The sequence below is a fragment of the Zeus faber genome (assembly GCF_960531495.2).
Source record: "Zeus faber genome assembly, chromosome: 15".
Lineage (NCBI taxonomy): Eukaryota > Metazoa > Chordata > Actinopteri > Zeiformes > Zeidae > Zeus > Zeus faber.
In genome coordinates, this window is record NC_137194.1 from 10,605,903 (window position 1) to 10,894,260 (window position 288,358).

At 43.3% G+C, this 288,358-nt stretch overlaps 17 protein-coding genes across 28 annotated transcripts in view; 5 read left to right on the forward strand and 12 right to left on the reverse strand.

The window, feature by feature from the left end:
• mmp9 (matrix metallopeptidase 9) overlaps positions 1-1,328 on the reverse strand; it is a gene marked incomplete at its 5' end in the record, with an annotated part of 4,177 nt that extends 2,849 nt beyond the window's left edge. The window contains 5 exons of the mRNA XM_080014955.1: positions 1-29; positions 161-289; positions 388-536; positions 746-984; positions 1,194-1,328. The exon at positions 1-29 is cut by the window's left edge and continues 145 nt beyond it. Coding sequence (XP_079871081.1) covers positions 1-29; positions 161-289; positions 388-536; positions 746-984; positions 1,194-1,328 — 681 coding nt within the window. The remainder of the gene's footprint in view (positions 30-160; positions 290-387; positions 537-745; positions 985-1,193) is intronic.
• Positions 1,329-13,855: 12,527 nt separating this feature from the next.
• Positions 13,856-17,836, reverse strand: adora1b (adenosine A1 receptor b; the record flags this gene model as incomplete). Its single annotated transcript, XM_080014595.1, has 2 exons — positions 13,856-14,651; positions 17,496-17,836. 2 exons carry the CDS (start codon positions 17,834-17,836, stop codon positions 13,856-13,858), a joined length of 1,137 nt encoding a protein of 378 aa, XP_079870721.1.
• A 37,681-nt stretch (positions 17,837-55,517) lies between these two features.
• dclre1b (DNA cross-link repair 1B) lies at positions 55,518-60,879 on the forward strand. The gene is made up of 5 exons (XM_080014671.1): positions 55,518-55,691; positions 55,848-56,045; positions 58,512-58,677; positions 58,782-58,964; positions 59,051-60,879. The coding sequence occupies exons 1-5, from the start codon at positions 55,689-55,691 to the stop codon at positions 60,199-60,201; spliced, it is 1,701 nt and encodes a 566-aa protein (XP_079870797.1). The 5' UTR covers positions 55,518-55,688; the 3' UTR covers positions 60,202-60,879.
• Positions 60,880-73,589: 12,710 nt separating this feature from the next.
• Positions 73,590-148,809, reverse strand: cpne5a (copine Va; the record flags this gene model as incomplete). 4 transcript variants are annotated; one of them, XM_080015412.1, is made up of 21 exons in its annotated part: positions 73,590-73,778; positions 74,402-74,475; positions 74,737-74,794; positions 77,243-77,345; positions 78,610-78,737; positions 79,349-79,530; positions 79,830-79,876; positions 85,639-85,700; positions 87,362-87,415; positions 96,288-96,363; positions 96,739-96,780; positions 102,097-102,201; positions 102,828-102,931; positions 107,732-107,795; positions 121,516-121,592; positions 121,766-121,780; positions 122,883-122,922; positions 124,845-124,948; positions 129,737-129,783; positions 130,805-130,845; positions 148,700-148,809. In XM_080015412.1, the coding sequence occupies 21 exons, from the start codon at positions 148,807-148,809 to the stop codon at positions 73,590-73,592; spliced, it is 1,722 nt and encodes a 573-aa protein (XP_079871538.1). The 4 variants fall into 4 exon arrangements, with proteins under 4 accessions (XP_079871538.1, XP_079871537.1, XP_079871536.1 ...); XM_080015411.1 differs by lacking the exon at positions 121,766-121,780 and adding an exon at positions 122,410-122,424; XM_080015410.1 differs by lacking the exon at positions 121,766-121,780.
• Positions 148,810-166,002: 17,193 nt separating this feature from the next.
• lhfpl5b (LHFPL tetraspan subfamily member 5b) lies at positions 166,003-167,846 on the forward strand (the record flags this gene model as incomplete). Its single annotated transcript, XM_080014596.1, has 2 exons — positions 166,003-166,414; positions 167,569-167,846. 2 exons carry the CDS (start codon positions 166,003-166,005, stop codon positions 167,844-167,846), a joined length of 690 nt encoding a protein of 229 aa, XP_079870722.1.
• A 2,937-nt stretch (positions 167,847-170,783) lies between these two features.
• srpk1a (SRSF protein kinase 1a) lies at positions 170,784-188,843 on the reverse strand. Of its 3 annotated transcripts, XM_080015381.1 has the most exons (17): positions 188,770-188,843; positions 187,709-187,763; positions 184,779-184,900; positions 184,213-184,321; positions 183,470-183,557; positions 179,945-180,032; positions 179,209-179,315; positions 178,683-178,848; positions 178,535-178,560; positions 178,150-178,384; positions 175,448-175,840; positions 175,251-175,351; positions 174,790-174,897; positions 174,237-174,306; positions 173,119-173,211; positions 172,479-172,571; positions 170,784-172,097 (listed from the first exon to the last, which is right to left on the reverse strand). In XM_080015381.1, the coding sequence occupies exons 1-17, from the start codon at positions 188,780-188,782 to the stop codon at positions 171,913-171,915; spliced, it is 2,052 nt and encodes a 683-aa protein (XP_079871507.1). In that variant the 5' UTR covers positions 188,783-188,843; the 3' UTR covers positions 170,784-171,912. The 3 variants fall into 3 exon arrangements, with proteins under 3 accessions (XP_079871507.1, XP_079871508.1, XP_079871509.1); XM_080015382.1 differs by lacking the exon at positions 173,119-173,211; XM_080015383.1 differs by lacking the exon at positions 172,479-172,571.
• A 2,812-nt stretch (positions 188,844-191,655) lies between these two features.
• Positions 191,656-206,402, reverse strand: mapk14a (mitogen-activated protein kinase 14a). Of its 2 annotated transcripts, none has more exons than XM_080015000.1 (12): positions 206,045-206,402; positions 204,258-204,387; positions 204,000-204,058; positions 200,748-200,859; positions 200,542-200,571; positions 200,117-200,164; positions 199,920-200,034; positions 199,726-199,797; positions 197,809-197,888; positions 196,987-197,065; positions 193,748-193,921; positions 191,656-193,198 (listed from the first exon to the last, which is right to left on the reverse strand). In XM_080015000.1, the coding sequence occupies exons 1-12, from the start codon at positions 206,158-206,160 to the stop codon at positions 193,131-193,133; spliced, it is 1,083 nt and encodes a 360-aa protein (XP_079871126.1). In that variant the 5' UTR covers positions 206,161-206,402; the 3' UTR covers positions 191,656-193,130. The 2 variants fall into 2 exon arrangements, with proteins under 2 accessions (XP_079871126.1, XP_079871125.1); XM_080014999.1 differs by lacking the exon at positions 197,809-197,888 and adding an exon at positions 198,404-198,483.
• Positions 206,403-206,695: 293 nt separating this feature from the next.
• Positions 206,696-215,516, reverse strand: elapor1 (endosome-lysosome associated apoptosis and autophagy regulator 1). Its single transcript, XM_080015967.1, has 19 exons — positions 215,400-215,516; positions 215,178-215,258; positions 213,815-213,920; positions 213,488-213,637; positions 213,104-213,192; positions 212,701-212,878; positions 212,440-212,568; positions 212,235-212,325; positions 211,955-212,060; positions 211,697-211,834; positions 210,052-210,315; positions 209,706-209,879; positions 209,449-209,599; positions 208,966-209,059; positions 208,784-208,885; positions 208,363-208,489; positions 207,889-208,067; positions 207,467-207,632; positions 206,696-207,251 (listed from the first exon to the last, which is right to left on the reverse strand). The coding sequence occupies exons 1-19, from the start codon at positions 215,415-215,417 to the stop codon at positions 207,165-207,167; spliced, it is 2,430 nt and encodes an 809-aa protein (XP_079872093.1). The 5' UTR covers positions 215,418-215,516; the 3' UTR covers positions 206,696-207,164.
• Positions 215,517-220,435: 4,919 nt separating this feature from the next.
• On the forward strand, positions 220,436-221,752 carry cfap276 (cilia and flagella associated protein 276; the record flags this gene model as incomplete). Its single annotated transcript, XM_080014598.1, has 5 exons — positions 220,436-220,507; positions 220,621-220,734; positions 220,910-221,025; positions 221,111-221,226; positions 221,682-221,752. 5 exons carry the CDS (start codon positions 220,436-220,438, stop codon positions 221,750-221,752), a joined length of 489 nt encoding a protein of 162 aa, XP_079870724.1.
• A 247-nt stretch (positions 221,753-221,999) lies between these two features.
• Positions 222,000-235,479, reverse strand: smc5 (structural maintenance of chromosomes 5). 2 transcript variants are annotated; one of them, XM_080015441.1, is made up of 24 exons: positions 235,305-235,479; positions 234,490-234,631; positions 234,174-234,226; positions 233,787-233,949; positions 233,254-233,388; positions 232,915-233,055; positions 232,522-232,683; positions 232,110-232,181; positions 231,648-231,903; positions 231,255-231,409; positions 228,181-228,294; positions 227,940-228,034; positions 226,744-226,876; positions 226,118-226,291; positions 225,683-225,852; positions 225,175-225,298; positions 224,932-225,054; positions 224,300-224,425; positions 223,983-224,078; positions 223,669-223,773; positions 223,383-223,502; positions 222,805-222,984; positions 222,591-222,686; positions 222,000-222,506 (listed from the first exon to the last, which is right to left on the reverse strand). In XM_080015441.1, the coding sequence occupies exons 1-24, from the start codon at positions 235,403-235,405 to the stop codon at positions 222,372-222,374; spliced, it is 3,171 nt and encodes a 1,056-aa protein (XP_079871567.1). In that variant the 5' UTR covers positions 235,406-235,479; the 3' UTR covers positions 222,000-222,371. The 2 variants fall into 2 exon arrangements, 1 of the variants encoding a protein (XP_079871567.1); XR_013844548.1 differs by lacking the exons at positions 222,000-222,506; positions 222,591-222,686 and having other exon boundaries at positions 222,957-222,984; positions 223,383-223,552.
• Positions 235,480-237,001: 1,522 nt separating this feature from the next.
• LOC307240749 (protein FAM107B) lies at positions 237,002-241,599 on the forward strand (the record flags this gene model as incomplete). The annotated part of the gene is made up of 6 exons (XM_080014599.1): positions 237,002-237,093; positions 239,982-240,075; positions 240,392-240,419; positions 240,798-240,903; positions 241,268-241,412; positions 241,498-241,599. The coding sequence occupies 6 exons, from the start codon at positions 237,002-237,004 to the stop codon at positions 241,597-241,599; spliced, it is 567 nt and encodes a 188-aa protein (XP_079870725.1).
• A 5,203-nt stretch (positions 241,600-246,802) lies between these two features.
• inavaa (innate immunity activator a) lies at positions 246,803-251,272 on the forward strand (the record flags this gene model as incomplete). The annotated part of the gene is made up of 9 exons (XM_080014663.1): positions 246,803-246,866; positions 247,107-247,240; positions 247,523-247,645; positions 247,741-247,975; positions 248,109-248,162; positions 248,842-249,052; positions 249,376-249,522; positions 249,697-250,399; positions 250,546-251,272. The coding sequence occupies 9 exons, from the start codon at positions 246,803-246,805 to the stop codon at positions 250,636-250,638; spliced, it is 1,764 nt and encodes a 587-aa protein (XP_079870789.1). The 3' UTR covers positions 250,639-251,272.
• A 3,957-nt stretch (positions 251,273-255,229) lies between these two features.
• On the reverse strand, positions 255,230-258,657 carry rpl10a (ribosomal protein L10a). The gene is made up of 6 exons (XM_080015508.1): positions 258,591-258,657; positions 257,743-257,814; positions 257,574-257,654; positions 256,975-257,123; positions 256,668-256,840; positions 255,230-255,449 (listed from the first exon to the last, which is right to left on the reverse strand). The coding sequence occupies exons 1-6, from the start codon at positions 258,593-258,595 to the stop codon at positions 255,279-255,281; spliced, it is 651 nt and encodes a 216-aa protein (XP_079871634.1). The 5' UTR covers positions 258,596-258,657; the 3' UTR covers positions 255,230-255,278.
• A 335-nt stretch (positions 258,658-258,992) lies between these two features.
• On the reverse strand, positions 258,993-265,760 carry fance (FA complementation group E). 4 transcript variants are annotated; one of them, XM_080015756.1, is made up of 10 exons: positions 265,533-265,760; positions 263,414-263,993; positions 261,304-261,348; positions 261,154-261,210; positions 260,463-260,606; positions 260,255-260,378; positions 259,992-260,067; positions 259,528-259,594; positions 259,284-259,409; positions 259,049-259,185 (listed from the first exon to the last, which is right to left on the reverse strand). In XM_080015756.1, exons 1-10 carry the CDS (start codon positions 265,757-265,759, stop codon positions 259,087-259,089), a joined length of 1,545 nt encoding a protein of 514 aa, XP_079871882.1. In that variant the 5' UTR covers position 265,760; the 3' UTR covers positions 259,049-259,086. The 4 variants fall into 4 exon arrangements, with proteins under 4 accessions (XP_079871881.1, XP_079871880.1, XP_079871879.1 ...); XM_080015755.1 differs by having other exon boundaries at positions 258,993-259,185; positions 260,255-260,606; XM_080015754.1 differs by having other exon boundaries at positions 258,993-259,185; positions 261,154-261,348.
• Positions 265,761-266,622: 862 nt separating this feature from the next.
• On the reverse strand, positions 266,623-270,196 carry mkrn4 (makorin, ring finger protein, 4; the record flags this gene model as incomplete). Its single annotated transcript, XM_080014602.1, has 7 exons — positions 266,623-266,775; positions 266,861-266,963; positions 267,393-267,500; positions 267,582-267,774; positions 268,084-268,226; positions 269,121-269,240; positions 270,150-270,196. 7 exons carry the CDS (start codon positions 270,194-270,196, stop codon positions 266,623-266,625), a joined length of 867 nt encoding a protein of 288 aa, XP_079870728.1.
• Positions 270,197-271,197: 1,001 nt separating this feature from the next.
• Positions 271,198-278,098, reverse strand: ppardb (peroxisome proliferator-activated receptor delta b). Of its 2 annotated transcripts, none has more exons than XM_080015625.1 (8): positions 277,831-278,098; positions 276,376-276,769; positions 275,718-275,869; positions 275,465-275,603; positions 275,109-275,311; positions 273,960-274,166; positions 273,380-273,623; positions 271,198-273,271 (listed from the first exon to the last, which is right to left on the reverse strand). In XM_080015625.1, exons 2-8 carry the CDS (start codon positions 276,704-276,706, stop codon positions 273,024-273,026), a joined length of 1,524 nt encoding a protein of 507 aa, XP_079871751.1. In that variant the 5' UTR covers positions 276,707-276,769; positions 277,831-278,098; the 3' UTR covers positions 271,198-273,023. The 2 variants fall into 2 exon arrangements, with proteins under 2 accessions (XP_079871751.1, XP_079871752.1); XM_080015626.1 differs by lacking the exon at positions 277,831-278,098 and adding an exon at positions 277,535-277,638.
• A 1,390-nt stretch (positions 278,099-279,488) lies between these two features.
• LOC307241787 (differentially expressed in FDCP 6 homolog) overlaps positions 279,489-288,358 on the reverse strand; it is a gene marked incomplete at its 5' end in the record, with an annotated part of 11,907 nt that continues 3,037 nt past the window's right edge. Inside the window, 8 exons of the mRNA XM_080016012.1 lie at positions 279,489-280,746; positions 282,321-282,411; positions 282,938-283,136; positions 283,727-283,893; positions 285,861-286,159; positions 286,719-286,827; positions 287,711-287,857; positions 287,964-288,191. Coding sequence (XP_079872138.1) covers positions 280,556-280,746; positions 282,321-282,411; positions 282,938-283,136; positions 283,727-283,893; positions 285,861-286,159; positions 286,719-286,827; positions 287,711-287,857; positions 287,964-288,191 — 1,431 coding nt within the window. The 3' untranslated portion in view covers positions 279,489-280,555. The remainder of the gene's footprint in view (positions 280,747-282,320; positions 282,412-282,937; positions 283,137-283,726; positions 283,894-285,860; positions 286,160-286,718; positions 286,828-287,710; positions 287,858-287,963; positions 288,192-288,358) is intronic.

Here is a 288,358-nt window from a genome sequence, read left to right on the forward strand (position 1 = left end):
CTCTGCATTCCCATAAAGTGTCTTCACAACTGGAAAGCAGAAGGCGGATGTCATTTCATTGTCATTATTAAACCTAACACTAGGAGGAGACCATGATCCATGAATTACTAGTAATATAATAAAGGTTTGCCATTTCTGGTGTACTTGGGTTTGTGTTTACCTGGTCCTTTGCCCAAGGTCCAATACTCATCATCATCAAAGTGGGCATCACCCTGGATCCCTTCACCGGGGGGATAGGCGTGGGCCAGAAGACCATCCTTGCCATCAAACGGATATGGGTCTCCATGGTCTAGCATATATTATCAAAGTGAAAGTTAATGTGTTTTATTATCCAGGTTTTAAAAATAATGCCTACATGTACTAAAATGCCCCACTGCTGCTACCCACCGGCTTTTCCAAACGAGACCATGATGTCGGCGGTCCCATCGTAGAGGCGGGTGAAAGTAAGCGGCGTCACCTCACTCCACACCTTGAACGCTCGGGCGAAGGCATCGTCGGTCAATGAGGGTCCCATATCTGGGGAGTAGTTCAGGATCCTGTGGAGATAAAAGGATTAATGCCATAAATTCACAATCTTTACAGATAATTGATAGAAAAAGATATAAGGCATGTCAATATAGGGCCCGTCTGGACATGCCTCTGGCCACAGCATTACCACTATAATTTGAGATGGAAAACTACAATTAAGAAAAGGTTGTATGAATTGGCTCAGAATGATTTCTTGGGAGTGGGTCTCTCCTCTCACCTGTAGGTGATGTCGTGATGGTCCCATTTAAGTTCTCCCTCAAATGTCGCGTAGCCGCGGACATCAGGGACCCCACAGCGAGGCTGCTTCATGGCGTCCAGAGTGGGTTTGTCCAGCTGCCCTGTCTCCTCCAGACCCATCTGCCTCTGCATCCTCTGCACAGCTGTGGAGGTGGACTGTATGGACTGAAAGCCGCTGCGATGCCGTGTGTCCATGTAACCAAACTTATTCAGGTAATTCTGTTGGAGAACAAGTCAGAACACTTTAAATTACCCCATCTGTGCTCACTTAGCAGCACAGCAGGCACTCAAAACAAAATTGCTGTATTTGCATTGGAATCAAGACAGACAGCTTCATTTGTCTCACTTTGGAGGCGTCTCCTACACTTTCTCCACAGTCTAAACAATGTTGTGTGAATGGCAACGTAAACCAGCAATCTGATACTTACATCTGCCAGCTCCTTATCAGTCATGTTTTTGACGACATCTCCCGGGAAGGTGACAAACACAGAACTGAGGGGAAGGCTCCATCCCTGCAGTGAGCACATCCCCAACACCAGCGAAACCAAAGCAGAGTGTCTCATGGTGAGACCAAAGTTGTTTTGAAAGAAATGCACAGTGAAGAGAAGGTTCCTCGTGAGGCTAAGCGAGTGCCCCCACAGACGAAAATCAATCTCTAAAGGGAATCGATGCAGCGGTGTTGGCCCTCCTCCTTTGTTTTGACTGGTGGCTCTTGTTCTCCCTTGTGCCCTTGGAGAGGTGGACTCTGTTTTTAAGCTCCGCAACATCTTAGTCACCCGCACTCTCAACCCTCCCACTTCAATCTCAACAGGATGCTTGGGTACATTGAAATCGGGACTTTCCAAAATATCCCCATTTAGTCTTGCCTAAGAGCTAATGAATTTTGATTTATTTGTTTGTCATTTCGGCGTAAATTCAATACGGGTGGTATAGTAGTTGGGGACGGGCCCCTTCAACCTAATGTTGCTTTAATTACCCTCAAACAGAGGTTGCCGTGTAGGAAATAAAATCATATCAACTCATAGGAAAAAATAGAACCAATAAATCACACTATGTTTCAAATAATTTACAACACAGTTGTTTTTGTGCTTCAGCAAAATATTTCGATGCATGACATAAGATACACAGGTCCTTTTAGAGCTGTCATTTTAGCTGCCTCAGCGTGTTCGCAGTAAAACAACACTCGAGCCTTGAGTCATTTCATCTGGTTAAGATAGTCACTCTGCAGCGGCTGTGAGGTTTATCAAAGGTGTAACACTCCTGATAGTGACGAGATGGTTTTCGTTTGTCAACTGTTTTTCTGGAGACAGAATAACACGGCGAACTGCGCCACAACAAGATCACTCGGAGAACAAAACAAATATTCGGCTTAGCAGGACAAATAGTGACGCCTTCATTCACTTCTGGTGCCAGCTCAATGAATGCGATTGGCTTTGAAAAAAATAATAATTAGAGAAATCTTCACGTTGGAATAAATTGGCTGCTTTAACACCTGCAAGGCTGTATTCTTCATTTCTATCATCCTTCATTTTCAATTTTTTTAGGAATGCATCGCAATATATTTATTTACCGTTCTAACTAGCCTAGTGTAGTTTGTCATGTGTGTAAAAGTAATTAGGTTCCAAAATACAACAACACAAAACCCACGCATGGCAATATAACCATTGCACAAGATTAACAACGAAGTCATTGCAATATACTGTCGTTCGATTTTAGGGAAGTTGCGTCACTTTGTCGACAGCACGAATGCAATTTCCAAACCGCAATGACCAAATCAATGTTTGCAAACGCCTAACTTGGTTATGGATGAATTAGTTGTCTATTCAGCATTGGCCAACAATTCCAATTGATTGGTACAAATGCCTGTTACAAATTTGACCGGGTGTGTGAAAGATATTTAGGTTGAGTGTGTGGAGGTGGTATGCGTCACATATGATGTCTGAGGATAATCAGTATGGTGGATCTGCTTCCAGTATAAAATGACTCACTTGGCTCCCACACAAAGGGTCTACGTCGCTCTACGCTGCCCACGAGGGGCTTTTTCTCTCTGACTGCATGTTGGCAAGTCTCCTGCCTTCACGTTCGTATTTACATAGTTTCTGCCCCCCAAAAGGATCCAAAAAACCCCAAGAATAAAACCTCCCTCCCTCACAACTGAAAAACGTTGTGTGCTGTTCAGTCCTCCGCAGCTCTGCAGATCGTCTCTGTCGTTGAATGTGCTTTGGCTTAGAGTATCACGTAGGTGGGTGAATACTTGTTTATTTAGAGCAGGACTTCTTAAATTTGAACATTTTATAGACATGTTTTTTTTTTATAGTCCTCAAGCTACTTGCGGTCTCAGATCCACAATATTTTATAGCATGTAATGCGGTCGGCCCCCGAAACAGTTTATTGTGAACACATTTTGACTCGCATGTCAACACGCACTAGGAATTTAAAAATGAAAACCAATGGGCCTGTTGATAAGAGGAAATCATTATCAGACAGTGTGGGTGTCTTTTTCTAAGTTTTTATGGCGTTTTGTAACAGTCCGCGTGCGCAAGGCTGACATACTTTATAACGTCTCAGGACGCCGTTTGGCAAAGAATACACTTCAAAGAATGCGTTAATGTTTTTTTGAGGTTGACAAAAGGCAACAAAGAAAGAAGGAAATTAAAACCATCAACTCCATCCCAAAACTAAGTGCATTTTATTGAGGTGCTTATACAGTTAACCAGCTAGGCTCAAGGAAGAGCGTCTTCATGGGGTTTTGCGTCGAAATAAAAAGTTTCATTTGGGAATTTGTTTCTCCAGGGCGTCTGAGGAGGATTATTTTTTTTTTTTAATTGCTTTCGACACGACGGCAATCTGTATAATCGATATAAGCCAAACACATTCTTGGATCCCATTTCAAGAAGGCTAGTGACAAAACTCCTGGACAAGTTCAAACGGCGACCCACGTCACAAATCATAACCGTTTTTTGTGAAATGCGTTCATTCTTCACATGCATGTTGTGGCTCAGAGGTTTATGCTCAACGCTTGTGCCAGGACGCCCAGCGCAAGCGTCCTGTCGCTCCGTCAGACACAATCACGAGGTTATTTCTGTTTATGTGGCTGCACCGAGCATCCCCAGGCCCCCTTTGAAAACATCTGCCACTCATTTCACATGGCGTCGACGGCTTAACGAAGCCGGCTCCGTGGACGTTAACAAATGCCACATTTCATTTGGCATCGCCACTCAAGACGTCTGGAAAGAGGAACTTGAAAAATAAAAAAATACACATTCTCCTTGGCCTTCTCGGCAGTATTTCCAAAGTTAACCTCAATCGCCACGCAGCTTAGTTGGCACAGACCATGCGACCAACATATGAGGTGGCGAACTGCGTCATCACAGAACTGGAAAATATCACAGCGGAGCAACGGGACACCATAACGCAGCTTGGATGTATGTGATTATATTAAGGATTATGTCACACAGTGATGAGGAGGTTCTGCCGCTTTAGTGTCATCTATGACCTTATTATGTTTCTTCTGTCGAACCATACTAGAGCAGGACTCTACGAAAGCAAGACTGTGACGTATGTAAATAAAGTTGATTTTAACTGAAATGGAGCATTTTCATATGTCGTGTTCACTGAAAACTGAGTTTACAGAAGCCCCCGAAAACTGCTGCAATCCAGATCACGCGTGCTCTGTGGTTGATCACTGTCCTGAAACCTGGAACATGGATGGTGGATCCTGGAACCTGGAACCTGGTCGGGGATCCTCGAACCTGTAGCTTGGATCCTGGATCCTGGATCCTGGATCCTGGATCCTGGATCCTGGATTCTTAAATGTTTACAATTCCATGCTCGAGTGTCACTATAATGTTGCAGCTTAACTGTAACATGCCCTGTTTGGCTTCAAGCTGCCTTGTTAAATTATACTGTTTATGGCTTTAGCTGTGTTTCCAGCAGGCGGGTTTAAATGGCCAAAATCACTTCCTGTCTGTCAGAGCGCTGAGTGCATGATGTGGTTTCTCGACCAGCTCCGCTGAATAGTGTTTTGAGGTGACTGGTTTGTTGACTTTGTGGGGCGACGCCAAGTTTCTGCAGCACAAGAGTCTCAAAGCGTTTGATGTGGAGGACGCGCGGCTCTGTCGTCCGTCCAGGTACTTTACCAAGAGCCGAACACAGAGAGCTATTCTCGGAAAGGTTTCGTGTTTTTACAACCTCATTCCTCTTGCATCATTTTTGGCCACGTTGGCCAACAGGTTGGGCCGTCTCTTTTCACGATTCCTCTTTTGGAATTATTATGACTTTTTTAAAAAGATTGTTTGTATGACAATTACACCAATTGGCTTCAAAAACAACCATGGGTGGAGTATAAGCTCCATGTGAGTTGTTTTTAGGGTGTGTGAAATAAAAGCGCAAATAGCCTTAATATCAGTAAATATATGTGTGCAAACAGCAATAATAATATTTAATATTTTATGTTCAATGGAAACAGGGTCGGTTGATAAAATACAAATGATCATCATTAAATACTACTGAGTAAGTTGTTGGAGTTTTGAACTTCTACAAAATGCTCCTGACTATTCTTGCATCTACAATGCTTTCAAAGTCACGCAGGTTTAGTTTGATTCCATAATGATATTGTAAAGACAGTCATATGAACTGGACCATGTGGCCATGAGGCACTGAATCATGTTTTCCCCAAACAACAATCTGGAGTGGTCATTTATGTTCCTCTTCGTCCTTTATCAAATCTCAAGTTTCTTTTTATACACTCTAGACACTGAGTCACCATCGGCCCGGTTTGATTTGCGAACACTGATTGTCCCAAGATACAAAGTCAATTGCTTTAAATCTTTAAATTCAAGATTCTTCTCAACTTAATGAGGAAAAACAATTGTTCTTAGTTACGTATATAAGTTAGATAGATAGATAGACAGATAGATAGATAGATAGATAGATAGATAGATAGATAGATAGACAGACAGACAGACAGATAGATAGATAGATAGACAGACAGACAGACAGATAGACAGGCAGACGGACAGACAGACAGACAGACAGACAGACAGACAGATAGACAGGCAGATGGACAGACAGACGGACAGACAGATAAATAAGAAAAATAATCTTAAATTAGACATTAAAAAAGACACTAAACACTAAACATTGACAAAAATCAATAAACATTGAAACACAAACCTGGAAATGAACAATAAAATAAACAAGAGACAAGAAAAAATTGGCACTACAAAAATTGGTTATAACATTATACATATATATATATATATTTGTTGATAACTTACCATTATAATATATTAGAATACAAGTTTATTACAGTATACGCAAAATCTCTGTTGTCACCTTACACATATTTTGAAGTCACGCCACAGATAGAGTGAGAGCCAGGGGTATGTTCTTCACCTGGAGGTTGAAAATAACACTGCATATCATACTGTGTTCATGCTGATCAATCAGCGTATTGAAAAGCAACAGACAGACGGCTGAAAGTGACGAGTGTGTGTGTTGAGGCTTGGCTCCCAGTGCAGGGCAGGGCTGCGCTGGTTTCTCCATGTGGCTGCGCTGGCTTTATGAACAGCCATCTCTCACCACCACAGTTAAAAATCCTAATTACTCCCAGTCTCGAGTGGTGGCCTTTCTGGGCGTTCCTCCCCCTGTCTTCCACGGTACAGCCACAGAAAATGACAGAATGGACCATGATGGGATCCCTAATTGCCCCGAATATTATTATTGTGTATTTAAACTCATTTTGTATGGGGAGCAACGCCTTCATAACATCTTTATTTAAAGAACCGTTGTCAAAATTTGTTTTGGTTAAAGTAAAATAGCCTTGACTGACTTTTGAGGTTATTTTAGGGGTATTTTGCCAGCCCGTTCAAACACGACGTATAGACATTTCTGCTGAATGTCAACTTACATGCTGTTTGAGGGATGAAAACAACATGTAGGGAAAAAGAGGAATGATGAATGGGAATTCCCCCGTCCAGATAAATGACAGGCAGCTGATAGTGGAGGGAAGTGAGTCAGGCTCAGCGCTGGGTTTTAGACTTGGGTTTTTAATGTGTGTGTGCCGGGACGCAGTGCGGCTGCAGTTTGAGCCTTTGTGGCTGACAACAAATGCGCAAATTTCTCCCTAGGGCATAAACCAGCATGATATTCGGACACGCTGTATAATTTTCCTGGAACGCGACTGAAAAGCTTAAACAACAAAACAGCAACATTATCGCACGTGATTGCACATCTGCTGACTCGGCTTTGCTTTTCTCAAACGCACACATAATACAGTATAAAAACACAGCTGTTGATGAGGAAAAAGCGCGATAAATAGAGCAAAGTGCTGACAAGGATGTTTTCGAGGGACTTTTCTTGTTCATTCAAAATATTACATTTTTTAAATCCCAATGGGAAAAAAAAGCTTCTTTTTCTTCTTTGCTTCTTTTTGGATCTGTGACCTCACGAAACACATTTGTGACATATAAATGACATTGCACTTAATGTGTTTACATGCTTACACCGTGGTACTCAAGCCAATGACACTGAAACACAACACTTTTCCAATAGAAGTCCAATCGAAAACCCACTGGACCGCAAACACAGACAGAAAGAAGAAAGCCCAGAATGGTCGGATGTGAAACAGCTGCAACCTGCAATATGGAAGATTTTGATAATCATGAAAAATGTCCTTATTCATTGTTATTTCTGCGTAATTTATTTATTCTTGCGCTTCCTCACTGAGTAAGGCTTTAGAGAAACTTAATTTATTCTACTATTGTACTAAATGCTGAGAAAACCAAACGGATGATCTTCTCAAAAAGTGACTCGTAAAGGGATAGTGTATGAAGTAGTATTAAGTACGTATCCTGAGGGGATTCTGGAGTCTGAGGGTCAACGCCAATTTCATCCTATGATTGTCACTGGGCATCATAGAGCTCTGAGGCTCATTAAAACCGTGGCAGAATTCACCGTTGCCGATTGTACTCAGTGGCCCGTTTTACCCATTCATCATCTTCGCCGCCAGCAAGTTTCTATTTATAAGGCAATCTCGGGAGTTATACTGCTTAGTTATCTTCCCTGTTACCTGAACCAGAAATGCGTCTCATTTCTCTCACGGACTCAAGGCAGGAAGATAATGAAGCTCCCTACGACTCGCACCGCGTTGGGTAAAAAAAACCTTTGATTGATTGCTGTGCTCCTTCTCTGGGGAACAACCTTAAAGCCTAAAGGAGAATTGAAATCGGAATGGAATTTGCCTTATTTTAATCACATCGTACTATTGATTTCATGTAATCGTTGTCTCTCTTGCGTGTTGTGTACAAAGTGTATGAATGTGAAACAGGGCATTGGCGTGCTCACCAATCCTGCAGGAATAATAATTAAATTGAATAATTTAATAATCAAAACGATAAATAAATTAGTACAACTTTTACTGAAACAGAAATCATTTGGAGGTGGAAATGGGAGTGAAACAAGTGGAAATGTGGACGTGTGGGCTCTAGTAGTCAGGCCTCACCCTCACGCCAACGCTGTACTTGCATCACAGTGACCTTGATTTACCTGTATTCACCTATATTTACCTGTATTTACCTCTACTTATCTGAATTTACCTGTATTTACCTGGATGACTGATGGAGCAGGGAATGCCCAGGTGGAATTGGCTGGGCTTCCGACAAGACATACTTTAAGAATAAGTCATTCTCTGAAACTCCCTTTAAAATACTAGTCTCCTGTTGTACTTCTGCGTGTTTTGAAGTTTGTAGTTCACCGAAAGGTAAATCAAGTCCTGTCCCCATTTGAAACTTCACGGTATGTAAACACACCACAAAGCAAGTACGACAAACGAAAATTAACTTAAAGGAAAGTGAATCTTTTAACCTAGTTCTGTGATCTAATTTCGGATATGTGTTGAGGCGGGTTCCCTTTGCATATTCATTAATTTAATTTGAGATACCAAGCAGGTCTATTTGTACTGCCCTCAAAGTACTTGGAACATAAGTCTAAGGAAGCCAATCTGGTCGTCGGGACCCCGGGGAACAGTCCAGAGAAGCAGCCAAGAAAGAACCTGGTGCCCTCCATCACAGCTCTGAGCTCCAGAGAGAAGAGAGTCCGGTTCTGAGGGCATTTTCGTCCAGCTATTCCAAAGAAGGACGCACCAGCAGAGGGCGGCATGCGGCTGCATGGGCTGAATGTTGCCCGACGTCTCACAAGGACAACTACATTAATAACACAGAGGTGCAAAAACCAAAAACAACCCAAGCACAGGGAAGCACGTCACCAAAACACAAAATGGTTCATTATATGGCTCATGAAGCACTTTGCATCTTTCCTGCATTGAGAATGGAAGAGTTCCCAGATCTCTCCTGCGATTTATGGCATTCCTCCAAAGCTGCATTACGACCATTACCGTGCAAAGAGAAGATTTTTTTTAAACATAAACAAAGGAAAAAAAAGCATTGATAAAAAATAATTGATTGTATGCGTGTATGTATTTTCAGCATCCAACTGCTTGTTTTATTGGAGGGTATATGCACATGCTGTGAGGCCTCATTACTTTCCATATCCATCTGGGGAGCGGTAGTCATTGTTTCTGCTATCTGCCAACGAGGGGAGGATAAATTGCAGTCTTTTGACACCTTTAGTGTGTGTTGTTAAATTCCGGGACGTTGAATCAGTTCTGCTATAACCCCAGTGAGATAGTCGGACCCCGGTAGGGAGGTAATGCTCTTTCTCGTGAAAGCGGCACAGATGTCCCTCCAACAAAAATGGAAAGTGGATCTCGTTGTGTGGATGCATCGGCCGTACTTTGTAACGGACGACCCACAGACTCGCTTTATTTTCATTTATTTTTTAACCCTCGCTTTATCTTACATTACAACAACATTACATATCGGTGTTTATTCAGGTTATTCAGTTTATTCGGAGCACAACGCGCCTGCTTTATTCATGGCTCGCGGTTAGAGCGCAGGTAGATTAGGCTGCTCTTCCATTTTTTATGTGCAAAGGCCTCTAATGGGCCGTAAATATCATGCCATGCATCCCCCCCCCCCACCCCCCCCCCGACCTGCCCCGGTGAAGGGATGCCTTCTGGGATACCGTGCCGTGAAAATGGGCATAGGAAAATATTGACCTCAAAACAAGGTGTAAACAAAAGCCCTCAGATAGGAGGTATTGACCCATATCTGCCGTACAGCACATATTGACCAGAGCAGAATACGCTGAATTTAGACTTTGGAAATTCATTTTCCTTTGTTTGTTCGTTCATTCATTCATTCGTTTATATTTATCTCATTTGAGTGTATAATAAATCATAAAAAAAATAAACAGAAAATGCAAAACATGACTTTGACGTACAAATCGCCATCAACCAGATACGGACACGTTCCACGACCGGAAAGGAGAAGGACAAAAGAAAATTAATTTGCTTATTTATCTGTATCTTTACTGACAGGCCCTGTGCCTCCAAGGACATGTGGAGGTAATGCTTCTGTTCCTGGACTCTCCAGAGACTTGGTTTTGCTGCAGGTTGTGAATCCAACGTGGCGGGTGGAGAATTCACCCCCCGCCCCAGGATCTGCGGTGAACACCCACATCAGCCCAAAGGACGGCGTGTCGCTGCAGAGAAAGGTCATTTTGCCAGGAGCTCCAGCACTTCCTCTGCTTCTGTTTAAAGTTCTTATCTGAAGTCCCTCTACAGTACAACTCGATACCCAGCCTCAACCAGGAACTGTGCGACATTGTGGGGCACGTCCAGTCAATATGATAAGAATAGCTTCATTTGTTCAATCGTTAGATTTGTATGTATGTTTGTATGGGATTGATTTAAACATAGGCCATTTGGGCGACACCATATTATATTAAAGAGGGGTTTCATGTCTGGTGTGTTTCCTGTGCTATTGATTCTCGGGGCTATAGCACCTGAAAGATGACACTAAAAATTCTGCTAACGAGTTGTGAAATGCAACCCTAGGAGGCAGAGAGAGAGAGGAGAAGAGAGAGAGAGAGGAGAAGAGAGAGAGAGAGAGAGAGAGAGAGAGAGAGAGAGAGAGAGAGAGAGAGGGAGTTTATATAGTCTGTGCAGGAACTTCCTGGGCCCACAAATATTAACAGAATTCATATCCTGAGGGGAGACATGAGCTGTCAGAGTGCGGGCAGCAGGACTCTAATCTCACTCTTCGCACACTCTATTGTTGCACCTGCTGGAGCAGAACTCCTGTGCAGTAATGAATATTTTGACAGCACTGCCGTGCCGGGGGACGGTGCTCATGCAGCGGAGGGATTTTCTCAGGTTTAAATGTTGATTGTTTGAAATAGGGTAAACTCGCTATTTAAAATGGTGATAGAGGGGCTCTGTCCGACAGGAGGATCCTCCTGCTTTCTTATCAGCTTCCACAAAGTGCAATTGCAGGAGGAAGCAGTAGATAGATACAGTAAGAGTACATAACTGATACACAGGAATGCATAAAAAAGGTTTCCGAATTTCACTGTTTGCATTTTGCAGTTACGCGTCTTCACACTATGTTAAAATGGCACTGCAAAATGGTTGTGGAGATGTGTTTGTGTGCACTGAGTTGTTGTTTTTTTTTGCCTTGTATAATCTGTGTTAATGCACCACTCCACAGTGAAGTTACATAGCTAAATATGATTGCGCAATAAATTTTCGTGGTCAATTCGGTCGCACCCTGTGTACATACAGTCTTTTTAAAAATCAAACGTATGCCATGTAGTAGAGGTTTGATTTAAAAAGACTGTTTGACTTCCCAACAATATGATACTGCAAGTGTTCACATTTAGTATTGGGATTCCCTGCAGGAATCAATGCCCAGGTCCCGGTAATGTGAGTGCTCTAACCATTGAGCCGGAGAGGATGAAAAACAACAACCGGCAGGCATCGGCTCTGTGACCTCCTTTTTAAGAAAAAAGATCATACCGTTACATCTTTATTCATTCCATTCATCCACCGTTGTGTTATGTACAGTACAACCGGCCTAAATACTTGATGAGCATGTCAAGATACAGATAGTGTGGCTTGCATTTAAGGTTTTCGTTGACACTCGGTATCAAGTGATATTACCCGAGCTTCAGAGCTTCTATCCTCACGTTTTGTCGCCGACCGTGAGACGTGGTTGTCAACACAGCGGTTGAAACTGTCTTTGCCCCGGATAAGAGATTGTCACCCACTCCACTGAGAACGCGGTGGCAGAGCTGTCCCAACACGATGTACTCCTAAGTCTGAATGATGAGTTTAAAACACAAATAATTTACATTCTCGTACAGTGAAGTAGAAAATAAAAGAAAGTCAACTCCTCAGCTCCTCGTCGGGGGGAGACCTCCACGAGCCTTCTGTACATTTTTCGATGTGGCTCGGTTTCAAAGAACAGTCGTGATATCTGGGTTATCTTTTTTTCTTCCTTCGAATGAATCCAGCCCAGATCAAGAGAGAAAACTGACTAAGGCCATGAACACCACGGTTCCCAGTGGTAAACTGCGAGAAGGTTAAAGAAGTAGAAAGCCCACTCTAACCACCAGCTGGCATGGGGTGGGGGGCGCGTGTGTGTGGAAGGGTTTTAAGTGCATCTTCTATTTCTCCCCCCTATAGTACGGTGTGGCTGTCTTCCCTCATCCACGGATCTCACGCACACGGCCTCTAAAAGGGCACCGGCTCCAGTCCGGCTCCGCCGCCAGTCAAAAGCTCCTCATAACGAATTTAAAAAAGAAGAAAAAAAAACAAAAAAACCCCATTCCGTCCATTCGCCTTTTTTCTTATTTCTGGCCATCTCTCATGATGGCCGGGGATAGGAAAATTCGATTCTTCTTTTCCTGCCACGACCCAAAGACCCCGGAGAGGGGTGTTCACAGCTGCGTTGCTACGGTTTTGCAATTACACGATTGTTACATTCATATTTCTTTAGCCACTGTCAGTTTAAACAAACACTCACATCTCCACGGCAAGACGAACCCTGCCTAGTAACGAGCACAAACTATGAAGGTAAGCGTGTTGCGAAATGCGAGAGCTTTGCGGAATAGGAGGTGAGAACCTGGGGAGCAAAAATCAGAACCTGGGGGTCGGGGTGAACCAGTCAGAAATCAGAAGACGAGGCGCTCTTTGGGCTCTGCTGTCCTCGGTGTCTGCAAAGTAAGGTCCGCTGTGGCGCACCAGGCCAGGGTAAGTTTCCTCTAAAAGCTTTGTTTTGGTAGATTAGTACTGTGATTAAGGAGTAAATAAACGCACGCCATACTGAGGATGTGAAGTTTTAGTGGCATGCCTTTATCTACTCCTTAAAAGCTTAAAGTAAAACAAAAATAAATAAATAAATAAATAAATAAATACATACATACATACATAAATAAATAAATAACATTTATATATATGTGTGTGTGTATATATTCATCCAAATATAAAATTACACTTTTGTGAATTTTTTTCTGTCACTTCAAATTCAGAACACAGGTGTGTGAATATTTTGTGAGTGAAAATTTCAATATACAAGTTCAGATTTTTGGTCTACAGGTCCTCACATCATATTCTACAAGCTCTCGCGTTTTGCAACATATTTACCTACATTACAAACACCTTGATCCTACTTTTAAGTCACATAGCTGTGTTGAGAAAATCTGATAGGGAACAATAACAGTAATGTAAATTGCACACTTTTTTTTAGTTTTAATAAAGTAATAATCACATCAACTTTTTACAATGATAAAACAAATGTGTAGATATCGTCTTCAGTCTGTTACTAAGATGGACACCTCTTGCTGTCAGAGACTTACTTTATTGCAAGTAAATTAATACCCTTGTTGCCCTAGTTTTTGTACTTCTGTTCAAGTGAAGCTCATGAACACACACACACACACACGCACGCACGCACGCACGCACGCACGCACGCACGCACGCACGCACGCACGCGCACACACACACACACACACACACCTCCTGAGTGTAGACACACAATCTTCCTTGTTTTTGGATTTCAGTTGCAAGTCCTCCTGCCTTGCTCGAATACCGCATCCGAGAATGTTGCATCAGTTCTTGCTCCCCACAAGAATACATTCAGAATGAGGAGGCGTCCAAGCAGCAAGCGCCCCACCACAGTCCCGTGGTTTAGACTGTGTTCTGCTCCAGGATGCCAGCTTGTTCTTTAGGCTGCTGTTGCTGCTGAGGCTTCTGCTCCCAGTGCCGCTCAGCCCTGGGCGACGGAGGAGAAGCGGGGTTTGCGTTCTCCTTCTGAGGCTGCGGTGGGGGTGCCGCCTGCTGGGTGTCCGCGTCGGGCATTTCCTTCCTCTCGCTGGGCTGCACGTCCAGTGGTGGCGTGTCTTTGCAACAGAAGTACTGCTCCCAGATCTTCTGGAAGGCGGTGCGAAACTTCTTGATGCGGAAAGCGTAGACGATGGGGTTCACGGCGGAATTGCCGTGGGTGAGCAGGATGGCGATGTAGATGAGGAACATGGGCTTCTGGCACTGGGGGCAGAAGAGTGTGATGCAGTTGAGGATGTGCAGCGGAAGCCAGCAGATGGAGAAGAGAAAGAGGACGAGGGCCAGAGACTTGGCCAGGTTCAGCTCCTTGTCGTAGTACTTGTTAGGGTCTGTGTGGCTGGTGGTGACCTTCTTCTTGTTGAGCTGCTTGTGGATCATGTAGAAGATCTCCGCGTAGATGACCAGCATGAGCAGCAGCGGCGGCAGAACCCAGCCAAAGAAGTTGAAGTAGACCATGTAGTCCATGCTGATGACGTTCTCAAACTGGCAGGTGATGATCAGGTCGGAGCTGATGGAGCCGTTCTGTTGGAGGCGCCATAGGTTGTTCCAGCCCAGCATGGGCGTGAGGCCAACGATGAAGGACACTGTCCAGCATACCACTACTGCCAATCCAGCCCGACGAGGGGTCACCACCCTCCTGTAGCTGCATGGAAAAAATGACACAACAGTAGGTCAGCGCTTTGTGACATTGACAAGTTGGGGATGCTTGTACTTTACACTTTTTTTTTTTCTCGATCATTTGAATATGTTTCTCAGCTTGGCAGGAGTTTGCTCAATATATTAAATACTCTTGAGCAGTTTTAACAGCGCGCGCCATGAATTTTCCCACGTATAAGAACAATTTGTCTCCAAAGCCTAATCATAAATCTTCAACGCCTGCTTGCAGCAATGCCGCTTTCTATGCTTCTCTTGCTCACGGCAAAATGATTCATGGCCCCAAAATTGACTTCATATAAGCTACCAATGTATTAAAGCAATGCAGTGAATACAGGCTGCAGCACTCGGTACACTGCAACAACAGTTACTCGCTATGTGGTAATTGGGTATTGGCCTTTCCATTTTTAGACATTTTATGGGTTGCCACAGGAACGACCAAGTACCGTAAGGTCAGAGGGCATTAAAAGGTGAGAATGTCAAATTGCTTGTTTGTACTAGGGAGGAAGAATTTTTTTTTATTCATCACGCCCACATGAACCCATGTGGTGACTGCGATCAACACACACGCTACAAACGGTGGCTGGTGAAACTTGTTCTCCCACCCACCCCCAGCTTTTCTTTCCTCTGAGGGGCAGCCAGGAGCAGTGAGCAGCATACAGTGACGTGCCCAGGGGCCAATTCCAAATGTCCATTGCTGGTCAGATGATGATCTTTTTAGTGGGGATTCTTACTGATGTTATATGGAGGAAACCCCATGTCAGCACGGGGAGATCATGCAAACTCCACACAGAAAGACCCCCGATCAGGAGAAAACCACCAGAGCACGGTGCCAACAGCGCCCCAGGCCAGAACCAAACCCAGGACCTCCTTGCTGTGAGGCAGCACTGCAAGCACCGTTCCGCCGTGCCCTCACAGAATGATGCCGTGGGTCTCTTGCCCGCTTTTACGAATGGTCTAAACACCTACACTCACTCACTCACTCACTCACGCTGTTTCACTGGGGGGTTTTTTTGTTTTGTTTTTTAAGATTACTAATGTTTGGTAGCAGAAACCATCTGACATTTATGAAATATTAGCTTCAAGCTAAATAAAACATTGCAATTTAGTCAGCCTTCCACAGCTGGCATGCACTTAATTATGGTATTGATTAGACGTTAAAGTACTATGATAGGTCCGATTACGAAATCGTGCAGTGGAATTATGATTCACACCTGCAAGACAAGAACCCTGATTGCTTGGAGGGGATCAGATACTGACCACCACACCAGAAAACGAGTTCTGCACAGTGGCATAGAGACCCACACTTCATAGTGTTGATGCCGATAAACATACACAGTTTCTATAGCAACTGGACAGTGAATGATCCATTCCAAAATCTTATCAACTGCATGAAATCAAATGACATGTATAATGGGGCGGCAGAAAGGGGGAATGCCAAATGCTAAATAAACCTCTAGACATGAAATCGGCCCGGCTGGTCTGGAGTATGAGCACATCAATTAATTGTACTGTCTTAACCGTGGACTTGTCTGTCTGCTCGGATTCAGTTCAATTGCACTTATATGCACAGTGAACTCTTGATGCTTGAATAATTGAATTATCAGTTGTCAAGTTGTAAGGCACATATCGGATTTCCACGGATAGCAGTGTAGATGTATTACAAAACGAATCCAAGACACGGTATATGTAATCACTCATACCTCCGGGAGTGAAAAGCTGAAATGCGTGACAAATCTTAATCAGCCGCAAAAGCCAATTTCAGTTGTCTCTTGAACAGAGGATTTAAATATTAAGCTATAGCTGACAGGATTCGAGGACAATTAAAAACGACTGTCTTTTGAGCAAGCTTATCTTTTCTCTCACAGCTTGGCTCCTCACTCCTTTGTTTCACCCTGGCATATTAAAACCAAAGGTGGGCGTGCGCGTCGAATACTAAACAAACAGATTTTTCACTTGTATTTTCTCGGAAAACAAAACAGATGAGAAAATATCCCGTGCACAACACCCACACGTTAACGCCACCAAACGATTATGCGAGAGAGTGATTCCTTAATGTGCCCCGCTGTTCTTCAAATCTAGAGAGCAGGCGAGCTCATTCAAGGTGCCACCTTAACGGTTTAGGTGGAGGAGGCAGGGTGTATATAGCTATCTGAGCCAGAAGAAAGTTCCAGGGAACATAGTGGGGCATCATCATCCTCACGGGGCTAGGTGATATACTCTATAGCGACATAATACCAAGTTCACGGCCAAGTTCAAGAGATTAGCAATAACGCGATATGAGACTAGATATCGTCTTGGAATTTTAGTGAACATTATATCATGGTGTTATATCGTCAAATATCTATGGTTCAATGTTATCTTGAAGGCTGCATTCCAGTAAATGTATGCAATTTTCCGAATTCCATGAAATGTTCTAGATGTTCTTATTGACGCCTCTACCTGCTTGGTCGTAATATCCACATTACTAATGATTGTTTCTCAGATGTTATTATGTGTAAATATCTTCTGGAATCACCAATCATCAAAAGTCACATCGATAATATCATAAAATTAAAGATATGGAGGTGTCAGTTTGATAGGTTGGGATATCGACATCAGCATCCTCATTTCCATCACTTCCCCCACAGTTGTCATCACCATCATCTTAACCCTCTCTACCACCTTCATCATCATCATCATCATCATCATCATCATCATCCTCCTCCTCACCCCTTGTCCCCATTCCATAAAGGCAGCTACATCAATATTTTAGTGTGGCACTCAATCTCCTTCTGTGGCAGCTTATGGGGATCTATGGAAGATAGAAGTGGTGACCCGACTGCACCATTACCTGGTTGGGATCTTGACCCTGAGATAGCGGTCAACTGCGATGGCCAGGAGGGCGAGGATGGAACTTTGCGTGAGCACGAGCACCGTGCACGCCACCAGCAGGCAGCTGTAGAAGTGGGTCTGGAGCCCGATGCTGATGGTGATGGCCAGGGGAATCACCAGGGCGCCCACGGCGATGTCAGCCAGAGCCAGGGACACGATGAAGCAGAAGGTGGTGTCTCGCAGGGATTTGTTGATCCTCACGGCCCAGACCACCATCACGTTCCCGATGACCGAGGAGACCGCGATGAGCACCTCCATGCCCACGTAGAGAGCCTGGGCTGGGGACAGAGCCTCGGGCATCCTCACTGGTGGCGGTGGCTTTATCAGTCCTGGGTGACAGCGCAGGGGGGAGACAAAGGAATCCAACAAAAGCAGGAGCCGGTTGCGTTACCACGACGTCTTCCAGACGTGCAGCCGGTGCATCAGTCCATCACGGTGTCCATGCATGGGTGGAGGAAGGGGTGGGGGGTCACACCAAGAAAGTTCCACGGATCCAGCGTGCACGCTGCTGCAGCATCTTTAACACGATGCAAGCCTAGAAATGAGGGCTTTTCCTCCGGATCAGGTGCTGCGGCCCCGCTGCTGCCGTGCGCCGTCCCTCTTCTGCACCGCGAGCCTCCGGTTTGAGATCCATCCTTTTTTACTATCCCGATACGTGCGTATTCATCCAACACATTTTCACGGCGCGATTCGTCTCTATGTTTGTTGTTGTTGTTGTTGTTGTTGTTGATGTTGCTGTTTTTTTTGTTTTTTTTTTACTTTCAGTAGGTTTTAAGAAAAATAATGAAACCGACTATGTTGAGGCAGGGTGGAGGAGGTTCGATCCCCTGCGGCACAGAGCGGTTGTGCGCTTGTTCCCGGATCAGCGCTTTGCGGCGAAAGAGCAGCTCCGCATGTGCCCCCCTCTTCTTTTTGTTTTCTTAGTTTTCATGAAAAAGGAAAAAGAAAAAAAAAAAGCGTCTGTTCTGTCCATTCAGTTCCATGCGATGGAAAAAAAAAACCCCAGCGAATTTGGTGCGTCTTCCCTGCTACGATAAACCTATTATAGCTCCATCACAGCCCACGCTGCAGGACCGTCCCACGCAAGGAGGTGGGTGCAGGTTTGGAAATCACCGTTTTTTGTTTTTTTCGTGTTTTGATTTTTACGCGTCATGGTGCACGTCCCCTTTTACACACACCCATTCTACATACACACTTTAGTGGACCTTGCCCTTTTATCCCATTCTCGATGTGTGCACTGCCAGACCTTAATAGTGAGGAAAAACAGATTTTAAAACGCCTTTGACCATTTGCTTTGTTGAATGTATGATAGTTATTTTCAGTATTTACTATTAGATTAAAAAAAAATTCTAATATGGTGAACATTAGTGAAACCGAACTGCTCGACTACAGGCTACTCTTAAGTTTCTGCAATTATTTTAAATATGCTGTGTGCTGTTATGAATGTTTTGGAGTATTTAACAAATAAAACCAACGATTGGATCAACTTAAAACATGCAAATCAAGTAAAACCTATATATTTAACTTAAAGTTTTGAAATGACAGTGTACTGTAAATCTTAATTTGAGAATAAAATGGATGTAACAAATTGACGCAATTTTTTTGGGCATGTTGTTTAGTAACAAAAATAAGTGACACTTTTAAATTCATCTAACCTCATCTTCTGTTGATTATCTCCATATGGGGCCACAAAACAAATAGTCAACGCATAACAACAACAGTCTGGGAACAATACAATTATGCCAATGATTCATGGATTGCCCTTTTCAGATCATCTGCTGAGCAGACCAAGAGGTTCATAGTGTGCCACTTGTCCCAGTGTATTTCCTCCCTCTCCGACGCGATGACCTTTCGTTAAAGAACCTGCGGGGCACACCAAGGCCCCTGCCACCGCCAGATACGCAGAGTCAATGTGGGACCTTCACCTAAGGGGAGTATGGGAGGAGTACGAGGGGGGTACGGGGCAATAAGAGGGGAGCATGGGGGGAGTGTGTTGGAAATGAACAGGATACACCTTGATTTGCTTGTGTGGCAATGTTTTGTTATCATGCCATCTACTCGGCAACGGTTTTTAATGAGTTATAGTAGTAGTAGTAATACTTTTAATACGTTTATTAATAAGGAGCATGAGGGAGTATTAGGGGGAGTATGTGGGGAGTATTCAGTAGCCCAGCATCTCACTGTTCGGTCTCTAACAGGCAGTGTGAGCTCCGTCTCCAGCGGGGTTTGTATTATTTGGCAGTGAGGCGGCCATGCCTGTGTGTGGACTGGCTGTCTCTCGGAAGCACCCAGATGGTGCACTACGCAGGGTCGCTAGGACTTATGTAACAGGGGGGTGGAGGCTGGGAAGACACAAAAACTGGGCTTCAGCAATGGGGGTGCGTGGAACGTGGGATTCCTCCTGTTTTATTTGACGCTGCCGTTTCTGTTTGAATAAAAAATAATTTGTATGGGCAAAATCTGCAGGTTGTGGCCATTCTTTCAGCAATATTTTATTCGGGTGAATTCCCCTACAGCTCAAAAAAAACCCTTTTTAAACAAGCCTATTAAAATGACGAGACCATGACTCAACAATTTGTCATCAAAATCAGCCACCAACTCATTAACAATGAAACAATTGACTTTTGCACAGGACATACATTAACATAACCCTAACCACTGATTTTATGCTTGGATTGGGCAGCCAACATTTAGCACAGCACATGCTCCGCTCAGATGTCCACGGGACAGCCTCCATCTGTGAGAAGTTTCCCGGTCGGAGTCACCAATGTGAGGGGCTTTAGAGGTCAGCCAATACCCAGTGATGGAAGAAAGAGGCCATATGCTGCTCTAACAGTGACCTGCAGCTTGCCCGCATGTGGTGTGTGTGGGCTGCACTGCGGAGGTAAGTGACTCAGTCGCAGAGGCAGTGAATGCACGTTCGAGATAATTGAAGGGTGGACAGATGGACAGATGGACAGATGGACAGACGGACAGAGATTCCTTCCTTTGAGCGTGGATGAAAGTGATGCAGTAGCAGAGCTCTGAAGCCCCCCCCCCGCTGCACAGAGCCGAGCGGTTTTCTGTTGCTGTTTCTTGTTGTTTATTAATTTTATGTGTGTCGAGTGTCCAAATTGCGCCAAATTCGACACCGCACGTCCCTGGGCAATACACCCGCCAAGTGTGAAGTAGATCGAGATAATTTAAGGACATGCAGACAGAGAGACGGACAGACATACAGACAGAGATATCTTCCTTTATAGTGAGATGAGCAAACCGAGGGAGTGTTTATACTATGGCCAATGCGTCTGGCAGTAAACCTAAAAAACAAACACCGTCTCAACTTGCAATTATTGAATAAAGTAACTGTTTTGGTCAGACGATGTTTGACTATGTTTCGGTCAAAGGACCTCCATCAGGAAAATGTCCTATTCCCCTGATGCAACTACGCAACTATTTGCGTGATGTAAATATCTTATTTTCTTTTTTAAGCGATGTCTCGGTCAAAGGGCTTTTGACCAAAGCCTCGCAATATTCAATAAATTAATCTTAATTGCGTCTCTTCTTGGTTTGAGTATTTTGAGTACTTGAGGACAGTTTCGTGAAGAATCTATTTTTTTTCAGCAAGAGAGACCTAAAAACCGTTGTTTATTTAACACTGAAGGCAAGATTTCAGGTGATGATTGAACTGGACCCACAATCCCGACTGTTCTGAGCACACACTACATTTCACTCTCCTGTCTGCTTCTCGGTGCCGGAGACAAACAGTTCTCGGTTCACATGAACAATTTCTCGTGTAATGCTTCCCACCTGAGGGGCTCTGGAAAGAAGGGAACCCTAACAACCAATCTTGGGTTGTTTTCACAGTGTTTTTTGCTCCTTTTAGCAGCTGGGCGTCCCAGGCCAGGGAATAGAGACACGCTCAACATAGCACGCTCACGACTCCTAATGCTTTTGTGTTTGTTCACAGGCTGGCATGGGAATTCCAGTGAGCATGCTCTGTAAGAACATCACATCTACCTGACAGATCTGTGGAGGATATGAAATATGCCCTTTATCTCACGCTGCCTGCTTCAAACGCCTTTTCACTTTCCTCCCCGTTCTCTTTGATTTGCCCGCGCCGAATTGTACCCACCCGGTGTAATCCTAATACAGACATCTATTATACTCACTGCCCGGTTCGTCTCACCCAGAAATGAGAGAAAAGAATGATTCCTGACAACTCTGTCTGTTTTTTCACACTCAGAGACACGTGACCATGCAGGCATGCATATTGGGTGGAAGATAACAAGATAGAAAATCCACACAGTCACTGCTGGGTAGGGCAGGCACAAGCCTTTCAGTGGATGATTAAGCGCCATACGAACAATTTAATGGTCTTTTTTTTTTTATTTTATGCCGTGATCGTGGCACAAACTACAACTTGTGACGATAGACGTCTACGTAATGCAGAAAAGCCATTTATTGCCATTGATGATTGGAACATAAAAATGTAGGTAGACAGTTTACTTGCCTCCGCCCGACTGATGGAAACTCACCGTATTCACGTTCTATTTATTGTTAGACAGTTTGAAATTCAACCTCAGATTTGGATGGAAAGGTATGATTGTGGAATGGAACATTTTTGTGCTGCAGTTGCGTTGAGGCGATGGTGTAATAGATGTGACAGCTCTACTCAGGGGCTTTGAATCAAACATGGACTCTCAGTAATTAGAACACTCATCATTTCATCAGATCAAAGATGCATTTCAAAATGTTTGGGCTGCGGTGAGGAGATAAACATTTTCAACATAGTACCACAACTGCTCATATACTGTCCGGATGGATGGTTGGCAAAGGAGCACAGGGACATTGAGCAATAAAATACATCAACCTTTTGGTTCGGGCTGAGCCCAGTTCACATTGAAACTGTGTCCGCATTTAAAAGGGATCAGCAAAGATCAAGTACCACTTCTTATTCCCTTGTTTCTTGTCTACTTGGCTTGGCTTCTGGGACAATATTTGCCCAGCCATTAAAAAAAAGACCAAGGCAATGAACTCCTGAGGGAACTCTTAGGGGAACACTGAACCAGACAACAATGACTTTATTAAAAGCGACAAAGACCCAGGACCTCGTCTTATTTGCCAAGACACCTCTCAAAGAAAACAGTGTAGCCGTCTCAAACAAGGCAGTCGCTACAAGGAGGTGAAATTATACAGTTATCACAAGGGACATTCTAGGAAAAGCGATATACAGTATGATGGATGGCTTGAGCCCCAAATACCCTCCAATGAAAATCTCATCCAGGAGGCGATATGAGGGCACTCAAGCACAAACAGGTTTCCCAGGACAATCAGAGAAAACTGGGACAATTACTGGAAAATGGAGGTTGCTATGCGTGATTTACATTTGCCACAAAGAGTTGCGTCGCAAAAATGGGAACATAATGCTGTCAATGCTCTTTTTTTTTATAGGATCCAGAGCACACGTTTTGTCGCTAAACTCATAAACTAATGCGGCAATAGCTTGTGTTTTCCTCTTCCCTCCTGCAGTTAATTTGTAGATACGTAATGGCAATTTTGTTTTCTGTGTTTTTTTTTTATTTTATTTTTTTATTTTGTTCAGTAAAGTGATGTTCACAGAAGAGAGTGTCTCTTATCTTTGGGATAAAGAGGTTCATTATCTCACAAAGCGCTTTCTTAGAACACTGATCTGTCAAGAGAGCAAGGTACTTTCAAATTTACAAAAGGAGGGATTGTGATAAACTGCGTTTAAAACATATTATTTAACAACAATGTCAGTTGGCGCTTTGTTTCTCCACACTAGGAGAATCAAAATGGTTCAGGTCAAGACCTTATGATCCCCGCTGTAAATACGCCGTGGTAGAACTCTGCCTCATTTGCACATTCAGCGTCTCCTGCAATGTATACCAAGCTGCTTCCAGTTTTGCCACACATTACCAGTCAGATCTCGCTGCCCTTGAGTCGTTTCGACGTGGTGTGAGCGTGCTCCGTTGGGCCGCAAATTTTGAACTCGTCAGGAGGCAAACCTGTGAGCCACAATGCCCCAACCCCTACTTACAGCTTAAGTCAAGGTCAAAATGAAAAAATGCCGATGGTAAAGCCTCCAAACTCACTGCCCGCTCTGCCAGGAAAACCCTGGCTTCTCAACAGAGATGTTGTTCGCTGTTGACAGCTTTGGTCAGCATGTCTAAATGTGGCCCGGCGATAAGGTTTTGCCTCCTAGTGTGCTCTCTTTACTGGAAGGCCCGTATGCGGTTTAGTGCTGCTCTCAAAGCTGACGCTTTGTTTATCGATGCCCTCTGATCTAGACCTCTTTATTTGCTCAATGTTGTGTTGTTTTCCCAGTGTGTCGGATGAGAGGTGGATTAACATCCCAGTATAAGGCTCTGTGTGTGTGTGTGTGTGTGTGTGCCTGCCTGCCTGCGTGCGTGCCTGCATGCATGCGTACGTGCTAAGGTTTATGTGGGATCTGAGCCACAGGCCCCCTGATGCTGCTCCTCCAGGCGTCACTCAACACCAGTCCCAAATAAGATTGCTGTGTAGGTTGTGCTGGGCCTCTCAAAATGTTCCACTGTGTCACACACACGCTCGTGGGGGTTCATCTATCCGTGCACGGAAAAAGCGATACGGTGCGGAGAGGTTAGACGAAGACCAATAAACATCATAGATCATGCTACACTACGCAAGGTAGAATATCTTCATCAAACGTTGCTGATTGGCATTTAATTCTCAGCAGCACCCTGAGTAATGAGGATTGCCACTGATTTGCGCGCACACGCACACATACACACACGCACGCACACACACACACACACACACACACACACACACACACACACACACACACACACACACACACAGCTGCACTGATTAAAATAATCAGACGATTATTATCAAACTGGATTCGGTCCTGATGACCCCACACCCTGTTCCAGACAGAGTCACCGTTTGGGAGAAAACTGCTGCATAAAGCTATTTGTTAGGTCACTGAAAAAAGCCACCGCGAGACAAATGTAAACCACTTTCGATGAGTGTGAGGTAGAAAAATGTGTTTGTCTCCAACTCCCTCCCCATAGTTGGAAGGCTCATGAATAACGGGTGGAATAACATGTTCGTTTCCTTATTACCACCTCAAAGAAATGATTGGGAACAACTTTGGAACGGTGTGTGCGATGACGTCCCTCCCCCAGCTGCACGCCCAAGTAGAATTTTAATATGGATGCTATGGATAATGCCAGTTGCTTGTTAATTTACAATTTGTGAACCAACCCAACATGAGGAGCCCATACTCTGGATGCAAACGCTCACACACTTAACTGCACATTTTTGTTGCGTAAACAAGTCTGGCGCTGCACAATTACATCTCTTGTTATTGACGGAGGGAGGGTGCATAAATAACGCCTGTCTGGAATAATCGCTGTGGCTCTGCTAACGCAAGTTAGCTGCCCCCTTTGAAACCAGGCTCTCGCGCTGGCTCTCCCACGGATGTGCGGAGCTCCAGCCCCGGAGGAAGGCCGGTGCGGAGCATAATTAGACGGCGGAGAGGCAGAAAGACAGCCATGCAGCCTGCACACGAAAACGGGATTGATGTGGGCGGAGATGACGGGAAAAGGAGGGAGAGGTGGAAAGACATCCGTTCAGGCGGCACAAAGAGGCTTGGGTGGATGCGGGCGGAGATGAAGGGAAATGGAGGGAGAGGTGGAAAAAGCGGCGTGATAATGACACGGACGGAATTGCCGGAAGTACAGGGGTGTGGCCGCTGCAGGTCCTCCGGTGGAGCCCTGGCGAGCCGCCTCAGACTTTAGGAAGGCTAACGTTCTCTAAAGTACTCTAATCAGTCTGGTTAACCACTGTTCTTTGTTTGAAAAAAAAAAAAAAAAAAAAAAAAAAAAGAAGAAGCTGCTTTGGAATAAGCCGAAGAAATGTGGGTCAAACTCCGGGTTTGAGGACTCGTCGGTGAAGGGAGCTTTAGTGGAACTGGCCTCGATGCTGGAGACAGACGTGGTCGGAGCATTAGACCGACACAATAAGCTGAATAAAAGCAAATGATACCAAGGTTCGACAACCCCAGCATTTCATAATGTATTTCCATCTCTCTTTACTTATTCTGTTCTTTCTCTGTTCTCATCCTGTCGCGCCGCTCTGGCTCCGTGCTGTCGCAGCTCTCCCGTCACATCAGTCTTTAATGTACCTCTTACAAAAGCCATTGCTTTAAAAAAAAAACGAATGCGCGACACGGGGAACGCTACATCAATATCCAGTCCTCTGCAACATTTATCGAGACAGTTTTCGGTTCATTATTGGATGTGAGCTTGCATCCAATAAAGCCAATTTCCCTCGTAAATTTCTGTGCGTTTCTTTTCTTGAGGATCCCCAGAGACTGAAAAGGAGGAAGGTGGACGAATGCAAAGTCACGTGGTTCCTCGTGTGACACATCTACCATCGCAGTTTTTGGTTCTTTATCGGTTGTGAGCTTGCATCCAATAAAGCCAATTTCTCTTGAGAATTTGACTCTACGTTTTGTTGTTTTGTTTTTCTCCGGGATCCCCCGAGGCTGAAAAAGAGGAAGGTGGATCTGTGGAACGTCCCGTGGTTCCTTCTGTAGATTCGGTGGAGAACAGATTGTGGGCAGGCAGTCGAATTGTTATGCACGGGAGCCTGATTATGGCTGTCATCGATGTTATGACTGTATTATTCTTTTTTCGAATGAATAACGCCTGTGCAAAAAGAAAAAAGGGCTGAAAACAGAAACCGTTGAGCATTTTGAGGAGCTAACCCTAACCCAAGTCTTGTGGGATTTAAAACACCAGTTCAATCGAAACGTCGTTTGAGAGAGATGGAGATCATATATTTCGTGATAAGAGTGCACAAGGTGAACGTCGCAATATGCTCTCTGTGCGCTCTTTATAAAAAATAAAAATAAAAATCGAAGGCATTGAACTAAAAACATCTGCCATTCCAGTCACACACAGAGGGCAGGGAGTGCAAAATGAGAGATGGATGCTGTAATTAATTAATTCACATCTGCCTTTTCCATTCTCTTTCGGTGACAGAATAATAGAGGACTAGTTTTAAAGTGCTCCTCATTTTCTGCTGCTTAGTAATGACAAGTACATCTGTTGAGGCGTAAGCGGAGCCGATACGGCGGATTGACGAGCTCAATCACGTTGCTCTTTGCCACAATTCAATTCACCTCGAGAGCAACACTTTGGATAACAGCAATTGGTTTGTGGCGCTAGAATTATTTGTCACTATTTAGATCGACAGCGGCGTGGGTGCGTGTGTGTGTGTGCGTGTGTGCGTGTGTGTGCGTGTGTGTGTGTGTGTGTCTGTGTGTGTGTGTGTAAGAGAGAAACGAGAAATGATGTTAATGTTAGTGACGTGTAAAGTATGTGGGGGTTTGTATGCATTTACAATTTAGACAAAATGAGGACTGAGAACTGAATGTATGAGGGGAATTAACAGCGCTGCGGTGCTCATTGTTCCTGTTCGTGTTTGATGCTTTGGATGGATGAGCAGCAAATAGTGTGTGTCTCTAGGTGTGTGTGTGTGCGTCTGTGTGTGTGTTGGGGGGGGGGTGTCTGAAAAAGGAGGAAGCATTACTAACATTCAGAAGGAGATGGAAGGGTTGCCATTTTAGTCCGCCATTTGAATTACCATGATTAAAATATCAAAGCGATCATTGCCGCATCCCGCTGTGCCACGCTTTATAAATGCCCTCGCAAATCATTAAAATAATAAAACACACCCCTCTAGGTTTATGTCTTACTGGTTGGTTAAGGACGTTTCTTTTATTTTTATTTTTTTATTTCATGATGGATCTCTTGGCAAATTCTAAATTATAGAACAGATGTAACTGAAGACATCGGTGGTTGACTTATTGGTGGTGGGTTATCAGAGAGAGTTACGGAGAAACAGAGGGATATATCGGCTGGGGCTGGATCACCTCAGATCGTGACTCTTATTAGACAGCCTCGCCCGTCTCATTTCACCTGACTGACTTGACTCGTCACCGTGTTGATGGGGTAGCTATTTTGATTTGCGATAGCCCAGATAATCTAGATATCATTGCCGTCCCCGCGTGGATTTAACGAGCGGCCATTAACGGCCGAACCGCAGACACACTGTAAAATGTCCCTGTGGAGTAATTTCCATGCCCAGATCCCTCCATGCCCACACGCGTTCATGAGATATTCTCTGTGATGATGTCTCTAACCAGAGGCCTCCCAACATGGCCACCCAAAACCTCCTAATTGCTGGCTTTGTTTGGATCTCAGTGCCCCATTCCTCATGCAGTAATATATGCAGCTCTCCAAACTCCGGCCAAAGCGTTTCTATGGCGATGGTCAACGTTGTCTGTATAAATGTCTTAAAATCTTTTTCTTTCTTTCTTTCCTTCTTTATTTGTAATTCACAGCTGGGAAAACATTTATGGTGTTCAGTATGTGAAGATTCGGCCGTCTTATAACTCGTGAATATACAGTATATCTATTTATGTAACATAATACTGGAGTCCAAATGTGATAGGTCACTTTTTTTTACATCGTCTCTATTTTCTGGTTCTGGAAAAACGACCATGAAATTATTTTGTGCTTGCGCTGACATTTACCGTAACATGTTTTTTTGTCAATGTTACTGGGTTTTCCTGAGCTCCCTGACACACACAAGGATGTGAAAGAAGAAACGGTTTATTGGCAGGATGTAATATGCCAGGAGCGGATGGAGCGGTGTCATGCCGAGAACTCCCCCTCCCTGTGTTTGTGGGGATGGGTGATTTAAGGTGGAGGTGCACAGCCACCACCGATCCTGGGCCGAAATAACTTGACCCAAGACAGGTGTGGCTGCCTGAATCACACCGCTTGGCTGTTGCGGGGGCTGCTTGGAGGGTTGGCCTGGCTGCAAGCGGTCACCCTTGGTGGCTGCTGCAGCTGCTTCTCCCCCTATCCTCTGCTGGACATCCGCTGAGTGCTACTGCTGCAAGTTGGAGAGGGCCGGTGCTGTTGCTGTCCCTCGACCCGCTGGTGGCTCCAGTGCATCTTCGGCCCGGCCCTTCTGGGTCCCTTCCCCATGCCAGGAGTCCCCGTTCAGGCCACCCACGTGGCTATTCCCGGGCTCCCCGACACGGAGACACAGGCAGTGATGTTGAAGACAAACTATTTTATCAAAAAGAGTGGCAAGATTTAACAAGCCGGGAGCAGATGAAATGTTGTCATGACAGGTGTGTGGGGTTAACCCGTGCTCTGATGAACAACAGGTGCACAGTGACCCCTGATCCCGGGGCCAGTTATCGAGAGCCAAGAGAGGTGTGGCTGCTTAAATCACACCACCCCCAAACCAGATAATTTTTTATTTTATTTTAACCTTTATTTTACCGGGTTAGTGACATTCAGAACATATAGAAGGCCCAGCAATACAGTATAACAACATTACCATCAAAATGCAAAAAAAATTGAATAATAGTAATGATAAAAAATAATGTAAAATATAGGAAAGACAATTAATAATGCATATTTTTAACCACTTCTTTTTATATTTATTTTATGATTTTCTATGACTCCTGCAAGTTTATTTGTTACTATTTTGTATTTGTTTAAGTGAAAATAGGTACACCACTGCATGTGAACCCAGTTTTAAGGCCCCTAGGAGCACAGTCTGGTTCTGAAATGGGAGACCAGTGTCCTGTTCCGCTGGGACGTGGAAATTTACAAAGAGATAGAAGAAGATCTCGGATCTTATATGTGAAGCTGCTGCTTATGTCGCTTAAACATCCTGATCACCAAACAATCCCCTGGGAGAAGGAGGAATCCTCATACGATCCTACATAAAATCATCAACACACACAGTCACACACCCGTCTTCAGAAGTCAGGGTGCACACAATATATTGTCTGCTTTCTCTTTATATTTGCTCAGAGAAATTATAATAATGCAAAATTAAGTGTATTGTGTTGCAGAAAAGAAAATGACCCCGCAGCTGCCAAACTCCCCAGTGAGCACTTCCTTCCTCTCCAGGTGTAGCAAACAATACATTTTTCATACAGGGCCAATTTCTATTCCGACAGCAAACAACCAGATTACGTTATTAAAATAGCTTGAATACTTATTTGAATTATTCAAGAGGTTTTTCGGGGGGCCAGGGGTCTCAGAGCGTCAGCTTTTGCCCGAGGTCAGTGGTGCTTTTGAATGGAGCGCCTTGACTTTACATGAAATAATCTGTGAATAAGTAAACGTGTCAATGAACAAAGGAGGAGAACAAATTAATCAACACACTGGTGAAAAATAAATGTGTGAATAGAGAAAATCTATGAATTAATTATTTCCCCCACTTTAACACAGTGAGTGGATTTATGATTTCGATATGCACATCAATGTTTTATCTTAATATAAATATTCTATAAATTTATGTTTTTTTTCATTTAGTCATTTTTTTCATTATTGTATTCCCAGGACTCAGTGCATATACACCATTAGTTAATTAAAGAATAGTCTAACTGCCTTTAATGATAAATGACAACCAATAAATTGTATTCTGTGCCACTAAAAATAATGGCTGAATGATGATAATGCTGATAAGGCCGATAATGACTAAAAAATAATATATTGGAACTGATGTCTGTATTGATTTATTTGTTTATTGATTTTCATTTATTCATTCATTCATTCAGTGATTTTTCTCCCTGAATGTGACAGACCCGGCCATACATGTACATCCTGGATGAAAAGAGATTGTGACAATAATTAAATGCAGCTAACTCCATGACAGAAGTACCGGTGACATTTCGGTCGATCGACAGTTGGGGATTTTTTTTCCCTTTTTCTTGCGGTGATTTGGACACTCACGCCTTGTTAAGCAGGAACAGTGAGACAGAGATAATCATTCGCTGGAATGTGCCTCAGGTTCGCTGGAATGCATTAAGGACACTCTGGGCTTCGGAGCCAATCAGTGTCTGTTGTCGAGGCAAACTGCTGACTGGGTCCACGCTCCCAGAGCCGAGGTGTTACACGACTGTGAAACAGCCGCTGGCGTCCACGTCTTTATTAACATATTCATGTTGGGGAAGGACGGGTAAAGTCGGACGGAATTGGAATACAGGCCACGCAAGATGGCTCCAGTTTCATACTTCGTCCAAACTTATATTGGGTTTAGAACCACTGAGTGATAAGGTGTTACATGCACACCTCCGGGCATTCAGCGCTCAGTTTTTTCTGAATAATGATCGCTGTCTGTTGATGATGTTCGTTGCTACGGGCAACCATTTCTCCCTCTGCTCTCACGTCCCATGTATCACCCTGCTTACGTGCTCTTAGCTGGCGATGACATCTTGTCACACTGCATAGAACCTACAACGGGATGGGGATAAGTCCAGTTTCGCATTGATAATAGTAAATAGGTCAGTCACATGTAGGGGTCAGTATTTTTGTAACAACTACTCTAGTTGCTGTGGGCTATTTTTCTTGGCTGTTTTTAAGTTCTTCAACTATGCATACTAGGTATAAAATCATTTCAAATCAATATTCTGTTTCAAGCTTTTTTTAAATTTAGTAAGTCGCCGTGTAATAAGTTGGAAAACTCCCCGGAGAGAGCAGCTTGGATCACCCTGTCGGTAGTTAATTTGCAATAAAGACCGTCTGGCTGCACATTATCGCTTGCATGATATATTTATCCAAGACACGCAGATTATAACGCAGCTTCATAACATCGACCACTTTAATTTCTTACGTTCTCATCAAAATGTGCGTCACCAAAGAGTTCTGAGTGGTTTAAAAAAAAAAAAAAAAGTGATATCGGCGCATCCCTGTGCCATCCCACTTTACGCAATCAGCCAGTCTTCTCATCAGGATGAAGACGCCACTGGTTCAAACTGGCTCCGTCAATCGCAGGCATTGGCTGGGTCCGCCCTCATCCATGCCTTCAGGTCACAGCGATTTTCTTCCCCTTCCGCACCCTTTTCGCCGACACAACACAACCTTGCTACAGTGACCAAAAGTAGTGCCTTCACGGAGACACAAAAGCTGGCGGTTTCTCCTCGCTTCGTAGCAACCTCGCCGCAAGGAAAAAAGGACTCCTGGTTCCCTTCCCGAAGCTGACGGAAAACAGGCGGACAGTTTGGTGCTGGACCTTTTCTGCGTGGTGATGATATTTACAGTATAATCACAAATAATAACAAGCGGCCATGTTCAAACTAGAGGCAGTCTTTCGTGTCACCCTTATCCCCTTACCGTCTCCTGTCCGCAATCCAAAAAATAAAAGGATATATTTGCACAGTAACATCTGCTTCTTACTCCGCAGTATTCACTGCCAATAGTGTTGCCAGTGTATCTTCACACTATTATACAATTTGGAGACCAACAGCCAGCCTATATTCCTGTCCACAAACAGGACGCATAGGGAGAGCTGCCAAGTTCTCCATTATTCCAATTGAATTATTTTTTTTCTGTTTGTGGTGTTATTATTTATTGATACAGTAATGTCTATTATAGTCTGGCAGAGTGAAAACCCCAATCTAAGTAGGATGAGAGGTATTTTAGAAGAGACCAGGTCCCTCTTTCCCCTCTCACAGCACTCTTTATTGAGCATATTAGCATGGATTGCACAGAAGTATTGACAATAATTTACATTTAATGGTATTAAACATGACTTACAACACATATCAAACTAATTGAAATATCCCGGCCTGGTGTTTTTTTTATTAGTATTTCTTTTTGGCGCTTTACTTTTTCATTGATTTTTCTTCCGAGGGTTTCACTTTACCCGGGCTAATTTCCAGGGAATAAAATCGGCAGTTTATCTCCGAGACAGTGGCCACAATGCATGTGAAGCGGGAACAGGCAGCGAACGGCATAATCCCTCTCACAGCAATCCACAGAGCTGACTCAAGCGTGCAGAAGCACTACACATCAATTGCGAAGAGTGTTGCTTAGAAAGCAAATCTGCGATTACAGCCGAGCAGAACTGATGTGTGCTGATATGATTGAGATGTTTCTTTCAATTTCTCTATGGTTTACTTTGCAGAGGGGGCAACACCTCCACAAAGCATCGTCTCGCTGTCACAAACTGTTGCAAACATTCAACGTCAAGAATACATGCAGCATGTATTGACCTCATATATACTGTATGCATGTTTTAATAAGTTGATAAACCCCCATAGTGAATTGAACAGAGCTGTGTACAGCCAAAGAGGGTTGTGTCTTCTCAGCTATGGTGTTGTGATGTTTAATATGAAAACAGGACAGATGGAGTGAGAAGAGTCCCCGATGATGTGACATCTGATGACATTCCACTAACCTTTTCCATCCTAGATATTGTTTATAATCACTGTAACGTAAACATAAACAATTTCATAGGTACAGATTTAATTCCTGCCCTGCCCCATAGCCACCTGCAATGACTCCCCTCTGTACCAGGAGAGGAAACTCCTCCTCTGAATGGCAATGCACAAGGCACATTTTTACTTTTCATTTAACTTCCACTTTTAAGCTTAAGCTTTTACTAAGTTAAATTCAATTGTATTCCATGTATTTCTATTATTATTATTTCAATTTTTTATTTATTTAATAATTTTATATCTATATCGATATACACGTATGCACTGTATATGTGTGTGTGCCATCACTGCTGCAACTCTGGAATTTCCCTTTGGGGATGAATAAAGTACCTTTACCTTTTTCTTTATCTTTATACACAAAACAATATTTTCATGTTCTTCATATTGTATGCGGCGATGCACATGAATATCAAATGCATCGCGCATTGTCAGGCCTACGGCCACAACAGCCAGAGTCAAGGTCTTCTATCAATCTGCATAAAGGGCACAACTTAATATCTGATGCGCCACCCAAGGGCAGGACACCACGATGCCGTGTTGGTGCATACAAATGACTATCACATGTGCTCACCTCCACGGCTACAATGCAGCTCCTCCTGCCACGAAACCCACCGTCACTACAAGTACCTTAACCGTGATGATCTTCAGTTATTCATACCTGATCCCACTCGTGTTTTGGTTATTTGGTTCAGCTGTTCTGAAGTCCACACACCTCTCCATTCAAACCGCAGACAAAGAGAGACTGGAGAGCGCGCACACACCAAAAACAACACTAAAACAGCACTAAGTAAGCAAATCCATCGGCCGACCCGCCTGCATCATTGATGAGCCGGTCAACTCCGAGTGCGAGTCTCTTTAATGGAGAACTTTTCTGAGTCACGCTGAGAGACGGTGAGAGGGGGAGAGAAAGGAGGGAGAGCTCCTTTTTAGAGAGGAAGCGTTGGACCTCAGAGGAGAGTACAGAAGGTTTTGAATGAATATTTAATCCCACTCTCTCTCACGCTCACGATCACACACACACACACACGCACATGCACACGCCTGCACGCCCCATACACACACACACACACACACACTCCTTAATTAAACTCCTCCCTCTATCGCTCTGGCCTTCTCTCTCTCCTATTAAAAGAGGAGTTCTGCTTGAAAGGAGTGTGTGTGTCTGCTGCTCCACTGTTCCACAGCCTTGACTCCATCTTGGGGTTTGGCCCCTGAGTCCCTCTGGAACCAATCGGAGGTCACTGCTACTGGGCCTGGCCGTCCCGCCGTTAGGGCGCTGACGGCCCGCCGCCAAATTTAGACTAAAGGGCTCTGAAGCTCTCTCTCTTTCACCCCGTCAAACATTCTCTCATTATCACGTTTGTGCACTCGTCGCCCTCTTCGTATAACCTGCTGCTCTCTGACATCCATTATTCTTTAACAGGGAAACAGGGTTAGGGACTCAAAATATATTGTTGCTGTCAGATTTGATCGCCCCCATGGAACAACGTTCAGGTTTTTAATCGATCCATCGTCTGAAAGAGCCATTTGGCCAAAATAAAATGGTATGCTGAATTCAGGGAATGTAGGAGTTATAGCAGTCGTTTATGCAGGTGCGTGTGAGTTATAGCAGTGAAATGAAATTGCCACAGCTCAGACAACTGTGCAAATAGAAAACACGAGGCTCTCACTCTTTCTCTCTCTCTCTCTCTCTCTCTCTCTCTCTCTCTCGCTCTCTCTCCAAATCCAGGTGTTAGATAAGAAGTAACTTTACTATCAAAAATTGTAGTTGTTCAAGTGCAGTTGTTCAACAATGCATATTCAGCGACTGTTTCATGAATTTGAGAATCACAGAGGCTACTTTTATTATATCAAAGAGCACGGAAGGAGCTACAGATGGATTATATAAAAATTATGATATATTTCTTATCTTTTCTAAAGAGGGCTTCCGTTTATTCTAATCTATTTCTTTTATTAAAAATATACCATCAACATATCAGCCTTTGAAATTTTCCCACCATCCTGTGTGCATATCAAGTGCATTTCAAGAATGTCAATAAAAATGCAGACTCAACCCCCATAACATAACAGCATAAAAAGCCCTGCGCCCTTACACCGCCCCCTTTTCATCTGTTTACGTTTCAGGCTCCGCTGCACGCCTCATTGCCACTTAGGCTTTTAGTCGTGTTAGACTTAAATTGGTGACAGTGTGTCAGTTACAATGAGGCAGTCATTTAACACGCTGGGATGCACCCCACAGGCGGTCATCCAAATCCAAATCTACAAGCGAAGGATATCGACACAGCGAACACATTTAATAGGTACAGTAATTCTCGACATGCCTCGTTGCAGAATTCCCTTTCACTCCTTTCCTTCACCCCCCGCGCCTAATGTCAATCCATCCCCTGATACTGCTACTGCTACTTTTGGACCAACAATTCACCCTGTCTTGTCAAGACGGCCGCTAATAGGTGTGAGATAACCCGATCCGACATTTTCAACCTAGCGGCGGCAGCTCCAGCGAGCGGGAGCATTCCTCAGAGATCCCATCCTGTCCCACCCTACTCCACGGTACCAACCGCCCCCCAAAGAGGGGGGAACTTCTCCGACGAGCAGGAAACCAGGTGTTACAAAGCAGGTTTCTCCCCCGGGACAAAGACATCTCGGGTCTGTGGCGCGTCTTCCAGCGCTCTTCTCTTCCGCCTTTATTTTCCAAAATGTACTCAGAGCCTGTGCTCAGGTGGATTTAATGGGTGGCTTTAAAGACACTGTGGCCGGATGAACATGGCATATAACTGTCGGACGAACACCAGCGGAAAGAAGGTGTCAATGTTTTCTATTTATTTCACGCACACAGTTATTCCTTCCTTCATTCCTTGCAAAATGCTACACATGCCACGCGGCTCTTCCATACAATAAATGTGTACGGTCAAAGCTTTCTTGAGCTTGTGAATAATGCATGCACACCCACACCGTTTCTCAAAATAGTCCGCCAACCGCACAGCAGCCTGGCGCGGCGGGAGGAGGATATTGAATATTGGCACGTGACTCCCACTCGTCAATAGCCCGCAGATTGTCATCATAATCACCTCGGCACGTGAGCTCATACCGCAACCCCAAAATGGTGCGCGTGTCGGGCAAGAAGAGACGGAGTGAGAAGGGAGTACAAAAAGAAAATCAAAAAGAGAAGAAAAAGACAAAAGGAAAAGGAAATCGGACGAGAAACAAAAGGGACGGAAATGACTCGAGGAACGGGTGACGTCCGATCAGTTTCATTCAGCTGTAATTAATTTCTCTATCTCTCGTGTTCTATCTCTTTGCCTCGTTTTCTGTCGCGAGGAAAGATCTGTCCCCGAGGAAAATGTGACAGCCGAGCCAGGTCTGTGCTAAAGACCTCAGTCCTCCCTCATGGGGTCATTTCCCTACGGTCATAACTGCACATCAGTCAAATGGTGAGAAGGCAGATAGCGAGATGCGGGAGCGGCAGAATAAGGTGGGGTTTCACGCTTTTATTGTGTAGCACCGCAAACCCAGACATTTTGCATAATATCCTCTATCTCAGATGCATCTTATAATAGCAAAGGATGACTTCTTTTGTCGAGGCCTATTCCAAAGGCCTAAAAGCCTTTAGTCATTAGTTCTGAACAAATCCAAATAATTTACAAGATGTTTGAATAAATATTATGTTCCTTACTTTGTCCGAATGAATCTCAAAAAACAATTGCGCAAAAGGTTGGCCGCATTGATGTAAACCGAGGGACCCACACTTTTAGCCTCAGAGATAAGGTTTACGGTTATGAATAAGTGCTGAGGTGAACAGTTCTCCAGCTCTATTTTTACACAGTCCTTCCCTTGCACCACGGCGATCCTCCCCCTCCACGATAACAGAGGCCGTTTCCAGTAAATTAACCACGGAGCGCTGACGTTTAGTTCTAGACCTATAGTGAGTCGTTGGGATGAAATGCTGCACGGATGCAGTGAATTAAAAAAAAAAACCAGCCGTGCAATGTATATTCCCAACACCAATAGAACCCGGAAGCGCTCGGTGGATGGCGGAGACTGCGGCACAAACTTGTTCGAGGTCTTTTTTTTCTGCTTCGTAAAACAATATTCCGTTCGCTTTGATTTTGCCGGCGGAGAAACGGAGGCCTGCTGCACTTTGAATGGCCTCCAGTTTCGCACAGGTATTGAGTTTTCTCTGATCGACACTAAGTCGTGCCATCTGAATGCGGTTTGCTGGAGATACTGGGATTCAGGAGATGTTTGCCTGCACCTGTTTGTCTGCGCCCGGTGACCGTGGGTTCTGGAGAAGAAAATAAAAAAAATCTCACCATGAGCTTTGCAGGACTTCTGTCTGTGAAAGAGCCCGAAATACCTCCGGCGAACTTCAGAATCGTGCTCTAAGTTGATTCGCTGGAGCAGAGTTCCAGGTGCACTGCACTCTGCCAAACGCGGGGGCTCATAAAACGGTAATGAGAACAGCGCTGTCTGCTGACAATGAGATAGAGGCGGCAAGCGCAGATCCCCAGCAGCAGCAGCAGCAGGCACAGATTGGATGCTCCTTCCAATATTGGGGGGAGAAAAAAACAAAAAAAGACAAAAAAAAAACCCCGCTGCATGCTGGCAATAAACAATAAACTTTATTTAAGCGAGCGCATAGGTGAACTTCCTCGCCTCCAATGGTGACACTTGCGAGTCGCTCCCGTCCTCCCTGTCCCCCAGTGCTGAGGTTCAGCCTAAAACGATCGTCTCGGGCCTGCCCTACTTCTCCTGAGAATGTTTTCTACGTTGACAGCGTTCAAATCAGAAAGGAGGCTTTACCCAGGCCGTGGCGGACGCTGAGCTCCGTCTTGAAGCGTTGGAGACGAGCGTTTTGATGAATGGAATGTGAAATGCTTTTCGACGTGTTGCCAAGCCAAAGGTTGAAAGCTGAATAAAAGATCCTTGTTTCTCAATGTCAGATGATCTGACAAGTTGATTTTTGAGCTTGTTTTGAGAAATGATGTCGTCAACTGTCTTGACTGAGGAAAGAAAGTAAATTTTTTATCAGTCACTATTGACATTCTAAGAAATTATCATTATTTTCTTTCCTTATGTTAAGCGTTCAATGTTTTATGGACTGTTTTGGATTTTTTTAACGATAAGATAACTTCCAATACTTTGTTCCTATTTCAAGAAATCCTTTTTAAGTCATTTTTTTCCCACCCACTTGGCAGATAATCTAGCTTGATTTAATTTCATCTTTTTTCTTCTTTTCTGATATTCTTTTGCAGTGTGGTAAAGGAGCAGAAAGAAGGCTGAGATAAAAGGGCATTTTTTATCAAGGAGTCTCTCCACTGGCATAGCGCTCTAAGATGGAGTCTTGTTTTGTGCCTTTTTTTTTTTTGTGTGCACATCTGTTTCAGGAAAAAAAAAATGTTTTTCCCCCACTATTGAGGCTTTACTTCGTTTCCCTGAAACTGATTATTTGGGGCAAAAAATTGGAAGACAACATGTTATGAAACAGAAGAACATTTTGCAAATTATTTTCAGCATTAAGTAAGGGATACGTATGCAAAATGTATTTTTAGTACGGTATATTACAGTTTAATAATTCATGGCTATCAAAACTCCTTCCTTGTATTACTCCACTAAAGATAGAAGATACTGACTGAAGATATTTATGCTTTGTACATTTGGACCTCGAGGCTTGTATTATATATTAAATAGCAGTAGCACACACCTGGATCCATAAAGAGCAGGGGAATAATTCTCTAATATCAAAAAGGTCAACAGCACAGCTGGGGTTGGGGAAGAGAACTGGGGAGCATTTTAAAAAGGAGAGCGATAATAGCAACATCCTGGGAGAAAGGATAAAAAGGGGGATGAATTATGTCTCTCATGTTTGCCAAGTTGAATTTGCCTCCACTCAAAAAATTCACCAAATAACAACCATTATCTATTATTACACGCCACAGCGCCTCGCGACTCAGGATACCAAGAGAGACTCAAAAAAGTAGGTCAGCCAACCAGCCTACTTGAAGGAAAGTCTGACTTATACTTTTTGGTCGTCTTTGTGCTCGTTAACCTTGCTGTGTCGTTCCCTTTTTTGATTCCTCGTCTATCTCATATCAGCCGCGAAACGAGCGCGAATGCCCCGTGAAGCCGCGCCCTTACCGCCGCATGAAATCAGTCGGCGACTCCCTAGGCGCGTTCTTTGATTTTGGGCGCACGGTCACGTCTATTCCCCAATATATTTCCAAATGGACGGTCGTAGTACGGGCTCCACTCGCCGACTCTTGCACTTACGTGTGTGTGTCCCGCCCCCGCCCCCTTGCAGCCTAATCCTTTGGGGGAGGGACGCATCGTTCTAACGGCGTCACCTTTCGTTCTCACCTTTGGTACTTCCTGGCACATTTCCTGTATTTTTAATCCTGATCGATGATGAAAAAAAAAGTAGCTCATTATCGCTGCTCCTCACAAAAAAAGTGTGGCTTCATCGCTAATCACGCATGTTGGATCGCACAGAATATATTGATCGCTTTGCAACCTCACAGGACTGTAATTAATATTGTCATTTATCATCATTCTGTAGTCATGGTTGTGTGAGGTTATGTGCAGGAATGGGACATTGTTACGTGGGGACATGTACTGATACAGCATGGCCTCGATGCCTCTTCTCAGACATCCAAACGGACTGTTTTGTCTCGTTGTGATCAAATGTACGTGTGACCTGAAGACCGAGCACACGGGGGGAGGGGACTCTCCCCAACCGGCTTCACTCAGATGTGTGTGGTGGTGAAGCCTCAGGTGTCTACGTGCCTCACCTCATTAGCAGCGAGATACTGTGTTGTTGTGCCGCTTGTCTGCCTCACCGCCTAATCGGCCCAAACAATGTGTTTAAGGAACTCTCTCTCTATCTCTCTCGCTCTCTCTCTCTCTCGCTCTCTCTCTCTCTCTCTCTCGCCGGTGACTCCACGCCGCACCCCACTCGCTTAAAAAAAAGGTTGACAGCCGCCTGCAGCAACAGGAGCACAATTTTCTCCGACCAGTCCCTACGGCGGAATAAAACAATGCCATGGAACGCGGCCGCGGTAAGTTCCTGCGCCGCCTCACGAGTGCTGGAATGGTGCTGGCAGCAGCTCCGCAGCTCATTGGCCCGTTTCATGCGCGCACGATGCAAACTGGGACCGCTTTGGTAAGTCATGAGCGGAGGCATAATTCGTCATGCGCATTGATACACTGGAACATATTGGGTCATTCTGAGCGAAGTGTCTTTGGTTCCGCTTCGTCAATTATTCATCTTGTCTTTCATGCTGGTCAAGCGCGTGTGCTCTGTCATGAATGAGCGCCGGTTGAAACCCGGCGACACTTACCTCAAGCATGCAGACCATTAAAAGGTCACGCTTAATGCACGGGCACAGAGGCTTTATTGCTTTATTGCCCTTAATTGCTGTTGTCTTATTTCCCATTTTTCTAACTCTATCTTCATAGTAAATAATTGGCTGGGGATGTTTCTCATGGCAGGAAATACCTCCTTGAAGTACAACTGATGAATGCTTAAAGTACTGTGTCATAAAAAGTACCTTCTCTTCAAACATTCCTCCGTAGCTCATTGTTTGCAAATCCCTTATTCTCAGTCTTTATGAATCAACTTTACACGCCTATCCCTTATCAAAGCTCCTAGCTACATCAAGAACACTGATTAAACAAATATTTATTTGCAGAGACAGTATATATATATATATATATATATATATATATATTTGTTATTATTTGTATTTCTTTCACTACTTCTGCAAGCGGCTTCATTGGCACGCGCACACACACACACGCACACACACACACACACACACACACACACACACACACACACACACACACACACACACACACACACAAACACACACACAGTTTTTCACAATTGTTTACACACATTTTCTGAATCTTTGGCTAAACACCACAAGCACAAAATGCAAATATCTGCAAATCTCTAGCAAAAGCAAACACTGCATTCAAAGCTGTTTTATCTCCTTCCAAAATGTTTTATTGCATCAAAATGACACACAAATGCCATCATATGAATAGATCTTTCGACCAAACAACACACTGATGTGCACACTTTACGCTGTAGCCAGTTGTAAAAAATTGTTACAGTTATGTATATCTACTCAAAACACACAAAAATGCAATACAGAAACAAAAACATTTTTATTTACAGTATTTCAAAATGCAGTATTTTGGAACATTTGTGTTTCGTATGAAACACTTTACATACAGAAAAACAGGAAAAACATTCCCGAAGATAAGTGTCTAATTTTTTCAACATTTCTAAACACAAAAAGACAAATGCAAAATAATGAGAAAAAATAAATGAGGCTGCATCCTGCCTCAGACTTTGGTCTGGCCACAGCACCTCATGTACAGTACATCACAAGCCTCGTTCTCCCTGGCTAAGCAGCAGGGAAAGAATTTTCTGGAGTGAGAGATCCAGTCGGCGAAAGCCCCCACATCAGCTCCACCGCATCCTCCACTGCATAGAGAAGAAACATGCATGTGAGGGGACGGCGGTGTGCGCCCTCCATCGCCACGCCGAAAAAAACCTCTTCAACTGGGTTTAGGAATGGGTAATAAATTGTGGGTGGTAGATGAACCAGTTGATCTGCTCAGATTTCTAAGTAAACAATTTAAGCAAATAGTTACCAATTGGTAAATAAAGCTTGGCATTGGGATGGGCGTGCTATCCAAAGGGACTCAAGAGATTTTCATTTTGAATGGTGTGCCTAAGGTACTGTAGTATGCTGTGTTTTGTAAAAAGTCTGCTTAGAATTGAAAACTGAGGGGCGAATTCACAAAGCGATTGCGTGGCTTTTGCTGGCGCTAAGCCGGGGCAAAATAACAGAAAAAACGAGCGTCCAATTCACAAACGCACCCCGCAAAGGGTGAAATGCAACGCCAACTGTGCTGCTATGCAAATAGCATCTCGGTGCGTCGGTGCTATTTGCCCGTCTTTAAATAAGGTATTCCGCATGCGTTTGGTGCAAAATTGTCTCCTTTCTATGCAAATAAGCCTTGTTGCAAATAGAGTCCAATTCACAAACACCGGTGCTAATAGCCACACGCAGTTAGAGTGAGTTAGAGTGCTATTACTGTCTGCAGGGACCTGGTGGCACAGTAACCCACGAGACATAAAAAAGGCAAAAAAAAGGCAGCGCTGCGCGATCATCTTCAGAGTGCTGATGCAACTGAAGTGCATTTATAAGAGGTGTCAGGCCCGGGCTTTCCCACTGATCTGTAAATTCTATTTCGACATCATTTTTACAATTATTATTATGTCACAGCATCTGTAGGTAGCGGAATAGGCAGCAGTCCAAAAGACAGTTGTTGGAACTTTGAAAACAATTTTGTACAAATAAGGCGTTACGAGAGAGGACAAAAACGGTTCTATAATTCCTATTAAACTCAAAAGATGTCGAAAAAATAACTAAAGGTTATAGGGAATAATGAAAAAGTGGTCAAAATTGGCATTGAACCATAGATGGAATGGAACCTAAGAACCATGGACAGCTCTGAAGGCCGTGGCCTATATTAAATCAACTGTCATCATTTCTATATTGTAATATTAAGATTCAACTAGAACTAGAATTTCTTAAATATATATCATTTTTATAAAAAAAAAAAATCTATATATATATATATATATATATATATATATATATATATATGAATTATAGATTTACTCATACTATCCAAATGTTTTATAGTAACTGCACATAAACCTAAAAATACTACGTAAAACCCAGGGTTTTACTAACCCCTGTTGTGCTTTGTGCAAGATCCCATAATGAGGTTTCCCACAATAGGTTTCATGACAATTTCCATTATTTTCAAATCCCCCAGGATTTGGATTTGGCAATTATTTTAAGTTTTATATGTATTCAAGATTGATAATTCATTCACTAGGCAAGTGTAGGGCAGTGGCGTAAATGTGTAACGACTCAAATTGAGTCAGTCCAATAGGTTCTTATTTTTATTATGAAACCTATTCATAATCTGCTGTCTGTAGTAATGCACCTTCAATATTAAACCAGTGTTTAAGAAAAAAAAGAAAAGGTTTTCAGTGATTTGGACTTTCCAGAAAGCTTGTTAGCGCCAACAGCACCGCTGGTCACACTGCTGATCAATGATCCAATGACTGATGATTGATTCTAAAGGAGAGAAAGGAAATGTAATTGAAGGCTGTTGATGCTTGCAGCACTTTAGGGCGAACACACCAATTAGGTGAAACAAGTTTCTTATTATATGGGAAGAGGGCATTTTATAAGTATATATTTGTTTTACACACACACACACACACGCACGCACGCACGCACGCACTCACGCACACACGCACGCACGCACGCACGCACACACACACACACACACACACACACACACACACACCTATTCAGTATGCAGGTATTCTCTACTTCCATGGTACTATGTTATTACTAGTGTCAGGGTGCCCATTTCCTTGATGGTCCCATCATGCTTTTTGGATGCTTTGATTGTAATCACCTGGCTGGTGTAGCCAGATAAAAGCACCAAGGTAAAATTGGTGCAATCTACCAGAATAGAGGTAATGCTGTGTAATGATGTTGATGATGATGGTGGTGACAGTGACACGAAGGCAATAACTGTCAATCAATCTGTCTCAACTGTATTGCCAATTATAGTATAAATAAACACGACTACCAAGGAAAAGCACTACACTTAAGTAGTAAGACTAATGTTAGCTTCCTGGTTTTCACAAAATGAGAATTAATGGGGTTTTTTATGACTTAAACCTTGCCCCGCTGGATTGCATATAAGCACGGAGAGAAGGTGCAGCAGAGTGGTAAATTTCTCAATAAAAGCGTTCAGCAAAGTTGTGCCACAAACAGTTACAAACAACAGGAACCAACATTGCAATGAGGCCTGACTTTATTCTGAGGTTATGTAGAAACACTATACCGATATGTTACCTTCCTCTTGTTTTCATAAGATTATGGGTCACATCTTGCAGGGATATAGTGATAATGTAGTTGATAAATGAACCAGGTCTCCCACATGCTCCCATAGCTGTGAAGGAGAATAAATGACCGCCTCCATCCCATAGTCAGCTGCGATCCGCTCCGTGCCGAAGCATCGCCGGGAAGAATTCAGCAGCACTTGGAGCCCTGCAGGGGGACAATTAGTGTCATCTTTCTCTCGGTGTGGAGCGGTGCCCTGACAGACGGCTGTGAAGACGCTGCTAAGCATTATGCAGCCCCCGAAAACTGCACCCTTCGCCGGTCCACAGGAAGCTCCAGAGGGCTTGCCTCCGCGTGCCGCGGCGCTCAAACCACTCCTCAAACCCTAATGAACTGAGCTAATCAAATCAAAAGTGGTTGGGGGGGGGATCAAATGGAATTCTTATCTCACAGTATGGCGGGGCATGCCTCAGAGCCGGGGAGAAAATAGCGGCCCATCCTCATTGGGCACAGGGCGATGTTAGGCTGGAGACCCTTCCAAAACGGTTGGTGTAACGATGGAGCTGTGGCTGGTGCTTACTGGGACCCATGGCTCTCTCTATCCAGCATGTTATTTCAAACGCACGCTTTAGTGCTGTAGTATTCTGCCTGTGTGCGCATATCTAATTTCTATCATACTGTGTTAAAGAGTGTGGAGATATGTGCCGTGTGAATTAGCATTTATGTGTGTGTGTGTGTGTGTGTGTGTGTGTGTGTGTGTGTGTGTGTGTGTGTGTGTGTGTGTGTGTGTGTGTGTGTGTGTGTGTGTGTGTGTGTGTGTGAGTCTGTGTGTGTCTATAATTGCCATACTATTATGTGTGTGGGGTAGTTTCTCAGTGTGTGCATGTCTAATGGTCAGTTTGCTAAAGTAAACAGTAAGACAAAGGCGAAGGACCGAATAACAAAACAAGTGAACTTGAAAGCCCCGTTGGGAATGACACAAACAGAGAGTTAGAGAGAAGGAACGAGGAAAATGAAACAAAAACATCGACAGAAGCACAGAGGGGAAAGAAAGAGAGAGAGAGAGAGAGAGAGGAACAGTCCCAGGCAGACAAGCTGACAGGGACAAGACAGAAGGGCGTCAAGATGTCTGTTATGTTGTTATTCTGGAAGCACGTCTGATTCACCAACTGATTCGCAGCCCACACCCTGATCTCAGCACCGGAGAAGCTCCTACGTAGCTCCCGAAATATCTCTCAGCAAGATAGGGAGGGTGTGCTGACACCCACAGCGTCATGTCCCTGGTGCCAAATTTTAATAAAAGCAAGCACCTTGCCATTTATGCCTGAACAAATCTGTCGAGTCAGATAAGGGCCGGCTGAAGAGATGTTCCTCATTATTCATGATGGATCAATAAAGGGAATGACGAAGGCAAGAGGTCACAGAGAGACCTGGATGAGGGAGGATTTTCACCATTGGGGATAACAAGGTGCATCCTCTGGCCATAATTACCGTTGCTGACAGCATAAACAATATTAACTCTTGATCAAAGCAAGACAAGTTTTCACGTGGTTTTAATGTTCCGTTTGTTTGGGGTTTTTTTCCTCAAAAACACAAATGAATGGGAGAGATCACATCTGGACATTGAGGCTAGGTGTATTTTACGCGGGGGCAGCAAAACATCTCAGTTATCAGAAGTTGCGGCACATCCCATAAAGTGCAACCATCTGGCCCGCGCAGCATCACCGCCCGGCTGACAGCGCTGAGAAAACAACATGACGGGGAGGGAAGTCATCCTCCTGAACTCAGCACCCTTTGGCTGGAAGTAAACAGTGACACTTCTGTTGTTCTTACACTACTTTGTATTGTTGGTATTCTGGAATATAGATACGTAGGCTTCCTGTGCGTGCACTGTGACACAAAAACACTAGATAGTTGAAATACTGTATAGTCTTGTAAAACTGTTGTGCTGATTCATAATAAGTAAATTCTGCCATAAATCTTTCAGCACTTGCATTCACATCCAACCTTTTTTTTTTTTTTTTTTTTTCATCATTTTTTAACTGGAGATTTGGGAAGTCAGAAAAAAAATTACATTTCAATGTCCAAGTTTGAACTTGATTAAATATGAACGTAATTATTATTGTACAACTGCTCAGAGTATTTGTTCTGACGTGTCTAGAGACACGTCACCACGACCACTACACACAAACATTATCACACGCACATACATATGAACACATGCACACATCTCCCCCTTTTATCATCAAAAACCCAAATTGGATTACCAGGAATACATTCCTAATACATATTTTTCCGTCATTTGTATTATACGTAAGAGAACATAGAACAGAACAATAGTACAAGAAAATGTAAATATTATTATTATATTTATATTATAAAAAAAAGTAATAATTGTACTATAACTAACATACAGAGGCTGTTACATGTTTTGTAATACAAAGAAATGAAGAATTTTTACATGCATTATATTGACAGTTTTTTTTTTTTTATTGAATGTTTTCACTAGTCTCTTGTTCAGTTTTCCCACGTTTTTTTGTGCTACAGCACATTTTTTTTACAATGACATAATCCCACGGCACACCACTGTCACAACATGTACAGTCATGCAACAACTCATTTAAATGATTCATCGTACACTGCAAGTCCTACCTCACTCACCGCGCATTAAACCAACTGCCACGAATGGACAAAGAGTTGGAAAAGCGAATGACTCATTTTACTGAGAGACCCGTCAAGAATCAAATCTCAAAAAAGAGACAAACCTTTCATCACTACGAATAGTCGTCACATTCCAGGGGAGAAACTTTTGCCTCAGACTGGAAATGATGAATTAGATGAATTAGTGCAGTCTTGCAAGTTTGGTCTTTCAACACAAAAGTTAGATTGCATCATTCATTTTCTTTTAGTGGAATTAAAAAAAATGCTCATGACACACTAGTGTGTGCCGCGGCACGGTGGTTGAAAAACGCTGCTCTGGTACAGTATACCAAAATCAGATTAACGCCAGCTTTCACTACCGACTACCTATGATGAAATGGACAGTAAAGAAATATCTCTCGGATAATGACACTGAAGTAGGTCACCTGCTAAATGCGCTTAACAGGGAATTCTAGTCACGCTGATTTGTGTTTGTGACATTTCAGACAGCGATACAGGAGAGAGAGACAGAAACTGATATTACTCCACATCCCAACAACATTTATTATCCTCCATTTAGGATCCTCGAAATGACAACATCTGGACACAAACACGTAAGTGTGTTGGCATCTCTCATATGTAAGCGGTCATCGTGTAGGTGTCATTGTTGCAGAGGGTGAATTAATATCCTGGGATGTGGTCGCAAAGTGTGATGGCTGATATTTTCTTCTACCCTGCTGCTGTCTCCCACTAAGAGCTTTCAATTAATTTTACAGTGATGGAAACTCCCTCCAGTCCTCCTCGTGGGACAAAACGGTTCCAAGCAATCTGTTCAACACAATGGTCTGGAGGAGACAAAGGGGAGAAAAGTTTGGCGAGTGATGATGTGGTCACTCACTTAAAAACGTCGTCGAATCCAGTTGGCATTGCGTTGTCCGCTGGACCAAACCGAGAGCCGCCTTTTAGCTGAGGCGGGTGGTCACAAGTCTTTACTACCCTGCCAACCCCAGGAACCGCATTTGCTATATTTAGTTTGTTCTAGAGCCCCAAAGGCTCTCGTTTTATCGATCTAAAGACGGACCCCGCCCACAGCTCACTGGAACCTCAGGTGGTTCAGCCAAGTGGTGTGTGCATACCGCTAACGCCAGAAAAGTTTCACTGTGGTGTGTTCATTTGTGCATCCTGGGCCAGGGCAAAAAACAGTTCAGCTCGGCTCTCTTGCCGTAAGGGTGGCGTCAGGGTGGACCAATTTTCGAACATCCGATTCAAACTCTGTTCTCTGAATCACCAAGGAATAGGAGATTGTTAGTGAGACCAGCCGTGTTGTAGGGTTTAGAGGCGGTGGCACTGACAAAAAAGGGGGCAGGTGGCTGAACCGGAGGCGGCAGAGTTGAGGATGTTGAGACTTTCATTGGGAGCGACACGGACGGACAGGATTGAGAATGAGTACATTAGAGGGACGGCTCAGGTCGGACAGTTTGGTGGACAAGCGAGAGAGGCCAGATCTAGAGGGTTTGGACAGGCGCGTAGGGAGAGATGAGAGTGACACGGGGAGAAGGAGGCTGAGGATGGAGCTGCCAGGCAAGAGGAAAAGAGGAAGGTCCGAAAGAGAAGGTTTATGGATGTGGTGGTGAGGGAGGACGTGCAGGCGGTCGGCGTAAGGGAGGAAGATGCGCAGAACAGAAGGTGTTGGAGGCGGATGATCCACAGTGGCGACCCCTAACGGGAGCAGGCCAAAGAAGAAGAAGAAGAAGAAGAGGAGATTGCTGCGAAGCGGTGTAGAGTAGCCCCTCTGAGATTACATCACCCCCACTCATTGTGTGCAAAGAAACAGCTCCTGGCATTTGGCTGTAAGATGGGCATTGGGAAGTACGACTTTGTATTTGCACTGTGGTTTTTGCTTGGTGGTGGAAATCTAAGGAAACCAAACCTAAGCCTAAGCAGTGTCTTGGTGTTTGCAGTTGGTGTTCCATTTGGGCGACTTGTAAAACCGGGCTGTGGAGATGACGATTCTTGTGTCGCTCCATCGGACGCTGAAATAGTCTTCTGCTACTTTCACCGGATGTGTGCTGTCAATTATACTTAGAGGGTTTCAAAAACTGAAGTTGGCTGCTGCCGTGGCAGGCGCTTCCTCGGGGCTTGAGCAGTGGGTTGGAGTCCTTAAGGAATAGAGAGCAATATTTTGCCATTCAGAGCAGAGCTTCTGACCGCCCTGGCATCCTCCCTGTTTCTGCTATGTTGGATGCCAGAAATATTTTAGTCTCTGCAGAGATGCCTTGAAAAAATAAAAAATAAGATAAAAGAGATCAATTGAAAAAAGCATTTGGACACTTGATTACTGTACGTCATGGTTTTTAAACCCAGATTCTAACCGTGGTTAGATTGTTTTACACCATAATGACAAAAACTGAGAATATTCAAAATTATTTATTCTGCAGAATAAAGAGAAAGGTTCAGTACTGCTCCAAAGCAGTGTTCTGACCAGTCTAATCTTATTTCTGATCAAGAGGGCTTTATACAAAAACAGAGGGTGTGGCTTGGGTCAGAAGTCATTTACAAGTCCGTGTCCCTCAACTGTCTCCCTGGATGCCAACTTCAAACGGTAAATTTACAGGAACTTGTAAATGACCTGGCAGACACAGATTACAATCCCTTACAATGCACCTCCAGGCTCCCGTGTGGTTATTCTTCATCTCCTTACAAGGTAAACAGGGCCAAATGTGATCTGGTTCTTCCATGTTAGAATTGACATTGTAGAGAGAAAGAACATTTCTCTTTATATAAAGTTGGGGGGTTCCTGGGAAAACAGAGACAATGTTTTAAAAAAACTCCCCCTCTGGAGGTAGAGGCCTTTGTCCTCATTCAGAATAAATGATCGTAAGCATTTTTCTCTCGCAGTTTGTATTTTCCTATGTGTTTGTTCCTAGCTGAATGCTTTGTCTGGGCTTTCTGATATAATGCATTTCCTGTAACAGTGTTAACTTGCACTATGACCAGCACTGGAATTTCAAATAGCTCCAGCTATCTGCCACTGTCAACAAGACCATTTAGAGTTATTATGGGCTTCAGAGGGGAACCTTCCCTGTGCAGCTTGAACGTGGTTGGTTTCAGTGCTGCAGTTTTTTATCAATGTGTGAACCACAGCTGATAACTTGCGCTGTGCTGATTTGTGTTTCTCTATCAGCGTCATATCATGTATGCGGCAACCTCAACAACAACTTCTCTAGCATTTCATCTACAGTGCTGTGGTGTGATTCTCAAACCTTTCAAAAGAGAATTCAGCACGGGATCACAATGAAATAACATTAAATCCACATTCCTTTGACAAAGTTGCTGGTGGCAAAAGAGGCAGACTCCAAATGTATTGTTGCTGTCAGATTTGATCGGCCCCATGGAACAACGTTCAGGTTTATAATCGATTGGACGTCTGGAAAAGCCATTTGGACAAATAAAATGGTATTCTGAATTCAGGGAATGTATGAGTTATAGTAGTTTAAGCAGGTGCGTGTGAGTTATAGCAGTGAAATTAAATTGCAACAGCTCAGACAACTATGCAAATAGAAAACACAAAGCTCTCTCTCTCTCTCTCTCTCTCTCTCTCTCTCTCTCTCTCTCACCATGGCTTTATTTTTAACTTAACTTCTTTAACAATCTGTTGTCTACAACCTCCAATATTTGTTATGACATGATTGAGACAGAATGCTTATTGCACATGAGAGTTATAATTAGAATGAACAATTGCCCATGCCAATTAAAGTTTGGAACAACAGAATGAAGGTGGCATAGAGGTAAGTGAAAAATGTCATGTTGAATGCAACTGGATTTAACTTAATCAGCTGGGACTTGAAGTGATGTTTTGTGCACATTTAAAAAGGAGGCAGCCTACTTTCAGCTCTTACTCACAGACTGGCCATAATTAATCATTATAGTTTCACCTTAATTTCCACCTGGGGGCATAATAAAGCGTTACCATATCCCATCTTATCTTCAAAGGTGCACACTGAAATAATATGGTCATTATTTTGGTTGTTTTAATCACATTGAAACCCCTGTGATTTAGAAAGTAAAATCAAATTACCAAGCTGAAGCGCACTCAGCTCACCAGTTTGTTCCTTTCATCACCAAATCTGCCTCGCCGCACTCGCTTAACCTCCTGCATAAAAGGGAAGAATATTTGCACAAGGATGGAATCCTCAGGGAGTTTGGGGGCTTGATGTATTACCTTACCCTTCAGACTTTACGCAGTCAGTGTTTCTTAATAAGATATTTAACGCGACTGGAAATGCCGCCACTTCCCTTCTGTTGTTGGAGGTCAAGGTAATACCGCGTCATCTTTGGGGCCAAACATGTTTATTGATATTGCACCGGGTGTTTTCAGCTCTTTCTGCACTTTGAAAACATTCAAAATGAGTACGGCCTTTGTCCTATTGAGAAATATTTTAATTAGTCTGTCTACCCTGGCACAAAGATGCTTAAAACGACTGGGATACAGTCTTTATGTGAATCCTTGTCTGTGTGTGTGTGTGTGTGTGTGTGTGTGTGTGTGTGTGTGTGTGTGTGTGTGTGTGTGTGTGTGTGTGTGTGTGTGTGTGTGTGTGCACGTGCGTGCGTTGCGTGTGCGCGGGCGTGTGTGTGTGTGTGTGTGTGTGGCAAGGATGGTAACGATATGGTCCGGCTGGTCAGACATGACATATTGTCTTAGCGGTGAGACTGTGTCCCAGCCCTGTTGTGTTCCGTTAATCACCTGCACACTGCAATTTATAAGCCAAGTTTCTCTGCCGGGGCAGGAGGAGCAGAAGGTTTGCCCCGCAGGGGACAGGTAGTTAATTACTATAAAGCAGAATATGATTCATGTTCTTCTTGAGAGAGAGAGAGGGTGGGGGGGGGGGGGGGGGGGGTTGATGAGAGATAAGTGTGGAACAGTCCCAGGCATAATGCTGACCGGTGGATTACACTGCACAGTTACCAGGGTAACTGCAAGGTGTCCTATTTTGTAAAGTGTCGTGTGGTTTCCTGTCTTTCTTTGCCATCTAGTGGAAAACAGACAGAAATCCAGCTAAAGACAGTTCAGGTCAACAAGTTGCCTGAAGTAAAATAGTGGTGCAAAATGTTTTCATTATCAATGTGACTGGAGCCACAAAATCACAAAACTGTGAAATATTTAAGGCCTATGGCCTGGAACTCATTGATTGCTTACTTATAGATGTTTAGCTTTTAGAGTGTGTCTAATTGGCAAAACAGAATAAGTAGGACATATTTTCATTATTTATTTATTATTCCTGTGTCAACAAACTATTTTTATTGAACACATTATGCAAGCAAATTACATTTTATATCTTTATATTCTCCCTCACCCTTTCTAATGTGGTCCAAAGTGTTGATTGTTTTTGTTTGTTTTGTCATCATTAAAATGATATATATTGTTGTATAATATACAAGGACATGTTCGTACAGGGAGGATGGTGGGGTGGAAACGACAATAGGTTACACAGGTCTCAACCATACATTATATAAACTAGGAAAGTACCCGACTGGAAAATGCACACACTGTAACAGACCAGAAACAGCTGAACATGTACTACTTCATTGTAGGAAATACAATGTCAAGGTCAATACATTGTCAGATCTTTTGGGGAAAACAGCAGGCAAGGTATTCTACGACATAATTGGGGTTTCAAAATAAATTCATTTAGATAAAATAATCTAGATTGTAGAGGTTTTTTTCCCCCTGCATAAGCTCCTGTTCCATGCTCCAGTTCAGTTGATGGCGATAATGCTCGTCTAAGATGGTTTACCAACTGCCAATAAACACTAAAGAAGAAGAAGAAGAAGAAGAAGAAGAAGAAGAAGAAGCAGAAGCAGCAGCAGAAAAGGAGAAGAGGAGGAAGTGTGTTTTTGACCTCAAAGCACATACTGTTAAGAGCAACAACCCACAAAGTGGTACTACAAGAGTGCTGGGAACAAAGCAGAGGACAAAGATCTGCTTGATCTGCTCTGATTCTGTTTCAGTTCTCAAGAGCCTGAGATCCCTCAACTCAAATGCTAAGCATCACAAGTACATTCCTGGCTGATTCAGCAAGGTACGTGTAGGTCTGAGGGGAAATGAGGGGGGGGACAGATGAGCAAAACATGCTTTACATAGAGACACCGTAGATTTAGGGGTCCAGTTAAAAAAATCAGAAGTCAAGGCAATAATTAAGAGTAAAGCAATAGAAGGATGGCAAGGGAAGTTGGATGCTGAAATAAGTCGTAGGTTTCTATACAGCTAAAACAACAAAGTTAATTCAACAGTAAGAAATATAGGTGGGTCAAAGGAAAGAAGAGGTCATCTGCAACAGAATATGGTGAGGGCATTCTACCTTAAACAGCGCACTCAGTATAATACGTAAGCGTCCAACCAGTTTACGTGACCACTGTCAGGCTGAGGAGATCGTACTAAGTATGATAAAGAAGGACAGTATATGAAGGAAGAGCTTAGGAAGACTGGAGTTCAGGAGATAAGCATTAAAGGTAAAAGTAGTAGACTTAAAAAGTAAAAGTCAAGTAGTAAACTTTTCTTTCAGTTTATCAGACTGACAGGATTAATCGGTAGCATGTCAGCTCTGGTCCACACCCTGATGGGGACCTGGGCGCAGATCAACGGTCGACAGGAAACGCGTCAAGTCAACAGCGGGAGTTGGCGTGGACATCTGCTCTGCGAATGTGCGCAGTCCATTTGTGGAAAAAGGAGACGACAACTTGACGGTGGCAAGATACAGTCTTTTAAAAAGTTTGTTTGCTTTTCTGGAGTTCTATTCAATGTTGCCTCTCAAACTTTAATATATGGAAGAATCCAGCGAGCGTAGGCAACTCTCTCTTTCGACGGGTTTGACTACAACTAGACCGCAACCTACCATCTGTCAGGGAGGGAAAGCAGCTCATAATGTGGGCTATGTGTGTGTTAAGTCACTTTAAAATAACAATCTAGAATGACATTAAATAATAATGCTGATAATAAAACTAAACTGTTTTCCAGAATCTCATTTGAGAAATCCAATTATGAAACCTAACCCAACTAGCAGCTATAATCTAATCTTTGAAACCCAGCTGTATTATGATAATGTTAATAACTGTTAGTTCTTCTTTTGGGAATTCAGCCGGCCATCTTCCTGGCACGGGAAAAAATATACCGCTCACTCAGCTCTACAATTAAACTGTGGATAAAAATCAAAAATCATCGGGGCGAGCCGTCACAAGGTTGTCTATGTCTGGGAAATCATGGCACTGGCAGGCCAAAGGAGTATGGGGGCTTAGGAATTTGCTGCACAGACTAAAAAGGTTTTAAGCCATGTGCTTTTAAAATAAAAAATATTGTGGAGGCATATCACAGATCGACTGGGCTGCTGTTCCAACATGGGAGCATAAAAACAGAAGGCTGCTCTACCAGCTATAATATTAACTCTGGAATGTGTAAAAAAAAGGCCAGAGGACCTGCAAGACCTGAACGGCTCACTGCTGACCAGCATGTTGGAAATATCATTTGGTGCCAGGTCAGTGAGAGCTTTGTCAACCATCATAGATATTCTTAGTGGATAAGTAGTAGTGTAATTGTTTGTGAACTATATTTTCAAGAATTTTACTGAGAAATGAGAGGTTATTATACGGTTAGTGTCGTTAATCTTTTACCCCTCTGGAAAAAAGTGCACTATCTAGGACAGCATGAGGAATGATTGGATCATTTGTTAACTGTTTTTCAGATTACCATCAAAATCCTGGAGGCCCAAGAGGACAAACCCGGTACCAATCAGAGGTCACCATGGCTCGAGGGAGAGAGTTTAAACCCTAGAAGAAAAAACATATATCGTTATTGCACTGCAAGTAATTTGTCTGTTAAAATTAATAAATAAATGGATAACAGTGAGTTGTTGGGATGTGTGATGGTTGCATGTCAGAGTCCTCTCTCCATGTAAATGTGTAAGGAACAAAGACTTGAATATGAATCAACACATCAATCCAGGTCACTGATCAACGTTTTGGCTCTTCTTCTTGACCTGGAAGGATAGAGGTCCTGAGGGGTGGACGGGACACAGCCGACGACCCTCTCTGCTGCTCTGATAACCTGTTGAGTCTGGCCTTATCCCGGCCGTTGGCAAGCCCATACCAGACACGCAGTTTTATTGAGTTTTTATAGACTTTTTATTGGTGTTTTTTTTTCTCTCCATTATTAACTAACTGCTATGTTCCTTGCTAATGTTCTGAAATGTAAACTTGGGTAACACTTTTAATTATGGTCTTTTTTTTATATATATAGGTTTAAATTGCTGGGGTCAATTTGATTCCAAACATAAAAAATTTCTGCTTATTTTACCACAATAGCTGGATTCATTTTGATAACAGGGGATGCAGTAATATTTCCTTCCAGTGCCAGTTCACATTTTTTTCGGAAATTGTTTATAAGAAATTGTTTCATAAATACATTTGATTTGAACATGTTGAGAGTCAATTGACTTTTTAACAATATATTTCTAATGAATATACTTTGTATGGATTATTATTTTTTTTAATCCGCTAATTTAAGATCAACCTTTTCAATCTCCTGCGGGAAATTCGGGTGTGACAGCAGCAACAGCGAGGAGAAGGGAACACAGTAGGTGTACAGGCAAGAGTAAATAATAATAGATAAATAAGATAAAACACTGGCTGCGGTTAGCCTAATGTTTTATCTTATTTATTTAGCGATTTTAATTTAGTGGGTTTTTTTGTTTTGTTTTTTTTTCTATTAATTTTTCCCCTGCAGGGTCACCAGGTAACGGGGACTTCGCGGGGGACAAACTTCCGCTGCGGACGTGACGTATTTCCCGTCGACCGTGGACGTCGAGGGGACACGCCCGCCATTATTTGGTCTGCATCTCGGCGGCCGTGCACACTCCGGAGCGGACGGCGGCGGTAATGCGCGTAATGCGCTGGTCGCCAACCGCCGTTAAAAAAACCCAGAACAAAACAAACAAAAAAAAAAAAAAAAAAACAGAAGAAGAAGAAGAAAAAAGCGCGTTGGCGTTGATTAAAAAAAATGGCGCGGACCCCAATGTTTACATCCCTGCGCTGAAGCAAGAGTAAAGCGACCCGCACGATAATGGATAGCAAGAATAATACCACGAGATAAAAAACAAACAAACCCGGATGAAAGTGTCAAGTAAACTTTATACAACGTATTATTTGGATGGTTTAGCTTCCTTAGCCTCAGCACTGGCTAACAAGCTGTAATGACGAACATGACATGGTAACAGCGCTCCTTGTATTTCCTGTTTTACGACGAATGCTCCGTCTTCGAACGCTAATATCAGGCACGTGTGTGTGTGTGTGTGTGTGTTTTATATTATTGTTTGTTGTTTCCCCCCCCACCCCCCCCACCGTGGGCCCACCCTGCGTGGCCTAGATGCCGGTGAACGGACACGCCCTCCCGCACACGCCGCTGGCCGTGGACTTCTGGCAAGTGCGCAAGTGTCCGCGCGCGCGCCTCTTCTTCCTGTCGCACGCGCACAGCGACCACACCGTCGGTCTGTCGTCCACGTGGAGCCACAGACCGATCTACTGCTCCCCGGTGTCCGCCACGCTGCTCAAGCTCAAGCTGCAGGTACCGTGGCACTGGGACCGGGTGTCTGCGGGCCCTTGCGTTGTGTTCAGCTGCGGTTTACAAATGTGATTCCTTAGTAGAGTCGTGGGGTGGTCTGACGCTGGTTTGATTTATTCCAGTACCCAATCCCTCACCTCGCTATGGGACCCAAAGGAAACTGCTATAATCACAGTTCAAAGAATCATCTAGTTCATCATCCTACCCGACACGAGGTGACATTACAAAGTGTCCATGGACGCATATAGGGTGTTATTTTAGTGGCCTGATCCTATTATGCAGAACTCACTATTTCAGTGCTTCTGCACCTACATTTGGGTCTCTCATGGGTCTCTCATGGGTCTACTAACACACACACACACACACACTGTGAAATAAGACAACTCGGTCAGTTTATTGTGAGCCGCCTCTTCAGAAAACATGTCCTGAAACGAGTCGCTCACATTTGCAGCCAACGCTTACGTCACGGTGGGCTTCAGTAGAACTCGAGCTGCCCCCCCATCTGAGTAACTCGACAAATCTTTTAAAAGAAAGAGGAATGTTTAATTGTTTCACCCGTGGTGATTCTCCCCCTCTTGAAGTAGTGATTAGTTGTTTATAGACCCAAACATGGTGACTAGTTCTCCAAAGAGGGGGGTTGGTGGTGGCTCTGTAGAACCAAAAACTGTGCTCTTGTCATCCTACAGGTCGTCCACAGGACAGAGTTATCACAGCAGTTCTTGATGATTTAAGAATTATAAAGAGTTGCATTGCAGCTCGAGAAGTTGAACTCCACTTGCAGACTTACTCCGTACTAGATGCAATAGCATACAAATACTCTGTGTTGTATGACTAGCATGATGACAACACAGGTTAAAAAAAAAAATGAAATAAAAGAGGGATTAATACCAACTGTCTCTGAAGAAACTGCAGACAATGGAAATGTTAGTAGATAATACATAATTCTGCTGTACATCTCTTTTAAACAAAAAAAACCAACTATGCAACATGCAATCTGCTGTGCGTTTCTCCGAACAAAACCAATAGTTTTTATACTAGATGTATTTATTTTATTTTCAGGCATTTACATGAAACAAAAAATCCTCACCTGCAGTGTCTCCCACAGGCTTTAAGCTCGGCATAGAGAGTCAGAACAAACTTTTCAATTAGGCCACGTGGGTCTAATAAGAATGAAAATTCAGAAACTGGATTGTTTATTTCTCCCCTTAAATTTGTACAGATTTTAGTGTACTGATAAGGTAAAGTCAGTGGAAGTTTAATGACTAAATACAATGGAACCCAGAGTAAAGCTCAAACCCCATTGGCTCACAGTACTAGGGGCCTCAGGAGGGTGGCTCCGCCCACAAAAAAGCCTGTTTTGGAGCAGGGTGGTGTAGAGGTGTGTAAGAATGGCTAGAATGCATAATCTGAGTGGTATTTTCACATGTTTTGGGGACCTCAGAGACTTATATGAACTTGTTGGAAAGGAGTATTATAGTTCCCTTTTGTGTACAGGTAACCATATTAATGGCATATGTAAACCATTTGCTTTCAATTTTGAAAGGGAAATTCAGATTGGGCCAGGCAATATTCACCTTGAGGTGACAGTATAAGTGTCTACAAACACATATCAGGTGTTATTTGAGTGACCCAAATTGAATAAGCCCCTTAAGTCACATCCTTAAACTGTGTGTGTGTGTGTGTGAGAGAGAGAAATCATTACCAATTAATAACAATTACATTAATAAGTGAAATTAGTGTGTTTCCCAATTAATACAATTAATGTAATTAGTTTTCATATAGCTTGTGTGAAGACTTTGTTGGCCCGACACTAAACAAGAGTGGTACAGTAATGTATTGGCATAATGAGGTTCTCTGATAGAAAACAAATGATTCAATCAAAACATATTATGTAACACAGACAACTGCTAAATTGAAAGCTAAGGTTAGCTCTGTGATTTCTATTTCTTAAGGTGGAACGGACAATTTGAATAAGGAGCCAACTTCAGCCTCGTCCTACATATAGTACTTAGCTGCAATACTTTATTTCATCAGAGAGATGATTTTTCCAGAAATGGGCTTTAATTCTGTTGAGATTTGTCTTAAAAAGTATAAATTTGAATTATTTGATAACCACAGACACCCTTGCATTGCAACACTTTTAAATTATCCTGGTCAGATTACTTCCACCGACCTCATCTGGTGGACCTGCTTTACCATGTGCTCTATTAGAGATTCAATACTTTCATGTCTTCAAGGAAGGATTACAACTGTAACAAATTAATTGCACACCATGCAAACCAAGGTTCTGCATATAAATGAAGGCACTTTATTCTTCCTAAATCTCAAATTCATCAGAACGGGGGCTTCTCATATGTTTTTTTAAAGCAGTGTATTCTGTTTTGATTATGATTCATGATTTGCAAAGAAAACATCCCATTTCACGCTTTTAATATGTTACTGTTTGTTGGAAATCCTGCCTTTTCTCAGGTCAAAGAGCAATGGCTCCATCCATTGGAGCTGAACGAGCCGCACATGCTTCCCCTGGACGACATTGGCAAGGAGCGGCTGACGGTTACACTGATGGACGCCAACCACTGTCCAGGGGCTGTCATGTTTCTCTTCCAAGGATACTTTGGCTCCATACTCTACACTGGTCAGTTTTTAAAAATGTAAAATCAAGCTTATCTTTTGGGTGTTTATGGTGTTTTCACAAGGGCAAAAAGGAGCTGACAAGGGCTGACAACGCTTGTATTTCAGGCGATTTCAGATACACCCCGTCAATACTGCGGGAGCCGTGTCTGAGGAACAACACTACCATCGACGTGCTGTACCTGGACAACACCAACTGTGACCCCACCCGCACCCTGCCCTCCAGAAAGACAGCCACGCAGCAGATCAAGGAGATCATCCGCAGTCGCCCCAACCACAATGTTGTGATCGGTGAGGCAGCGCAACGATGAATCCTATTGCATGTTTACTCTACACTGGTTTGAGTTTTCGTTTGGACTTATCTCTATACGATGCAGGTCTCTATACTTTAGGGAAGGAGTCGCTCCTGGTGGAGTTGGCCATGGAATTCAAGACCTGGGTCGAAGTAAGCTTCGAGAGGATGGAGACGCTTCGTGCGCTGGAGCTCCCCGACGTGTTCACCACTGACCGGGGGGCCGGCCGCATCCGTGCCGTGGATCAGTCGGAGATCTGCTCTGCCAACCTGCGGCGGTGGACCACGGACTGTCCCACGGTGGCCATCCTGCCCACCAGCCGGCCCATCGTGTCCTTCCATCCCAACGTCCACGTGGTGCCATACTCCGATCACTCCTCCTACCAGGAGCTGGAGGATTTTGTGTCCGCGCTCAAGCCTACCTCTCTGGTTCCCATCGTGGGAAACTGTGTGCCTGGAACCTTCTCTGCCTTGCTGCCCAACAGGAAACGCCAGGAAATCCTGGTGCCTGAGTCTGTGAGAAACTACATGAGGCAGCCGGTCATCCAGCGTCCGCAACCCGGGTACAGCAGCTTTCCCCGTCGGCCCATGGGACCCCCTCCCCCCAGAGGGGTGGTTTTCGAGTCCCCTGTGAAGCGCTCGAGGCTCTCCGTTGTAGTGAGCGGGGAGGCGGTCGACGTGGGGAGGGATCCCCCAGAGGAGGAGACCGACAGTGATCTTAACGAAGAGGAAGCTGACGGTGTCCTCATCGACCTAAGGCGGGATCTGGCTCCCACCCGACGCAAGAGAAACGTCTGTGACTTGGGTCTGCACATCGTCCGCACCATCCCGCCGGACATGGAGATGGCGGAGTCGGTGCCTCTCAGCCAGCTCTCTCAGAGCAACTTCGACTCGGTGCAGATTGTGGCCAACACCGCTGCCTCATTGAAGCCGGTCATAGCGTTTAAAGCTGAGGGAGGAGCGGACAGCGACGCGGTATCGAGTGCCAGCGCCGCGAGTCGGTTTAGTGTTCACAGGGCTCAGCAGAACAACATGTCGCTTTTTCAGATCGGCTCTATCAGCGGTTTCCATAATTCATCCAAATGCTTGACTGAAATCCAAAGCAATTGTGTGGAGGAGACGGAGAGGAGCCTCCTCCTGCTGCTGCCGTTCACGGAGGAGGACGTGAGGAGGTGTGGACTCCTCGACCGCAGCCTTGTCAATAGGTTCCGCTTGTCTCCGTGTAATGTCGCCTGACCAGGTCTCCAAAGACACAGTATTGGACCTTTAGTGTTTCTCAAAATCTGTACCTACAGCCTAATTATTTATAATGCAGATCCCTTGTCTGGGAAACCTTACGTTTACTAATTATTCACTTGTATATAAATGAAAAGAATATTTTTAGATTAAGGATCTAAACGATCTCTTGTTGCTTCCTTTTAAGAAAGCTTTTCCTTAATCATGGTCGTGCCATACATTGTGTCTGTCCCAGAGATTGTTTACAAATTGAGATACATATTGAAACTACTTTGACTGGCTGCGGAAAAGGCTTTTTTCTTTTACATTAACATTAATTTCACATTGTTGTGCCAAAAAAATGCCTTTACAGTCGAGGCTCATTTAGATTTCAGCCTTCCAGTTCCTGTATAGACAACTGGGACTGCTCTCCAGTGTCTTCCATGTCACTTGATTGGATCAGTGTTTGTGTCGTCATTTGGGCTGTTTTATGTCCCTTTTGGGTGCACTTTTTATTGTTGAGCTGTATTGTGAAAATTGATATGGATTTGTTCTCTGAGGAAGAGATTGGGCTAGAGTTAGGCAGTGTCTCAAGTCCCGCCCCTGCATGAAGGTGTCGGTTTGATTGTTTTTATACATTTATATGTTAAATTTTGTTCTGTAGTGTAATAAAGAGATGTGCATTTTGTACTTAAACAAGTAGCCAGGAGTCTTACCTAATTATATCCAATTTCCAGTCAAATTTAACATTTTGAGGCTGTTTTATCTGCCAGCTAAACAACCTTCTTTATTTATTTTCTTATATCATGAATCTTAAAATCTGGAGCCACATTTGACTTACACCAAACATTTAGATAAAAAGTATTTTATGTGTTGTATTATGAATATACAGTAAAGGCTACAGTATCTTAATACGTTAAGTTTTAATTCTACCAATAGGTGGCAGTAGCGTGCTTAGAAAATGTGACGGCATTTCCACTGCCTGTACCTGAGTGGATCTTTATTTTGCATCACCAATAACTTTTGCAAAAAATATATTGTGAATTATTCAGCGAGGTGCATAAGCACCTGCTGGGATGTAGTCCGCAAATTTCAAACAAAGCAATAAAAACAACTGTCCAAGTATCACTCGAAATGTAATTTGCATCAGGGCACTTGTGTGATGTTAGCAGAAAGAACAAATTAAAATTGTGTAATTTAATTATTTATTATGTAATTGTCGTTGCCAAATGTAGTAGTATAGCATCATTTCCGTTTCAGCCTTTTGTCAGTTGAACTGCCTGTCTTATCGAGACTGGAGGCAAGGCACTTCTGTGTTCAGCAGAGATTCCACTATCATCCCGTTCTGCCAGGAGACAAAGCAGCCATCTTTTTGTTGTCACAGCCGTCACTGAGTGGAAGCTCACCGTGGAAGTCGGCCGCATGCTTCCAGGTGCCCCAGGGCAACGACCCCACAGAATCCCATCCGCCATCCACTAATGAAACCTGACCTTTCTCTCCGAGAGAGAGAGGTCCATGCTGCAGTAATGTCCTCATAGATAAAGGAAAGGCCATTACTCTTAGCAAGAAAGGAAAAAAAAAAAAAAAAACATTTTAAAATTCCTCCCGTTTGCAACATTTCAATCCCGTGGATGGAAAAGTTATGTCTAAAGGCTCGACCGCATCTTTGGACTTGCTCGTAATGTCGGCGGAGGTTCATTGTAAGTTACGTAACAGCTCCAAATGAACAACTAGCTTATCCGGTGGTATTGTCTCAGTTCCCCCTGGTCCTAGCGTGTCCTGCTCCGCGCTGCTCCATGAAATGGCGAAACGGTCGGCACTGCGTCTGCTCCCAAACCCCCCTGCTTCCCAAATCTCGTGGATAGCGTGCTGCGATATCGTGAAGTCATTGTCGCGGGCCTGTCAGTGGGAGATGCGTTGCCAAGCGGGGGATCCTCCTGCGCTCACAAAGGATGAATGGCTGGCTCCTGCTGGAGGCTGACTGCTGATAATGACGCCTTAGCCTTGCAACCCGACCGGTTATGACTCGGCGGGGCCATTGTTGAATCCCAAATATGTGGAAGCCCTTCCTATACATGGATAGGATGCAACCTGCCGTATAAGTGCCCTGGGTGACCACCAGTTTCTAGGAAGCAACGACCAATTAGGCCGATCGTTGTGTGATGAGCATGCAGATACAGTGCGGCTGTTCCCTAATCTTCCTTGACAGAACAGTCGCTGAGGTTTTTGTTTTTTTTACACTCGATGCCGGTGGAATTTTAATCACCGGCGCACAGTAGCCGAGATTGCGTTCGCGTTGGGATTCTTGAATATTTTAAACCGACCTGCATCTTACTGTAGTCCCAAATGTGTTTTGGTGACGGCGCATTCAAATCGAAAAAGACAGAAATCTTGTTTTGTGGATGGGAAGAAACAATTTGGAAGGCGAAATACAATCTCTAGTTACTGTATGAGAGGGAATGCGAAGCGGCAACGTTGCGGCCGGGGAAATGAAAGGAAATGGAGTGTCACATCCCCCCACAAACATCACAGCAAGGTATTAGGGCTAAAGTAATGGATTCCTCACACGCATCATTACTCCACAGTGGAGATCCTGCGGATGCTACCTGCGAGGCCGAGATCCTTCTGCAGGGTTCCAGCCGCGTCCAGAAAACACGACTATTTCCATTCACTCTTCAGCGCAGAATAACAAGTACAATTAGGACAGCGATCGGATTATCACCAACTGCTTTTGAGTTTGTTGAGTTATTTTCATTCTGCTGAACACACGGTTGATGGGTGATGAGGACAGCGCACATTCCCAGTAACTATCACAATTGTCGTCCCGTATCGTGGCGCGTTTTGCTCTCTTCTCTGCAAGGCAAATTCAGCCAGGCTGGCTGAAGCATTGTGGGGGTTTGTTTGGGGACACCTTTGTGTGTTCTGAAGGAGATAAGCCCTCAGCTACAGCACCGTGTAAGTGCAACGAAACCGGCGCTCCCTTTGTAGCGTGTCACAAAAACTCAGCTCCTGTCGCGTCACATGAGACAAACCAGCAGACAAGTGATCACAGCCGCAACTCATCCCAATTCACCGTGGCGTCGTGAGGGAAACGTATTGTCATTGTGTCATTCATTTATTTGTTGGCCCCAGTGTTGTTGTTTTTTTAATTATGACACTCAAAATGCCATGATTCAAAAACAACAACTTCCGTTCCTGTGCCGCTTAACGTGGCTTTAACAAACATTTAAAGGGGCGAAGGAATTTGGGGGAAAAACTCGCTATCCACCCTCTGCAGTGCAGTGATTATCAGCTGTGAAATGTCACTTTAACTGGGTTGCGGGTTGCCAGGTGCAAACGGCATTGCCAGAACATTACCATCAACAAAACCCAGTTCGCTGAACTCGGCTTGACAGACGATAATCGCTGCAGTCAGCGGATGGGCGGCTGAATGCCGCTGCTTTTAAAAGAGCCCAGTTGTTTTTAGGTCTTGATCTTATTTTCCCACAGGGACACATAGGGATTCAATTGCTATCGACCGCCTCGTCTGAATCTTGGGAAGATAGATGAAAAACAGGTTTCCTGCAAAAAGGAAAGTGGTCCTTTTAAGCTTTAGTTACTTCAACCTTAAAAGTTGTGTGTTACATCAGGCTTGATGCTCTTGAAGTAGAGTCAACAAACCATATTTTGCTTCCGAAGCTCTGCACTCATTAAACTGTGTGTGTTTGCACATTTCAGCACCACGGACAGCACCTCTATAGGAAGCCTGTCCTCTGGGTCTCTGCGTCTGTTCTGCATCTATTACCTACAGAATAAAAATACAACTCAGCCTGCTGTCTATTCTTGCTGGGATTCTTCCATTGAAGCTCTGCCTCGGCTACAGGAGATTGCATTGGTCAAACACAACAGGCGTCTTATTTGACGCTGCCTCTATTTGTTATATTTGTTTTTTTTTGCTGCGCGGGGGCATCATTTTTGTCACTTTTGGGTTTGTTTGACACGGGAAATATCAGCGACCAGTGAGGAGAGTCACAGCTCCTCTTCACCGGTTTTAATCAAAGAATGAAAAACAGAAGCTCTCCAGTCTGAGTCAGAGTATCACCAACGTGACGGATCACTCTCCGCCACAGACTTGAAGCGTGGAATCTCTCTGAGGCTAAGCTGATAACAACCAGAAGTGAAACCTCCAATCTCTAAAGCCGCCGCTCTGCGACCTCCTTTCTTATTTTCCTGCTGATTTCCCGCCCGTGGGAGTGGGGAGCTGAGTTTGTCCGTCCCGTCCGTCCCGCGTTCGCAGGCCACACCGACAGAGCTCAGCGGGAGGACCGGGACGCACCCTCCCACTGAGTGCTGCTGGTGGCCGATCCCAACTCAGGTTACGTAAGAAGGACACTACAAGCTGCAGCAGACAGCGATGGTTCCTCTTCCCCCTTCCAGAGGAGTGAGGTTGAAGAGTGATGATGACTAATGTCACACAGTGTCTTTATACTGTGTGTGTGTGTGTGTGTGTGTGTGTGTGCCTGCGTGCGTGCATGTGTGTGTGTGTTTGGGTAAGTGTACTTCATTAAAACTGCAATTGTTGTTTCTGTGTGTATTTGTATGTGTGTGCAAAGTTATTTTTGCTCGTGTGCAAGTGCATTATTGCTTGTGCACTTAGGTGTGTGTGTGCGTGCCTGCCTGCCTGCCTGCCTGCCTGCGTGCGTGCGTGTGTGTGTGTGTGTGTGTGTGTGTGCGCGAGTGTGTGGGTGCCCGCGCGCATCTCTTTGTACCTAGAGCATCACGCTGTCACAGAGCGTCAACAACACACCCAACAACACAAGAGCCTTTGGGGAGTGGAGTGAAAGTATTTTTGTTTTTCCAAATTCAAGCACAAAAACGCTCATATTTAATGTTTAATGTTCAATATTTCAAACCGTGGGTTCGTCTCTTTTCAAAGAACTCAGACGATGTGGGAAAAGGTTTGTGTTTTTTAGGAGCATGCTTGTGTGTCTTTATCGCCGCTTGCCGTTCAACGTTCCTCAACTCCGAAGCTCGGCTCACAGCCGTGCTCCAATCGGGCTCCTGATGCAACGAGGGAGAATCTTCCTTCTTTCTTTTCATCCGTAGAGGATCCATTCTGTTCATCCCACTCCCTGTGTGTTAATATCCCAGCGATCCAGGGACTTACATAGGCCCTAATCCAGTTGCCTTCCACTGAGTCACAGCGCAGCACATTGCATCCCTACGGGGGACGTCCACTATCTCTCTCTCTCTCTCTCTCTCTCTCTCTCTTCCTCACCTCTCTCTGCCTGCCAAAACCCTCAACCCCCATTCTCCCCCCGACTCACGCTGCCGTCCACCACTCTACCATCCCCCACTCCGCCGTCCACCACCCTTCCGTCCCACCCCACCTACCTGGCGCTCCGTCTTTTGTTTCCCACGTCCTGTTATCGCGCTCCTTCTCCATCCCTCCCAAGGCCAATGTTTGCTTGTCTTTTCTTTTATGTGACAGGGATAAGACCCCTGGCTCCCAGTCACTCAGAAATAATCTGAGGCGTGTGGGAGGTTGGACGGGGGAGACAGGGAGACGGGGGGGGGGGGGGTCTGTGAATCCATCCCTGCAGGGGAGGTTTTTATGAGCCCGGTATGAATGCACCGTCCGCCGCGCCGGCTCTCTCGGCCGCAGTGCCCAATTCACTCCGGCGCAGAAGGGAAAGCGCCGTCCAGGGAATGTTGAAATGCACCTCCACTCACCGTCGCTTCCATTCTTGACCAAACTCCTCCCTTGACCGATCCTAAGGTCACATCATTCGTCTCGGGCACATCCAAGGGAGCTGACGGTTTAGCTCTTTCTTTTTTTTTGTCAGTTGTAAATTGGGTCATCTTGGCGGAGGAACCGTCCAGTCCCATTGTTGGAAATGTCTCTGTCTATGAAGATATGAAGAGCTTCAGCCAAGTGCCCGAGGATGGTTGGTGAATGGTTTTAGTCGGCGGATCTATTCATCACCGTCTCACAGTTGTGTAGTGAATGAGGTCTGGCCACTGCGGATTGTATCAGATTAATTAATTAGCAAAGTGTGAGTACAAAGCAGCCTTTCCGTGCTCCAACTGCTCCATTAATGAGGTTTTAACTGTTTTTTTTCTTTCTCTCTATTTAGTCTAGGTGGTTTACCTCCTGTTCTGTTGTGGCACAAAGAAAAAAAAAACGTAATTAATGTGCTGAAATCCATGAAATATCCCTGACACTTTCAATTTCCGTGTTTCTGTAAGGAGAACCTATGTGTGTCTGTGTGAAACACAGTAAATAGTAAATAAATAAGATTCATTGCGTTGGGCTCTAATGACACGTTGGACCCCCCGTGGAGCAAACAGCCGATTCCCGTCTCACCATATTGCTTTTGTTATTGATGTGTGCGGTCAGTGCTGTGATTTGCTCCCTTTGAATAGTAATTTCCACCGTCACGTGGGGGAAAATGCCATATTGATTAATTTGTGTAGTGCATGAATACCATTTTAATTGTTTTTGTTTTAACAGGTTGAGAAAGATTAATTGTTCTTTTTTTTCCCCCCATTATAACTCAAGGGAGGCTTGATTGGAAACGGTGAAACCTACCGCTGGACTCTTGCACCATGAAGTGTTTTTAGTCTAACCCGAATTCCACCTCTCGATCCTTCTCTCTCTCTCTCTCTATCTCTCTCTCACTCTCCCCCCTCTCTCTAGCTCCCTCTCACTCTCTATCTCCTTCTCTCTCTCTCTCTATCGCTCTCTCTCACCCTCTCTCTCTATCTTTCTCTCGCTCTCTCTCTATCGCCCTCTTTCTCTCTATCTCTTGCTCTCTCTATGGCTTTCTCTGTCTCTCTCTCTCTCTCTATAATTTCTCTTATTAGCCTCCTAATAGTGATTTATGGCCAATACTAGGGTGAGTATTGAGTCGTGATGGGAGAGTGGTTTTCGTGCTCTTGAGGGAAACCGGTGTCTCAGCCGGTGGTGTGTGCACCTTAGTCCTTTTAGTCCATGCAACACAGTGCCGAGTGCAAAAAAACCCAAAACATATGTTACTCATATTATACAACACCATATCATTTTCCCACCACAACAGCTTTAATGTTCTCAATTTATTTGAGTCTTGAGATTAGGTGGAGGACAGGGATTAAAGTCCCACCTGACAAAACCTACACCCACTTTGCCGCCTGGAGAATGAGCCCGGAAGGAGTTTTAATTGTGCAGAATCCGGGTAGCGCTTGCATGAAATATTGTTAAAGACGAACCGTTCCGGTTGGCCGCAAAGGCCAGGATTGAAAATTGAGTCCGTGGGAGTGGGAGTTCAAAACTGGAATTGATTGGAGTGAGTGGAGCTCTTCTCTCACTCTCACACCGGACTCCCTGAAGAGATTCAAACCACGTGTGGAGTCCAGAGGGGCACTCATTAGCTCCAGTCTGCTCTTAACCTAATTAATTCACGAATGATTCTTCTGCCTCGCTCTGTTCTCACCCCGCCGTCGTTTCAAATGTGCTTGACTGCTGCAGAATCGATAATTTTCTCATCTTTTGTTTTTGCCCTCATTATTCATCCTTGGAGCAATGCAAGTATTAAAATGAGAAAAATATGAATCTAGCTTCGGACTTCGCCCATACATTAATGACTGCCTCTAATAACCATCCATTTTGATATTAATTGCTGTAGGAACTGGAGGAGTGGCAGGCAGCATCCCAGATTGTACACTATCGAGAAACCCGCAATAGACTTAACATTTTGGCACTTCCAGTCCCCTCGTCCCTAGGTCAACAGGTGTTTTTGAGTCATCTACTCGTTAGTCCGCCCTCACAGCCTTGAAAAATCATCAAAAATGGTGTTCATTTGTGAAGATTCTCTTGCTGAACAAAATGTGCGAGTATCATAAAGTTTTGTTTGCCACAGAGCTTATTTTATGCAAAAATCCAAAATCCAATGGAAAAATCCCATTGGCGTCTGCCGAGTGAGCCACTCGATCGACAAATGCATGAACCTGTTATCAAATGACGTCCAGGACAAAGTGGTCACCTGCTTGCCATCTATTTTACACACTGAGAAACATCCCTGCTTTAACTGCAAACACAGAGACATTCTTCTCCAGCTTAGTCATTCACGAAAAACACAAATGTTAAACATAAGTAGAATATAATTCCAGGTCATTAACCGCTGACTTCCGCTCTGGATGTCTCTGCTTATTGTTCAGGCTTTTAGAGGGTGGCAGGGGTGGAACGGGCCCTTTCTTAGAATAGTAATTTCTGCCTCCAGCTGCTTTCTCACTCTCTCCAGGCGGACGACAGTGCATCTCATTAGAGGAAAACACATTTCTGAGGGGGACAGGGACACGGTGCTCCTTGCCGATTGGACAAGGCCCTCTCGGGGGAATATATTTGTGGAGACGACAAGTCAGCCTGCCCACAATAAAGTCTGCAGTGAAAAGTCGAATGTCAGTGGAATTTCTAAGGCACCTTCCCGCACTGACTACAGGCTCTTATAGACACATCTAAAATACCATTTTCCATCAGAAAATCAAACAGACACACACACACACAATCACACACACACACACACACACACACACAAACACACACACACACACACACACACACACACACACATGCACAAGCCCAACGTACATTCTGCAAAATTTTTTAAGTTTTTTATTAATCTTCAATTAAGGCAATCCATTACAAAGCATTTCACAAACCACAGTATGACGACAATATCCTGTCTAACATCTGGTTTGGAAATTATTCAGCATGCAAGTCAGAGACCAAGAGAGGTATGTAAACAATTTGGGATAAATGAGGAGCAGTGGCAAGAAGGACCCATACAAGCCGAGTTGGGAACGGAATGGAAAGGAAACAGATGAAAACATGCTGTGAAACACCCCAAGCAACGAATGGAGCGCGGAGCAGATGCACGAACCAGGTGAGATGGAAGTTCCCCCAAATCAGCTGCCATTTTGGCACTAACATGCACATGTCTGAACAGGCTCAACTGAAAAATTACTTGGCACTCGGTGTGCGTATTATTGGGCTTATGTACACAGTTGGGGTTCAGACTCAAAATGAGAAGTGTAGGGATTGCTTGAAACCATTTCAGCCAAAATGGTAAAATAAATAAGATTAGTCTGCTGCTTGTCAAATTACGTTCCAATTAGCTATGAATATAGTTTGAATTATCACGAGAAAGTTTTCGATAAATAATAAAAATCTGAAACTACTTGCATATGTTTTGCTCCTATGTTAATATCAGAGGAATTCTCTCGGTTCCCCCTCCATGCTCTTAGACATCGCTGGGAATACATACCGGACAAAGAAAAAACCTTTCTAACATTACAAAATGAATGGTATCAAGCCCTGGTCTGGTCGGATGTAAAATGGGGGTTTGAAGGATGCACACACTGTGGTGTATTCAGATATGAACAGCAGTCAATTTTGGGGGCCCTGAGTAACGAAATGACACAATGCCTCTAAATGAAATAGCTTTCAACAATTCAAGTATTCAAATCAATCACGCCCTCATCCCCCGACAATGAAATCTGACAGATCGCAGGTAATTATGCTCGGTGCTTTGACAGGGAATGGCATCACACGTTCTCTTATGCGATGTATTCTTTGTTATTGTCTTCTTTTTTTGAAAAGAACCAGACAAATGTCAATTGATTTTATGTGTCAAAATATTTTGGAATTTGAAAAGTTATTTTTGTTCCGCGTGGCTTGGAGCGCTATCAAGAGGAAAACACTTTTTGGCTAATTTCGTCACGAAACGTATTCATTCGTTTTTGCGAGGGAGGAGGCACAATTGAACTCCTCATTCATTATTAACAACAATGTGGATTTATAAGTAATTTGTGGGAGAGCAATGAAGTGGCTGAAGCAAAACACAAACAAGATACTTATTGTTGCAATAGAACTGCCTCCGGTTTCCCTGAAACGCCACTATAATCCGCCTTTATCTGCACACAAGAGGACCGGAGCAATACGAGTCAGATGCTGCGTTCAAGAAAACTGAGAACCTAATTTCATAACTAAGAAATATCCCACGACCAGAAATTGCTTCAGGCATCCAACAGCAAAAACAAAGCATGGATGCCCACAGGAAACAGATCCACTTATGCATTGAGAGGTTATCTTTTATTTTAATGGGATGCCGGGCTTCCCACCACATTTTGCTATAACTTTTAGTCGTCCTCAGATCGGTGAAATCGAAGCTCTGAAATGATATCCACTTTACGAACTCGAGTTGGATGACTGCTCAAGAGACATGTTTCCTGTTTCCAAACAACCGAGGCCACGTGAGTGTTTAAATGAATGAAACCACTTTCATTTAAACTCTATTTGTGTGGTCTGTCATTACACATTAATTGAATTATCGAGAGCCAATTCGATACTTTTCTGATGAAACGAATATCAGATGCCTCAAAAAAGTGTTGCCGAGGAACCCGTCTCTTCACTTTTATGCAAACTGGAGGTTTCTTTTCCCCGAGTTGTCTTGAACGCATCAAAAAAACATTTATTTCGCGGGAAAGCTCCTCGTTCGGTTTCTGCAGAACCACAGGAGATCACATGACCTTTAAACTTCATATTCAGACCAATCATATCATATAAGCACAGGGACAACCGACAGGAAGAAAAAAACAAAACAGCAGTTGCACTTTCTAACAGTAGCAATAAAATGCGTCCTATTAAAGGGTGAAAAGTAACCGAGTACTTTTACTCAAGTGTAAGTGCCATTTTCGGGTTTTTGTACTACACTTGAGTAATTCCATTTTTCACAGACCTTAACCCCACTACATTTCAAAGCAAATGTCTCACTTTTTACTCCACTACATTTATCTTAATTTATCTATGAACACCTTCGAGTACTATTTTTTTTATTAAAATCATACAAGTGATACAATCTACTTGTAAAATGTGTTACAATGAGCGCAAACCATTATATCGACTAAATTTGGACCATCAAAACTTTTATCTCAACCCAAGGAGGTTCATGCATCAAGGACGGAGCGTGTCCTCACACTGAAAATTAGGAATATGTTCAAACAACTAACTTCACTTAGGATACTTGAGGATACATAATATCTTTAAGTATTTTAATACTTTTACTTGAGTAGAATGTTAAATGGAGGGCTTCTACGTTCACCAGATTAGCAATTTCTGCGGGTATTTATACTACTACTTAAGTACAAGTACATCTGATTTTTCCACCACTGCTCTCACTACAACACCAGATCTCTAGAGTCATTTGATGCAACTTCACACTTTGCCATCAAAGCTGTAAAAATTAAAACAGAAATTGGGCACAGACGCTAGCAGATCAAAAACACATATTTCATAATGAAATTCACGGATGTTCACTAACCCCTTGCCACTTTGTAGTCCCAGTAAAAATGTAAACACTTCTTGACTTTGCAAATTGCACAAGGCTTGGCTATAATTTTTACTTGTATTAACCATGCAAGGATAATTTGTGAGTAAAAGGTATAAAAAGTATATGTCACTGGCCATGGGATTATACTATATCCACTGTCTCAGCAATCCCAATCTGGTTGTGTTGCTGTTCATAAAAGTAATATCTGCTGTAGGCAAGGAAAAACCTGACTAATTGAATTTGGATATGTTTTCATGTACGGTAATAGGCACATTTGGATTGAAAATATTGAGAGAGAGATATTACTGAATGAAACGGCCACAATGGAAAGACCATTTAGAGCTGTGTTTCGTTGACGGGTTATAAGTAAAAATGACTACATAAAAAACGTACTGTCAGTATTGTGGCTACCTCGGTAAAAATTCAACTGGCTTTCATAATTAGATCTTTAAACAAAGTGCCTTGATGGTTTCTCCAATGAATGATTATAAAAGGGGCTTTTGTCCATCGGTGTCAGACGAATGGCAGGGGACAGATCATAAAGTACAAACTGTTTGAACGTAAGCACATAAGCAGTGTCCAAACAAAACAACAAGCCCAGGCAAACACATGCTACTTGCACTAAAGGGGACGGGCGGGTGCTGTAGGGCTTCCTGTGCCATTGAAAAGTAAAAAAAAAAGCAATTCAAAGGGATCAGAAGGCATACATTGCTCACCCAAGCTTTATATATCTAGTATCTGTGCTGCAAGGTCTTTGATTGGCAAGTTTTCATTCTGAGGAGGGGAAAAAAACCAGCTCGGGGAAAATTCAAAGTATTAGTTGACATCAATCTTTGTAAAAGTTGTTGCTATGTGTACTTTGTCGTGCTGAAAAGGAACAAAGTCAGAAAACAAATAAACCACAACAAATATAATGGAAAGCAGCATCGGTAGCGTGATGATATTTACCTGCCTGCATAAATAGAGTAGTAGTGCGCTTCATATTTTTCTACGTTTTGTGCGACGCTCTGTGTTGATGGTGCATTTCGAATACAGCGGTCTAGTTTGTTGATAGTATTTTCTTAATTAATGATCAGTTCCCGTGTTTAAATTTGCGAAAGACTCTTTGTTTTGCAGTCCCGTTAGAAAATCCTTCCATTATTTTTATTGTGGTCGTTTCTGAAATAATTATTTTCATTTTAGCAACATTGTATTATTACCTTTGTGCTTTTATTTGGACAGTAATTAGTGCATTCCCTTGATATAAATAGTAGAAATACGGATTGGACATTGTGCTGGAAAACTAACATGGCAATAGCATACAGCAGACCCGCTACACAGTCAAAAATTGACCAAATACAATATAATTTATAAACCATACACTGTATAGGCTTTACTACATGCTTAGAATGTACAGTGTTAATCAAAGTAAAAATGGGAATTCTCGTTCCATTGATCAGAAAATATAGGATGGAAAACTACAAGGAAAAATATGCAACTACACCCAACCCCCAACCGTAGAATGAATAAATACTTTCTGCTATAAATAAATAAATTGCCATACACACTATTTCCTAGTTTAACATACAGCGATTCCGAAAGGTATCATTTTTACAAACATGATACACACTGGCACATTCTAATACATTTATGCCGCCAAAGAGGCAAACCTCTCTACGGGGTTTGCCAGCTATCCATTAAATCACCACGTTGACAGCTATGACAGCGAACAACTATGACCTCTCACACCGAGCTCTTCTCTGCCGCTCCAAGTCTTCTCATCCTTGGGCTACAACTCGAAAAGGAAAATGATCATCAGCGTTTTTTTTTTTCTTTTTTTGTTTTTTTCTCTTCTCCCCAGCAAAGCAAGCAACTCGCTCCAAAAGCAAATGGAGTCCCATCATTTTGTTCAGCGTGACAGCTGGATGAATATTTATGAAGGGGGGCGGATGGGAGGCTTCTTTTTCCTCTGTTTTTTCCATTTTCCGTTTCCCTCCTCGAAGGTTTGGTTTTGGCTGAGGGGGGCTCCCGCGGCGTCGCCACCCCCCCCCCCCCCCCCCCCCGCGCGCGCGAGAGGCCGCGGGTTCAGATGGGGGTGGTCTGGGCCAGGTCGTCCGAGGAGTAGGCCGGCGGGAGGGGACAGGGCTTGATGCCTCGGCTCTTCATGTAGGAGATGAGCTGGTCGGGGATCTCGGCCAGCACGTCCTTGGCCAGCCGCGCCATGCTCAGCACGTGGTTGCCGGTGCGGTCCATGTAGTCTCTGAATGGGACAAACTGGGGCAACGGAGGGGGGGAAAAAGGCATTACGTCATTTCGATTTATGACGGGCGAAGGAGCCGTTTAGGTTGTCTTCTGTTGTAATACCTTTTCTCACCACCGGTTGGCTGCACTGGAGTTTCTTATTAGGGCAAAGATGGTTCTCACAGTAATCGTAAAATATACTATACCATACTTTATCATATTATCAGTTATAAATGGTAATAATAAATAAAGTCATAAATAATAAATTACCCCCAAGCATAATTTCCATCATTGGACACTTAAAGAACAATGCATGCCACGTATGCAAGTGACATTGAAATCGTTGTTGACATTAAAGCATACGTTTGCCACTTTCTAACCAAATTGTCAAAATGGAGAAAACATTCTTTTAAGGCTTAAACATTTGCCCCATTGGACTGCATTTAATTTGCAGCCCACGGGTACGTTTTTCAATAGTAAAGGGTTCAGCGAGCTATAAACGGCGAAACCTATGCTTCAAATCGTCACTTCAATAACGCCGAGGGTGCCACAGCAGTATCTGGAGATTAAAATAATAAAGCAACTCGATATACAGTACTGTGTATACACAATGGTGAGACAAACTGGCTCCACTCCGACATCCCAGACAGGCTCACCTGAACAATGTCCCTCTCCGCTAGCTTCCCTCGTGAGGAGACCCTGATGTCATCGCCATCCAACTCCACCATGGCTACGGAGAAAAATGATTATAAACATACTGTACGATCTACCCGCACAAGGGTTCAAAAGCCTCCTCTGACTGTGTGCAAGCAACAACACCTATTTTCATAATCGTGTTATATTTGCGGGTTTAAGGCCATAATTATGCTGCACCATCTGCGCAAATGATCAGGGCAATCAAACTGGACAAGCTTCAGTGATACTAAATGTAAATGTGTGTAACACGTGTTAGGGTTAGGGTTAAATACCGACTGAAAAGAAACTGTCTCACCGTCAAACTCAGCTTGACCGACTCCAACAATGATGATTGACATTGGGAGCTTAGCGGCCTGTCATGAACAAGGGAAAGTCAGATGTCAGTGAGAACAAGCACATGATTTATTCTGGAGCTGGGCTGCAGATAATCACATTGTAAAGTGGCTTCATGCATTTTCTCGATACAAGTTGGTATATATATATTTTTTTGCAGTCATTGCTAGCATTGCAAATTCAATATTAATCTGCAAATATGCCGGATGAAAGAGAAAAGGCAGAATTGGATAAGATAAGAACGATATAAGCAGCAGATAAGTGCTTTCTGACTTTGTAGCACTAGACACTGCAGTATTTGACATAATTTGATTCCTCCAGTGGCTGATAAAATACGGTTATTACATAATTCTATTTACATCACATACACCACCGCATGGAAATAGAAAGATTTCAAGATGTAGACTTTTGGAAAAGGCAACCAGACATCCATGAATTCAAAGCCTGTAAATCAAGATGACCCAAGGTTGAATGATTGTTGAATGATGTCGATGGTACAGTTCTTGACAACATTGTCCAACATTTCCATTCACAGCCCAACTTTACTTTCTAACGATGTTTTCTGCCAGAACCAATTTGTATGAAATGGAAGCATAACAACAACCTCTCTCCTCGCAGCTTAGATGGTAGCAATATGACCGTACATTTTCACTGCACAACTGCAGATTGTTGGTATGAAGGCAAATAAGTGAATGCACTGGTGTGAATGAATGATGTATGCTGGTGGTAGAAATGTATTTAATATGGTAAAAGTAGGCAGACTTTTCAGGAAAACCTCCCAAGGGCAGGGACCTGTCACCGATACGAGTAAACAGAACCACACATTCTGTATTTTGTACGTGTGTCTGTCTCTCCATCTGTCTCTCTCTCTCTGTCCATATACTGTATGTATTGATATACATATATGTATATCAATATATATCAACATATATATATATATATCAATATATATCTTGTAATTCTATCTTATAATTGTTATGCTATCTTATAATTCAGTGTGGTGTTATATATATATATATATATATATATATATATATATATATATATATATATATATATATATATATATATATATATATATATATATAGTGTACAGGCTACTAGTGCATATAACAATAACACCACACTGAATTATAAGATAGCATTGCACACGTACATTATTCATGCTACATCATTTGTTACTTTGCCTGTACCCTCAAGTAACCTGGGAATCTCACAGTGCCAAGCTGCAAAAATACACACATCTTCCTCTCAGTCCACAAACAGCAACCCTCATGCAGAGGCATTTAATAGATGCTTGCTGTCATAGTCCTATTTCATCATCGGCAAACCTGAAGTTCCCCTGAACTGTAAAATATTTAACAGTCAGGTCAAGTCACTCACAGGGGAAGCTTCCCGTGAGGACAACGATTTGTCAGCGCAGCGTCCCACCAGCGCACGGATCGTCTAATAGCTTCGGCAAAAATTAATTCCACCAACTAAAAAATAGAAGCCCTGCTTTAGAAAGTGAAGTCCTGTGAGTAGATCTCGGTAAGGCAAGAGGCAAAGCCAACTTCAATAGGAGAGTTGGAGCTGCTATTTACGCCATAGGCTGAGTCCTCAAAGACTTGGACATGTTGAGGAACTGAAGGCCAACGTGTTCTAGATGGGGAACAATGTAAACAAAAAAATGTTCTTGATATATTCGCAACGGACGTTGGGACTTTGATGTGTTGTGTAAATAAAAGTCACATTGTAAGATGCAGTTCTAAGAACAGCGACTGCGGGGCACAAACAAGAAATCAAGATTACAGGGGAGAGGACTCTATTCCTCCATAACTCCACTGTCTATGAGCAAACGCGCAGGTTCTGGTCAGAGGTTCCCCGCTGGACGTAGTGGCTCGGGCGTGGCAGCTTAGAGCAGCAGACAAGATCTTAAAAGGAAGGTGTGGCTGTTCTAATGATTTGACTAACAGTCGCAAATTCCCTTTAAACCCAGTCTGCTGGGTGTTCTCGAGGGTCCACATGGTCGACGTACGCAGCCGTTGTTACGGCGATGTTACAGCTTGGCATGCGCACACGCGCGCGCGCGCGCACACACACACACACATAGGCAAACACGCACACACACACATATCCAAGCAACCACAACACAGCGCTCGGTCGTAATCATTTGAGACCTGACCAAACAGGGGCTCCAGACAGGATGTTGTATAAGGTAATGCTTATGCTTAAGACCTTTTGACCTGCGGTCGAATGCCCTACGGTACATTTTCGACAACAAACAATATCAGAGAACAACTTTGGAGGGCAAGTAAACGTTACATAAATCTTTCAAACTCGCCATACTGACTTATAAACCTGTTATGGGATAGAAGGTCTGGCGCTGGTTCAGGCAGAGGAGTCGATGCTCACATAAAAGCCACTGCGGAAAAACGAGAAAAGACAGAGGAAAGGTCTCTTGGAGGGGCAGCAGGGGCAGCACTTACATTCACGATGGCCTCCTTTGTCTGGGCCATGTCTGATATGACACCGTCTGTGATGATCAGCAGGACGAAGTACTGAGAGCCGTCCTGCACCGTTGCTGCGTACCTGTGGGGAATTTTCCATTCAATAAAACATGGCGGGAACACGAGCGACACAGTGAAGATATCTAAGTATAGGCATAAGCCTTATGTCTATGTTCAAACATAAAAGAAAATACATAAAGGGGAGCACTGGCAGAGTGCCAACCAACGTTGGCTGCGTTGGAGTTAACAAACAAGCCATTAAAAGCCGTCTGTTTCGATAAGAACTCCCTCTCTGGTGCAAAGGTACAACTCAACAGACACGCAAAGAAATACACAGTATACTCAGGTTTCAGAGGCCTTTCGAGATGCTATTATGAAATTCATCAAAGAACCCACAGCGAGTGTGGCCTAGATTCAACTGCTCATGCACAATGAATAAGTTACGAATATGTTTATGCAAGTAGTGTAGTCTTATTCTTTCAGAACATTATTGATTTGCGCGAGCTCGATGGACCACACTTTAGTCAAGGGCAGGGCAAATGGGGGCCTTTTCACTGAGTTTGAAATCAGTATGTTTGGCCGCAGGACGGTGACACTTTAATCACACAGCTTAGCGGGTCACTGACAGTGAGATAAGTGATAGCTAGTGTTTAACAGATTAATAAGATGTCTACCACATCAGCCACACAACGACTAATGTCACAAATCACAGCTCAGGTGTGCCCGGCATTTTTCCCCTTAATCTCAGTCTAAACATGGGTGGAACAAGACTACCGCAGAATAAACACAAATAAAAAATTCTACTCCATATTATTATGCTAGTTATTACAGGCAAAATGTCATGTATGACATATAATATAATGACATATATTGGTGATTTAGAAATTATTTAGTTGCTTCTTCTATATTGATAAGCATCTTTCTGTGAGTGCAATTTTTCCATTTATTTCCTTTGCAACGACTGATGATAATGAGTTAGTGTTTGAGAGTGTTTTAGTTGTTTACACAACTGAAAAGTCTATTTGTGTGTGGATCCATTTGTCCCACTTCCTAGTCCCATCCATGCTTTTATCATCCCCTATTCATACTCATGTCTAAACAGCAGCGTAGAGCCAAAATTATCAAAAACGTTGGGCGCCTCAACAAATGTCCGATTACCATTTCTGTTCACCTGAGCTTGGCAGCTTGTGGTTTTATCCATCAATTTTTTTTACTTAATTCAGGGTGCAACCATCTGTTTTTGTCCCAGTGCTCCTGATGGCTTGTCTTCTTGCTGAAGTAAGTGCTCACATTAGCTGTGGACCAACATTGGGGAGGTGTGATACCAAAGCTATTTGCGCGACTACCTGGCCACGTGATTGACAACTGGAGAGAAGTTGGTCGGTCCATACAGCTGAACTGTCTTAAGGCTTTGGTGGTAAGCTTCCAGAATGCCCTCCATACCATTGCAGTAAGGGTTCTCAATGTTGCCATTCTGAGAAAAATCAAGAAATAAACAGCAAGTTAATTAAATAAAACTAGGCAGGCGACATGGAATATTTGATATTATTACCAATATGACCAATAATAAAACATTTCTCAATTGAATGTGATACTGCTTCGACTCTAAATTAAAATACTGGATAAGGGATGAGGGATGAGATGAGTCTTAATAGAAAATGTAAATTTTAATGAAAACATTGAGTGGGTCAGACTATACTGTGTAGATAGGCCCCTCATTAGAGTGCACTGTACAGCAGCTAGATCACATTAGCGGTCCGGGAGGAGCCAAATTGATTTAAGAATCCTTCAAGCTAACAGAACCTAATTTGCACTATAAAGGATACATTTAATTCACTCTAAATTATGCAAGTAGGAGAAGCTCCCTTATTTATCACAGATGTGCATATAGTCATACTGAAATATTGCGTAGCTTACTCATCTACAAGAACACACAAAACAGCAAGTCCTCTAACTCAAAAACAACAAGACAGAAATCATGCGTTAAATGCAACTGCGTTAATACCTTAAACGGAATTGAAACCAAAATATCAGGAGCAAACTCCTTGAACTCCTTCCCCGAACAGTCCCAAAAGTTATAGTTACCAGGGGGAACTCATGCGAGACCCTCCCATCAGGGGGCAGCTTAGCACCGAAACCCAGGGCCGGGAACATCTTATCGCTGTCGTAGTCCTGGATGATCTCTCCTACTGCCTTCAGGGCCATGGCGTAGGCGTTCATCTGGTAGGGGTTCATGTAGTGCAGCGAAGTGGACTGGGATGGATTACCTTTCAAGATGAGAAAAGCCTGGGTCAGTAACCAACAACATCAAGGGGGAACCTCCAGCTCCACTGGGATAAACACTTGCGCTGACCCAAGCGAGTGGGAGCGTGGAAGAATCACTAAAACTGGTGAACAATTGACATTCATACATATATTATGTACTTCAATTACTCTTAATAGAAAATAGTTTAATTTTTCTCATCCGAACAATATTATGCAGAAAGAGATGGGCCAGTAGCTCTGCGTTTGAAACTGTGATCACACATTAATAGCACATAGAAGAAAAAAATGATTGATCACTCACCATTTGATGCAGTAAAATCAATGGCCACAGTGAAGTGAATTTGAGTTCTGAAACAGAAGTATAGGTAAAGGACGTTGGTTAGGGGTTGGAGCTGGATAGGGGTGCCGGGGTTAAACTACCTTTCTCTTACGGACCCAACACTCACAATCTGTCACTCTGAAGGTTCTGACACGACGCTGTGGCATTTAAGAGCTTTGGCTTAGAGGCTCTGATGCTGCCTATATGTCCAGAGCAATGCTGCAATTACTCAGGACTGAGCCCGTTTTCAATGTCGACTTCCACCTGGGATGCAGCGTACTTCACAGGCCTCAGTCAACTGGAGCGTCACGATAACAGACTTTTTTTTTTTTTTTTTTATCCACTTCCACCGTCTCAGAGGAAATGGGTTCACAGCTGCCTCCAAGCCCACTTAAGCTGGTCATCTCAAATACCATGCTTGGCCAGACATCTGTCTCACCTGCCTGACTGGAGTTAACTCTGACAAATTGTTTGAACTGATGGATGACAAATATTACTGCGAGAACAATTCCAACAATAAATGTTTTTTTTTTATAGTACTTTACTGTTACAAGGAACATTTCCAGCCAATTAACATACAGGTATAGAAGATACACTGATCCTTTAATACAGTATAGTGCAAAAATAATAATAATACAGACATTGCATTGGCCAAAATACCCCAATATGTGCTGCTAAGAGATTTGTACAAAAGAAAGCATCATCTCTCATCTCATGCATAGTCTGTACTTTTCTATACAATCATGATATGCTCTGTCAATCTCACAAACAATGTTGGGCTTCTGAAATGAAAACCTTTCTTCCACGACGGCAATAATTGAAAAGTGAAGCCACAGCCCACCCAACAATTTGTGTAAAATTGAGAAATCGGGGGTAATTTCCCCGATGGGTTACAAAAACAAACATAATGAGTAAAGTGATTTGCCTTAATGGTGTGACAAAACAACTACAGAGTGAAGATATTATTATTATTAACAAGCAAAAAAATAACAAGCCTCGGTAAACCCAGTGGTATATATTGTACCAGCTCAGCGAATATGATTGCCATCATCTTCTATTATGAAGACCATCTTCATAATATCATCATTATCATCATCATCACCTTCAATATCAAGGTTGAAATTGTCATGGTTGAAATAATATCCACCCAACCTGTTTAATGGCAATCGATAAAAAAAATATTTCAAGGATTTTCACTTGCTGTATCAACTGTAACAGAACTCCTCAAGCAGCAACACAAATAGCTGACCAAACACTACAAGTCATATTTTATTCATGAATCCAACAATGATGATAGCTGAGACCTTGAAAAGAAACTAAATGTGGCCCAACTGCCCCTCCCTCCTGGAATTGGCTGTTTGCTCAGAGTGAAGGAGAGACAGAGAAAGAGAGAGAGCGAGAGAGAGAGAAAGAGAGATGAAAAGCAGAGGAAGGGAGGCTGAGATCAAAGTGTTCTTTTTCATTGTGATTAACACTGATTGCCTTCCCCAACTTCACCCCCATTCAGAAATTCCAGCCAGCACCGTATTGTAGATAATGGCAGATTTCTGGTGGTGAGGCTCTGACCCCAGCTCATTAATCAGCATTGAGTTGGACTACTCCAGCTGACAAAGGGGAATTGTTGCAATGGTTAGGAGCCCTCATTTGAAAGCCTCTGCTGATTTCTGTAGTTGGCGGAGAAAGTGTGGCTATTTTAATAGAGAGAAGACAGGTTAGAGTTAAGGTAGAAAGGTAGAGGTTCTGCGCACTAGAGAGGGAGCTGTCAATCACGCCGCCAATTAGGCAATCAAAGCAAAAAAATATGTACTATATGGCCGTTGTGCTACAGCTTCTGTGCCGCAGTATGTTCTACAGCCGGCTGAAGCGGCCACAGAGACCGGTCATTTTTATCTATACGGGCTTATGTATTATGTGCTCCAGTGAAAACCTCCAAACCATTTGAGCCAAGCATTTCACTGCAGTCTTTACGCACTCCATGCTCTCCTCTGCACTGCATTTCCATCTTGGGAATCTGTTGATCCCCTTTAGAAATACGGGAAAACCATTATTTTCTCAGTGCCTGGCTCTTTCTTTGTCATCCGCCAGTGGGTACGGCATACCACCGTCCCTCCTTCCCTTCACTGAAGCCTTCCTGAGGATTTCCTGGATCAACAGCTTGGGAAATCAGGGGACTCTCACTGGTGCCTAGTTCTATTAGAGCAAAGTGGTGAAAAACAAAACAGGTCAACAGACCATTGCCACACACGTGCCTCTCGGGATCCGAATTGGCTGCTGCCTGTCTGATCCCAACTGGAGGACGTTAGCTCACTCAAAGCACGGAGCGCTATGTGCGGTTGAATTTCACTATTCGTTTTTTTTCCACCCATGACAGAACAGGGAATTTCTCTAGGGGCTGGAGTTTGTTATTTGTGTGTTGTTGAAACGGGCATACTGATTTTTGGAGCCAAATGCTGTTTGGCACCAAACGGTCTCGTGGTTGGTGTCATAGTTTTGTTTGTTTGCTTTCTTGTTCGATTTTCTTTTTCTGCACTCTTCATAACAAATAGATTCCTTGAATGAAAGTGCACAATGCTGGTCATTCTATGTTCATCACTCAGCTACTTCCCCAAGCAATTTTTCTTCCATAACTCATAAAGGAAAGGCCCCGCTATCGAATATCAACATTTCATTTAATAAAAGGTGCATCAGTAGGAATTTTTGAATGGCATTCTGCAATGCAATACAAATGCCTTACTTGTGTTACAGGGCTGTCAGAAAAAAAATTACCCACTGGCTTTACCCAGTCCCTTTACAGTATGTCCTCAAAAACCTTTAACCAGTTGCACTTGATTAGCATTAAGTCTTGAATGACGTAAAATTGATCGAGTTTCTCAGCTCACCTTGGACTACCGCAGCATATAAAAGACAACACTAATGTATGAATGGAACTTTAAAATGAATTAAAAATTAATATGACCTGCCTTGTGTATCTACCTTTAGTGTACCTGGACCAGTTTCTCTCCTGGAACCCCCACAACTACCTTCCTACCGATCATCAATCAATTCGTTTTGATTTTGCGTTACAGGATTTTGATTTCAATTATTCTAATTTTGAGCTGATTTTAAGGTTTCATGGATTTGAGGGATTCATGTTCCACGGACTTTTAAGGTTCTGATCTTCGCCCCCATTCTAATTCTAGTTCGCTTAGGCTGCCCAAGCACACTGCTTTCCAGCATGCTATCACACAGAGAGGTACAGTAAAACATAGTCTAGAGGGTACTGTAGTAAAATATCACACTTGGACTTCCCTGTTTTAGGGCATGCAGACAAATCCCATTTTGGAGATCAAGCATTGCACCTCAGACCCAATCATTTAATAAAAGGTAAGGTGCAGGATCACATGATAGAATCATCCAATGCAAACCGACTAGAAAGCAGAGATACAGGAAAATAAAAAATAATCAAACCATCAGTACCACTTTGACTTTCTCACTGTGGTTGAAATTATTAATCCTTAACGATACCTCCATGGTATACAGACACCGACCCAAACCATTCTTCCCAGCAAACTCATTGAATATTTAATTTCAAACAATACATTTCGACATGGCATTGGATGAAATGGATTATAAATCTTGCATTAGCTGAGCGCTATCGAGTGTGGAAGCATGTGCAGCTTTCAAACCTTAATGACCTCTATTATAATCCCCTTCCCACTTGAACATTAATGAAAAACCAATTCACCCTGAGACGGGGCAGGGTGTGCCGATGTGTTGGGAAAGGAAATTCATCTCCAAAAAGAAAATCGAAACCTAAAATTCCACACGCTTGTGATCCTCTTTTAGAGAGTGAGCGGTGGTTAAGTAAACACAACTTGAAAAGGGGAGGAATCAATATGAAACGTAACATTTTGAACCCCAAGTCAGCCTTGTGTAGCCTGCTGATCAAGCACTGGGTCCTGTCAATTACAGGAGATAAAAGCAACACGAAGGAATCCGAAGTCAACAAAAACATGACAAGATATTTTCCACATGTCCCCCCCCCCCTTTTGTCATGTCATGTCTAAACTCTTTCATCCTGCCTTATCCTGCCCTGTCCCGTCAAACTTTGTGGGCTATTATCTTGTCGTGACCTGTAATATTTTTTTATATTACATATTACACTCCTGATGCATTGGCACTGTACTGTATGGTTTTGATGTAATTTCATTATGAAAACTCAATAAGCACGGTTTTTGATGAGAAAGAAGAGCAAGTTTAATCCATTTATTTATTTTATTATTATTATCTTTTTTTCTGTTGATCTTCAACTGGTGACTCGGTAGACTGAGTAACATGCTGCAAGCCAAAAACAAACCCGCGAGAGTACAGGGGGCTTTAGTCCTACTTCTGACATTTATTGAGCGCCAATTCCCCTTTTTTTCCTTTCCTGTCAAACTTTGCGATAACAGCCACTCCTCTGGGGCTGACAGAGAGCAACACCATGGATGAATAGTTGATGTGTGTGTGTGTGTGTGCGTGCGTGCCTGCGTGCGTGAGTGCGTGTGTGCGTGCGTGTGTACATTAATGTTAACCAGGGACGGACCAATAGGACAGATCTGGGACACCAGGCCTTCAGTGGCAAAGCGCAAAGCCAAAACCAGGGCAGCCACTGATCTACAGAGAAACATTTCCATATGTGACAGGTTTGGCCGCCTTTAATTAAGCACTAAAATCCTCTCCATATTTTATCATGGTCATTCATATTCATTTACACTGTGGCTAGGGCCAGAGACAAGATTGGCTCCTTTGGGAAACCCTCTACTGAGGGTCTATGGAAAATTCCAGGCCACTTCCGCTCTAAGTGAATACAGTTCTTATGGCATTGGAAAGAATGTTGTCTCTTAGTGCTTGTCTGCACTGCTAGAGCTGCTAGGTGCAACAGGAACGATGGAGGACTGAGGGACGGCAACATCTAAAGCATCAGAAGAAGTAATGCATCTAAGGCTACGTTCACACTGCAAGCCTTGGTGCTCAATTTGGATTTATTTCTCAGATCAGATTTTTTTGTTTGGCTGATCACATAATTTTTAATATGTGGCCAATATCAGATTCCACTGTGAACCAGTCCAGTCCTGAACTGAACCCGCATGCACGGATGAAACATAGACGTCACACGCAGCACGCTGTCGTGCGGATGCAAACATGGCAGACAAATGCACCCGGTGGTTGTCGGGCGGCGTGGGACCATGTAGCTCGGCTCAAGCTTGCGGATGAAATATTTGAATCCAGACAGGGGCATGGTGCTTTTTTTGTTTCGTTCAATAAGTCAGTTTAGTAAAATAAAATACATCCAAAATAAAAGCACAATGTGCGCTCCGATCGCTCCCTCAGAGGACCCCCCCCACCCCCAAAATCTGACCTGTATCCAAGGAGGACCACACATAAAAGTGAATATAAAATAAAATCCCAATTGAAAAGATCAGGTTACATGTAATTTGTGCTGTTTACACTGTTAAAAAAAAAACAGATCCGAGTCACATATGAACAAAAAAATCTGATTTCGGACACAGTGTGAACATAGCCTTTATCCACTGCATTGGGTCACTAGGTCATGAATGGAATTTGTGTCTACTCTCTTACGTAAGAACCACAGAGAACTATGTATTCAACCTGTCAAACAGGCAGTTAACGTAAACGATCAATGTAGGCTGCCATACAGTTATCCAAACACCTAAAACATTTTTAAGAGCGGTTTCGGTACCACCCGTGCAGCAAGTAAGTTGAACAAACTTGTAAGAGCTTCATTTACAGAAGCACTTCAAACACTCACCCTCCCTTGATGTAGTCCAGGAAGGTGTGTTCAGACTCCACGCTGAATGACAGCATTGACACCTGGGAAGCCAAGACAGATAATGTAATGGTTATATCACGTTAGGTCTGTCCTACTTTTGTTAGATGATATATTGTCCCAGAAATAATTGCCAATACAATATACAACAAAAACAATATTATTGTCTTTTTAAGACCATTTTTTGCCACCGATATATAGTGATAATATAGTAGCATATTAATGCAAGTACTGTACACCCTTTCAAATATCAATGAGCTTTTGATTCTTAAGAATATTGTAATGTGAAAAAAATATCAAAATATCCTTAATAAATAAAGTATACATAAAATAAAACCACACAACCAAAACAATAAATAAAATACTCTCGGGCTCTGTTAACGAAGATTGCACATATTTGCACCAAATCACACAATTGCATTTCTAAAAATACAAAGAAAAAGCATCAGAATAGTTTTTTTCTGCTCATACAGATTTGTAGATTGTAGTATTTATTGATCTTTTCCCATTGTATTTGTATTTGTTACATTATACAGTATATGTCACTATTTGTGAATTGTAACACATAATCCTTCCATAACATGTTTTAATTAACTTTGAAACGTACAATATTTGGCTACATTACACCATTTAGCTGGCTCTTTTGTTCAAAGCCATTTTATATATATATATTAATAATATATATTTTCCATAAGTTCAAATATGAATAGAGTAGTTATGGCTATAAACAACAGATTGATGTTATGAGCAGCAGAAAGCAGAAAGTCGTTTTGATCATAAATTCCCACATGACTTGAACGTAGAATCTGTAGGAGAAACAGTGGCAGAGAGTCCACCGTGGATTCTAGATAAAACTGAGCCAAGGACTATGATCATGGTCACAGTGAAAACTCCAAACATAAGGAGGAGATCACAATTTCAGAGGATTCTTCTGTCGCCGAGGCACTGTTTGGGTTTTGTCATGTTGATACTTGGAGCAGTAGCATCGCTCCCCGGCGCTGTGAAAAAACGCTTAGGCAGGGCGCCCAAGTCCTATAATGGTAGGAAACCTTGCTGTTTATTCTGGCATCATGTTCATATATAGAGGTCATGTCCATGCTGTATATCCCACGATAAGTTGATAAAAGAATTATCGCGACAGGCCTGTATCAAGCACAGTGGCAATTAGGGCAAACTCATTTTACAAATGCATACATTAACCATTGGCCCTGAGTCTATACACCGACAAAGTGATTTGTCCAGGCGGAGTGAGTGTGATGCCAAGCAGCATATTAGTATTGCAATCACCCAGAGAATATCTGACTGCACTGATGTGCCACTGTGATGGATGACTTGTCTCTGATTTTAATTATGCAGTTGCTGCATTGAGATAAAGTGGCCAAAGTGGGCAGGCAATAACAATGCTTTGGCTTGGTTGAAAACATCACTCACTGCCCCTTGCTAATACAATGAAAATAAGGGTCCCTTTATGCCTTAGAATGAGCTTTTGGCTTTTAAATCTAATTTGGGGTCATAAGAGCATTTCTCCCTCATACTGATCATAAGACTTGGTTAATGAGACTTTACTGCATACTGTATAACATATTTGGAGTGAGCTGAACTTCTATATGCTGAAAAGCCATTCAGTGGATGCATTCAAAAGAGGTGAGTGTGTGGGGAAAGAAGCATTGGTGCACCTGAAGGTTGGTACTAGTCTCAGACTTACCGTCCCCGAGTTGATGTATCTCTTCTTCTTCATTTTCTTCTTGGCATTAACAACCTAGCGTTGACACACAACAGAAATAGAATAAAATCACAAAAAAAGAAAAACGCTAATATACACATCCAGCACAATCCTTTTTTTTTTGTCCAGCCTTGAGGAAGTGATAAAAACATCTTTGTCCTCCTCGGTGTTGGGGTTGGGGTAATGGAGCATAGGGAGTGAATCCAATAACAGTGGTGGGTGAGAAAGAGATAATATTGATCATGCCCCCAAGCTGGAAACTGATTATACAGGAAGAATACTGTATATTACATGTGCATGAGGGACCAAATCTGGTAGCAACATAGACGCAAATGTATCTATGCATTTATTCTAGCATCTAACATGTGCCTACACACACAGACAGACACGCACACACACACACACACACACACACACACACACACACACACACACAAACACAGAATGATATAGTGCTAATAGTGTGATGTCCAGCCCTACTCCCGAGAGACTTCACTTTCTGTCGTTGTGCATTTCCCGCCTTGATTGTCGACCCTGCCAGATTAGTCTCACCTATTCGTTGTTACTTTTCCCTCCCTAGCATTTTGTCTGTGTTCCCCACTCTCTGTGCCAGTTTGTCTTTGTACCTAGTTTCAGGCGTTACAGTATTATCCCTCGTATCTCGTTTTCCTGGTGTTTTTGATTCCTGTCTTCTGTTGCGGAACACAGCAGGACTGCCTGCCTCAGAACCTCATCCCCAAGAGATCCACAGGGTGGGATAGGAACCCCTCCCTGAGATCACAGGATCTGTAACACTTTTCTGCCTTCCCAAACAATAAAGATGCCAATTGGGATGCTTCCCAGACAGGGACGTGGACCTTCACCCCAGGGGGGGGGGGGGGGGGGGGGGGGCGAACAAATAAAGGTGTCAGAGGAGCCAAATGGCTCTGTTCGTTATCCCAGGCCGAGATTGGACCAACTCCCCCAACTCTCCCTTCTTTTTCCCTCTCTCTTCACCCGCGAGCCACATTCTTTTGTTTAATACGAACCCCCATGGAGAACCCCTGGTCTTCTAGACCAGGCCATTAAATGCAAAATTCACCTAAATGGCATCTGCAGATTCTCCTTTGTGTTATGTCTAGGTCTGAAACAATATGAACCAATGCCAAATCCATCAGTAATTGAAGTAACATTATTTCTGCAGATGTTTCTATGGGAAATGATCCAACTCCCATCACTGTATGATGTAAATTGGCAAAGTTATGTGATGTAATTTAAAATGCATTAAGTTCTGTTGCATTATGTTGTTGTTACACTAATCTCTGTCGCAATGTAGCTGAATGTTATTCTCCCTTGTAAGTCGCTTTGGATAAAAGCGTCTGCCAAATGACTAAATGTAAATGTAAATGTTCTCATGTTGCCAGGTTGCCATGTAGTGGCCAACAGGGGAAACCGCGATAACCATCAGTTTACAATGCCCATTGTGTGTTGATGATTTCATGCCTTCTATTAGGAGTGATGAAATAATTTTTTAATAGTTAGTACCTCGAAATTGTCTTAATAGTTTATTAATCACAAATCTTATGTTCCTGATAGAATGGCTTTGAAAGATGACTGATGTTTGTATGTAAACATTAACACAAGAGTATGTTTTGAAATTATTCATTGTTTTGAACATAGTGTCGTGTGAAGCTATGTGACTGAGCGATTTAAAGTTTATTAAGAAGTCTGCTCCAGTCCCTAGCTGAAGAGCTATGTTTTCTTATTTTCTTTATTTTGTTTTCATCACTAATCGTTGCGGTTTTTCCAACGGTACATTATTTTCTTCTTTCTGTTTTCAACCATTCCATGAAAGACTCAAGCCTAACTGATTAAGATATTGTTGTCAGATTAATTCGATTCGACCATAAGCCACGCGCCGCCTCAGAGCGTCCCCACCCTGGCGGACAGTTCCAGCCTGCCTGGGAACTTTGGGACTTTTTCCCCGGCACTAACCAAATCGCCAACTGCTGCCTTCCACACTGAGCTGAAAATCACCGGTGGACGAGACGAGCGGCCCCGACAACCCACAGACTCGTCTACTAGCTCTGGAGAGCCACGGAAACTTACCACCATGACTTGACGATCCGTTAGGCAAAAGGCTTCAAAATCTGCTTATGATACGGGTTGATGTGTCGAATTTAATTAATTTGCCCTTTAGAGAAGTCACCTTAGCGTGTCTCGTTTTATTTTAATGAGAGTAACATAACTTCCTACCTCACTTCTGTCTATGAGTTAAAGTTTGTAACATTTTAAAATCCTGCATTCACTCTTTATCATTGATTTTCTTTACCATTTGTTTTCCTTACCATTTATTTTATTATTTTCATTTTTCATATGTTAACTATTATTTCATTTATTCAAGTAGATTAGCATGATAAAATAAATCCCATTTATTGGAAAGAAGTTTGCCGGTGGTGTTCATTAAGAGGTGAATGCAGTAGTCAATGTATTGTACGAAAGCTCCAATCCTTCCGAGATTGATAAATTATGGTTAATTGGGTTTATATTATTTTCTCTTGGTAATAAATAAAAGTGGTGCTCTGTAATATCATCTAATATGAAATTTTAATAATTAATGTAAACCATATGAAGCTATGTAAATGTATCACCTTTTTAACAGGTCTAATTTTTATTCTTAACGTGGTCATAACGCTACACATGTTTCCTGAACCTCGCCTTTGGCTACTCATTGCTGGATTTGTTTGCCCGATCTACTGACTGACTACCTGTGTACCGAACCTGTTAAGTAAAGACATTTTTTAATTAAGATTCCCGTCTCTGAGTTGTGCTATTGAGTCCTCTTGCCTGTCTTTCCACCAGTCATTACATATGCAGGTACTCCTCACTTAACGAACTACCTGTTTAACGACCGTTCGGACTTACGACCAGCTCTCTGACCATTCTGTATTGTGCGTTGCATATAATACATAGGTCTCAGTATCAAGCATCTCATCACCGTTCTCAGCCTCATTCCCGCAGTCTGTCAGTATTCACTACAATAGCGTTCGCAATCGCCACGCCCCCTTACCGTGAAATAACATGGGTCCTAGCTTATTGACCAATTCGCTTAACGCCCTGGTCCTAGGAACAGAACTCGTTCGTTAAGTGAGGAGTACCTGTGGTACATAGATACAACCAACCATAAATAATTTGGGGCTTGAGGCCAAAGCCATGTAATGCATGCAGGAGCGAGTCTTAATGGTCAACTCTTCACTCTCATTCGATGGGTCTACACACGTACATAAAGGACCTGCCTGGGGCCTCTATTGAAATACATGTCAGTGGAAAGTCTATGCCTTTTACTTCCCTTTTCTCCAACGACTCTCCTCCTCTGTCCTGCCTCTCTGGTTCTTAAGCAGTCACTCTCATCTCCTCTCTTTGAGGTACTTCTTTGTAGCACCACCGCCATCGCTCACTGCCAGGGCCAGGTTTCTTTTTCTCACTTACACCTAACCCTGTTAGTGTTATGCTACTGTCGGCTTCAATAGAGCTTGGGGCCAAACACTCTAAGGTCCTCATGCATTTCAGATTGAGTATACTGAATACTAAAAAGGGAGATGCATTCAAGCTCTTCTCGGGGAAAACAGATTAAAAAGGTAAAGAAGCAGTGACATACAGTTAATGTTCAGGTCCCCCTTGAAAGCCCCTTTCACACCATTTTTGAAAATTCCACGCATGGAATTATGATGTAGAATTCGATGAACAAATAGCTGGGTATTATTTAGACATTTTCAATACCTGGATGTGCCGCCAGATCATCCTGGCGCAAAAATGTTTCAACTTTTATCTCTTAATCTCTTTTTGGCCCTCTGCTAATGCAATGTTCAACTGTTTTTGCCTCAGCTGGACCAACCAGAACTAGTTTAATTCCATTTCCTCTCACAATCTGGGGTTGCCATCGTTTACTTTCCCCAGGGAAACACAGACCCCAGAATTGAGCAATTATATTCAAGGTCAATTGAAAAAGCTCTTTAAAAATCACATTATCAGACAGCGACATACTTACTAGTACCATTTGCAAGTGGCACTTTCCTTGCAGTTTGAGTGACAAAACGGAAGACCAATGATAGCACACTGGGGGAGATTATTAGCTCCCTCCCTTTTGACAAGTACATCAAAGACATTGGTCCAGGCTTTCTCCTTCATAGATGAGAAAGTTTTGGACACGGCTCTTCGTGCACCACGATCCTCGTACCCTGTTCCTCCAAATAAAACAACTAAAAACAGTGGCACAGAGAAATGGGGCACGACTCTTAGGCTCGCAAGATTATTTTCTGTGCATAACTCTTGGAAAGGAGGTGTTTGGGGAGAGAATCACAGAGAAAGTGTCCCCATTACGCACGATTTCGTTTCATACCGTTCTGTTCCACACAAACTTGTTTCGTTCCATAAGCAGACGTAAAAACAAAATAACCTAATTCTAAAATAAAAACACACCGTTTTGGCACGCCAATAGCGGGCAACCCATCGCTGGCACGCGCATCACTTGGGCTGGATCGTCGGTGCCATCAGAGCTGCAACTTAATCACCATCCGCGTCACGCTTGTCACCATTTCCAAATCCTGCACCTGCCTCCTCGCTGTTGCGCCACTGCTCCCATACATCCACATACTGTAAATCCTCTCCGTGCGGGCAAGTTAATGAGCTCTGTCCGTCGCTCCCGCGGTCCCACGGACGGACGATTGGGGGGAGGGGGCGATATTTAGACACTGTGAAAATATTGCATATGGTGGCAAATATTGCAATATTTAATATTATTGAATATCAGCCCAAGCCTAACTAAGGCCCAGATTTAGTTTTCTTCCGAAGAAACCCACCAAGTGCTTGTGAAGGTTAATGAATGCACATCCCTCTGCCTTGTCAGCTGTATGAAAGGGCAACTCTGCATGCCACCATTCACTCATTTTCACTCTCTCTTCATCTGTCTCTATTTCTCTCACTCTCTGGCAGTCTCTACAGTGGAGAAGTAGGTGGAGTTATGTTGGACGGCCCATGTACTACGTGTTTGTTGGACTGAACTGTCGTCCAGTGTGCTTAAGTATGTGAGCAAAAAGAATGAAGGCCTCTAGGACATACTACATCGTTATATAGCCCCTCCACTTCCTTTCAGCACACTGAGGATTGTGATGACACTGTATATCAACTTTTACTGCTATATTGCCCTTGTAGTGGACGAAACTGCAAGATTGGACTCCCTCCTTATTTCCTTTGTGTTTAAGCCTAAGTCTGGATCAATGTGAACGTCAAATCAGGCCGTAATTGAAGTAACATTATTTCTGCAGATGTTTCTATGAAAAATGATCCAACTCTCATCACTGTACAATGCAAATTGGCGAAGTTACACAACCTCAGTTCAAGCTGCCATCTAGTAGCAAACATGTAGAAATCTCGGTAACCACCAAGATTACAATTTTCATTGTGTATAGTCCGGCTTAAGATGACGACTTTATGCCATTTATTTGTCGTGTTGAAATTGTGTTCTTATAGTTAGTGGTTAGTAATTAGAAATCATCTTAACAGTTAATTAGCCACAAATGCTAACTTACTGAGAGAATGGTTTTGAAAGATGACCGATGTCTGAACCATGTGTTTCTTTTTAGTCTATTTGTTTGTATGTAAACATTATCACAATAGTTTATGTTTTTAAAAACATTAATTGATTTGAACATAGTGTTGTATGGAGTTATGTGACTTTTTCATGTTAAGTTCAATTACATTCACTAGTCAGGGAATTATCACCAGACAGTTAAAAGAAGAGCCACACAAAAACTCTGCCTCCTCCGCCATTTCATACATTATCTATACTTTTTGTTTTCTTTTCTTTTTAAACTTGTTCTGTCAGCGTGCTGGGCATACAACACAGAGTATTTGTATGCTTTTGCATCTAAGACAGAGTTCATCTGCAATTGGAGTTCAAGTTCTCAACCTGCAATGCAACTCTTTATCAATTCGTGAATCGTCAAGAACTGCTACAATACCTCTATCCTGTGGATGCCGTGAAGGATGACAAGAGCACAGTTTTTTGTTGAACAGAACCACCTTTCTTTTTGTTTTCAACCGAAACACAAAAGACTCAAGCCTAACTGATTGAAGTTAGAGTAGCTAGATTAATGAAGAGCCCAGGAGCAGTCGCCATTCAACCTGGAAGTCATCGGAGAATGGAATCAGTTTGCTCAGGCCGACTCCGTGACTGTGAAATCACCTCGGAGCATGTCGCATCGGCGCCTCCCCAGACTGGCAAATCGTTCCGGTCCACCAAGGAACATTGGACTTTTTCCCGGCACCATCCAACGGCTGACTCCAACACCGGGTGGCTGTAAGTAAGTAAGTCACTGCCATCGACAATCCGTAAAACGAAAGGCTTCCAAATCTGCTTTTTGATTCCAAATTTTATTAATTTCCCCTTCAGAGAAGTTAACTGCCCTTAGCGTTTGCCTTGTTTTATTATTTTGATGAAAGAGTCACATAACTTCCTTCTTCTCTGTCGTCTCTGAGTTAAAGTTTTGTCACCATTTAATAAATGGTGACAAAACTGGTAAATAAATGTTAAATATAATAAGCAAATGAATACAGGACTTCTCCTGTATTAATTTGCTTATTTCATATAGTATTTATTTTCTTTGGCATTTATTTTACTATGATTTAATTTATTCAATTAGTTTGCATGATAAAATAAATCCCATTTATTCAAAGAAGTAGGTCTGTTTGTGTTCCTTAAGACGTGAAGACAGTGGTAAATGTGTCGAACCAAGAAAACAAATTTTTATGAGACTGATCGATTATAGTTAATGTGGTTATAATTTATAATAATATGATAATTTAATTAGCCTGGCATCGCCAGGCTAATTCGCAAATGTGGATGAGTCTGGAATCTCTCAGTTCATATTCGATTTCCAAGGGCCGTTACCAACAGGCACAGACCAAAATGTCTCTGGATGCAGTTGGATATACCTAAGAGAATTAACCAGAGCAACGAAACATGTGACGTAGCACTTAGCAAGTGAGTTGGTAAATGAAAATTTTAGTACGGCAAACAGATCTTTCTTATCAACAAAATATACGTTTGCCAGTATAGTGTGGCGTATTTGCATACTACCAAATTTCACCAGATATAGTTGTGTATAGTATATACAAGTATAGTATAGAGTTTTTGTGTAGTATTTGGCCATACCATAGCTTCTGACATACTAAACATTTATTAAGTGTACAAAATAGTGTGTAGTACGCAATTCCCAATGCAGCACAGGACTGTACTAACCAGGAGTCTTTAAACACAACGCAGATTCCGGAAACATTGCCACCCCAAATGACTCTGTTTACTCCCCCACATAATTTCTCTCCATCTCTCTTTCCTCTCTCTCATTCTCTGGCGCTCACTCTGCCTGTCACTGTCTCCCTCTCTCTGCTCCGCTCTCTTTACCCCAGAACCCTCTCAATCTGACTTTTTTCTGCTGGCCCATATTCTTTCCTAAAGCTACCTCTATGACTAATTCAGGGACTAATGTGATGTGGCAAGTGTTTTAATAAGTAGGGACCCAAAGGGGCCTCCAGGACCTAACAGTAATACCCAATCTGTCCCACCGAGGGCCGTTTGAGTGGGGCTATAATCAGGAAAATACATTAATTCTGTGGCATTCCATCTGCACTTTTGAGAGAAAAAATAATCCCTGCGCCACATGTCCATTTGGTTTCTAATTAGTAGGTAATACTACAGCATCAAGCAAGTTTGTGACTCTATGCTACTCTTAATGTTAACACCAATACAGCTAAGATATTGCTTCCCTTGGGCTCTATAGGTTTTCATTATAGTACATCCCCAAACTGTCTAAAAATGTCCACCTAACTGCATAAAATTTGTGTGGCAATAGTCTCACTTGTCATATCAATATAGAGTGAAAATGATTTCAAATTGGAATAAATAAATCGGGGCTCGTGGTTAGGGTTTAGGATGCTCTGTGTTTTTCCACAATTTTGTGTTATTTAAAAATGTAATAACATTAACCTGTGTAATGCTGATAGTTTTTGAATGGAAGGAGACCATGGCTACATTCACAATGCAAGCCTTAGTGCTCAATTCAGATTTATTGCTCAGATCCAATTTTTCTGTTTGGCTGTTCACATTATTTTTTGTGTATTATGTGGCCAATATCAGATTCCAGTGTGACCTGGTCACGGTGCTGAACTGACCCGCATGCGGGTCAGTTCAGCAAATCAGTCTAAATAATTTCCCCCTAGGATTATTAAAGTATTTCTGATTCTGATTCTGATTCTGATGCGCAGAAATAACAAAGACGTCACATGCTGCATGCTGTCATACAGAATTAAACGTGGCAGGCAAACGCACGCAATGTACGCAACCAACTTATGGCTCTGAGTTGTGTGGTTGTTGTGGTTGTCAGATGGCGTGAGACCGTGTACCTCGGCTCAAGCTCGAGGACGAAATCTCTAAATCCAGACAGGGGCTGTTTTGGTTTTGTTTAATTGGGAAATTTAGTAAAATAAAAGACATATAAAATAAATAAAACAATATGCGCAAATTGCGCCCTGATCGCTCCCTGAGAGGGCACACACACACACACACACACACACACACACACACACACACACACACACACACACACACACACATTAAGACATGGACAACATGTGAAGGCCTTTCCCATTCCCAGTGGGATAACAGCATTTTGAACATTAAAACTATAAAAATCCAATCTCAGGAGCCGAAGAATCAAATGCCAAAGCCATGCTGGAACGACAAGTTGTTATGTAACTCTTGCCCTATCAACACAACACACTTTTACCGCTCTGGGTGCCTCCAGGGCAAACTAGAGGTTTGGCTGTGAAAATCACCAGCAGGAAGGGACCTTCGTTCTCCCTTTCCACTCACCTCATAGACATTAAGCTGGCTCTGACCTCGACACAGCTCCTTGTAGCTTGTTGTGAATTCGCCGATGAAATCATGGCTGCAAGGCAAAGACAGCAGCGAGTGAGACAGCCTGTGAGCCGACAAACCTCTGCAGTGGAGGTAAACTTTAGTATAGGGCACAAGCCAGTCACTTTTCTGACTGTGGCTATGTATCCATTTATTGCAATTGGAGAAAGGCGAGCATTTCTAAACAGACCTCTCTGGATCACTTTAATGGGTTTTGGAGTGAGCATAAACACGATGATGGGCATGATGATGTGGATAAAGTTACATAAATCAAAATGAATGTGTATGAGCACTTCAAAATAAAACACCTGGAAAATTAAGATCTCTCTCTCTCTCTCTTTCTTTGTGTGTGTGTGTGTGTGTGTGTGTGTGTGTGTGTGTGTGTGTGTGTGTAGGACTCTGTTACCTTCCATCTCTGTCCCAGTCATAGATTTCCACCTTGATCGTCCTGTAGAGCACAGACCAAAAAAAAGCAAAAACATGTTTGTGTGAGTACACGGATCAAACGTGGGCTTCTAACTATGATGTCCTTCAAGGCAGACCTCCCAGAAATCCCCTCTAAAACAACTGTGGCCTAATTAAGAGAAGTTGAAGGGCTGCCACACTGTTACTGTGTGTGTTTGGTCTGACAGGGAAAACAAGCCATTCAAGCTCATTAAACGTTAAGTACAGGCTAGATTAGATCAATCAAAAAAAACCAAAAACACCCCACCCTCTTGAAACAAACATTCTGCGTTTAAAACATGAAAATTATTCAAACAATTTAATTGAAGAAAGAAGAAAAAAATATTTTATTACTTTTTCAGAAATAAGATACTAGGCACACAGAGAGTGGGGATTTAAAACACGGAGACTTATTATATACTATGAAGGTTGCCCTCATAGAAGCAATTAAATCAGACTAAGCAGAGAATCCATAAAAATGATCATTGATCTCGATTAGCCTTGGTGTCACACTACTCGTGTCACACTCCTACTCCTATTATATATCTAAAATGTCAGGACTTCTCAGAATAGGTTGCGGAAGTTATAGCAATGACTATAATCAATTCAAATCCAAAGATAATCCTTAAGAATGTAGAAATACAAACAATAAAAAAATCCATAAAATTGTCTGTGTTGTGTGGATTACACGGTAAGTCACTGCATTGTTGCTGGGAATGGCGGACACCGCCACCAACAATGGAAACAGCATAGAGGAGCATATGCATAATGCAAATACATTGCAAGGCTGTTCCTTAAAATAGAAAAAATCAAATATGGGATTTTTTAAACTCTTACTGATTGCCACTATAGCAAAGATTTGAATGTTTTATTAATGAACGTATATTTTTATGCTATATTAATTTGTAGAAATAGAGTCTTAATCTGTCTCTACGAAGACAAAGTTAGTGGATACAGATGCAGAAAGTCTGTCAAAGATAGAAAACAAACCCTCTTGGGGCGGGCGTCTATTTTTACAAATTTCCAAAACAAGTTTGAAGGCGAGGAACCAAATACAAGCGCCTGAGAGCAAGGGCTGAGCAAAAGGAGGCAGAAAGTTCTTCCTCCACTGATGGAGAGATCAGAGGCTGTGACACACCCCTTGAGCTCCTGTCAATCATCTGTCAGGTGTCCATGAGGACGGATAAATGCCTTGCCCTGCTTTCCAGAGCCCAAAATGTATTTCCATCCTGCAATACATGCAGGCTGCATATAATATGACACCATGTGGGGGGGGCCATTATGTTAGCAACAAAAAGCAGAGTTTGCTTGTGTGCTGGCATCTAATGTTTGTTACACTGTCATTTTGCACGATGTGTTTATTACAATTAGGCAATATTAGTCTTTTCACTGAACAATCTTGTGGTAAATATTTGATTACTCAAGTAATCATAGTGGTATTTTCACTTTATTATAACGGACGGTGGTTTGTGATAATTATTTTTATATTTTAAGTTCTTTGTTTTATAGTTACAATTTTGAACTCATTGTTTTTATGGCCCTCATCAATCATCAGTCTGTCATTTCAGTGCGCTTCCTTACGGTTGCCATAAGTGGGCCTACTAGACTGAAATGTGAAAATGAAAGTTGAAAATGCATATAAGCTCACAGATTACTATATTTTTTCACAGTACTATTTATTTACAGCATTTATTTGTTCACTGTTGACGGTGTGGCTGTCACGCACTGTGTGGTGTTTTCGCATTTTGGCAATGTAGGCGATGGAAAATTATTCATGAATACATGGCGTTCAAATTCGGTATCCCTCATTGTTGTTAATCACTGGATAAGACTTATTTGTAATTACATTTGTTAAATACCATAATAATCAAAGAATCTGATTACTAAAACTCAGGAAAAAATCATTCAGAAACTCAGGGAGTTGGCCGGGCAGAAATCCTACGGTTTTAATGATACTCCTCATTCCCAACTCCTATCCTGCCATTAACATAAATATTTATATGGGAAACATTGCTTTTTGATCATTCTTTTTATACTTTGTGGTCTTAATGTAAGCTGTGTCTTCAAAACTAAAACTTCCTGCTGGTACAAGACAAAAAAATAAAAAATAAAACTACTAATAGCCCTTTCCCACTGCACCAAAAACCCTGTAACATCCGGTATTTGTCACCAGTGGGAAAGGAAAAACCCGGGTCTCAGTCCCAGGTCAAATTACCCTGTTATAGACCCGGGTTCAATCGGCTCCACCTCCGATCGGCTGTGATGTGAACAGGACGACCCGCTAATTTGGGGCCCTTTGCCTGCGCGGTGTGACATGCGATGGAGTTCCGTACGTTGGAGCTCCGTACGTTGGAGCTCCGTACGTTGGAGCTCCGTACGTTGGAGCATAAATAGACAGGAATATCCATGTATCATCCCATCATTTTGAGTGTGGGGATCGCACCGAGAACGGACCCTCACGCTCCCCTCCGGGCTCCGAGTCACTCCAGCATCGCACCAATTGTCCCCGCTTGGGGCGAGGGAGCAGCATGGATACTCCACTTCTACTGTAGTGTTGCGTCGTTCATAAATGATGTGATTCTTTTGAACGGCTCAAAATACTTTTTTTTCAAGTTTTACAGTTTTATGTCGTTGTTTGAGTTTCTGTCTCCTCTACTGTTTTATTCCCCATCACACTGGAAACATGACACACTGCTTTTCAGCCGTGTTCCGCCAGGAAAAAACTGCCTTTCTCCTAGCAATGGGAAAGGTATCAATCGCCTATTTTTAGCGGGTTCAGAAAACTCGGGTAAACCTTGTTTGGTGTAAAAACGGTATACCACACACAAAGTAAGACCTTACAGTAATACATTTCATTGCTGTCTCTTCACCCAACGGGATGTTATGTATAACTGGAAAAAGCAGTTCATTTTCCAATAACTATAAAAGCCAGAATGTCACAAAAACTGGCTGAATGGCCAATCCCCAGCATCATTTCATGCTTCAGAATCGCAGTAGATAAGAACAAAATCCTCCCAGAGAGAAAATCTGAAGTACAGAATGGAGAGAACACAGAAAACAAAGGATGGAAACTAAATTGGATAACCTCTAGCAGTCATTCTGTGAAATCTGCATGATATCAGAATTCCAAAAAAAAAAGGAAAGTGCTCTGCTTTTGATAAATGCCTTTTCCAGGGACCTTCAAGGCATCTCAGACTCTGGGCTTTTGACTCAGCACGACATTTAAGTCGACTTCCTTCAGATGGAAATGTAACAAATATCACTTCACCATACTATATAGGTCCCAATTAAAATCAGACCCTTTTCACCGCACAGAAAGGCGCATTTCTGAATATCTATGCCTGATTTGACCAACATTGTTTGATTTTTTGAAATAAAAAGAATACTCAAAAGCTTGAATAAAAACAAATCTCTAACGACTGCGGATATTTCTACCTGGAAATAAATCTAGGTGAGACGCTAAACTGTGATAGAACCCTCAGACGGCGTGTGAGCAGACGTGAGAGCTTCGTCTCCATCTGCCTGAGCTAATTAGCTGCGGCTTCAGCCAAGTGGAGACGGCGGCGCACCCTGCGGGCGCCAGCGCGGCGAAGAGGCCGCATCTGACGCATGCTCTTTGAACTCCGCTGCAGACTCGCGGCTGTCTAGCTGCACATATTCTACAACCCACGACCACTTTTACACGGGGTTCCTCTGATGTTCCAAGCAGCCCGACTCACAGTCCGCAGGGTCTTCCTCTCCCTCTCCCACTCTCTTTCACTCACCTCTCTCACTCAGGTTTTGTGTTGCTGCCAACAGCTTCCCTGCATGTCAGCACTCCTGCTAGGCCCCTTGCTCCTCTGAGATTCGGATAAGATGGGAGATGCCACTGGAATGGCCAATCAGAGAATTTTCTGAAAGGCTATTGCCAGTCGGACAAATCAATGAGCAACCAGGCTAGACTCGCAGGATGTCAGACACGTTCTGTAATAACTCTCTGTTTGAGCCGCAGATAAAATAACGCTATAGAAAAATCGATGGTGTCTAAATTTGCTGAGGCCGACCCGTTAGAAATGATTACACCGCCTTTCAAAATTCTCAGGGCAGCAATGTCCATCACAATATCGCAGGAAATGTTTTCAATCCTCCAAAATGTGAATGTATGTGTGCCAGTTTGTAATAATAATAGTAATAATAATAATAATAATAATAACAATAATAATAATAATCATAATCATATTACTATACTTATTATTATTGTTGTTGTTATTATTATTATTATTATTATTATTAATAATAATAAAAATAATAATAATAATAATAATAATAATAATAATAATAATAATAACAATAAAGGTTCTTGTAATCAGTGTTAATCGTTAATAAAGTCTTCATAGATGCTTATTAACATTATAATTGTATATCATATATTAGCAGTTCACCATGCATTTATTAACAGTTAACTATGCTTTTATTATGTTTTAATAAGACTATATAAGTGTGAATAATATAGAAGTAACTGCATTGCGCGATACGGTGTGCATTTCTCCAACAAAACCAATAAAAAATTGTGTGTTTTTATTGCAGATGTATTTATTTATTTTATTTAATTTTTTACAATGTTCACAGGAAACAAAAAATCCCTGCATCTGAGAGTCCTGGTGCAGTGTCCGTGTGTCCTCCAAGCCTGGAGCACGGCTCAGAACGAACTTTTAAATGAGGCCTTGATCTAACATGAGTGAAGATTCAGCAACTGGATTGCCTATTTCTCACCTAAAATTTGTTCAGAAACAGATTTTGGTGGACTGATAAGGTGAAATCAGTGAAAGTTACGGAGTATATACTGTACAGCAAAACCTAGAAGCCATGCTCAAAGCCCATTGGCTCGAGATCGGACTTTTGGAAGGCGGCTCCTCCCACGAAAAAACAGCCCAATTTTGAACAAGGCGGTATAGAGGTATGTTATAATGGCTAGAATGTATAATCTGAGTGGTATTTTCGGCAAAAATATTCAAAAACATGTTTTGGGGACCTAAGAGACCTTTATTAACTTGTCTAAAAATGAGCACTTCGTCACAATACTAATGTTATAAGCATCGCATAAGACATTTCACTGCATATATGTATGAGCCTATGTATATGTATGTGAAAAATAAACCTCTTGAATCTTATAAAGACCTTATTGACAATTAACTAACACTTATCACAAGGACCTTAATATAAAACGTTACCTACAGGGAAAGTACTTTTTAAGAAGAGATTTAAAAGCAGCCACTAACTCAGCCAGCCCTATTTCCTCAGGCAGGTCGTGCTGAGTGCTTTGGAACTGCATGCCTCCTACCTGTCATAGTCTCCATTGCAGAGCGCTCTGACGGGAATGGAGAAGGGCTGCCATACGGGGTTCAGCGTGTTCTTCACAACTTCCGTCTTGTGGCAGATGGTGAACCTGGAGACATTATTGCAACAGGTCCTAAAACAAGTAGCTCGAAGTGAAACCCAATAAACAAACCTTCCCTCCCAAAAACACTTCCCGCTGAGCACTTTGAAATTATTTCCCACGTAATACGGGAGCGGAAGCTTTCCCAACACTGCGGAAACGGAGTGGAACTTCATCTGACCAGTGACATCTTTTGGTTTCTGCTTCACATTTTTCGAACACTGATCATCTGATTTTTTCTCTCAAGTTGCCTGCATTCTTCCCAGCATGCACAGCTTTCTTTGAATCCGTGAACGTCTCGTCTTTTGCTGCAAAATTGGAAAACTTGCGAGACACGTGGGAAACCCCATGCATGGAAATTAAGAAGATCCACATGGGGATTTCAGAAGATCCACGCCGTGTTTTAGTGTCGAATCACTGTGTAATGGTTTTATGTTTGCCAGGGGACCGAGTCCGTGGCTCCACATCATTTAATCAGTACGCAGCAACCTCCAAGGAACCCTCGTCCAATTGCCTGACCTTGGTTCCCTCTGACTTTGATCTCGACGCTGAGCCCTCCCCGCTTCTCCCTGCGAAGCTCAAATGAACGGAAAAGGCAAAATTCAGAGGAAAGAACCAAGACAAGCCAAACTTACGTTCCGTCTTCATTGCTCCTGTAGAAGACCATGAAGGGGTCTGACTTCCCAAAAAAGTCCTTCTTATCCAATTTGTTGGCACAGAATTGCATGGTGGCAAAATCCTAAAGAGAGAGAAGGGGGGCCGGGGGGTAGGGGTACTGTAAATCCTATCATTGCTCTATTTTTTTTCCCCCTGCTTGTTTTTGGGGTTTTTTCCAAGCAGGCTGAGTGCTGATATAAATGAAAGCATAAAAGAATCAGAGGAGCTAGTCTTCGGTGCTTCGAGACTCACCACAATGCACAATGCTTCTCCAGAATCTGCATGAAGATGAAATGCATTCATCACTCTTATTTTTTTTTTACGATGTATGTCTGAAAAGATAACTGCGGGTGTGACAGCAGATGTCAAATTTTAAAACACAGAGCCTAATCACGACACACTGTGAGAGCACACAGAAGCAGAGAATTGGATTCTTAAATCCCTCATATGGATAGGGATTGTGTGCAAAGAGGAAATGGAGGGTCTGAGTGCAGCTAATTATACATTAGAAAGGCTGGTATTACCATAATTAGACTCATTTAGGATGCATTTCACTGTGCACTGCCATTACGAGGACAATGAACACACACTACTGTATATTGCTTCCTTTTCCAGAGGCACTCCCTGTGGTCAAGGTGTGTGGCTGTACCGTGTAATGGGAAGGCTAGATAACGGACAGACAGAGGCATTGTAGATTCTGTGTACACCTTAAAAGCGCAGATAAACATCCACATCAGAGGAAACTCTAGAGAAAGATCTGTGCAGCCGACTCCCACCCTGCCTCCTACCTTATTATCATATTGTTTGCAGAAAACAAAAACAAAACACCAAAGGTGTACATTAAATATTCAATACATGCAAGCAGGACCATCATCCAGGTTTTACCTTAACTTGGCCTCTTACCTTGCAAGATCAAATATTCAGTGGATTTATTCATTCCTCTGAGGTCTTTTGTTAGAACTGTGGCGCAGTGCATTGCATTGCTGCCTCACAGCAAGAAGGTCCTGGGTTTGATTCCCGCCTGGGGCGCTGTTGGCACCTTGCTCCTATTTGGGTTATCTCCCAAATAGGAGCCTTTCTGTGTGGAGTTTGCATGTTCTCCCCGTGCTCACATGGGGTTTCCTCCACCTCACGTCAGTAAGGTGGAGGAAATACATGCACACATCATCGTCTGACCACTGGCCACCATCCAAAGCGCGTGTGTGTGCGCGCTGTGTGACAAATAAAGATTGTTCTTCTTCTGAACGGTTAAAACAGAACGACACTGGGGTCAGCTGAATTGAGGGCTGCTGTGACTCCAATCAGTCTGGCCGCTCATTACGCTGACCCGTCACCAGCTGAAAACGCATTGCATGGGTGTCGTACCGGTGCTCAGACACCACCCAGAGTCGCAGAATCTATCTTCACAGAGCACTGTGGAAACAAGGCTGCACCTCCGGTGGATGTGGTAAACAATAAAGTAACTCTCAAATTAAAGCGTGTAAAGTGCAAACTGAGCTGCTTTGATTAGCACCACGGTGTCCAATCAAAGTGATGGGGACCAATGAATTGTTGTCGTGCTGGAGAACAAAGCGGAGAGCTGATTGAAAACAGTAAGCGGCGGCTAAATGGGCCAGAGCTGTAGTATACTGTATATATATATATTTTCACTTCCTGCTATCCCACTAAGTTGTTATCAGGGGTTCTACCTCGAAACAAACAGAGTTGTTCATTGTCAGTGCGAGATAAGGATAGAAAGTATGACACAACTAAACTAAAATTCCCTTCCTTTTGTTTTCGTATGTATTGTCGGGTATTGATCGGCCAAACTTGATGGGAAACAACTCATCATGACAGGAAAATTTAATTTGCGGTACACAAGATCCTATCTTCTAGAAATTCATACCACACAGTATCACCTAATACAGACCAAAGCTGTAGCAAATGTTATCTTATTACCCAAACATTTGGCAATTGTTTTTTAGTCAAATCAAGCCTGGCGCTGCCGAGCTTTGCCCTGACAGGCACCACAATTATCGCATCATAGAGACGGGATGCGGTAAGCCTCCATTAGGCACAGAAAACACATCCTCACACCAGTGCCTCACAGCGCCCGCTCTGCAGGTGGGATGTAAAGGCAGAACATTCATTGCAGTAGCCAGTGGGCTTTAGGGGGGGGGGGGGGGGTGAGATGTGCATCCTGCTTCTGCCTCCTGCAGTCCAGCAGAATATCACCCAACAGACACAGAGACTTATGGTAACTAGCTTTTCAAAGACTGTGAGAAAAGTAATACTTTTCAGATGCAAGGATGACATTTCCATGACATTAGCTCATTTAAATTAGGCCACGCTACCACGGGCTCTCGGAGGATCCTTATGCACCAACAAAGGAAGCAGACGGATGGAACCAATCACAAAAAATATTTAATAATATATAGTTCATTGAATTTATGTTTTAATGCTTGGGAATGTATTGTAAATGTACGCCTCATGCAAGTCATTTTTTATTTTATTTCTTGAGATTATTTCATACTGACGAATCTAATTTCCCTTTACCCATTCCAGTGGATGAATACATACTACATGCTTAGGTAATTCATTTTTATATTGCCAGGTTTTACTGCTTAGCAATATATTGCAACCATTCAAGGGAATTGAGCTGATAAACAGTTTAATTAATTTAAGATGATCACTGACTTGAGAACAACATGCTGTAACTCTCTTGCACATAAGAGAATAGGGCTGGAGATTGGCAGGGTATATAATTGGGCTGGATCTCACTTTAATTTCAATAGAAAGGGTCACGATTTGATTCGATTGATTGAGACAGCTTACTGATTTTTATGCTTAAGGAAAGGTACTACCAACTTTTCAGTATGCCATTTGACATCCATTACAAAAATATTTCACCAAACAAATTCCATCTAATACACAAATTCAATATTTCAATTCATTTGTGACTATGGTGGTGTTTACTTTAAGGGGGCGATTGTTTCATAACTTCCCCAAAAAAGTAAAAAAGTCAACTTAATTCAGAGTAAAGATCTTTTTAACCTAGCCCTAATGGCAAGTAATATCTATTCTATACAGGCAGTAGCTGTGATGAACGCTTAAACCAGGCATCAACTTTACTGAGCCGCATACCCAGGCGGGTTGTGTTTCAGAGCTGTCATATGAACGCAGCTGTGTGGTTTGCTGCTCTTTGAATCAACGAGAGCCTCAGCGGGACTGCGAATGAGGATGAACTGGGAGACAGCCATCCGCTGATGCCGGAGCTCCTCGGCGAGTTCTATGTGCCAGAGATAACGACAGCCAAGAGGGAGTCTTTGATCCACACTGGGGCTGCTGCTCCGTCTAATGATACCTGGCAAACGCGCCAAGGTGAGAGCCAGCCTGCCTCTCCTGCAGAACTTTCCCTCATGATTCCCCATCCAGCTTGAGCTGCGAGGTTCAGTCAGTCCTTCCAAACAAGGACGGTGATGTTTACCTCTGAGAAAATCAGCACCTCTGCAGCCCCAACGTATCAGTCGCAGGTGGCTTACAGAGTAAACATTATCCTGATGGATGATAGCGTATCCAAACTGTGAGAATTCTCAGCTATGGAGCTTCTTGTGACAATACAATAATTGCATATTTCAAGCATGGTCTTGCTATTGCTTTTTCTTTGTTTGTTTTTTTCGGTATCTCCTCCTCGGAGTTCAGTTCTGTGGTTCGGGTCTGAAATGACATTTTGTCTCTCTAATCAACTTTGCAGGAGAGGAAATGGCTACTGGTGACAGTAGAGATCATTTGCATTTATATTACAAATTGCATAATTGGAGTGGTGCTTGGCGGTGAGACGACTAACTCGTGCTACAGCAGATTACCCGTTGCACCTGGTGACTCACCGCGGAGCATTGTTGTGCTTGTTGGCTGTAAGCAATGACACTTCAGGTGAAGCGAGACATGAACGCGGTAATGGCTATTACCGCGGTTTTATTAGCTGTTTGGCACCTCTATGATAGGGTCAGAGGATATTGCTTATATGTCACAAATTATCCTTTTATATTTCAAAGCCTGAGATAAAAACACTATAAGTCACACGTAACTACTGTATGGCCAAAGAGGTACAGATCACTTAGGATCACGAAGGATGCTGACTAATATAGGAATTTAATATGTTATTAAGCTGGGATGTGTTAGTGGTGCTTTAGGATATCATAAAACATTTATGCTGCGGCTGCAGCTCAATGGTTTGCTTTACAGCCGCAGAGGGAAGCCAATTGTTCTGCCAATAAGTCTTGCTAGCCTCTCCTGCTCTGCTGAAAGAACTGTAATGCGATTATTTACTATCTTCATTTAGCAGGGCAGAGAAGAAGCCAAAGGGAGTTAATGGACATAAACTGCAAACATGGATTCATGGATGAAAACACCACACACAATACATGTACGTTTCAGCAACTGGAAATAACATGGGACCGTTTAAAGACAAACTGAAATCCAAAAACAATCTTAAATTTTAATGTCTACAAACCTTGAACATGGCATTATAAAACATTACGTAACATTATGTGAATGACTCATATATTATGTTTTTGACAGTTGTATCCAGAATGACTCTCAATCATCTCCAGAACTGACAGGGAGTGGTCTCACCCTAATTAATATTCAAGAGCTGACCTTTAGGTTATACAAAAAAAAAGAAAAATATAATTACAAAATTTCAGTTACAGAAACTTGTGAGGGAATCTAAATCATTTTAATATATACAAATATAATGGAATTAATCTTGCCAAAGTCAAGGGCTTTAAGTAGCCAATTTCAATTCACAGAGATCACTGACATACATTTATTATATTTACAGTCATAACAGATGAAGAACAAAATAAATGCAGCCATGAAAAGGAGAAAGATAAATACTCACTCTGCAGTTTCCCAACTCCTCTGCAGATAAGATAACGGTTCCACATTTCTTCCCAGGTATCCCACTACAGTAAACAAGAGACATCATCCTTTTTTTTAATCACAAATGTTAGGAGAAATACATGGAATCATTGTTCATTATGTACCATTATGTAGTGAGCTCTGGTTTACAGTGTTCTTTAAAAGAACTTACATAATTTTACTTTCAACTACTTTTACATTATATTACATAGTAATACTTATGTGGGATACTTTCCGACATAAGATGGGAACCTTATGTAGGAAAGCATCCCACATACTCTAAGTATTTATTGTAAATTCCGGGGGGGGGAAATTGGATTGCGGTCAGGGTCGGAGAAAACAACAACTCAGCTAAAAGCAGTAATAAGCAGTAAAGACCCTAATCATCATATACCTTGTGGGAGTTTTGCCTGCCACATGGCACCCGAGTGGCGTTTTCAGGGCCCTCTAACACAGAGACACAGGCAATGGGGTTGAAAGCACACCAGTTTTATTATAGCGAGTGGGCTAGGTGGAACAGGCCCGGAGCAGATGAAGGACACGTCACAACAAGGGCTCCTCTCCTGTGTATATGTGGGGATGGGGGCTTTACCTGTTGCGCGCTGATTACTCTAACGGGCAACAGGCGTAACTGCGTAATTTCCTAGAGCCAAGACAGGTGTGGCTGCTTAAAGCGCACCACCCCCACGCCACATACTTGTAATGCTTTCCATTCTGACTTTTGTTGTGAAACATGGTTGGAATTGTAAATACCAAACTACTTCACCAACTAGTTTCTCCAGAGAGAGAATGAAAAGCCATCAGTTCCTTAGCTATTAACATTGTTTTTATCCTCATGTATTTTATCCTCAACCTTTAACTCTTCCAAATTCTAATTAATTTTTGCTAATGTTGTTAATATTACATGCTGCTGTGTGCACATGAAAAATTCCAATAATTACCAGCAGGTGTGGGCCAGTTCTCCACAGCGTAGTACTATCGAAAATGTTAACATCTCACTGGGAACTGAAACTCAACCAAGTTGTATGTTGTAAGGTTCTCTGTGTCACCAGAACTTTTTCTTTTACTTAGCAATTATTTTTACTCCGCATCATGTTGAATTGCAAGTTACAGCGAAGGTTTAAAGAATTCCACACAAATCCTACACCACAGGCCAAAGGGAGGGCAGCACAAGACACAAACAGAGGAAAAAGGACAAGAAAGAATGCAGAGCAATGCACAAGAAAACAGCACAAGACACACAGGATGTAGCCCGTGCACCCGAAGACGATTGTTTCCACAAAGTAATTAATAAATGAGTGTTGGCATTCTTATTGCATGGCATACCAGTGATCATAAAACCAATTAAAAGCAGAGATTAGTGGGAACCACAAGCACCCACCCCATAGCCCACACACCCACACACACCCACACACTCACACACCCACACACACGCTGTAGATTTAGACCAGTCTCCTGTGAACTGTTACATTTTTAATATCCACTGCACTGTTGTGAATTGGCCCAAATGTTCTGGCAATTATGAGCATTTTAATATCACCATGACCAGGTTATTCACTGATGGTGAACCAAAATTTCTCTGTGGCTTTTCGAATAATTGTATAGTTAAGTTATTAATTTCTTAAAAAAATAAAATAAAATTGTGAGCACAGAAAGAGACAAGGGCAGTTAATCAAGGAATAGGGTGTACTCTTTGTTTCCAAAAAATGTAAAAGGTGTGATTTTTTTCTTTTTTTATGTTGCTTCAGTTCAGCTGATTTATTGTTAACATGCAAAAATTGTAACCTAACAAGACCATTCACCTTTCGACTGTTTGATTTAGTATTTTCACACAAGTTGTATAAGGGGTAGAAATCAAAGCATAGAAACTATGACACTGAAAGTATGACACTGTTGCATTTAGATTGTCAGGAGACATTCTGTAAAATAACTTAAAACAGTTTTGGGTTTTTTTCCAATGTATACATGTATCCACATTATTTTAATGTTACTGCATTATTTAACTATCAAATAATGCAAAATTATATGCTAAATTGTGATCAAAAACTATGTTATGGCCAGTCAAATTATTGCGTGAGAATAGAGCACATCACACAGGAGAAAATCCAAGGTGAAATTTTAAACTGAAAGATCAAACATCAGAGAGATTTTAATGATCCGAAAACTGCATTTTCGGTCAGAGGGATTTTTAGCCCCTGTTACGTTGCCTGTATCTTACCCTGCCTCTTGTCGCACTATGCCTGCACTATGCCTCTTATGTCCGATCCAATGACTTATGCCCTTATGTCCCATGTTTCACTGCGTTACATCGTGCTTTATTCCAACAATGGTCGCTCCAAAGACTGCCCTAAATGTTATTTGGCTAGATCGTTTGAAGTGGGACAAAATTAGATTTTTTTTTTTTTTAATATCCAATCCTTTGCCTCTCGGCACCCTTTTCAGTTTTGTGCAGGCAGACCCCATGTCACCCATGCTCGTGCACTCTCCAAGACAGGATATCTACTTTCCAATCATTGAGAAGCACTCCAGCTGCTGGCAGTCCTGTCATCTTCCAAGATAAGAAGGAAATTACACAGTAGTCCTGCCACGCTCCTAGCAGGAGACTGATCATCAGTAGGTCAACCTCACAGCTGATTCACGTCCAGCTGTGACCACTGATCAGCCTGTCTTCAATCCAATGATTATTTATAACATAGTGTTGTTAATGGAGAGACCGGGCTACACTGCAATAGCATAAGCTCTCAAGACTATACCTCAGTGGCGGAGGGTCTTGGACATTGAAGGTTTTTTTTCTCCGTTTGCTTTATCTGCCGGTATGGGGTTCAAGTAATTGAAGTAATATTAAAAAGTTGCATTAACAAATGAAGGGTCTCTCTTCAATAACCTGAACTGGTCTCTTGATACTGGGGGGGTGGGTCGATACTCAATCTCAATCCACTCTGGTGTTTATCTCACCGAGGCATCAGATTACAAATATACATGTTAGTATTTGTCCGTTAAATGGGAGAGGATCCCGGCTGTAACAATGCATGGCGTAATATAAAGCCATCACATCTCCCAGTCTCCTCACTCTCCTCCTCCGTGGAGACCAATCTCATGGTGAATTAATTATCGTTGAATTATTGATGTGTTACTCCCAGACGTCTCCAATTCTGCTCAATGATGCCTCAAACGGGCACTCAGCCCTTTAGCTATGAGGACAGTAAAAGCTACTGAGGCCACGGGTCAAGTCATATCCCTCAGGCCACAACAAGGGCCAGTGCCATTATCAAACTGGAAAAAGACCCAATGAGGGTGACAGGTTTTTACCAAGGACAGGTCAAGATGTGCCATTGCAATCACCCGACTCAATTTTCTGTGGCAATGAAGAGAAGATGGTACTGCTTGTAGACTTTTAACTCAAGCATGTATTATTGATTACAATGGTTTAATTCTTTGGAAAGACAAAGTGAACTAGTGCTGGGGTAAGTTGGTAAAAGCAATTCCTGCCTTTCATATTTGGCACACAAGTTTCTCGTGTGATATTGTCTGAAGGGTCCTGTATGAGGATGCCTTCGTTCACGGCGCTCATTCATAGACGGGGCCTCGATGGGAAGCACTTTGATGATGAAAGCCTGTGAAATGTGCTGCCGCTGTGTCATTTCCGACTCTATCTATATCTATATCTCTATCTCTATCTATTATGGACGGGGCCTCAACTGTGATGCAGCAATGCAACTCCGGCTCAATCAATTGGTTATGTACATCCTATTTCAATTTTCCCATTGACTCTGACGCTCAAATGATTGAATGTGGAAACAACTGATTTGAAACACATAAAGCTCCATCACAATGAATGACTTCTTGGTAGAGCTTTTTGTTTTTTCTTGAGTTTAAGGGTTGCTTTAAGTCAGCAATCACACAGTGATCAAATCAGACAGAATGGGTAACTAGATTAAGATCTTTGTCTGAATAATGGAAGATTGCTCATACAATTACATTTGATGACTTTGAAGACTTGATGCAATATTTATTTTCAAGAACAAAGGCAGAGAAAAGATCATTGAGCTGATCATTGAGCTGTGATGACACCAACCCTTTCACGGAGTTGAGGCAGTGCAGGCAACTGAACAATATTTAGATGATACTCTTGTTAAGAAGAATGATAACTGCTGCTTATCACCATTGGCTTCTTGGCTTTCAGTAAAAGGCTAACCTGATAAAAAAAAGGACACTCCCGCTGAGCTTGTGAATAATACAGGTGTGCAGTGGCAGCAATAACCATAAAGTTTTGTACCACTGAACATAATACTATTTGAAAGGGCTTCATAATTTATTCTGTCACCGGGGCTTCCTTTGTCACAACAGACACATTGCCATATGGCGCCAAACAGATGACTCCAGGTAATGTCCATGAGTTGAATTGATGTGTCACGAAATCCTCATGCGGAATTCATATTTACAGTCAAATTGGCATCACGTCAGTAAAGCTAGATCCTTTGCTGGGGACCTCACAAAGGAAACAAATAACAACAACAGCAAGGAATGGGGATAAATTTAGCACTGCCTCTACCCAAGAGAGAGCAGGAAATGTTTATATAAAAATAACAATAAATGTCCCACAATAATAAACACTAAGAACTTCAATTCTCAGAGTATCAAAACACTTTTACAGTAATTAATTAATTGATTGATTGATTCATTTTGAATGATCACCAATGAAAAAGCTGGCTTCAGTTACTCTGATCTGCCTAATGAAGTGTAGCTTCCTAAACATTAAAGGGGACCTACATGTATTATGCAAAACTCACTTTTTCAGTGCTTGTGCACATACATTCGGGTCTCTGATGGACCTAGTAAAAAAGAAGCTGTGAAAAGAGAAAACCCAGTCAGTTTATTGTGAGCTGTCTATGTCAGAAGACATAGAAACATCCTGAAACGAGCCGTTCAGCTTTGTGTCTCAGTACTAGGTAGCATTGAGACACATTAGAATTAGAACCGCCCCCCTATCTGAGTAACCCACAACCAGACCCGCTAGCATCGAAGTTAAGAGCTTAGCATGGGAACTGCTGTTGTTGGCTACAGAAACCAGCACAAATCTTTTAAAAGAAAGGAAAGAGGAGACAAATCTACGGACGATGGAAATAATACAGATAGTATTTGCTGTGTGTTTCTTTCTGTGTGTGTGCATTTGTGTGTGTCTGTGTGTGTGTGTGTGTGTGTGTGTGTGCGTGCGTGCGTGTGAGTGTGTGTGTGTCCACGGTAGGTTGACTGTGCTGTAGGCTGCAGAGCGCAATCCGCTCCGCGTTTCTCCAAACAAAACCGTAGATGTATTTATTTTATTTTATTTTATTCTATTTTACAACGTTTCTGTAATTGAATGAAACAAAAAAGCCCCAGGACTCCCAGAGTGCTCCAAGCTCCTCACTGTTCCGGACCAGAGTTTCCGTTAGAAAAAAATTATTCCGGTCAAATATTATCTGTTTATTGAGCTTAAAAACAATTGATGAGCAGGCTATATAGAGAATGACATCATCAAGGCATGTAGATGTATAATATTTTTTTATTTCTATATTTAAGAAAATATATGTCCCGTCAGTTAACTCTAATTTAAAAATAAATAATTAACTATTATGAACATTACTACTTGAAATCAAATAATTATCGGAAATGCGCGGAAATGAACAGATCGGCGGAATTCTTTATCGAAATGATCAAGTCTATTATATTTTGACATTGAGGAAAAAAATATGGCGACAATTATCGTTATCATTTTGTCGCCCAGCACTAATTCAAATTATGCTTCGAGGGAATAATTTTCACCGGACATTGTAAGAGAGTCAAAAACCGGCAATTACCAGATAACAGAAACGCTGCTCCAGACACTGCGTGAAAGTCGGACCAACTTTTGAATGAGGCCTTGTAGATCTAAAATGAGTGAAGATTCAGCAACTGGATTGCTTATTTCTCGCTTCAAATTTGTTGAGAAACAGATTTTAGTGGACTGATAAGGTGAAATCAGTGAAATTTCATGGAGAAATGCAATGCGGAGTAAAGCCCAAACCCAATTGGCTCACAGAACTAGGGCTGTGGCCGCTCATTACATTTAAAGATACAAACGCAGAAACAGCCTGTTTTGGAAAACTATGGTTTTGAAGTATGTTACAATGGCTTGAATGCATAATCTGAGTGGTATTTTCAGCCAAGAAATTCACAAACATGTTTTGGGGACCTCAGAGACCTATATTAACTTGTTGAAAAGGAGCATAATAGGTCCCCCTTAAGAGTCAATTCATGCCTACTGGTCTTGACAAGATTCCCTGTTTAACTAACTGAATGGAAACTAATCGGGGAGTTTATTTCAGCATCAGTATACAGGAATGGCTTGGCTCGGTACAACCAAATTCAAGTCCATGCAATTCCGATAAAAAAGCGCACAATCTAGGCATGCATTGCATATCATATTATAGATATTAATGCCTCTATAGATGCTTCTCTGGAAGCACTTTCCATTGTGAAATAACGATTCAGAATTCCTATATTCTCCATTACCTGCCAACCGGGAGGGTGTTCGTATGGAAGCCAGCAAGATTAAAGTCAATAGAGGGAGAATGAAGCAATTGTCAGAGCTGTTAGCGTTGGGTCATTATGATGAGAAATGGTCTTGATATTTAACCATGCAGAAACGTGTCAGGCATATGAAAGTCAAGCCTACCCACTAATATGAATGAGTGTGCAACCAGAAGAAAATTGAAAAATGTTTGTTTTCTCATTACAGCTGTTGAGGGGCTGGTTTCCCATTGCGTTTCTGGGCATCATCACTGCAGCACTTTTCGTTTAAAAGAATGTTCAGTGTGAAAAGTCAGCACCAGACTGGGATGAGCTCAAAACGAAAACGACTGGTTTGGACGGATGGCCCAAAAGCAAAGCTCAAAATGAGGACCAGTCATTTCCAATAAAATAAAAGCATATTTCAATAAAACCAGATCAGAGAATCCACTGCACCTCTCTGGACAACAAGGGGATTAGAGTAGATGACTACATATGACCGGCTCCAGTTGATTCAAACATCAGCAGCGGTGGAAGGGAAGCAGATAATGTGGCTCAATGCCACGGTAAACCTTTGGGGCAGTCGGCTGATCATAGTAAAACAGAATTAGACAGGGGTGCCAAAACTCAGTGTGGGTTCACAACGGTTTATATTGCTAATCCCTTTGATCTTTACCCACAGATAAAGATAGGTAATCCGTTACCTCGCCAGGATTTAAAAAAGGGGATTAAAAGTGCACACAGATGATTTAAAAGGACAACAGAATGCCAGACAAATTTTGGTCTGGGACAGAGACAGAAGGTTCTGCAGGGTAGTTTTATTTTTTCAGGTTTTTTAAGCTTTGTTAGAATTTGAAAAAAAAAAAAAAAAAAAAAAAAAAGTAATTAAGGCTTTTCAGATGCTCATTATGATATTGATCAGGATATATGAATTATGATTTATGATATTGTGGTTTTGGTGAAAATAATCCTGTGTTGTTTGTAGAAAGACATTAAACTCAACCTGTACTTTATTTTAGTTATTTTGTTGATGTAATGAGGTGTTGAGGTATTTTTTTTCAGACCCTAAACCACTGGACGCAACGGTAATGATTTTATCGATTGGTAGGTCATTTATTCGTCTAAATAAACCATGCATTCATCAACCACCTGCAGGTGTTTTTAAAAAACACTTAGACACAGTTATGACTGCAGATGAGAAATTTACGGAGCTGTCATTCCAAAACACACAGTACTTTTCCTCGTCATCTAAGACTAAAACTAGTCAAAGTGTTTTTTAATAAGGCGCTCGCTCAAAACTACATCTACTTCTGGAGGACATTTCAAGCTGCCCTACAACTATTTCAATTTCCCCCTGCAGGCAAGGACAGAGCATTCCACCATCATCAGAGAACGAAAGAGATGCCCATCTCCCGACTGGAACCCAGATATTAAGCCTCTGATGTAGGTAGCATTTTATACCAATTTTCCTCTGTGAGCGCATGCCATCAAATCACAGTTGGGTCTTTTTCTTTTTGCTCTCCTATCCTCTGTGTCAGGAGGCCAGCGGGCTGAGCCTCTGCCACCCTAACCTGCCTCTCACTAGGGCGGTGAGTGATGGAATTCATATCTGTAATCATGTTACACAATGTCACCCTGACCGCTGCTGCAGCAGTTAAGACGAGCTATAGATTGCAGTCTTTCTGCGAAACAATCGGTTTTGGCTGCCCAACAGAGAATAACATAAGGGTGTTGAACTCGAGGAGCAGAGAGATGCTGTGGGAGCAAGTAGACGCGCAAGGGCTTTATACTGTAGCCTCTGAAGGAGGTCATGACAGAAAGACTGAAATCTGTCTGCTTTAAGTACAAAGCAAATCACCTGCAATTATCGGAGGAGTAACATCATTCCCGATCCTTGGCTGCTCGTGTCCCTAAGGCCCTATTATAAATGTGTGTGTGGGGGTCAGGGCTTGCTTTGCAGTACTACACTGTATGTAGCACCAAAATGTGGCACCTAAAAACATTCATGCCCTTCATGCAAACACTAAGAGGCAAATTCACAAAAGGATCGCTTTTGCATCTGCCAAACCGGTGCAAATAACAGAAAAAAACAAAGCACAAAGCACGCGCAAACGGTGAAATGCACCGAAAACTGCGCTGCAGCACAAAAATCATCTCAGAGCGCCGGTGCTATTTGTGCGTATTTAAATTTGGTATTATTATTATGCAAATAAGCCTTGTTTCAAATAGCGTCAAATTCACAAACACTGGTGCTAATAGCCACAGTTAGAGTGACGCTATTACCGTCTGCAGAGACCTGGTAGTAACTGCGCGAGAAATAAAAAAGGGGAAAAAAGGCTCCATTGCGTGATCATCTGCAATGAGCTGGTGCAACCAAAGCGCATTTATAAGGTGTCACACCCAGACTTTACAGTCATCTTGAAATTACATTTTGACGGTATATTTATTAAAACTATTATTATTGTCACAGCATCTGTAGGTAGCAGAATGAGCAGCAGTCCGCAAAAAGGCGTTACAAATGTTGACAAAAACGGTTCCAAAATTCCTATTAAACTCAAACGATATTATAAAAAACAACTAAAAGTTATAGGGAATAGTGATAAAGTGTTCAAAATTGGCATTGAACCACAGATGGGCTTGAACCTCGTAGGACCATGGAGAGCTCCACAAGCCATAGCCTTTCGCGTTCAGTGGCCCGGAACTTTGGCCCTGAACTTTGTGGTAGAGGAAAATATATTCAATCAACTGTCATCATTCTACATTGTACTATTACCATTCAGTGAAAACGAGAATTTCTTAAGTAAAAATGTAAATATATACATGTTTTTTTTCATGTAATAAATTAAATGTGTGGGAAGAGTGTGTTTTATTATAGACATCATCATAATATTTAAGTGTTTTATAGTCACCCCCCCTCCCACATTGTTGTGCATCTCAAAATCAAAATAACTACTGTCCGACAATTATTTCGTTTTATATTTATCTAAGACTGATAATTCCTTAAACAGGCAAGTGTAGAGTAGTGGCGTAAATGCGTAATAAATCTCCAATGGAGACACCCCCGCTGACGCACAGATTATTTACTTTGCCACATGGATAATTGCGGGTGCAATGAAGCGTAATTCATGGTGCTATTAGCAGCCGCAATCCCTTTCTTTGTGAGTTTGCCCCTAAATATATTCAATCAACAGGTTATTATTGCAGTAATTGAAATTCCTTGTCACCTCCTCTGGGAAATTATTAAAAAAAAAAAAAATTATCAAAATAAAAATAACACTGTAATATGAAGGCCAATATTTTGCTATGTGGGCAGTGTTGCAGTTGTAAGTGCTTTCTATTTGCATATCGAGAACCAAAATGGTGTGTAATAAATCCCCATTTGACACACCTTAGCAGGAACACATTGAATTAAAAAAGACCCCTGTTAGTGTCCAGCCTTGGAGTCTAAATTGGTATTTATTCAGGCAACGGAATGCTCTAATGGTGTGATATCCAAAGGCAACAAATGCTGATCACTGTGGTCTGAAGTCACCACCCAGTTAAATAACACCAGGAAAGACTGTGGGAAACTCTGCTCCTACTCTCTCTTTGCATCCCCAAAAGGAAATTTCCAATTCCTTGAACAAAAGAAAAAGAAAAAAAAAAGAAAAGAAAATTGGAATTTCATTATCACCTACTTATAATTAAACAATTTCAGAGCGCTTTTTCATCTTGGGAGAACAGCCACAGTGTATCCCCGAGTCAGACAGCCGCATTAACCAACAACTTTAGAAGATCTGTAAGTCTCTGAAGTCAAGATCAGAGAACTAATGCTCAATGCTCCATTTTTCTCTGAATAAACTACTGCTGCGCTATCCAGCTCTGTTCATTAGAATGCCAACGTAGTTTACCAACTGTCAAGGAAAGATTTCAGTAAAACACTCAATACACTATGCAACACCATGCTGTTTGGGACAAAACAAAAATAATAATAAAATGTGCAATATACTTTCACTAAAGCATGAAAATTACATACGTAGTACACAATCCCCATGAGATACTAATGATACATCATTGCAATGCATGAAATTAACATACTTGGAAAAGTATGATGAACAGACCTTTCTGCGATAGCGTGGCAGGAATTAGAATTTGCTCATTAAATTTGTAAGAGAAGGTCCTTTTTTTATCCTGTATGTGGAACTAAGTAGTGATCTCTGACCTACCAGAGAAGCTACAAAGTTGATTGCCTTCAAAGAGCATGAACTTCTTACTCAACTGCCAATATGGAGTTAATGGGAGCCTACTTAGCAGTGAGGCGTTAAAGAAGCTCTGGACTAGACAGGAATGAATCCATTTCAAAGTGGTTCAAGCCTCTCGTTCAGAGGCGGTACAGATGCACCTTTGATATCAATCTAGTAATGTTTACATCAGCTAGCAACACTGAATATATTATTCTCCATATTTCAATAAGTTCCATACATTGGCTACCATTGCTGGGGAGAGTACCCTCACGGCATCGAATGTAGTTCATCTGCTGCTCGTTGTCTGACTCGATTACACAGCAAAAGGACACATTAACAGTAATGGCTTTGACCTGCTAATGTGATATGCACGCCTACACTCCTGTCTGTTGTGTAATCTGTATAACAATATGAAAGATTAGAGTAAATCTAATGAACTCTGTTATCATGTTACCTACACATCTTAATATGGTTCCCTCCCACAGGCTATACAGATATAGTATCACCACTATGAGAGCTCAGTCATAATTATATTTTTTGACTACATTTCTCCCGTGTGACGCGTTGTGCATTTAGCTTCACATCAGGTACCATTACCTTTGACATATTACTCTCGTTACAGTGCGAACAAAGGAATGTATGCCATTGTGGCAATTATGTTTTTTTTCTGTTTTATGGCTATTGGCGTATTCAATCATATTGTAATAGAAACACATTGAGGATCATTACAGTATTTCTAAATTTGTACGTGAGCAAAATGTGTTTTCTTGGAAAATCTGTCTCAGAAAACGCTGGGAAACAAAATCCTGGAACACCTTTCACCCCCCGAGCAAACGCATGCACGTACATGCATGTATATACATAGAAATCACAGTTACATGCACATCATGCCTTGCCTTGGACCTTCGCTTGGACTGATCATTATTTCATGTCAAGTGCATTGAATTGCATTTAATGTATGAAATGTGCAATATATAAGTTTCATTGATCAATTACCAAATAGGACCTTTGTTGGACCTTTCTAGATCTTTGTGTGTGTTTGTGTGTGAATGGAAAAGAGATAAACGAGAGGAAAATTTCACAGTGTATTTTTTCCAGAATCGCTATGTATATCGGCAAGAACCATCTGTTGATTATGTCAAATGCCAATCACATGTCTTTTATATTTTACATAAAGAAGTGCTTGTTTTTTATAATTTCCCTGCATCTCAAATGATACATTTCTGAAATGTCATCCAACCCTTTTTAAAATGACCAAAATAACTTTATTTTCTTTTCTTTTTTTGTCTCTCTAGCCTGTTTGAGAACAACTTAAATTATAACATTTCAGATCCAGAGAGAGGCAACGAGAAATGAAACGGGGGCAACAGAGTATAGAAAAGCAGGTCAAGTTAGAAGGAAGCCAGTGTGGATATGAAAAAGGAGGATAACAGATAAGAGCGTTGAGAAGGGGGTTTCTCATCTGCTTCCAAAGCAGGTCATTGGATGCAGTGTGGCTTGCCTTGGACTCATTTACGCGTGGCTAACAGATTTCCTCGCTTCTTAGAGTGGCCACTTCTCAATGCCCCCGGTGCAGACAAACATTAGAATGCCAGAATCCATGAATATGGAGCACGCAGGTGTTAAACAGTTACAGAGAAATCAGCATCTATAAGGAATGGCTGGCAATGCCAGGAGAAACTCCATTGCCCATGAAGGGGATTGAACTAAGGTGAGACAACTTCAAGAATCTCAGCTGAATATCCATCACACTGAGGGATAGAAACCTTGCTTTGGATTAACATTTTAAAGCTGTAGTTTTCTTTTGAACTGGTCCACAGTGCTACAAATATACAATACATTTCCCGGATGTAAGAGTAGTTAAGCAAGTTTATAGCAGGCAGCTACACTGAATGTTGTCAATGGAAAAAGTCCTTTCCATTCATGTCTCGTGTTTATGGTGGTTTTAAGACGAGGCACCCTGGTGGAAACCAAAGAAGCCTATACTTTTGTCCGTCATTTCAGCCATCAGCTCTCTAGTCTCCAGCCTGTCATCAAAATGTGGCAGAGTCTACAGCGGCACGCTGGAGTTTCTGCCGGCGATCCTTTTCATCCTTCTATTCAGCGCTGAAGGGCACTGGGCTCAGTCGTCGAAGGCCACCAGTCGCTGCCAAGACTCACAGTGAGACCGCCAGCCAAATCTCTGTTCACACAAACTCCTCTATATCCCATCCTCAAACTTATAGTCTGTCTTACACACACACAGCACTTCACAATGACCTACGCACGTCTCACGGTTCACCATGATAATACACACAGGCATGTACATTTATACCAAGACATGATGTATTCAGTAATACTCTCAAATGCAACCACTGCCTTTGCACACACACACACACACACACACACACACACAAATTGTATGAAAGGCTTTGTCCTTTAACTGAGGAATCCAGAAGAGATACACGTGCATGCATAAAAAGTAACACATACAGCGACTCTCTGAGTGCTTATGGCTTCGGGGGCCCCATGTCTGCCAATATGTGTTGTGGCAGGTTGGATAGTGTTATAGTATTGTGTGTCTCGTGCCGACTCCCATCCGCTTTCCATGGCAGATTGCTTCTCTAATGACAGTAATTGCATTGAGGAAGCCCCCGGTCATGTTGAATTACCCATATTCATCCAAGCAAACACGTCTTATCTTACCATGTAATATAGTATACAGATGGCTATAGGTGGCAGGCATATTTGTCATCAACTCACCATAAAAAATCGATGGAAAAAATTCAGCACGTTTGAATGAGCCGCATATATAAAACCTTGGAGAGTTGTCAGAGGTGGGGTTTTTTTCATTATCTAGTAAGCAGCACTGGAGGAAGTATTTGGCAAATTAAAGTACGGTCATTTTTTTCCCAAAGTTAAATCCGCTTTACAGTTCCAACTGAATTCTATTCCGGTCGAACGAAGAATTGGCAAAGTTGTTCAGTAACCAATTAAGACATCAAAACACCCAAATGAGCCCCGCCCCGCTTACCCCAGGGGCTTCTCTAGACGGCTGGCGGGGGAGCCCACAATCTCTCCCAGTGTACAGAAGACCTGTCCCAGGAAGTCCTGTCGTTGGGAGGGGGGGAAGCGTAAAAAGACAGGGGTGGTGGGAAGGAGCGAGCCGTTGGGAGAGGCATTCGGGTGGATCACGGGGAGCAACAAGGACAGTCATGAGGAGTTAAGCATTGTCAATAGGCGTTGTACCATTGTAAATGAGGACATCTGAGGCGGACACGTACGTTAGAGTCTGGTGGCTTCCGAGGTGGAGGAGGAGGAGGAGGAGGAAGAGGAGCAAGAGGAAGAGAGAGACACCAGGCAGCAGCATTGACACAACAGAGCATATCATGGAGCAGAAGGCACAAGACTCAAATACCAGAGCGTCATCAATCAAAGTGCAAAAAAAAAAAAAAAAGACAGAGCGTGGAGGTGAGGAAGCAGAGAGACAGAACTGGAACAGCCGAGGGCCGAGAGTCTTAGACGGAGAGCGAGAGAGTCAAAGAGAGGGAGAACTGAGAGAAAAAACGAGAGATAGCAAAGGTGTAGAGAGAAAAGTGTCACAAGGAAGAGCTGACTTTAAATGTCACAGTTTTAAACACTGATGCAAATAGGCAACGAGGAAAGCATCAGCGTACGCGTAGATAATGATGAAAATTGTGGAATTATGCAAACCAAGGCTTCAAATATATTCTCAGTGTTTATGTTTCCAACAAGATATCAAAGCTTTGACTGTAAAAGATGATGCTGTATTGCAGTACCTTTACTTACAATATTTGTATCTTTTTACATTGCATGCTTGAAGGTACATTATTTATCTGCCCACTTTCTACAATTACGCATTGCCTTTTACAGTCTTAATGTAAACATGGACTGTCATGTATTGTACATTGAATTTATTTTTCTAAATTTAGAATGCTGTCTGACAAATGGGTATAAATACACTGCAAACTGTGTAATAGAATAAAATAAAAATGTATTAAAAAAAGAAAAGCATACAAGAAATGTGCTTGAATAGCTTTGATACAGAAATACAGTAATGTGATGACTTTAAAACAGGTTGTGAGGTTATACTGGATGCAAACCTCCGTTCTAGACCTAGAGGGCTGCATGTGCAAGGTGGACATTTTGGGAGATGAAGTGTAATTCACTCTTTTCATTCCAAAATATATTTGAGCATTTGGACATCACAAATTTTGGTTTGCATAAAACCATACATATATGTCATGCACTGGTGTAAAAAGGTTAACTATGAGGCAAACACCTGATTATATATCTGACAATATATGTACAGTATATATATATATATATATATAAAGACATATATACGTATATAATAACACATCCAACATATTGACTTACATGCTTTGCCAGATCTGGGCTTTTGGAATCGATATCATACCTGAAAATCACAAAGAAGTCAAATCACTTTATTTATTTACGTTCATAAAATAAGTTTTAGATTACATAGAACCAAACCGCCTAAACATCACACGTCTAGGTAGGCCAGGGTGCGACGAGCAGCAGCCCAGAAAATAAATCAAAAGCCGCCTTTACCCTGAATTCGAAAAATTACAACCACTTAAGCTATTTTTCCTAGAGAGTCAAAAAATGGTCAGACATATTTTGGTCCGCTGCTACAACTGGATGCTACTGTTGCTAAGCAACTGAAAAGAGAGCGTTATTGGAACCTAGCTTAAAACTAAGTGAGTTATTATTACAATATATCAACCAAATACATTTTCTAAAAATAAGGGAATATGAAACTCATTTTTCAGTACTGAGTATCAGTATCATCATCGTCATCATCATCATTAAGACTAAGAAATCAAGGATCACGATCATTCATCAGCGAGTTATTTTCGATCATTATTTCTCCATAATTATTAACTACTCCAAATAATTCTAATAATAATTCTAATAGTAATAATTATTTCCAGAGATTAAACACGTCTCAAACAGCCTCTATTAATGCAGGTTAAATATAGCTGTCGGATTCACTCCTGTGGGGACTGGATGGCCAAACTTTCTATCAGTATAATATAAAGACAAAAGGGAATAATAAGAGCATGAAAATAATACAAGTCAATCAATAGTGATGTGTGTTACCACATTCACTATGAATTAATTTATTATACATGAATGAATTGTGTGTATTTACTAATTTGTGTAGTACTTTGTGAACATTATATAAAGGTCGTTAGGTCTTGCTAAATGTAGAGCTTAGACTCGCTGTTGCACTGTGATTACAGGAGCAGATGCCTGGGGGCGACTGAGCGCTACCATTTTCTTCGACATATTTAATGAGTGATGCGAAATCTAGAAAGATGCACTTCGACGGTGAGTTCCGACAATCGCGTCGGTTGTCAGATTCGGTGTAAAGGCGGTTTAAGAAACTTCATCGAGGCAATCATTCTTTAACTTGCAGGTAACGTTTCCTCGCTGTGCTTTGGGGAATTGCGTTGAAGCGACGTGGCAGAGCAGAAGAAGATGCGCCCGCCTGCCATTCAATCTTAGCCTAGTTGTAATTAAAGGGCTTTATCCCGTCCCAGTGGTGAAAAAGAGAGATGTAAATAAGTCGCACTAATTGTAAGGGAATCCATGTCATCCCCTCCTGTCCCAGAGTTGTATCGCGCTGCTGCAAAATTTATTAATTAAGTGCATAAAAATTCTCCGAGCAGATCCTGGCTATATACATCCTTGAAAAACACAAGGGACTTGGTCTATTCTGGTATGAAGAAAAGAAGAAAGGTAAAAGATATTCATATATTTTTTTTAATCAGGAGAGGAGATGAAGTGGGGTGTTAAAGATTATTCTGTCTTCATTTGTAGAGATGTTAAAAATGAAATCCAAACTCCCTGCCTCCTTCACCAATCTGGCCTTAAAAAAAACCGAAATAAAGTAAAATTGAATAAAACTATAACTATAGCACAGGGAAAAAATGTGGGTTTTTGTGTCTCTTATGGGACTGAGTTTCAGACAATTTCTTTGCTTAACGGCGGGGAGATTGAGGATAAAACTTGTTATGAAATATTTATCACCAATCTCCCTCCAACACATGACAATGCCCCAATAAATAATTTCTCTGGAGAGAACTGAGTTAGTAGCAAGGAAGAGAAAGGGAGTGGATTTGACATCGAAGGGGTAGAGGGAGTGAGAGAGCGAGAGAGAGAGAGAGAGAGAGAGAGTGAGAGCAAGAAGGTGAAGATATGAAGACGGTGGAAGAAGAGAAGAAGCTGAGGGGGCTTTGAAGCGGACAGCACATCTGAAATCCACACACCTCCATGCATCCTCTAAGGAGCAGATCAAACAGAATAACTCACACGTCAAAGCGCAGGTTCTGCTTCTCCTCAAAGAAGTAGTCCAGGATGTACTTCCGGACAAAGTCTGGGTTTAGCGTGTTGTCTATCACCTCTGTTCTCCCGAACTGGATCGGAACCGAGAGAGAAGACAAAGGTGAAGGGAGCCGCGTGAAGACGCCTCATCGCGCAGTCGCTCAGAAAACACATCTGCTGCTTCATTAGCTCGTCCCCGGGCAAATTCTCATCTCCCCACAGCGCTTTGAGCTGATGCAATTGGATAAACTCAAATTTGGTTAAGAGAAGTCAATGATCGTAGATAGTCCTCTCCTCTGTCTCTCATTGTGCTGGTGAAGGGAAAGCCTGAGGGAAGCACTTTATTAAGTCCAATTACACTCATTTAATTAATACGGCATTCAGTTCATCATGGCTCTTAAATCCCCTTTCGAAAGCAACGCGACAGGGATGGAGGTTGAGGGTTCAGCGCGGATACAATGACTGGAAGAAGAGCGACTTCCCCCTCTTTGATTGCATTAGAGGAACACTTTGTCGGTACACAGGGGGAGTGAGCACAACACGGGGGGAAGGTGACAAAACTGTGTTCTGTGCAATGGCATCAAAAGTAAAGCGGGAAGCTGCTCGCTGCTGCGGAGCGAGTCCTTGTGAAGATGTGATGTGCTGATGGACAAATCAACAGAGAGAGAGAGACAGCATTGCCGTTACTGGCCCACACACACACACACACACATTTGCTCATGTGCCCTCTCTCTCTTTCTGTCAAGCACACCGACACACACACACACACACACACGTACACGCACACACACACGAACACACACACACACACACACAGACACAGACAAACTAATTGTCCAAAATGAATAATTCATTTACATAAGAGACTTTGAGCGGCATAAATAAATGATCCCCAGTAGAAAGTGGTACAGAAAACTGACAGAGTGAATTAATAATAGTGGAGTTAAGGCTTAATGAGGATATGAAACAGTGGGATTACGGTGGCATCAGATCTCCACACCTGTGATTACATTTAGTGAAGGAAAAACTCACAAAGGTCCCTGTCTGACAGCACAGCTGCAGCCCCCCCCGGGTGGAGGCAGGTTACTGTCGAGGTGCTCAACTAGATCCATTGTGTCTCTCGTATCACAAATTGTGGGAATGGGTCTCTCCAAATGTGGCCTGTATTCAAACATGAAAGAGTGTCTGAGCCCTTCAAAGAATTAACACTCCCTCCCTCTCTCCTTCCAGCTTTCTGTGCCCGCACATGTTGTAAAAGCAATGCTACATTTTTCTACCCCTCGGATGTGTCTCGGTTGTGATTTTTTCCCCCCCAAATCTGATTGCTCAGAATGTAAGCGGCAAATAAAGACTGTTAGGATTTCGTGAGATAGGATACAGGCTTCCTCTGTGATATTAAGGCACAACATGACTTGGTTACTCAGGTCACCAATAGGCTTAAGGACATGCTCTAACTGGAAAGACAATGGGGAAGATGAATGCATAAGTTATTGGAAAGAATTGTAAACTGTCAATAGAGAGCACAACATGATCCCAGAGCCCCCCACCCCCTACTCCTGCTGTGCATCCAAATACTTTTTTTTTATTAAAAGAGGTGGTGATTTCTGAGGCAAATAGAAAAACACAGATTTGAAAAGTCCTTCACTTTGAAGAGCAGGATATCGAGTCATGTTTGGCATCCGTCCTTTGCCTGTATTGCCATGCCGACAAACGTTGACGATTGAGCACATGCGTCACTGAGGTTTAAAAAATGTAATAATAATGGACCAAGGAAAATTGTAATCATGACTCAAATAAAGTAATCAATAAAAATCTGTAATCCCGCATGAAGAATGTAGCTGAAGTTTTGTTCCCATTTGTGGGAGATACAAGGAGAGGGCGGAGGGCCCGGTCCTCTCATATTCACTGTTTTTCCAAGGCCAAAGTTAACAAAAGGACAAGTGTCAGCACTGGAGTAAAATTGCTACCATAGGAAATAACACATCTCCTCTGCCACATATTGAGCTTACTTTAGAAAGTGCACAGCAAAACTAGGGCATCAAAGCCCTACATGATTAACTGTCAACCCCAGACAAGAACTTGCTGAGGGGATATCTGGGTTTGCAGTCTTTGCCATCGACTAAAATTAACTGGAATAAATTGTGGGTAGGGTGTGGGAGAATTCATTTTGGAATACAGCGTCATGCCTAGGAGTTTGACTCTAAATGGAAAAGTCAAGCTTCTCCGACTTCAGAGAGTTGCTTCCACTCAAGGGCAACTCAGAAAGCTGCACCAGCATGCCATCAGTCATGATAACCTTTTGACAGAATGAGGTCTATCAAGTTTAGCTGGATTGAAACTACTGACAAAAATTGGAGCCCTGATAACCGATGAAGGCAACAACTGCAATCAAATCACAATCACTCTGTTATCTCTGTCATTCTTCAGGGGGAACATATTTAATAATAAATAAAGCTCATGTTAACGGAGGAGTGTGAAGTAGCCGATAGGAGACTGGCCCACAGCGGAGTTACTCCATTACAGAGGGTCGGTGGCACAGTGAGAAGGGCCCTGGCCGGCCATATCTGCTCTGGCAGGGCACAAACATGACATGACAGAGGGTCAAACAAGATGCTTAGCTTTATCAATTCTGCACAGCTTGACTTCTCTGCTCACAAAGCCATCTGCCGTGCTGCAAATGCACAGTGCAATATTTCTTTTACGCCCAGAGATTAGCAGGCTGCCCAGCACATCTTGTAAAGTGTCTGCAGGGCGCTGGCACAGACAGCTGTTACAGGTACAGGGGGCATCCCATGTGGAACTGCACATACACTGGATGACATGGACAAGGATGAGTATATTTTTAAGTGGTTACCTTTTGACATTTAAGGAAATTAATTTTGAAATACCGAGATATTCCTGACAAGAGAATAATGTAATACCACAGTGTTAGCATTATGTCTAGGTCCTGTTTGCTCGGGTCAACACCTTCCATTGACAGCTGGGCCAGACGGGGGAGTTTTGCCGCACTCAAAATGGTCAATGCGCACTATCGTCAGGCATCCTTGAGTTTCTGAGTGAAAGAACGAAGGCTTTTCAGATATACAGTATTACGCAATTTCCTTTTAGCCTTTTGTGCATTGATGACAACATTTATTTAAAGGGTACTTTCCGCGACTTTGGACTGACCCGCCCAACCAACAACCCATTGTTGATTGTTGCCATAGGAAGTATCGTCATTGCAATGTATTGTGGACACGCTTACTGGCATAGTGTTCAGTGTTTGCTTATTCGATATACAGTGTATATATATTTCACAATATTTTTATATTTCACTATATTTTGCAAGATGTTATATGTCATCCAAGTACATTTTGCATGCTATTTGATGCATATTTCAGGACATACCAAAAATGCTCATATGATAACATAAATAGTATGAGAGTATTTTTACCATTTAATCCGTGGTGTGATTTAGTTTTTTATTCTTATTTTTATTTTTTAAACCTGTGCTGTCAGCATGCTGGGCATACAACAATAATTAATCTGTAAGTGGAGTTCAACTTCTCAACCTGCAATGCAAATCTTTAACCATTCTTTAATCATCAAGAACTGCTGCAAAAACGTGCACCTGTGGGATGACAAGAGCACAGTTTTTTGTTACACAGAACCGCCACCAATCCCCCTCTTTATAGAACAATCTTACCATGTTTTGGTCTATAAACAACTAATCATCATTAGTTCCCCAAGAGGGGGAGAATCACCACTGGTGTGATTTTAATGTGCACCAATCTCACACTGACACTCATTGATAGTCATTATCCCCTTTATAAGAGCAGTGGTAGTGCTGCTTCAAAAATGATTTGAATTTGAAGCCTTTATTTCTATTTTCTACTCTCAACAATAACAGAATCAGAAGATATATTTTATTTTGATATATATTTTGACCGGAGAATCACCCAGGCGTTTGTTTTTTTTACCTGTTTTAACCTCAATTTATTTCGACTGTATTTTATTTCATATTCATAAACAACAGTTTCATTCACATAAACAACCTTTGACCATAGCAGCCACAGACTGATACTAAAACAAGCCTTTTCTTTCTTTCTTTTTTTTCAGTACAAAGTGCTTGCTGCTTGCTAGGCGGAGAGCGCCGCTGCGGAGCGAGACCTTGTGAAGATGTGATGTGCTGATAGACAAATAAACAGAGAGAAAAAGCCTTGCAATTACCACGCCAAACATATACACACACGCACACATTCGCTCGTATACACTCTCTCCCACTCTTTCTCTCTCCCAAACACACACACACACACCAAAATAATATTATCTAAATAAACATTACAATGTGATGAATATTTTTGACTTGCCTATCTTGGATAATCATCTAGATGTTTTAAATCAGTTTCCATATACATAAACAATATTTGGACTACCGTGGTCCATAACAGCCACAGACTTCATAATCTTGAGTGTGCCAAGTTGGCAGTTCTCTTTTACATTCATTCATTTTGACTATGGAGATGTCCAATTATCGGAGCAGAACTCTTTGTCCAGCTTCAATGTCTGCGGGCGGCCGTTTTGCCGAAAGCTCTCCTAAAGCTCTAATTAAGATCCATCGGCGAGAGAGTCGCCTTTGGCAGGCGGGGAGATTCTGACACTGAGGGTAATATTTATCGATACGTGTAGCTGTCACTTTAACAGCCAATCAGTCACTGCTAACACAGCAGCAACCAGGACATGAATATTCACAGGTCAATCAATAGCGGTGATTGGCAGTCACAGCATAAGGTAAATGCTGTGACTCCGCCCGCCAACAGAGGGAATAGGACTAGGTTGCTGGAAGGAGAGAGACTAGCTGATTGAGTTGTGTTGACAGAGTCACTGCTGTGAACGCTTACCTCTCTCCACTGTTTAGATTCCACTCCCTGGGTGTACAACACAACCACTAAAAAGAAAAAAAGGAAGAGAGAGAGACAGAGAGAGAGACAAAGGAGGAGAAACAGACAGAGAAGGGGAAAGCCAAAGTGAAATAGAAAGGGAGACATAAAGTGAGAAAAGGGAGGGGTGACAATTTAATAGCGACAGAGACAAATGAATTCACTGTCAGGAAGAAGACGTGTGACACTTTGACAGATGATGTTTGTTTTGTTTATTTTTCCTCCATTCATCGTTAATTATCCTGTCAAACCTGAAACCGTAATGCAATGTGGAACTTGATGACGCCACTGCATATGAAATCTAGGTATGAACTCCACAGGCAGAGAATAGCTAGAAGGAAGGCTCCAGGAGCAAAGCTGAGATGGTGCAATCAAAAAACAATTTACTAACAGTGGGATCCTCCCTGTTCCTATTTTTTTTTGTGACTTCAAACGGTCGGAGGCATAGGGGACAACGTGACCGGTCAGATATCCTCAGGTTCAACTCATCTCCTAGAGAATACAAAGCAGGGTGAGTGTGATATTTTCCATGCTGCTTATTTACCAAAGAAAATCCTCCAAACTCCGGCCTATTATGTCAAATGTCTCCTGCGTTCTCCCTCCCATGGGGAGTATCTTAGGAAATGCATTTATGTCGGTGCCCCAAGAGACCCCAAGACGGTGCTGCTGTGTCTCACCAAAAGATATGCATTTGTATTCAAAGGCTGACGTTTATACTCTGCATGCATTAAGGTGTTTTCAGTGGCTCACACAGAGGAATGGCTGTCACATTATTGTGCAAATGGTATGCGGTTATTGAAAGAACACTTTGAAATAGTAGACTAAACTGAATCTCAGTTAAGCTCAGTGAAAAAGAGTTCAGTTCAGTGAAAAGGTTGTTAGTGAACCACATTCTAAGCAAAATCCTTCATATAAAAGGTAAAATGCGCAGTCCTCACGCGAGGATCTTTGGGAACTTTCACATTTAGCCGCAGTTTATTTCAGACAGTATGCATAGAAAAAAGGTTTGGAGAATGTGACGGGACTCACGTGGGTCGGATTTGGAGAACGTGTCTCTGTCCAAAAGATCCCTGTAAGAGAAATAACAAAATTCAATCAGCTTTAAGGATCAAATGATCACCTTGAAAAAATAAATTCAATTCAAAAATTTAGATTAAGGATTTAAACCACATTGTGGTTTCCCTATCATGTCTCATCATATCCCCTATGCCTAAGAAGGACAAGACAACGGTGCCTGACTTTACACCTGTGTCTTCAACCCCTGTCATCATGAATGTTTGCAGGGTGTACAAAGTGCAAAGGATTCTCTTCACTTCGGTTACCAACACAATATCGGAGCTATCCTGAGATCATGACGTGATACACCTTGTTCCTTCTCAGCCGGAAGCCCCAAAGTCATATGCCAGATTAATATTTGTGAACTGATTGATATGGAGCTTAAGACTTGATTCTGTTTGATACATGGATACCACCAGGGCCATATCTACTGTGTTTTACCAAAGGGTTTAGTGCTTTGCCAATGTTATCAACACCTAAAGCAGATGGCTGCCATATACGCTGAGCTAAATCCACCTGGCGGCACTGTGATTGCTGACACCTCCAACTCTGAACACACAATCCAATCCTCTGAAAACCAGTTTAAACAATAGTTTTGGAGAGATCTGAAAGCAGAGAAAACAAAATAAATTGTCATAGACTTTCGAAAAGTACCACGTATACTGTCAAGGCACTCTTTCCTGAACAAACTCAGGAGACTGAATGTGAATCAGTGCATGCATTCTACACTTGCTCCATTGAGTCAGAATTGGCATTCAGTTTAACAGTTTTTCATGTGTTCCTCAACAACATCTGGAAGATTAAGCAAAAGAATGTGATGTTACAGAGAAATAACATTGTTAGGTAACAAAGAACCATAGGGAGAACCAAGGGCTTTATCAGAATCAGAATCAGAATCAGAATGAGCTTTATTCACCAAGTATGTTCACATGAATACAAGGAATTTGACTTTGTGTTTTTCCTTAGTCTCGATGGACAAACATGGACTACACATACAGCTGAAACAAAGACAGCAACCTAAACATAAAATTTAACCACTATATACAGATGTAGATGTATATAAAAGTATGTATATATACATATATATATATATGAACAACAGCATTGAAGTTGTAGCAGGAAGGCAATAGTGCGATGGTGCAGAGTGCAAAGATGCTGAAATAAATATGGAATAAAAAACAAGGTTGAACAGGTTTCTTTGTATACATGAGGTAGGTCGATATGGCATTATATGCATGTATACAATGTACAGTATATACACCGTGTTTAGATTTATATTGACAATGACAATATGTTAAAAACTGTTTTGCCTCCAAAATATATCATTTAGAATTTCTATGTACAGTGAGTGTTCAGCGTTACAGGTAAAGAAAATATATTGCACAGGGTTTGTCTCTGCCACTGTGTGCCTGGTTTCAGTGTTCATCAGACTGACAGCCTGTGGGAAGAAGCTGTTCTTGTGTCTGGTTGTTTTGGCGTCGTGTGTTCTGTAGCGCCTACCAGAGGGGAGGAGTTGGAACAGGTTGTGTCCAGGGTGTGATGGGTCTGCAGTGATGTTTTTTGCATGTTTCCTGACTCTGGACACGTACAAGTCCTGAATGGAGGGCAGGTTGGCACGAATGATTTTCCCTGCAGTCCTGACGGTCCATTGTAGTCTGTTCCGGTCCTGATTGGACAAACCAGCCAAACCAGACAGTGATGGAGGTGCAGAGGACAGACTTGATGATTGCAGTGTAGAACTGGATCAGCAGCTTCTGAGGCAGATTGAACTTCCGATGTTGGGTGTCCACTTCAGGTCCTGGGAGATTGTGGATCCCAGAAACCTGAAGGATTCCACAGCAGACACAGTGCAGTAAGGTGGCGGGGGGGGGGTGTTAGCGGGCTCCTCCTGAAGTCCACCGTCATCTCCAGTTTTATGCTTGTTCAGTTCTAACAGACAGGTCTCCTGAGGTGCAGTCGTTGGCCTAAAGGGAGAGGAGCAGAGGGGAGAGCACACAACCCTGTGGGGCGCCAGTGCTGATGGTCTGGGTGCCAGATGTGGTTTTTCCCATCCTCCTATCTGTCAGGAGGTTAGTGATCCACTGGCAGGTGGGGGCTGGCACAGTGAACTGGGTGAGTTTGGAGCGGAGGATTTCAGGGATGATGGTGTTGAATGCTGAGCTGAAATCCACCTACAGGACCCTTGCGTATGTCCCTGGGGAGTTGCAGGATGTAGTGCAGTCCCATGTTGACTGCATCATCCACTGACCTGTTAGCCCGGGAGGCAAACTGCAAGGGGTCCAACAGGGGGCCTGTGATGTCCTTCAGGTGGGTCAACACCAGTCTCTAAAAGGATTTAATGACCACATACATCAGGGCAACGGGCCTGTCGTCATTTAATCCAGAGATGAAGGGTTTCTTGGGGACTGGGATAATTGTGGAGTGTTTGACGCACAAGGGGACTTCACACAGCTCCAGTGATCTGTTGAAGATCTGGGTGAAGATGGGGGCCAGCTGGTCAGCACAGACGGGAGACACGCCATCTGGGCCTGGAGCCTTCCTGATCTTCTGTCTCTGGAAGAGCTGACTCACATCCTCTTCACATATCCTCCGTGCGGTTGGGGGGGGTCAGTGGAAAGGGGTGAGGGGCAGGCAGGGGGAGCAGATAGGTATGTGATGTTGCAAGAGCTGGTGAGGATCGTGAATGTGGGCTTTTCAAACCTGCATTAAAATTCATGTCATCGGCCAGTTAAAAGTTCTCTACAGTGTTAGGAGATGGTTTCAAGTAGTCGGTGAGTTCCTGCAGGCCTCTCCACACTGACGCAGGGTCGTTGGCTGAAAAAGTGTTTTTGAGCTTTTCAGTGTAGCACCTCTTTGCTACTCTGATCTCCTTGGTCAGTGTGTTTCTGGCCTGGTTGTACAGGATCCTGCCCCCACTTCTGTAGACCTCCTCCTTGGCCTGACAAAGCTGCCTGAGATGTGCAGTAAACCAGGGTTTATTGTTGTTGTACGTGCAGAAGGTTTTAGTCGGCACACACATGGTGGACATTTAATGTGCCGTCTGTTTTGTTGCAGTTTCAAGTTCAAGTTCAGGTTCAAGAGGTTATTCGTCACATACATATATATACGGTGATACATATATGCAATGAAATGTCATGACACCCGGTGATTACGCAAAATAAGCTCAGTTTGTGGTTGAGGTTAGCTCTGTTAAAGTCCCCAAGAACAATGAGCAGAGAGTCTGGGTGTTTTTTCTCCATGTTTGTTATCTAGTCAGCCAGATCGCCTCACTAACACAGGCCTGAAGTGGGATGTAAACACCGACCAGGATAAACGAGGAGAACTCCCGTGGTGAATAAAATGGTTTACAGTCAATGGAAATGGTCTCTAAGTGAGGGCTGCATGGTTTCTTCAACACTTTGACAACTGTACAGCAATCATCGTTTATGTAGAAGCAATGTCCCCTACCCCATTTTTTTCAATTTAGTTCTGTGTCCCGGTCGGCTCGGAGGAGTTGGAAGCCGGGTAAATGGAGTGAGCTGTCCGGGGTTTCAGTGAAGCACAGGGCAGCAGATCTGCTAAAGTCCGTGTTTGCTCTGTTGAGGAGCAGTAATTCGTCCTTCTTGTTGGTCAGAGAGCGAACATCCGCCAGGTGGATTGATGGGAGCGCAGCACGAAATCGCCGCTGTCTCAGCTTAACGAGCGCCCCTGCACGCTTTCCTCGGCATCTCCTTCAGCGAACTCTATACAGAGAGGCTGCCCCTCCAAATAAAAGCTCTGTAAAACTTTCCAATCCAATAAAAAACAGCGGACAAGTTTGACTAGTGGGTAGTTGAAGGTTTAAAAGTTCTCTGCTCAATATAATCAGAGAGTGGGAGCTGGAAACTAAACAAATAAACAAAAACACAGAAAGTACAGGAGAGCGCAGAACCAAGGCTGCTGTCCGCGGTGCCATCTTCGTGGATTATGAGGAGCGAACGATCGAACAATTTAGAATTTGAGATATTAACCTGTAAAACAAAGAGGTCCATGCAGCTTCGCGCTGAAATTTGTGAGATTGCTTAATGACAAAGAACAATTATAGCACACAAACTGCCACCCGACATGAAGCTCCCTATGAAAAGTAATTATATTCTATATAAAAGTTAGAGTCTATGTTGTATCGCGCCTCTCTAAAATAGTTTCTATTTGATCAATCTAGAAATAAAATGGTCTCACATGCCAAGTTCCACAAGACAATTCAGTAGTATTAGGAATCAAACTTGCTTAAGACCCTTTAATCATATCGTCTTTGAGTTCTTTATTTTTTTATTTCAGAGCTAACCACAATATACACACTTAATCTCTGGTTGATAAAGGGATTTGCAGTTATAGCAGCAGAGCTGCCAGTGGAAACTTGGGTTCCAGTTCTGGGAAGGGTTTGCAGTATTTTAGGTTGCAGTACTGAAAACTATACATTCTGTCATTCTGGAAAAACCAAAGAGTGGAGATGTACAGTAACTTTGGTTCTGCCGGGTTGAGTCTGGCCTCAGGAATGTGGGAATAAATGGAGGCAGCCAAAGGGCCTAGCCATACCTACAGTCAAAATGAGGACCAAGTGAAGGCTCAGATTCACCAAATACAGGCGATTTTCCAACAGGAATTAGCAACAGTATGGAATTACAGTGGAAAAAAGGTTAAAGTTTCTTTAGAATTGATTGGTGCAACCTGGTGGCACAGTGGGCCATCCAATTTACTCACTGAGTAAGTTTTGGTTGAGGGCACCACAAGTAACCTAATGACACAGTTTGATAAATAGTTATATTCAACTCAGTTTGAAGCACAACAACAAAACAGCCTCCCGATGCACTCAATAAAGAATGATTATTCTGTCAATCAAACAATTACATTCTGCCTAAGTTATCATTACCTTAGCTCAATGCAATGCCACTTCAGTAGTGTAAAGACCTTATCCTGCTCCATAACATTGAGCCTTGTCCATGAAAAACTCCAATAGGATATCTAGCCATATAGTCAATCTATAATGATATACTGTATGATACAGCCCCCCAAAAAATAAGTATGGACTAGGGATGCAACAGCACAGTGGGCTCACAGTTCGGCATGTATCACGGTTTTGGCGCCATGGTAATGGTACAGTTTCGATATCTTTATGTTAAAGAAAAAAAATAAAAAATAAAAAATAAAGTCATACATGCTCTGTGTGTATGACTTTTTTTTGAATGTGGGGGAGGGAGGAGACGGGGTTTAAGTTTATTGGTTGGTTATTATAATATGCATAAGTTCATCCGATTGGAGGGCAGGTGTCCAAGATAGTGGGTAATTCAAATATACATTTTCGTTAATATTTATTTATTTACATATATATATTATAATATATAAATATGTTAAGTTATTTTTGTGCAGAACGGCATAAACAGTTTTTTTTCTGAATTTTTCACGCAAAAGGATAATAGTAAAATAACTTATTGAAATAAAACCTCACAGTCAGACCAGTGCATGTGTGCCTTCACTTTGTGAACCTGACATGACAGTGGGCGCGATCCTTTGTAGCCAGGGCACCTCCAGGTAAGGGAGGAGCATAGGATATCTCTTACATAGAGGGGGAACATTTGCTGGTGGCAGGAGACAGCAACTTAAACAAAGAAAAAACACAACATAAAACTGTAAAACTTGACAAAAATAGAACGGTTCATTACCCAGCGAGACTAGGTTCAAAATAATCGGATCGTTCGTGAGCGAACACTAGTGCAAGTGGAAATGAGTGTCTGAAGAGCAGTCCGAAATAAATAGGGAAACTGCCATCCCTGGAGTTATTTACTGACACCTTGATTGATTGCATTCTTTACAAAAGCATTTCTATGTAGTTTTATCTTGTGTTTCTATGGAAAAGGCTGCGTAGCCGTGCGTAGTTAAAAAAAAAATAAAACTCTTGCGCAAAAATAGAGAAATGCTGCGCGGAGTGGATTCAATAGAAAGCACCACTTACGGCATGCCGCGCCCCGCGATCCCATCCGGTGGACTTCTACCGTGATATCTAATACCGCGGTTAATGTGTGCATATTGAAGCAAAGGGGGCGTACCGAGTGGTTCGATAACATACCGCGTATCGTTGAATCCCTACTATGCACATACAAGAAGCATACCTAACGATTTTCACACAATCAGAATTTTTCACAATCAGCCACTCAGGATACCTTACAGCCTGGAGACAAAGGGATATTCTATGAGTCTGTGGGCTGATTCTGAAAGGTTGGGCGCCTTCCCATCTCTCTTGTCTCACACCACTGCTGAGTATTGAATACATTGGATATTACGTTTGGATGTATTGCTACGCACTGTCAACATAATCAACCAATTTGATCCTGGTTCAAGAGTGAGAGGCATTACAAATAAGGCCACAAAGATATCATCAGTGAATCAATATGAGCGATAAGCCCATAAATCTGTCATGTTTCTGGTTCAGGGTTTTGGGCAGTGTCAATAAATAACTCACACACAGTGTAAAATCCAAATCCCTTCAGCGAACGAAGGGATCTTGCTGAATATATGACACTGTGTGACTGTGGGGCAGAATTCAATCACCGGGTCATCACTCATTTAACATAATTATTTAATAGCAGATACAAAATTTTCCGTCGGAAGGCTGTATGAAGATATTGGAGGCAGCTTTATTTGGGGTTTTGTCAGTGTTTAGCAGTAGGCTGACCTGACCACAGTTGGAACATTGCCACTGTAATTATCACTGGAGGAAACAAAGTCATCTGTGACTAACTGCCTTTTCTCCCCCACCTGCTATTATAGTCATATAGCTGGTCCATCACCCTGTCCTGCCTCTTCATACAGAATGGGCCAAACTACTGGCATGGGGTCAACCACTAACTACAACAACCTTACGAAACAAGCATTAGTATATTAGTGGTATATTAGTATATTAGTATATTAGTAAACTGACATATACTAAGAACTATATATATATCACATATTAGAAAATGCATTTGAAAATATGAAAGGCCTCAACATACATTACAAAATGTAATGACCTGAGACCGCCCTTATTATTATTGCATTATACTAATATATTACAAAATGATATATCTTTGGAAATATATGTTTCTATTTTTTATTGTTACTATTATTATTATTTATTTTAAATAAGTATATTGATTAGATGTATTTCAAACTTATGCCTATGTCATGTCTTCTATGTCATGATAACAGTGTTATATAGTTAAAAATATTGTTTCTAATTACTAAGAATAAGGTAAAGCAGAGAATGTCATTATTTTTGATAGCCATACACAGAAATAATATTTTCCATTTCACTAAAGGACAGTGGGAAAGTACTTTTGTTTTTACTTTACGCCTCCTCCATTTGAATGTACAATTTCGTTGCTATTAATCTATCACTTCTAACTGGCTGTGTGTACACCTACTGTACGGTGCTCCATGAAATTGAAATTATACAGATTGATGCAGCCATGCAAACTAATCAGCAAACATATTGTCTGTCGTCCGGTGTGTTCAGACAATCCATCAGCCCTCCGTGTAATAATGCTGTTTCAAATTTGAACTACGACGAGGCTGGAAATGGATCATTGTTCCACAGCTGTACAGGGGCCAGTTTGTGTTACATTTAAATTCTGTGCACTGTTCCTGTTTAGACAGTTTACAACACATCGTACTCATACGTAAGCTTACACTAAAGCAGCAGCTGGAGGTTCTTCATCCTGAAAGATCTGATGTTGTGCAAATTAAGCCGTCGTTCGTTGCTCGTTGTGGTCATCGTGATTATAATGGCTGTCATGTTGCTTGTTTAGGAGGGCTGTACCCGACTACAAATTTTGTCAGTCGAATCAGATTCAGCTCTATCAGGCGAATATTTGACTATTTGGCGGCGGGAGGGGCACAGAGAAACTGAGTGCAATTTGTTGTGCAATTTGAGTTCTGTTATCGGTATTGGAGAAATTAAGAAAAAATATTTTCCATTTATGAAGACTATATAACCTGTTTCTAACTTGCAGTAAGGTTAACATATTTTTTAAAGAAGCATTCTCACTATTATCAGAACACACATCTCTCCTCTCACTCCCTCTCCCGCTCCATCACCGGAATGGCGACATGCGCGAGTTGGGCGGGGCCGGCTCCCTCTGCCTGGCTCCCACACGCACAAAGGAGACAAGGGCGCAGGTTGTGCCCCGATTGCTCCCTCTCCATAAGTAATCCGCAGAAAATAAAGCAGTATTAATTTGTTTCAGTTTCTCTCTTAAAAAAATTAAAAAGAACCGATAAGCGTACCGCTAAAGTACCGGAACGATAAGCGGTATCGTAAGAGTAGTGATACCAGTAAAATCTTAATGATACCCGTCCCTACTCATGCTGGAGAATCTGGCTGCAGAGTTGCAGTGAAAATAAGATAGGCAAGACAGATGCGTGCTGTGTTTTGCTCTGAAGCGCAGTGATTAGTTGACGATGCGTCGCGCTGTGTTGCTGCTACTTTACGACATGTCGGGAATGGGCTGTAGATACAGCTAATGTCGCCGCTATGCGTCTGCACGTCCGCCATATTGGAGCTCAGGGGCGAATTCACAAAGTGATTGCGCGGCTTTTGCGGCCGCTAAACTGGCACAAATAACATGAAAAAGTGACTATCTAATTCACAAAGCACCAGCAAACAGTGAAATGCACCGCTAAACCGTCTGCCGCACAAATTGCGCCTTGGTGCACCGGTGCTATTTGCCCATATTTAAATGAGGTATTCTGCATGCATTTGGTTGTAAATTGCCCCTTTTCTATGCAAATGAGCCTCTTTGCAAATAGCATCCAATTCACAAACACCAGCCACACGCAGCCACACGCAGTTAGAGCGATGTAATTACCATCCGTAGAGTGCTGGTGCTAACTGCGTGAGACCACAAATTACAATTAAAAAAAAGACAGAGCTGCGTGATCATCTTCAGAGAGCTGATGCAACTAAAGCACATTTAAAGGGGTGTCCAGACTTTCCAGTGATCTGTAAATTGTATTTTGACATTATTATTATTATCGGAATTATTATTTCTGTCACAGCATCCGAATCCAGGGATGCCTTGAACGGGTAGCAGTCCATGGTGGTTGCCTGCGCCATCAGATACCTGTCATTGGTATTTGAAAATAATGGAAATTGTCCGGCGGGGGGGGTGGGTCCCAGGGTTTTCCAGTTTTATATTTATAATTTGATCAATTGTTGATGCGATAATTTGTAAAACAGGCAAGTGTAGAGCAGTGGCGTGAATGCGTAATAAAACTCCAATGGAGACACCCAGAACCTACCCCCCCCCAATGACGCACAGATTATTTACTTTGCTACATGGATAATTGAAATCAGACGCAAAACAAGCGCAAATTGCACTCAGCAGCAAAACTTTATGGGCCTCTTTGCACTGGCAAATCATTAGCGCAATATCTTTTGTGAATATGACGGTAAACTGTTGCAAATAGCAGGTGCAATTGATGCGTAATTCATGGTGCTATTAGCTGACGGCAATCCATTTGTTTGTGAAATTGCTCCTCAGTATTGAATATTTTATTTATTGGAAGGTATTATTTAAAAGTTGGACATCTTGAATGTTGTTTTCATTTGGGCAAAAGTTCCTTGCCTTAAGTGTTTTACAGAAAAAATGGAAAGCAAAGTTATATTTGCCTCCCTTTCTTTTTTTTCTTTTCTTTTTTTTTGCCATCGGAAAAATGATCCGATCCGTGACTCAAAACCACGACACGATCTGAACCGCAAGTTTTGTGACAGGTTTAGAAGGGTTTGTCCATCATAGCACCAAACAGGAATATCTACAAACGAGATGTAAAATAGCGCTCACGGAGAAATGTAAGTTCAGTCAAGTATCATTTCAGAAAGTGGGAAGACGACGGTAATGTCAGAAGGTTCTTCAGTTAATTGTTCATTGTTTTTGTTTTAAATGCACCAAACGTGAAACGTCTGCAAGGCACGCTACTTACTACTGGTGACGTGCGGGAAGCAAACAAGTTTGGGTGCATAACTAGTGGCAGCTGTATTAAAGCTTTCCAAAATGGTCGCATGCAATTCTGCCTCCCTACATACCGTGATACGTGAAAATCAAGAGTGTGCGCAATTCTAGTGCATGTAAAAGAATGTTTTCATTGGGTACTGGTTGAAACAAATCAAATCAGTTCTTTAACGGAAAAATCTTGTCTATACTGTCGGCGTCACAGAGTGATTTTCTTTTCTCTCCAAACCTTTCCCACATACATTCTCAACATCCAATCTGGTTACTGAGCCGGTGACAGAGCCATCTGCTGACCTTCACTTTGTCGAAGCCAGGTGTCTCCTTCACCCCCATCTGTTTAATTATTCATTGCCTGGTCATCGTGGAATCTCTCCAGGTACGGTACTTGCAGCAGGGAAATCCTTAGGCGGCCGTCTTGTCGGCAGTGACAGTTACTGGTCTTGCTGCTGGTCTAGTAAATATGTACTCATACACACGCCACAATTCCCCAAGGCAGCCTCGGCAACATCGCTGCGTACGACTAATGTTTGAACTGGGAATAATATCCGTGCTAATTGCACGCTGTGACAGCTCGGGTTTGTGCAGCGATAGGCTTCTGAGAGGGGCAGGGCGAGATGTGCACGCTGATGCTATGGCTGTTAAAGCCCCGGCAGGGGAGTTTTCACTTTGCATGGTGTGAATTCATGCCAACTTCACCGCATCCTTCACTTTCTGCTCCATGTGAAAAGACCCAAGCTGTCAATCTGCTTGCATCCCTTTTTGTGCACACATGCACGCACAGTGCACACAGCTCAGTACTCCATGAGCAGGAAACGGGAGACACTTTTAATTTCATACTAAGAACAGAGTCAAGCACAATTAAGCTTTTCATGTCTAACATGGGTTTTGGCTTTGAACAAACAGTAATTGAGGTTAGTGGGAGAATAGATAGAAGTGAGAGCCCAATATGTAGAGGAAACAGAGAGAAGGAAGTGCATAATTGGTGGTGACACAGCGTGGGCCTGCGTTGGGCTAAGTTAGGTGACCAAAATACACAGGAGGTAGGTGGTGCACTGTAATTACCATTTACTCACAAACATCAAATAGCATTGTGTAACAGCCAAACTAAAGATCTGCCTAACAACACAAAACAGCTATGCAACACAATTCAGAAAAGTACACACAACCACACAACACCCCCCCCCCCCACACACACACACACACCCCTAGAAATAGACCTAAAACATATAACATAACATATAACTATAACCTGAACGGATCAACCGGACCTCGACCTGGCAGTGAATCAGAGACATACAGTATGTACTGCACCACAACATGGAGAAAGCTACTTCAGCCCAACCTGTCAAAACCGTGCACAGATCCTGCGTCAGCTGTCACATTCCCTCAAGCCAAACAAGTTCTAGTGTGAGGTCAAATATGCCTCTGAGCAGAAATCCTCTGACATCCCCACGCTGACCCTTTGGGCTCTCTGAAAGTGAGTATTGATGTTTATATGCCAAACAGCCTGGATTCAGCCTGCCAACATTAAAGCGCTTACTTCTTCTCCTTCATCTTCAGGAAGCCACAGGCGGCATGAACCCCTGGCATGGCACCAAAATGGTGGCACCATGGGATCCCCTCCCCTCTGCTGCCATACATCTCAAATATGAACGTATTAATAACGCTGACGCTGCCACAGGCCAAATGTCTGTGATCCAAACTCATTTTCACTGTGTCAGGGGTTCATGCATAATTATTTGCTTCATCGACCTGTGAGACTCGCCTGCTGCAATCTTAACATCCCCAAAATTGGAAAGGATCTGGTCTCTTTCTTGGCACAATGCTTCCCTTAGTCTTGCCCCCTCCCCCTCCCTTCAAAAGGAAAAAAAACACCCAGATGTGGCCCTTCACCGAGTCCTGCGTCTGGCGGGTATTTAGCGATCTGTCTTGAAACCCACGGTTGGGTTTTGCAGGTGGAAGTGCAGGTCGGTTCAGTTTTGATAACTCATAATACATTTGAAAAATATTAGTTAACGGATATTAGGAGTGAATATTAAGAGTCAATTGATGAGGCTGGAAATTGTCTTTGGGGTATAAACATTCATGTCTTAACAATAAAAAACAATGGCTATTTAAAACAAGTTTAACACTATCCTAATATACAAGCCTATGAATATGGTCTATGGTTTTGGTCTGCGATTATTCCTACTCCAGAACATAGCGTAACTACATGTACAATGGCTTGATCCAACGTCGCTATTTAAAATCTCTTTCTCATTCAAATCCTAAATTAATTTTTTACGCCCGGAGCAAAACAAAACTACTAAATTCAAACACACTCTTGGCCAGTGAAAAACAAAAGGATGTTTCAGCCAGGAAACCAGGTCATAGGGTTTGAAGAATAATATGTAGCCCCCACTGCGGAGATGTAACACATGAGCTACATCTAAAATAACAGAGCAGTAACGGCAGACGTATGGGTGACGAGGGCAGCAGAAAACAATCAAATAAACACCAGCTTGGACATCACGATTGAATTTAAATTCCTCTCCTCCGACAATTGTTTTTGACAGATCGAACCGTGGAGTCACATGTTCTAATGCGCTGATGCTTTCATTACAGCTCTCTGTCTCCCTCTCTCTCTCTCTCTCTCTCTCTCTCTCTCTCTGCTCATTGATTCCCTCGGGGAGAGTTTAGATAGAGCAGCATGCCGTGGGTTTTCGGAGTGATCCCACATACAGCAATCAGTGGCCTCGCACACGGGGAATCCTCCATGCCGAGCATTTCTCACAGGATGGTTGATGTGATTTGACCTGTGTGATCTTGGCTTTCTGCAGGTAATGAATCCCTGGGGACGAGAGTGGCCTGGTTGACTTTCCCCAGCAATGGAATACATTGATTGGTGCAGTGATACTCTAACCAATCCATCCTGCCAAATTAATGGGCATTTCAGGCTTGGAAAACAACAGTGGACATGGCCACATTAGTGTCTCAAACTACTATAATGAAAATTATGCGTAAACAATAAACCATCTCATCATGGTGTCGACAGGGTCCCCGTGTGTTGGTAAATTTCCTTAATCCAGGCTGACAGGACAGGCGATCCACAGTGGGGGAGAGGGTGGCAGTATTTTGATGTCCTTTAAAGATATGCCCATTGTTCCCTTGGCTTGCTAGCTTTCATCTGCATGTATACTGTGGTATTGTGTAGAACAATACTGATATTATTACTTTATATACAATAGCAGCAGTAATAGGATTTGTTGTTTTAAAATTTGCAGGCAGGAATATTTCTAACTCAGTCCTAATGGGGTATGCTGGTCGTTTAGATGTTGTTTCTTTATCCGTCTAACAAACCAAAAAAGTCACAAAATTTCAGTTCATTTTTTAAATAGAATGGGAAATTGAGCTTGACTAGGCGCAATCTTATAAAAATATAATGTAGTGATAGATAGACAATGGTAGGCTCACAATAATTTATATCTTAGTTGACAATTACCTGTCAATCAAATGATTTACAGTTAAACTAATAACTATGTAAAGATAAAATATTTATTTGATATTTTTATTAATGGTGTGTCATAGTATAACCCTACAATAGTGTGATAATACAGATCCACCTCATGAAAATCCATTCATTGACAGTGAACATTGTAACATAAGGAAGTTGGAAGGAATTTGGTGGACAGTTCATTTGTCTTAACCCAAACTGTGCGGAGTTAGCATTTCTTTTAGGCTAAAATATCCCTTGACAAATGGATGCTGACATGTGATTTTGGAATTTAAGAATTTTGCACATTATTGTGGTCATCTCAAATAATTAAAATCAGGAAATTATGTAGAAATTCTGACAGCTCTAAGTTTACCTCCTGTATGCATGGTGGACCAAGATAAAACAGAGAAAAATATACTGTATGAATTTAACAGGCCTGTACCACTCCTCCTGGGTCTTTATGACATTCACGAAATTGCACACAAAAAGGAACATTTTCACTGTGGTCGTTGGTACACACAGAACCGAAATCCCAGTTCCCCTCAAGTCATTTTATTTTGGAACTCTGTGACCGCCTGGTAAGCCCAGATACGGAAAGGGCGCACTTTGAAGCCCAGCTAGATTCACATTTAGTACTTCTTCATCAATGCAGCATACCGCGGTACAGCGCATATGAAAAACCCCTAAAATAGTTGCAGCAGTCACTTAACTATTAGCACTTAAAATGCACTCATTACTGGTTGGATCACATTTGTCAATGCACCAAGGGAGCACAGAGCCGTTTGTGTGGCACCCACTGAGCTGTATCAAGCGGGTGTGTGTGCCTTGAGAAATACAGCTTACACTAAGACACCACCCACCCAAGTTTTAAGCAGCCTTTTCATCACTGAGGTGGAGAGAAACCTCCACAAATAAGGAGCACGCACTCGGCTACGTGGGCCTATGTGAGAGTGAAGCCGGTCTTCGCCATTAGAGGAGAAACAATTCAGTGTACTTGTTTGGATAGCGCAGTGTCTGAGTCCTCCTAGTTTGTCAGAGGGCATTCTTCAATAAGAGCACTAGGTTACGAAAAAAAACGTACAGGGGTGGATGGTGCAATTCAATTCCATGGTTGCCTCCATCTCAGCGCTCTCAGCCTTACTTAATCAATTACACAGTTTTGGGTAAGACCCTGCTCTTTCAGGAATACCTGATCCTATATCAGCTATGACTAACCCTTCTTGTGGTTGAGTGTGGGTGAGGTTGACTAGCTTTAAGTTGTTGTATCGACGATACACTAACAACACACGAGTTGTTGATGTTATCTGGCTCTTAAGTTGTTATTTTGACATGATGCACTGACATGAAAAAAAACCACTAATGCCACTATTTTATTCTGATTGCGTTCAGCATCTTGAAACTTGTATATTGTTAAATTTAGAACAAGGAGCTCGTGCACTTAGGTTTGAGGTTTCTCCAGTAGTCGATGTATGCTTTGATTGTTTCTAGTCTCTCATGTAAGTCGCTTTGGACAAAAGATAAATTAATAAATGTAAGTGTATAATGTATATGTCTTTGCTTTTTGGTTTTACATGTAGTTACTTGCACAAATTGACATTTAATAACTGGCATGGAGCTTTTTTGCTTGGATTTGGATGTGGTTGCGTGTGCAATTATATTATTTCTTCAATGTTATTTGGATATATTGACTGATCCTCAAAGGCCAGCCATGAGCAAGCATTCTCAATAAGCAAATTTGACAATAGGCAAGACTTCAAATTGTTACCTTTGAAGCAAGCAATATTTCAAAATGTGTGAATATTTTGATGGAATACCGAACTATGCCCTGGAGCAAGTCTTTCTTTGGGGAGACATTAATGACAGACAAAGAACCATGGATCAACATAGCCAGAAGGCATCTGCACAGAAGCCCACTTAATGTATGAAGGTCTAAAGGGAAAAAAACAAGGTTACTGTTATTGGTGGTGGTGGTGGTGGTGGTTATGTTTTTTAAGCAAAGAAGAAAAATTAAGCTCCAGAGAGTCATCCAGGAACAATGGATGCAAATAGACAGAAATTAATATGCAAAAATATACTACTTGAACACGTACACATGTGAACACGTACACATCCATACGCATAACTCTAAAATCGACAAATAGACATTCACATCTGCATGCACACACAAAACACACTGTAGATAAAGCCCATGCAAGCCCACTGTAGTCCAATTCCAAGCAGAAATTACTGATCATGCAGCAAAAATGAATCACTAGATTTGATACAATCTGTAAACCACCCTCAATCATACAGCCTGCTTCACCTGTATGCAACGCTGAACACCATATTTACAGACATTGGTTACATTTTTGAAGCCTCCGCAGTCGTATAAAACCCAGATTTCATTGACACATGGAGCTTCACTCTCAGATGTGTAGCTGTCTATTTCACAGCAGACGGAGACCAGAGAAGGGGGAGTAGCTTCATGGGTGGCACATGAATTCCGTTGATACATACCTCCCTTGTAGCCTACGCCCAGTGACGGATCTCTCATCCTGCAATTGGGAAAATGCCAGAAGGGCTGCCCTACTATGGGCCGGCCCGGCCCGAGTGGACTGTGCGGTGCTTTGGCATGTCGGGCGGGGCGGGCCCATACCGTGTACCGGTATTAACATAATAATTGGTTCAAGCACTGATACTCACATTTAAAGCACACCTTTAATCAGTGCTCTCTATTGTTTACGGTATATACCACCTAAGTCACATAGGAATTACGGTCACGGCTGGTAGTGAATTGAGTCACGACTCAAATAAAACCATGAAATTAATCAAATAATTTTGAAACATTGTGTTGTAGGAGTAGCTGTTTTATTCGCACACTCACAGTCAACGTTTCAAACAGGCAGGCGTGCGGGTGAATCGCCTCCAATTGAATGGCCGGGTAATACACGTTGCGTCATCAGCAGCTGCCAAAGAAATCTGTCTGTCATCATCAATCACTTGTCAACACTTTCCGACTCCTCCCGTCACCGTTGCGGCTGCCGAGCGCTCGTTCTCCAAACAAAATCGAATTAAAAACTATCTGAGGAGCACAATGGGACAGGATAGAGTGAATTGCCGATGTTGAAAATGACTGTGCAAACAAGTTGGACGTGGGGGGGCATTGTGGACGAGGGCAGAGCTCGCTGAGTGCCCTTCAAAGAGTGCTAAGTACTTGATGGACTGATGGCCGCCGAGCCAATTTTTATAAACATTCTCGCTATTGATCATTTACAGTCGGTGGCCTACCTGCTCCCAATGCTCATTAGTCGAAGCGGGTTCCAAAATGACTGTGACGGCGATCACAAGCTGTCAGTGGCGCTGCGTGTGCCATGCAGACAGGCACGGGCTCATTTTGAAAGAAGCCATCCTTTTCACACAAACTAAGACACCTCCAAGAATAAATCGATGCGGGAAAGGCACAGGGTCGGTGCGCGGAAACGGGCCAGAGTGCCGGAAATGAAGCGGAAAATAGCACTCGGCGCCCTGATTGCGAATCTGATTTCCTATTGGTTCGGCTCCGATGTTTTCCTACTTAAGTGAGGGCTTTGGAAATCACGCAACACAGCCGGATGCGGGATGCAGCCCTGACGCCCACCTGCAGCCCCATCCCGCTGCAGCCCGGCAGCCGGCAGCCCCACCCAAGCATCAAGTTGCAGTTAGTTTCCATACGCCAACTGTGCCAAACGCAACATGAACTACAGACAGTATTTCAACTCATTTCAGTAGGTGGGTGTTGGGGTTTTCTGGGGGTTTCGGGTGAAGCACCCATGTTTCACGATGTGGCACGCGCCGACCTCTACAACGGTCAACGTCAGCTTTGTGTGTGTGTGTGTGTGTGTGTGTGTGTGTGTGTGTGTGTGTGCGTGCGTGCGTGTGCGTGTGCGTGTGTGTGTGTGTGTGTGTGTGTGTGCGTGCGTCTCCCACGCGGACTGGAAAGGCGGGAAACGCCAATTTGAAGGGTTTTGATAAAACTTCACAGAAAATTGATTTGAATGTGTTTCTTGTTTGGTTTTTGGTTTTTGGTTTGTTTTGTTTTGTTTTGTTGGGTTAAATAAAGACCGCACGCTCGCTACATCGCCTCCACCGGAATTTTGTAAATGGTAAAAGAAAATAAAAAACGCTCTACATCTTTAATATCAGTGCAAATAGCTGACAACACATTTCGTATATTCTGCCTTATTTTGTTTCCTTTGTTTGTTTTGCTTTTTTTTTAAACAGCGCGAAGCTTTTTGCCTGTCCGACAACGCACCAAGGCAAATTCAAATTGTCTATGAAAATGTACTTGTACCGAATAAACACGTTCTAGTTCCGATTTAAGTCCGAAGGTCCACGGACCAACAATAAAAGAAACGAACACTGACGGCAACTCACCTGCACGACACGGTGATCTCCACCTTGGTGGCCGGGATGCTGCCGGTGATGGGGTCGAAGTCGCACACGGTCGCCATGGCCTCCAGCTTGTCCATAACGTCCCCCTCCATGGGAGCGGGAGACCCGGGACAGCCGCCCGGCTCGCACAGCGCGCAGCGGAGCCTCCCGCCAGAAGCTCCGGGGGGAGAAGAGGAGAGCGGGAGGGCGGGAGGCGGACGGACGGACGGACGGAGTGTGGGTGGAGGTAGAGTCCAGTTAAAAGATCAAATCAAAGAAACTAACTTCGGTCCGGTCGGGAGGGACGGACACCGGGGGAAAGCTCGGCGGGAACCGGCGGGGAAAGAAAAAAAAACGGGATAATTGACTTGGAGGGGATTCGAGCGGGATGGCGCGAACTTGCCAGTTTTCAGCCACAGAATGATCGGCTCTGGCAGCGGAGCGGGAGAAAACTACCAGAAAAATAAATAAATAAATAGATAAATAAATAATTAAAAAAAAAATCCTCCAACTCCACCCACTCTCTGCATTCCCCGTTTCCACGGGGGGATTTCCACTAAGGGCAGGTCCACGCCATCCGTTTCGTGCAAGGCAATGTGGTTATCACAGTGAGTACACACACACACACACGCACACACACACACACACGCACACGGGCACGCACACGAAAAATAAGTGGTTTACAGACGCTAATGACAGTTTGGTCTCTAACGTATGGTAATTGAGCATTTGCGCACCTTGCAGTGGATAATAGATGAAATCGATTCATCCAGGCCGACCCGAGAATTACACGGTCCTTGAGCAGAGGGACTTTTTCCCCCAACGCACACTCAGGACCATGGATCCGGCTCTGCTTCGGTATATCGGGGCTCATTTGTCGTGTCCAAGCGGCCGATGTTTCACGTAGAGATATTGATTGTGAAGCACCTTTGTGTCCAGTGCAATGATCTGTGGTGAAATCGGAAGTGGAAGTAGATGGACGGATGGATGGTTGGGTGGATGGATGGATGAGTGGATGGATGAATAAAGGGATCATTGAAATCACCACGCCGTCGATGGCAAAATATAAAAATGGCACTTTGTTGTCCATCTCTTTCCTTGGTCACATACTGGGTACTCATACATGCATACGCTTCATGCATAATTTATGACGCAGGTGGTAATATAGGCTTGAACATACATGTCTCCGCAACGCCTACATGTGATTCATATGTGAAAACACCCACACGCACACTCTATGTGATGTACATATACAGTATACTGTGTTTATATATATATATATATATATATATATATATATAGTCAAACACACTTACATTGTGGGCACACCCACACACACAGACAAATCAAGCACCCCATTACTCCATGAGGTCCAAAGGCAATCCATCACACTCCAGGCCTCAGTGGGCGGGAGGCATGGTGGGAGGTCTAAACTCTGTGGGAATGTACCACTTTTACACTGCAACTGAGAGCCGGGTGTGGGGTGATTGGGCGGTCCGGGCGCCAGGCTTCTGGACACGCAGAAACCTCATTGCACCACCTCATCATTAGTCGTGTGCGGAGTAATTAGGCCCCTCGGTGCCGCGAAGGTTGATTCTAAGTTCACTTCAGCTCCCCTCCCCGCTTCCGACCCCCTGCTGAGGCTCCGATCTGTACCCGGCCCTCTTGCCCTCACTCTTGGGGAGAGGTAATAACAGGGGGGGCTGGGGGTCTGCGCAGGGGGGTGTGCGTGTGTGAACGGTGGCACGGCCTCTGTGCTGGTGCCGAGGTCTGCTCAACGTAGGAGGGAGGACACCAGCTGATGGATACATTCTGCTGGGACCTCATTCTCCTCCTGTTGTGATGACTGAAGCAACAGAAGATAAATTGCATCTTGAGACCCAGCAGGGGTTTTTTTTTGGCGTAGTGTGTGTGTGTGTGTGTGTGTGTGTGTGTGTGTGTGTGCGTGTGTGTGTAGGGGGGCACGGGGGACAGTGTTGAATCCGTGTGAAACATATACAGTATGTACGTAAATAGTGAAAACAAGATTTCATCAGTTGGCGTGCTACAGTATGTAGACCTAAATATTTAAGAAGAGGATGAAGTGAAACGCAAGGTAGGCAATGCAGCAAACTGCTCTACAGAGTGAGCAACAATGAGATACAGTATGTCGCTATAAGGCCAAAAATGAAGTGGCAAATGCACTGTGCTATTGATATTCAGTCTCTAAAGGTATAGATGTGAATATAAATAGAAGAGATATAAGGGTATACGCTGAATATACATTCCAACAACGCATGTTTTAAAATGTGCCGATTGCGCCGGTAGTATTCATAGATTCATTGTGTAGGTGTGTGTGTGTGTGTCTGTGTGTGTGTGTGTGTGTGTGTTTGCGTGCATGCGTGTGTGTGTGTGTAAGGGTGGTTGGATGTTTGATTTTTGTTTGATTTCAGTGTTGAAGCTGATGGTTTGATCGTGGGCCCCAAAGCTTTGAGGGAACAGCTGTTCAAGTGTCATGAGGATTAAGGCTCGATGGACTGGAATGTAGAGGAACCTACTTCCACCTACCGGAGGTGGAAAAGAGATGAGATTTTACCTGTTATTGGTTTTGTAATTTTTGATGGTGGAAAGTAAATACTTTCCAAGGACAAGTGCACTACCCCTGACATCTGAAGGTTTTATGTGCTTAGTACATTTACTTTCTGAGCGACTGAATGAATAATCACCACAATATAAATAACTTGCCTCAGTATATACGGTATACAGTGGTTAATATGTATTTTTAATTGCACCGTCTCTTGTCTCTTATGCCATGGAATCTCACAGCCCAGTGTCGCCAGACATTATTTGCACAACTTCAAGGTGGAAAGCCCAGCAGTGCGATAACATTAAACAACGCAAGCAGGGTGGTGTGATGGGAAAGAAAACAGTCCTGCACTTGGAGAATCTAAGCCCCAGACCCAGTGAACGTCTGCATTAAGTGTGTCCTTGAGACACGTGCCGAATTCCTACCTCCTCCTCAAAGGGAACTTTTTAGTAGCCAGCGCAGCACCCCTGCTTTTGTGACCCCAGCCTGTGACTTGAGCGAGTGAAAAGAGAATTTCCCGGCGGATATCAATGATGTATAACATTGGTATTGGGTGCGGCTCCTCTTAAACCATGTGTAGTATCTCCAATGTGAATTCTGAGTCAATGGGGCTCTGTTAATATGTGAGACTTCCTTGAAGAATAGCTCCTTTCTCATCTCCCATCATAAATCAACAAAGCTGAGCTGAGCAGGAAACATATTTGTCATTCTCTTTTCAGATCATCCTCTTAATTTGACAGTGTTGTGCTATCTCTGGAGAGCAGGGAACACACAACACAAATCCCTCCAACGCCCATGATACTCCACTGTCGCATTCAGAGGAGTCGTCCGCGAAGAGACTCATCATTCATTGCGGCGCCAGTGGCAATTTATGGGCTGTAATCCACTGAGATCGCTTGACAAGTAGCGTTTACCCCATTACACTACGCTAAACCGTTCCAGTGCGTTGGCTGCATTGGCTGGCCCACTGACACGAAAAGAGCAGCAACCAAAATAAAAAACGCGAGTTCAATGGACCCTGGACGGGCACGCAAGGGAGGTGGAGACAGACTGCGGCCCAGTCATCTTGCATGAAGCCGAGGGCCAGCGGGGTGTGACGCTGGGTGCGAGGTAGCCATCAAATAAGAAGGTACAGGTGTGTGTGTGTGTGTATGTGTGTGTGTGTGTGTGTGTGTGTGTGTCCTCACCAGCGGCACAGAGATGAATCTGTTATGCAGATTGAGAAGCGACGACGTGATGTCGGTAAAACAGCGGTTGCAGCGGTCACACGGCGCCAGACAAACGTCCAGAGATTCCGCCAGGTGGAAGATGTGTCTCACACCGCCAAACCTTTGTTCAGGAAAAATCCAGTGTCAGAGAATTTCAACGGATTACCCATGTGTTACGCTGGAATTACAGCAGATTCGCCCAAGATACACAAGGAAATCCGCACGGAAAAAATATTTTATTTTTATATTCCGTGTTCCTGTGCTGAGTATTAGGAGCCAAAGTGACATGGGGGTTTTCTTGAAAAATCCTGAGGTTTCGAGATTTGTTGTTTTTTTTTTTACACAGTTCTGCGTTCAGCTGCTGCATGCATGCTCTGAGAGGAGCAGGGTATTTCACTCTATTTATTCATCTTTTTTTTTTTTTAATAAATAAATAAATCTTTGTTTTTATTGAAAGCTGTCATGCATGCCGAAATCAGAAGCTTTCATCATTTCAGAGTTTGATTGCAAGTGTTAGAATAAATACATTTTAATAAAAGAAAATAATACTGGAGGCATTTGTCATATCCTCTAACAGATCTGTCGGTAAACCGTCTATGACAGCGGGGGAGCTCGGCTGTGGAGCGGCCTGGCGTGGGATGGGCTCGGGCTTTTAGACTTTCACTGTAGCGCTCGTGCACGGCGGGAGCCAGGAAGCAGCGGCCAAGAGCGTGCAGAAGGAGCCTGAACTCTGAACTCCACTTGGCTGTCCAAACGGTGTCCTCAGAGCCGGACAAAAAGAGGATAAAGTGGAGGAGCTGAATAAAGTGACATTTCTAGGGAGAGAAATCAATGGACACATGGGATGATATGTCTGTCACAAGACACCCGTGGAGGGATTACCGGCGATTCTGATTCGTGACCCGAAACCAATGAACTATGAGGTGTTACAGAAGGCTTTTTCAGAGCCTAATTTTCAGAGGTAATTTGATCCGGGAGATGGGTTTTACAAAACGAGTGCAAAAAACAAAAAGCCTTCATATGTTATGAATTCAACATTTAAACTGCTGATGTGACCTTCCAAAAACACCACTGGGTTGAACCCCCCCCGTGCCAAGAGGAGTGGATTGAGCAATCAATGAATTCAATTACTTTATTTAAATTAAACGATGAAACTGGCAGAAATGACCCCCCCCCCTCCCCCTCCCCTGAGAGGTGATTGAATGCTCTTCTTCAGCTGAGGACGAGGTCGTCCCCGCCGCATACTAAAAGCCCAAATATAAAGTGGAAAAGTTCAGCGCCTCACCCGGGCGGAAGGCGCCGAGCGGAGCGGCTTGGAAGCTCATCTCCTACTTCACTTCACCGGCGGCTCATCAAGCAGCGGCAGCGTGACCTCCACCCAAACCATTATCTACATATGTACCCGGCTCTCCTACTAATAAGAGAGAGCCCCCTGAGTAAAGGAGGGAGGGGGGGGGGGGGAAATTTGTGATGAAGATATTCATCTGCCGCAGCTCGTTGTGGAGGTCTTCTCGCCCGTCCCTCTGTTTTGCATACTCCGTGGCCACTGGTGGAATAAGAGTGGTAACGACTTGACGTCCTGTTTGTTGAGTAGCAAAGCAAGACGCGAAACAAAGTTTCGGAGCCCAGGATCATTGAGATGCGATAAATAAATACGCACATTTGTTAAAAGGATTATGTTGCCGCCTGAATATTTAGGAATGCACGGTGTATTCTGCGTGGCATGCGCTGAGGCATTACGGCAAATGGCTGAACAGACACCTGACCTTGTACACCTAAAAAAACATCTTGAGTAGTGGCAACACATCGCCACGGTGATTTGAGTCGTTGCTGCTTACACTCAGGGAAAGACAATTAACCACCTAATTTGTGTGTTCTTCATGAATTTTTAAGTTGCTGTTATTATAATAAAGTTACAGTGCAGTGATTATAAATTGGTGGCTGTCGTATCGAAGGCGCCGCAGCATATTAAAACGACTTGGTCGTCATTCAGAGATAATGTCAGGTTTCAGGAACGTGACACTTTACAAAAATTAATATGTGACACATACAATTATACAGATTGATTCCTAAAGGACATTCAGACCAAGAAAGTGAAGGTCAGATTTAACCTCATAATTTTGTCATCTTAATTGGTAAAATGCTCGGAGAATGGCACTAATGCCCATAATAACCGAGTGGAGTAGAACCACATCATCGAGTCCACTTCAACTCAACAATAAAGTAAAACGTCTCCTGAAACTTTAAAAGACAAACAAACAAATCCCCCCCCCCCCCCCCCAAATAATTGCTGGTACTTCAGAGGTGGCCGTGGTTACAAGTCAAAGGTTGAGTGTGACAGACCACCGAGCCACACGCACACACAGTCCTTCTCACTCGAAGATACTTGTTCACACACAAAATAAAACAAAGCACACACACACGCACACTGATGCTCATATCTTGAAGAACAGTATATATAACAGGAAAGCTATTGTCATCCAAGCCATTCTTTAAGGAAAATATGATACACTATTCACAGCAGGAAGAAAACAGATCATTTATCACGAGTTGCATTATATGTCCTACTCTAAATCCTGGCTGTTAACGTAATTGAAAGTCTCATGTATTATGGCACGTGTGACCGCTACCAACCTTTCTCACACACAAAAATGATACTTCGACCGTATCTTGCACCTCGGCCTCCTGACCCGCCGCTGCACCATAAAGCCAGCGTGCAGACGGACCCGTACCCTCTAATTGCAGATCGCATTTCATCGTTGGACTTGCATCCCGCGGTTTTCTCAAAGCCATATCCATGTAAATCATCATGGTTAATAACCCTCTGTGCACAATCGACTATTTTATTGTAAATGAAAACAGTGGCGGTGATGTGTGAACGTTGCCACATAAAACCCCACAGTTGGAAAAAGTGCACCACCGACAGCTCACGGAGGACAAATTGAAGGATTCCGCCCACACACAGAGACGGTTCCTGCTGGGGGGGGAAATGTTGCCAGTTGAGCAACACCAGCAAGGAAGACATCCCTAAATAATTTAAGGCACATTCCCGCTGCAAAGTACGGAATCAAAGCTTTTCCCGACCCCTCCCTCTATGTGAATAACAGCGCGGATCCTTGTAATGACACGCTGACTGGAGACGTGTGGTGGCATCTCGCTGCATCCTCATATGATATGTTTAGAGCTCCCCCGTCTCCGCAGCGCACCTACTGTATATATACTGACGTGACAGAATGATAAACGTGACTCCAAACCCTGGGCGCCATTCAACCCGCGTATGAGCCGGTCCCCCTCCGCAGCTGAAGCGTCCCATGCACATGCCCCCCAGTGGAAGCCATCGCGGGGAGAGAGGGGCTGCGAGCAACATTTGCCATTATGGTTTTCCTCATTACGAAGACAGCGTGAACTGATTTGATGGGCACCCACACGCTCCCATCCAGCCCGGAGAGCCATCAGCGGCAAGCATCGCCCGAGGTGCCGCGCCCGTTGCCGCGTCTAACGACGGAACTCCGCTCCGCCTTTGGCCACGTCTCTCCAGCTTGAACCGCAACCGGTCGATTCCCTGTATAATGACTGTTCCCGCGTATTAAATATAGTCAAGAATAAATTCAGTCATAGCAGGGTGGGGTGGGGGTTGGGAGGGAGAGTTCACATTATTAATTTACTTTAAAGCTGTAAGTCTCACAGAATGGACTCTTCCACATTGTCTGACTTTTTTCTACCATTCTTTTGATTTATACGTCTCTGACCTGGTATAATTAAAACAGGGATATGGTGATAGGTAGGTGGGTATTTTATTAAGAAAGGGGGAAGATTACTGATAGGAAGGTGTTAATACTTAATATTTCAATGGATATTAGGCTGTTAGGTTATTATAATGTAAATTTCCATCAAAAGAGGCGGGTCCACTCCATAGGCTGCGTATCAAAATTCAATACTTTTACAGTATCAACCAAATTATATTGATAAAATCGAATACCAACATATTCTATGGCATTCTGTCGAATGTCAATACCTTAAATAGCTCATGACTTCAGTGCCAATGAGCAAAAAAATCAAGATAAACGTTTGTACAGCAAGCATAAATGTTTCGTACTTTTCTTAAGATGTCATCCTTCATTCTGCATTCCCTTTGAAACAAAGATTATCAGTATTATCAGTAAAATACGTATATTCTCGGAACTGGCTTTGAAGTCAAAATATCGGGGTCGGCATCAGTATCAGATAATTTAAGCAACACCCCTACTGGGATGTTACCTCCTCGTACTGTACATCCTGCTAAATATTAAGATGATTATTTCCTCTGGCATACTCTGGCTGCAAGTCTAAAGTTATGTTCAGCAAGTGTCTCTATTTGTGATGGATGAGCTGAGACGATGTGAGCAATTAAAGCTGCGTTGAGGGATATTTCTGGTTATTGAATGTATCAGAACACTCCTTGTAATGTGAAAGATCGCTAAATACTGATCGCTCCGAGGATCACCTCCCCAATTTCCCGCCAAGTGCTTTTTTGGCTCTTCGACTGTTTTCTTTGTAACTGGCCTTCGGAGCTAACTGGCTTGAGAACCGTTGCCTTTCCCAAATGATTCATTCAGTTTGTTCAGATCAGCTGTCATTTCCTTGAATTTCACTTTAATGGAGGTTATAATTGTAATTATCAATCTTAGTAATATGAGCAATAATTGTGAACTAAACCAGCACTCTGGATGAATAACCATTAAGAGTCATCAAAAACATCAATAACCTCCTTATATCCTTACATTTACACCGTGTGATGTATTGCTGCAACAGATTCTTAGTGTGATAGAGTTAATTATCGATGGAAGAGGGCCAGTTAGTGGCTCAATACCCGGCGCATGTGCGATGATGTAGAACTAAGATTAATTCTTTAAACCCCATTCATTTATTTTTGATTTTATTCATTTATTTATTTATTTGTCAGGGACTATGCCCATTAATAAACAGTAAAGCCGTAAATGGGACAGAAATCGGTCGTTTTCCCTGCGCTCCCCCCCTTTTCAGATGATAAAACGCCTCCATGCCTTTTTTCTCCTTTTGCACCTTTGATGTAATGATAAACCAACTCACAGAGCAAAACATTACTCCAGGAACAGCCGGCCCCCTGGTAGAGATAGAGAAAGTGGGTCTTGTTTTCTCCACGCACATCATCCACACAGTCTCTCAGCTGGCCCAGCGGCACATGAAGCTTCATCAAACTATCTCAAAGCTGCGTTCACACAGTGACATCATCATCCATCACTGTAAATGGTGTCGCGCGGTGACATCATCATCCATCATTGCCCATTGTGCGATCTTTTCCTTCCATTTGCCCTGTATATGTATACTTTGCCTTCATGGAAATAGATGGATGCATGCATGGACGCATCTGTACATGTGTTTGAAAGTGTGTGTGCGCGTGTGTGTGTGTGCGTGCGTGCGTGTGTGTGTATGTGTGTGTGTGTGTGTGTGTGTGTGCGTGTGTGTGTGTGTGCGTGTGTGTGTGTGTGCGTTTGAGTGTGTGTGCGTGTGTGTATGTGCGTGTGTGTGTGTGTGTGTGTGTGTGTGCGTGTCGAGAAGAGAGGTAGAGAGGAGAAGGAGAGGGAAGGGGATTTAACACATACCCTTCTCCTGCACAAGCTGTGAACGTGAGTCAGAAAAACCGGATGAACTGCAGAAATCGAAGGCGGAATTTGTCACAAAAACCCCCTCAAATCCAATTAACAGCAGAACCTCCCCCCCCCCGCGCCAGTTCTGGCAATGTCGCCTCCTCAGTTTTCACCGTCATGGGAAAATCCTGCTTCCTCTCACTTTGTCTACAAGGTTACATAACTGTCAAAGCATCACACACACACACACACACACACACACACACACATACACAGACATTTCCATGTACACATTACCTCAATGACAAGTTGATGTAGGATGCTTGGTTACCCATGGACGACGACAAAAAAGTAATTTCGGAAAGCAAATCAGTACACACACACACACACACACACACACACACACACAAAGCACGCGGTGAAGTTACACCTGTACGCAGACGGCCTGACAGCTGTATTGATGACAATGACATTTCAAAAAGGGCATCACAAATCATGATTGAAAGGAAATTTTATTTTTATCATCTGAGATCCTGTGATAGCTTTGCTGAAAGACGATGAGGCAATCAAAGTTAAGCGCCCCCGGGGTCTCTCCATGCCACGGGGCGCAGCGGCGGAGGTAGGCCGGCGATGAATAATGATGCCTTTCCCACCGGCGCGATAATAAATATCAATTTTTTTTCCCCATCCATCCGGAGCACTTCTCTGGCAGCAGCAACTACATGATCTCTCATCCCGCCTGGAAGCGCGGAGAGGAAGCCTGTATTGTCTGACCAATAGCTGGTGTCTGAGGATGATGATGCTCGTGTTTTCATAGGGATTCTGTCTGTCAAGAGGACAGAAGGATGAAGAAATCTCACTGCATCACTGGATTGGCGGACACACACACACACACACACACACACACACACACACACACACACACACACACACACACACACAAACACACACACAGGCACAGGTATGTATACACCTACAGTATAACACACTGATGGGAAAACACACTAGGACGATTACCAGCGGATGCCTGTGTTGTCACCTGACGTGAATCACACCATTGTATTCAGTAATAAGGTATATGTGGAGAATTTTATAGCATGAAGGCTTGCATTATCTTTTTGTATAAGCATTCAACTATGGATTCACACACACAAACACACACACACACACACATTGAGATTACAGTAGCTCACATGCACACGGACCGGCTTCATTCCCAGAACCTCACTCGGAAACAAAAAGAGATTCCAGTGCATCCAGAGTATTAAATTCACTTTGATTATTCCTCTTCATCCCGTATCCAGAGGCTCAGAGCATTACATGCAGTCACAACAACTCAACATTTGGGCGATAGAAACGGGGGGAGTTGGGGATTCCTAAAGTAGGTGTCTGAATATGAAAATAGAAGGAGGACTTTGTGTATTCATTCAAGTGCTGATGGGGATTCCAGAAGCCCGCTCTCTTCAAAGCACATCACACCACAAAGGATTTACATAAGATAAACCAATATCTTCATCAACATCAAAAGCTGCTATATCATATTCCAAAAAAAAAATGCACTAATAGGACTCAAAATAGAACCCTACATTTGACATGTACTTTTATTGTGACGCCTGTCGTCGATCATATGCAGATACAGAATGCAAAACAAATGCATGAATAATAAATACCATGTCTTTCCATTTTCTTTGAGTAAAGAATGAGGCCATTATTCTTTATTCACCCTCTCTGTGTGCCTTCAATAAACTGGCTGACTATATCATATCAGTACCTTTAATGGCATACTGCCCCCTCTTGGACATGTTTGCCAAAAGGGGAACGTTTGATCAATGTAATCAGTGCCCTCTCGGAGAAAAAATGGCTCAAAAAAAGGTTGTCCGCTGTGCTCTCATTTATTCTGCTTTTCAGAAAAGCAAAACCTCCGTTGTGCCCCTTCTGCTCATGTGAGACCAGTCCTCGTTTTCAAGATGCTCCATTAGGAGCTGATGACGCTGTAACCCCGCACCTCATTGATGCGCGCTATTTGGGTCCACAATAACAAGGCGAGCTTGCTGACGTCTGTTTTGGCGCCCGCTCGGCGTCTTTCTGACTGGCAAGACCCAAACAATTCGACAGAGACGGGATAAAAGAAAATTGGTCCCTGGGCCGGCTGGAACGGACACCTTTGAAGCTGCAACGCCGTAATGAAGGGGAGACCACAGAGGCGTCGGGCATCCGGCCGACATGACGCGGCTGGGCGGCTGTGACGTGGAGAGGCGACCGTTTGGGTGCCAGCGATCGTCCTGCCCTCCTCCCGTCCGTGCCAGACCATAAAACCGCTCCAAGGCCCATTCCCCAGACTTTCGCCAGGCGCACAGCGTTTGGTTTAACCAGGCACCATGAGGTGCTGGTGAAATATGCCAAAACGCAGCAGTGAAGTCAAGGTTATTTCTACAAGCCAGGAGACGCAAGAGGATGGGCCCAAGAACAGTTTGCCCCATGCGACGTCCCTTTTGCATACTGATCGAAACAGTTTGCTGAACTGAATGACAATTGGAGAGGCCTTACGACATCTAAATTGAATTGTACTCATTCAAGTACCAACGAGTTCCCCTGGACCAATAAGGGAGGAAATCAGTGTGTAAGGCCGCTCCGTTTGAACGATTTCTGATTAGCGGATGAAGTGTCACTTACCCCATATTGGCTCCGGTTCTCCGTCTATGCCCATAAAGGTACAAAGAGTGCAGAGAGAATTGTTAGATTTTTTATGAACCCAATGTTTAAAGAGGGTCATTTTATTGAGGGCCGAGAGATGAGGCGCAAAAAAAAAAAAAAAAGAAATTACACAATAAGTCAGTTAAGGATAATAGCAGCACTCAAGGTGTCTGTGGATTTTCTCGAACCGATTACAATATGCTGCCTTCCTCCTCTCACCTGCCAAGCCTTAATCATATCATGGAATAAGCAAGACTGCTTCGATGAAAGTTGCCCATAAATGTAATAAAGCTGCCAAGGTTATTAGAACTGCCACAGGCCATTTCCCAGACGCTCACACATCTCATATCTGATTATGGAGAGAAATATGATGAGCCAAGTAAGTATAAGATGCACGTCTTGTAACGGGTTAACGGAAGTTTATAGCTTGTAATAAAGTCCATTCATAAGCATTTATTCCTACACCAACGACAGAGCCCTTGATTAATCTGTCTCTGTGATGAGGAGAGGTTGGCTGCAGCTCTATTAGCACCAATTTGCTCTATGTACCTACACACACGAAGTGTCCCATCCAACAGAAAACAGCGTGGCTTATTCTTTACCACAGCATGTCTGAGATAATAGAGTATCTATTCCTGAGTCTAACCCACTGGATCTGTCTTTGGGTAACTGTGGGTTAGTTTATAAGTAAATAGTGAAAACACACTGCGCGGCTGTCGGCCTTTTGCTCCTGCTGCGCGGCTTCTCTGCCGCGGTTGCCCCGGCTGCTGGGGGTGGTGGGGGGCCCATATATCTGGCGGCCTGCTTGCATCGGCGCCAGATAACATCCGGATAGGCACTCGGCACTCACGCCAGGTGGCACGTCTGGTCGGCTGGTCGGGCCTCGCCCTTACGCGGGCGTGGGTGGGCATGGGGCTCCCGCTGGCTCGCCTGCAGGGCAGGCGGTTCGGGCGGGGTGTCGGGGTGGCGGGGTGTCGGGTTGTTGGTCTGTCGGTGCAGGGCCTGGATCCGGGCCTGCGGTCCGTGCCTGGCACCTGCAGCGCGGGTTCTGTGCAGCTGCGTCTTGTGCCTGCACTTGAGGGTGGGTTGTACGTGTGCACCCCTGGGGTGCGGGGTCTCCTGGTGCTCACTGGGACTGGGTTATGCTCCTCGGGGCCAGGCGTGGGGGTTGCTCCGCGGCCCTCCGGCTTCTCTGGGGCCCTGGGGGTCTTCAGGGCAGGGTGCTCTAGACTTTCCTGCAGTCCTAGGGTGTCTACACGGCTGCGGAGCTCTAACTGTTTTTCAATCCATGTTGCCGTCCAATGTTTATGTTTTTGTGTAAATCTTGTTTGGTTCTATGTTTTATTGTCTCATCCGTGGTGATACACCCCCTCTTGGAGTAGTGATCAGTTGTTTATAGACCCAAACATGATAAATATTCTCCAAAGAGGGGGTTGGTGATGGTTCTAAATAACCAAAAACTGTTCTCTTGTCATCCTACAGGTCGTCCACAGGACAGAGTTGTGTGGACAACCTGCAGGATGACAAGAGCACAGTTCAGGAGCAGCAGTTCTTGATGATTTAAGAATTAATAAACAGTTGCATTGCAAAAAATAATAATAATAAAAAAACACTGTATTATCATGTTTTTACTTCTTACATGCCCCACATATCATTACTTAGACCATTTTGGAACACGTCCTCTCTGTTTATAAATAAATGAATGCGCCTCAGATACACAGCCTCGTCAATTCCTTCCAGAGAGTTTTTGTTTATTTTTCGATCTGCACTGTGTAATTTGCAGCGTCTGGCGAAGGTAATGCGGTGCCATTCATCTTCAATTTTCTCTTGCTTGCTTAAAGCCGGCGTTTAGATGAGGTGCCGCCTATTCTGTAGATTCCTTTTAGAACAGTAGTTTAGCGAAACAAAATTGGCTCCCCGTCATATGAGCATCACAAGGCAGACGGTCCGAGCTTTCATCGCAGGAGGAATTTCATTCATTCAGGCTGGAGCACTTGAAATGTGCACAATGCTCCACTTCTTCTGACCATTAAAGGTGGGGCAAATTGTTACTGTCACCACTGCCCAGTTGGTATTTGTTTTTTGCAACATTCGGATATGTCAAATCAATAATGCAAAGACTGTACCTAATTTGCAACCAACTCAGTGCGAGATCAGATCGAAATATGAAATTAATAAACAGAAGCCAAAGCTTTATCACACCCAGCGGCGGCGGCGTTTCAGTCAAAGTTTACAATAAGAATCATTGCCAAGGTTTCCAGCAAGGGTGGAAACTCAAGCTCAAAATCAATGCAAAAGTTTATATGGTTTTAAGGCCGTCAGAATTGCCTTGAGTGCATAAATAAAATATTCTGCAGCAGGAAAGTCACGGTTCTGAGACGCACAACTTGTAAGTCCTTGAAAAGACAAATTCCTTTCGGTTGAAAGACTAAAACTGCAACGTTTCAATATTAAAAGTCAGCAACATGGCGAAGCGATTGTGATGGGGGTTTTCAAAACGCACTCCAAAAAGAGTTGAAGAAACTTTGAATAATTTATTGTACAAAAAAGGCGTTTGACAAAAACGGTTCTTTAAGTCCTATTAAACTCGAAAGATATTAAAAAAAAACAACTTAAAGTTATAGGGAATTTCGATAAAGTGGTCAAAACTGGCATTGAACCACAGATGGAATCAATCCTTTTGGGTGCAGTGGCCCTGAAGTTTGTAGAATAATAAAGATTAAACCAACTGTCATCATTTCTACATTGTGATATTAAGAAGTGAGTACTTGAATTTCTTAAGTGAAATTGTAATATATACACATTTTATTCCTGTAATAAATTAACTGTGCGGGGAGAGTACGTTTAATTAGAGGTTTACTCTACTATTTAAATGTTTTATAGTCACATAGGCACACATAGGCACATAAAACTAAAAATACAAAGTAACACCTTGGTAACTCGACCCATAATTCATTGATATGCATTATGTATCGTCTTTTTCTATATCATCATATTATATCATATTAGTTTAATATATAAGTTTATACTATCAATCATACTTATATACTTGTATATGATTCATGATTCTAACATGAGACTGGAAGGTGGATCTCTTCCTTTCCTTCTCAAGGTTTTCCCCCAGTGTTCTGGGAGTTATCCCCTGCCCGGGTGGCAGTTGAGACGAGGGGATGATGTTGATTTCTGTGTGAAATGTTTGGCTTCCATTAAGTGCTATATCAATAAACTTGACTTGACTTCCATGCGTTCTAAAGCTAAAGTATAAATCCATCCCAAACCAGCCGCTGAGGGCGATGGATTTCAGACCATTATTTATCAGGCATTGGCTCTGAAAATGTGAAATATTGTCTTCACTCTGAATATTGCACTTCATCCAAATCTGTTGTGTTTGTGTGTGCGTGTTTGCGTGTGTGCGTGTGCGTGTGTGTGTCTGTCGCTCTTATCCACTTTCTTCTGTTATTCTGAAAGAGACATCTGATGGTTTTTTTTCTTAACACATGGATGCCTTTTCCTGCCAAGATGTCTGTGAAACCTCCCCTCTTCAAGCTGTCATAGGACGGACTCCGTGAATCGCGGGGTTAGGAGGTGTGAGACACTTTGCGAGGCAGATGCCCAGCCGGTCCGCCAAGTGTCCAAGTCTGGCCATAACGACTGCCGTGTTCTGGACCAGACACGTACAGAATACAGTTCATGACTCCTCTGCAATCAATGCTGCCAGACCTCCATCACCTCCAACACCCCTGTCTCTTTATCTCGCCGCCCTCTTTCATTCAAGCCTCGGGTTTGAAATGCGCTCGTCTTTCAACTCCAACCCTCCACGCTGAGTGCACTTGGCTTCACAGACTTCGTCCAGGTATGTACACTGACACTGGCGAGCAGTGGCGGAAGCACTACTCACAGCCTGTACTTAAGTTGAAGTATAAAAACGTTGTTGTACTCAATCAAAAGTATGGTTGTCCTCGATGGTGAACGTCCAGCTTGGTGAACCCGGCCCCGCCTCAGATTCACTCTCCCAAGGGCAAGCGGTGCAGATGGATGCAGGCTCCGAAAGCCCCGTGCAAATTAAATAAATTATATGCTGTCATCGAAAAGCAATCAATAATAATATTAATGCTATTAATCATCTCTATCCTTCCTCAGACAACACCGCACGTCACTTCTGATTCGGGTCCGAAGCCATAACCAACTGTTGCAATTTCAGCAGCGAGAATTGTGAACAACAAAAGCTTCAGCACCACGTTCGTTTTAACAACCAGACCAGTGAACTTTCAAAAAGAATTTGAAAAAAAAACATTTTAAGCATTTTTTTTGTCAAGCAAAGGCCTGTGTATCAAGCTAGAAAATTCAAGAAATCCTGTTTTGTAAAACTTATGTGACAAACAATCGCTATTCTTTTTTTGTGTGAAGGAAAAAAAATACCATAAACCAAACTTCCACTGTCAGAAATAATAAGACACTTCAACTTAAAATAACAAAGGAAAGTCACCTTTCTGCCTTGAACTTGAAGAAGTTTTACATAGTGATATAGCGATATCACCATGTAAAACATCTGTAAGTTACTGCAGGTTATTTACAATTTTAAGTTGGAACTTACAATTTTAATAATATTTAAGTTGTGCCACCGTTGCAAAACGGTGCCTATTCTTCTGCCCATTTCATAATTTTGCCATTAATTTCAAAGAGCTTTCTTTCCTCCTTTGTTTTTTTTCCCCCTCAAACCATTGAGTGAGAATGTCTGCGCCATGAAGCAACAGGGTTATTTCATAATGTTTTATCAAGTTAACTCTGTAAAACGCAGACACACAAAAAAAGTTAAAAAGCAAAGAGTGAAAAAAAAAAAAAAAAAGTTTAGTAAATATAATTCCTACTGATAAACATATACAACTTGAAGGCAGTGAGATATTTATAACAGTGTTCAAATGCAGAAACGTCTACGATCAATCTATCTTATTTTTAATGACAATGTCTTCCTTGACCTCGGGCCATCAGCTGCAGTGTGGCCTGCGTGACGTCAGCGTGACATCACTGGCAGGGCGGGTGCTGTCCCTGGTGCTGAAACTCTAGCAGGACAGTCAGCAGCGACGTGTGGGGGACTTGGATCACCAAGTTTTAGGGCTTGGTAGCTGCTGAATTATACTTTTTTATTATAGTTATATATAGTATATTATAGTTGCTATTAACTTTTTTTACCGACTGTGTAAAACTAAGTTTCTTTCCTGCCTGGACGTCAAGATGGATAACTTACTGCCAGCAAAGGAGGCTGCTAAAATCTATCACACCAACTATGTGCGGAACGCCAGAGCCATCGGCGCGATGTGGGCCATCTTCACCTTATGCTTCGCCATCATCATAATGGTGGTGTTCATCCAGCCCTTCTGGATCGGGGACAGTGTCAACACCCCCCAGGCTGGATACTTCGGCCTCTTCCACTACTGCATCGGCAACGCGCTGACCTCGGAGCTGATCTGCAAGGGCAGCATCCTGGACTTCGGCTCCATCCCCTCCGGAGCCTTCCAGACCGCCATGTTCTTCGTGGGCACCTCCATGCTGCTGATCGTGGGCACCATAGTCTGCTTCAGCCTCTTTTTCTTCTGCAACACCGGGAACGTGTACAAGATCTGTGGCTGGATGCAGCTGGCCTCCGGTAAGCAGGAGTACTCGGAGGTTTAACTGAAGTAAAAGTACAAATACCCTGACACGGAAGGACTCCAGTCAAAGCGAAAGTACGACATTGACATTTCTGCTTTAGTAAAAGTATTTGATCTTTAATATTCTTAAGTAGAAGCACATGTCCTATCCAATACTCTGATATCACAGAGCCTATAATAAGAGAATAACATATTGTCTACTGTACAGGTATTTACAAAACAAAATAGTATAGCTGGTGTAAGATTTTTTTCCCTTTGGCTTGCTTTGATATACAGTTTATATAAATATAAACCTAGATTTGTATTAATATATAGATATTTCCTTTGAAATGTAGTGTAGTAAAAGTTGAAAGTCTCCAAAACTCAATATAGGTAAGGACGAAAAAATCGAAAATGTTACGGACATCGCAGAAATCGAACACACCCCTTAAAATTAAAGCCTTTCATTTCTGTCCTTTCAGAGCTTATTTGAGTTGGCGCTCCATTCGATATAAAGAGAGGATTCATTGAGGTGTGAACCGTCTATGGTGTCTTGTCATCCGTCAACCTCAAGCTCTTTAGTTTCAAGAATGGCATGTGTGCGGCAGAGGTGTTACTCTGGGCGGCGAAGCCATGGCTCTGACACCTCCACTGGTGGCTCAGTTACATGTAACCTGATCAGGTGTTCGGTGCTGGGTAGGTATTCCACAAGGCTGAGATCGAATTTCTTGCACAATATCACAGCGCCTGAAGACCGCAGGGAAGAATGATATAGAGCCGTTCTATCTGCACTTTAAAGGCGCTAATATTACAAGTAATTTCCTAAACTGCTGAGACATGCCCTCAATGAGCTGGGGTTGGAATTTTAAATTGTTGCCATAGTAACAGCAGGAGGCAGATATTATGTGTAGCGAGAAACTTCACAGCTGAAGAAATCCAACATTTCAGATTTCATAACAGTGCATAAAGAGCACCGCTGAGCGTCATTTATTCAATGCATTTGTAATAAAGATGAAGCCTTTCGAGAGATAATGCCAAGATTCACCGGCACTGGAGGCCTACGCACTCTTTGCCGAACAATAATGAGTCATCATCATCCTCCAGCAAAGCGAGCGGAGTGTTAGGGCATCTACCGCAAGTCACACACCCACTTCCGTCCTCTGTCACCCAGGCGTGTTGATGGTGATGGGCTGCCTGATCTACCCTGACGGATGGGATTCACCAGAGGTGAAGCGGATGTGTGGCCAGAGGACGGACAAATACAACCTGGGAAACTGCACAGTACGCTGGGCCTACATACTGGCCATCATCAGCATCCTGGACGCTCTCCTGCTGGCCCTGCTCGCGTTCACCCTCGGAAACCGCCAAGACAATCTGCTGCCTGACGACTTTGAGATAGAAGGAGCAGGTAAGAGCCCTGACAACAGGCAGAGCGGGGCTGGGGAGTAGTTGCCAGAGCGACATAAACAGCAATATACAGGCAGGAATACGCCCGAGATAAGGGAATGACATTTATTTCTCTTTTGCGTCAACTGTACAGTGTCAAACTTGTCGCGCTGGATAGAGAAGACGTAACGCTGACGTATAGGAGGCTTTTCAGTTTTACACAGTATGGTGGTGTCTCGATGGGGCCTCAGCGTGATAGACTTTAACTCATACAATACGAGAAAATGGAATACAACACAAATAGAGACATATTAGCTGTCCATAAATGTGTTTTTCCTTTTCTTCTGTTTACAGAAAAACCCTAATCTTTAATGACCTTCAACGTCAAGGAGGAAAACAACTGAATGATACGTGAAGAACGTCCAAATTGTGTTCCTTGCATTTTCCCCTCAAGGACGCCCAACTTCGTAAATTCCTGTTTATGTGCAGACACGGACAAATTTGTTGGTACCCTTACAGCTCATTGAAACAATGCTTCATTCCTCCTGAAAAGTGATGAAATTAAGAGCAATTGTCTCATGTATATGTGTATACATGAGACAATTGCTATGTACCCGCATGCCTTTGGTATGTCATGGAGTAAAGCAAAACTGTAAAAAGAGAAATTGCTAAAGAGATTCAGTGTATTCTAAAATGGCCTGGACAAACTTCGACAAATTTGCTGGTAGCCTTCCACGAAAAAAGACAAACCCACAGTTTTCTGAAATACCTTGAAACTCACAAAAGTAATTGGCATCCATAATTGTTTATTCCATATTTAATAGAAATCCGACTTTGCTTTTGATTCAACAGAATAAAACAAATGAAAATGGCATGGACAAAAATGATGGGACCCTTAACCTTAAATTTTGTTGCACAACCTTTAGAGGCAATCACTGCAATCAAGTGATTTCTGTAGCTCTCAATGTGACTGTTGCACCTGTCAAAGGTAGTTTGGCCCACTCTTCCTGAGCAAAGTGCTCCAGCTGTCTCAGGTTTGAAGGGCGCCTTCTCCAGACTGCATGTTTCAGCTCTTTCCATAGATGTTCGATAGGATTCAGATCAGGGCTCATAGAAGGCCACTTCAGAATAGTCCAATGTTTTGTTCTTATCCATTCTTGAGTGGGTTCAGCTGTGTGTTTGGGTCATTACCCGGTTGGAGGACCCATGACCTGTGACTGAGACAGAGCTTTCTGACACTGGGCAGTACGTTTAGCTCCAGAATGCCTTGATAGTCTTGAGATTTCATTGTGCCCTGCACAGATTCAAGGCACCCCGTGCCAGACGCAGCAAAGCAGCCCCAAAACATAACAGAGCCTCCATGTTCCACAGTAGGTGTGGTGTTCTTTTCTTTAAAGGCGTAATTTTTTCGTCTGTGAACATAGAGCTGATGCGACTTGCCAAAAGCTCCAGTTTTGACTCATCAGTCCAAAGGACAGTCTCCCAGAAGCATTGTGGCTTGTCAATATGCATTTTAGCAAATCCCGGTCTGGCTTTTTAATGTTTTTCCTTCAAAAGGGGAGTCCTCCTGAGTCTTCTTCCATGGAGCCCACTGTCACTCAAAAAGCCACGGATGGTGCGATCAGACACTGATGTACCTTGACCTTGGAGTTCAGCTTGTACCTCTTTGGAAGTTGTCCTTGGCTCTTTTTCTACCATTCCCACTATCCTTCTGTTCAATCTGGGGTCGATTTTCCTCTTGCGGCCGCGTCCAGGGAGGTTGGCTACAGTCCCGTGGATAATGTTTGCAGCTGTAGTCACAGGAGCATCAAGCTGCTTGGAGATGCTCTTATAGCCTTTACCTTTAACATGCTTGTCTATAATTTTCTTTCTGATCTCCTCAAACAACTCTCTCCTTTGCTTTCTCTGGTCCACGTTCAGTGTGGTGCACACGATGATTCCAAACAGCAGAGTGATTACTTTTCTCCATTAAAATAGGCTGAATGACTGATTATAAGATTGAAGACGTGCGATACCAATCAAAGAAAACAGTTAGTTGGAAAAATGACTATAATCCAATTATTTATAATCTTTTCTAAGTGGTACCAACAAATCTGTCCAGGCCACTTTAGGATATAATTCATCTCTTTAGCAATAATTTATCTCTTTTCAGTTTCTTTGCTTTACTCTATGACATACCAAAGGCATGCAGGTATACATGAGACAATTGCTTTAAATTTCATCACTTTTCATGAGGAATGAAGCATTGTTTCAATGAGCTGTAAGGGTACCAAGAAATTTGTCCGGATTTGTAACGGATTTTCCAAGAATTTTCTTTTGCAATTTTGAATGGTTTCCTCAATGTACTCCATGCATAACGTGAGAGAAAATGCAGATGGTTAATGCTTATGTCTTATATAAGAGAACAGCCTTTTTGCGCAGCCTTTAAAACACATTGCCTTGTTTTTAAATGGCTCACATGAAATACATTCTTGTAAGATCATTTCAGTTTTCCATACTGTGAAGACCAGCTCATAACCCTTCTTTACTCGACCTTGTGTAAAGACTAGCTCCAAGGGGGCTTAACAAAGCATATTGTGGCCTATATTAACACAGTAAGATCGGAACTGTGACCGAACTTTGACGGTTAATCATTGTATGAGGAACACACCAGGTGATGGGATCGGGAGGCTTGTGAATGACACTTAAACTAATGACACGCAACATCTCAGTATAAAGGCCCATCCAGTGGAGGCCAGGCCAGAGTGCACAGCCATTCACTGCTCTTAAAGTGCATCTGTGCATCTCTCTTTATTCTGCAGAATAAACTCCATTTATATGTTCTGTTTGTTTCCTGTAGCGACACAGTTTACCCCACCGACCACGCGTTGGGGACTCCCCAACAATAATCAACTTAACACAGAACAGAAACGAGCTCAACATGCAAAGAACGCATGCAGCATAATCATCTGTTTTATTGTATGCTTTGTTGCACCAAGTTCAGACATCTCACATACGGTGTTATGCTTTCAGTTGTGACAATAGAAACTAGGCCCTAGATTAATCGATAATCAATTTTGAACACCACTACAGCATATTGGACCATTCATATGGAAAATATACATAATCGACAGCTTTACGTACAAATGAGTTTGCACACATCTTCCAAATGCTTTATTAAAACAATACTACCCAGCTAAATTGTTTTAGCTAAGACATAGTAATCTGTTAAAAACTGTACACAGCTGTAATATACATAACAAGGCAATCTCTTTGGTACAGGTATGTACAGACAGTCTTTTTTCACTTTCTTTCCTTTATATTGGGCTTCTTAACATGCCATCTTATTGAAACCTTCCCAGACAATATATTCCTGACCTGTTAGTGTATGAGAATACCAGCCTCCCATGAGAATGAAAGATTTCCTTACAATTTATCACACAAAATATCAGATTTTCCTAAACCTACATGACCTAGAGCAGACAGTTCTGAGTGTCCTGATTAAGTAAAAACAAAGTGGTTTTTGTTTTTTATTCTCTGTATATCATTACAGCAAATGTAAAACTGTCGGCCCAATGTGCAACTTTGTATACTACTCGACAAATACAAAAGAAATGTGTTACAGAATATAAGGTAAAACAATTCATAAAACAGGAAAACAACAATAATGAAAGTGTAAGAGAGAAATGTATATTGAGTCCTTTCTACAGGGACAAGCATAAGGGCTACGTATCCTTGAGAGGTTTAGGTTTTAGTGCAGGAGTGAAACCAAACAAGGATGAGTCACTAGCATTACAAAAACAGGTTTGTAGGATTGGGTGGGGAAACGCAGCACAGCAGCTTGAGTCAACAGGACTACAAAGTAGTAAAGTAACTCACTGAACTCCCAACGTCATCGGCACAAAGGAAGATGAACCAACAAAAACAAAGCAAACCAACATACAAACATACATACTTACATACATACAAGCCATATCTCAATTATAAGAACAGGGTAAGAAGACAAAAGAAAAAAAAAAAAAAAAAAATTAAACAACAAAAAAAAACAAAAAAAGAGAAATAAATATTCGTCAGATATGCCCAAACTGAAAAGTGATCTGTTGCAGTCTCTGAAGAGAGAGAAGGGAGGTGCAGTGGCTGGAAGGTGCCACTAGAGGGCGAGCCAAGGGTGGCGCAGGCACTCGGCCCCTGTGGCTCTCTTCTCAGGGACGAGATCCAGCATGGGAAGCAGGAAGTCGGTGAAGCACTCTGCTTCTTCGCGGGGCCACTCGTACTTGTCAACCAGCACCTCGAGGAGTCCCCACGGCTTCAGCTTGGTGATGTGCTTCAGGTCGCCTGAGGGGATCAAACAGAGCTTTACGCCGGTCGGGCGCATCGAAACAGCGGGGGGGGGGGACGGAATTTGCAGTGTGCGTTATGCTGAGCAGGAGGAAGCTAGGAACCTACTGCATCCACGAAACCATAACCTGGGCACTTCAAACATACAATATCCATATCAGCTAGGCCCAAGTATAATAAGAGGACGTGTGAGATGGAATTTTCCTCCCTGTATCACAAATAGCAAACTATGTCCATGTTGTACATTCAAAAAAAAATAAAAATGCAGATTAATTCATTGCACAGGGGGACAGATTATTAAAGATATTATGTTTTTCCTTTATATTATTAAATAATAACAACAACAACAACAACAACTAAAGATTGCTGACACTTTACCTTTCTTGGTGAAAAAGTCCTTGGAATATTTTCCCGCCATAATGAGTTTGCGTGGGACCATCCCCAGCAGCTCAATGATCAATGCTATATGGTCTACACAGGACCACCAACAGGACAGTCACACAGAGGGGAGAAGGGGGGAGGGGACACACACACACACACACACACACACACACACACACACACAAACAACAGTTTTATCAGGTGGAGCCCCAGGGACCGGCCCGCTCTGGGTGTGCGGGTGGGTAGCAGAGGAGGAGAGCGGTCAGACCGACAGTACGTACGTGAGTATACGTAGAAGACAGAAACCCACTCGAAAAATATGGATATTAAAAAAAATAAATAAACCTGGCATCCCCGCGCTCATATTCGATGGAATTCGACAGCTCAATAATCCCATTATTACGTTGTATAGTCGAGTACATCTGCCTGACAACGGCTGGAGGAATGAATCAAGTTTACGTCAAAGTTTACAGGGGAAAGAAAGGGGGGGGAAGAAAGCTCCAATTTTATTTTTATCGTGTGTGTTTCCCCCCCAGCACAGAGGGTCTTAAAGTGCTGTCGGGGGAGCCTTCCCCTCTCTGGCTCCCTTCGCTCAACCACCGCTCCCAGGGCAGGCCACGGACACAGGGTGGCGTACCTCTCTTGGTGAAGTATTCCTGTGAGAATTTCCCACTCAGAGCATAGTGGCGCGGGACTTTACCCAGCAACTCAATTATGAGAGCAAGGTGATCTGGAGATGAGGCGTCGTCGGAGGAGGAAGACACAGAGGAGATAGGAAGAGAAAAGTGGAGAGGGAAGGGAGAGAAACGGTAGTACGGAGAGGGGGGGGGGGGGGGGCGGGGATAATAAAAATGGAGGACAATGGCGGAAAGATGAAACAGAAGATGGGAGAAAGGGAGCACAAGAAGGCACGATGAAATGATGTAATGAGACAGATAATGACAGCCAGGTATGATGAGAAGACAATGTATGGGACGGATGGAACAAAAGTTGCTACAGTCGCTTGATGACACGCACACACACACACACACTTTTTTTATGACAAGACAGTGGGATGAGGATATCAGATGGTTTAAAAAGAAAAAAGAAAATAAATGAAGATGGAGTCGAGAGATGAGTTCACAGCGATGCCAGGAGCCAGTCAACTGAAAGCCGCGTCTCAGACACTTCAAGCAAAAACAGTTAGCGTGAGCGAAGCCGAGCGGAGGAGAACAGCTGGAGGGGGTGAGGTAAAGTAAGGAAGGAGAGGAGAGAGAGGGAAGCGTGGAAAAGGGAGAGAGAGGAGCGGGCAACTTCCAGACAGCGACGGCTCCAAGTGTTGGAGGGGAAATGGACACAGGAACCCTGGTACTCATCATTACATGGTTGGAATTTGTCTGTTATTAGATACAGTATATATATGTGTGTGTGTGTGTGTGTGTGTGTGTGTGTGTGTGTGTGTGTGTGTGTGTATTAAAAATCGCAATTTAAAGGAAGCATCGTCACATGTACATTTTTGTCCAAGTTTGAAAAGTATGTGTAATTCAACCCGCGGAATTATATGCCCACTGCAAAATGCTGAATGAATACCAAATGATGGAATAGTGACATAAAATGAGTAATAAGGGAAGAGCTGACTTTACAGGGAATCATATTCATGGTGCATTACACAGTAGGCATAGCAGCTCATACCAGCTAATACCTACCAGCACAATAGAAAAAACAGTGCGCAATAACAATTAGCCAGAATGTGGAGTGAATGTAGTGCAAAGCTACCTTCGTCCCTGGAATAATCTTCCCCAGAATGTGGTTCGAATAAGTAGTCTCCTGTGGCCAGCTCGAAGGCCTGGGGAGGAAGCACATTAAAAAGTTAGAATAAACTCCCCAGATAAGGACTGCAGTGGTTGCAAAACAATATCCAAGACTGAAAAAGAAAACTCTTCAGAAGAAAATACACTAAAACCAACGCAAAGTACTTTAAAGTGGAAATCCATTTGATAGTCTACACCTTGGGTGAATCTCAGAAGTCCCAGAATTCCATTGGAAGGGAGCCGTTCTGTTTTCTTAATGTTCATCCATATCAACACAAGTAGCTTTCCCGGTTTGGCGCGGCTGTCTTTCACTTCTTTCAGTGCATTTTTGCCAGGAAAGAAGCAGCATATGTAATGACTGTTTATCAAAAAGTGCCACCTAAGAATAAATTAAGTATCGAATGCGGGATTCTTTTATTTATTTAAAGACTATTGACTATATATTTTTTTACTTCTTAATAAATTATTATTATTTATTATTATTATTAAAAGATTAAAGACTGCTAATAACATCTCACCATGCAGGCTGTGCTCCATATATCAGCTGGCGTGCTGTATCCAGAGCCAATGAGCACCTCTAAAGAACGGTACTGGCGCGTCTGGATGTCTTCTGTAAAGTGCTTGTGCTGTCAAGGGGGAAATAGGGAGGGAGAGGTGATAAAAACCCAAAACCCCAAAAAGATTTGTCCCAAATCCGTGGGACAAAGCAACCTGCATACTGTGCCAGGGAACCCAAGCTGTGCCGTTCTACTGCCATCTTAAAGAAAAAGAAGCTCCAACAAAAAGTCTTCACACTCTGCCAAGAGTTGCAGGTGTCTCGACCATAAAAACAGTATAAATTTACGATGCATGAATAGTGATGAATGCATAGGAAATTTCTCTATCGGTCAGTTTTATTTAAGCAGAGAAAAGGGAGTAACCAAGTGGAAAGTTTCAGCTTTAATTGGGAAATCCCTCAGGTCATTAGCAGGCAACTCACCACCCAGCAGGCGTTTCCCAGGTCTGCGATCTTGACCTTGATCTTGTCTGCGTTGAGTGGCTCCAAGGGGTTGATGAGCAGAGCTCCCGCCGCGAGCTTACCTACAGCACAGGAGCAGGTAGAGACCACAACACGCTAAACTCTCCACTTCTCTATCATTAAAAATACACACAACCTCCCCACACATGGCCACTGACCATTTCTCAGGCTCTCCTGCGTCCTGTACTGACAGTCGGGCCTCTCCTCTGCCTCCTGCCTCCTGCTCTCCTCCAGCTCCGCCTCCTCCGGCTCGCCGGGGGGCGCCCTCTCGGCCAGCTCACCGCTGTAGGCTCCTCTGCCTTTACGGAGAGTGTCCGGCTCCTCGAGCTCGGCAGCAGAGTCCACGCCGTTACAGACGGGGTGCAGGGACGCCGCCGTCTCTTCCCCTTCCCGGGCGGAGCGCTCCTCCGTGTTGTTGCCGTTGTGTTGGTCTTCGTCCCTCCACCCCGCCTCTCTCTCGTTCTCATCCGCGGCGTAGAAGACGCCGTTACAGTTAATTTCCGGCAGCGCCACGGGTCCAAAGCCCATCGCATCTGCATTCACGCTGCACTCTGAGAATATTAGGAAAGGATTAAGAGGGTGAAATAACAGTTCAGTCGCATATCTGAGAACTCAGCACCATAGCAGGGTTACCATAAGAATGCGAAGGTCAATCAGTCCAATGGTTTTCAAAGTAACGGTTGCAAGGCACTGGTCGGTCACAACATAGAGACAAGTAGGCAGCACGGCCGCAATAATGCATTCATTTAGAAGTTAAAAAAGTAGATTGCCAAAGTAGATTGAAAACAATGGCAGAACGTAATAGGACTGTGCGATACATCGGTATAATACAGATATTGTGATACAAGACTGGATAATGTCTGGGAATTTGGTGATAATAATAATATAGTTAAATGTTGTCTGCATTAGAGTAAGGAAATGCAATTTTCTCAAGGTAGACTGTTCAAGCTAATACAAATAATAGTTATGTGCACCAGCACATCATTTAGAGGCACCCAAAATTTTTCACTTCACCTTTTGGTGCCGCAATAATACATTAAGTATTTCCTTCTTTGTCGGTTTCTCATACACGTTGGTCATTTCTTCACACATTATGTAAATGATTGTAAACAGGAATAAAAGGCGCAGATAAATGTTTTTCTTTATTATAAAGAAATTGTGATAATCTCAATTGTTAAATCTCAAAAATAACTTAAAAGGTGTTAGTGTTTAAAGTGCTTGACAAACTCAGATAAATACATCAAACTCAAATAACGCACGTCGAATCAAAGTGTCGGGGATCACTCCAGTGAACCTAGCACAGGCAGTGTCATTGCTAGTACTCACTTCTGTGTACTTGCCGATACAGAGTACCGATAAGAGTACTCTTGAAAATACTGCAATTTTCAGTTAACATAATGGTGAGATTGCTGATTTTGACACTTTTTGTTTATTATTGTTTATTATCGACTCTGGAACAATAGTAGAACATGGAACGTCACTGAAACCAAATAAAATAAAATAGAACAGGAAATGGTCACTGAGTTCCAATAAAATAGAATATTAACCCAGTATAATGCACCCTCTAACTCTTTCAGTTTTAGTAGGACAATATATAATTGACATGTCCAGTTCAAACTTAAAATGAAAGTCTTTCACTTTTGCAGTCACGTGCAAATATACCTTTCTTTTATATTTATATGGTACTTGCCAATATTCCAAAATAAATTGCAATCATTGCAAAAAAAATGAATAATAACAATAAATGGCCGACTCTTCTTGCTCTCGTTCACTGGAAGTCCTCCTTCCCTCACCGTGCATTAAACCACCTGAATCACATCTAACAACTTGTTTTACTGAGTGGCTCGTCAAGAACCAAGTCTCAAAAAAGAGAGAAACTTTTCATCCCGAGTGGAGCTTGTGCACTACGATCAACCAGAGCGGAATTTTCGCTTAGCTCTTCTTTGGCTACATTATAAGCAGTGTTAAATTGTATTATCATTTCTGACTCCTCACTGCTTTGGTTTCCTGCTGCCTGGCACTGAAACACTGCGGGGGGGGGAAGGCTGCTCTGCCGGCCACGTTTCATGCAGGGAATGTAGGAGGATTAGAGGTGTGCACGCACACACGCAGCCGCAAGATGTACATAAAATATGCTGAAATATGCTGAAAAAAGAATCTGCAGAAAATAGACTATGTTTATAATATTTGTTCAAAGGCAAATGTCTGCACACCCAGTTGGTGTGCAGAATTTTTTTTTATAAAAAATAAAGAAATAGTTTTATACCTATTGGGTTTTTTTTTTGGTTTGTTTGTTTTTCCCCCAGGTGCACCGGTGCGACCAATGAAAATGTTAAGTCGCCCCCTGGAGCCTTGTATAAGGACGCTCTGTAGTTCAGGGCAATTCTGTTTTCAATAAAAAATAAAAATAAAAGGTACCATTAAATAATACTATCCAATTATTTCAAAGATGCTTTTTATCGATTCTACTTTAATTTGGTGATTAAGTGATGAATTTGTTTCTTCCATTTTTAAATGATAGGCATCAGTCTAAATAGTGATAAGTCACAACAAATTGTGCTATTAATTAGTTCACTTTCTTGAACCAATTCACAGCCCTAGTAAATAGCTTATGAGAGCTAATGAAGTTTCATGTCTTATGGACGCAATAATCATACCCAAAATATAGTCAAATTATTGATCTAGGCACTTGTCCAAAAATATTGTGATATATGATTTTGCCCCGCACTAGATTCTAATAAATATAGATGAAGCAAGTAAACTATAAAAAATAAAGTAAACTTTTGGTGGGTCAATATTTAGCATCACAAAAAAACCCCAAAAAAACAGTGAAGCTGTTTTAATTTAGGCTGCAACCAACCTGCTGCTTCCTTGTTGGCTACGTGCTGAAGAGACACCTGTCTGAGAGGAGCGCAGGCTCGCGCTTTAGGAGACTGTGGGTCCTCATCGTCGTCTTCCTCCTCCTCCTCTTCCTCTCGTGTCTCTGGCGCCTTCTCCATCTCCTCCAGGTCCATGATGCACTTCTCGAGCAACTCCGCCTGCCGTTTCTGCTTCTTCTTTAGCTTCTTTTTTTTGTTCTTGGACATTTTCAGCGTCTTAGCAGGAGGAGAAAACAGCGGAGATGAAGACACTGGGATGTGCGGTGTTGTGCAACGACAGCTTTACAGGGGCTTTCTTCGTACTAACTTGGGGAGGGGGTGATTGCCACGGCAACGTGATAGAACTTTGAAGAAAGGGTGACTTACTTGTTTTGGCGCCGGCGCTGTGCTTACTGAAATAAAAATGTTCCCAGATTAGTTACAAATGATTACTCGATGAAAAGTAATTTACTAAGTTGTTGCTAAAATGAGTACAATGCGTGGATAAATACTGCCAAGTATGCATGTCACATACCGGCGGACCCAGAGGGAGGTGGCGCTCCCGCTCTCTGCCACTCTGTGGCCTCTGCTGCCAGCCGTCTGATGTAGGGCTCGTCAACACTCATCAGGATGTTTTCAGGCTTAATGTCAGTATGGATTATCTGACACTTGGTGTGCAGGTAATCGAGACCTTGGAGAACCTTTAACATACACGCAGACAGAAAACTAATTAAAGGGGATGCGGGTTCATTTTAAAATGCGGGTATGTAATTGTTATACATTAAGTAGTAATATTGCATTTTATAAAATTTTGCCAAAATGTAATAAATTTGACCTATATTATGTTATAGCATTTTGTAATAATCCATTCCCTAATGCATGTTTTTGTTTGTCGGAGCCTTTCAGCAAAATGATCCTATGTACTAAAGGGTGACACTTTAAAGTATAAAGAATTGTTATTAACGCGTTCTCACTTTATGTAGGTCAGATTTATCCCATTTTGGCAAGTTCAGAAAATGCGTAAGTACAACAAAACCTCTTAGTTAAGCTGTAGGCGTCACCTGTCGTATGATGCTCTTGACGCAGGGCAGCGGCAGGCCTTGGTAGTTGGACTTTATGATCCACTTGAGGAGGTGATGTCCCAGCACCTCAAACACCATGCACACATCTGGCAGACCCGGCAGTCAAGGGGCTAACTTAAATCAAGTCTTGGTGTCAACCTGCTGCAAGAGTAGTTCCTTAAAAATGGGTCTAGGTTTCACTTAAGGCACACCCCAACAAAAAGGAGTGTCATGATGGAATATTCTAAGTGAAAATTCCACTGCTGAGCCACAGAAGATTTCTTTAACAGCCCAATAGAGAACCATTTCCTCACGAGGCGTACAAACTAGGCCACACAAATTTTTCTGATGCGTTGAAGACGTCCCCTACGATTAAAATTCATAGTAAAAGTGCTTCCTTTTGGTGTTCCTGGAAGTGTCATTTTACAGCCCTGTTTTGGTGTTTGGGGGGGGGGGGATCGATGTCCCTGAGCAACAAGCACTCAGGCAGACACTCGCAGGTTAACTGATAGCTGGGGGTCTGTTTGGTGGGGAAGTCACCTGTTGTTTACAATGTCGCTGCCACATTGCCTTCCAGCTAAATTTGACACCACTGGGAAGAGTAATCCTCTGCCTGACGAAGCACTTTTCAAAGGATTAACGGGCTCCAGCCCTTCCACGGCTGAGAGAACAATGGATAAAGCCAGATAGTCCCAGAAGCTGGGAAACGTTCAAGCTACTGGGGTGCGAAAGATACGAGTTCCGTTGACGCCAGAAATCTTGAAGTCGTCTAGCAGCTGGACCACCATCTCCCTGTTGGGATCGTCAGGGTCCGAGTTTCTTACCTAAAACAAAAAAAGGAATATTAAAATTAGAACTCTAATTAGAATTAGAACACATTGTGCCACCAGAGTCCCATTCCTTATACCTGGAAAATGCAGTAAGGTGGAATAGAATGCTGGAAAATTTAAATAAACCTAGGATTTATTTTCCCCATTGATTAAAATCTGAGTTGGAACCTAATTCCAGACAAGCAGATCTTTTTGGGTTGTTTTTTTTTTTTTTTAAACTCAAAACCACATATTCACATTCAATTAGTCAACATTAGTGTGGGTATGTGTCATTGGGAATGCTGCATTCGACATGCAGTCGACATGGTGGCACAGATCAGTCACAGTTAACCAAGTTCCCTTTCCAACTTTGATCCCAACTACTCTGTGGTTTCCTGTGCAGATACCTGCAGAATTCACAAGTTTGCCAAACAAACACACTTTTGCTGCGTCCACGTTTTCCCAAACAGAGGCAAAAGCTCAGAAGCGGAGACTACCAACTCAAAATGACCAACTCCTGACTTCCAATGGAACGTAGCAGAAATCACAGATGGATTAAGGAGAAAAATGAATAAACTGTAAAATGAATGGCTTTGACTGATATTTTTCCCAAGTGGCTTGCAAAGTACACATTAAATATTTATGGGTTCAGCATGAAGTATGCGCACAACATTTTTATAATATATATATATATATATATATATATATATATAAATAAAACTTTCTGCTGAATCACTGCATATTTTTTTCAAACAATTACAAGGTTTGGAGTTAAATCAATCGGTTTATATTCTACTGTGATTGAAGGTTTTCCTTTTTACAATTCAATAGTAAAATAAAGATGTTATTAATATCAATTCATGCATCAATTAATCTCATTTGATCATAGCACGTGGGCCCGGTCTACGGGAAAGAGCAGTTTATATGTTGACTGAATCATAGAATGAAGTCATACTAGAGAATGATTTATTGCTCGTGTTTAATGAATAATACAGAAGATAAGGAACTTGAAAAAAAAAATTGTATTTATTTATTTTGCAAAAATTGCATACTAAATCGCAATATTGGTCTTTAAAAATTTTTTTTTTTTTTTACTATTTCCCATATCATTCAGCCCTATAGCGGAGGCACCGGACGTAGCGGAGCAGAGCACTTTGTGACGTCATCATCCAATTTGGTATACACTCACTGAGCACTTTATTAGGAACAATATACTGATACTGGGTGGGGCCTCCCTTTGCTCTCAAAACAGCCTCAATTTTTCTTGGCATGAATTCCACAAGATGTTGGAAACATTCCGTTGAGATTCTGGTCCATGTTGTCATGATTGCATCACACAATCAAACTATTCTATCTACTATCTAATCTAACAATAAAGGAAGGAATCTCTATGTCTGAGTAAATTAAGACATCTGTCTGTCGATTGTCCTTTGATTATCTTGACAACCATTCCTCCGATCTACTTCACACTTCATGGGTGTATTGCTGGGGACCCAAGGACATGCGGCACGTGTAACGTTAATAAACTTTCAATAAATAGCTAGCCGGAGGGGGGGGGGGGGGCTTCAGCGCTCTGCGACCGAGTCACAAAGAAAGGAAGACATCTGTCTGTATGTCCTTCGATTATCTGGACAAAAAAAAATGTGCGCAAATTGAGCCCCGCTCGCTCGCACGCTCGTTCTATGCGCCCGATAAAACTGTATATTGGCAATTGGAATTTTGCACAATCACCCAAGCCTGATAGGAGCGAAAAATAAATTAATAAAAAATAATTATTGCATTTGGGCTGAGTGTGGGCCGAGCCAGTGTGAATGTAGCCAATGAGTGTCTTTCTCCAGTGTATCTTGACTTTAACTGGCAATTCCATCTTCCATTGTGGAACACAGACTGAATCATTGTTTTGGTTAAACTCTGCCATTAAATTGTCTAAGAAAGTCTCAATTTTGAACGGGCATGCACTAGTTCCTGCAGATTTGTCAGCTGCACATTCATGCTACGAATCGCCCGTTCCATCACATCCTAAAGGTGTTCTATTGGACTCTGATACGGTGAATGGGAAGACCACTGAAGAACATTAAACTCATTGTCAAGTTCATGAAACCAGTTTGAGACAACTTTTGCTTTGTGACATCATGGTGCATTATCATGCTGGAATTAGCCATTAGAAGATGGCTAATTGTCGATGCACATGGTCAGCAACAATACTCAAGTACACTGTGGCATTCAAGCGATGATTGACTGGTATTAATGGGCCCAAAGTGTGGCGCCAAAAAATTCCCCCACCATTACATCACCACTACCAGCCTGGACTGTTGACACAAGGCAGGTTGGGTCCATGGATTCATGTTGTTGGGCTCTTTCAAGTCCATCCGCAGAACTGCCGGTCACTGGATGTTTTTTTTTTTTTTGCCCCCCCCCCCCCCCTGCACCATAAACTCAAGAGACTTGTGTGTGGAAATCCCAGGAGATCAGCAGTTACAAAAATAATCAAACCCGCCTGTCTGGCACCAACAATCATGCCACGGTGGAAAACACTGAGATCACGTTTTTCCCCAATTCTGAAGGTTGATGTGAACATTACCTAAAGCTGCTGACCCGTATCTGCATGATTTTATGCATTGCACTGCTGCCACATAATTGGCTAATTACATAATTGCATGAATAAGTAGGTGCACAAGTGTTCCTAATAAAGTGCTCAGTGACTATGTGCAGTGTATGATTGAAGGGGCTTTTACATAGGACACGGTGCATGCTGCGCTGCGCTTGAAACTCCATTGGTGTGTGTACTAAATCTACCCAAACACCCAAAATCAAAACTTAAGAAGGTACTCCAAGTTTGTATCGGGTCGAGACGAAAGACAGCAGGAAGTGGTGCTGCGTTCGACGGGAAGTCGGAAAACTGTAGCTCATGTCAGTAGCAGGGCTCAAAGCTAACTGTGGTTGTGAGGCTGGCAACCAGGCATCAGTTTTTGGTAGCCTGAAAATCTGAATAAATGGTTGCCATTCTTAGTCACCTTATATTTTGAGTAATTAAGATATTTGCAGATGTAGTTATTGAAAATGGGATTGCAGAAACGCTTTGGAGCGCTTTCAACCAACGATTACAGCCGTGTCCACGTCTAGTTCTAACGTAATATCAGAGAACGAGTCCACTAGTTAATCAAGTGTGGATGACGACGTTTTGGACGGATAGAAAAAAAAAAAACTTTTTTTTTTTTTTTTTAATCCTCTTTGTTTTTCTTTCAGGTTCATGTTGTTCTTTGTCAGTTGAATCAATTTGCACATTTGTTTGTGTCAAACAACTTAATTTGTCTCTTGTTTGCTATTGTCTCTGAACAGGTGCATGCAACTTTGCAAGCTTTTGGCGCGTCCCTGTTCAATATTCAAGACTTTTCCTTCTTTGTTCCAACAAGTAAATTCAGGTATTTTGGTGTAATCATTCAGCTACTCACAGATCGGAGCAGTTTGATTTCATCCACTGCAGTTTCTGTGTAGTGCTCTGCGCTCTTCACCACTTTCATTGCAACAAAATGCTTCACTCTGCAACCACAGAAGAGTAACCCTCAGAAACAGGTAGTAAAACACAACAGTCAGTGTAAACAGTACAGAAGTGAAGTGACCCATCAATTAAATGGATCGAGAAAAGAAAATCATACCATTCAATTTTAGGAATCAAATAATGGGTTCTTTCATGTGTAAAAAAAAACAAAAAAACAGTGTGGCATTTAGAAATTGTCTCAAATAGGAATGTCTAAATATTATAAAATGACAAGTTAGGCTGTGCATACAAATTTCAAGATGTTTCAGATCTGATAAATTGTAATAAGCATTGCAATAATAATAATGAGATATATATATATATATATATATATATATATATATATATATATATATATATACACACACACACACACACACACACACACACACACACACACACACACACACACACACACACACACACACACACACACACACACACACACACACACACACACACACACACACACACACACACACCTTCCCTTATTCTATGTAATTTTATTGTCATTCCATTAATTGAATGAAAATAATGGAATTAATGATATTTAATTAATGACTGAATGAATTTAATTTGCAGCTCTACTTGTGTATCTAACTTGTGGACTCCAATCATTGAGTGATCCCTTGATTGCAGTGCATTGAGTGATCTTACTGGATGTCCCATGCCAGCCATACTGTGGAGAAGTGGCCCCAGCCCAGCTTTCGGATGACGTGGTATTTCCCATTGAAAAGGTCCCCTATTTTCACGTGATGATAACCTCCTGAATATAGGATAATAAAACAGAATTAGGAAAGCTGTATGTAAAGTACCTGGCGTTTCAAACTAGAGCTAGAGTGTTATTGGTAGTCATCTGGCAAGTGCAGCCACACCGCTTGTCAAGAGTGAATTGTGAGCATTGTATCAAACAAAATGACAAAAAACAGGATATACTATACATGTAAAATAATGGTGGGGACAGTGTAAATATTGATACTGTATACATGCATATAATTTCCACTGCACTGGGTAAACATGTAAAGTATCCCCTCAGGCCATTCCTCATCAGGAATGTACATAATTTCAAACTTGTGTCAGAAATTTCAGAGAATTCATAACCTCTCCGTTGTCCTTTCACACTTCCTCCCCCCAACCGCTGTGTAGTTTGGACACAATTATTCCATTAGAACTTTTGATATAAGGTTGCCAAACTCTGCACAGCAGTCTGTGTGTGGCTTTACCCTTGCAATAGTCGTTGGGATCTTCCTGCTCCTCGTCATCAGAGCCTAGGATCTCCTCCTCGGGCTCCTGTGGTGAGGCTTCGGGCTGGGGTTGAGGCTGACTCCTGGGATGAGCTGCCTGTCTGTGATACACGCACATGGGTGTCATTAATCACAGACTCATCGACAGCAGTTTTCATAGAGACAGAAAAATTTATTTACATAGCACATTTCAAGTACACATAGCACATTGATCCCCCAAAGGGGGAATTCAGGTGTTGCAGCAATTCAATGGAGAAGCAAAAAGTACAGGAGCAGGAGAATGTACATACAATTCATAATATAACCATACAATAAGTAGTCCAACAGTAAAAAAAAATTAAAAATAAAAAAGTAGAATAAGTAATAAAGTATTAATACGAATATTACACGGCTCAAGAATGTGAATGTACAGCACAATTATTCAAATCAAATACAATAGTTTTCTTCTGGAGAGAAAGACACAAAAAGATACACATGGCTGACAGGGGACTGTAAACTTCTTAGTAGTTTTCAGTGAAATCGGAAGCAATAGTGGAATCCATTTGTAATTGGGTAATTCTAGCATCAGTAAAAACTTTATTTTTTATTTAGTAGTTCTTTAGCCTCTTGCACCATATTAACTTATATTCATTCGTGACATGGGTGTATTTTCTGCCACTCCACTGTTTGTGAGGCAAGCACTTTGTGAAAAAGTGCTGTATAAATAAAGTGTTACTTATGAAATTGAAAACAATAATAATTTAGTTCATAAGATCAACCAACCCGCTTTTCAAGAATAGCTGTCATAAGCACCAACACAGCATTGCATTTTGTTTCTCCCCGGTGGGGTTTTTGAATGAATTATGAATTCAAACGCTCCCAGTCTGTTACATGAGTGACAGGTTATTCACAGGAAGTGTGACATTAATACAGGTTAAGCAAGAAGGTAAGTGCACAACTTGCATGACTACATTGTTCATAGGGTGTAATCTTTCAGTTATATTTGTCTTAAAATATATTGACTTTACAAAGCATCTTTAAAGTGTGTGTCACGCAGAGAGAGAGAGAGAGAGAGAGAGAGAGGGCTCTCAGAAAACTAATAATTTTCATCATCATACTTAGTATAAGTCTGCTGAAGCATAGAAGCATTAATACAACTAAAATAATGTTGTAATTTAATTGTCGCAGCCAGTTATACTTCCAAGATTAAAAAATAATAATAATAAAAGATTATCCTTACATTGTGTTGGATTTGGCTGGTTAGCTGACAGTTTCTGATGGTGCCTATTTAATCTTTTGAGATGCAAGGAGGTCCAAAATACAAAAAGCTCATTTAGAGACCTGTTATCTTTCCTGAAAATGACTGCATTAACACAGCGAAGACCGACCGATACCTTGCCGATACAGAACCACTGCCCTTTCAATCAAAGAGGTCTGAAGAAGATACAAAGTGCCACGCTGCCCATGGATAAATTAAATTCATTTGCTTTTGTTTTGTAAAAAATAATTTCCTGGATATGCATGCAGCTAAAGTCGGACATATTGTGGACCTTAGGCCTTGAGGAAAAGAGAAGCAAAGTGTCATTCATCTGTAAGCGTACAGTTGTTTCCATTGAAATGTTATGCTTCGGTGAGCTGATGTAGGCTTCATCATTCTCTTGTTTTAAATATAGCACGGGGTGTTACGCAATGCTCTGGGAGATGCTTCTGACAAAATGATTGGTATCGTAGATCGTGAAATAAACCGAAACAATCGCCATTGGACATCAATGACTCTGGCGTGGCTGATATCGACAAACTGAATTATGTCACATCCTTAACGATTAGGGGTGTGTGTTGGTCGCCGTTGCCGCATGAGTGCATGTGTTGTGATGTGTGTGCCGTGTGACAAATAGAGATTATTCTTCTTCTTTATGACAATACATCTGTTGTAATTAATTTGTTAATTCAAAAGTAGAGCTGTCACAATTCCTTCATAATTGCCCCACCACAATTAGTTGAGCTAATGGACCAGTCATTTAAAAGGGAATTTTAACGCATGAATAAATTGCAAATTAAATGTGTTTCCATCAGTTGATTTGAGGAAAAACAAAATGTCAATAAATGCTTCTATCTATAGGAGCCAAATTGTGATCTCTATCATTACATCAATCAAAGTGAATGAATTGCAAGGGTTTTGGATAGTTCTGTTTGCAGAGTTTGTGTGAAGTATGACCATGCAAAGGTCTTTCTTTTGGATGAAATTGTAATGGAACTAAACTTGAGAGGATTATAGTACAGCAAAGGTTTACACAATGTCTTTTGTAGAGAATAAAATAATAGAATTTCACAAAATGTGTACATATGCCTTAAAAATATATTTACGATCAAATTTTTATAACATGCCTGAGACAGGAAAAGGAAAAACTGATCTATCCAGGGGTGCATATTCAATTAAACTGTATAACCCAGCAAATCAATGCCTTAAGAGCCATAATCCTATCAGAGTAAAGTACACTATATGCAGTGTGAGGGGATTCCAAAAGGACATTTCTGAATATATGCATGTAAGTGGCTCCAACAGTAATTATATGCTTTGAATATAAATATATTTTGAGAATACAACTAGCATCCTTGTTGGTATCCCATGCAAATTTGAGAAAATAGACAAACCTACAAGTTAATGATGATGATGCATTGGTTCATATTATAAAATTGCCTTTAGTGTTGAAAATTGGAACCGAAACAGCTGACTGCTGCAAACTGCCAACACTGCCCACATGCATGGACAGGCAGACTGTGTCTCACTGCGGCTGGCATGTCCAGTGACTTTTGGGGGGCCGGGGCCCCTGGATGGCTGGCTGCAGTAACCAGTTATTCCAACTGCATTTCATTCTCGATGTGTTATCTAAAAATTAACCGAGAAGCCTTCGGGACAGAATGCCACTCACTTTTTGCTGGATTTCTTCGCCTTTGCCCTCTTCTTTCTTGCCTGGAGTGCCAATACTGTCAGGAAACAAAGAGCCGAAATTCCATCATTATGGGAAATAGAGAAGGCAAAAGACGTGTTGCCCAAGTGACACAAGTACCTATTACTTAGATACTAATGTCGCTTCAGATCAAACTGCAATCCACTTCATAGAAAACAAATTGCTATTGCAAAGTGTTTTGAATAGCTCTGTATTACAGAGATTTACATGGAGTTCCCCATCTGGGATTAGTAACGTGGTATCTTATGGATATACTCCAATTCATTTATATAGTAACAATAATAAGAATACAAAGAAGAAATAAGAATAAAGTAATAAGGGATATAAACAATTGGCAACAAACCAAGAATTTGACTAGAAAATTGACAATAACGGCAATATACTATAAAACTAAAAATTAAGAATAACCTCTATCAGCAATTCACACTCGATCAAAAAAAAAAAAAAAAAAAAAACCCGATCAATTTAGCAAGTTAGTATTATGGATTGTCATCGTTAGGGTTGTGAGCAAGAGGTTCTACGCTGCATCGTCCCATATTGAACCATCAACATTACGTTGTGGGTCCTGGTGCAGCAGCCAGGACAGAGGGATCTCGATAATTCAACCTAGGTTCAACCTGCCTTCCATTCCAACCTTTCCAACGGCTTAACACGCACAACGCGTGGCCAAATAACCGCAGCGAGCCCCACCGCCATAAAGGAGCGAGGGCGGGTTGACGTTATCGGCGTTTCATTGACGCACAAGTGCGTGGATGTGGATGTGGATGTGGATGTGTCCCCCTCCCCGTCTAATCCAGACATGTTTGCTTTACGCTAACGTTAAGAGCTAAACGTTAGCTTACGTGACAGACGGGGCTCAATTCCGCCGCCGCCGCTGCCTCCGAAACGCGCACGCTGGAAATACGTGCTGTCTAACGTCCGGGGGAAAAAAAAAAACAAAGAAAGAAACACCACATGTGCGTCCCTGTGTCGCGAAGGTGCTATCGGCGTGTGCGAATCGCGCGTCTTTGAAAACAGATTACCTTTCCTCTCCATGTCGGCTGGCTTCGCTGCTAGCTGTTAGCCAGACTAGCGGTGGTCGAATAGTCCACGCATGCGCACGGGACCGCTTCCCCACTTACTGGTTTATTTGAACACGGACGGAAGAGAACACGGTGGTTATTTATGGAAGGAATTCCGTGTCACAATTCATAAATATGTATATATATATATATATATATATATATATATATATATATATATATATATATATATATATATATATATATATATATAATGGAATCAATACAAATGCAAATGGTGAATATGAATATATACTACAACCCACGCATGAACATGCTGTTCATGCAAAGACACGGACACGAGTATATCTCTCCATCCACAAATCAATATTGCAATCCACAGATCTGCATTAAGATATATATATATTTTTTTTTGTTAACACATAAATACATAAATACAGCATCGTTTGTGATTATTGTGATTATTGTCCTGTCTTTCACACCCCCCGGGGAGATGTGTGCGTCACAACACCAAACAGACGGAAATAATATTCACTGTTGTAAAATGGTTTAAAAAAAACCCACAATCAATACATTATTTATGTGTAGACGGATGTATGTATTTATGTTTGTTGTTTGCATTTAAAAATCTTATTACAGTTCTGTGGATTGTAGTACTCATTGTTTATTTTATATTCCACTATATTACGTTACATTTTTTATACATACGTATATATATATATATATATATATATATATATATATATATATTTATTTATTTATTTATTTATTTATTTATTTATTTATTTATTTATTTATTTGTTTGTTTGTTTGTTTATTTGTTTATTTATTTTTACAGTGGCTTTAGAAAATATTCAGAACCCTTCACTTTTTGCACACTCTGTGTTTCAGACGTCGTTTTAAATTGATAAAATTGTCATTTCAGCCCATCAATCTACACTCAGTGATAACCAACAATGATAAAGTGAAAACGTGTTTTTAGAAATTTGGGCAAACGTAATAAAAATCAAAAACCGAAACCTCATTGACATAAGTATTCCGACCCTTTGCTGTAACATTCCAAGTTGCGGCGGGGTGCACCCTGCTTCGATTACCCTTGAGATGTGTCTAGAACTGGATTGACTGGACAGTTTGGAAAGGCGCACACCCCGCGCACACGCGTGAGTACGAGGCCCCACAATTCACGCTACAGGTCAGGACGAAAACAAAGCCGTGAAGTCCAAGGACCTCTCTGGTCGAGGGCATGAAACCGTTTCTGAAGCTTTGAGTGTTCCCCGGAGCACGGCGGGCTCGATAATTGTGAAATGGAAAACGTTTGGAACCACCGGGACTCTTCCCGGATTCGACCGTCTGGTCCGAATGAGTAACCGGGCAGGAGGAGCCTGTGTCGGGTCGGTGACCGAGGACCCGACGGTCAATCGAGCCAATACCTTGCCCTCCGGCGACGACTCATTCGAAATGCCGTCCCCTTTGTGTTTGCCATGGTGACCACATGTAACGGGGAGTCTGGGTTCGATTCCGGAGAGGAACTAGATATGGACAGGAGTTGTTTTAGTAATGCAGCAATCCAGGTGAAACACTAAAAATCCCCCGTGTTTACCTGGTCTCAGGTGGCCTCAGGCTCGAGAGCTTCGGAAGTCCTTCGCAGAGATGGTCGTCGGACTTCCACCACCGTTTCTCCATCAATCAGGCCTCTATGGTGGAGTGGCTAGGCGGAAGCCACTCTTGAGTAGAAGGCATATGACAGCCCATTTACCATTTAAAGGACTTTTGAGAGCATGAGGAAAAAGATTCTCCGGTCTGATGAGGCGCACATTTAACCAAGCACTGTCTGGCAAACAGCAGGCACCAGTCATCACCTGGCTATCATGACCATCCCTACGGTGAAGCATGGTGCTGGCAACATCATGCGATGGGGGCCCTTCCTAGCAGCAGGGTTAAGGAGACTGGTCACAATGAGGGATGGGTGAATGCGGCCAAATCGAGCGGTCCTTGAAGAAAACTTGCACCAGAGGACACGCGACCTCAGGCCGGGGCGACGGTTCACCTCTCAGCACGACGACGACCCGAAGCACACAGCCAAGATAACGCTGCGGTGGCCCGGGGACAAGTCTCCGGCTGACCTCGAGTGAACCAGACTTAAACCCAGTGGAACATCTGTGGTGAGAGGCAGTTCGTTGCTTCCCACCTAATATGAGTGTGAGAGGATCTGCCAAGAAGAATGCGATAAACTTCCCAAATCCAGGTGTGCGGTGCTTGTAGAGACTTCCCCAACAAGGCTCCAAGCTGTAATTGCTGCCAAAGGGGCTTCTACACAGTCCCTAATGAAGGGTCTGAATACATACATAAATCAGATGTTTTTTGATTATTAATACATTTAGAAAAATATCAAAAACACGTTTTTTCGCTTTATTATGAGTTGAGTGTAGATTGATGGGCAAAATTTGCATTTTTATCCATTTAAGATTACATCTACAACCTAAAGTGTGCAGAAAGTTTTCTCTTCAGGTCTGAAGACATTCTGAAGCCAATGTACATATTTGAATTGTGACAATTCCTTCCATAGTAATGTGTGTTTGTGTGTATTATCTCTGAAATTAGACAAACTAAAGGATGCTCAGAAAAAGGTATGGCCATTTACATACATCTAGCTCAGGAGTTCCCAAAAAGGTTACAGCAGGTCTCCAGCAAAATTATTTTTATATTTATTTCCTTATTTTATTTCAATTTAAAATCTTTAAAAAAAAAATTATATATGTATATATATATATAGAGAATGTACATTGTTTTCTCAAACATATGCAATGCTAATGTAATACATTTCATTGTGTGTGGCATGCTTAGAAATTCATAATTGACAACTGGCATTGAAAAGATGTGGGACTCTGAAAAACAAGTATTTATTTTTGATAAACAAATGTATAATTATAGTTACTCTGCTGAACTGAAAATAGGTTACTGGAGTCATTTGATTGCTGTTCATAAATACCACCTCAACATTAGTATAAATACATTTAAATCCCTCATTCTTTTTGTCATTTCAGGAATATCTCTAAGCAGTTTGAGCTCAACACTTTGAATTCCTGTAAACCAACACTCTCTTGCAGACATAAGACAGAAACAACACAATGATGTACTTAGTGATAGTGATTGCTTGGTGACTTAAACCAGAAAAAGTCCAAAGGTTGGAAAAAAAATAATAATACAATACAGCTATTTACATATTTTCGAGTATATCTGACACCCAGGAATAGCTGGGCTGAACTTAGACTGAGGCTCTGATTATTCCTTCTGAAATAAATATGTAGGTTGAAGTCTCAGTGTTTCCATCCCCGTTACCTTTTGAGTTAATCGCAACTTTGCTTTGTAGCTAGAAACTAGGCTACCGAAAAACACAAACAAACCTGAAAAGTGTATAAATATATTATGCTCCTTAAATGTCACTAATTTTAAAGAGAACAGGCACATTCTCGTGTTGGCAAAAAAAAAAAAAAAAAAAAACACCTACAAGGGTTCAAAGATAGAAATCCTACTTTTCTAACCGTAAATGCCCTGTAAAGTTCATACAATCAAAAAGAGAACAATTGCTAGAATAAAAAGAGACAATCCATAGACATTTTACAAACACTCGACGCAGTGCTATGCATGACAGCTTGGCAAAGTGAATGGCAGACCAGAATATCCAAAGTTTAATGTATAAGACACTAAATAGAAAAGAGGGACTTTATAAACACACTGCTGTAAAATACACTGCACTTCAGTAACTGAGCTCCAAGAGATGGCATTAAAGCTCATTTAATAGAGGGCGGCGTAAAGTGAAGCACTGTCTCCGCTTCCTATTTAATACAATAACTCTTCCTCTTTTCACACCTGCTGCAAAGACTTTTAAGGTGTGCAGATGCTCTCACTACCAGTAATTATAAGACACAAGGCTAAATATATCATGTTCAAACCCTACATTTAGAAACACACAATAGCACAGCTATAGTATCGGACGTTTCAGCATCTCATTTTCTGAGCGTCACAGTGATGAGGATAACTTCTAAAAAAAGAAATTGAACAATATTTGAACGAGAGACAGGAACTTATAGGAGGACATTTTCCAGCAATAGCCCATTCGAATTAGTGGTTCATAGAAAATAATGCTGAGTCACCTTTATAAATATCTCTCTTTCTGTCCCCGTCTTGATTGCATTCCTTCCATTAAAAACTGATAGTTGTTACTGTATTGTTTTATAAAAAAAATAATAATAATAAAAAAATTAAAAAAAAACAATTGGCTAAGATTTATATAGGCACTGATAAGATCTTCAAGGTGATATCAACTTGCTGGATGCTCTGGTCAGTGTACATGGAGGCTCTCATGATTCCATTTCATCTGCATCAAAGATGGGTGGCTCGAAACTAAGCACCTCTTGATAGGTTAGTCCTGTCAGAAAGTCAACATGACAACGGTTAATATTGAAAGAACAACTAGTAAGTTCATTATAATAACTTTACCACATAAATCACCATTTGTACAATGAGACTTCTGCGACTAAATGAGTTATTTAAATTTACTGTAACTCTGAGGTATTCATTTTCTATTCTGTATATAATCAGAATTACAATATTCTGACAATCACATTCGCATATATGAGGAATTTGTCATGGTGAGGATTGGATTGATGCTTTTCTCAACAGACAATTAGTGTTAAAAAATAGCATAAAAAAGCTTAACAGTCTGAAAAAATGTAATAATAAATTAGAATATAAAGTCAAATAAAATAAAAAATACCAAGTATACATAAATAGCAGAAAAATGCAAAATATAAATAGTCAAATATATAAAACTGTACAGAACATAAAAATTTGATTCTATGCACAGGATAAATCATTCGTATAAATTAGATGTAGAAGAGAATAGAGATAAATGACACTATTCACAGCCTAAAATCTAAACTTTCTGACAACCAGAGGAAAGGAAAGGCACACTTACGTTTCCATTCCTCAATCTCCAGCTCGCGACTCTCAAAACTCTGGTCATAAGGCTCCGCTTCAGGCTCATCGTCTGGGTCATGGTACTGGGCGAAGTAAGGATGGGCCAGAGCCTCAGCCGCAGTGATCCGTTTGTCTGTGTCCAGAACCAGCATCTTCTCCAGTAGATCCACAGCTGTTTTAATATATAAATATATAAATATATATATATATTATGAAAATAAAAACATTAACAGTGTCTGTATTTTGTTCCATCCTATACGAAAGGCATGTTTTTTTATGCACTATATTTAGCAGAGGTAGAAGTATAAATACCTGAGGAAAACATCACCCTGGTAGAGGTTAAAGAATTACAGTACTTCCTTAAATTTATTCAGTTTCAAGTTTGATTAATATAATCAACCTTATATTTTTTTGTGAAGACACATTGCATCCCCAGTTCACTAATTTAGCAACGGGTCAATGGTGTAGTTTTGTTGGGTCTAATGCAGCGATTCCAAACCTGTGGGCTGTGAGGGTATTGCAAATGGGCCGCCAAATCATGGGCAAAACACATCGATTTTAATTGGGGAAAAAAGATATACATTAATTACAAAAACGTTTTTAAATGTAAAAAAAAAAAAAAAAAGAAGATCGATCGACGTGCACCTGTATATTTCTGAACTTGAGGTGATAATCAAAGTGGATAGTTGGCGAGCATCAGGCACACTGAGAAGGGAAGAAGCCCTTCTACATCATTCACAAGCGGACAGGCGGGTTCGGAGAAAGTATAGCGCTGAATATTTAGCTCAGAAGATTTTATCAAACGAAGCTCTGAAGCCATGTAAAGATGCAAGGAGAAAATCATCGAAACGTCATGTACGGGCACCGAGAACGCAAAGGCAGCGGAGGCGTCCTATCCGGTCGCCCGTCTCACAGCCAAGCCTGGTAAGCCGCATACAACCAGGAAGAATTTAATTCTTCCCGCCACAAAAGAGATCATGGGGGCGATGTTGGGAGAGAAGGCGCGAAAGCCAAGCGACCTCATCTCATCGTCTGATAACTCAGTCAGACGCAGGATTGACGAGATGGGAGAGAATGTGTCAGAACAGCTGATAGCGAGCTTACGAGAGTCGTTTTTATGCTCTCCGACTGGATGGATCGACAGACATCACAAATCAGTCAAACCTGCTTGCCTATGTAAGGCATGAAAACAATGGAGAGACAAAAGAAGAGGTCCCGTTTTGAAAATCTTTACCGGCGCGTTCAACTGCTCAGGCCATTTTTGGACATTCTGACCGCGCTCATAGTTTCAAACGGGATTCATTGGTCCAAATGTGTGGGAGCGGGTCCTGATGGGGCCCGTGTGACGCCGGGCCAGTGCAGTGGAGTCATCACTTGGGTGAAAGCTGCGGCTCCACTAGTAGCATCTGTCCACTGCAGTATACACAGAGCAGCGCTGGCTGCAAGAAAACGCCTGCAGATCTAAAGACTGTTCCAGATGAGGCTGTCAGAGTCAACTTCATCAAAAGCCGCCCACTGCAATCACCTTTATCTTCTGCTCTTTGTGACGAGATGGGCAGTGACCATAAGCAGCTTCTGTTACACACATAAGTCCGGTGGCTCTCCAGGGGGAAGGTACTGATGCGACTTTTTGAATTTGCGTGATGAGGCGAGGGTGTTTTTTCTCGACACAAAGTTTGAACTCGCACATCGCTTCGGTGATTTTGAGTGGCTGGCTAAATTGGGATGCCTGGCCGACATTTAAAGCCACTTAAGGTTGAGTTAACTGACTCAACCTCAGTCTCCAAGGAAAAGCAGTAACCATGTTCAATGTCCAGAATAAAATAGAAGCGACCATAGTAAAAATGGATATGTGGGCCAGGCGAGTTGACCTGACAAACTTTGACTCGTTTGAGAATCTGATTTTTTGACAAAGGAAGTAACGCAACTTCCCGTCACCGAGATCAATCATGTCAAAGAGCGCCTGCACAGTTTGAGGACCAAGCTGCGCGAATACTTCCCCATCCAAGATGTGCAGTGCAGCTGGATTGATAAACCCCTTCGCCAGCCACAGTGACGAGACCCTCGAAGGCCTGAGCGCAAAAGAGAAGGAAAATCTAGTGGATCTGTCCTGCGACAGCGCACTGAAACTGGCTTTCTCACAGAAGTACCTGAAAAACCTTTGGCTTCATGTTGCTTCTGAGTATCCTGATCTGTCCAACAGAGCTGTGCGATTTCTGATGTTTTTCCCAACGACGTATACTGGATTTTCGGCGCTTGCGGCATTGAAGACGAAATACAGGAATAAACTGAATGCTGAGGCAGATCTTCGACTGAGACTGTCGTCCTTTAAGCCAGACATCAAGCATTTGGTGTCTGCCTTGCAACACCAGCCTTCTCATTAGGTGAGTCAATATTAATGTGCTCGTGTTATTGTTGGTTTTATCAGCGCTGTCGTTAGTAGTTTGCCTATATTTAAAACACTGCGCCCTTCAGACAGAGCTTGCTAGATACCGTTACTAATGTCACGCTAAAGTTCCATGGATATAAGGTTATTTTTAACCCACCTCTTTTTTTGTTTTACCACTACTGCACTGTATGTATGACAATGCATATGATGGTTAAAATAAACGTCCTCTGAGAACGCACTGTTTGGCTCCCGAATTACTTCTGGTCGGATATGGACCGCGAACACTTGAGATATTCAATTGGGCAGCGAGTGCGGAAAGGTTGAGAACCGCTGCTCTTATGTGTTCCTATTATTGTAGGAAAGCTCAAAGTTTTCCCGTTGTATCTACACAAGAAAAAAATCTATAGTCAGTGAGATAAATATTAATTTCAGGCATTACAGATAGAAGTGACATAGGAAATTCCACTGAAATTACATTTAATATTAATTAATTAAAATAAACTTCAAAATAAATCCCAGGTGGAACCATGACTTGGGTGTAGAAATGAAGGACGAATACATATAAACATCATCTCACTAGTTTGAGATAAAGCTAAATATTCAGCCTGAGGAATTATGGGCTGCAGTGCCCTTGGGCAGTTTTTGAACTTAGACATTGATCTTTTTTTTCGGCATCAGTAAAGTGCCTTGAAATTCCTTAATTCAATAACCTCAGCCCCCAAAATCAAACACATCTCACTTTGTTGAGTTAAAGCCAAGGCAAAATCATCCTCTGCGTTTATTTAAAATTGCCTTGAAACAGTTTTTGGTCCAATATTATTATTTATAGTATTTAGAAAAGTAATTACCTTGTGGGTTGGCACCGATGAAAACATCAGCAAAATTCCTCTTGGGCATCTGTGGCAAGGACTTAATGTAGTTCCTGGCCTGGAAAGAAATGTGAGTCAACCATCACCATTTACTAGAAGCTACATCTTCTCCATTTATTTATTTTAATCTCTTTGATCCTGTACTGGATTTAATGCTATTCTTTTTTTTTTTTTTTTTTTTTTTTTTTTAAGTACGCAGACTAGATCTCTCCCAGAATTACGGCATTAATTATTCCATAATACAATCATTTAAACATTTAGACAGGAATCACACAGAGTACTGCTGAGAGTTAAAAAGGATAGTTTTTTGTGAAGGCGCAAGCAGAACACAAGAACAGGCACACCACCTCGTAGAAAAGTCTCTTAAAAACCGCGCAATGTTGTTAGTAGCTATCCATACTGTAAGATTGGTCAATTATTTTTCCCCCCATCCCCAAGACAATGTATTGATTAAGGTCATGTACATTTGGGATAAAAAACTTGTTATAATGAAATACAGAGCACTCCGTGTTTAGAATTCAGATTGGGGTTTTTTATGCCAACAAGTTAAGATTAGCTGATCAATTCAACCATGCAGCAAGCAGGTTGGATGCCAAAATATCTTGTGAATAATAAAAAATAATAATAAATGTAAAAAAAAAAAAAAAAAAAACGACAAGTTTGCTGCTTTTTTTAAGCCCAAAGAGAGTGGAGAATAATTTCGTTTTGGCATCAAACTACTATTATTGGGATTGTTCTAGAGTCTAGAGGCCTGTGGTCCTGCTCCGGTTCTAAAAGAAAGAGACCGTGGGTGATGCTCACCTCGTGGCTGGGCATCCTGCTTATTAGAGACGCCGGGGGCGTCCCTGTCAGACGCATTATCTGCTGAAGCTGGTTTATATCTACGAGGCTCGGGTCAAGGGGAGTGTAGCGATACAGCAGAGTTGGTTAAGAAGCAGCTTTTGTTCCTAACACTTTGTCGTCCATGTCCCTGCGCCCCCCTCCCCCCTGGGACGTGTTTGTGACAGCAGCTCCCAAATGTTTGGAAAGATTAAAAGACAGTGAGAGGGTGGAAAAGACACAATCGCATGCTTTAAGCCGCCGGCGAAAAAAGAGAACATTTCAATTAAATGTGGCAGAATTATCCGACAGCGGGTGTCACTCATTTGACTACGAGACGCATAGAGACGCAGAAGCAAGGTCTTGCATGTTAACACAAACCCCACGCAGTGGAAGAGTGCAAAGCAAGCTGACGGTTTGGCAGCACATGATTAATTACAAACTGATGCACGGCACATGGCGGGGCATGTTGGCACTGGTGTGGGGTGTGGGGTGGGTGGAGTGGGGGTGGGGGTGGGGGGGGGACAAAAAAACAAACAAAAAAAAACCAAAACCTTGCATAACAATGTGAACTCACAGAATCTGAAGATATTTTCATCAAGAGCTCGGGGCCTGGCGTTCCGACGAGCAGCATGATTAGCTTCAACTGATCAATGTCTACCAAATACTGTAAAGGAAGACCTGCAGCTGGACGAGGGAGACCCTGGAATCTCACCAGTTAGTCGTGATCCTTCCATGGGAAACCGACAATGACCTGAGCACTATCTGCAATGCGTAATATCTCTCTCTCTCACACACACACACACACACACACACACACACACACACACACACACACACACACACACACACACACACACACACACACACACACACACACACACACACACACACACACACACACAGTACTCTGTACTCTGAAAAAGAAAACTGTTATCCATCTCCGTAAGTAATCTCTAACTGTAGGGAAAAGAGATTAACATGGGGGGGGGGGGGGTAGATATGATGAAAGAGGTGTACGGTGGCCTTTTGGAATTGGAAACCTGCCCATTAGTTTGGGGGAAAAAAAAAAAAAAGGCTGGCAGATGAAGAGAAAGACAACGGGGTGAATATGCTCGTACGCGGAGGAGGAGGCAGAGAAGTGACAGGCCAGAATGCATTCTGAAGAGTTGAATCGAGCCAGAGGAAAATGTTAGCGTGTCGGGTAAGGCCCGAGGGGGGGCGGAGGGGGGGGTTGCTACGGTTCTGAATATCTTTTCTAAAGCAGAGATATATTAGTCAGCTTTGCCTTGAAGGAGAAGGGAGAAAGGATAAAGAAAGCGGTGAGATGTTATAGAGGAGGTGGGGGAACCATTTTGCCTGTTTGAGGCCAGATTAATGATAACACATATACGGTTATGGGCCGTAGACAAGAAAAAGAAAATGGGCTGTTTTTATCTAAAGGACATTTTCATCATGTTGTTGTTGGATGAGGTCGGACCAACTACATGAAAATAAATGAACGACTGCAATCAATATTGTATCGAGGGAACACCCAGCGTGATGAAGATTGGAGGGAAGCTCCCCACCCCTACTTTTTATACCGGCGTTGCAGGTATAAAATAAATTGTGGAGGCCCAAGGAGACTGAAAATCAGAATTGGAAACACAATAACACCTTATCCAATAACATCATATCCAATCTCTTCCTGCGACGGGAAGAGAAAAAAAAAAAAAAAAGGCTGTGGGTTTAAAAAAATAATAATTTAGTGAGCACAGTATCGGCTTTAGTACAGAAACAGTCCAACCGTCTGCACCCAGAAAGAACAGGCATTAATACGTCCTCGCAGAGCACAAACGGAAGTCTGCTTCGACTTTCATCTGTCAAACCACAAAGTGGCGAGTTGACTGGGAAGGATACGGTCAGTACCAGGAAACAGAGTTCTTCCAGTAAGGAGTTCTGCCATTATACACCCCACAGACCAGATATCCACTGCAACACAGAAAAGACAAACTCAAGATTAAAAAAAATACTTGATTAAAAAAATAAAAATAATAATCCCCAGCTCCAATAAAAAAGTCCGGTGGGTGACAGGAGCACCTGACAAACCAGACCTGTCATGTTGTAGTGCATCCAGTTCAGCATGATCTCTGGGGCTCGGTACCAGCGGGTGGCAACATAGCCGGTCATCTCATCATCCGTGTGTCGGGCCAAACCAAAGTCCAAAATCTGGTGAAAAGAAATGGATAAACGCTGTTATTTGCGATACGATTAATTTACAGAAAAATCTCAAAGTGAAATTACAACCAACCTTTAGCTCACAGTCCTCATTCACAGCCAGGTTACTGGGTTTCAGGTCCTGAAGGTTGAGAAAATATCATGATATTTTAGGGAGGGTGTGCCTTGCTATATACTGGTAAATACATAGTTAAGTATGAGGCTGATATTGCCCCTTTCCACAAATTCGAAAAACAGGGTAACTCTCGGTACATAAAACCATTTATATGGTTTGATTCGAAAAAAAATAAAATAAATAAAAAAATGGCGCCGTTATTTATTCAGTCCAAAGGTCTTGTTTATGACTCCCTTTTACATGTTCCATGTGTATGCTGTACGCACAAGTCTAACACTGCCACGAAAATGATTGTTTGTTGCTCAATTATAGAGATAAAGAGAGTTTTCAATTTCCCAGCGCAAGCGAGATTTGCAGAATCAAAATTGAACAGTTACACTTACTCTGTGAATGATGTCTGCTGAGTGAATGTACTGAGGAGAGAGTAAAAGACTTTTGCATTAGGCCTTAAAACTCCTTAACACATCTTTTATCAAGAGCATTCATTTATCACGACATAAATAACTGCTATGCTGAAAAGGTTTGTGTCAATGTATAAAACACTGGTCTGATTTTATTTTAATAGGAAGAGCATCACAAGGCGATTCACCTTTAAACCTCGGAGTATCTGGTAGATGAGGAACTGCACGTGGTCGTCTGTGAGTTTCTGACATTTGACTATGTTGTTGAGGTCAGCCCCCATTAGGTGTGTCACAAGATATCTGCAAGTTACAAGAGATAATTGATCATTTATAATGATAGTAATTGAATGTGATGTGAATTGATCACATAATAATAATAATAATAATAATAATAATAATAATAATAATAAAAAATATAGCTGCAGGCAGCAATACACAGGGTCCATTTGAGTCATGTCAGTGACAAATTACATTTTGAAGCGTTGCCATCTCTCTGTGATTGATTACAATTTCATGGGTTCTAGTATTCCGACGCATTCCTTGTACAGGAACGCATCATTCATTACCAGTCGGGTTGGACTTGACTTGACGTGGTCGCAAGTTTCTGTGGATTAATGTTTTTTGTGTTTTCAGGATACTCATTTTCCGAGTCGTTCCGGGAATATGAACTCATCATGCATTCACCGATTTTGTATCTTAAACTTCCGCGAAACCGACCAAGTAAGGAGGACCACAACTCTACACGGGGTTATATCGGAATAGAATGTCTTTGTTTACAAAAAGACTAAAGAGATAAAATATCAATCAAACAGCCCCGCCGACTTCAACCAGGTAATCTCTAACCACTACAGAGCGCTGGAGTCCACACCAAGCACAACACAAATGATGTTGGATGATGATGTCACAAAGCGTCTTACTCTAAAACTCCTCTCGTTCCATTACCTGATCGTAAGTCCCGGTTCTAATGGCACCTTAACCATGTCCATAGCTCTAGGGGTCACCCTGTTCCAGATACTTTTAGCCCAAAAACTTCGATCCCTAAGGGATGGATCCCTAAATTTAGCTGCAGGCAGGAATGCACATAGTCCAGGTTAGTAGGGTTAGTACCGAGTTAGTTTTCCCGAGTTCCCACAAAACGCATCATCACGTCCTCTCGAGCCAAATTACAATTTTCCGAGTTCCCTTGGAACGCGGCATCAGTTAAAGCTCATTTTCAGAGTGTTTATGGAAATCAGCATCGGCTCCATCTCGTCTCGACCTAGCGCGAAACAACCAATACACACCAATGGAGTCTAGACCGCAGCGCACCTCGGCCCATGCACAAGCCCCGCCAGAGCCACAACCAACACATATATAACAAATTGGATGATGATGTCACACAGCGCCCAGCTCCACCACTGCAGCCCGCCCCACTCCGCCAACATTCAGATACTTCCGGTAGATTGGCAAGGGTTTTTCAGTAATTCCTGCTCCATATAGGAATTGATGTGGATCAAACTTGGACCACAAAATATCAGAACTTTCTCGAATCCAACGACGTTTCATTAATGTTCGTGTGCTCGGCTGTTGCTGTGTGCCAGACACTTTCAGCTGGAAAAATGCGAAGGAGAAAAATAATAAAAATCAGAACAAAAACAATAGGGTTACAGAATGACCATGACCACATTTCTTAATTCATGAGCACAATAACACTATTGGTATTTTCACTAATTGTTTAGGGGGTTTTTGCAGTTGAACCAGTTTAACGGCAACACCTCTTCTCTCAAAGATCCCAGTAAGCCAAAGCCTCGCAAATGGAATTTCATTAGACAACACACCCGATAAGTGAGTTTAATGGGTGTGCATTTGTGGGTAATTTGAATCTAATGCCATGGCCATTAATAAAGCCTCGGCAGTGGCGAGCACCTCTGGAGAAGGGTGTGATCACCAGGCAACGGAACCGGTTTCACAGCCAGAACACAAAGGGCCGAGTGTAGGGAGAACACATTCTGCCGCACAACGGTTCCTTCAATGCTCTTCTATTCTCATATAGCAGCAAGGGAGAGCTTAAAATAGTGTGCTAAAGCTTGAACTTGTCCCTCCACCCCCACACTCCCCTAAGTGACATCAAAAGACAGCAGCACATGGAGAGTCTGCACAGCGGTTTGAACAAAAACTGTAAAAATAGCAGAGTCTTATGCTTCTTGATCCATTCACCTCCCCTGGACTCAAAGTGCACGAGGGCTCAAGCTGCTAAAGAGTGTTGCCATGGTAATGTGAGTCATTCTATGTATTTTTTCTACAAAGATGGGACATCCAGCAACAGTTCCTGCATGTCCTGGGTACTATGCTGTCCTGGGATTTTCCTGGACAGCATTGCACAGGAACACTAGCCACGTTCCAGCAGACGTGCATGTTAACAAATGCAGGGGCCGAAAATAACAGCCTACAAAAATTGCTCAAGCAGCGACTCAGCATTCAGCTTGGAAACCTCAACTACACTGCAGGAGAATTGCTCTCTCACAAGCTCATCACTGTCTCTCTTTATGAGTTGTTTTTTTGTCACCCACCAAGTCTCACACACAGTCCACGTGGGAAAGTGCCCTTGCATAGCCTCTAGTCCTCTGTTACACAAAGTTAATCTGGGACAGTGGGCCGATTTGAGCAGACAACTCTCGGTCTTAACCGAAGGACTAGGGCTAAGGAAATGAAGAAGTCATCTACTTCCCGTTCTTCTTCAAAGCACCATGCTGTCAATTTAAAGAACACCACAAATGTGTGAGCTGGTTATTGTGCTTTAAAATGCATGCAATTTCAGTTCCAATTCAACTCCCCCTCATGCCAAGTGTGAAACGGGTATAGCTTAAAGAGATAAAGGATTCCTGATTAGTGAGGGATCAGATTGGGGAAAAGTGTTAGAGCTTAGCAGAGCACAGCACAGCACAGCACAGCACAGCACAGCACAGCACAGCACAGCACAACCCTGCTGCAGGCCTGAGCCTGAATAACTGACTGATTCACTCGGGTATCCACACACAGAGGAGGTGGCGGCATGGGCCAATCACAACTAAGTCACCTAGCTGTCCACTTGATATTTAAAATAACTACCTGCAAGCCGACAACCACCATACATTTTACAATGCCAGGAACCAGGGTAGCATGGGAAAGGAAATTATTTATGAAACAACTATTGTAGCTGTGAGTGAATGAATAACTAACATACTGGGCAGTCTAAGAGGCATTCCACTGTGTTTAGCTTATTGGCTGGACTCCAGGTGTTTTCCAGGCGTGACCCGTGTTGTCTGCAGTACGGAAGCAGAGGCCCAATTTTGTAGAACACTGTTGTTACACAATGGGAAAACTATGCCAGCAGCATGGAAACCATTACAAATGGTGGAGAGGAATCTTTATGGCATACAAAGGGAACAGAACGATGATCGACGGGCACACATTCAACTTACACGTCATTGAACTCCCCCAGACTGATAGCAGGGGTGAAGACATCTAAAAGTCCTATCACCTGTAGCAATAGAAGGACAATGCAACGGTCAGAGACTGGGAAAAAAAAGTTTGAAGGTACATTGATAATCACATGAATTAAATGTGTTCCTACCAGGGTAACAACAGCAACAAATCCTGTTCTATACAAGCCCCAATATACTAGCAGTTCAGATTGGGGGAAAAGACACCCGAAAGGAGGAAAGAAAAAGGAGACTCACGTTTTCATGCTTCATGTGCTTAAGCAGCCGTAGCTCTCTGTATGTTCTCTTGGCATGGATGATGGACTGAAAAGGCCGAGACAGTTTCTTCACAGCTACCTTCACACCCGTCTTCCGATCATACGATGAACTGTTGAAAACGGGGTTAAAACTTTAGGATAGCTAACTTAAAAGAGAGGGTCGTCATTTTTCAACCCATTCAAGAACTAGTATCGACCCCTCATAACAGCCAAAGCTCCACAATGGCCAATGATAGAATTGTGGACTTTTTACATCAGCTAATAAGTGATCTTAAGAGGGAAGAAATCCCTTTTCAAATGGCTCGCTGCAGACCAAGCTTTCTTTGAAACCAAATCAGGTCATCTAAAAAAGGTGCCAGAGAGAAGGAAAAGGGAGCATCAGCAGAAAATGTCACTTCTCAGCACATTCAGACCAGTCTTGCCTTGATTCTGTCCGACAGACTCAGAAGAACTGCCTCTCTGTGACTTTCTAATACATGCAAATCTCAGCTGGTCTGCCACGGTCAACAGAAAAAAAACACAAATGTCTGGTATTCATAAAACAGATTGCTTCTATGACAATATCCACTAGCAAGATTATTTTGCCACGGTTACTGAAGGGGGAAAAAAGCAAATCCTAGGTAATGTAGTTCCCCAATATTCTCGTGGCCATTGGTATCATATTTCAATGGGGAAAACATTAAGGACAATTCAAATGCACTTTCATGGGGTATCTTTAATAGCCAATGCAATGCGAGCTCACAGTAATCTGACCAGCAGAGGATTTACAGTATTGCCTAGCAACAGCACAGCTTTCTACTTCCATGTGCAAAACAAACATCTGTTCACTAAACAGGGGGAACAATTTTATACAGACAAATCTGTCTCCTAGAGACCTGCTCAATAAAGGCTCCCTCTTCATGACTTAAGCCACCCAAAATGGTGTTTGTATCAAGATGGTGAAAAAAAAAAATGGTGTACGTATAAACTCTTTATTAATTAATCCCTGGGGGGGACGTTCGGGAATATATGCATATATATTGACTGTGTAACTCTTCCCCTGACTGGCTTGAACCGGTTGCCCCGGGCCAGACTGGGGAATGCTAATAAACCTGTGTCAATAACTGCATCTTTTTTTGACTGTGCATTGTTAATATCCCCTCTGTTTATAACCCGCAATAAATACATTACACACACACACACACACACACACACACACACACACACACACACACACACACTTGTTGATACAGAGGTTAGCTAGTTTATCGTTTACTGTATATTGCCATTTCTTAAATATTGCAATTTCTTTCTAGTTCTTATTGCCTATTTGTTGTGCCGTAAGACCACCGGAATTTATAAGAAATATTATGAATTTAGACATAATTATAGTATTTCATGTGACCATTGCATGTAGATATCAAAGAATACGTTGTAGAGTATTGTGAATAAAATACATTCTGAAAAAGGTAAAACCTCTGTCGTGATAGATTTATTCTGTTGCCATGCACAATTTAGGACAACAACCCTCTAAAGACACGGCTTAGTGGGGGGGGGGCTTTGATAGAAGCAGCCTGTGATGAGCGTAAACACAACGCGAGCTGAACACAAACTCCATCCCTCCGGCATAACGAGCTAAATCACTTTGTCCGACTCGGTGATGTTCCTCCATTTAAAGCCAACGGCTCCACCTTGCTTCGAGCGCTAAGCTAGCGGTAGCCCCTGCAGCGCAGGCCTCGTCCAGATGAATGGAAGCTTCCAGGTCCCCCCGCGCAACACCCAACTCACCACACGGATCCGTAGGCTCCCGAGCCGACCGGGGAGAGGTTCCGGTACCGCACCGGCACCGTCCACATGGTCTTGTTCACCTCCTCCCGGTAGAACTGCGCTCCCCCGTTCGACATTCCTGCACAACGACCCGTCAACTTCACTTCTGCTTTTCTGGGTCCGACGCGCTGCAACTTTCCCGAAAGTTTTCCGACGACAACGCGGTGGAGCCGGCGCTCGTTGTTACCGAACCTCCGCCGATCGTTGCAGGGGAGCTCGTTTCGTGCGCGCTTCAGAGTTAAAAACAAAATTAAACGCTTAAAAAACACGCCGCTCGTCCTTATTCACTTGCGTGCATTGCACAGTTGCCGAGATTTCGGCCGCCTTGCAACATTGTCGCCAAATCTCGCGAGCGTATGGTGGACGCTGTTTGGAGAGGGGGAACGAGGCAAGGGCTCAAAATAGAGGCCCCGCCTATTATTGAGAGAATTAAAAGAAATATAATAATAATAATAATAATAATCATCATCATCATAATGATAATAATAACGACGATAACAAAAATGTAGCAATTACAACAGGTTCCAAGAAATGTCTTTATTCTCCAACCAAGTACAAATGAAACCAATTATTCCTAGTCGTTGCTCCAATAGAAGTAATCAGAACGCGGCATGGTCGAAAACACTCACAAGCAGGCAAACATATTTACAGTAATGGATGAGAAACATACAGAGGTTCCTACATCTCCAAAAGATGTGGCCTCCTGGATGTATTGCTCTGGAGTAACAATTAAATTCACCAGGGCCTTAAAATGAAGGCCAAATGACTGGACACAACACAAGCCTTTTTGAACTACTGCATTAGATGGTTTTACTCTTAAAAAACACATGCATTCCCATCTAAATAGATGGAATCTTAATGTTGAATTCCATCAATCGGAATTTCAATTGTTTTTCAGCCTTTCATTTTTAGTTAGCTGTTTTATTATTGTTAATCCACACGATTGTGAATTAAAGTCCTTCTCTCAGAGGGTTTCTGGGGGTTTCCTTCAATAAAACTGTAATCATAAGGAGCCGATCATGTTCTATTGTCTCTTCTTTGACCTCTGTGTTGACTTGTTTCATTTTTTTTTGTTTCTGATTTAGGACTCATCAAAGTCATCTTCATTTTTCAGAAGGGCTGACGCTGACGACTTCAGTGGCACAGAATCAAATCCGTCTGATGTTCTCTGGAAAAAACATCAACAATTTGTTACGAATAAATTGATACCTTGAGTCCTGAGTATCTTCCCTGATAATGTTTCCAGGGAGCGCTGTGTGTATCTGCGAGTGTGTGTGTGTGTGTGTGTGTGTGTGTGTGTGTGTGTGTGTGTGTGTGTGTGTGTGTGTGTGTGTGTGTGTGTGTGTGTGTGTGTGTGTGTGTGTGGTGTGGGAGGGCTCCAACCTCTCTTGAGAATGACTTGATTTTGGTGAAGAAGGATTTCTTGGTGAGGTAGATGAGGTCGTCTTCGGCATCCTCTCCCTCCATTATGGCGCAGCTGTCTGCGGCGGGGAGCTCGCATTCCTTGTCTCCTGAGCTCATCACCAGCTTTGAATACTTGTACTGTAGTCTGAGGGGTGTACAGGGGTCACGGTTACAAACTGTGGAACTTCTAGCTTACTAACTAACAAAATTGCCAATAATAATTTTCTATTTTTATTTTACTTTGATTCATCACTACAACTAGGTGTATGTGTTCATGAACATGTAATTATCACACTGATTTGTAAAATAAAAAGTATATACAGAAAGAAACTACGTAATAAATTCCTCACTAATACAGTCAAATTATCTTGGGCAGTAGGGTACCAAGAGAGTAATCTTACTTGCGTGTCTTTTTCCAGAAGTAGCAGCTAAGGCCGATGAGTAACGCAGCAGCTACCGTTCCCGTGGAAACCCCAAATTTGAGCCAAAAATCCAGTGTCACACATGCACTGACTTTTTGCGCTGGCAGGGACTCTCCACCGTAGCACTCCAGGGGCTGCTGCCATACGAAGGTGGTTCTCTGAAATACACAGATGCACAGACACAAATATACGAACGTCCTCAAATAATTAGTTCTGTATCGCGTTTCAGCAATGAAATATTGACTATTTGCCTCAATGTTTACTTTTGCCAAATAAGGATCTATAACCCAGCTAGAGTAGGTGAGGATCCATTATAAGCCCTACAGGCCAGGGCGACTTACTCTTTCCTTAACATAACTCTGGTACTTGATTTGTATTTTTTTATTCCTTGTTTTTTGTTGCCATTTTCACATGCCAACAAATAAACCCAACCCTAAAAGTGTAGTGCACTACCTGTATTCCCTGAATGCACGCACTGACTATCTCTCTGTAGTGGTTCTTGGTGCAGAGTGGACATGCATGCTGGCTTCGCCACAGAAAGTGGAAGGAACAGCCGTCACACGTCCCCTCCGAACATTTACTGCAGAAAAAACGAAACAGAGAGCCAGAAACAGAAGCTGTAGGTCATAAATGAATGAATGAATGAATGAATGAATGAATGAATGAATGAGTGAGTGAACGAATGAATGAATGAATGAATGAATAAACAAAGAAACAAACAAATAGATGGATGGATAGATAGATAGAATTATAAACTTGTCAAGTAAAAATATTTCAGCTGTAGTTCCATGATTTAGCCTCAAGGTGTCAGCCTTTACAGCAAGGCAATGAGAGGTTTTAAAATGGAGCCACACGCTCAGGTGGGGTAATGTACCTTGGAAGAGTGATCTGGTCTTTGGCTGCCACTGTGGGATCACACCTGAGTCTGACGGAGGTGGACCGGCCCTGTTTACATGCCTGGGTGGTCTCGCTGGACCTGCAATCACCATGCAAAATGTTAACGTCAATCACGTACGTTTCAGGCTTTGGGCGATGGAAGAAAAATACACTTGTAACCTGTAGTAAAATATGACATCTGGCAGGCTGGACTCAATGGGGAAAGACCGTTCCAGGGAAGAGATGGAATTCAGTGATGTTTCAGTGGTTACACCTTCAGACGGAAACAGAAGACATTATTTCTCTTGCATTCTGTTTTTTACATTTCAACTTCAACTTCAACTGTCATTTTTATTGCGGAATTAGTTATACAAGTGCAATTTAATAATGATCTGGAGGTATCATTTAATTACATCCATTTAGACATAACAAGAGACTGTATAATGTAGTAGCAGTAGCTGTAGCAGTACTATTATAAATACATAATCGTGTCAGACGGACAGACAGACAGACAGACAGACAGACAGACAGACAGACAGACAGACAGACAGACAGACAGACAGACAGATAGATAGATAGATAGATAGATAGATAGATAGATAGATAGATAGATAGATAGATAGATAGATAGATAGATAGATAGATAGATAGATAGATGCATACCAACAAGTGTGTCTCCAATAACAAATGGTTGGGAGGAGACCACGCCCTGGCCCCTGATCTCAGAAGGGACCACGGTGGACTGGCAGGCGTAACCTTTCACCTCTTTCTGCACCTCGGTCACGTTGTCCACACAGGCCGCCAGCTCCCTGCCCTGGTGGAGAAGGACGAGGCCTTATTGGCACACGGTTCTAGAGGACTTCCATTCATTTGTACACATTTTTACGCCGGGATAAGGCGCACTATGAAGACTCCCTCACCTCCTTCCCGCACAAACCCAGATGGAAGTGGGTGAAGTATCGCAGGCCCTTGCTGGTGAAGCGGGGGCTGCTCTGGAACGCGGTGACGTTGGCCAGAGCAGAGAAGTCGTAATGCAGAAGCTGGCCTCTGGTCTGCACGTCCAAAGTGCAGTCACTGGCACAGGCTGAGCGGCCCTGGAGGATGGAGAGAGATAAGGGTCTCATTTTCGCAAAATGATGGTGCATTAAAGGTTGAAATACTAATTAAATGCAAGTGAAAGAAAATGTGTAGTTTAAATGCATCTCAAGCGCAACAGTCTAGAGTCGCAACTTGCAGAATCTTGGTGTGCATGCACCTTTACAGTACCTTGTTGTTGTGTGTGTTTGGTCCGCACGGGACGCAGGCAGCCTTTCCCACAGGTTGCTCAGCACGGACAAAGGTGTTCTGCGGGCAGCTCTTGCACACACCCGTGCCGTCCACCATGTAGTGTCCAGGCGGACAGGGGACACAGGCAGAGGGGGAACTGGAGGAGCCCAGCGCACACTGGCGACACTGGGAGGCCACACCACCGATCACATTGGTGATGTGGACCGAGTATATCTTGGCAACATCAGCCGTGTAGTTTCCCACCTGGAGGACAGGAAGCACTAACTAGTATTCAACAGATGATAGTGTTTGTACACAGCTGATCAGCTTTTCTCTCAGATACAGTATACACCGATCAGTCACAACATTAAAACCACCACTAATAAATACTAATATTGTGTAGCTCCCCCTCGTGCAGCTAAAATAGCTCTGTCCCGTCAAGGCGTGGACTCCACAAGACCTCTGAAGGTGTCCTGTGGTATCTGGCACCAAGACGTTAGCAGCAGATCCTTTAAGTCCTATAAGATGCGAGGTGGGGCCCCCATGGATCGGGCTTGTTGTTCCATCCGATCCGAGCCTAACCGAGCCATCCACATGATGAAGAAGAAAACATGATTCATCAGACCAGGCCACCTTCTTCCATTGCTCCATGGTCCAGTGCTGACGCTCACATGCTCATTGTAGGTGCTTTCAGTGGTGGACAGGGGTCAGCATGGACACTCTGCTGGTCTGCGGCTACACAGCCCCATACGCAGCAAGCTGTGATGCACTGTGTGTTCTGAAACCTTTCTATCGTAGCAGCATTGACTGTTTCAGCAATTTGTGCTGCAGTAGCTCTTCTGTGGGATCGGACCAGAAGGGCTAGACTTCATTCCCCACACGCATTAATGAGCCCATGGGCGCCCATGACCCTGTGGCCGGTTCACCGGTTGTCCTTCTTTGGATCACTTTTGATAGGTACTAACCACTGCATACCGGGAGCACCCCACAAGACCTGTCGTTTTGGAGATGCTCTGACCCAGTCGTCTAGCCATCACAATTTGGCCCTTGTCAAAGTCGCTCAGATCCTTACGCTTGCCCCTTTTTCCTGCTTCCAACACATCAACTTCAAGAGCTGACTGTTCACTAATACTACCTAATATACACCTAATATATCCCACCCCTTGACCCCCTGAAGTGCCACTGGAACAAAATGCTCAATGTTATTCACTTCACCTCTCAGTGGTTTTAATGTTGTGGCTGATCTGTGTTCAACCATAATGTTGTCCTTAAAGCTCCATTATAGTAATGTAAGGCAACTTTCCAAGCTTCATTCTAGCTCCTCTTATCAATACCTCTACCTGCTTGGTCATAATATCCACATTATCAGGGTTATTACTGATGAAATTTCAAGCACCTTCTCCAGAATTTTCAATGTGGAGTTCAAGCTTTTCTGTAACATCAATGCTTGAGTGCGATCATGTTGTGGAGACCTTTTATATTGAAAATACCAAAATAAACATCATTAATGAATGGGGCTGGCAATTACAGACACTTGAGAGTCGTTGCCACTCTTAAAGCCCTTATTCCAAAGAGAGGAAAACTGTAAATATAAGTTACTTATCGCGCTGAGGAGTAAAATTTGGGACACCTCGGTCAATCTCACCGGGTTATATCGCTTTGTGTGGCGGAAGGCCCAGGTAAAGCTGCTGGTGCTGTTGCTCTGGATCAGGTATGAGTAGGATTGTTTCCCATTGCTGCCACTCCACTGCTCCACCACGTCGTTAATCAAATGGTTATTACCCTGAGGAAACACACATCAACAGACATCGAACTGAAGACAGCAACACAGCTTATGTACAGTCATGTACCGCGCTGGACTGGATATTTGCACCATTGCATATCATATGCTTTTAGTCCTCACCGCCATGAAGAAAAGTGAGCATTCGGCGGTGCATTTGGTCTCAAAGACAAAAGTGATCCGGGATAGTTCAGTACTCCCACTGTCCCTGGCCATGGATTGAGGAAGCCTTTGAGGATATATCACATTACACAGTGTACACACACACACACACACACACACACACACACACACACACATATACTGTATATATATATATATATATATATATAAAAATTGTATTTTATTTTTTCATTTTATTAGATGTGATTTATATATGAGTGCCAGTGTCGCTCAACCTCACCTGTACCCAGGAACCTGGAGTGAGAGCATCACAAAGTCAGAGTCCTGGTCGCTGGGGACGGTGTAGATGTACTCCCCGGCCACTTCCCACCCTTTACATAACGGATAACACGACGAGAGCGCACATAGGTATTGCGTTTGAATGCCATAATGCCCTCCCTGTCGTAGCGTGTGAAACGTCATCTATGGGAGAAGGAGTCCCTCACCTGTACTGCGGTCGGAGTAGCTGTACTCCCGGTGGAAGACGGAGGTCTTCATGTTGCCGGGGATCTTATTCCACCATTTGTACTCGAAATTGACCACGGGCTCCGTCCCAGCAGGACACTTATCGCAGGCTGTTAGTGCACGGGTTATTGTGAAACAGAATTTTTTTTTGTTACTATTCTGTTTGCAAAAAAAAAAAAAAAAGGTAAAAACGTGAATATAAACGACATTGAGGGGTTGGGGAAATGTTTAAAGTACCACACCTATCCCACTGGAGTAGGAACCGTCGGGGCAGGGTTCACAGCCGGAGGAGTTGGTGACGTAGAAGCCGGGGTTGCACGGAGGGCAGGTCCGCTTCTGCCCCGACGCAGGGAGTTTCACGGCTCCGTAAACGCTCTCACTGCAAATTTTAGGCTCAATCCATTTGTACATGAGCTGGGTCTGAGGGGCCGCGAGCGAGAAACAAAGAGAGGAAAGAAGTCAGTGGACGGTTCTGTGGTTTTTTTGTGGAGTCAGCCGAGGGGAACTGATATTTGTGGGGAAGATATAGTGATACCAGATGGCCCCGTGAACCACGTGAAATGGCCGCGTCAGATTGAATGTTTCATTTTTATTTTTGTCAACTCCACGGCGCACCGTGTTCACGTGTGTCCTGCGCTTGCGTACCTGGCCCCTGGAGTCACACGGAGTGTGGGTGTAGAAGTAGTCACTGTTTGCACAGGCAGGTCTTGCTTTGCAGCTTCCTGAGCCAGCCTCTGGAGAAATATAGGCCATGTGAAGGAAAAACAGCCGGCGGGCATGAAGGAAAACACACGTCTGCAATTAAGATCCACGGATAGCACAAGCCCTCTGACCTTGTGAGCTCTTCACGAGCACGTGTTTGCATATTGAATGTGTTTATGCGATTATGAGGCAGCATCTATGATGGACCTTTTTTTTTTTGAGAACATAAGTATAGCTTGCGTGATTTAATGACTCGTCGAAGGCTCTCGATTAAAGAACGTCTGGTGTGACTTGACTTTGACAAAGTGCTGGAAGTGCAAATTATACCGGAATATTTGTTGTTTTCACACTCCCGGCACGTTGTGGCTCCTTTGTTGGAATAGGAGTCCACGGGGCAGGGGGTGCAGCGGGCGGAGCCTGGTTTGGCGCTGTAAGTGCCGGGTTTACAGTGGAAACACTCCGACGTGTAGGCCACCCCTGCACGGAAAAAAACCCCAAAACACCAACTAATTAGCAATCGGTAACGGAGAAGGGGACGGGGAGCGTAGCGAGGCAAGCACCTTCACGCAGGGTGGAGTGTTGTCCTGTGGCCTTTTTTTTTGTTGTTGTTGAGGAAACGGAATCCCCAACGAAGAAAAGAAGGAAATGTTCTACCTGAGATGGCGACGTTTCTCAACAGCACAGGCTTGAGAGTATTTCCCAGGACAGCATATGCAGTGGTCCTCCAGTACAAAACATTGTTCCCTTTATTTAGTTGTACCTGCACAGAGCCAAATTGAGATAAAAAAAAAAAAAAAAAAAAAACAGAGATAAAAAAAATTATTAAGCCCGCATTCAACAAAGCTTTCTCCGATATATTCGGGGACTGTGAACTTTGCGGACCAGGGGAACAGGCGAAGCGAATATCAATCTTTTTTCCACCCTGAAAAATCCGATCTGGGAGAACGCTTTTCAATCAAATTCTAATTTGGCAAAATAGAGGGTACCGTCTCCGTTAGTTTCCCCATCTGACGTAATGAGACAGCACGTATAACCTTGGTGCTATTCATGGAGGTGCGCGCGACATTTTCTACTTGAGAAGGGAGAATAAAAGGATAGCCATTTCAAAAATGGATTGTGGATGTATTGAAGAAAACCAACACATCTTGTCATTCGATGCGAAGGAGAAATAAATAAAAAAATAAAAAAGCCCCGTCCTCTCCGGTGCAACCAGATGATTGCCACGCTGGGCCAGTTCAACGTGGTATGTAAATGACCCTCGTAAATATTTCCCCTTTAATCTTACTTGTCTGCCATTTGTTTAAAATGGCGGGCTTAATTTGTTTAACAATTGCCTCCTCCCATGGCTTCTTCCATCAGGGCTGCGCCGATGACACTTGAATGTACCTCTCCTTCCACCCTTCACACACACACACACACACACACATTAAGCTTCTCCATCTCCTTAGAAAACACTGCCCTCGGGGCCCCGCGGTTACTGTCGAGGACGCCACCGGATGCCTTCCTGCCTGTCGCCGCCTCCGGGTTTTCCCCTCGACAAACTCTGGTTTTGGGCCCTCGTCTTCTCCCTTCCGGCCGCTGCCGCTCCGCTCCCCGCCTCTGTCGTCAGACCTCTACAACATCCCCAGGATGCTGTTGCCAACCAACCGAAACCCTCCCCGCCCCCATGCCCTCCATGACTACAATCTTTGGCCAGATGCAAAACGCCAGCTCCTCCACCCTCAACCTCACTCTGACCTCTCCATCTCATAAGGGTCTCCGCACCACGTTGTCCCTATCGAAGGTAAAAAGCCAATTCTATCGCTCTTTGCTTTCGAATTTTGTGATGTGCAGTCGGTTCAAGGACGAATGACAAATGTGCTTATCATAACGGGCTTTGGACAAAAGTTTTGTAATGTTAACCTCACTCAATGCCCTTTTCAATTGAGGGGGTGGGGCAAAATCTGTGCACACCAGCAGAGCCGCCTGCCGCCAAATGTGACGGTGCACGTGGTGGCGGAGCTAAGTTTCAACTTACATTATACCGATTCCAATCGCCCTCCGATATCTTCATCCACCGACTCGCCGAGTCCGTGGACTGGCACTGGTCGTTCTGAACCTGGTCAGGGAGTGAAAAGTCTCAAATCAGCGATAAATGTCAGCGTTCTTCACAACTACCGAACTTTACAACAATGTTCTTTGATGAGAGCAGATCGCTTTAAAAAAAAAAAAAAAAAAAAGCCACTTGTCAAACACTTACAAAGAATTCAAAGTACATGTCGTTGTCGGGGTAAAAATACTCGAAGGACACGGTCCCGGGTTTCTTCAGGCTCACGGCATAGGACAGCGTGGCGGTGCACTCGTCGGTGTTCGAGGCTACGTGGTCGCCCTTGGGAATCCAGGTGGAGCTGGGTGTCAAGACACAGAAGAAAGTGTCGGACGCGCTTCTCCCGACGGGGGGTCGGGCGAAGCGCGTACGGGGGGGGGGCGAACTGACTCACTTGGAGCAGTCGGTGCGGGCGTCCTCGTCGTTGACGTTCACCCCATGGGTGACGAATCCGGTGGGGAGGCTCCCCCACTCGTCGAAGGCCACGCCCGTCCCCAGGGAAAAGGTCCCCGCCGCGCACTTGCGACACTCCTGGGCGCTCATGTCGAGGAACTCCCCTTGGCTGCAGGAGAAGGCTGCAGGGCGGAGGGGGATGAGACGGGGGCCACGTGAGTTTTACCGACGATCTCGTCGGGTGGGGGGTATTTGGGAGCCGTGGCCAAAGCCGAGGGGCCAAAAAACTCACTGCATCGCGTTCCTTCGACGGGATCGGGGAGGCCCGTGCACGTGTCGGGCTTGTTGGGAATAGCCACTCTCCACCTGGAGCCGAGCACATCGCAGTCTGTGTACTCAAAGTGGTAATCTGACTGGAAGGGGAGGACACGGCTGGAATGAGACGAAGCGAACTTGCCGGACGTTAAAAATAAGTGGTCTTGACGCTTTAGAGATAAAATTTGATAAAACATTTATACGATCAAAGAGCAGACCGGCGCTCACACCACTGTGTAAGAGCTGGGGCTTAACAACATATGCCAACAGATTGTTTTATATTGATTCTAATATCTCTCTAAACCTGGACAGCCTCCTTTGCAAATAAAGCCAGAGAGCATTATTTGCCAAGAGGCTGCTTGCCCGTCTTGAACTCTTTTCATTTGTTGTCTTTATCGAGGATGTGAGGCAACTCTTTTACCACGAGGCTCCCTCCGTGGTTTATTTACCAAGCAAATGGGGTGACAATGGTTATTAGCCCCATCCTTTTGCAAACATTTCATCGCAGTGTTGTTGCAGGTAATTGCTGCTCCGCGGGGACAGCATGTGGTACTTTGCCGTATAATGCGGTTAATGGACGGCCACCGCCCCGCCGAGATTTGAATTTCGTTCGCAAATTATTCCCAAGTTTATCTTCTCGATCTCCCCCGAGTGAACTCCTACGGCGATTGCCGAGAAGGCGGGGCTCTTAACAAGTGTTCAATACGGGCGGGCCTTGCTCCATTAAGTGGCGAGGACCACTTAATAGAGCAAGCCCACGGAGAGGCACCGGGCGGGGGATTAATAGTTAACAAAAGCACACAAACAGAGGAAAAAGGGATCCGAGTTTGTCATGTGATTAGTGCCGCTGCATTAGCCGTGGCGAGGATCTCACGTTACCGGGTCACCTGTGGGGGAGGAATGGGTGGAAAAAAAAATATGAATAAAAAGGAGGATCGGCTCCCGCCTGATCGCTTCCCATGAACAAACATGGGGGACGCCACGGCAACGGTACACGGTGACCGACGCACAGCGGCTGCACCGACGCCCTCTCCACGTTCAGCTCTGAGCTCCCCAACCTTGACACCAGCTGCTGCGCCCGTCGTTCGGCGGGGGCTCGGGGTCCGCGGCGTGCGGGGGAGATAAGCAGCAGCTGTGGTTCCTTTTTGTCGGGCGACTCCGGGCAATATTTACGGCGGCGCCGATAAAAAAAAAAAAAAAAAGAATATATATTTATCTTTCTTTATCATCAAATGGCGCGGTTGTTATGCAAATATCTGGACGCAGGCTCGACACGGAGCAGGATCCGGTGGCCCGCAAGGGCACGACTCTGAGGCGGAATGGCGCAGTTCAAACATATGTTTATTTCCCACAGGTATCGCCCCTCGTGTTGGAGGCTGGCTGGAGTACTCCACCGGTCCCGTGTAGACAAATGCTGCCGGCAGTAGTCATTCTTATTCTATTTCGAGAAGAACCGGTTTAATAAAACACACACTTTTTTTTTTTAAATACTTTGCGTGTGTAATGAAAGAGCATTATAAGGACATAAACTAAAACAAACAAATTATCCTGGAACTGTATGCGAACCATTTTCAAGCACCAGAGGAATTTCTGTTTGATATTATATGAATAGGTAGTTTAGGATGCCCAACTTTCACCCACTGCAATCGAATATTGTCATACTAATACATACTAATACTGTAATAGCCGCTTGTAGGCCTACACCATCCAGACCATGGCAGACTGATTATTAAATTCCCCAAAACGTTTGTATTGCTTGTTCTCCCTGAAAACAAGAATCAATTTAATACATTGAAACTATTATTGTAAATCAAGCCTGCTTGTATGACATTACTACTTGTTTTCCTGAGTAAATTGCACCAAGATATAAGAGAGAAAATAATAATAATAATAATAATAATGCTGTCACTTTATACTACTATATCCTACTCATTTTATATTAGTGTTTAATATAAAAACCACCAACCACCATAAACCGTATAATAATAAACAAAACAATAGTAATCATAGCACTTGGGTAAGACTATCTCACTATCCTTACCTCTTTACACATGGGCAGATCCGCGTGTATATGAACAAACAGGTGCAAAAGGAAGCAGCACAGGTGGAGCGGGCTGCGCGGCATCGTTCCCGTGTCAGGTCGCTCGACACTGCTCAGGCCGCGACAGGAGCCACAGGTGAGGCCCACTGTGGGCGTGGCCTCACGCTGAGCGCAGATGAACGGAGAGCTGTGATTGGCCGAAAGTAAATAAACTGAAACTGTCTTTCCGGTGTACGGCTGAAATGTCTTCCTCAACAACGACAGTACGCCGTCATGCGTTTATGGGCCCAGTTACTACCGTTTTGTTACGGAGTTTCTGAATTTCCCTAGGTTTATTATTGATCCCGGGTATCAATAAAGGGTGCATTGCACTGAATTATACAAGGTCAGAATGGAAAATCAGCACCAAACAGAACCTCGAACAGAAAGGTTCCACTTAAGAGCACAATAAACGTAGGGATGGGATAACCACATGACAACATGAATAGTCTTTGGATGTAACATCACATAAAAAGTTGTGTCAAAATACAATAAATAAATTACAGGAAAGAAAGACCTTTTTAAAGATATATTTATAATGTTATTTTTATCCGCTTTATTTTCGACGTGGTGTCAAGGCCCAGTATAACACGATAACAGTAAATCAAATACAAATACAGTACAAATGTAGAATAAATAAACTTTTTTGAGCTAAACTGGGAGCCCGGCAGGCTCCCAACGGTTCCAATTGATCCTCCAAAAACCGGTCGTCATGGATACAGATATAAACATATTAGGGGGATTCCCCACTCTCCTCTCCGGTTGCAACCGTATAAAACTGTGCGTTGGCACGCGCCGCGCCGGCAGTTTCCGCCACCTATGTACACGTACGTGCGTGTGGATACTTGTGTACTGGTTACTTGCACACACCCGAAACCACCCCGCACACACGGCACACACGCACACACGCACGCACGCACGCACCACTGAGGGGTTGGAGGAGCTGCCGTCAGTCTAAGCCAAATAAGGCATATGCATACATACACACAGGTGTGTACCCACGCACGCACGCACGCACGCGCACGCACACACACACACACACACACAGCAGCGGCAATAGACCCGGGTTTCATCGGCTCCACCTGCGACCGGCTGTGGCGTGAACGGGACGCCAGGGTCGACCCGCTAGTTTTGGCCCCTTTGCAGGCAAAGTTCCGGACACTGGAGTTCCGGACACTGGAGCCTACCTAGACAGGAATATCCGTGTGTCATTCCATCATTTCATATCCCATTGAGAATCCCAAATCAGAAGTTATTGACTTTTTTTTTTTCGGGAAATGTTGCGCTTGCGGAGCACAGCGGGGAAACCCCCCACGCTCGCCGCCGGTCCCCGCCCTCCACCGCCGAAGGACCGGGGCTCCGCGCTGCCTCCACTGTGGCGTCGGGTCGTTCACGAACGATCCAATTCTTTTGAGCGGCTCAAAATGCTTTTTTGTTTCCCAAGTTTTACAGTTTTATGTCGTTGTTTTGAGTTTCTGCCTCTCCTCCTGATTTATTCCCCATCACGCTTGGAACCACGACACGCCCCCTTTCCGACGTATTTGTGACGTCGAATGTGACGCAGAAGAAAAAGAACGGCATTTCTCCCGCCAGTGGGAAAGGTGTCAATCCCCTATTTTTATCCGGTTGACCCCGGTCGACCCGCTATTTTTTTGTGTGAAAACGGCGATATAGAGTGTTTGGCAAATCAGCCAAATGCAAACTACACCAAAAAGGAAAACTCCACCTTAATTATCCCAAGACATCACTTATACAGCTTCAGAACACTGTGGTGCGGAATTTAGAAATGAAAGTCTTTCAGGTTAGGCTATAGAATGAATATAACCATATAGTGGATAGAAATTCACACAGGGCTTTTCACACCAAAGTGTTCTACGTGGGGTCCTGAGGTGGTGTACTGTCCACCTGAGGTGGAACCAGTGGAATGATTCTGTGGGAACACAGGCTTTCCTTTCTATCCCAGTCTGAATTTGGCCTAATTCATTCAATCCACGATTGTATTGATTCTATACCAACAATTGCACTCTGTAGCATCATTATATGGCATCCATGTTTAAATACCACACCAGAATGTTCTAAAAAATCTTAAGAGTGGCGGTGTAATGTTCGAGAAGTTGGAGTCGGTATTCCTGTTGGGGAAACAATAGAAGCGCAAGCCCATTACTGTGGTTGGTTGGTTGGTGGCTGGTTCTCACGAGTGGTTGCTAGGAAACCAGGCCAAACAGACGGTCTGCGCCGCAGTGTGTAGACAGCGGAGATAAAAAGAAAAAAAAAGAGAAAATAAAGGTGAAACATAAATAAATAACTCGGTAGATCATTTTAAACGATAGATAAAGCCGGAAAAATTAAAGATATTCATTGCCGTCTCCTCCTGTATTCTCCTGTAGACTCATTTGTCGAAATGACCAGGCAGGAGCCTTTCCCGTTCCCAAAACCTGAGAACGACACTTTTGTTGGGACCAAAACACAAGAGGTGGGTTGTCTATATACCTTTAATGGTGTGCATGTGCGTGCACGCGCGTGTGTGTGAGTGCAGCAGATTCCTGAGCCTTTTCCTCTTGTCATTTTATAACTTTGTGACGACAGAAACAGTTTTGCATACCAACCCACATCGCTCAAAGTGAAGAACCATGGAGTCGCCTCCACACCACAGCGACCCTCGCCAGCCTCCGAAGGGGTGTGATGCACTATGACCCAGAGGTGACTCTCCTTGCGCCGCGCGTCGCCGACCAGCTCCAAGGACGGTTATGAGAGATCCGATTCCGGGGGAGGCCGATCGCAAATGCCGCGTTTCGCATTCGTCTCGCCTGCGTCGAAATCTGTCTTTGGCTTTAACACAAAGTCCCCCCCCTCACTTTTTTTCTCGCTGCCACAGATCACCACAGACAGCCTGGACTTCCACCTGAAAGCCATCTATGACAACCACAGAGACTTCCTGAGGAACAAGCGGGAAACCTTGTACCAGAAAGAGACTCTATATGAGGACCACGGGTGGGTCTTTGGTCTTTGATTTCATTTCGACCAGCTGCTGCTGTGGTGACCTCATTCCCCCCCCAATCTGATCTCGACTTAACAGGAGGATACTAAAAAACCGTGAGAAGCCAGAACCCTCGCAAAGTGACCTGGAGGAAGTGATCAGGGTGTGGATCGACCCCCAGAGGTGCTCCATCTACAGCATCGACGGCGCAATCGGTGAGGTCCCGTTTGGTCATCGCTGCTGTGCCAAGTGCATTGTCTTGTGGTCCAGTTGGGGTTGATTATTATTTTAAGATGGTGTGTTGTATTCTGTACCAGCGTGACTGCGGAGAGAAATGCCCAAACTGGTGCAATCCTGGGAGACCAACGCAATTTGCACATGGTGCTCCCCCCCGGCCAAAAAAAGTGTTAAAAAAGAACAGCACTTCTAAAATCAGGTCCCAGCCTACAGCCCAGCAAAATTCAGTTCACAGGCAAAATGCAAAACAATGCCCTGGCTCAGAAAAAAACACCATTGTAACTATTTAGTTCTTCAATAGTTAATATTAATATAGTTCATAGTATCCTATGTTCCTTTCTTATGAGAGGTTCCCCACTGCAGCCACACTGTACAATGATAACATTATTTGTGCCAATTATCAATATGCTGTGACCGTCTTTTCTCTCCTCAGAGTCTCATCACACCTCTGCCACCAACGGGGGATACTCAAGGAAGCACGACGGCGGCTTCTACTCAATTTAAACTTTTTGCCGATAATAATGCATGTTGACAACTAAGTGAGACGGAGAAATAAAGTCATTCTAAGACTGTATATGTTGGTGCTGTCTTCACTATTGGTAAAACAGTTCATATGACTATCTTGAATATATCTTGAGGGAAACCATCAAATCAGTCCTAAAATCATTAAACCAAACACTTCATTTTCAATACAAAAAGCATGTTTTAATAAGCAGAAGAGAGCTTCACAAATTCTTAAAACAATATGGCATACATAAAAATAAAGAAACGAGGAACAATGTACAATATAGTAATTATACAATTAATGATAAGAATCAACAAAGATAACACATTTTTATTGATAGAACATTAACTTTTGTCTATTAACCACTGTTGTCATACAAACCAGAGGTGGAAGTGGATTTTTCCTGAAGTTGCAGTGATTCAAATATTGTATAAAATTAAAAAAAATAAAATAAAAAGTAACATTTATTTCTTTTTATTTAATTCCTTTTCATTTTTAAGCCTTTTCCTCTTTAAGTTAATAAATCTATATTGGGAATAGGTACCTGGATATAAAGCCCTTTAGGTAGCAGCAGCGTCACTCCGGACTTTTGACGTTTTATTTAGCGAGCTCTAAAATTCACGCCAAGCTCTTTCTGCGTTTGATTCGTCGGACAAAGGCCTTCTCGTTCCACCGGTCCGGCGAAAGCATGTAATCACCGTTATTCACACACAGGATGGTCATTTCCTCAGCGTACTGTAGATTCTGCAGGAGCTGAAAACAAACAAAAAGGAGACGTGAGCGCACACACACAACACACACACCACACAACACACACACACACACACAATCACTCACTTTGGGCGTGATGAAGAAGTACTGCGACGTTGTCTCCTTGCACGCCGTGCGGACCACAATGTCAAAGACTCTTCTCTCGTTTATAGGATCCATTCCCTGTGGAAAAGAGAGGAGTATAACCCCCGTATCAACGATTCACATTCTATGTCACTGCTGTGTGTGTGTGTGTGTGTGTGTGTGTGCGGGTGTGTGTGTGTGTGTGTGTGTGTGTGACCTGGTTGATCTCGTCCACCACCCTGAAGGGGCAGCGGTTCAGCTCCTGCAGGGACATCAGGTAGAGCATGGTGGAGACGCTGCGCTCTCCCCCGCTCTGGTGATGCGCCGTCAGCTCGTGCAGCTGCGTGCTGCTGTGGAACTTCACCCGGATGCGGATTCCGTACTTCTCGTATTCCTCCTGAGGACGAAGGGAAGGGAAGGGGAAAAAAAAAAAAAAAAAAGGCGTTCAGGGCGGAACTCTTGGAAAACCGTAGCCATTAATTTCGTCGGTACAAAGGGTTTGATGCTACATTCCCTTGGAGAGCTGGATGCTGTGTGACTTTAAATAATTGCGGTGCAATTAAGTGCAATGCCGTGAGTTACTGTGAACAATACTGTATAACACATACAACACTAGAGAATAAAATCTGACAAACAATGTATATATTTCATAAAATAGCACTAGAGTCCTACTACAGATGAGAGCATTTTAATATTTCAGGCAGATAGAATCAACCAAGGTATAAAACATGACACGCCATTGTGGCGATAAAACATTTTTCGGTATGGTTTTGTTTTTTTTTGGTTTTGGTCTACCTCGTTCTCTGAGTACAGATCGACTTCTCCAACACACTGCATGGAGCGGAAGAAATCGCTGAACTTCTGGTTGATCTGCTCGATGAGCTGCTTCAGAGGATTGAGCCAGCGCTCCTTCGCCTGCAACACAGACCGGGGAGCAAGCCGCCGCCCCCTCGGGTCAACGTCGACTTCACCGCGAGACAAATTTGAACAATATAAAAAGCGTCTAACTCAATCAGAGCCAAGGGGAGGGGGGGAAAAAAAAGTTCCGGCTAGAACAAGTGCAGGAGGGTGTTGAGTTTACCGTGGAGATGTTCTGTCGGTAGGTGTCCAGGGCACCGCTTTGATTGTCAAACTCATTTTCCAGGTTTTTGATCTCCCGCTCTCTTTTGTTGTATTCTTCCACAACCTGGGAAGCGATGAGATGATAGACGTTTAAAAAAAAAAAAAAAATTAAAAAAAAAAAAAGTGTTCATGGCTGAGATTGTGTTTATTTCAAATCTTTTCCATGGCTGACCTTCCCCCCCACGCCCCACGTCAGGCAGAAGCTGCGTTAACGCACACGTTCCAACCTTGACGCAGAAACAAACAATCCGCCGCCTTCCCTCAGGCGCTTACGTTCTCATTGAGTCCGGTGAAGCACTCGGCTCTGGAGCGCTCCTCGTGCAGCATGGCTTCTATCTCGTCCAGGGTGTTGGGCAGCTTGCTTAGAGCCTGAGTGAACAAGGAAAGGAGACGCAGACTTATTGTTCCCACCCCACTAAATAAATAAATACATTTATTAATTTAAAAAAATGATGGACGTCCACTTTACACTTTTAAATCTCCGCACCTCATCCTCTAAATACACAAGGCCACGTGGCACCCACACCCTCCGCTGACACCAATCCCGAACCATTTCGTTTCAAGGCGTTTCCTTCGCTGTGAATACTGACCGCGTGCAGCTCCGCAGGCACGGCCGCCCCTGGATCCATGTTGCAGATCTGGTTGGCTCTCCTCATCAGGGCCTTGCACGTCTCCGTCAACTTGCTCTTCTTCTGATCCAGGCGGCTGCACACCAGCTGACAGCGGGAAGTACAGGTCAGCGGTTCAACAAGTCGAAAAGTTTTCGCATATGTAGATCATTTAATATCTATAATACCTGCACAATATAAGGTGTGCTCAACATAGAGTGCATAAATCCTTTATTATCAATATTTAATTACAGCTTTAATTGCTTCATGAGGTATAATACACATGTGTACATACAGTATAGATGGTTGGTAAACATAAAACTCTGCACATAAATGCTTTCTCCTTTGGTCGTTTTGAACCTTTTCATTTTATAGTCTTTAACTGGAGTTACGTTTTGTCTTTTTAGTCACTGTTTTTGGCATTGGTAGTTATTTTTTTTTTATATTGAAACAGACCTTTTCTGTAATTCAACACAAACGCTCAACAATGAAATACTTAGGTACTTCGTACATGACCGTAAATGAACACGCCATTGTCGCCAGCGCTAAATGGGCTACACAATAACTGCTTATAACGTAGAAAGGCAACGACCACATTACTACACACTACTTACTTCCACGGCCTTGAGCTCGGTGCTGGCCTCCCTGCAGTCGTTCTCCAGCTTGACCTTCTCGGCCGTCAGCCCGACCGTCTCCAGCGCCAGATGCACCTTCTCCATGCTGAGCGTGGCTCTCAGCTGAGAGGAGGGGGAAAAAAAACCCCAGAAAGAAAAACAGAGCAAAATAAAGACTGTGTTTTTGAAAAGAAATTGAATAAGCTGATTGAGTTCAGTAGTCGTCAACGGCATCATCCATACCTTCATTTGGGACATCAGCTCTGTGACAATGGATTCCTTCTGGGCATTGACGGCTGAGATTTTAGCGTCCGTCTCACCTTCAACTTTGCTCAGGTCGATACCACTTCGCTCCATCTGCCTCAGACTCAATAACACAGCATTACAGAACAAAACGTAAGGGTGGAGGTTTGTCTGGGTATCACTCAAAACCTTTCGTTGGTGACATGAAACACATCGACTGTTTTAAATACAGCAATGAAGAGCAGCCATTAGGGGATACGGACAGTGTGTGTGTGTGTGTGTGTGTGTGTGTGTGTGTGTGTGTGTGTGTGTGTGTGTGTGTGTGTGTGTGTGTGTGTGTGTGTGTGTGTGTATATATATATATATATATATATATATATATATATATATATATATATATATATATATATATATATATATATATATATATATATATTTTTTTTTTTTTTTTTTTTTTTTAGTAAACCGTCTTGGGGAATGCCACTTTAACTTGAGGTTTGACACATACCTGTCTTCCTTTGTGGAAATCTTCTGCTCCAGTTGTCTCTTTTTGCCCTTCTGCTCGGAGAGGCGCTTCTTCTCCTCCCGCAGTTCGTTGTCACGACGCTCCAGTATGGCTGCGTTCTGCTGAAGCGTGTTCAACCGTTCATTGACTTCACGGATTCTGACTTCATCGGCCTGAAAACGGTAAAGGAGATAAAATATATTTATGTCTGTACAATCAACTTTTACTGACAAGCTAATCACTGAGGCTAAAGCCCCTGTGTGGGAAAACTATTAGTAACAAATTAATATCAGGTATCAGAATACCATCGTAGAAAAATAAAAGCAACAACAAAATAACGCGTCACACATGTCAGATATTAAAGAAAAAAGTGAATGGGGTAAAATCCTTCCAGTCGAAGACACGCGGACAAACTCCTGGTTCCACTAACGTCCTGACCCTGATCTGCTGCTCCAGCCGGCTTCTCTCCTCGGTGTCCACAGTGATGCTCAGGTACTGGGACGGCCGCAGCGCCGAGTTGCTCGTGCTGATCTTGTTTGAGTAGACGGACCTCTTCATGGTGTACCGCTCCTCCGCCGTGTAGAACATCTTCAGGTAGGGCTCCTCAATCACCTGGAGGGACCAATATAAGGAGATAAAAGTACCGGGGTGATGACAAGGCAAGGAGAATTGTATACAGCAGATTTCATAGACATAAAACTCAGCTTTTTATAAAAACAAAAACGATAAAAAAATAAAAAATAAATACATACATTGAAGATAAGTGAAAACATGAAACATAAATACAATATGTGCTAAGAAAGTATAACATATTGATATGGCAAAAAAAACAAACAAACAGGAATGTTGACTTTTGAGTGAAGTGACAGTTGAAGCTCATTTCGTTGCAACATGAAGTCGAGTTGGTAGGATGGCTGGTGGATTCACTTTGGATTCATTTTTATTAAATATAAATAACGTTACATGCAACTCACTTTACTCAAAATATTAAAAAAAAAAAAAAAAATGCTCATCTAAATGTATTGTTATGTATATTTTGAATATGAATGATGCCAAGAACTGACCGTTTTAATCATAGATTTTGTCTGGGTTGTTCCCACGGGGACGTCGTGCACTTTGTACTGCTGACACAGGTAACTCATCACCTCATCAGGGGCGTCAAACAATTCACGCAGGTAGGAGAAGAACCCAAAACGCCTGGAGACACATTCACAGTTCAGTGTTTCGTGAGTGAGTGTGTGTGTGTTGTTCGCAGTGGGGAAATTAATTTCATACACATAAGCACATCTAACTAGTTTGGTACAACTGTACCTTGTCCCTTAATAAAATGTTGAAACACTGCTCCAAAAACCCGGTAACACACACATCCACACCCGCACCCACATCTGGCATTTGTCATTAGTGGGAAAGGCTACACCTGGGTTTCATTCCCGGGACAAATAACTCTGTAATAGTCACGGGTATTTATCGGCTCCGGCTCCGATCAACTCCAATGGGTTGAGATGGAAACAAGACACTGACACCCGGGTCCACCCGCTAATTTGCGCCCCTTTACCGACGTGCGTTGAAGTTACAGCGTGTTGCCGTGTAAACAGACAGGAATATCCGTGTATCATTCGATCCTTTCATACCCGATTTAGAATCCAAAAATCAAAACCCGAAGTTATTGACTTTTTCCCCCTTGCGTGCGGGACCATGAAATGTTTTGAGAGTGGGGACCGCGGCGGAGAACCCCCACACCCCCCGGCTGAGCTCCAAGCCACTCCTGCACCGCCCCAAGTCCCTGAAACGGAGGAGCGCCTCCGCTCCCCACCGCCAAAGGATCAGCATTGGCCTCTGCCGGTGCGGACATCGATACTCCACGCTGCTGCTGCAGCTTCCCAATCCCAATCCAGAAAGGCACACTCGTCTACTGGCAATGTGAAAGGCGTCAATCGCCTATTTTTTATCAGATTTACCGTGTTTAAAAAAAAAAAAAAACCTGGGTATACCCGCTAATTCTGGTATAAAAACAGTACTAGAGGGCCGGGCAAGTGTGAGAACGTTGTCTGAACGTGAGAATGAAGAACGGATTTCTGGAAGTGATGGAAAAACCAAGCATAATAATACATATCCAAAGCAATGAAAAATGAAATCTGTGTTATTTATTTTACGATGAGCGCCAATGTTTGGTCGCTTTAAAAAATCTCTTACTCAACACGACTCACACAAGCACAAAGTGTCAATTCAAGTCACGATGAAGGTCACACATTGCGCTCACCTCAGCGACTCAATGTGTCGGGACGGGGGCTGAGCGGAACATGAATTTGCCGGAGCAGAGATGGAGTTCACCTTCAAACTCAACTTGTCGCGTACCTGAGGATTTGGACACAGGTCAAGCTTTGTGATATTCACTGTTACATAAGTATAATCATATATTAATACATTCGGAATCAAATATAGTTCCACAGTCCTGGTTACAGTTTAAGCGAGATTTCATTTCAAACTGTGAAGCCGCTGACCTCCGTCATGAACTTCTCCATGTCATCCTTCCTCTGGAAGACAAAGGCGCGCAGATCGTTGAAGGAGATGTGATTCTCCAGGTACTTGGCAAACCTCGGATCCTTAACATTGATCTGAGACAATTGGCAAAAGGAACGATACAATTAATACAAAAATACCTGTTACAACAATAGTTTAATAACTAGTCACTACTTTGGGCCAAGTTATTTAGGTTTTGGTTACTGGTTTTGGTTAGAAGCTTCGGTTAGCCTTGGCACTGTGTTCTAAGTAGCGGTAGAATCCGGTAGAGACACCGTCTGAGGAGAAGCGGCCGACAGAAAGGGCTGAACTTGAGGGACTGATAAAATATCCATTCGCAACATTTCTGACCAATATTGCAATTTTGTTTGTTTTACGGCTCCGACTGAGATAAGTGATATTAATACAACTTCACAACAACATTTGTTGAAGGAACTCTTGGCCTACCACATGCTTTGTTAACCACACCACTATCAACAGCCCGGCAAGTGTAACAAATTAACTTGTGAAACAAACAGGGAAGGCAATGGGAGGTGGAAGAGTCCGTATTTGGATAATAACAGGCTGCCCAAAGTGGCCCTTTGCCTCCAGCAACAAACAATGAAAAACATAACAGGAGCAGGGAATAACTAAAGAGTTGTTGGAAACATTTCTAGGAGTTGACGCGAGCCTAACAACACAACTAACACCTATAGTTTCCCGCAGCTTTAAGTCTCCACTAGTTTGGGCTGTGACTTTCAGCAGCTATGCAAGCATTTGATAGTTTAGGCACGTTCCATATCTCACATGAGATGAAATGTCTGAAAACATTTCTGAAAAGGTTTAAAGCCCGAGGATTTTCCTATCGTTTTACTTTGCTTTGTGCCTTTTGCTCTAACATTTCAAAAAAAATAACCTCTAAAACGAGATGGAATGCAAGAGACAGTGTTCAAGACCAAAAACAAGACCACATTTTTGGGTGGGCTAACGGAGCAAAAGCCGAGATCAAAGCTTATTGAGCGCAAGTTAAATCCAAGGCTTTTAAGGCGGCGAGAACACAAGAGCGAAATCAGAACATTGCAAATCAAATTGCATTCCACGACGACATCTTTTTGGCCATTCTTTTTGTTATTTTAATAGTCCAAAATCCAGTCAATACACTGCCGAGCCAAAGACAAGAATGATTCCAATGATTCTAGATTGCGTTCCAAATTATTATGCAAATTGGATCTAAGTGTCATAAACATTTCATTTTTTGTTTTTTTCAATTAAACTCATTGTGTCTCAGGGCTCTTTGGATCACTGAAATCAATCTCAGACACCTGTGATAATTATTTTGCCAGGTGAGCCCAATTAAAGGAAAACTACTTAAGGACGTTCCACATTATTAAGCAGGCCACAGGTTTCAAGTAATATGGGAAAGGAAAAGGATCTCTGCTGCCAAAAAGCATCAAATAGTGCAATACCATGGACAAGGTACGAAAAAATTAGGTATTTCACGAAAACTTAAGCGTGATCATCGTACTGTGAAGAGATTTGTGGCTGATTCAGAGCACAGGCGGGTTGGTGCAGATAAAGGCATAATGAGGAAGGTTTCTGCCAGACAAATTCATGGGATTAAGAGAGCAGCTGCTAAAATGCCATTACAAAGCAGCAAACAGGTATTTGAAGCTGCTGGTGCCTCTGGAGTCCCGCCAACCTCAAGGTGTAGGATCCTCCAGAGGCTTGCAGCTGTGCATAAACCTACTTTTGGGCCACCGCTAACCAATGCTCACAAGCAGAAACGGTTGCAGTGGCCCCAGAAATACATGAAGACTAATTTTCAAACAGTCTTGTTTACTGATGAGTGCCGTGCAACCCTGGATTGTCAGATGGATGGAGTAGTGGATGGTTGGTGGATGGCCATCATGTCCTAAGGCTGCGAGGTCAGCAAGGAGGTGGCAGAGTCATGTTTTGGGCCGGAATCATGGGGAGAGAGCTGGTAGGCCCCTTTAGGGTCCCGGAAGGTGTGAAAATGACCTTGGCAAAGTATAAAGACTTTGTGACTGACCACTTTCTTCCATGGCACAAAAAGAAGAACTGTGCCCTCCGTGGCAAAATCATCTTCATGCATGACAATGCACCATCTCATGCTGCAAAGAATACCTCTGTGTCATTGGCTGCTATGGGCATAAAAGGAGAGAAACTCATGGTGTGGCCCCCATCCTCAACCCTATTGAGAACTTTTGGAGCTTCCTCAAGCAAAAGATCTATGAGGGTGGGAGGCAGTTTGCATCAAAACAGCAGCTCTGGGAGGTTATTCTGACATCCCGCAAAGAAATTCAAGCAGAAACTCTCCAAAACTCAGAAGTTAAATGGATGCAAGAATTGTGAAGGTGATATCAAAGAAGGCTCCTATGTAAACATGTAACTTGGCCTGTTAAGATGTTTTTGATTGAAATAGCTTTTGATTTCAGTAAATGTCCTCCTAATGCTGCAAATTCAACCAATGACCATTTTCAGTTCTTTACAACCTACAACTCTGTTGTGCATAATAATTTGGAACAGTGCATTTTGAGTTTTTTATTTTTGGAAAAAATACTGTTATCATTGGGAGGCTTGTTCAATAACATTCGAATTATACCCTAAGGGTTGATGACTTGAAAATTATACTGACTGTCATTTGCACTGACTATTTATTTAGGAAAATCAAATATCATTTGCATAATCACTTGGAACGCGGTGTATATTCAGATTGCAACAAGCCTGAGTGGATGGTGGTAGAATGACAAACACTGAGCTTAAATGCGTTCATAAAAACACCACCCCGCTTAGCCAGGGGGGTGGAGTTTGGGGGCACCAGAGTTGAGGGTCAGATTTGAGAGGCATTGTGAGTAACTCGATAACAATCTTGGCTCTACAACTCCATGAAGGATGCTCGTGAATTGAATGAGTGCCAATACCATCAATAACATTAATGCACTGAAACCCTTCTATTGCTGCTTGTGGCTATATTTTACAATTTAAATATCCAATATTGCCGCCCTAGCGTTACAGACATCATGCTTCTCCATGAGCCTGTACAGATATGACTTACCACAAGCATCACCGGCTCGTAGACCTGCCCAGTGAACATGTTTCGGTTCTGCCTGAGCCACTGGATTGCGGCGTGCGTGTCTCTGTGGCGTCCACGCAGCTTCTCCTCCTTAGCGTTCATCATGTTGTTCATGTCCCTCAGCCGCCTCGTCAACGCTGCCAAAGACAATTATACATTCTTCCTCAGCTAGTGACGTGCGCTTTCATCACTTAATACGAAGGAATTTAAAAGGAAAAATGCTGGTATTTTTGACTTTAGCCTTATTTTTCAATCATCGGGAATCACTTCAACCAATTACTCAGACTTACTCCTTATCAATCACACCTATATTAGTGTACTGATATCTACAATCTACACCGGGGCTGGATTCAAAGTTGTGTGTTCCATTCTCACCTTGGATTTCTGCCTCCAGGTTGTCCCTCTCTCTGCGCAGGTCGCCCGTCTCCTCCTCGACCCGGTGCCGCTGCTCCTGGTTGCTCTTCAACTCGGTGTTGATGGCCTCGATTTGTGGCATCACGTCGGGCAGGTCGGCCACGTTGGCGAGCTCCGCCCTCAAGTCGTCGATGATCCGCTTGGTGTTGCCGATTCTCTTCCGCTGGTCTTCCTGCTCTGTCTGCTTCAGTTTCAGAGCCTGTTTGATGTCCTCGATCTGGAGAGAAATCGAGGGTGATAACAGAGCGGCATGTCACTTCTTCGAAGTAGCTCATGCAAGACAATTCCCTTGTGGAGATTATTTAATACATGACATTCAGCTTAAGATCTCTGGTGTCATCTGTGATGTAGACTGAAGTTCCTGTCATGAATCAAATGACAGGGCTTTCAGTGTAACAAACAAATGAAACAACTGAGCCTCACCTCTCCATTTTTTCGGTCCAGCTGGTCCTGCTTCTGTTTGCACTTCAGAGAGGCCTCCTTAATGTGGGCAGTCTGTAATACAAATTACCAGTTTGTCACCATCATAACATCACCTTGAAGAGCAATGTATCTACTTTAATTTAACAGAATAACTGTTCACGAATCGGACATTGCAACTTCCAATCAGCATCTGCATACTCATAAGTCAATGCCAGTCAGCATCTGGATGTTATATTTTACCTTAGATAACCTAGGCTGATTTGATCTGTGGATTACAGTATTACGTGAAGTAAGCAAAGAGCCTATTTATATACAGCTTCAAAATCAGCAAACTTGTGCTATATCACATCGTAAACCCCCAGTAGCAATACAGTATTTTCCCACCAGCAACACAAGAGCAGCCATCTCTGACCTTAGTCTTCATTTGCGCCTCAATAGGCCTCATTTGGTTTTCGATGGTCTGGACTTTCTTCAATATGGGCTCCTGGGCCTGCTTCAGACCGGAGAGACGCCTCTTGGCCTCATCACGCTCCTTCTTAACACCTTCCAGTTCTTTACGAACCGTCTCGTACTCCTGGGAATAGAAATATGAACAAAATATTAAAACTATTACTATATACTATGAGACTCACCAGCTACTAGGGAGGTCATCATCAAACACATTTTCATGTCACGATACACAACTTTGTCGTCACAATTAAATATTGATATATATTCAAATCCTGCGTGATTCATTTCATTATTGTGGTAATAAATTATGATAAAGTATTCAGCCCAACATACTACATCATACACACACACTTACCACCCAAGGTTTCTTCTTCTCAAGCAACTCAATCATGTCCAGATGCCTTTTCTTCTCGTAGTAGCGATTCACGTCAAGTTTGTTTCTTTCATTTCTCTGCTTAGCATTTTCCAGGAAGGTCGCCTTCTCCTTCACTGCATTCTGACAAGAAAAAAAACCTTTAGAATATGTGGCATCTCCAACATGCTGTTGAGCTTATTTTGGATTTGAGCATTTCCCAGTTTTAGTTTTTACTTTTTAAAGCTGTCATTTTTAGCATTTAGAACTCTGCGAGCCTCTTCACCAGGGTATCGTCAACTCTGACATCACAGGTAATGTACTGCAAGATCAATCACCAACCTCTAGTTCTCTTTCTTTGGTGCGGAAGTTCTTGAGCTCACAGTGATACGTGTACATCTCTGGAGGCCCAACCGACTTCTCTGTGGCCTCCAGAAGCTCGATCTTGGACATCTTGGCAAACTCGCCCACTTTCTCCTGAAGTGAAAAGTCTCAGTCACATCATTGTGCAGGATGATGCCAGTACAGATATCTTCATTCAATTTTTTTTTTAATGTTTATCATCTATTTTTTCCCAACACTGTGCAGCCCTTGGGCTGATACAATAAGAGACTTTCATTTTGTCACATCGCCATGTCCTGCACACAGGAGGACAAAGTAATAGAATAGCCGAGTCACAATGTCTAATTGAATTATTCCTCCCTGGTTTTAAAAGGGTAGGATCTGGACAAATAACCATGATGAGGGCATAAGACAGGGACGGCAGCAAATTTTAAATCACGTTAAATACTCACTATAGACAAATACATCAGTCACACCTATAAGCAATTTAGTGTGTTCGATGATCTAAACATTTGGCAGTAATGGCTACGAACCTGCGGCAGGAACTGACAGAGGTTGCTGACTTGGATCTGTAAGGCCTTGACCGCCTCCTCAACCGCCTTCTGACTGGAGTGTTTTCCATTCAGCTGCCACACCGACTGGTTGTTCTCCACCAGGATCTCTCTGCTTATTATCACATTGGCATCATTCTTAAACCTGGAGAAAGAGAGAGGTAGATTTTTAGATTGTAAAGATAAAAGGGGGAAAAAAGAGTCGATAATTTGACATGCGTAAAAAGACCGAAGGCATGAAAATATAGCTGAAAAGAATGTATGAGCCAAGAAGTCTGTCTTGACAGGTTGACTCAAAATATAGTCATCTTTATAGGTTAGATTCTAGATTTACTTCTAGGCAACATGTGTGAGCATGATGGAACTTACAATTCAATCTCAATAGATCCTTTGTTGCATCCCCGCTTGACATAGTGCCCAACCTATAAGGAAAATGAAACGGTTGTTTGTGGAGTTATCATAAAATACGCTTATTCTCAAGTATAATCAATTTACAGCCATTTTAATGTAAATGATGCAGGAACAAAAAACACCTGAGAAATACTACATAGCAGTCACTAAGACAAGATAACCACTATACTGTACAATTTTAGATATTCTTTTAAATCCACTATAACTTAGTCATTATGTATTCCGATACTATGTACATATACACAGAAAATTGCAATAAAAACCTGATGCTCACCTTGTCTCCTCTTCCCAGGATCCCAGTCTTTCCAGCCAGACCCAGACATATGGCACACACAATGCTGGACTTCCCGGTTCCATTGGCTCCCACAATCATGTTGAGGTTGGGTCCAGGATAAACCTCAGAATAGTCGTATGTTCTGCCAGGGGGTGAGGAGGGAGACGGGGAATAGATATGAGCATAGAACTAATAATATAGCTTACTGCCACAATTAAAACACAGTCTCTTTTCAAGATACAGATAGATAGATAGATACTTATTTTATTCTTCCGTGGAGGGAAAGTGGGCGTTACACATAAAGGTAAGCGATACAGTAACAATAGCAAATAGAAAAAAATGGCAACACACAATACACCTCCGTATGAACTATTGACACACTTAAAAAATAGTAAATACTTGCAAGTTTTCATAGCTATACAGTATATGAAATAAAATCTGTATATTACACACATATGTATTGCATATATACACATACGCATATTGTGTATACCAGGGTGGAGAAGAAAATAGTTATAATATATATATATATAATAGTACAACATTGAATATATTGTATGAAGAGTATTCTGTAGCTGCAGTATTACGTTAACTATCCTAGCCATGGCAAGCCCTTCGCCTTCTAGCTAAAGATAACAGGTTAAAGATAACAGGTTGTTGATAACAGGTTGTTGATAACAGGTTGTTGATAACAGGTTGTTGATAACAGGTTAAAGATAACAGGTTGAAGCTAACAGGACTGGTAACTCTGGCAGAGGCTCGTAGTTGTACTGTGTACCTAGTAGACCGGCGGGTCTGCGTCTGCTTCAACTTACAGGAAGTTCCTCATCGTGATGCGGAGTATGAACCCCTCAACAAGCTGGCCGGTCGACCCTTCGTCGGAGACGGGCGTCCCTATTTGGCTGCCAGCGAACATGCGCGGCACGCTGGCCGCGTTTTGCGAGCTGGAGCCCGCTGCGGCGTGGCTGAGTCGCCTCTTCTTGCCGTGGTCCGCCATGCCGAAGACGAGGCTTGGCGCCGTCGCGGAGCGGATGGAGACTTGTGATTGGACGACGCGGTCACGTGTGTATACAAAGGCTCCGCGTTGTGACAGGAGAAGGTGCGTCCCCGCGTTCCATTGGAAGGCGGTAATTCCAGACCGGTAGTTTTTGGGTTTTTTTGTTTTCTTCCTCCCCCGAGAAGAGATATAAATCAAATGAAATGAAATCAAATATAATAATATTGTATAATACTATCTCAATTAGTGAGTCCAATACGGGCAGGGCCGTGATCAACGTATTAAAACGCAATTGTTTATCCGTCACAGAGACAGTTGAACCCGCTGTGTTGCAGTCTCCACTCCAGCTCGACAGCGTTGCCCCCTTTCCATAAAGTACATTTTAAATCACCGGGGGAGACCGAACCCGCCAACGGCTCGGTCGGTGAAGGGACCCCGGCGTCTATTCGTGCGACGGGCGTGATCGTGACGCGCGACGTTTTCGAGGCCGAGCGCCTCCCCCCGGTCACACGAGGAGGTGCCGACTCGGCCTCGACACGGCGCATGCGCGGATTAAAAAAAAAAAAAAAAAAAAAAAAAAAAAAAATAATAATAATAATAATAATAATAATAAAATAAATAAAAAAAAATAAAATAAATAATAATAATAATAATAATAATAAATAATAGTAATAAATATATATATATATATATATATATATGAATAAAAAAACAAAAACAAAAAAAAGCGCGGCTGGTACCACCGCGCACGCACCCCAGGGCCGGCGCAGCGCTCGTTTCGGGGCTGGAAACCCACTCGGCCCGGTCCCCGCTGTTGTAACCGTCGAGTCCCCGCGTTTGCGAGCTCAAAAGACGAGGAGAACAACGATGCGCAAACGGTCTTGTACACCGAGGGGTTTAATATCGTTTCGTTACCAACAAACTACAGGTTATTGCCACACCGTTTCTCCGCTCTTTTTAAGGGCTGAATTGATACAACGCTGACCGCGTTTTAAAATATGGGGGGGGATGTTTTCCAAATGTATGCACTTTTGGCCGTCATTTAACAGGAGCTTAACGGAAACACACAGAGCATTGTCTTCTTTGTTCCGCCTCCTCCCCCAACTTAGTTCCGCAGAGAACATGGAAGGCCCCATCTGTTTTCATGGAAAGGGAATCACGCAGTTATTTAATGGGCACGTTTTAACTCTTATATTTCACAGTGTTCGCCCTCTGTCCTCCAAATTAAATCTAAAAAGATATATACTAAAGGCCCTTAAGATTAAAAAAAAAGAGTCCGGCGTAGAAGCGGCATGCTTTATTGCAGGAAAACTAAACAAAAACAACTTAAAGCTTCTCGTAGAACACACGGGGAGCCAGGGTCGAGGTTGCGGTTGGATCAGAATCGCTTCTATACTCATCGTCCGCGGGGAAAAACTCGGGCAGAGCCCGGCTTTCCCTCGGACTAGTATATCTGATCAAATCATCACTTCCGACCACAACCAGTGTGGCGGCCCTGAGAGCTCTTGATACTAAATGCTCATCGCCACGGAGGCTAGCACGCGGGTTACTATCATCTCGGTGTCGGAGCAGGGCCACACTCAGACCCGATCAAATAAGATCAATGTGTAGGTTTAAGATGTAAACACAGAGACAAGACAAACATTCTCTCGCACAAGCACTCGCCACTCGCTCCTTCGCTCTCGCACAAACGCACGCACGCCGCAACCATTCAAAATATAGACCCAAGTACTTCCTGGTTGGGTCACCGACGCTATGGAATTGTGGGAAATTGTGAGGGTGTAGGCCCGTATGTATCGCCCCCTTGAGGTCACGACAGGTATGACGGATATCTGTCCTCCTGAAATTCTTCTTCTTCTTCCTCTTCTTCTTTCTATTATTACCATATTTGATTGTCTTCTGGTAGGACGGAAATGAAGGTTATTATTATTATTGATAATGTTGTTATTGCTCTGCTTTTTTTTTTTTTTTAAACTCTCAGCGTTTTTCAGGCTAAAAGTATCTGGAACACGACAATGGCAGAACTGGCAGACATGATTGAGGTCTCGGTAGAACCGGGACGTTTCAGAAGCCTTGTCGTTCTGGGTTGATCAATATCGATGAACATTTGGAGCAGTAGCAGTGGTAGTAGCAGTAGCAGTTGTAGTAGTAGCAGTATTAGGAGTAGTAGTAGTAGAAGAAAGGAAGAAGAAGAAACAGTCTTTATTTGTCACACAACACACCACACTAGTATCAGTGGTAGTAGTTGCAGTAGTAGCAGTAGTAGTAGAAGTAGTAGTAGTAGAAGTTGTAGTAGCAGTAGTATCTGTAGTAGTAGTAGTAGAAGTAGTAGTAGTAGCAGTAGTAGTACTATCAGTAGCAGTAGTAGTAGTAGAAGTAGAAGTAGTAGAACTGTAGCAGTAGTAGTAGCAGTTGTATCAGTTGTAGTAGTAGTACCAGTAGTATTAGTAGCAGTAGTGGTAGTGTCAGTAGTAGTAGTAGTACTGTAGCATAGTAGTAGTAGTAGCAGTAGTGGTAGTATCAGTATTAGTAGTGGTAGTACTGTAGCAATAGTAGTAGTAGTAGCAGTATTAGTAGTAGTAGTAGCAGTAGTACTGTAGTAGTAGTAGCAGTATCTGTAGTAGTAGTAGTAGCAGTAGTAGTAGTAGCAGCAGTATCAGTAGTAGTAATATTAGTAGTAGTAGTACTGTAGTAGTAGTAGTAGTAGTGTAGTAGTAGTAGTACTGTAGTAGTAGTAGTAGTAGTAGTAGTATCAGTAGTTTATTAAATGTATTTGTACATTGTGTCCGTGGATCTTTTTGTGTCTGGGGTGCTTGAGGAAAGGGATCAGAAGGTAAACAACCTTCCTCTAAAGCTGGACAACAACTGCCCTCGTCCCTAAATCCCTGTTGGCACAAACCGGCGGCGTGATCCACTCTCATATTCGTATTCATCCGCCTGAAAGTACGGCCATCGTATGGGTCCAGTGCGTGGGATGACGGCGGGGTTGAGTAGAAAGACGCTGGCGACTGGTGACAATGCCCTGGTTGCTGGGGTGAATGCCACGTTTGTGTCAACGGTAATCAACTAATCTAGCATCCTGTGCCCGGGGGGGTTGTGAGGTAATCTGAAATGGCCTAATGAGATTTGGGTGCACGTCCACTACAACCGTTGACAACGGCCGGGCTCCCTCCGAGTCTGAGGCCCCTGCTCATCGGCGGCACCATGCTGGACCCCTCCGCCGCAAAGAAAGAGGCGACTGTGCGTGAGGAGGTGCGCTGCTTTTAACAATGGACTATTGACCCAACCCCCCCCGCCCCACCCAGAAAAAAAAAAAAAGAAGGAGTGGCCAGAGAGGACAGGAACTTGCGGACCCCGGCCGCCCCGCCATGGAGGGGTCCAACGCAAAGAAAGTGAGTTCTGGCTGTTTCGTGATGAGTTGACCTCCGTCCGGTGACTGTCTCGCGGCCCTCTGTCGTAGGAGAGCGTGTTTCTACCAGACACGGCGGATGATTTCCGACTATTGAGGTGTGATAGATGGTTTTAGGATGCAGGTTTGCGATCTGGATTGCATTTATAGGGTATGCGGTGCGATCCACAAACAATGTAGAATAAAATGGTATCCTAGAAAGTTTACTGAATGTGACGTGCTGCATCTTGGAAGTCTTTTTTAATCTGTAACAGATAGGACCCTGTGTAATGGTTAATTGTTTATCACACGCGACATTTCCCAAATAAAATTAGGGAAACATCCTTAAAGTCTAATATATTTAAGGGACACGTGACGGGCGGGGCCTCGACCCCGGGCGACAACGCTGCTTCCATCAAAGCGGCGTCGAAGGGCCTAGTTTGGTGCGACGAGAGGAGGGCGGAGACCTGGAGATTTAAGAAGCTGAAAAACAAATGAAAAGCATCAACAGCTCAAACAACTATATAGTCTCAGTATGTGGCTGCATGAAGGGGTTATATACAGTATATATATGTTTAGGATATGTATATGTATATACATATGCATATGCATATGCATATGTATATACATATGCATATGCATATGTATATACAGTATATATATTTATATATGTATATATATATGTGTGTGTATATACAGTATATATATATATCCAGGGGCGTTGCAATGATATTTGACTGCATATATGTATGAACGTGTGTATATGTATGTGACAAATAAACCTCTTGAACCTTGAATCTTAAATATATACTGTATATATATATATATATATACAGTATATATGATCATGTTGGGCTGGGACGGGGGATTCTTTTTTTATTATTATTATTATAATTTATTTTTTTTAGAACAGGGCTGGGTCGTACCGCGCCGGGAAAAGGGGAGACTTACCTGTTGTGTTTGTGACTTTGCGTGGCCCCGGGAGCAGCCACAACAACAGTCTGCCATCTGTCCTCCGCTTAACTTGATCCCCCTCCATCTCTTCAAGGAGAGGCTTCGGTTATCCTGTTTCAGCCGCCCGCGGCCAGCGAGCGGTCTGTGACACAGGAGCAGCCGTGTCAAACGCCGGGGCAGCCAACGCGAACGGCCTCTCTCCAAAATATACGACGTACTATTCATACCGGTGCGCGACTGCATTTCGGTAGGGCGGCATGCTTATGTGTACTTGACCTCGCAGATTCGCAGTTTTCTGTTCGTCCCGTCAAGGTTCTCGACGACACTTGCCCGCCGGACCGTGGCGGAGTCCGTTTCTGTCGCTGGCGTTAACGATGTCGTTCATTAGCTCGCCGCGGGGACGGGGCTGTAATTCTGTCCGCGCTGCATGCAAACCGCTGGCCCCTACGCTCGGGGAATATTGTGACTTTAATAATTCAAAGTCGCGATTAATAATTGATGATTTTGTTGTTGTTTGCTTTGTTTTGTTGGTCCCCCCCCCCCCTGCATCGCTTCCCTCCCAGAGGACAGGATTCGGACGCCTTAAAAAAGGTATCTCCGTGCACTTCTTGGAAGCGACTTGAAGGGTCCTGCTCGGACGCCAAGGAACAATCATGTCGCACTTTTAACCACAAATTAAAGTCCCAAATAAGAAAACCCTTTCGAGGCCCAGTTCCCCCCACATGCCACTGAATGGTTTATTCAACGTTTAAAGATGTGCATTGTCATTCACTGCGCACAGACATGAATTTGGATGCGCAACCGAATTCGGCACACAGGGCATTTGGATCGGTGATTGTTTGATGAGTAACAAAAATAAAACGCGTGCCCCCCGAGTGGCGCGACGCGCTATGAAATGATCCGAACATTTGTGAATAATTATATGCCAAAGGTTGTGTTGAGAGACGATGACACCATTGTCCCGAACAGACTGCAGCCGTGAGGAGCTCGCTCAGCCCAGGAAACTGAACGGCTCCACGGTGGAGACTCCCAGTCACCAAGACCTGCACCGAGAGCTCCTCCTCAGCCACAAACGGTAGGGGCCAAGTCAATTAAAAAAATAAAAATAAATAAAAACTTTTTTTGGGTGACAGTGTTGCCGACCTGGAGAACAATGCGGAGCTCGAACAATAAAGGCTGAACGTGGTGGCTTCGGGAGAATAAACAGGAAAGGTCTCAGGGGGCTCAGGAAGTTCAAGAAAATATTGCGACGGCGCCCTTTGGGTTGGGAACAAAAAAAAAACAGTCTCAAAAGAAGAACAATTAACCACATGTAAAAAAAAAAACAAACTTATTCATGGTGGAACTTTTAAAATAATATCTATAAAGATCTAATGGAAGACTCGCTGCGGTGTAGCGGAGTTTGTAATGATTGTGCGGCATCTCCGCTGCCCCTACAGGGGCCTGGTGCTGGAGGAGAAGCCGGAGCTGAAGAGGGTCCTGGAGCAGCGGAGACTGGAGCTGCACATGGAGGAGGAGATGGCCCAGCGACGCCCCTCCGACCTGGAGACCGAGCTCCGCAAGAGGCAGCAGAAGCTGCAGCAGGTGAGCGCCGCCGGGGAGGCAAACGGGAGAGACTTCCCCCGAGCTCCGTGGCGTTTACCGACTTTTGCCCTCTGTGTCCCCACAGTACGAGCAGGAGGAGATCAGGCGCCGGGAGGACGAGGAGAAGATCCCGGAGTTCATCCGAGTCAGGGACAAACTGCGCCGCACGCAGACCTTTGACCAGTGAGGCCTGTTGGGGTGGCATCGACGCCCGCAAGCCTCTCACCGCAGTGGCCCTTTCCCAACCACTTACAAGACACTTTAGAGCAGAGTGGGTGTTGTCTTAAAATAGTAGTATAATATTAAAAACATTCACATGTATCGTATAAAAAAAAAACAGTCAACATTTTTAGAGAGGGGTTATTGGAGTATCACTATATATCATCACATGTAAGTTTTCAGTAACATAAAAGAGTGGAAAGACACACTGAAAATTGTATTTTTAGGAGTGGAGCGTTTTCTATTTTTCTATGACTCTCGACTTTTATAATTCTAGAGTTTTGTTTTCCGACTTAAATGTCTTGTGGTATTAATCGGTTCACAGCAGCACGGCTATTGCTAATGTGTTTGTTTCGTGTGAGGGCCGTATCACCGAAGCGACTGTTGTCGTTTGGGGGTCGCTTGAAAGCGATTCAGACCTGAGTTTAAGATCTGGTCTCTATCGAAAAAAAAAAAATATATATATATATATATATAAATTAAAAAATAATCATAATAATAATAAATCCCACACAAACCCCTTTTTCTTCTTTTCCCCTCCAGTAATGAATTTTCAAATGTTCATGCTTGTTGCCCTGCCCATGCATGCTGGTGTTTGAAATAAAGCGGAGCATGTCCTCCAGTGAGACGCAAACCCCTTCCAACTGTTCGAATGGATTCCTTTGCAGCCCGCGGGCGCACAAGGCTCCTTCACATGGATACGGGACTTTTTTTTTAATTAGCTGATCTTTTACTTCCATCACGAGGGCAGAATGCAGGCCATCTGGAGGAGGCTTTCCACGCTGCACGGAAATAGCCGACAGCCACTGCAGACGCTCGGTCTAGTAGGTAGAAAATACAGCTCTCTGTTGTGAGGAAAATACAGAAATAAATGAGGTGGCGTGGATTGTGTGTGTGTGTGGGGGGGGGGGGGGATAAACAAATACAATAAATTAGAATGAATTGTAAATAAAATAAGAAAATTATATATAAAATAAAATAGAGTCGCGCGAATTTTGAACAAAATAAATACAAAACGAAATGAAATAGGATCAGGTGGCATTGGTTAAAAAAAAATAAAAATAAGAGAAAGGTAAATTGTGTGTGTGTGTGTGTGGGGGGGGGTGTATAAGTGCAACGTGACGTCATGTCACGCACGGACGTGTGCGTTTTGAGGTTCGTGCACGTCACCGCCCGTCCGCCAGCTGTCGCGGGCACGCGCTTCCACCACAACATCCCCCCCCCTCCGCGAGCCCACGGAGGCGCGTGCTTGCGTCAATAACGCAAAGTGCGTCCGCAAAGAAAGTGGCGTCGAGCGAAACCACTTCCAATCCGAAGGCGTGGGGGGGGGGGGGGGGCTCGAGATGGAGCGATGGGCTCGCCCACCTCGACGCGCCCGGTCAACAAATGAGCTCACAAGGCAAAAATTCTATCTACCGCAATGCGAACTCGGCCTCGGGGAATAATTCGCGGATTATGCTGCGGCGAGCGGCAAATCGGCAGCTTTGTAATGGCGGCCGCCCCCCCCCCCTTGGGAGAGATGGTTCGGCCCGGGGACCGACCGTCCCAAGCGCACCGCCCACTCCGCCCGCGTCTGACCGGAGTCCCAGCGCAGCCTCCCGTGATGCTGTCCGAGTGAGGGGGAGAGCGGGGAAGACGCCGAAGGTAAGCCTGGAAAGTGGTTTGGAGGAATAAAATGTGTGTAAACCGCAACGGGGTTCTAGGCACGAAGTTTGGATACAACTTTCCAGGACAGAAAACGCCATTAACGGCTCTGTTCTACAACAGGGCGTTTCATTAGGTCAGATAATCGTTTTGTTGTCATGTTTTTTTCTTGTTTAGTTTTTTTCCCCCCTCTCTGTTGTTCTCGGCGAGACTGTTATTTATCATATCTATGCTGTTACTGTCCTCTTCTTGTACAATTTGCATTAATGTATTTTTTTGCTTCATGAATTTGGGCCGTGGTGAATGAGTATTTGGTCTTTTCCATTTCTTAACACTCCTACACCATGCGTATATACATAATAATGGGCTGAAAGGGAAACTATAGCTTTCCTGCTTGCGGCACAGTAACTCATTTGTTTGTATGGCAGTGTGGGCCGTTAGGAACTGATGGCTCTGCCGCCCCAGTTGTTGACAAACATGGAGTGTTCTACTGGTGTCAGTGGTAACACCCCGGTGTTAATGCCCCTATTCCTAACGTTAGAGCCAAGCACCGCTGGCTGGGAATCTGTGAAGAAGAAGAAGAAGAAGAAGAAGAAGAAGAAAACACATTGGGAACATTTGCAAGCGATGACCATCAGTGACCACTCAGTGCCCTTAGACCCTGTGAGTGACTAATGTCATGATCCCTGGCCCCAAACCCCGTGGAGAACAATGCAGCATCTCTTTGGCCTCCTGTATTTGTGTTGTCTTTGGGCTGTGACAGAGCTGCAGTGTCTGGCCGGCATATGGCCTCCGCTGACTAAAGGGAGACTGGTAGGGTGTTTATTATTCTGTATCGTGTCTCTTGGAAGACTTAGTGATATTGGGCTCTCGATATATAAAACAAGGCTCTTGCTGTCACTACAAACTCAATCACTTAAAAAAAACTATTCTGCCTTTCTGTGTGTGCTTCATAATTTACTAGCTCTGCCCCTTGATCTGACTCCAGTGACGTGCTGTTGTAATACAAAACTCTTTTTATTTCCCCCTCCCCGTGCTCCCCTACATTGATTCACGTTCCCTCCAGCAGCCCACATTGTGAACCAAGTGGATACATTTTGCTGAATGGTTTTTGGCGTTTTATCAGACTCTGAAATAAGGCATACTGTAAAGTCGTTTGGTTTCTTCCATAGTATCAGCATTCACTTGAGAATCTTAATTACAGGCTTTGCCTAGGCCTCGGTCTGGTTTCAGGCATCCCTCACTGTTTCCTAGGCTAGGCTGGTCCCCATTGGTAATTCCAGGGCCAACCACAGTGGTAATGAGCACAGTGGTGGCAGCTTTCCAGGAGATCACAACTCCAAAGGCTCATGGGAAAGGGTGGTGGGGAAGTCTGGGAGACAGTGAATCCACATCATAATCTCCTGCCATAAACACCAGCTTCCGTAGATGCTACATTTTCATGGTTCGGTGAACGGCGAGGGCGGGTGGAGCGGTCAGCTGACATCGCTTTTGCGTTCCGAGAGAGATGTTTGAGAGCACTGATCACATAGGCAGAAATTGCTGTGTTTGGACAACAGTAATTAGGTTGTCTTTTGGGTGGAAGATACGGTATCAGTATCTTCTTCAGGAAATGACACGCCATTTCTGCAATTAAATTCAGAACTCTATTGGTTCTGACCTCCTAACTGTATAATCTTAACACTCAGATTAGGACAATACTTCTGAGACTGGCGGCTTCGTCCCAACACACCCACTCACTCAGCCTCGACCTCCAACCACAAACATTGTGAAAGTCTTCAGAAAGTTATGGAGTTTAAGTGGGTAAATCCCACATTGCCCTGCCTGTCTCTGATTACCGGGGCTGAATTCTTGTTGACGTCTTTAGTTTTTAGATTGTTGCAGAGCCATGTGTCTGAGCGTAGAGTAGTTTCCCAGCGCAGGCCCCTACCTTGCACACTACTCAGCAAAGTTCCTTTCCCCCAAACTCTCTTTCTCTCTCTTCAGCCTTGTCTCAATATTGAACCAACACTGACCCAACAACACTCCTGATCTGAAGCCAGAGGTGTCAGCACATATTGCGCCCACGGCAGATTACCCAGACTGGTCGGTGGATACAGAGCCTTTGTTGCAGTGTTTTCACTAATAGTGCGCATAGTGTCGAGTCGCCTGTTCCTCATTGTGCGACTTTGGGCTCAAAGCTGAATCAGTTCACATGAGTTACTGTGGTGAATGGCTCGAGCCAACTGGGTTCAACACAATAACATCCTGTCAAAGGAGGTTCTCAACCACACGGGCCCTGAGTCTTCCTGGTCCCTACAGGAAAAGCGCCTGATAGTATCTCCAGCAAAACGGCATCAGACAAGATCCGAGGATTATGTAGGAACTCAATAACAAATATTCACTCATGCTTCGTGTATGTGTGTCAGCAAGTGAGTCCCATGCCTCAGAAATATTGAATGTTAATTGTTTGCCTGTTACTTGACACTACACTGAAGTGGTGTTTTTCAGGGTTTTCCAGTTAATGAGGACACATTTTATGAGTGTTACAGTTTGTTAAAACAAGCTAAAAACATCTTCTAATCATGTTCTCAAGTTGAGCCAAAGTAGTCTCTTGTGATCTGATAAAATGTTTGAGGAGAGTCCCAGACTGAAGCCACGGCGGACACGTGAGATCATGACTAAACAAATTGATCAAAACAGGAGGAAAAATAAAGACGGCCTCTTTTGGAAAGTCCTGTCTCACCCTTAGGCTAAACCCTTAACCTAGTTGTAAATCTCACGTCCTGATTTCTCTTGGATTAGCCTTGAGCGTCATCTCTAAGTTGTTGTTGTTGTTGTTTGTTATTTCTCTGACGTTCAGAGGGAAACCACAATGGAAACAAACCAGATCGAAGCGTGAATGGCGGCCCTTTTGTTTGCTGGTTGGTTGTGGTAAAATGTGGCACATGAATCAGCAGGGACCCGATGTGAGCTGATGCTGCGTGGACAAGCCCAGCATTGAGACATTCTTCCACTTCAAAGTCCCCAGAGGGCCCTGCACACTGGTTGAATAGGCCTGGTGGGAGGGGAGCGCCGGCAGGGAGAACAGGTGCAGTGCACGAGAGGGGTAATTCCCGCTGCCATCTGCTTTCCTTTTCGCTGTCCGGGCTCTTTAAATGCCCCCTGACACGCCTCACAGGGACACACGCTCCCCGCGGCCGCGCCGCACCCCCGTCACCATGGCACCCCGCTTCGGATTAACCCCCGCACATGTGCCGAGTCAAGCGTGGGGTCTGCTGCCTTTTGTGAGTTAGGGGAGTGAGCGCGGGGAGGAGGGAGGAGGGTGGCGCATGGATAAGGGTGTGAAAGGACACTCGCTGTGGACTCACTTTTGTTGGGAGTCAGTAGAAGAAACCAAAAGTGAAGTAATTTGGGGGAGGGGGACAACAGGCAAATGGGTCTTTGTTTCAGTGATCAAGCTAGTTGTCCCCCGTCTTACCACCACCATTTTTTATCACCTCAACAGGCATTTCTAGAAAAAAAAAAACTGTGAAGAGAAAGTGAGGATGACGGCCGTTGAGAGCAAAGAGGAGATCAGTGACACTGACAGTGGGATTATTGTCCACTCTGGTAAGAACGCTTATCCAAAATCCCATTTAAGCCTTAAAATGGAATCTCTTTATTTGAAATAAATTGAAAACAATTGAAGTGATATCCAACATAGCCATTTCTAAATTGCAATGGTCTAAGACTGACACAAACGTGTGCTACTACGTTGCCACTGTTGCTTGCAAAAACAAATAATTTTAACCACAGAATTAATTCTACTGGTTGTGATCAACATAAATCCATGCTCTAATCCTGTCCCAGGTCCGGACAGCCCCACGTCGCCAGTGAAGGATGTGAACACCCACACCAGGGCCTTGAAGCTGAAGCACCAGTCCCTGGAGGACCGCCTGGAACTGTGTCTCCTGGAGCTCAGGAAGCTCTGCATTAGAGAGGCGGTGGGTGACTCCTACATCTATCTTTTTCCAATCTTCTCTGCTATGCTCTGATTCATGAGTCTTTCATGAGTGACCAGGGGGTCTATGAAAAATATCAATGAAAGTCTCGATGAACGGCTCAAGATTTAGTACAAAATCTGCTTAATATCCTACACCATCATACTTTCTGCAGTGAGAAGGCCCGGTTTGTGTTAAAGCCAAGCTCCAGGGGCATTGGGGTTAGGGTAATCACATGGTTTGTACAGCAGTATGGGGATTTTAAATCCGACTTTCTCTTCACAGGAGCTGACTGGCAAGCTGTCCTCTGATTATCCTCTAATGCCCGATGAGAAGCCCCCTCGGGTTCGGAGGAGGATCGGAGCTGCTTTCAAGCTGGATGAAGGTCTGATCTACCAGGATGGAGAGGTACACGCCATAGTCACTATTAATTACATTATAATCCACTTTTTAGCTGGGTGTATTTAATCTACAGCTTATGTTGAACTGTGTCTACATCACAGGACTCGGAGCTGCAGTCCCTCGAAGCCAGCCTGGCTCTTCAGCGGCAGATCTTCGAGGCTGCCCGGAGACTCTCCCTGGAGGAGAACCTCAGCAAACCCCAGAAGAAGAGCCGGCTGCAGCAGTGCAAGAGGGAGGAGAGAAAGTGCAAGGATCTGCAGGAGGCAGTGTTCCAGCACAGGATCAGGAACGACTCCACCTCGCCGTGCACCCCCATCCCGGCCAACTCACACAAAGGTAAGAGGCGTTGCTGCCCCCTGCTGGCGAGGACGCACTCTGCAAGGGAATCGTTTGGGCTTAAATAGTCTATCACTGGGTTTGATCGAGGGGCTGTATTTTAAACTTGTGTTTGTTGTGATTCTGTGCCCAGATCTAAGCATGTCTGACGACAGCTCCCTGTCGGACGTGGTGGCCCTGGATGATGGTGAGTGCATTTATTATTAGACACGTTTTAATGCAAATATTTCATGGTCGAATCAGTTTATTCCGCCAAATCAATTTTCATATACACAAGCAATTTGTCATGAGGATTGTTGGGCAGGCAATTAGCATAAAAAAGGTTAACAGTCTAGAAAAAATGAAATAGAATGTAAATGTGAATAAAAGTAGCAACATATACAGAAATAGACTAGAAAAAAACAAATATAAAAAAATACTAGAAATAACCAAATATATAAAAAAATATACAGAATGGACAAAGTCGGATTCTATGCACTGGATAAATTATTGGTAAACGTATATAAGGTATAAGGTATACATTATAAATACTATGTACTTACTAAATGTTAATTCATATAAAATACATCTAACTAATATCAGCATGATATGTTATACACATTTTTTTACAAAAAGTACATTTGTATTATCCTTATTGTAAGTTGCTTTGTACAAAGCATCTGTTAAACGACGTAATGTAATGTACATTTGTCAGGAGTTGTAGAAGATAACACCATAATAATCATCATCAATAACAACATGTAACAGTCACAGGGCAGGACAGAGGTTTTTATGTGTCCTAAGTTCTAACTTTTCATTCGGGGACAGATATCATAGAAAACGAACTCACTCCGTTTTTATTTCCTGTCCTCTCGGATCATCCTCAGATGTGGACTCCCCGCCTGCGCTGGGTTTCTCCGGCGCCGAGCCCCTCCTGCTGTCCCCCGGCCCCTTCCCGTCTCCTCAGGACTCCCCCTGCCCAGCTGGGGTGGAACCCGAGCGCGCCCCCATCCAGAACTCTCCGTGGAAGGAGTCCAGTCTTGACCAGCCCTATCAGAAGCCCCCGAAGCCTCATTCCGCCAGCAGCAGCAGGTCCAGGTAAAACTCACAGAAACAATAGAGAAACTCACAACACTGCATTCTCGATTTTCTCGAATTAATTTATTCAGTGTCGTGTTAGTTTAAGCAAAAACAGATACAATAGTTAAAAAGAACAGAACACGTTTTATGTTCAGTCAAATGTTTTTTTCAACCGTAACATGTGACTCTCAAAACACGTCAGGTTGCCATTGGCTTTAGGCATGAGAAGCATTTTTAGAAGTGTGAGCGCCCAGTGTTGCTGTCTGTGTCCGTGCAGTAATTGGAGCGGTGTGATATTACCGTGTGACTCATCACGTCCCCGCGGTCTGTGTTATGTGCAGTAGTCCAGTAGGGGCCCCAGTTTTTCCAGAGACCAGGATCCTTCCCTCCCAGTTCATCAAGAGCCTGGCCATGCGCCACAACCACTCCTGCAGCGCTCCTTCCACACCGGAGCTGCACGCGCGCCGACAATACTCCCAGTCCTTCAGGTACGGCGACGACAATTACCGAAACAACATCGTAAAAAGAAATGGAGAGGACGGTGGAAAAAAAAAAAACGAAGACGCAGTACATGGGATTTTATTAAAGAGATAAACAGCATGTTGTTTTCAGAATTTTATTATTACATATTGACTCAATTATCTCTTTTTCCCCTCGTTCAGACTTCCAAAAAACAAGCAATCATCCGACATGCAGGGTCTGGGCTCGGAGACGAGCCGGGGCCGTGCCAGGCTCCCCCAACGCCGCTGCGCGGCCGATTTCGTGGCGCTTGCCTCCGAGTTCGCCCAGCGACGTAACTACCAGTCCAGCTCCGAGGACAGCAGCTCTGAACACTCCGTGTCCTCCTACACCAGCTCCCCCAGCAAGGACAGACCCACGGAGATACCCAAGCTCTGCCCCCCGCCGTACGGGTTCCACTTCGGAGCCCACGGTAAAGGGCAGATCAATCTTAACACCCCGGCGGCGTACAAGAACGCAAACCAGCACCAGGCCAGCCCCGGCTACGGCAGGGCGGCGGCGGGGGAGGACCCCCTCTCACCTCAGGAACTGGACACTGTGGCCTACGTGACCCGTGTCCCCCATCAGAGACAGTGGCAGGAGGGGACTCCCATGTCTCCCCTTTCCCCGTCCCCCAGGAGACTGCTGAAGCCCCCTCCGCCCTACTCCAGGCTGGTGCGAACGCCTTCTCTGAACGAATACCCCAACCACGCCAGTCGCATGATGCCCAGGGAGATAGTGTCAGAGGAGCTCAAGTCCTGGCACCAGAGGAACCAGCTGCAGAGGTCCCAGCCGGGCGGCGGGGCGCGCCAGGGCTCCTACGGCGTGACGGGCCCCACCTCACCTCACCTGCCCTGCTACAAGCAGGTTAGCACCGCCCGACAGTCAAGGCTACGCTCTACGTCTCCATTTTCCAGTCAGCACCGTGTTGGAACTGGTTGCAGAGGTGTAATAAATAATAAAGAACATGGTCTATGGAGGAGGTCATTGATTCAATCTCTTCTGCTTTTCAGGCTGCTGGCAACGTGATACTGCAGAGAGCTGCAGATGGAACCCCGGTTCAGTGGTTTGTTGAAGAGGACGCTGAGATAGTGAGCCAGGTGTAGCCTGGGAAGCCAACTTCATTCCAGTGTGTTCCGTAGAATATATACGGTAATTCCCTTCTTTTAGGCGACCTGTTTTTCTTGAGTCAATGACTCTGTGAGATTGTACGTACAGTATGTCTGAAGTTGCAGGACAGTGTCCTGGACAGGACACAGAAAACCTTGGACCTATCAACGCTGTGATAGCACATATTTCCCCCGTTTTTTTTTTGTTTTTGTTTTTATTTAAAACACAGCCAGCAGTATGCTAGTTAATTTATTTCAAAATACTTTCTGAATTGATTTACTAAGCTCCCCTGTGGTGACTCCACATAATTGTTTACTTAAGTTTGGCAACTGTGGGGCACAGGTTTTGAGACTTCACATATTTGCTGTAGATTCAAGCGTCTCTTTGTGGCTGGAACACATTTTGCACAACGGGTTCGCCTAGTTTCCAGAAGTTTGGCCATTCCTAATTTAATTTTCTCAGTGCTATATTTATCTATAATTTAAAGTTTGTCCCCCCCCCCATTGTAGCATAGGAAGCTTGAACATTAATATCCTTTGAAAATGTTTTGCTCGCTATTGAGAAATTAACACTTTGTAGAGCCGAGACAATGTGAACAAAGCAGAACCGTTTGCCTTATTAATAATCTCTAATGCCTTGTTATTGTAGAGTGTATCTCTGGATGTTTTCACTGCAAAATGGTGTATTACTAACCAAGTGATTGTATCAGTTTTGGTGTTGTTTGTGTATTTATAATAAACATTTTATATGATTTGTTACACGATTGTGAAGCTTTGTGTGCTATTTTTTTAGAACAAAACAAGTTTTTAGAAACACGCCGAACAGACGAGTAAACGAGGTTACAACAAAATGTGTGGAGTATATGATATTGACATACGATAACACCTGCCACCTGACACGGGTTCTTCAATTCACAAAATAACTTTTCACAGAGGAATCACAAAACATCACACATGAAACTGGGACGCCTGTGGTATTCAACACAAATTGAGCAATGGGCTTATAGGTGTTTTGTAGTAGCAGAATGAGTCAACTCCCTAATTAGATTTAACTCCAATTAAATCTTCACTGTTCTCCACCTTGGAGCTCCCGCAAGAGCACGCTGCGATGCAAAGCAGCAGCAGCAGCAGGAACAGCGTGCACGGGAGAACCCAGCGATGGCGATGCAGCCAGGGAGTCTGAGGAGGGCGTCTCATCGCCAGGCCGCATCTGAGGAGGAGGAGGAGGAGGCCAAACTGTCAAACCCTTTAATGAAGCGACCTGTTTCAATCCGCTCGGGCGTTTTAAAACGCGAACGTTGACTTACAAGCCGAGGGAAAGCTGCCGATAACGGGTGACGCTCTTTTTGTCTTTCTCCGTCTTCCTCTTGGAGAGCGCCGCTTTGCCCCGGTGTCTCTGCCGCAGGTTATCCAGAGGCAAACTGCCCCCCAAAAAAAACAAAAACACACAGAATCCACACGCATGAGCCTATGCGTTGACGACTGTCATTCACGACGCACAATATCCGGTGTGTTACTTGTTGTTCAGTGTCTTCCTGGTTGCCTCTTCCTTGGGCGGAGCGGGAGGTGGAGGGCGCTCTGGTTCCGGGATGGGAGAAGGGTCCAGCTGAAGCGCAGACGATCCGGACCAAGTGGCGCCTGGATCCACGAGCAGCCTGAGAGAGAGAGAGAGAGAGAGAGAGAGAGAGAGAGAAGCTGCGGTCAATCGCACCACGCATGGATCTCCAAAGAGCAGCTCGGAAAAAGGAGTCGACAAAATAAATTCGGGGAGGGCTCCCGCTCCCGCCTACCTGCCATCAAAGGTGTCATTGCCGTCCTTCATCGGTGGGGAGTAGCCGAACGCCGAGCTCGGCATCGGGGACGGACAGTCCCCCTGCGACATCTGCTTCCTTAAATCTCGCTTCCTCTTCTCCTGGAGAAACCGAAAAACAAGACGGGTCGTTTGGCTCCTCCAGACAACGCCGGCGGAGATGGGAAAAAGAGATCTTGCCAGAGATACGGTTTGTTTCGGGAAAAAACCTGGGTTTCTTTTGAGATGACCGACACGCTGACCCTGCGGCGGCCGTTGAACTGGCGGAGAAAATGAGGTATAAAGCGTAAGGGATTGGGGGCGGGAGAAGGAAGCGACGCAAACAAGAATCACCGAACGACTGAACATGAGGGTAAACAAACGTACGTGCTGAGCGCTCTTCCTCTCTGCTTTGGCGTCCACCTCGTCTGCATCTACAACGGGACGACCCGACGGCACCGCAGTGAGAACGGTTAGACGCGCCGCGAACTCAAGCATCAAAAACCTAACAGGCCGCCACTATTTTAAACCTTGGTTGAGCGTCATTTTGCAAACCTGGCTGGACCCGGGGCTCCAACAGGTGTCTGCGGGAGACGCGGTGGACGAGCTTCTTGGACTCCTCCAGCTCGGTCACGTCCCTGTCGTGGCGTCGCTTCAGGTGCTCCATGTGCGCCACCATGATCTCCACCGCTCTGCAGACGCGCGCTTCCTGCAGGGCAGAGGGGGCACAGGGCCGCGGCTTGGGTGGAGGGTAAAAAATAAATAAATAAAATAATAATAAAATAGTGAGAGTGGTCCGCAAGGACGAGTGTTACTCCACCTGGTGGACGGCTCCGAGCTGCTCGGCGGTGTTGGCGATCCGCTCCACGGTGCCGCCGAGGATGTCCAAGGAGAGCTCCAGACTCTGGAGGATCTTGCTGCGCTTGCTGTCCAGACACAGGTCCTTCAGGGTCTGGGGTCGGGATATCAAAACACCGTTTGACACGCTCGAGATCAAGAGTGTGTCCCCCAGGGGGGGGGCATCCACTTCTTACACGATTTTTACGGTTTGATTCTAAAAACGGGCGGACCCCAACCAAACCCCAACTACTTCCGGTTGTTGCCCTTTCAGGCGTGAGGCTGTGCGGATCCCTCACTGCCTGTCTTTCCCGCCTCCCCCTTCCTTACCTCCAGGGTCTCTCTGCCTCTGGTCAGCTCCAGCTGGACGTTCTCCTCCGCCAGGTTGCGGGCGTGTTCCTCGGCCTGCAGCCTCTGCTTCAGGGTGTACTGGTCACAGCGGAAGGCCAGAGCGATCTGAGCGAAGGCGGACTGGGAAGGCGCCGCGGAATTTAAGGGCACGTGAGAATAATTACAGCGGGAGTGGGGTTTTTTTGGGGTTTTTTTTTTACGTCTAAAAGTAAATAAAGATGTGGATGGCTTTATACCTCCAATTCTTCCTCTGGCAGTTGCATGCTGTGAGAGAAATCAGGAACAGGAAGAGAATAAGCTCTAAACGGGAAGAAACGGTCTATTAAAATAGTCTGTGTGATGTGCCGCCGTTTCTTTTTTCATGACAGTAAAACAATTGTACCTGTTGAGGCCGACACGCTCAACAATGGAGAGTTCATTCCACGGTGTCGCCGGCTGCTCCTCTTGGTCGGAATCTGTGCAACGCTGTTTGGTTTAACCTCAAGAGCACGTTCAACGATCGCTGGGGATTCATTTGCAACTTTATTATGGTAACACAGGATGAGCAAACTCTTACCTTCGTCGGTATTGTCACTGCCTCCCGCCATTGTGAGCTGGGTATTAGAGGTGTGTGTCCCTCCAGGCTGCACCAGTGACACCATGGTAGTAAAAGTTAGAACGGTATTGGGTGGCCGACAGCGACAGTCGTACAGTCTGAGACTCACCTTTATGATCATTTGATAAACGTTGGTAGTTGTCCAACACGATAATCCTCCAGGCATTCAATTCGCAGGTATTGAGTGTAATCCAGCCACGCAGTGAGTTTCAAATGGGTCTTCCATGACGTTGGTCGCCGTCACTCTCCAGGAGGATATTGACAGAACTGATAATCCCATTAAGAGATCCAGTGTCACAGACACAGGAGCGGCACTAAGCGGCTCAGCAGCTCCTGAAATTTGCCCTCTAGCGTGCAGGTGAAAAAACATCTTGTTTTGCTGCATGAGCAGAGGCAAGGTGTGTTGAGACATAATTTTGCAGCTATTCATTCTATGTTGTGCAAATTTAAGTCAATGTTTCCCAAGCTCTAAGAGTTTCTCTACTGCTAGATCTAGATTTTGCAGCTTTTCAAATTGGTCCCATTTTAAGTTTCATTTTAACTGCTTGTAGGCTTTAAATAGAGCAGTTTGAGAACCCCTTTAAAAAATATAATTCACCGTGGGCTGAATGAGTCACAGTATTAAAGATGTCAGGACTTAATACTCTGAAGTCTTTCCCTGCCAGGCCCAGATCTTTATGGCTGAGACTGCATAAATTGAACCACATCACCAATTATACAGGACCTAGAATATGGAGTCGAATTAGGTTCCTAAGAACACACCAGCTCAGGGATTGATACAATATAGTGTAGACATGTCATGTTTTGTAAGTCTCATTTGTTTGTTAGTCTCATTTGTTAGCTGTAGGTCCCAACTGCCGAAAGAAAAAAAAAAAAAAATCTAAAAAATCTACCAGCATCCACTTTGTTGAAATAATAGTTTCAAAACTCAGAGGTCACCCAATCTTCATAAACAAAGCCTGTGACTTTATAATGAGATGAAACGACGATTAAAAAAAGACAATCCAAAGACAATATTGGAGCGCCTCCACATTTATTTTTAGAAAAGCTGTCCGATGTAGCCCTCTAGTAGAGGCGCTGGGGCTTTCCCATGGTGCTCTTGATGTAGAGGGCGCGCACGTTCTGCCAGTTCTTCTTCAGCAGAGACACCAGGAAGTTAACAGAGAGATGAATATTGTACACCAGCTCATCCTCCGTCATCTTCACATGTCCTACAGCCACTGCCAAGCAAAGCACCTAGAAAGGAAGCACAATGGGTGGCTTTCATTGACGAACGCTGCACAGGGATTGAAAGACGTCCCGCATTCTACAAGTGGTACAACAATTCTAAGCCCCTTTCCCACTTGCACTGAAAGCCGTAAATCTACTGGTAATGTTCTGCACCGGTGTCATGTGGGAAAAGGAGCCGGTCTCGATGTTCCGTAAATTTCCCGAATCTCGATCTAGTATAATTTCCGGGGAAATGCAGATATGGCTGTGAATAGAAATGCGTGAAAATGGAAGCAGCAACATTGCCGTGAAGTAGGGGTGGAGCCAAATCCAAATAAAGCACTAATAGTGGGAATATAACGGACTTGAGACAGGTCTTTATATTCTTAAAGGTCTTTTTCTTCTTTAAAGTGAGAACTGAAGACAGGAAGGGAATAAAGAAACAGATTCAGATTGTACGTCCGTTGTCAAGATGTCCAAACAGCCGTCAAGGAGGCCAATGTGGGAACGACTACCTCCTGCCTTTGCTGGATATTTTTTAATCCGGCAAGGTTATGGATTCCATGTGGGAAAGGGTTGGGCTAAAACCCAAACATTATATTCAACGCCCACACTGTCATGTCCATGTTGTAAGTGGGGAAATTGTTGACAACTAGCGACAGGCATGTCTGACAGCAGTTAAAAAAGACATTTGATGAAAAGACGAACAGCAGCAGCATAGAACAGAGTAGAAACCCTCCAGAACTATTTAATTGTTGCTATTTAGCAGCACACTTAGTTTCGATTCCAGGTGGTTTACTTGACTTTCATGTACTTACAGGGGTTGTTACAGCAATTTGTTTTCTTGGAACAGGATCAACTTCGACTTGATGCCCAATATCTCACATTCACTTTGATTGTAGAGAAGTAAGGACTAAACGCAGTCCATTACACAGGGTAGAAAGCAGTGGGGCACAGATTGGTTGGCTATTAACCCCATATACAATGTCTTATCTTGAGCAATTACACTGATAATAAATGTATTGACATACATATCCAATGTACATTGGTAAATAGCCAAGCAATAGGTGGTAGGGATTGCTTAGTGTGCGTGCACACACACATATATAATAGTGAATTTAATGTACATTCTCCTGCTGTTACTCTGAACTTCAGGCTTCACCACTGAGCTGTGGCAATGCCCAAATTTCCCATTAGAGGATCAATAAAGGACGACCTTATTCTAGTCCTACAAGTACAACCTACCTTCTTCATCTGGAATTTGATGGTTGACTTGACCTCTTCCACCTTGGTATTAAGGTTCTCGTTGTGGGTGAGCAGGGAGGGGAACTTGCCAGCCTTGTTCAGCCCAGGGCCCAGGATACGAGGGATCTGCTTGATCAGGGACTCTGAAGCCAGGAAGGCATCATACTTCTTGGCTTTAAAAAAAAAAAAAAACCCCAAAAACAAAATGGATTTTACACATGATGTATAATATACAGGCTATAATGGACAAAAGTGTTCTAGCACCTAGGATGTGTCAGATATGTTGTTTAGAACAATGTCTTCCTACCCAGTTTCTTCACCATCTTCTTGTTCTTGTTGAGCTTCTTCAGGGCATCGATGTCCATGTGGGGAAGGTCTGCAGCTTTAGCTTCGTCGCAGTGCTGCTGGTCTCCCAGCACGCACACGGAGAACTTGGGCCTGGGAAGGGTCTTCAGTCTAAAGAAACAGACCGTTGTTAAGTGACACAATTTGCATCCAACCTGTCTTAAAAACGGCTGATATCACTTGAAATGTGACGGCCTTACCAACACCTCGACCAATGGTTGGTCTCCGGTTGACATCATCGGCAACTTATTTCAAATTGTTCGGCTTGGGAGACATGAACTAAACAGCCCAGTCCCCACTTAGCCTCCCCTCATGTTTTAAGACCCAGGGTAGGGGTCCGCCTGCTTTGCCTACCCATATGGGGGGGCTCAGTCAGACTACCCAAAGTACTTCTCCATGTCTAATCGGGCCTGTCTGGGTCTTTGTGTATCATTTCTATTAAGCCAGTTTCGATAAAGTCTTGTATCATTCAAACACGCCACATGAAGCGGCATAATAATGGTTCAGACAGGGCTGAAAATGCACAGGGAGAAGGTTGGGTGAGACAGTAAAAGGCCAAACCTGACGGTGCCAGAGAAACGCTTGTCCTTCTGGGGATCGTAATTCTTCAAGCTGACCTGAAGCTCCACAGTTTCCACAAACCTGTGGACAAAAACAGTTACAAACCTGCCCAAGCTACGCAGACAGGGAAATGTTATGAAAGCGTTTCGGGGAGTTGGTAGGAGCTTACTTTCTGGTTTTAGCCAAGGAGCCCTGCTGGACCTCCTTAACCGCTTCATAGAGCATATCCCTCGACACCTTACTGTGGGATAAAGGAGGAGGACATTTAACCAGTCAACTCAATGGAAATTATAAGTCAGGTTGAACGGCTGAAATAGTGTAAAGCAGGTCAGTAGGTATCTAAAGTCCAACTAAAAAGTGATTAAACATTTTAAAGTTCTCATTCAATTGAGAATAGCGGGGAGGTATAAATGTAAGTACTATATATTTGCTGCAGGACAGAAGGTAACTATGACAAGTATTGGCTTGGGTAAACGTAGAATAGCTAGCAACCGCTAAATATTGGGTTGAGCACAAAACAAGGTTTTAAACACATCAGAAAATTTGAAATGTCACGTTTTGGTTTTAAGGCGCGACACTCGTAAAAACTGGTCCAAAACTTGGAAGGCCCAGCAGAGAACTTGTCAGGGAAGCGCGGCAAGCGGCGCATTTTTCGCCCCTGAAAATGAATCGACAACCAATCCCTATGCGGTGGAACGCGACAAATCTGTACCAAACCGTATCGGCAACATCTTATTTAAGCGTTACGCGTTTAATCATCACGCCCAAAATCGTCCAAATCGACAGATGACACTGGATTCGATGGCATGACACTGGATAGCGCTAACATTTAGCTGCACACCGGCTTCGACCGATAGCATCCGCCCATCTTTCCACTCAGTAGCGTTACATTTGCAACACATGGAACGTTATAGCTGCCGAATAAATAGCAGACCGTTGTTTCAGAGGGCATGTTAGTTTGTTGTATAACGCGTAAAACGTTTGCAGGACGAATTCATCCCATAGGACTTGGCGAACCTCATTTTGCCTGTGCGTTCCTCCCGTCGCCGCGATGAAAAGGAGGAGCCGCAGGAAGTGACGCGTAATAAAGGCCGCGCTGCACGCGACGTCCCGCTAAATCCGCCATGTTGGAAAGGACATTTGAGTTGACGCGCGTCACGCTGTAAGCGGCGCCTGCTCTATGTGTCCAGTGTATTGAGCGGCCCAGCTCGATATCGTATCCGTTTATCAAAATCCCGCCACTAAACACCCGCGTCTCCGATGTGCGTCTGTGAACCGAACCGAACAGCACGTTAAAACTGCAGACGTCTCTGCGAACAAGTCGTAAACGTCCACCCGGGCGGCGTTGATGTAAATGTTCCCCCATCACCTCGTCTGCTATTCGTTGATTTATGTTGTTCAGCTTTTGAAAACAGAGCGTAACGTCATCCTTTCTTTATTGATCCACAATTTTGCTTTTTTCATTTAAACATCAAAACATTTTGTTCCAACGTGACCAGGGTGAGATGGTACTTCAGGCGATCCTCCGCAAGGCAGCCTGAAGGGACTTCTTCAGGAACGTCGCGTTGGGGGTCAAACAGCCGGACAAGGACTGTTTATGTGCGGCTGTGATCTAGGAAACGAGGGGAGGAAAGACGTGGGAAATCCAACCTTCTCGTCATACTTACAGTTATGACATCAACACGGTTGTTATTGAAATGCCTCACTTACATATGAACTGTATTTGGTGAGCACGGTTAGCGCCATCTTTGCGTACTTCATGGACTCGTTGAACCGCGGAGCTTGGCCGACGAGCTGCGCAGTGAAGTCTGCGAAAAGTTCTGCGTTCAATTCGAGCTGGAGAGAGACGGAAACAGGCGTATAAACGTGAAGTAGCCACAAAGAAAGAAACCCCCCCAAAACAAACAACAACCGACTGCTGCTACAGCATTTGACTTCACGTTGTTACGTTCACCTTGGAGTCCAACAAACTATGGATGATTGAAAGCGCCGCTTCACCCCACGCGATTTCCAACGTCATCCTGGGAATAAAAAAAAAAAAGAGAAAACAACCAAATAGCCCCGGTATCCTTTATATATCGATGAATATCTCTAAAGACGTGAAAAAAAGTACAATCCCTGATGTGCAATGTGTCAAAATATGTGCACTACGCTTGGTACTCCGATTCCTATTTACGGTGTTTCTTCTATATAATATATAGGAAAAACACCATAAATAGGAATCAGAGAAGCATATCAGGTTAAGCACCATAAACAATATAAAATGTTGTATTGTTTATAGTGCTTACCCTGATATGCTCTCTATTTTCTGCTGTCACTTTTTGCTGCTGTAACAATGTAAATTTCTCCCGTTGTGGGACTAATAGAGGTTTATCTTATCTTATCATTATTATGATTTCTAAAGGGTAGCCCGCTCACTGAAACACCAGAAGTCTGTAGTGGGGTTCCAGGCAGTCCTCTATCAGTCTGCTGAGCAGCTCCGCATGGTGAGTTCCTGAGTTGGAAAAAAAACCCCAAACAACAAACAAACAAACAAACAAACAAACAAACAAATTGAAAACCGTGATTTTTTAATTTTTTTTTGACGATCAAGGCTGGCGGCCCTCTCGCTGGGAGCGTTCTCTTCGTGGAACGTTTTACACACGGTTCCCCATTAATCCCGGACTCCTGCAACTCCTTGCCTATGTTTCCGGCTTGCAGGACGGGGCCGATCACGGCGTGGCAGGTGGCCCTGGGGTACCGGCCGCAGAGCGCCGTCGCCGCCGACACGAGGCACCTGGAGGCCGCTTCCGAGAGGGAGAGGACCTGCGGGTTGGAAACCATCAGTACCCGAAACCCTTTGGGACAGTCCCCTGCAAACGTCCTCCTGACGCACATCCACCGACACACCTTCCCCAGGAGGAGGCTCCGGATCAGCGTGACCGCCGCGCTGTGGCTGAGATCTGGGGTGAGCGCCAAAAGGCAACCGCAGAGTTTCGGTAACGTCTGCTCCGGCGTGTCCGGCAGACGCAGCATGCCACACAACGCCTCCACCTGGACACCAGGACAAGGCCGGGATTAGCCCCGCAGTAGTAGTTAAACACAAACTGTATGGTGTATTCAGTTATGTTATACACCGATCAGCCACAACATTAAAACCCACCAATAATAACCACTTATATTGTGTAACTCTCGACCGTGCTGCCAAAACAGCTCTGACCCGTCGAGGCGTGGCCCATGTGCGCCCATGACCCTGGTTCACCGGTTGTCCTTCCTTGGACCACTTTTGGTAGGTACTAACCACTGCATACCGGAACAGCCCATAAGACCTGCCGTTTTGGAGATGCCCTGACCCAGTCGTCTCGCCATCACAGTTTGGTCCTTGTCAAAGTGGCTCAGATCCTTACGCTTGACCATTTTTCCTACATCCAAAACATCAACGTCAAGAACTGACTGTTCACTTGCTGCCTCATATATCCCACCCCTTGACAGGTGCCTTTGGATCAAAATGGTCAATGTTATTCACTTCACCTCTCAGTGGTGTTAATGTCGTGGCTGATCGGCGTTTGCATCATATACGTTCTATAATTCGGGGACATACTTGAGGGGGGTCACATTCGTTCAGCACTTGGAACACATCCGTAGAGCTCTGGTCCCACTGAAAGCAGACGTCGACTTGAATCGGTGAATCACAGAGTCGCTTCCGGATTTTGTCTGAATTTATCAGAGGAAACGTGTGTGTATTTTGTACCTCCGTCGGACACTCCAGTAACTCCTTTATCCGAGGAACGGAAGCCTGAAACAATCACGAGATGTTTAATCCTTTGTCATTTCAAAACCGGGCCCCAATGACAACAACGGAACATTTATAGAGAAGCTGTGGACAAACGGGGCCTGGAGAGCACGGAGAGCAATGTTGAGGGTTTATTTTAAGTATGTTTTTTCCCCGTCCCAGCTTCTCAATGAATATATATAATAATATAATATAATATATAATAATCTGAAATTACCCACTTCTGTTGAGGTAATAAATGTTATTTCGGATTAAAGGTGTACAAAGTTTTTTTGTTCGAGGAGGAGCCAAATTGGCTTTTAGGCAACCTTCCCATACCCTCTCAAATATAACACCAGCAAATTGAGATTTAAAAAAAAAATAATGGAATGCCAGGCGGACTGCTACTGTAAATGAAGTGGCTGTAGAACCCTCTAGTACTTTAAGTTTATCTCGCCTCTGTTTAGCCCATGCAACAAGAACCCATCTGGACTTTTGAGAGAGAATATGCTCCCCTCCCTCTGACGCCCACAGTAAGACAATGACCTTGGAAGATCAAACTAATTTAACAGTTGGAGCTGGCCAAGAGAGCAGACACGGCCATCTCTGGCCTTTGTCTCCTGAACCCTCCCCTTGCTGTGAACAGCGAGGGATGCTGGCAAAGCAATGGCTGGATCAGTGAGCAATGGCCCCCTGGGCCAGGAGATTTAAATGACCTGAGCTGTACTTCTCTAAAAATGGTGATCAGACTGAAAATGTATCTTAATCAATGTGTAACCACTTTAACAGTTCTCCTTAGGTGATTGTGCAAAGAATGATACCACTCTCGACTTTGGGAGACGTATACTGATGAAATAAGTCAGTTTTTCATCTTTTATCTTTGTGTCACGGGTAAGTCAGCACTGCCAAGAACGCCCTTGTGTCACCCCGTAAAAAAAAGCATGTTATGGAAACGACGAGAAGACGCCATTCTGGTAAATGGTGGGGACTCGTCGCCCAATGTTCCAGAAGGAATGGGAGGAACTGAACTGAACTGAACTGACTGATAATAAATGTGTTAAACTGCCCTTCCCTTTGGCTGAGCTTGGACGCCCCCTGGTGGCTACCACTGGTGCAAGCGCAGGCAAGCACACGTTCCGATTGTGTTGGGAGACCTGGTTGGAGAAACCGTCATTTAAAGATCCCTCCTTCCGGCTCAAATAACCGTGTTGGAACCAGGTCACTTTGCCTGCTTTGAACGAATGCTCCGGATCCGCCGACACGCCGCCCAACCCCTGCGCCGAGCCCAGAATAACTCACGAGCGGGCACCTTGACGTTCCGGGACCCAACAATACCGAAAGATCCATGACCCTCGTTCAAGCCGTTCCAGGCCAGACAGCCTTGAGCCGATCGGGCAACAAAGGCAAACCGCTCTTCGGAGCTGATACGGTGATGCAGAAAAAAAACGAACAAAAAAACAAAACAAAACAAACAAACAGTGAGCCCTGGGACTCTGGTAAAACATGGCGAAGTGATGTTGGTTCGGCACAGCGATAATGTCGTTATTTCATCATTAAGTTTTGAGTATGTAGTTGCGCCTTAGAGTGCACACAATCCCTCTCAGTCGATCTCTCCCTCTTTTCATAGCAACCGTCGTTTCATTTCCCGGATGTGTTTGGGTTTTTGACATCGTTCAACCTTGTTTTCCACCTCAACCTTTTTACCATATTATAGAACTCTGTTATCAAAAACAAACATCCATTGTTTCGGAAGTAGTCGTGTGTTTATCTCATATATTGTGTGAGAATTCCCGAATGCAGAACCTACCGAGATATAAGGACCTCCGCCGCCGCCGCCCGTGTGGCTATAAACCAAATTAAATTTTCCAGGTTTTAGCAGAAAATCTGGTGGCGGAAACTAAAATATAAATATTATGTATAGGTCCCTATCACGCTACAGCCACGATCCCTTCCATGTTCTCCCGCTGCGTAGGTTTGTTTCAGCTGCCTTGAGAAGTCATGACCTGCACTCATTGGCAAGTGATTTTCTAACGAGTGACTTCTTATCTTTTATGTCGGCGTTTCGCCTGTTCTGTTTTTGTCCCTTTACCTTCACGTGCTCGGAAAGGACATCGCACCGGGCGTCCGCCGGTTGCCGTGCCTGGGCTGAGAGACCTGTCGGAGGATCACGGTCCGGGTGGACAGACGTGGGAGCGTCGCAAGGCTCGCCGGGTGAAACCGCCTCCACGGGGGATGAATCCGTCCGCTTCCGTTTACTCTGCCGTCCGGTCTCCTCGTCGGAGTCTGAAATCACACAGCTACTCTTTCTTTTCCCCCGGCCCGACGACGGATCCGGTGGTCCCTCCTCAGGGGCCGGCGATGCTTTTTCACCTCCGAAGCACCGTGTCCATCCTCCGGCCTCGCCAGGGCCGATCCCCATCAGACGCCCGGACAGCGTCTTTACCCTCTGGCTGCACGTCGGCGTGTGCAGAGGCTCTCCATCGGATGCTCCCAAGTCTCTGTGCAGCTGTCGAACCAAGGACGTCACCCAGGGGTTCGGGCGGGGCTCCCGGCCGAGGCACCGCAGCAGGCGGAGCGCTCCGGTCCGAGGCAGGGCCGCGTTGACCAGGTGGAGGAAGGACAGCAGGTTGTGTTGGAATGCCGCTGGAAGCAGGCACACCAGCGGCTTGCTGCGGGGAGGACAGGGTCCGCGACTCGTAATGCAGAAAAGACAATTTTAAAAAGTTCAACAAAGCGCTATATTCCAACGTTATTGCCATCAGAATGGTCTTATATTGTAACGAATCCCTCTTAAGACACATCTAAGACAGATTTTTGCTCCACTCTCATCAAATAAAGTATCTTTAAATATCTTTTAAATAAGTACATTTGGTATAGGACAGGAGGAAGGGCGGCGAAAAAGCTGAGAACGCAAGGAGCGGAGGTGGAGGAGGCGAATGAGTTCAAGTGCTTGAGGGTGGACCATCCAAAGCAGCGGAGGGAGTGCGGGAGAGAGGTGAAGGAGGGAGTTACAGGCAGGGTGGGGCGGGTGGAGGAGAGTGTCCGGAGCGACCTGCGACAGCAGGCTTCCAGCCAGAGTGAAGGGGGAAGGTCTACAGGACGGTGGTGAGACCAGCCGTGTTGTAGGGTTCAGAGGCGGTGGCACTGACAAAGAAACGGGGGCGGGTGGCTGAACCCGGAGGCGGCAGAGTTGAGGATGTTGAGACTTTCTTCGGGGGGCGACACGGACGGACGGGATTGAGGACGAGTACATTAGAGGGACGGCTCAGGTCGGACCGTTTGGCGGACAAGCGAGAGAGGCCAGATCGAGAGGGTTTGGACAGGCGCGTAGGGAGAGACGAGAGTGACACGGGGAGAAGGAGGCCGAGGATGGAGCTGCCAGGCGAGAGGAAAAGAGGAAGGTCCGAACGGGAAGGTTTATGGATGCGGTGGTGAGGGAGGAAGACGCGCGGAGCAGAAGGTGTTGGAGGCGGACGATCCGCTTGCGGCGACCCCCAACGGGAGCGGGCCAAAGAAGGAGGTGGTATAGGACAGAGGTAAGTATGGGAGGCTGTGAACTAGAAGCTTCTATGAACTGTTGTAAGTTTAGGTCAAGATTTTTCCACAGGCCTCCGGACAGCTGTGCCAGGGATATTTCTCCGCAGTATCCGCCCGGTGGCAAGTTTAGGGTTTATAAAATAATTGACTGGTGCGGGAGAACGTGACTCGCTTTGACAAAAACAAATACACGGAGATCGGACCAACCTTTTGTCGAGATTTACTTAAAATTGAAAGTCAAGACCGTGCGGTGACTTTAAGGCCCCACTATCTGAAGCTGTAGACACCCTGACAGCCGTCGCGTTTAAATGACCCCAAGCCGACGTACCGGTGCCACTGTATTCATATGACGTCACCCTTGTTCGCCAACCCAGACGCTGGAGTTTGCGTCAGACTCGGCGGTGACGGGGAAAGTTAAAAGCAAACGTCACGCTGAAGCGGGCGGCCGACTGCTTTCGTGGTGCGTTCAAGTTCCTCGGAATTTTCCCCATACACGCTATATCGCGTTTTTAAACTGCATTTGTGATCGTGTGTGAAAACAGGAACTAGGTGGATTTCACAGAATATTCCCCCCCACACAGAGCACTCGGGACCGGGTATATTCGAAAAACGATTTCTAGTTTGTAGTTAAAGCTGGTCTGGATGAGCGCAGACAGGCTAAATCGACTTACGCTTTCAGTTGTCCGGCATAGTTTTGGGGTATTTCCTCCTGACAGAGCACTTCCATGAACGAACCCAGAGAGAGTGCTGCGTTGCAGCCTTGCTGTCCTCTCAGCACCCCGGCGGCTCGGCTGGCTCCGGAGGATCCCGACATGAGAGCCGCCAGCAGCAGCCTGCTGGGCCCGTCGCAGCGGCCCCACACCCCGCTGAGCTCCGTGTTGACAACGGGCGGAGCCATTTCCCCCAACCGCGTCAGAAAGCGCCCGACTCCTGCGCTGCGTGTGCGGGCGGATCTGCCGCCAGACGGAGGCCTCGTCTTCTTCGTTTGTGAGGCGTTTTCACGACTCCCCTAGTGGCGACGCAAGGGTTCCTAAGGCACGGCCCGCGTATACACGTTGTTTCACAATGTATTCCTTCAATTGTCCCAATGAGTTGTCCCACGTCCAGTTAAAAAAGGTGACGCACAGGGCCGTATATTAGAGGCAGATCAAGTATACAGGTGTACTTTTTGGGAGGGGGCCCCTCAGCCAGAAGCCACACCAATGAAAACAGAAGAGCATTTTCAGCTAGACAAAATGTGACAATGTTTATTCTTTTCATACAAATCGAGTCATAAAATTATTAAAAGCTAACAATTCATAACAACTAGGAACAGAATCACACATTTCAAAATAAGTCACAAATCAGGGAGAAAACAAAGCGTAGAAATCAGCAGGACAAGGTATAATAGTTCCTATCAAGACTTAAAATGCCATCCAAAGACAGTGAACCTTAAAATATTAAGTGGTGCAAAATGGCAAAACATACTTGCCATACAAAGGATAAGGTAACTAGGTGAAGCGAGCAGTGTCGCCACTAACATCGAACAGCAGCAAACCACAACGGCCAACAGTACAGACCCCCCCCCTTCAGCTTGTCAAAGCAAAGGCTGAAATAGCCGTCAGAGGCTGAACAACAACTAGCAAGCTGATGTCCGCTGTGCTCCTTTGGAATACTGACGGCAAAGTCTGTAGGTGTGGCCCCACCCCCAATACCAGTGGGAAGATACGTTTCGTTCCTGGCCCTAACAGTTCCATGAGGTACAGAAAGTAGAGATTGTGCTCAGAAGTTATAATCCTGCAAGCTGGAAAGGAGTTCATAGTCATCAATATCAAAGTCATCATCCATATCCATGTCAGCAATAAAGGCAAATGACAGAAGATATAGTTCCAGCAGCTCCATGGCATCGATACCGTCCAAGTTCTCAGTTTGATGCTGGAGGGGTTAAAAATAAAGATCAGTAAAGCAGCCATAGAACGGCATCATTCTATGCATGCGAGAAACTCTTAAGCGTATTTACAGAACGGGGTGACTGGCGACGTTGAGTTTCATCGTGCCAATAAAGGCACTCTGACTTGAAGGGGCAGCATCCGTGTTGTGCAAAGTAACTGCATTTTCTTTTACTGGAAACATGTAAGAGGGGAAAAATAAAATACCATGAAATGCAGCCTTATATGCATACACACATCAGGCAAAGCAACATTCATTTAGGACCATACAGTGTCAAATTGAGTGTCCGCCCATTTTTCTAATTTAGACGCTTTAACAGTGTCTCGTTACTATAGTGGTCAGTGGGACCAGTAGATAATTTTCAGGCAAGTTTCCCCCCCCAAATTTGAGGAAAAACAAAACACGAGCCATCAGGAGAATGCTCAGGGGTAGGGCCAATTGCATGTCACCCTTTGAGACCACACTGATTAAGAGTTATAGAAATAATCTTGAATTGTGAGTGTGCCAAAACTAAATCTTGCCATAAATTATCTTGAGGCAGTCGTGTTATACGCTGTGGCATCTACCTCACTGTAGCACAGTTTACAAAGCAATAGACCAACCTGCATTTGTCTTTAAAACTAGTGATGAGTGCGTCTTTATCAGGTCCTTCGACCCAATAATTATGAGGGACGTAAAAGACAGACTTCACTCTGCATTGAGGGCAAGCCCTATGGAGGGTGGACAAAAGAATTATAGCGTTCAGGTACGTATCAAATTTAAGCTCCAATATGAAAAACTACAAAACTTACTTTATTACTTCCTCTTGCAGGTCTTTTGTTTTTCGCCAAGTGACAATGCACTTTAAACAGAATGCGTGATTGCAGCAAGGCAAAATGCCGAAGCGTCGCTCAACTGCTCGTGTCTTTTCGTAAACCTTGTCCATGCAGATCCCACAGGTCACGTCTTTACTCTGGAGGAAAGCTGCCGTTTCCTCCTGAGCACCTGAGGTGGCAGCAGCCGTGGCACCGTTACATGGAGACTCTCCTGTACGTTCCTTACCACAGACAGCAATTAAGTCAAGTCCACCTTGATTCCATGTAGTTAAGAGTCACCACCACGCAGGGCAGAACACATACCTGCTCATCCACAACACCCATTCCAGGCGCTTGAACAATTTCTGAACTCCGGGTCGATTCCTGGCAAGCCTCCAGAGCAGATTCGGTGTCTACGCAACAAAAAAATAACCGGATATTTGATCCGGCAGCAGAAGAGGCGAGACGAGAACTTTAATATGCTGTGTATCCGCAGTACCACGTTGGAGGAGACGTTCATATGACTGCCGTGCCGACATGTTGTGCCGCAGGTTGGACACAGTGTGCGATTCCCTGTAGCGTCGACTGGATGTCACTCCGGCTTCGTGGAGAACCGGTTCAGACCCTCTTCTGTTGGCTTGTCTGTTGTCGACATGGGAGGAATGGACATGAGGCACGGAACCTCTCCTCCCCCTGACACCATCAGGCTGAGTTATGTGACGAAATCTGGAGAGCGACAGAAAACCCATGATAAAACTCAGCAAAATTAGTTTATTGGCATATCAGCTACTCAAGAGTCAATAGGCATTTTCGCACCCTAAGGGGACCCAGGAAGTTTGGAGAACTAGACACTGTCAAGGGCTTTTCTGGTTGTATGCCCACCGGCCATAGGAGCGCTGAAGTGACATCAGCTAGTGGGGTTTCAGCATGAGGTCAGTGTTGGAATTTCCTCTGTAAATTTCACTTTATCAGTCCACCAAAATCAGTTTCTGAACAAATGAGGTGAGAAGAAATCAATTTGCTGGATAATCACTCATTATCTACAAGGCCTCATTAAGGGAAAAAAAAAAAAGTTTGTTATGACTTCTGAAAGGCAGGGGCTCAAATCGGGACACGACACAGATCGTGTAATGCAATTGACGTTGGAAAATAAGTACATCTACAATAAAATTACTATTTTATTGGTTAAATTTTTATTTTTACTGCTGACAGTTAAAAAAAAAAAATGGGCTTATCCGCACCCAGAGCGATGCGGACTGTCCTCACTGTGCCGGGGGCAAGGGACCTTGGACTTGTCTGACCAATTGCCGTGCACTGAAGGTTCCTCTTGTGCTGTTAGTCCCTGCCCTGAAGTGGCAGCTTAAAAATAAAAATCCCTTTAAGAGAAAAAGAAAAGGCGTTCTAAGAACTACGAGCATTCCTACCTCCTGCAGTGCACACACAAAAGGGGACGGTTCCTCCAAAAGTTCTTAGAAATCTGAAGACGTTCCTGAGGTGCGAAAACACCTAATGAGAGATGACAGGCCGAGCCCTCACCTGCAGCGTTCGCCGTACCAGCAGCAGCCTTTCTGATAGTACCTGCATATTTGTTCTGCCGGCCATTCATGGACATAATGACATCTGGTACCATATCTACACGAGCCATTGATGAAGTGTCTGCAAAGCACAGCAATGATATGTGAAACATGGCTCATGCTTATCAAACTGTTTAAAGTGGTAACTTATAGACATTCCCATATATTTGAGATTGCATTAATTCGGCTGGCACTTTATAAGAAATAACCATCCCACGCATTCGCGTTATGAACGTGATCCTCTATATGCAGTTTCAAATGCTGGCGGCAGGGTCCACCTTGCGCAGCTAGAATGTAAAGGTCGGGCACTTTTAATAAGCGGTGAAGTGAATAAAGCGGCGTAGCTAGCTGTGGTCAGTATCTGTAGACTGCAGCTATGGACGCTCACAAAAAGTAAAAACAACAGCACCCTCCGATGAAAAAAAAAAAAAAAAATTATATATATATATATATATATATATATAAATACATTTTCAGGGGAGGTGGTGCAGTTTGAAACTATATTCTGTGATTGACCCCTCCAGACAGGATCACCGCTTTAGAAATACACCACACGGCCAAGCAGCAGGAATCAAAAGTAAGGAAAGTGAACTTGGCAAAAAAAAAAACCCCAAACGAAAACGTCGCATTAGTAGTGTATCGCTTAACATCTTGCAAACAGTTATGCTCTTCTCCGCCCGTCATACAACTAACTGCACGTCATGGTTTTGTCTTCGACAACCACATGTCTTGTCACGCTCCTGGACAACACTGACGCTACCGGCTTAGCGACGTTAAATGCTAGTAACTCTCCAATCCCTCCCGGTGTAAAAGAAAGGAAAATAAAACAATAAAATTAAAATCGGACTTGTTAATGAAACACGTTGGCGAACGTTGCCCCACCCCACATTATGCACTCGGTGGGGGCACACCTCGGGACTCTAAACACCCAAATCCACCGCCAGCCAACCACCTCAATGCCGACGGTGACCGCGCCAAAACCGAAGCTCACCGACAGACCATGCCCACGGAGGGCCGCTGCTCGTCCGCCTGCTCCATGCTGCCGTCCTGCTCGCCCCCCGAGGAAGCTCGCCGAGTCACATTAATAGCGAACAGCCCCGGCGCCGCCAATTAACGTCCGCAGCGAAGCCAATTAGCAGCGTCACAATCAGACACCGTTCAACGGCCAGGTCGACGCGGCGTTCCGTCGGAGCTCGGAACCTTGAGTCGGTACTTCCCTCTTCTTCGTTCTTTTGGCTCTGCTTAGGAAAAACAAAACAACAACAACAACAACAACAACAACAAAAAAAATCTGTTCGTTTGGCGTTCGCAATTAAATAAGGCTGTTGTTTTGCACTTTTCCAAGAGGGAGGACGGAGTTTTACGAGTTACGACTTCGAAGGAACGCAGCATTAGATGTAGGGTTCCGGGCTGGAGTTCGGAATTGAAGTAAAAAAATTATAATTGTAAACATAGTTACACATCTTTTTTATTTTAAATATACATTTTCATTTATATGTTAATGTATCTTGGATATTCATGTAAAATGATGCAATTTGTTTGCGTTATTTAGTCCCAGAGCTTTTGTGTCACAAAGCAATGTTCAGCTTTTACGCCTTTGTAATATCTGCCAGTGGAGGTCACCACAGAGACCATCGTTTATAACCTGCCGGCCCCCAGAGAACACTCTCTTTTTCTCTCTCCTCCCCCTTCCTCTCGCTTTCCCCCTTTCTTCCTTTCTCTCTTTTCGGGAACGGGCCCCTGGTGCACGCTCTTAAAACGTTGTAGCAGCACTTCATAAATACTCAAGCTTCTAATGACTGTTTTTGTCTCCTCCTCAGCCCGTCCAGTCCACATTAAAGTAAACATTTAATATACTGTACATCTTTAAAGTGTTTTATTTATTTTCTTGTATTTTCTCTTGCTAAAAAGAATTATAAAATTTACCTCGATATCCGAATCTAAATATATTTTGATATAATGAAAAAATATAAATCTTAAACGTAATACATATGTATATTTTAATTATGGCAATCAATAACTGAACATTGCGTCAGAAGTGTCGCTGGTCCAGGATTTACCGTCCTTTTTGTTTTATTCACACAATTTTCTTGGCACATTGCACATCCACTAACAATATAAAATTTGCAATGTGTACTCATGGTAATTAAGGCGAAATGTCAGAGATTAGATCAAACGTAAGTACAATGTGAGAGAGTGAAGAAACACAACATGTAGAGGTAGTTAGGGTTTAAGAGAGAATAGAACATAAGATATTTTTTTTCATTTGACCTTTCAAAGAGGACTTGGTTTGTGGAGATAGACATGCCAATTCTCTTTAGTGATATAATCAAAATATAGTTTTACAAAACTAAAATATTGTTTGGCTGCAGAAGGATTCTTTTAACAACAGCCTAATAGTGCACTGATAATGATGAGTCACTCTTTGTTAAAACATACTTTTCTTTCAGTAAAATGGTGCTTTGGGATCGCAGCCATATGCAGACTCTGCATGAAGCTCCAGAATATATATAGACACATAGATTTCATTTCCATCAGCTTTCTTAGAATTACATAACACTGCACTGCTTTAAGTCCACCACCCGGCAATGCATGTAATTAAAATTAAAATTTTCAGATAAAAATTGGAAGTTATACTTGTTACATTTGGTGCAAATCTACACTTAATACAGACATGCAATACAAAACCTAAACTCAATACAGTATAAATCTAAATTGATTATTCAAAGCCCATTCAAAATTTTCAATGTTCATGGAGATTTGGGGAACTAATAATCAAGGGGGAAAACAAAAAAAAAAAAGACTCCCAATGATACCTTCAGGATTATATGTTTTGCTGACAAAACTTCCCCCAATTAGTGACACATCTGGCCAGACCTTTTGAAACAGTATCTGTGCAGCATAGTTGTTTAGCTCGAGCGCTGATCTTCGTGGATGTTTTTATGACCTCTTTGAACCAAGTCCAGAAGCTATTCTCCCAAATATTTACACAGTAAAAATGGTATTGCACAGAATCAGCCACAGTGCGAGAGCTTTACACTGCTGGAGCCTGCCCATTAATTTCTTAACCCACCAACAAAATTACAACATTAGTTAGCGATTCTAAAGAGGTGTGTGATGTAAACAGCAATCCATCGTGCGAGTGAACACAATTCTGCAATAGAGACCCTGGTATCACTTTCTAATACAGTACAAACTGTCAACACTTCTTAGGGCTAGAAACCAAACTGTTTCCAATTTGCTGGACTGTTCGGAAATGACCTGATGCTAATGTACTGAATGCTTGTCTTAACAGTTTATAAAATGACGACAGAAGTCGTAACTACAGCCAATGTATTTCGTAAGTAAACAAGGTTTACTGAATGAATGAAGTAAGTAGTAAGTAGCAGCTGTAAGTAGTCCCATTACTGCTGACAATTTATAAAGTCTGAACCAAAATGAGGTCAAATCAGGTTGATAAAATCTTCTTCCCTTATACAGATTAATTGTGGAAAATTCCAAATTCTGATCTGGGGTCAGTTTAGAGGTCACCAATGGGATCCATGCCTGAGCAGCAAGACAAACTCAACAACAGCACCTCCATCCATCAAACAGTCCAGGAACCATTTTGTGTAACAGAGACTTGCAAAACATGATTCCACACAGTAATGGCTTACATTATTGTGCTGGAAATTATGATGGTATCAAAAAATTGATGTTAGCCCTACCATGTAACTACAGTATTAAAACGTTTTGCCTCAGCCACACACATAACATAATCCATATCTGTGTCTGGAGCAGTGCTTGTACAGAAAGCAGCTTATGAATATAAACATAATTTCAGTCTGTAACCGTATTGCTCAAGAACAACCTGTGCTTTCAAACGCTAATACATGTCTTTGTAGATCTCCTGCAGTAAAGGGTGGAGTGAGGTCTCAGACTCCGTCTTCTTGATCTTCTGCACCAGCTGGACGTTCTCCGTGACCAGCTGCCGAAGGTCAGCCATCTTCTGCAGCAGTTTAGGGAAAAGATAGAGCGAGTCCGAGTGGTTGGTGTGGAGGTGCTGATTGAGGGCCTGGAGGATGCTGTCCTGACTCTCCTCCACCTGCTTCACGTTCATCAGCCCTGGACGATCTGCGGGAGGACAGCAGAGAACAGGGGGGACCCCAACGGCGTTAGCTGTGACTGAAACTGAAGACCAGAAGAAGCTTTTTGTATTCGTCACAAACTGTCTTTCCTCACCTCCGCAGAGAATAATGGCAGCAACAAACAGGGCCAGATCACTGTCATCCAGCTCCAGGGCGTTGAACTTGATGGCAAACTCAAACTTGGGCTCCATGATCTCATTGAAAGGGTTTCTTAAGCTACGGAGAAACTCCCGAGTCACAAAGCCTTTGCCATTGGCCACTAACAGTCCGTCTTTGTTCATGAGAGAAGGAAGCATGGCAAAAATAGCCTCATGCACACCATATTTCAGCAAAGTAACCTGCATAAAGCAAATGTACATTTAATTAAAGAAGAGAAAATATTCCAAATAATAATAATTTAAAAAAAAAAGGACAAAATTCTGCAATCCCCCCCCCCCCAGATAGTCTCATCGAGATCAAGATCTTTTTTTCAAAGCAGACCTAAGAGCAAATTACATAGAAAAACCCCCCAATACAATTCAATCACATTTAGGTAACTGTAACCAAACCACAGTTCACACAACAACATTACCAATTTGCATTAAGTGTCGCCAAAAATATCAGCTAGACTCTTTGCTCTCTTTAAAACAGCACTATATAGTATATAAAAAAAATTAAAAAAGATACCGCCATACCTGGTCGTTTAGGAAGAGGTCCACGAAGCCTGGAATGCTCTTGGCAAACTCTGTGAGCTCCCTCACAGTCTCCACCGTAGTGCACTGACAGCGGTAGAAAACATGGACGCCGATCTCCTTGGTCAGCGGTGCCCCTTGTACCAATTGGCTCCACACCAAACCGCTTTCTGCCTTCCAAAGGGTATCCATGTCATAGATCACGAACGGCTGAAAAGGAGGAGAACGATTAGTGTTCGTTAATGGAAGCTGATGATTTTCCCCGAATTTCCCCAGTGTTATCTTATTGTTCCTGACGCACTTGCACGTCCAAATTATATATATAAGTAATTCTAATCCCAAAATTACAACCATGTCTGATTTAAATGGAAATGACAAGTTAACAGCCCCCTGACCAGCACTGGGTATAAATATTTCTGTACCGGTACCAATGCAGATACCTTGAATTTAATACTCGTTCTGAAACAATACCCTTTCATGAAATATATATTTTTTTTTTTACCCTGGAAATACTGATTTAAAGGGTCAAATATTGCTTTTATATACTAATGTCTGCATTTAGCTTTGAAGACAAATGAAATCCTTTAAACAGAGAATTTAACAAATAATCCAACCTTTTAACAAAGAGAATTACAAAAAACATTTACTTTACCTGTATAAATGCCTCGTTTTAATTTTTTTGCCTCACTCATACTTAAGAGATGAAGAACTCAGATATTGAAATTTAGTAAGGAACACACTCAATTGTTTTTATTGGTGAAATTGAGTTTGATTCCAAAGAGATTAAAATCTCTTTGGATTAGACTGAGTGAATGTGCTGGATTTACTCATTTTCTTGTGTTTGTTTTCAACTTTGTACAACATTGGCACGACTATATTTGCCCAGTTTCAAAAGTAAATAGATACATTTGCATTGCGTGTTTTGCTTTGCCCATTACTGGGTTGAAGTTTACTCAAGGCTAAGATAATTTATCCTCATTACTGATTGTGCTTTTCCCACTAGTTTGTTAACATATTAAAATCTTAAGTTTGGCTTCCGCAAACTTTTTCCAACCACTCACGTTTTTGTTTTTTTTAGACTTTGTTCCAAAGTGGAAGGATTGAAAATAACAGGGATGGAAATCTTGCTGTCATTCTGAGCAAGGGACGTACCGAAGTGCTGTTGGTCTTCCCAGTCAGGATGCTGCGGGCCCTTTTCTTGGTCATGCTGAGGTTTTTCAAGTAGGCAGTGTTGACTTGTTTGGCCAAAGTCTTCAGGTCTGAACCGCCATGATGGCAAGGATTCAGTTCCTCTGCCTGAAGGCCGGCCACAAGCTTCTTCTTCTCTGCCTCAGGCATACGTCCATATCTGATTGCTGGGAAAACATATACTCGTCGTTAAAAGTCATCCGTTAAAATGACTTTATCTTTCGTGACACACTCATGCATGAGGGGATACAATAAGCACGCATCTGGAATGAACCAATTTAACACTCGAGCTGTTTAAGCATTTTAATGATTCCTCCTACCATCGTGAGACATCCCCAAAGACAGGCACTTCTGGAAGCGACAATATTGGCATTTATTGCGATTTTTCTTCTGAATCTTGCAGGTGCGCTCACAGCGCTCGTATTCCAGTTTCATTCGGATGGTCCGCCGGAAAAAGCCCTGGGTCAGAAACAGCAACAGGTTCAGCGCAGCTCAAACGGCACAAAGCAGCTATTGTAAAGCCTTCTTATAGGAAAGTCAGCAAACGTATTGTAATCCAATAATACCCTTTACCTTGCAGCCCTCGCAGGCATGTACACCATAGTGGAAGCCAGATGCCTTGTCCCCACAGATCTTACACTCCACATTTATTCCAGCGCCTGCGGCGTCTTCTCGGCCGAGGCGCAGTTGTTCCGACAGTGACGGAGATGAGGTACTGGACAGATCTGCAGAAATACATTTGGAGCTTTCAGGATCAGAACCCCATTATTGGTGCAGGGACTAGGACCGTTACAATTATTACATAATTGCCAAATCGAATTTGAGCCGACCACAATCAATTTGGGAAACGGTTACCGATATCACAATCATACTTTTCCATACAAATGTCATGGGAATTTTACACTTATTTTAGAAATGTCGTAATAGAGGGGCATTTCCGTCAGTTGGGTTGAGGCAAAGTAATTCGAATAGTATATTAGAATTTTTAATATTCCAATTTTCAACGTCAATAGATAGCTCTTCTGGCTAGGTAGACATGTATTATTATACTAGGATGAGCTAACACCTTCATAGTGGCATAAAATGAACATAAAAAGACAATTTGTTAATTGCAATAACTTGCAAGTGACAAATTGGCAACTAATCATCAAGTAAATGTCTTGACCATGACAACCCTGGCCAAGACGTTGACAACCAGACAACGACTGGTTTTCTGCTTGCGCTGTCTCACCTGTATATTTGGTGGATGCTGCGTTGTTGTCATGATTGCTGTGATTGTTTCCATCCTGCCCTGTGATCTCTTTATCGTCTTTCTCCTGGTCCCCGTTAAGACTTTTAAATACCGGGGAGCACTTTGAGTCCTCCTCAACGCCTCCTCCTTCTCTTAGCGCCTGTAGGTCTGGTACATCCGGTGCATTATTCCCCTCTAAACAGGGGGAGACCCTTGACTCGGCCTCTTGTAGGTCAATGGCAGCGGCAGCTGTGTCCAGGGGGGAACTTGGCTCAGTACGTCCATTAACACCTTCGTGCTTCTCTGTGGCAGTGCGCTGAAACCCATCCATGGTTTTTGTTCAGGCTGGTACAGCAGCTCCCCTCCTGTCACGTTGCTAACATAACTCCCCTATCTAGAGGGTGGGAAAAATAGCAAAATTAAAATTATGACGCAAAGAAATGTGCGTGTAGGTCTCGATAAATCCCCCCAAAATCACTGATAACGCACAGGGGCTATAGGAATGTCACGACGGCCTGGTTCACAAGTAACACCAGCGAGAATCGACATTCAGTTTGAGAGACTTTTTACTTTCACTCCACTAGATTTCAAAGCAAATACATATACTTTTTACGACACGACATTTCTAATACAGTTACATAACTTTAGCTTTACGAAAAAGAAGAAAGGAAAACAAGGATTCATATAAATATCATATATATTGATATAAAACAATGATTTTTCTTGTTTTTTTAGGCATGGCAAAAAATAAACAAATCGGGGAATGGATCGACTATGATCCCACCTGTTCAGTAAATTGCTCGGTTTTAGGTCAAATCTATACGTGGAAAACAGTCGGATCTCTGAACCCAGGAGAGCATCGTCTTGCTTCAATGCACTTGTTTAGTTAAAAGTTTGGAATAGGGGATGTGACTTTTGTCCTTGATGGCAGCCTGACAAGCCACCGCACGACATGTCACTGTGTCAACACAAACATGGACGCGACCGGTGTCAACGTACTCCAACCCGGATGAGTGGCACAGAGGGAAAACGCCGCTGCGGCGAATGGGAACGACTCTGAACTGGACGGCGTCCACGGCGTGTGACCGGAGAGGCGCTTCCCGGCTGTGGCGGGGCCCGCCATGCAGCAACCTGTCACACTGGTTCTCAAAACACCCACCTCTGCGGTTCGCCGTTTTTTTTGTTACGGGTCGTTATAACAGGGCTTGGCACGCTGACGCTGCTTACACGCCGAGGCGGAGGTTGAAAGGACGTTCGGGTTCCGTTTCAACCCCGTGTAACTTTACAGTCCGGTTCCCGGAGGCGTGGGAGTGACTCGGCGGGGCACGTAGGGATCAGCGGAGCTAGCGTTAGCCCAGCTAGCCGCTCTGTTTACTGGGGACTAGCTCTATTTTACTGTTAACGTGGCTGACCCACATTCCGCCGTTTGCCTTTTAAAAGGCCGAGTTACCTTACCTTTCGCCGTTACGCCGCCGCTTCAAGCGAATGCACAGCATATGTACGAACGACTCCCCAGCGCGAAATGAGCAGCGGACGCTAGAACCGTCCCGGGGCGTCTGTTGACAAGTTGTTTGTAGTCACTAGCTGGGGTTAGCATGGGCTGCTAACGTCCAGGCTGCTCACAAACACTTGAAGTTGAGGTTGCGGGATCAAATGCGCTCTGCACACAAGCCAGTCCGGCGGACAAAGGGGATGGTTTGTACTTCTACTGCTCGGATACTATCAGGAGATAAGCGGAGGCAAAGTGAACTGATAGCCTCCTGCACCCACCTCCCCCCCCCCAACACACACACACACACACACACACACACACACACACAGCTCCCAGCCGCACCACTCGCACCACCCAAGCACCACCACGCAAGTGATGCGACACTTGTGAAACGACCCGTTCGTAGCGAACTAAACCGTTTGAGCCACTCGTTCCGCGGATATCATTTTGACAAAAGTTAATCTTTTTTTTCTGCCCAAATAAGTGTTTTTTTTTTTTTTTACGACAGTAAAGCGCAATGGGTCCCCCCCCCCCGTGATCCACGGTTTGCGTTCTTCCGCCTCAGTAAACGCAGCTTAACAGAACCAACGATTCTCCGTCCGGGACTTTCCGTTCAGGGCTCAGCGCCGAAGCGACTCTTCCGACCCTCGTTCATCGCTCGTCGTCGATCGGAGGCTCCCCCTCGCTCACCGTGCGCTGCGCCGGCCGCATCAAAACGAACGAAGAGGTGGAAGGGTTGAACGAAGCCTTTCACCGAGTGACTCGTCGGGGACCGAATCCCCAGAAACAATCGAGCCGTTCATCCGAAGTGAAAACAGAACAGCGCCCAATCGCTCCGTCCACCGGCGCTTTATTTACGAAAAACAATCACAAAAAATCACAGACACGCGTTGGAACGGATTCATATAATCATCGTTCTTGATAAATCCAGGTTAATATATCCACACTATCTCCCCCCAAATGAAAATCACAAAAAACCCCACTGTTGACATGCAGTCTGTTCCCTCTGCCAGAGGAGGGCTCTGTTGACTTACTTAATTATATACAGTATACTTTCTTACTTACTTAAATATTAAAAAAAAAAATATATATATATATATATATATATAAAATATATATATGTATGTATGTATATGTATATGTGTATATATAATGATATAATGATTGCCTGCCTGATTGACTGGTCATCAGCATCAAGTGGTTGAGTGGTGAACTTTACTTTTATTCACAAGAATCAGGAAGGTGTCAAATCAGCATAATTTCCCTTAAACAGTTCGTTTAATTGATAATGATAAAAATGTCACGTTTTAATCATATTTGTTGAGTTATATATATATAGATATATATATATATCTATATCCATATAGATATAGATATCTATATATATAACTATCTATAACTATCTATATATATATAGATATATATATATAATATATATAACTCCACCGTTATGATTAAAACATACGTATATATTCAAGGTATATATATATGTGTGTATGTGTATATATATATATATATATATATACGTATATATATAATGATGTAATGATTGCCTGGGTGACTGGTCATCGGCATCAAGTGGTTGAGTGACACAGTGGTTGGGTGGTAAACTTTACTTTTATTCACAAGAAGCAGGAAGGCAGTGTCAAATCAGCATAATTTCCCTTAAACAGTTCCAGTTTAATCGATAATGATAAAAGTGTCACGTTTTAATCATATCCGTGGAGTGATATACCATTAGAAATTTATTACAAAATAGGTTATATTGTTGATGATGAAGGATGATGAACATTTAATATTTTCCACAGCTAGGGAAGACAAAGAAATGCACTCTATTTACAAGCACGTTAACTGACGATGGAAACAGGAAGTATTGTGACTTTTCACTGTTTCTTTCTCTCGTGTTGCCGTCTATGTGATGAGATATTCATGAGATATCCACAAAAACACGCAATAGATTCATCTTCTGAAATAATCCTAAATTTCTTCACACTGAAGTATTGTTTATGACCGGACCCGGACAAATATTAGTTTAGCAATGAATGTTACAACGTATAAATAATATGACACAGTTTAAAACCAATGCTGACTGTGAGGTTGTGAGTGACACAAAGGTTTTGAAACAGTGGTTCTCAACTGTTCTAGTCTTAGGATCAAGATTTGTCCCCTTTGTCCTCTGTCATAAAACTATGACGCATAACATAATTAAGGATTTAAACCATTGTTATTTATTTCACACACTAAATAGTGCAGTAATGTGTAATAAGGCACAATGCTTTTCCGTGCATTATTAAACGCAGACATAAAATAATCAAATTAAATAAAAAGCCAAAAACGACACCATTTATTTTTTTAATCTTTACAGCAATAAAATACAAAGGGGACTAATGAAAAGGCATGGCTTTTGCTTTTGCTTTGCCATAGCTTTGCTTTTCCAAAGTAAACATATACACCCGCCGACCACTTGAAGTGGACCTGCAACCCAGTTTTGGATCGGGAGCCAATCGTTGAGAACCACTGGTTTAAAACGAATATCAGTTAACTCTTTTTTTAAAATGTATATTATCTGCAGGGACATCACAATGGAAAGGTCTTCTCGTTGCATGACCTTGTCTCTGACACATTTCCCATCAGAATACCTCCCAAGTGTGATCAAAAAGATCTGTTCGCGGCCTCTGATCAATCACTTTACGGGATATCCATGTTTCCATTGGACACCTGCGAGAGGCGTTTGTCCCCTTCGAGCTCGGTGCTGTTGTCGACATTCTCCTTGCTCTCCTCGTCTTTCTCCTCAGATCGCATCCTGATACGCAGCCCGGGGTCCCGTTGCATGGGAATTTGGAAAGCAGAGAACGAGCTTCCTAGAGACGGTCGTTTCTCTGTCAAGAACAGAAAGAAAACCCGACAGAAAGCAAAGCAGTCAGCCACGCTATGAAGGAGGTAGAAAGGGCATATTTTAAAATAGGCCAATGTGGTTTAAGTCTCTGAGATGACACGACAATGAAATTATGAAGAAAAAACATGCTTCAAAAAAAATGGAGCAAAGCTAAAACAAAGAAACGCCAGTGTATTTTAGAAACCATCATTTAGTAAATTACATATTGTTATTCTTGTTATAATTCAAACAAACGTTTTCTTGATGCACAATGAAATTGCGACAAAGCCACAAAACCAAATGAAACATTTACTGACTTGCATATATTTAAGAGAGAAGTTGCATAAAAAAATATTCCCGGAACTACTTGGCAAAAGTTCTGAATTATTTTCGGTAAAATAATTTTTGAAGGTATTTGAAATATTTAAGGGGGACCTATTATCAAAAACTCACTTTTCAGTGGTTGTGCAATACATTTTGGTCTCTGATGGGCCGACTAACACACTAACTGTGAAATAAGACAACCCAGTCAGTTTATTGTGAGCTGTCGAATTTCAGAAAACATGTGGTGAAATAAGCCATTCAGATTTTCAGCCCTTATCTACATCATTTAGGATTAGAGTAGAATTAGAACCGGCCTCCATCTGAGAGTAACTCCACCCTTGGCTGGAGAATAACAAGCGCCGCTGGGAAGACCAGCACAAATCTTTTAAAAGAAAGAGGAATTAATACCAGCTGTCTGTGAAGAAACTGCAGACGATGGAAATCAAAGAACTTAAAAAATAATTCTGTATGCAGTAGATACACTGTAGGCTGCGGCACACGCTCCACTGTGCGTTTCACCAAACAAAACCAATAGAAATGGTGTGTTTTTATTTTGGATGTATTTATTTTATTTTATTTTACAACGTTTACATGAAACAAAAAACCTTTGTGTGCGGCGTCCCGGTGCGGCCTCCCCCACAATCTTGGAGGGCGGCAACGAAAGTGGCAACAAACTTTTTAAATTAGGCCTTGTAGATTTGATATGAGCGAGGATTCAGATTCTCAACTCAACTCAAATTTGTTCAGAAGCACATTTTTGTGGACTGACAAGGTATAACAAGTGAAAGTTTACTGACTAAATACAACTGAACCCCGAAGTAAAGCTCAAATCCCAGTGGCTCACAGAACCCTGAACTTGCGCTCAAACCCCATTAGCTCACAGAACTCGGGGCCAGGCAGCTAATTGACATTCAAAGCGACGCACACTGACACAGCCCTTCGGGAACAGGTGGGTTATAGAGGCATGTTAGAATGGTTAGAATGCATACTCTGAGCTGTATTTTCAGCAGAAAAAAAATCAAAAACATGTTTTGGGGACCTCAGAGACTTATATTAATTTGTTGAAAAGGAGCAGAATAGGTCCCCTTTAACAAAACAGAGATAAATTGAATCTTCACCTGTCATCACTGAGATACAGTTTAATAGCGCCACCAGATAATGTTGGCATCAATAAGGTCCTGTACTGAACTGAGGGGACCAACTGAACACGTTTTTTTACACAATGCACATTCTTGTCGTACAAATGGGACTCACCTCCTGGACCGATGGGACGCATCAGTCTGTTCATCTGAACATTCCAGTGTTTCACGTTGGTGCTGGCTTGGCGGAGCTTCCTTTGGGCAGCCTATCAGAGGGCCAATAAAATATTCGGTCACAGCGACTGTGTGCAATGATACTAATAAATGGCACAACGTAAAATAATTGTGATATAATATTTGTGGTGCTACGATTAGATAGTTTCACAAGTTCACTCCAAGTTTCTTTAAGGAAGAAAACTACCAGCAACACTCAACATAACAACATTACAATGAGATTCATCAATTCTCCCAGAATTCACACAAAATTCCAGACATATTTTTGGTATTTCCATGAAAGATCATACACAAAGGACTGCTTCTTCAGGCAGAATGTCCCTCTCAAAAGACGGATGCATTTGTTATTTGGATGCATTGCTTCTTTAAAACTCTAAAACAAGAAAATAGACCTATATTGGTCTTAAAAAAATATATATATATACTATGAATATTATATTTATTCCAATTCATGCCACTGTATACATTATTAATCTATTCCCTGATCAAATCTGAAAGTTATCCAAGAGAATTTTTTTTTTGTTTTCCATTCTCAGATATGAACCGTGGGAGTCTTACCACCACGTCTTGGTCCACTCTGTATCGGTTGGCCCGAACCTCCTCCAGCTGCCGCTGCGCCTCGTCCAGGGCTCGGGACTTGTTCTCCATCTCCTGCTTCAGCTCCTGCTTCTCCCTCTGGGTCTTCAATATGTATTCTTCTTGCTCTTCCTGCAGCCTCATCAGAGCCTTCATCTTATCCTCTTCCTCGGCCAGCAACCTGGACACAAGAGTGACTTCACAGGGTCTAGATGGGCCCCTCGCTTTCCTGCTGTGTTTTTGCCGTCTGACATTTGAAGGACAAGGGCGACAGGAACGACAGGGAGGTGCTGCGGGGGAGGCTGTCTCCTGTTTTGCTTGTTGTTGTTGTTGTTGTTGTTGTTCACTTCACTTTTAAAGCGGACATTTTGAGCTTTTGACCGCTTTTTAGTGCTTCAACTGTCACTTATGGACTCATTAAAGAATTTATTTTACACCTGGATCCCAAATTGGGATAACTGCCGCCAGCCCATAAACACCCAATCGTGTATACACATAGTTCTGACTGCACACGACTCGACAACTTCCTTTGTTAACTCTACTTCCTCAGGAAAGCAGCATTACCTCCCTCAGATAGATAGAAAGCAGATCATGAGCTTCACAGAAAGAAATCTATTCATATCAGCGGCAGTGTGTGCAGAAAAGCCCCTTCCGAAGCGCCACACTCAAAACAATGTTTACAAACCATTTCCCCGAACGTATTGCGTTTGATCACGTATGCAAGTGTGCATTCGCGCTCAGGAGTGCTAAAATCCACAGATATTGCCCTACCCGGTTTGAGCGTAGCGGAAAGCCTCCTCGTCCAGCCGGGCTTTGATCTCCAGCTGCAAAGCCTCCTCCAGACGCTTCTGCATCTCCTCCAGCTCCTGGATCCGCTTTTTCTGCCTCTCCGCCTCTTCCTCCTTCAGCGCCATCTCCACCTGCATGCTGGCTCGGGCCTTCAGGCAAGCGACAAGGAAGGAAGCAAATATTTACCCGACTCATCGGCTCTCAACGTGGACTCATGTTAAACTTCCATTATTTCATTTGCAAGACGTTAGCACCCGTTAGAGAATGTACAGTAGTGATTGTTTTGATCATAGTTTCACCGTTATCTCTTGCTTATGGTCTAAGCGGCTGGAAAATTTTGCACTAAATCATAACGTGGACAAAATCTTATCGAATGGGGTCCTGATGAGTAGCAACTTCAGGGTTCTCAATGTGAAAAAAGTTGAGAATCACTACTCTAATGCATAACATGATGGACAATGTCCATTTACATATTAAGCCAATTGGTCAATATGGCAAATGCGCTTCTGCTACAGCTACCTCACCCGTCATCCACTTTCTCCCTCAAATGACGTGACATCATTCCATTTTGATCGACTTCTGCCATCGCAAGGGATGGATCAATAGCATGTTTTTAAAACTAATACCCATTCGGAACACTATAGACTTAAGACCATTAGTTTGGGGTCATCAGAGCTGCTGATTGGCATATAATCATCTTTGTCCATGAGAGAGATTGAAAAAGCTTCAATGGGTCAGAAAGGTCGAAATCAAGTTACTTTCAATATCTTACTGGTTTGCTATGGCCCTTGGTGTAAGATTTTTATATTAGGGATATCCTCCGATAGCAATACCCTATTTTAGCTTGATATTGGACCGATATCCAATACCACTTTATTATTATTATTATTATTATACTATATTATCACCATATCATCTTTGCATAGTACTATTTTATATAATATTATACTTTATACTCCTATATTATATTATAATAAAAGTCCCTGTAAAGTGAATTCAGTGATTTGCTTCACATTATACTTGTTAGAATAAGTGGTGTGGGGGTGGTGGGATTTAAGCAGCCACACCTATGTTGGATCTACTTCATTGAGCCCAGGATCTGAGGTGGCTGTGCACCTGTTGCTCATCAGAACAATCAATGTGCACGGGTTAAATCACCCATCGGAGGGGGCGTGTTTGTCATGACACGATTCCATCTGCTCTTGGCATATTACGGCCTTGCCAATAAACCGGTTTGTCCTCCATATCCTCGCCTGTGTCTCTGTGTGGGGGAGCCAGGGAAAAGCCACTTGGATGGCTTGTGGCAGGGGATCTGCCACAGAAAGTACTTGCTGAAAATATGTGAAAGGACTGAACGACGTAGTAGTGAATTGTGCAGTTAGACCGTTAAAACAGTTTCTCACCATTTTCGTGGTCCGGATTATTTGGGCAGGCCTAAATCATGACTCATTGAGCCATCACACTTGGCATGGCCCCTCCCCTAACACTATATGAACACCAAGTCGGAATTGGAGCATCAGTGGTGAAATAAGCTCAGCTAAGCTAAGCTGGGATAAAACGTTTTTGGGGCAATAAACACCTAGAGTAAAAGGTGTCTTCAGGGAGACCGTGAACTCATGACACGGACGCCCAGAAAAAAAAAAAAAAAGAACCGTCCCGTTGGTTTGACCGCGCAGGGTGTGGTTACGTTTGCATTGGCTGCATGCTAGCAGGCCGCTAATGGTCAGACAGCAGCGCATCATTCAAATTTGACTGGATGGTTAATAACACATTTTTCTGTGGTGTTACCAACTCAGAATACATATTTATTATTGCTTTACAGGGGCTTAAGGTTTGGACATCGTAATACCACCCTGCATTATAAATCATTATAAATAGTATATAATTCACTACTTTACTTCTAACTATTGCTACTGCTGCTATCACTGGAATTAAACTTTCTGTATTGCTGTTGTGATGTCACTGCACATCATTGATGTCACTACCAGAACTTACTTGCACTATTTGTTTTGCTGCTGTGACACCTGGATTACAATATCTTATCTCGCCTTATCTTATCTGTATATCCATACCCCTCTCACAGGGCTCCTAATTTCCATGCTACATCCGCCCTCACCTCCTCCGCCTCACGCAGCTGGATCTCCAGGGCCTGCTGGAGCTGCTCGTGCTGCTGCCGCCGTCTCAGCTCGTCCTGCTCCAGGAGTTCCTTAGCCTGCTTCTGCGCCTCCTTCAGGAGCTCCAGCTCTGCCAGCTTGCGCTCCCGTTCCTCCTGCAGGGCTCGCAGCCTCTGCAGCTCCTCCTCCTTGGCCTGATGCCGCTTCTCTCGCTGCTCCCGCTGCTCCCGCCGTTTCAGCTTCAAATCCTTGTGGAGAGAGGTCTTCCCCTCCACGTGCAGCCTGATGGCTGTTTGAATGGCTGAAGGAAGGAAGGATGTTATGCAATAATGCTGCAGAGATGTAGAAAGACTTGAGGTCAATTATTCATCTTGCAGTGCAAGCATTACTGTTAATAAAGCCACCATCAAATCAAACCAAAACTAACTTTACTTATAGAGCGACTTTCAGGAAAGCAGATGCAATTCAAAGTGCTTTACATAAAAAAGAGTGATTGTAATATGTCACTCAAGAAAATAAGAAACGCAAGGAAAGAAATAAGGAATAAAATAATTAGAAATCAAATTATAATATAAAATAAATATTTTAAAAGCAATATGAATGTAAATATATAAAATTATATTAAAACACAGGGAATATTGATTCAGATAAAATAGAAATAAAACATACCCAGATGATAAAACCCCTCCTTATGTAAAAGCCAGGCTAAGAAGGCGTGTTTTCAGATTATTTTTAAAGATGTCTACTGATGGTGCGTTTCTCAGGCCCTCTGGGAGGCTGTTCCAGAGACCGGGACCTTAAACACTAAAAGCTGCCTCTACTATTAATGTTTCCAAGTTGACTGAGAGAATCCCACCAACCTGTTGTCCATTCCTGCCTCTGCTTAGTGTCTGAGGCACTCATCTCATACGTCTTAGAGAGTGTTTTCAGACAGAACATACACCTCTTTCCATCTCGGTCTGGCAGCACCTGTTAAATCAAGGAAAAACTAATTGTAAGTTATATATATACACTGTATAGGAGTTAGTATGGCTTTAATATAGGTAAATAGGTTAATGATCATTAAAAGTGTGGATAGTTTTAAGTCTATGTGAAATATTTTTTTATATGCAAAACGTCTGGTGGTTTTTATCCTACTATATGTTGAAAATGCACAGTATTTTTGTATCGTAGGCCTAAAGGATAATTTTAAGGGACAATCGCGGTTATTCAAGTCAAGTCAAGTTTATTTATATAGCCCTTAATCACAATACAGTCTCAAAGGGCTTCACAAACCTACATTTCACAGAGAAATCAACGGCATCCCCTAGTCTGAACCCTCATCCGGGCAGGGAAAAACTCCCAGAAAACCCCTTTGGGGAAAAAAGGTTGCTGGTTCGATCCCAGGCTCCTCCTGCTAGCATGCTGTAGTGTCCTTGAGCAAGACACTTAACCCCTAATTGCTCCTGATGGCTGCGTCCGTCAGTGTTTGAACAATTGTAAGTCGCTTTGGATAAAAGCGTCTGCTAAATGACTGAATGTAAATGTAAAAAAAAGGGGTGAAACCTTGAGAAGGGGCCGTAGAAGAGGGATCCCCCTTACAGGATAACCAGGCTGCAACGGATGCCGGTTAAAGACAGTTGTTCTGAAGCTATTCTCTCAATACTGAATCAATTTAGAGATTCTGATGCCAATCAATCAGGTTGACTGCAATTGATGGAAAAAAACGGTGTATACTGGATATCAAGAGTTTTCCTTTAACAAGGTAAACAATTAAACAAAAACACATTCCTAGAAGCAGAACAGAAATGACTAAAGAAATCCCTGAAATTTAAAACGGTAGCAAAGAAATCCTGCGTGTCACCCAAATTACCTCCACACAGCAGTTCCCATCGAGAACTATGTTGCCCTGGCAGTCCTTGCGGTCCTCCCCGGTGTAGTAGGCCAGGTTACTGGGCCTCAGAGTAAACCAGCGTTCCTTCCAGCTTCTCCTGAGCTGGCCCTTCTTCCACAGGTAGCCCTGGACACAGCCCAACCACCACACGTGATCACCCGTACCAAAATGGGACCCAAAGGACTCAAGAACTGAATTCTGGTTTCTAGAGGCGGACACAAAGGACTCATACCTCCTTCAGGACATCGCCGACTATCTCTCTGTAAACCTCCTCGATAGCCATGCCTATTATGCTTTTGTCAATCCCTCTTGTTATTTTCCCAGAGTTCATCATATCCAGAAAAACCCAAACATTGAAGCCCTTCTGCTGCACTGCATCCTGGGAGATGAAGTCCTCTAATTCGACACAGTTCAACTCAATGCTCATTGCCATGCATATTTTCTTCAGTAGGTACTCCACCTGAGCAGAGGAGGGGAAACAAACATCTTAGTCACAGTGGTTTTGGAGGTGGAGAAGCGAGGTGCGAGGTAGGGAGGATTTTGTTTTAATTTTGAATAGAGGTCGTATCTATATCCGTAAAACCATATTCCAATGAATGGTTAATCACACTGCGGTATCATCACAGC

What these genes read in the sequence shown, in the direction of transcription:
- dclre1b (XM_080014671.1), top strand. An exon ending in TGGCTCCATACTCTACACTG is followed by an intron (nt 58,678 to 58,781) that starts GTCAGTTTTTAA and finishes CTTGTATTTCAG; the next exon opens with GCGATTTCAGATACACCCCG. An exon ending in CAACCACAATGTTGTGATCG is followed by an intron (nt 58,965 to 59,050) that starts GTGAGGCAGCGC and finishes TATACGATGCAG; the next exon opens with GTCTCTATACTTTAGGGAAG.
- srpk1a (XM_080015381.1), bottom strand. An exon ending in AGATTATTCCAGGGACGAAG is followed by an intron (nt 173,212 to 174,236) that starts GTAGCTTTGCAC and finishes CCTCATCTCCAG; the next exon opens with ATCACCTTGCTCTCATAATT. An exon ending in GGACTTTTTCACCAAGAAAG is followed by an intron (nt 172,098 to 172,478) that starts GTAAAGTGTCAG and finishes TGATCCCCTCAG; the next exon opens with GCGACCTGAAGCACATCACC.
- mapk14a (XM_080015000.1), bottom strand. Translation starts at nt 206,160, where the DNA reads ATGTCGAACGGGGGAGCGCAGTTCTACCGGGAGGAGGTGAACAAGACC. An exon ending in GGAGCCTACGGATCCGTGTG is followed by an intron (nt 204,388 to 206,044) that starts GTGAGTTGGGTG and finishes CGTTTTCAACAG; the next exon opens with TTCATCGTATGATCGGAAGA. An exon ending in AGCACATGAAGCATGAAAAC is followed by an intron (nt 204,059 to 204,257) that starts GTGAGTCTCCTT and finishes CTATTGCTACAG; the next exon opens with GTGATAGGACTTTTAGATGT.
- elapor1 (XM_080015967.1), bottom strand. An exon ending in CGTGTGACTCCAGGGGCCAG is followed by an intron (nt 212,879 to 213,103) that starts GTACGCAAGCGC and finishes GCGGCCCCTCAG; the next exon opens with ACCCAGCTCATGTACAAATG. An exon ending in GCTCACTTTTCTTCATGGCG is followed by an intron (nt 211,835 to 211,954) that starts GTGAGGACTAAA and finishes GTGTTTCCTCAG; the next exon opens with GGTAATAACCATTTGATTAA.
- smc5 (XM_080015441.1), bottom strand. Translation starts at nt 235,405, where the DNA reads ATGTTCGCTGGCAGCCAAATAGGGACGCCCGTCTCCGACGAAGGGTCG. An exon ending in AGGCGCAAATGAAGACTAAG is followed by an intron (nt 232,182 to 232,521) that starts GTCAGAGATGGC and finishes TTTGTATTACAG; the next exon opens with ACTGCCCACATTAAGGAGGC. An exon ending in ACGAGCCGGTGATGCTTGTG is followed by an intron (nt 228,295 to 231,254) that starts GTAAGTCATATC and finishes CAATTGTCTCAG; the next exon opens with ATCAATGTTAAGGATCCGAG.
- rpl10a (XM_080015508.1), bottom strand. An exon ending in GAAGATGGTGAAGAAACTGG is followed by an intron (nt 256,841 to 256,974) that starts GTAGGAAGACAT and finishes TTTTTTTTAAAG; the next exon opens with CCAAGAAGTATGATGCCTTC. An exon ending in TCAAATTCCAGATGAAGAAG is followed by an intron (nt 255,450 to 256,667) that starts GTAGGTTGTACT and finishes CTTCCTTTCTAG; the next exon opens with GTGCTTTGCTTGGCAGTGGC.
- fance (XM_080015753.1), bottom strand. Translation starts at nt 265,759, where the DNA reads ATGGCTCCGCCCGTTGTCAACACGGAGCTCAGCGGGGTGTGGGGCCGC. An exon ending in TCCTTTCCGAGCACGTGAAG is followed by an intron (nt 261,349 to 263,413) that starts GTAAAGGGACAA and finishes TGATTGTTTCAG; the next exon opens with GCTTCCGTTCCTCGGATAAA. An exon ending in CCTGCAAGCCGGAAACATAG is followed by an intron (nt 260,068 to 260,254) that starts GCAAGGAGTTGC and finishes TTTCCAACTCAG; the next exon opens with GAACTCACCATGCGGAGCTG.
- ppardb (XM_080015625.1), bottom strand. Translation starts at nt 276,706, where the DNA reads ATGGATGGGTTTCAGCGCACTGCCACAGAGAAGCACGAAGGTGTTAAT. An exon ending in TTTGGGGATGTCTCACGATG is followed by an intron (nt 275,312 to 275,464) that starts GTAGGAGGAATC and finishes ATGTTTTCCCAG; the next exon opens with CAATCAGATATGGACGTATG. An exon ending in TGCCATTATTCTCTGCGGAG is followed by an intron (nt 273,272 to 273,379) that starts GTGAGGAAAGAC and finishes GTCCTCCCGCAG; the next exon opens with ATCGTCCAGGGCTGATGAAC.